Genomic DNA, 264,374 nt, shown 5'->3' with positions numbered 1-264,374 from the left:
AGTCACTGGTGACAGGACAGGAGAACACAGGGTGGGGTGGCCAGTGCCTACATGAGCCTCAGTGTTCCAGTGCACTGTGACAACCAAGTGTCCTCAGGCTATTTATTCAGAGCAGTAAGTCTTGTGTTGGAAAAGCTGGCTCTGCTTACTGATGAGAGCTAGACACAGGTGCTGGGAATTACTTTTCAGATTGCTGTCAGGAAAGGGAATGGGCAGGTTGGACACTGCTGAGTAATGTCTTGCACATGTGGCAGGAAGTCCAGAAACAGGCCAGAACATGCTGGGGCTTCTACAACAGCTGCTCTTGTCTTCTTCAGTGCTGTAACACACCATGCTGCACCATGTGGTGAGGCAGTCCTAGCTAGAGGAACATGCTTCCTGACATGCGGACATAGAGCTAGATGTGGAGTATGTGTGAAGTTAGAGGTATGTATTGATAGGGTTGGTGAGGGTGGAGGCAAACAGGACAGTCTGCCCATCAAAAGATCTGTTGTATCCAGGTTAGTACTTTGTTTTTAATTGAGATTTGTAGAAAAAGATTCAAAGCTACTTTTCCCATTCTACCTCCCGAAGCCATCAGTGTTTCTCTCATTTAAGGTGGCTCTTTTGGGGTGGAGGGAGATTGGTCTCAGACATAAACCCATGCATCAATGTGGAGTCACTCTGACAAATAAAAGAGGTGGTGGTGCAAAACCCATTATTGGTTGAGGAGGCAGGAGGCATATGGTATCTATTTATTCATTCTGGCTGCTTGCTTTTTGTCTTTTAATTGTCTCCTAGGACTTCTTCTCATTTTCTAAACTTGGCTAAGTTCAGCCAGCCAACTGTAGGCAACCAAATGTATACCTCAGTTCAATGCCACCAAAGTTTCTGTGTAAAACTCTCTTAATTTGTCTCTCTTTAACAGGGATGCTCCAGTTGAGAGGCTATTTCTCAGAGTCCCCTAGGAGTTTGGAATGCATTCCCAACTCCAAGAGAACCCCCAACAAGGCTTTGTGTTTGGAAGTGTTATTGTTGGAGTGCTTGCTATGAATGTATCAGTGTAAAAAACAAATGAAGAATAGTCTGGGGGATGATGAAATTGAGATCAGCCATGCAGAAAAGGACTTGGGGGTATTGGTAGATGAGAAGCTGGACATAAGCCAGCAGTGTGCACTTGCAGCCCAAAAGGCAAATCACATCTTGGACTGCATCAAAAGCAGTGTGTCCAGCAAATCAAGAGGTGATTCTGCCACTCTGCTTTGGTGAGACCTTATCCAGAGTACTGTGTCCAGCTATGGGGCTCCCAATAGAAAAGTGACATGGTGTGGGTCCAGAGGAGGGCCACAATGATCAGAGGGAGCACCTCTCCAGTGAAGACAGGCTGAAGGAATTGGGGCTGTTCAGCCTGGGGAAGAGAAGGATGAGGGGAGACCTTACAGCTACATTTCAGTATCTGAAGGGGACCCACAGGAATGCTGAAGAAGGACAGAAGGGCTTGTAGTGATAGGGGCACGGTTTTCAACTGGAGCAGGGTAGATTTAGGTAGGACACAAGGAGGAAATTCTTTATAATGAGGGTAGTGAAACAGTGCACAGGGATGTGGTTGAGGCCCTGTCTTTGGAGACAATCAAGATTAGACTTGATGTGGCCCTGGGCAGGAGATGTCCCTGTTCACTGTAGGGGGAATGGACAAGATGACCTTTGAGGATCCCTTCCGACCTGATGCCATCCGTAAAACTGACATAGAGGGTAGGGTGGAAAAAAAGATAGAAATATTTTACATTTGAGGTAGTTTTATATAATTTCTTTAACAGAAGTCTCAGTTTAGGGGTTACTTTAATACCATGCTTAACAACACTGGCTTGGAGGAGGAACTTTTTCTTTTTTCCCTTCTAAAAGCATTTCAACAGTACCCCAGTATTTCAATACCAGAATAAGTGAAAAATATTCTGTAAGCAACTCCATTAAAACATCAATTATTGGACCCAAAGTAACTGACATGAGAGATGGGGTAGAGACCAGAAAAGGCTTTATTACATTAGACAGATCTTATTGTTGCCACTGTACTGGGAAATTCACTGTAATCTCAGTTCAGGTAACATTCAGAGGATAACTCCCAGTAGTCACACTGAGTTATGGTATATCCTTAAACAGATTACAGAAGATTTGGATATGCAAAACAGTTTGTATTCCAAAAAGTGTTGGTTCCTAAGATCGTGCCTGGATATTTACTGCTTTGCACACGTCCCACCCCGGTCATTTCCTTTACAACCCACCCCCCAATAGCTAAATGAAAGAGAAAAATCTTAAAAAACATAGTTCTTTCCTATTTCTTTTTCTAGTAAGGCAGTGAAATCTTTCTTTCAGAGTGAAGTACTGGACATTTTTCAGTGTAAACTTTTCACCGAGAAGACAAGCTGCCTGCATCTAGAGCTAGGAATTGTCATCGCTTTGCCACAGGAGTGGCCTTTCCAGTCCGAGGGATACAGAATTACGGTGTGACCCCTATAATCCTGTTTCTATTTTCTTTATCAGTCTTACTACTTTACAGGAGCAGACTATCAGTGGTATGATCAGAAGCAGCTCTATTTTAGTAATCATCTTTACTCTGAGATTCTTTCTAGACGAAGCTGTTCATTCATTCAAGGCCCAGCTGAGCACTGTGAGCAGGTATATGCACAGATCCAAGGTGACTGTTCTTCTCTATGATTGTTATTCCTGTGTGCAAATAAATATTGGCTTCCCAGGAAAAAATAGAGTAGTTCACAGTCAGAATGATTAGTACCATGTGCATTTTATAATATACTTGAGAACGGTTACAGGACTCTTAATAGTACTGGAAAAGGTTAAAAAACAAAATCTCACAACACAGGTTTCTGGTTTCTTTATACATCAGTTGTGAGTTAGATCTATTCTTTTAATAAGAACTGAGCAGAAGGGCATGGTCTCTGTTAACCAGAGGGAACAAAAATATTCTCCATAGCTTGCTAGATCTTATCATTAAAAGCAAGAAAGTCTGCACTGTGGGCGTTTAAGTGCATGCATCACTGTTAGAATGCAGGAGCAGAATTTAAATACATCTGTAAATGACATTTAACTTGAAACTATTTTTGCCATATTCAATTCCAAACAAGGCATTGAAGATAGTGTGCCAAATTGACAAGGTTACTATATTCTCTATCTTCTAGCTTTTAGTAGTAATTGGAAGAACACCCCCCCCCAAAAAAAATCCCAACCAAACCAAAAAACCCCATGAAAATGAAAAGCCAAATACAGCTCTATAGATACGAAGGGCCTTGTTCTGCAGAAAGCTTTTGCTTCTCTTCTTCTGAGGGCTTGGGCAGATTCCATCCCCACCCACAGATCACCCGTCCTAAATCATCCTCCTTTACTACCTCGTCCATCCCTGGATGAAACTGGTGTAGAGCTGCAGCCCACCTGATCATGTGCCTGTCCTTGTGCTGCCAGGAGGCGTAAATAGTTTGTAGCTGAGTATAGAAAGTGTGATCTTACATGTGCTGTATTACCTGCTTAACATAGGCTAATTAACACAGTACGTAATTGATTCCTTGGCAGGCACATTATTGGCTTTTACACTAGAAAAAAAATCCTTCTAGTTTAAGTCTGTTTATCCTTAATTGGAACAGTTCTGATGGGATGCATAAGCCACTTGTAGTTTAGAGAGCATCAGGGAGACTGTCTGAATTGAAAAACCCACAGAATGGAAAACAACTAAGCTGGGAACTGATGTTGTGTCAGCTCACGGTTTGAATTCAGCCTCCATGTTTGCATAGTTTACTGATGGAGAGGGGCAGTTTATAAACTCTCTTTTCCAATGCTTTTCTAGAAGAAAATTAGCCACTTTTGATACACCCCTCCCCACACCCCAAACTGTTAGTGCAGTGCTATTGATTGGTTTACTGGCCTTGTCAGCAGTGCCTGGAATGTGCATTTAAGGGACCCCAGCTATTTCTTTTCATGTGTTTCTTAAGGGTTTGTATTAGTGATTTGGGCCCTAGCTTCAACTGGCTGGAGAAGGGCTGCTAGAACACTACAACTGCTGTCTTTTGGATTTCTCCAAAAACTTTACAGGATGTATAATACAATAATTCTAGAAGAATCTCTTAAATCAGGATTATTTTTAGTGTGATGCTCTTACAGCATAAACCATTTACCTCTATAAAAACATAGGAGGCTGAAATGATCCCAGTTTGGCTTTCTAAAGAAACAGTGCACAGGGAGCTATATTTTACTACTAGAAATACTACTTCTTGCACTTCAGATCTTCAGCCTCTCAGTGTTTTAGGGAGCTGACAATAATCCTATGAGGAAAGAGGGAAATGGTCTGAGGATGGTTGGGTTTTCTTTGTTGTTGTTTTAAATTGCTATGTTCATAACACAGAATCATCTTTAAAAATTAAGACATGAATCTCAATGACAAGCCAAGCCCAAGGTAATTAAGCCTTGCAGGAAAATGTTTTCTTGTCTGTGCACAAAATGAAAACAAATGAAGGTAACGTATATTGAGAAACCCCAACATCAAATTAGGACTGCAAGGTGTGCAAGCAGAATAAATGATCAAAGGACCGAGTGTGAACTACAACTCAAGACCTAAGAACTCCAAAATTTTTATTGATGTGACAACATCTGTTTGAAGAAAAATAAAGTTAATGACGTTTACATGATGATAAACTTCTAAGTTTCCACAGCTTTTTCCATAAACAAAAACACATTCATGAATCAATGAACCACAGCAAAAGTAAGGCCCTACCAGTTTGGCAGACTGATTTAAACTTTGAGCAGGAAGGAAGGAGGGCACTTTGATTCAAATCAGATGGGCCAGGATGAGCTGAGCTGTCAGACCCAATGTTCTGCTCACGTAGTAAGCTTAGGCATTTGTATTTGGATGGGCATTTAAAGAGATTGTGGTAGCTTTACAGTAAGCCAAACCTTCAAAAGTCAGGCAGTAAATGAAGACAGGACATAGAAAATTCTAAGTAAAATCAAGGGCATACTGAACAAATCAGAGAAGCATTTGTGACCACTTGAAAACCTGCAGATAAAACAACATCCCAAATTCAAGGCATGATTCTGAGCCTTTTAATGTTACCTGGAAAAATGATGATCTCCATGACTTGAGGTTAGGACTTAGGTTCTAGCCAATGGCTCAATGGGTCTGCAATTTCTAGGCTCTCAAGTTAGATCTGAGGCTAACAGGATCTTCATCATTGGTGGAGGCAGCAACAGCTGAAGAGCAGGCTGTGGCTCTTCCAGTAGGTTTCTGAAGTTTTGTTTCTGAAAAGCTAACTTCCATCATGGGCTCTTATCTCCACCACAGGTGCAAAAAGCCAGTAATGCTAATTCCAGCAATCCAGATCCTATTTCATATGCAGAAATTAACCCAAAGGCAAGTAATAAAAATGCATACATCATCCCATTCAATTATTCAGCAGTTTTGCAGACATACCGGAAAAAACTAGCTTTCAATATAAAAATTGTCTATGAAACAGTCTTAACTTGATTTTTTTCTCCATGGATCATAATTCCACATGTGCTGCTGGATCTGTAGAAGAGGGAACAAAAGAAAAACAACACAGAGCACTCCATTTTCAGCCACCTCAGTTGGCAGATTGGTTTGAAAGTTAGCATATGAACCCCAAAGACTTGTTCCTTGCAATATTATCAGTTGTCAAAGACAATTCATACTCATTGTGTATAGCAGCACTTTTAATTAAGGGTTAAGGCCAAGCTCATGAAATTGCAGGAACAGTGAAAGTATTTAGCAGAACTAGAACAACTGTGCAACATAGTTCTGTCCTCTGTTTCAGAATTGAGCTACACCAGCCTCGCTCAGCAAGGCCTTTGTGTCCCATTAAAATACACAGCAAGCCTTTGCATGGTGCCAGCTTGCAGTGAAGGAGCACACAGCTTAACCCCAGTCCAAACAGACTACAGGATCACAGGATGTTAGGGGTTGGAAGGAAGTTATAGAAATAGAGAAGCAGTCAGATTACCGTGTGTGTGTTGTCCTGGCATCTTAGCTGGTGTCCCCATTTCTTTTTCTTTCTGGAAATTACTCTGCAGCAGTTTGATTTCCTGATCATAGTCCTGCCATTCTGGAACTATACGCATTGCTGCTTGCAACTTGGGTTCTTTGGTCATTGGGTTATTACACTGCAAACAAAGCACACAAACAGTTCAGATAATGCATACAAAAGGTCTGCTTCCTGAATAGAGGTGTGCTTCCCTCTGAATTAATCTGATGCTGGTGAACAAGTGCCTGTATTTTAGCTGCAGTACACTTTAGAGTCTCTTTCCAAAATGCCACTGCTCCAGGTAGGAGAAAAGTAGAAGCCAAAAGAAAGAAATAAAGTGCTGAAAAAAATCTAAGTAACAATACAGGATGAGGTGCCTGGACCTGAGGTGGTAAAGTGCCTCTACAATTGGTCACTCTATCTTAGTGTGACAAGAGAATGAGGGAGCCATACTGCACTTACCAGATCAATGGTTTTTGCTCTTTTCTTTGAGGAATCATCACACCACGTTTCACACCACAGCCATTCCTGTGGGAGTGACTTAATTGGCACCTGGTGGATCATGTTGTTAGGCAAATCCTGTTTTGAAGAGTAAGAGTTAGTAGCAGTTTCTACAGAGGGGGAGGAATAATCCTCTTGAGTAGATAGTTTAACTTTTGTAAAGAGGTTTTTTCCAGTGCAGATAAAAAGTGATGAATCAACCTTTTATTCCATTCCAAACAAAGTCCTTTGGGGAAAAAAAAATTGTGTACTACAACTGTAAATCTTATTAGGTTGAAAATTAGTTAGTTAATAAATGGTATTACAGTGCTAATACGAATGCAGTATCAAAGCTGTACTGGAACAGTGTGGAAGGCTACTCATAATTGATTAAAAAACCATTGTGCTATTTTTTTCCATCCACATCAGTACAAGCCTTATTTCCATGTTACTAAGTCAGTGCACAGTAAAGCATTGCACAGTGAAGCTGGATAGCTCAAGAAATGAGTACCCAGTTCTGTTATGTAGTTGTTTTGGAATGTACTGGATAGTTTGATAGTCTTAAGACATTTCTGAACAGGTCTTGCTTCCACGAGCCAGTCATACTTGACAGTAGCAATAGCTGCCTCATTTAAAGGCAGGGTGTCATGGGACTGCCCCCAGCATCTAAGTGTGACTCAAGTTTGGGCAGGAAAGGAGAGCTCCCAATGTACCATCATACCCGAGTGAAAGGAAACAAAAACAAAAACACACCTGATCAAGGTTGGACAGACTGTTAGGATCCTGACTAAGACCCTGATATTGTCCTCTGAGTCGATCTCCAGCTGCTATCTTTCTGAACTTCTTCAGATCCACAACATACAGAGCACTACATGGAGATGATGCAATTAGTAATGACATCTGACTGATGGGTAACTTACTGCAGCCCCAGCAGACCCCAAGATACAATATGCTAAAACAATCTCTTGGTGACAGTACATCCAATTATCTAATACAAGGCAGGCAAGCAGATCTAACAAGGTCAGGGCACATAGGACAAAAAAAAAGATTCAACAGATCTAGCTTAGCTTTGCTGTCATGCAGTCCCTTCTTCCAACATTTGTTATTAACAGATGAAGATGTCTGGTTAGTTAACACTGCAGTTACTCAACTGTAAAAATTGTAGCATACTAAAAGTAACTTCAGTGTCCCTAGTGCTTCAAATGGGCCATAGGCAAAGGAACCTTAAAAGAGGCAACAGTAAGCAAAAAGTGGCTCACTGCAGTCATACACCTCAGCTAGTTTGCCGCTACTTCTAAGCACTAACCAAAGTTTTCCCCCTCTTTTTGGAAAAAGCTGACTTCTCCAGTACCTGATGTGGTATTTTCTTCCAGCTAAATGACTAGCCCAGTATCCTGATTTCCAGAACCTGTAGCCATCCATTTCTCTTCGGCTGTCACAGAAGGGAGTATATCCGTAAGGAGCACCATCCAGATTGAAATCTCTCAATTCCTTTAGATCCGTGCGCACAATCTGAAGGGAAGACACGTGTTAGCTTTATTTGGAGGAGCCTGCCGGGGGGGGGTTTGAAATACTTGTCAGGATTTGGTTCAAACTGAGAAAGTGGTTATCCCACACAGTTAGCAGAACAATTGCCAGGGACACTCGGCGGTCTTTTGCGTTATGTATATGTAGTACAAAAACACAGCACCAAAAGGTGTTGTCTCTCCTGCCCTTAGCAACTAAAACAGAGCTTACAAATAATCAGATAGGGCTTGGTTTGACTGTTTCAGTGCCAAAGTATTGTAGTGAGGCAGAGGTTGGTCTCTTCTCCCAGGCAACCAGTACCAGAACAAGAGGACACAGTCTCAGGCTGCGTCAGGGGAGGTTTAGGCTGGAGGTTACGAGGAAGTTTTACACAGAGAGAGTGATTGCCCACTGGAATGGGCTGCCTGAGGAGGTGGTGGGGTCGCCGTCGCTGGGGGTGTTCAGGGCAAGGCTTGACAGGATGCTTGGTTGTATGGTTTAGTTGATTGGGTAGTGTTGGATGATAGGTTGGACATGATGATCTCGAAGGTCTCTTCCAAGCTGGTTAATTCTATTCTATTCTATTCTATTCTATTCTATTCTATTCTATTCTATTCTATTCTATTCTATTCTATTCTATTCTATTCTATTCTATTCTATTCTATTCTCTCTTCTTGAAAGTTTGCAAAGCTTTCAGGAATGAAAGCTTTTTAGTGTCTTTTTGACACAGATGTTGCAGTAAAACTACTCTAAAACTACCATTTGTGGTGGGGGAAAAATGCATTAGTATCTCTTTTATAAATAGAACACAAGCTGTCTACAATGAGAACAGTGCAGCTGGAAAGCTATCCTAGGTGATGCTTGAGCAGAAGTTGTAATGGTTTTAACTGACATGGGAGCACACTGTACCTATGCCAAAACACCTAAGGCACTTTCTGCTTCCGTGTTGCTAATCTGTAGTGCTCAGTGTCGTGCATGCTTTTGAAGGAGGATTTTGGCAATTCTCACTGCACACCTCCCCCGTCTTTTCAAACCGCTCGGGTACTGAGCGTGTGCAAAGCCTTGCAGACGGTGTTTGCTTTACAGCAGGACCTGGCTTCACGCACAAGGGATTTGCTTTCTCGCTGCTCTGAAAGCCGCTCAGGTATGGCCAAGGTGAAAGCAGGGAGAGTGGGTGGTGACTAGGAAAATACCGTATGTGGTAAGTGATCTGCAGGCTGGAAGAACAGAGGGAACTGGGAAAATGGAAGGGTGAAACAAGAATCCATTTGGCAAGCTATCTGGAATCACAATGAGTGAATGGGGAATGAGACAGAAGTTAAAGACAGGCAAACAAAACCAGTCTTTATGGGAACAGGCAGGAAAACCAGCACGCACTGGAGCATGCTATAGTTACAGAATCAACCTTCAGTCGTGCCTGTTTAGGGCTCAGACTTGCAACCTTTCCAATAATACAGAAATTGTATTCAAGAACATACTATTCATAGGGGAAAGAAAAAAAAAAGAAAAACCCAAAAGATCAAGTAACTCTAACCTCTGCATTACCTGATCAGCATCCACAAACAGGATTTTATCAACAGCTAATGGGAAGAGCACATCTAGAAAGAGGATCTTATAACCCCAGATAATACGTTGTTTCTCTGTTTGCTGATGAAGCCAGCGTGGCCATTTATACTGGACAAGCTCATACTGGAAATTATACTTCTTTGCCATGTATGGGATGAACTCCTGCAGTGGGAGGGGGAAAAAAGTAGCTTATTTCAGTTCTTTGTTCTTCTACAGGAAAGGGAAGGTGCATTACAAGAGATTGATTTCATCCTATAACAAGGCATTAGAAAATTAAATGCCACAAACCAGTTTCATTGTTGCTTCAAAGAAAGACATAACCCCAAACTAACCAACCAGTACAAAGTGTAAAGCCAACTGTCATAAGACAACTAAATATTTTGGCATTTTTCCCCTCACAATTACTTATGAGCCATTTTATAGTGATCCACAGATCAGTCTAAAATAATGCGTTAACTCAAATCTTGTAATTTCACAGAAGGGAGAATTATTATTTAGGGCTATACAAAGTAGTGTAAATGGCAATAAAATGAGAGAAAATAAGTGGGAGAAAATTTTTTCTAGACCACCTTGGCTGTCAAGTCAGTTGACATTCTCATTTGTGAGGCTTCCTCTGACACAAGCAGAGTACAGGTTTAGCCAAGGGATGCTGGTACAACATGGTCATTGGGAAGGGAGGGGGAAGCATATTGTTGCACCACCCCAGCCCAAGGCAGCAGCAGTAGAGACACTGCAAACCATTTCCCCTTGAGCTCATGCCCTAAAGATATGATTCTTCAAGAAATGCTATTTCCTCACGTTGAAATGTTAAGAGTAGCAAATCCCTGACACTTCTGATACCTGTTTACCTCTGGGATCTGTTTTGAATCCTGCTGTTTGATTATATTCGATGCATCGTAAAACACTATTTCCAGGTACACTCATCTAGGGCTGTGTCACTCTTATCATGCACTGCCCATGTACTCTAGTCAGTCCTAAACACAGTATTAATGTCTCCTCATATGAAGTTCTCTCCAAACATATTCCTTATGTATTTAGCTGTAAGTTTGTAGCCCTGAATTTCATCTTAAAATCTACACCTTCATTGTGCAAGTCATCAAAAAAACCCCAAACAGCTCAGATTGTTTCAAGTATGATTTTCCTGCTATGTGGTGTTCTCTTAAATATTTACCTGCAGCAGGAATTCACTGTCAACCTGTCATTTTTCAAAGCTTTCTAACCATCAGCTTATACCAGCTTGATGCTTTGCTAAAAGGTATACAGACAAGTAACTGTGCATATGGTCACACAATAGTATGATGCACAGGTTGCAAACTTTTCTCCTGTTTGATTTTTGTTTGGTGTGTTTTTGATGGTGTTTGGTTTTTTCCTTTTCACTTTTCCCCACCATATAATAAATTTCTAATTAGCAACAAACCTTGAATGTAGGCGATAAGTAGTTCTTCAGAAACCAAAACTTTAAAGGAGTCTTAGTATGTTTCAGCACAGACAACATCATGATGCTACCAAAAGAAACAAAATAAAGCATTTACGGGAACAACTGCCACCCACCAGAGATCAGCTGTTTGCATTATTAGACTAACTGAAATGACATGTCAGGTAACTGATCTTCACACATGAAGGAAAAGCTTCAGTTTATTGTAAATTGCCTAATTTTATCTACAAAATTACTACCCCACTCCCCCCAATTTATATATTGTAACTAGCCAGAGCATATATCACCTGTTGGCTTTCACAGTCTTTTGAGTACAGGTGGTCAGATTCTTTTCCAAAGCCACTATGACTTCTATAGCTTCTAAGCAATACATTTGTATTTGGTTATGGTGTAGTAAGAAGAATAGGACAGCAACATACCATCCATTAAACTGTGTTGACTATGTGAATGTTAAGTAAACAAAGTTCTTGTAATACAGTAGATACAAAATCTGGAGATCTTCTGAGGTGCTGAGAAGTTGGAGGTTTTTTTATTCTTGCAAATTCTAACCTTTTTCCTTGTGGAAGGCAGAGCAGATTACCATTTGAGACCCCCAGACTAGAAATTTGGAACTAACCGTAGGAATCTTTCATATAGGTGTCCTGAAGCCACAGAGAAGATATTTAGTACATCATCTTTATCCTGTTTCACATCTTCATTCTTTTGCCCTCCTGTGAATCCCCTGAAATGGAAAATGTGTTCATGTAAGGGCCAGCTATATATGTGAAAGAGTGCCACAGATTATATACATTGCTGTAGTGCTGGTTTAACACAATACAACTGGAGTTTGGTGTCATCCTCTCCATGCTAGTCAGGGTACCCTCCCACATGGCAGAGTGCTGCAGACACAGACAAAGAAGACCTAGTATCTTACATATGAACACCTTATTCAAATGAAAGATTGCTGGCTGAGATGCAGCTCAGGCTCCCAAGTAGCACTAGGGGTGTAGGGGAAGGTAAGCAGGTGCAAAGTAGCAGCCCAGTTCTCTAGGAACAGAAGGGTCCTATGAAGATGGCCCTAAATTGAAGCAGTCTTAACATAGAGCTATGGAATATCACAGACCTAACTGTACCATCAACTAATTTTGCAGTTTCAAGAGACCTGCAAGTTAGTATTGAATTAATTTTACCATTTGAGGGATTCCCAAAATCCAGACTCGTTCTCGCTGGTGCCATCACTTAGTAGATCTTCATTCATCATATCTAGCTTTTTCTGAACCTGTAAAGTATAACTTTGCTGTAATGAGTGGAACCACATATTGAGCAAACAGCTGTGGAGTGTTGTTTTGACAGTGTCTCTGTATCCCTTTAAATTATGTCCAGTAAGCAACAGGTAACCTAAGCTGTCTGAAGAAACAGCTCAGTTATGAGCTGACATTCAGAACAGTTTCCAAAGCTGTTTTCAGACACAAAGGCATGTTAGTCTAGATGGTTATAATGCTTTGGTAAGAGGTATTTAGTGACCATTCTTGATGATGGAGACTGGCAAAGAAAAACCCTCAAAGAAACCAAACACCCTCCTGCCAATAATGCAATGCAACACCTTCCCACTTTTTCTGGTTTCTAAGAGGTATTGGCCCCTGAGACTCCAAAGCAGATTCAGCAAAGGCATCAAATCAGAACACCCCAGAATTACTCTGGCTTGAGTAAATGTTATGAGGAAGTGTGAACTGGGTGTGTTACAACCATCACTTACATGTCAGTTGTCCTCTGTAAACTTATCAGCTATGATGTTGTTACCTGATAGGCTTTGCTAAAAGGCAGCAGATTTTCTAATTTACTTGGGTTTTTTTAATGTATTCTCACCTAGTCTGGATCAGATTGATAGAAAATATATTGCCAGATGAGTAACAGATAAAATACTGGCTCAGTGGATACACTGAATGTTTATTACTAGACATATATAGGACATACAAAACTAACTGAAGTCACAAGTACAACTGAGTTAGTAAAATGAAAGCATAATTATTTCTCATGGACATACAAATGTTACAGCAGTTGCATGTAATTTTCTTCTGCATCAAAGGAAACAAAACCAAATCTACAGATAATTCTGTTACTGATACTGTGATGTGAACTTTGTGCAAGCTGCCTCAAATGTATGCTTGTAGGAAGGGATTATCCCTGCTATCAGTGAGTCTTTTTAGAGTAACTCTAGTTCTTAAACTCACCTTCACTTTAATAATTTTGCTCTTGAAGTTGTTGAGAACAACAATAACTTCACTGGCTTCAGGTGGAGAATCTGTTCCATCATGGCTGAAAATATAGTAAAGCACTGACCATGACTACAAAGCAGAAATATGTTCTTTATTTCTTCTATGCCTTTTTCTATATGGGATTAAGCTTTCAGACTGTAAAATAGGTTTGAGACATGCAATAAAGTAACAAATACATGTTTGAACACCCAATTATTGTGGGGCTTAAACTTAATTCATTTCATCTCACATCAGTACCAAATGTAAGTTGCTGTTCAGTTTACTATGCTTTGGCAAGGAAACTGTTCGATTCACGTGTTGTGATGCCCATGTAGTTCAAAAGTTGCACAAGAAAAAGATTTAAGTATTTCTTCTCCTGTCCTACCTGTAGATTCTGTAGATATCCTCAGATCTGCCCTTTCTCAATCTTAGAGTCCATGCACCAGGATTGGCTTTTAACTGGAAGTAACCCTGTAAAGCAAAAAGTGTATTTGTTATTTTCAACAAAAAGCCAATGTAGAAAACCAAATTTCTGTCAGGTATTTTGACACACTGTTTCATATCTGAAAATAGTTACTTGTAAGCCACTAATTAAGAGAACTGTAAAGCCTTAAAACTCAGTGGAATATGAAAAGGTCTAGCATTGTTTGTTAGATGAGAGAAAGTCCTGCAGGATGTCCTGATCGTAACAGTGAAATCCCAAACTTTCTTCTGTGCAAGTTTTGTTTCCATGCAGGAATGAGTGCATTTTAAGACACTAGCTGGCAACTACACAGCAGTGCACAGAAGATCTGTCTTCAGAACAAACTCTGAATGAACTTTGAAGCTTTACAGACTGGTACTTTATCTATAGTTGGAAACAGCAACATAATTTATATGTTACTGGATATCTCTTCTATAGAACCTTAAAGCATACAATGTGAAATTCAAACATTGTATGCAAGTTGAACTTTCAGTTTCCAGAGATGAATATTTTCTTCTGTGATTTAGATTATTACACAGAAAGAAGATACAAACATTTGTAGTGATGCTTCAGTTCCCCATTTTGTACTGCAGTCCCAAATGCATGCAATTCCATATGTGATCCAGCTTGCTTTAACTAAATAATTTATTTCAGAAAAAGAAAAAAGGACAGGGCATGTTCCTGGCCTCTTCACATCCACAGCATAGACACTGAGCTGAGGACAAGGATTCCCAGATACAGCATTGTGTACTGTGGTACTCAGATCTTTGCTTGACTAGTTAGAAAAATTCACAGATTCACAGAGTGCATGGGGTTGGGAGGGACCTTTCAAAAGTCATCTTATTCAAACCCCCTGCAGTGAGCAGGGATACGAGGTCAGGCCGCCCAAGGACACGTCATGTCTCGCCTCCAAGCCATTAAGCTTTACTCCCTAATACACACACACATAATGTGATCACACATTAAGCAAGGGTCATCTTCATTTCAACAGTAAGAAATATGACATCATTATAGGATATACCTTGGCTAAAAAAGGTGCAGAGAAATAGAAATTCAGTGTAAGAACTTCCCTCACAGTGATTCCAGTCTGTGACCTCTCTCACTGCCCAGTTTTGACACTGAAAACAGCCCTTATGCAGCTATTGTATAAAGACAGCTGCAGGGAACAATCATACTCTTGGGTTTCTGTCACCTTTTCTCAACTAAATAAGTAATTCTCATCCTTTCACACTTCCTTTATTTTCTAGCATGTTGACTATTCTTACTGACTCTATTTGGACTTTATTTGTTCCATGGATCTTCTGAAGAAATGGGTCCCAAAACAAGTCAACTGTCCATCTGAGGTTTACAGTACCAGAGTGGATGGTCTAAGGAATACCTGATTCAGAACTCTCTGACCTTCCCAGGAAAGAGGTTAAGAATACTGGCATCATTTTAAGATACTTCAGAAGATTCCCTTCAGCTTGCTGAGAAGGAAGGAGTACATCTTGAAAAAGGCAGGAGACAAAGAAGTACACCCAAGGTTTTAAAAATCAGTGTTAGGAATGATGTGGTTCTGATCTATTTGCAAGTAACAGTGAAATGTAACACCAGGAATCCATAACCCACATACTGGAAAATACTCAGTAGTTTATGCAAGTGATCACACTGGCTGGAGGACCACTTACTTGGTGCCAGTTTCAGTTAAATGCTTACCAAGTTGGCCATAACAATGGTATCAACAATGACAGGAGTGGTTGAAGTTCCCAGTGTAAACTGGAGTCCCCGAGGTGGCTGTCCAGTAGTAATATCATAGCAATGCCCTTCCAGAAGCAGGTACTCCAATTCATATTCTGCAGCTACAACATTATCCACCTGTAAGGAGCAAACACTGTTGAAGTCAGCACTAGCTGATTCAGTTACTCTTTAAACCAGCCATAATAATTAAATAACACTTGATTTTACCAGAGTAATTTCATTAAACGAATATGTAGAAAACCTCATTCAGCTCCTTCAAGTGACAAACTTCACACACACATTGTTAAGAGTGTCCCTGTGACCAAAAAGATTGAAATCTCAACTGGTAAGATGCTCAGATAAGAAAAGGGAAGGACTGTTGTAATAATTTTACTTTTTTTTAATATATATATATTTACTGGAGAATCTGGTCAAGTAAGTGTTCAGTCTGGCATCTCACTAAAAGTGCATGATAGGCTACAGAACCCTGACTCTAAATCTGTTTAAAGCTGGTCTCATCACATTTATAATCTGAAGCATTTTGGTCTGCTCTGCATTACTCTTACAGTGTGCCATGGTAGTCTCAGAAATACCAATTCCTTGGGTCCCTACTAGGCTAAAGTCAGATGTAGCCTGAGGACACTACCCAAGGAAAATACCAGTCTAATCTCACAAAGCATCTTCTCCCATTGCACGTCCAAAATGACAGTTTAATTGCTACAGCACTGAGATACCACATTGGGAACTGGAAATGGTGCATCTGCAGAAGTAAAGCTACTATTTATTTGGAGGCTCAGGATGGTACTTCGAATGCCTGAAGCATTTAATCCCTCTCTCTCTCAGGCTTTCAGTTAATCTAAGCGGGGGCTGGGGCATGGGAATCAGAGGTTTGACATGTGCAGTAGTATCAGCCATTTGGTGGTTCTTTATGGCTTTACAGTTAGGTTAAGAGATGAAAAGCAGAAAAAGCCCTGGAAAAACAGCAACATTTAAATACCGTAAAAGGTTCCTCTTACCTCCTCTAAGTAAATATTATCAAGGTCATATGGGGTTCTGACAGATTCCACCATCCAGCTCTCAGGAGTGTTCAGGTTCAAAGTGAACAGTGGAGACTGGGGCATATCCAAAAACTTGGCAATTGGGCCTGGAGCAAAATTATTATCTGCCGTGAAAGAAATCTCTGGCTCCAAAACGTAGCGATAAAAGCTGAAATTTCAGGAAGATAATGTAAGAACAAATTTCTGCAAACACTTCACTCTTGTTAAACTTGCTGGTGCCATTGGCTTTCCCAGACCTCCTAACTCCCAAGGCTTTGTCCAAAGCAACACAGGTTGTGTTGAACTTAAACATGGTCACAATTTTCATCTTGAAGGACCAAACAGAATGTGCAAGACTTAACCATGACATTTATCAAGTTATTTACCTTTCGATGTTTGTGTGTGTGTGTATATATATGTGTGTACACACACATACATACATGTATTTATAAAAATAAAAAGCACCCAGCTTTTAAACCAGTAGAATTACCATGTGCTATCCACAAGTTCCCATAATTCTCTGTGGGAAATCATGCTACTATCTAAATGAGCTCAAAGTGGTAACAGACATTTGATTGTGTTTTTGTGCTTGCACGTTCCAACAGGCATGGTATTCCTTACCTTTTCAGTGGCATGTCAGAAAGCTTGGACTGACAGTTCATAAACACTCTCAGGTTCATATTTATCAATTGGTTCAAAACCTAAAATAATGAGAAAAAGACATCCCTTAAAATGCTAACTAGGTAAGCTGATCACTGTTTTTATAGCTGGGACCTCAAGGAGGCATGTTACTGCTCATTGTCAGTCCTCCCTTCTCATCATTTGCTTTATCATCACAGAATGACTTAGGTTGGAAGGAACCTTAGAGATCATCTACTCCAACCTCACACTCACCTTTTAATTAGTGGCTTTAAGAACAGTCACCTGCTCCCTCACACTGCAGGCATTCATGTTGGGCTGCAGAGACTATCCACCTCAGTAACAAGAATCACAGCAAACTAAACTATTAAAATGGTGAAACTAAAAGCTGTCTAGACCTAAGCATAATCTTGGCAGTGTATAGTAGAGTGTGATTAGTTTTCCCACTAATAAATGTATCATGTGACTTGGACACACTGTTAGAAGGCCACTGGTCACCACCCAGTCAGTCAAGGAGGACAACTACATTCTAAAATTACTGAATTAAGACAACTTGTTGGAATTGCCATAAACTGCTTTCCAACACCGCGTACGTACCAGCAGTAACGGAGCAAGTCTTTGGGCATCTCTGGTCACAGGATCGACAATGGCCACGACATCAAAGTATGTCTCCCCCTCTTTTGGTCTCAGTTTAACTGCACTAAACAGAAGGGAAATAAAAAGAGAAATGTAAAGTACAAAACACATGCATAAATGCAAGAAAACAAATATCCAGCTCATTCTGAAGTGAAATTACTTCCTGAATGCTTTCTTCTGAAAGTAGATAGAAGAAAAAACCCAAACCAAACCAACAAACATAGATACATCTGACCAGATGACCTTGAAAAGTTCCTTCCAATCCAAAATATTCTATGATTATATATATATATTTATAAAATTTTGAGAGACAGATAGATAAAATTAATTTCTAGAGTCTCACTGTGCCCTGAAAACTGTTGGAGACTCTTGTATTACTGCTTGGGGTTTATCTTTTTTAAAGCTAAATGCAACATGAAACTAAGAGAAGGTTAAAAGAGAAGGAAAAGCAGATTGCTCAGCAAACCTGTACCTGTGTCTCTCTTCAAAAAAATGGTACTCGATCCTTGCATCTCCTTTTGGCTGAGCAGAAAGAAGAGCATCCACTTTCATTACCAAATCACTTGCCCTGAAAAAAAACAAAGAGGAGAATCAAGGTTCACAGAGACTCAGAAAACGTGTGGACTTAGCATGTTTGTGACAGCAGCAGGGGAAGCCAAACCAAATTCAGATACACAAACTAAATGCTTCTACTACCTCTCTAAACACACTCTGAAGAACTGAACATCTTTCAGGGTTAATCTGCCATTAATTTAAACAGGTTGCAGCCTTATTACGGAAGGTACCAAAAGGTTTAACTCCAACAAATACAGAACAGCTGGTATTTTAGGAGTCAAGCATGCTGCAGTACTGTGTTCTTGAATTTCACCAACCTCTTTTAGACCTTTAAGGCATTCAGGTCAAACCCTTGTTTGATCTTTCCATTTTATACTGCAACTCTAAAAACTAGGAAGCAATCCTGTTTGTGGAAAAACTTTTCAGAGAGAGGGGTCCTATTTTTAAAAGAAAATGACTTCTGACAACCTCTTCCTTTTTATTCCTCCCATAAATTTTCAGTCTAGTATTTTAAGAATATATTTAATCTTGGAAGTGTAAAACCTCTTGAAAGTTCGATGAAAATTGGTTTGTGCATCACAGCTTAGCCGAGAAGCAATGCTGTAACTTAAAGGTCTGTCAGCTTTTCCTGAATTAAGGAAGTCTCACAGATTTATAATGAGGGCTGTTTAAATTGTTCATACCGAACCCACAAGCCTGGTGAAGCCTCCAGAGTTCTCCTGTGCAGCAGAAAATTTCAAAAGCTTATGAAAAAACCTTTGTTTCAAACCAAAGAACCACTGCTTGGTCCAAAAGGAGCTTATGTTCAAACGATTGGGTAGTGTGGGATGATAGGTTGGACGCAATGATCTTGAAGGTCTCTTCCAACCTGGTCTGGTCTATTCTATTCTATTCTATTTCTATTCTATTCTATTCTATTCTATTCTATTCTATTCTATTCTATTCTATTCTATTCTATTCTATTCTATTCTATTCTATTCTATTCTATTCCTATTCTATTCTATTCTATTCTAATTCTTATTCTATTCTATTCCCAGCACAGCAACGGATGCAACTGTTTGGAATGCCGTTTAGATCTCTCCTCCACAGATTTAGAATCACACAAGATTCCTGCACAAAGACCTTGTGCTTAACTTACTTGACCAGCTTTTAAGAGTCAAAGAGCACCACTGAAAAATATAATGTGAAATATGAAACTGTTGTCCTAGCTATGAGTTCCAACACAAATGGACTTCAGTTCTTATGAACATGAAGATGACCCCTGTGCTTTTTGAACTAATTACCTACAACTATGATTTTCATTTCCTTATCTCTATCTCTTTTCCTGTTGTTTCTTTGAAAAGTTAGAAGCAGTTTACATGGTTCTGTAGTACTGACAGCAAAATTTATTACTAAATTTTTCTATATTGATAGGCCAAGAAGCACTTCAGTGAACTGCAAATAGATTCAGAAAGCATACTCCAGTGTCTCATTTCCTTCCCTTCTTTCTGCTTTTAAATCAATACCATAGTAATCCTACCTATGAATTATCAAGTCTGACATATTGGAGGTAAATGGTTTAAGACAGGATGTCAGTTAAGAGTTAGCTGGGAGAAAAACCCATGAGAAGTCTGAAGGCCTAAGTATTAATGAACAGTTAGGCTTCACTTCCACTTCAGAGGAGCAGATAGGTGATCTGGCGCAGAAAGCGTGTTCCAGAATAAAGGTAATATTGTGCAGCAATTTTTATTATTGCCTAACAGGCCCCATGGCAGCAAACAGCTACCTGCATAAAGACATCTGCTGTTAGTAAAGCTGTCACCAGTCAGAGTCAACTAAATCTTGGATGAAACTTCATCTAGATGAATACAGCAATTAATTTAGCCCCTGGAGAATGCATGACCATCCTCATTCTTTATTTTTTCAGCCCACCTGTACCCCTTCCCTTCCTCAATCCAAGAAACCACTTCCTGAACTCCTGAGGTGTAAACAGCAGGTTGTTGCCACCCATGCTGTGATCCAGAGACTACCCCAGTGAGTACCAGTAGATGTACTGCATCACATTCTCTTAGTATGGTTCTATGGCAAATTCTTACAGACTTGGGCACTTTCCCAGCTTCTTACTGTTTGAAATTGAGGCTTCAGCCAACACAACTCCTCCAACTTCCATTATGAGGTAATGGACCAGCCATGGTAGGTTGCTACTAGATAATGCATCAAGAACAATGAACTCTGAGCACAGAACCATAGTAGGGGTTGCCAGTGCTCTCAGAACTGCCTCCTCAGTCTAGGGATACAGTTTCCTTTCCATATTTCCAGGAGAATGTGAACTACAAGAGTCACTAAAGCACTTTAAACCACATGATTTACATCTTTTTGCTTCCCTACTTGCCCCTCTGAATAGGTAAGCCATACAAAACACAGGTATGTCTAACACCTACACAAAGCTTTATCCAGGCTACATTATCAGTCACACCACTTTTTGCAAGCCTCTCTGTATTTACTTACAGATCTTCTTCGAATCCCAGCTGCTGAATCTGAGATTTGATTTTCTGTCCTGATGTCTTTAGTATAATATTCTCAAGGAGATGAAAATCATCCTGATTGAACATCTCACCATCCTCTAATGGGCCAATAATCTACCAAAAAAAAAGCTGGATCAGCATTATTAGGAAAAGGTGTATTAAATAAAAGGTGTAATAAATAAATACTCCAGTGCGGCCTCAATGGGTATCAGCTGCTGAGGCTGGTATTAATACTAGTGCCAGTAGGACTTGACAGATAAATCTACTTAATTAAAACCAAGGCATAAAATGCATGCTTAAAACTTTGCTTGCTTTGTAGAAGTTTGTCATAATAAGCTATACAAGCAATACTGCATCTTGAAGGGGCAACAGGACACCAGGCTACTTTCTGTAGTCCAGCCAGACTCCAGCAAATCTCACTCTAGCATTCAGAAGCTGAGTCTCTGCATCTGCTGTTCAAGGTCTGTTTCTTTTACTGGCTGCTGTTGATCTCACCCTTCCATTGCTGATCACAGCCCTCTGTCCCTTCTTCAGCTTTAGAACATCTCTGCAATATATAGCATGAGACAGAATAAAATCCACCTTAGGAGACTCAAAGGCTTCTTTGAAAATACTGACATCCATACCCTGAAAGAAAAGAATATTTGATATTGTAATGAGAAGAAAAGTAAACCTGTGCACACTTTTTTAAAATGCAACTCTTTTGTTTCCATCCAAGAACATCTTTTGTGTCTTGCTAAAATTTATCCCCACAGACTCTTTCTTTGTGCTCTTAAACCTAGTTCTTGCCTCTTACTTTCCAACAGTATTCCAACTTCTGATGTGAAGTGCCACAGCCCCAGTAATGGTTGCTACTTAAACCAGTTGTTGATTTCTTCTGTCCTTAAGTGATTCTTGCCTAACATTTCTAAGCCTACAATGTACTCACTTAAACAGATCCCTGACTGCACTCCTTTTGACCTTCCAAAGTTTCACTTTGATTTACTTACAAAGATTTATTTAATATTTAGAGGGATTGTTACATTGAGGAAAGTTTGCCTTTCAGAAAAAAAAAACCCAAAACATCAGAGCCACAGTGTTACTCTCAATTGTTCCTGCATCTCTGTCATAGAAACACACAACACAAAAACACATCATCTGACGAAAAAGGAAAGCACCCTAGGTGTGGAAATGCCAACAAACATACTTACCCCAACAGCAAATTCTAAGATGTCAGCTCCTGCCTCCAGGGCCTTGGCAGTTTCTTCTTTTGCCATTTTGGTGATGAAGTTCTTGGCATTGTTTGATGTCTGTGTCTGTAAGGCTGCCCATATGGCTTTAGCAACAAGTGTATTCTGGCTATTCGGATCAGCACTAGGATTACTGATCATGCCAATTCGAACGTTATTGCTGGATTTCTGAACAAAAGAGGCAGTAGGAAAGTTTTAGGTTACCAGGTGTGTTTTAAAAGAAAAGTCTGTTATAATAAACACTACAGCAAAAACTATGTCTTAACCAGAAATCCAGATTCAAAATTACATAATTAGCAGCACAGGTTAAAGGGATGAATGAAATAATGTAACGTTTAGTTTACATGTAAGTCACCACTGTGGCAGAAATCTTCTAGGTAATACTGTGTTAGAGATATGTAAGAGAATAGACCACAGTCTAGAGAAGACAGTAATGATCACATTCATCTCCAAACCAAAACAGAGACATCTTCCATTTAGAGCCATGGGCTTAAAACAACATCCTCATTTACATGCATAGTGCCAAGAGGGGCATTCTGACCTAGTACAAGGTCAGCAATGTTCCAGACTCTTCAAGTAAGATGAGTCTGGAAATTAGAGATGCTGCAGGGAAAACCAGTCTCCTCAGGGCATACGACAGGAAGAAGCACAACTGGTGTTTTGCACACATCTTCCCTACTGCTTTATTAGCACTGCTAACCTGTTCAAAGGAAAAGATTACCTACCTGATGTTTAATTGCATCGTACAACAATTGCCTCCCTGAAGGTTTATCAAAATCACCAACAATCCAGAAAGTAACTGGTCTAACAAAGGAGTCATCTGCAATTTGGAAAAAGAAAACAAAAGTAGGAGAAATTTGAGGGTGAAGGGAAGCTTGTTTCCTCTTATTTGGAGGAAAAATATGATGCACATGCAAAGATTTCAAAAAAAGTAAAGTTATATGGGAAAGGTATGGATTAAGCTAAGCTAGGAAGTCTGGCAAGACAAGAATAATAGTATGTAGGTATTGTATTAGGTTTCATTCACCTCATCCAGAAAAACCACATTAGGACAGCATGCATCACTGTTTTTAATTTGGATTTTTTCTTTGCTTGCTAACTTTTTAATTTAGAATGATCAAGGAACCTATAAATAACTTCCAGATTCCACCTAAGGTACAGACAGCACTTCTTAGTACTGAAGCTGTTAGTTGACAAAGTCAGTTTTGTACAGAGAAGAAAGTGCTGAAGCAAACATGCATTTAGGCAGCTTTCTTCATTTTCTGCTGGTTCTAAAGCAAATGCTGTAAAGGAACCAGAAAATTCTCGGAACAACATATGAAATGCTAAAGCAATTACCATAGATCTCCTTGGAAGACATTCCTGGTCAAAAAGCAGAAAGGCAGGAGAGAAAGAAGAGAGAGATTAATAATTTGATAGTAATCTCAGTGTGTACCAAGAAGCCGCAGCGCTGCACTGGCTGTAACTGAATTGCCAAACTTTAAATCCAACAAGCAACAAGATTGTGCCAATTTTATTGGAATAGGCTTTGACTTTTTCTTCCCCTGAAAGAGATGGATGCTTTATTTTCATGCTACAGCACTAATTATACCACGTATTACCACTGTCATGCCACACTCTGAAGGCATCACTCTGCAGACCATTTGCAAAAACTGCTATGCCATTATGATTTGGACATAAACCATTTCTATGGTCTTCCTTCTTTAAAAACTAGCATGACAGTGCTATTTCAGTACTGTTACTGAGCTAGCAATGTTTATAACTTTCCTTTTATTTTAGAAAATGAATGTGCTATGGCACTACTATAATCAGACACCAGTTATTAAATATCTTAAGTGACAAAGAGGCAGTGACCCAAAACAGCTAACTCGTGGGATTGCAAATTAATGCACACTTTCAAATCAGTGTGCAGAGGTGTAGGTTTAATTAAGACTCACTAAGGGAACACAAGAAACTTACTCAGATCTAAGTGACTGAGCATGAATCAAGGGCAAATTCTAGACAGAAGGAGCAGTGGGAACATTTAAGGCAGTGTATGCAGATGGCTGTGGCTGGAGATACTACTGGGAAAACTTGTGAGGGTCAAGTAAAAATGACAGATGGGACAAGAGGAATTGGTTCAAATGACAGCAGATTATTTATGATAGCTAACTGCAGTGGACGTAGGAACAGCCTGATTAAGTTGTGTGTGTCTGTGCATGCATTTCTTACATTGAGAAGTACTGCTGAGTTTCAACACTAATGGGAGATGTTATGTCTTAACTGTAATAAAACAGTATTGAAAAAGCAGTATGTGCCCTGCAGCAATAAAAAAGCATAGACCATTTATATCATAGTCCATAACAATTTTCATCAGATCTAACTTTTAGTAATTCTGAATTATGAGACGGAACTAGAAGCCTTTTTGTATCTTTCTATTAAGTATTGCTACAAGATCAGAGCTGTCACTGCTGCATTTTTGGTGGTCATTTGCAACACAGCAAAAGCAGGCTGAGTGGACTTTGTTATCCTTGCAGGTCGTGCTGGTTTTAAAGAGGGAGACATTCTTGCTCTATGGAGATATCTTTCTTTCTAGATTGCACCATTACCCACCTGCCCAGTGGCTCTATGCAGTGCTCTATGTCTGTATTCAGCACTCTACACTATGCTTTAAAACACAAAGTGGATTAGATTTGAGTTCATAACCCACTGCAAATGTTACCTTTCTTTGTTAAGTAGGTCATGCTGTTTGCAACAGCAGCTGTCTTGTCTTTGGACTCCAGCGTGGTAAATCGAGCAAAGTCATCCACGTAAAAGTTATCTGAGGACAAGAAAAAGCATTAGATGCCAAAGCAACTATTCCATGTAAAATGAAGAAAAACCCAAACCACTGCTACCACCAGAACATTAAGAACACGTTCCATTTGGTTCCTTGTGATACTGCTTTTTATGTCTCATTTCCCCTGTTAATATATAAGCCGAGGAATGTATTTTTGTTGTCTCCTAAGTTACATTTTTGTATTGTAAGTGACATTAATAATTCCACTGCGTATTTGAGATGCAGAAGTCAGATGAAAGAATTGCTATGTCTCATTTAGTTGAAGTTACTTTATGTAAATGGTACACATTTTAAAGTCTACTGTGTCACTGTTTGTCAAGTAACTCAAAAAAAATTAGTTCTAGAAGTGTTTTTGCAATACTCTCGTTATAGTGCAGGGTCACTGCACTGGATGTTAATATGTTTAGCCATGAAAAGTTCTGTGAAATCTTAAGTAATTCCAGAGAGAACTGCCTATCTCTGCTCAAATAAAGGTTAGACATGAGAAGCAAGGTCTTGCTCAATACATTACATGGCTGTTCTTTGCTTTTGCTGGCATTGTTAATTCCTCAACTTACTGTTATTCCCTTAAAGGTTTGTTTAAAATAAATTCACGTCTTGAAAAATCTGCAGACATTAATGTTGCTGCTGTACATAACCTCTCTCCCAGGATCAGGGCTAGAACACAGCTTGAGCTGCTATTAATGCTTTGCCACTAGGGCTTGACAGGATGCTTGGTGCCATGGTTTAGTTGATTAGGTGGTGTTGGATGATAGGTTGGACACAATGATCTTGAAGGTCTCTTCCAACCTGGTTTATTCTATTCTATTCTATTGTTTCCATTGGGACAGCAGACGTCTTTGACTCCAATACTTCAGGTTTAATGCAATTAGAAGCATCCCTTACTCATTCCTGTGAGATCCAGATACTCTCTGTCAGACATTAAGATTCTTGAGTTAATTCTTGGAACAACGTTAGGCTGGTTCATGATATACTCAACCACATCTTGGTCATTAGATAATTCACCCTGAGGGAAACAAGAAAGAAGTAACATTTGTTATTTCATATGTAAATTTGTCTTAGATAACCTAAAAAAAAACTAAAACCAACTAGAAACCAAAAAAACACTGCCAACAAAAAACCAAAACCCCAAGAAATGATGCAAGCAAGTTAATGTCTCACAGATTCAGAGGCTTTTGAGTCACCTTTGTCAAACCCAGCTGAACAGAGCACCTACCAGGTACACGGCTCGCTGGAAGATGCTTGTGGTTTCCAGGATTTTGTGCATTGTCACAGTTTCTAGGTCATCAGGATCCAGCTGATCTTTTTGAAAAGGCATTCCATTGAAAAGCACAACAGGGAGAGGACCTACACCTGTTTGCTCATAGTAACCTCTTGCTGCCTGAATACAGGGAAAGAAGGAACTTTACCAAGTCAGCCCATTACCACCAGGGTTCATAACATTTCCATGCACTATCCACACCAGTCTATACTAAACACACTATGATGTCCTTCCAGCTTCTGTAGAATATGGAAAATATTAATTTTAGACATTGCATAAGACACTTTTCTGTATCTTACACGCACAGGATGTACTTTCAGAGTTTTGAAGCAAAAAAGATATTGTATGAAGTTCATACTGTAAATCATTCTAATGAACACTTGTGGTAATAGCAAAAAACACACAACAGGAAATCTGCTGTTGCATATGGAAGCAATGCAAGAAGCCAGAGGTAAGGGAAGGAAGGTTAGAGGGTTTTTTCTTTTTAACTTTTAAGAACATGTTTCTTAAAACTTGTGAAAGAACACTTAGTGTGGGGCAGGGGGTTATTATGTCATGACAGATTTTCCCATTTTGTGTAACCACTGCAAAATGCACCATCATTACTGCCATGGACTGAAGTTCATCAGGTTCTATTGTTTAGAGGTCCTTGTGGGGGGCTTTCAAGATCTCTCAAGGACACAAAAACCACAAGGCGCAGATCACATGGAAAAGTGCTCAGTGCTGGTTTAACTTGTATCCTTTATATGGAGAAGAGCTCCTTTTAAAGGCTTCCTTCCCTCCTGGAAGGCTTTGCAGTGTGGTAGTGCTGAATGGTGTCAGGTACACCAGTTACAGCAAGGCCTCCAGAAGGGCCTCCCAAACCTTCTGCAGGAGAGCACTTTGCATGTGTTAGGATTTTTGAGGGGTGGGGCAGGGGCCATGATGGTATTGTTTTGTTTTGTTTGATTCATAAACTGGAAAGACCTCTCCTGTCATAGAAATTAGCCTGTCTTTTCTGGGGTTTTATTTCCTCAAGATGCATTTCCCTTCACTTCCCTGCATCAGAAGATGGAAAGCGTGTGCGCATACAAGCCTGTTTACGTAACCCTGACCACAATCAGAATCATCTGTGTTACAGAGCTAGTGTAGAGAGTATTTTCATTCTTTCTGTTAGAATATTCAAGAGAAAGATAAACATCTCCCTGCAGAACTTCAAATAAAATCTGCTTCATCTCACACACGAGTTACTCAATAGTGATATGCTCTCCCAATTTTCTCCACAGAGAAAAGTGTCAGCCCTACAGGCAACTTTCAGATATTTTAGGGAGATAGTTGAATGCTTTGCTACAGGAAAGGCATTCTGAATGTCACCATTCTTTATCTCCCACAGTGATCAAATGCTGACTGAGAAACACCACACCAGCCCCTCCCAGATGTTAAGCCCCTTGGTTTGCTTATGAACCATTCCATCACCTTGATTGTTTTCCCAGCAATTTTGAACTCTATTAGAACTCTGCATACCAGAATGAAAGCATAACTTGGAGGCCACAAGAAAGTTATCTTGGTTCTCATACTACACATGTAGATTTTTAAATATACATATTACATAAAGCTTTGTGCTGAACGTAAATACTCAGTAAAAGTGTTAGTAAAAGTCACCCAGTGCAGTAACAAAATAGCTACCAGTTTGTAAGAGAACTGGATCAAGAAAGTGTGTGTAAATAGATTTGCAAAATCATGGTGAACAAGTTTTAAAAGCTCTCTTTCCTTAATTCTTACCTTTCTGTTTTGATCATAGGCAGAATCAATTCCCAGAATGCTGTTGACTTCCACATAAGGATACTGTTTCTCAAGAACACTAACCACATGCTCCACTCGCAGCTGGTCTCCTGTTTTTACTTTGTTATATATCTGAAAGGAGGATACAAATACAAGTTTACAGCTGCAACTGTAAAACTTCTGTCCTTATCAAAGGTAAGTTGTCACCTGTATTCCAGTAATTATAATAAGGCATCAACAACCAGGCTCCAAAACACGTATTTACTAGCTGCAATGGCAGCTCCCGAGCACATTTAACTTGTGTTATTGCTTTACCTCATTGTGGTTCCAGTGAGATTGCAAGGAGGTAAATGTCATGTATTTCTTTACATCACAACTTGCCTCTTTAATTAGAAAAGCTGTTTGAGGGGGAAGAGTAGTGCTTAGGAGAGAAAAGGCTCAAGTAAAGCATATCCAAAGAGTTACCCTCCCCTTCAGAACAGAAGGCATGCTTATAAGCAATACAACAGATCTCACACGTAAAGTGGGTAAGGCGTAAGATTTTACGTCAACTTAAAAATACATATTCAAAAGAATGAGATTAAAAGTCTTCAAGTCACCAGCAGTTTGATGTTACAGTGTGCCCCAGCTTGTTAATTTTTACAGTAGTATCAAACCACAAGCAAAAATGCATTTACTAGCACCTGCATTATCTTTTGATGAGACAAAAGTATGCAGCAGAAACTGTTCCCAAAACAAATTACAGTACTGAAGGATACAGCAGGTCAGAACTCATTGGCAGAATGAGCAGAGAAGCGGGATCTGAAGAACATGCAAGAGTGTTAAGCATCACATTTAAATTTGGTCTCATTTGTTGAAGTGAGGTCAAAGCACTTTACAAAGAAATGTATTGTGTGGTACTAGAATTTGAAGACATTCTGAATAATGAGTCAAAGAAAACGGTCTTCTACATATTAGCACATAAATATAACCCTATATACATGGAAAATATTAAAATATTGATTTCCCTTTTAAAGGAATACTTACAGACATGACAGTCTGGAAAGCATAATTATTGTCCATTTCTTGTGCCACATAATTATATGCCCTAAGGAGGGCAACACCAGGATCCTGAAGTCCATCAACATCATCTGAGTCATCAACCACAAAGACTAATCCTATCCTGTAATCAAACAAATCCCCAGATCATGAGTCTATTATACTAATAAATAATCAACTCTTCCTACAGCTGTCAGCTATGATCATCATCTCAGATTAAGGCCTTTTATTTTCTGGACTGACAAAATGTTGAGCAAAGCAGCTAGGAAACAAACTTGGGACATACAAATCTCTAATGGTAAGTCCATCAGAGCCTTGCTTTTCAGCTCTCTTATCCAAAGTACTTGGTTTTAAGGGTTTGGGTTACTTGCTTTTAATGGTTTTGGGGTTTTGACTGTTAAACTGAAGTCTGTTTTGCTAGTAGCAAAAGTTAGATTAAAAACTTTTAAGTAAGAAACAGTATTTGGGAAATGCCCTTCCCAGCCACCAGCACATGGTATGTAACATTTCTACAGTGTGCTAGCAGTGAGAATTTTACAATTGCAAAAGTCACAAAAATAAAACTGCTGTTAAAAAAAATCTCATTACAATACAGCCATTACCTCAGTGGGATGTGGTTACTGAAGAACATCTCTGCAACATTTAGTAATTCTGCTGTGGTCTCATGAGTAGGATCCACTATCAGCACCTGCACACAAACAGAAAGTGAAAAGCTTCTGTTCCCTTAAGAAGTCAAGTCACAGGTTTTTGATTAGAGAGAGCTTCATTCATGTCTCACTGCAGGATTATCATCAGCCCTCTCTATACACTGCCAGAGAGATGAGGTTCACCAAATAAGTCTCTTCTAAAGTCTTTAAGTCCGTTATCTAAGAAACCCAGTCTAAACCACTCCTTTAACCAGAAGAGAGCAGACTCCTAAAGTACTTTGTATCTTCACCTCAGTATGCCCTAGCATCTCTGCTTCTGCCGCTGCCTGTACAGCAGTCCATCCATTAAGATGCGCACAGCAGAAAGGCATTAGCCAGAGCTGAGGGAAACAGTATGGCTCTGCTCAACACCCTGGAGAGCAGACGTACTAAGACATTCTCAAAGCAAGCCCCAACCCAGACATAATAGGGCTCCTCAGAATGAATCTAGCATATGAATCTATTCATAGCAAGTGTTGTCTTTTCATGAATAATTTCAATGTTAGAGGTACTGAACTCCAGAGAAAAAGATAACATGTGAATGCTCCCACATCTTGAGGTGGTTCAGGTCCCTATTTGCCACTAAATCAGAGTTCCACAGGGCCACCCTGCAGAAGTTTCAGCACAGAATTTGCAAACTCCTCATTAGAGCTAACTTTAAATAGTTTGCCTAAAGACTAAAAGGACACCCAGGATTAAGCTGAGGGCTGCTGATCACCTTTTCAAATCTTAGTGCAAAATGCTTTTTATCTGAAATAAGTGAAGTAGGTCTTAGCCTCGTTATGAAGATACTAATTAGAAAAGCATCCTGTCTCAACACACTTCAGTGACAGGCTTTCTACTATATATGTAGGGTAAGGTGCAAAAGCTGGTGTCCCTGCTGTTGAAAATAACAATGCACATTTCTAGTCAGATTACTACTTACAAAATTATGGAAGTTTTTTCTGATTTGTCTGATCACTCCTGGAAATGTGGGCCGCAGCAGCTCCTGCACGCTGGAGGGCCAGGAATTGTACCGACTGTCAACTTCAAGATTGTTGATCCACTGAGGGAAAAATAAAGGCATTTAAATGTTTGACATTCTTCTGCTATGGTCTGAAACTGTAAAAATGTTTTGAAAATCAGACACTACATGGATAAGTAAAAAGTGAAGCATTTTTAAAAGAGACAATTATATTTATAACCTTACTTTCCTTTTCTTCACTGCAGTCCCACAGCTGATTGGGAGATAACAAAAATTCCCCCTGGCAGCTTAAGAATGCACACCCCAACAGAAATAGGGTATTTCTAATATTAAACCATACACACCGAAATAGCTGGGCTTCTGATGTCCACAGCATAGTCAGAATCTGAGGGCTGGATGTTCAACTTCAGAACATTGTGCAGGGAAAGACCCTCAATTCCTAAGCTGTGCAGGCCTTCCATTACATGTGCCTCATTGCGCAGCACATCGATCAAGCTGGAAGGAAAAGAAAAAAGGTTGAATTTGAAAGACACAGCAGATAACCTGCTATTATCCTGAGGGTTAACAGATGAATGGTATAAACAAATCTGTCATGGCTCTGCATTACTCCTTACTTATCACCCGTTTCTCACTGTCCCCAGAAAGCTGAGGTAACTTAAACCTAGTCAATTTTATTGTATTTCCGGGGGAAAATAAAGCATGATACACAAATGGAAATTTCCATTCCATGTCACTGAAATAAATCTTGTCAAAGATGTAGGGTGATTTTCAGATGAAAAAATTACAGTGCTTCATCCTTTGAGAATCGGTCTGTCTTCAGATTAAAACATCTATGTTGACAGCCTTGGAGACCAAAGTCTGACTGCCTGTTCCAATCTTCAAGGGCATTCCAGTTTTCATATAATCTTTTTTTTCTTTCTTAAAAATTTACTTGCTTTTTTCAGTGTTTAATACTTCAACCTAGTCTAGATATATACTTTGTGAAGAAGGGTCAAACTGTCTAAATGACTTTATCATCCATGTACAAGCAGGCTGCAAGCTTCTAAACAGAATAGTTTTTCTGAACAATAAAAAAACATTCCTACCTAAATATGTCCTGAGTGTCCAAATCAATAAGTAGTCCATTGATGAACAGGGCAGAATCTCCTGGTTGCAACCCTAATGTTCCTTTGAAATACTGAAAGAAAGTAGAAGGCTGTTAGAAGAATGCTCTGCACAGAAAAAAAATTACTGGAGAGTTAAATGTGTCAAACTGTAGATTTTATCTCCCTTCTTGCATTACAAATTGCATTACATCTCAACTGCAGCCTTTGCTGACTTTGTGCATTCAGATTCTGAGTTCAGATATGAAACAGAAGGTCACGTTCGTATACATTAACAAGTGAATGCCAAAGAGCAATCACAACACTTGACTACTGTAAACAACCATTGTAGTAGCAGCTCTGTGATGAAAATCCCACATCATCATTTCCCAACAATGATCTGACTCAAAGAACTTATGACCAAGTATTTCCATATTTGAGCAAACAAGCTAAATTACGGTCATAATCCATGCTTGAAAATCCACTTCTTCACGTCCCACATGCATAGTATGACTAAGTTGTGTGTGAAAATACCATGTCATTATTTTGAGCAAAATGCAGTTTTTTTAAACACAATGATGCTTTTCCAAGCTTGAATTTCTATTAAAACATTAGTGCAAAAGCACTGTTACTTTCTGTAAGCATTACCTTTTGGTTTTCTTCAATTTCTGCTCTGAGTTCCGAAGAAACAACTGTTTTTGTTATGGCTCTACAGGGATAAAAACAGCGTGCTGTCAATCATCTTTCTGTTTATCTAATGAACAGATAAGGTGCCTACTTATCCTACTTTTGGTACCTTTAATGTAAATGCATTTAGTGTTCACCTACAAAGAGCTGCAGTCAGGAGCACTTGCCCTTTGTGGTACCATGAAACAACAGGATGCACTGTTTTTTTTCTTATACTACGTGATTGATCAGAACATAAAAGCATCAACCACATACCAACTTTCAGTGTCTAATTTCACATTAACCAGAATGAAAGTGGGCATATGCAGAAAGGTAGAGGTGGAGGTTGGCAGCAGAAAACAAGGAGATTTCACTCCTCATTGTGGATTCCCATTCCTTAATGTTGGCTGTGGTGACTGCACCATCACACAATGGGTGAGTACAGCTCACAGATCTGACTGAAGATACAATGAGAGTGCAATGCCTGCTTAAGAAGCTATAAATAGCACAACTTAACATCAATTAGTGGGAAAGAAGATCAGAATTCAGGTTCTTTTTATTCTCAGGTTTATCTCCATCTACTCAAGAAGGAGGAGCTCCTATAATATCTTAATAACCTGGGCCATGGAATGTACATTTCTGGACCTAACAAACAAATTCTTGCAGACTTCGTGCCAAAAGGTTCTGCAGCATTTCACAACAAAATAGCATGGGTAATTCTATCAAATTTTCCACCAGTTCCCATCAGCTGCCATCCAAGAAAAACACTGCAAGATCCTCTTTGTAACCACAGGCTGAAGAACTCTGCATAAACATTCCCCAGTGTTTGCTTCCAGGACATTAACCCAACCAACACTGTCTGTTTCAGGTTCTGCTCAGAAAAAAAAAAACCACAGTAAGAAAACTTCCTAGAACTCAAAAGTTACCTGGCCTTTGTAGGAAAGTTCTGGCTGAGATCTTTCATGACCATCAAAGCATCCACAGGGGGAGCAGTCAAAATGCGAGCAGCAGTTTGAAAACTTAAATCTAGAGATATAAAAAAATAGAAGTCAAGAACTCTAAACTGCAAACAAGCTGGTGCAGAAGCATCTTAACTTTAACCTTCAACTTTTTTTGCTTATTTGTCTCCTATGAAAAAGCATTTTCCATCTGCATCTTTAGATCATTTTTATCAACAAAAAAAAATCTTCATCCTATTTTTCAGCTCCTATTTGTTGCCTTGCATTAAGTAACCCTTTCAAAATGAACCAATGAATTCTGTCTACACGTTGCTCCAATGAGTCCAAACCATCACCTTTTCTGCCAGCTGAGGTAGGAGGATCTGCCTTTCAGAAGGGGTCTGAGTACCTGTTTCACACTCTAGAGATATAAAACAGCCATCTGGGACTACAACACATGTTCAGCATTTCAAATGACTCTTTTTTTCAGAGGATGAAAAGCCTTTCCACAGGCCTCTGCAGATGATTCTCAGGGAAATGGGCCAGAATTGCATGCAAATGCTTTTGAAATACAGTTTTCATTTGGTCTTGAGAAATTTCAGCTTTCCACACCAAGAATGTGACCATGGAAAGAAAACTTCACATTTCCTTTGCTTTTCTGCATGTAGACAATCACACAAGTAGTCAGTTTAAGAGAAGCAGCTAACTGTGCCTCACAATGTAAAACTGTAGAATGGCTTACATTAGTAGGAACCTTAGAGAGCATTTACTCCAACCTCTGCCATGGACAGGGATGCCTGTCAACTAGACTTGGTTGCTCAAGGCCTCATACAGCTTGGCCTTGAATACCTCAAATGATGGGGCACACACAGATGGGCAATCTGTTCCAGCATCTCACCACACTCATACTGAAGAACTCCTTCCTAAGATCCAGTCTAAACCTACTCTTCCTCAACTTCCAACCATTCTCCCTTGTCCTGTTACTAGACATCCTTATGAAAAGTTCCTCTCCAGCTTCTCTGTTAGATCCCTTCAGGTATTGGACGGCAGTTATAATGTCTCCCTGAAGTCTTCTCCAGGCTGAAAAACCCCAGCTCCCTCAGCCTATCCTCATAGCAGAGGTGTTCCAGCCCTTGGATCATCTTTGTGGCACTCACTCCAACAGTTCTATGTCCTTCTTAAGATGGGAACGCAAGAACTTGATGCAGTATTTGAGGTGGGGTCTCACAAAAGCAGAAAGCAAACTTCAGTTTAGAAGTCCTGTGAAACAATCTGGGATTGGGGTTTTTTTGTTTTGTTTGTTGTTGGTTTTGTTGTTATTATTTGTTTGTTGGTTTTGTTTTTTCCCCCCAGTGGTGCCCAGTGACATGACAAGAGGTAACGGGCACCAACTTGAGAGTAGGATGTTCCATCTAAACATGAGGAGGAACTTCTTTACTTTGAGGAAGGGGGGTGATTGGAACATACTGCCTAGAGCTTGAACACCATCCTGTGCATCTGTTCTAGGTGAACCTACTCTGGCAGGGAGGCTGAACTGCATGACCACCCAGAGATCCCTTCCAACACCTATCATCCTGTGATTTTGTAAAAGCTATTTCAATGGGAACGTACTGAGGCACTCTTCCAATGCAGGAACTTACGGTCAGACTTTCTCCGCTACATGCAGCCACTGGCAACCCCATTTGCTCAAAAAGCAAGAAGGTAAGTTTACATTAAGTTTTTGCAGTACAATATTGAAAGCCTTTGTACAGATTACCTTGCAACTGCCATACTTTCAGAGGTGCCATTTCATTAGTACTTTCCACAAGGTGTTTTCTAAGCTCTTTCAGCTCTTCTGTCAAGTCAGGATACAACTGCCTAAAAAGGTATGAGGGTAAAACAATTAATGTGGTTTCCTATAAGCAACTCAGATGACTCAGACATTAAAAAACATAATAACAAAGCAGACCAACATCTCTGCATCTTTTGATATGACAAAGACCAACAACTTACAACTGAATGTTACCTTAGTTTTCCAAACAGAAATCCTTGTACTTCATCAATCGGGTCATTTTCATCTATTACTGTAGCATTCACATCTGTGCCTATAAACACAGAGAAGAACACTATCACCAGACTGTCCAGAATCAGTTCTTACGCTCATTTTGATTAGCTTAACAAAACTTCATTGCAGTATCCAGAAAGAAGAAAGAAAGGGCAGATTTCAGGTTTCATTTTAAACCTGTATCCAAGAGACATTACCTTTACAAATGAACACAGTAACAGCTGAAATCGGATTACTGAGAAGGAAAAGCTTAAAGAGTGGGCATCTCAGAGACCTAGACAATGCAGAGGAATACACTGTGACCTAGAAGCTTTCAGGATGTGCCAGCTTTGGTAGAGCAAGTGCTAAACTGCAACTGTGAACGCAACCCTGATTTTAGTCCCAAAATAGGTGATAAAAAATGTTACCTGAATCAAATCCGCAGAAGACTCACACAATCTCCTAACTGGCTGGACATAAACCAGCACCAATCTAGGTGTTTTATGCTGAAGTCCAGCTAAAGGTCCTGACTTTTTAGGTGAGCATTTGCTTCTGGATGAGCCAAAACAGCACAGACATGAATAAAATGCTGCCTAGTGAGAACCTCTCCAGAATCAGACAGGAGCCATGTACACCTCTGCTGTGCAGCTTACTATCTATGAGGGATTTGCTGCTCATATCAACACAATACACCTGACCATTTTGTAAAACATCTTAAAATTTACAGATACCAAATTTTCCTCAGAATTACTTTTTTTCCCTACCTGAAGTGACAAAGGCCTCCAATGTCTTATTCTACAAATCATATCAGGCCTTTAGTGTGACTTCTTGATGACAAATTAATGGGAATTCTCAAACAGTAATAAAAATCTTAAGTTGGATCACATCACTTCCTTTGGTATGTTAAGTTTCTCTTAAAATTAGATACTCTTACAAATAAAGACCAGAAGTTTTATGTGCCTATACTTTAGATGGTAGCAAAATCTGGAATTCTGGTCTCCACAGCTGTTATCTCAAACGCAAAAAAAACCCCAGCAAAACCCACAAAACCCAACAACAAATGAAAAAGCACAACCAAATTAATTTTCTTCTGAAGCCCAAGATACAAGCAGGAAATTCCAGGGTTCTATATGTGTGTGAGAATGTTTAAATAAAAAATACACAGACACACAGAGATTACCCTAACAAACAGTTTTGGCAGGTGCATTAGAGTTTGCAAAACAGAGATCAGTGCTCTGAAGAAAGCAGCGAATGCAAAGAAATCACATAGAATACCAAGTTCTGTTTTCCCAAAGCACAAAAGCTATTAACACACTCTGCTCTGAGGATGAATGAACTAGAATAGAATAGAATAGAATAGAATAGAATAGAATAGACCAGGTTGGAAGAGACCTTCGAGATCATCATGTCCAACCTATCATCCAACACTACCCAATCAACTAAACCATGCAACCAAGCATCCTGTCAAGCCTTGCCCTGAACACCCCCAGCGACGGTGACCCCAACACCTCCTCAGGCAGCCCATTCCAGTGGGCAATCACTCTCTCTGTGTAAAACTTCCTCCTAACCTCCAGCCTAAACCTCCCCTGACGCAGCCTGAGACTGTGCCCTCTTGTTCTGGTACTGGTTGCCTGGGAGAAGAGACCAACCTCCGCCTCACTACAACCCCGCTTCAGGTAGTTGTAGAGAGCAATAAGGTCACCTCTGAGTCTCCTCCTCTCCAGGCTAAGCAACCCCAGCTCCCTCAATCTCTCCTCATAGGGCTTGTGCTCCAAGCCCCTCACCAACCTTGTTGCCCTTTTCTGGACACGCTCCAGCAAGTCAACATCCTTCCTAAACTGAGGGGCCCAGAACTGGACACAGGACTCAAGGTGCGGCCTAACCAGTGCAGTGTACAGGGGCAGAATGACCTCCCTGCTCCTGCTGGCCACACTGTTCCTGATGCAGGCCAGGATGCCATTGACCCTCTTAGCTGCCTGGGCACACTGCAGGCTCATGTTCAGCCTACCATCGACCAGCACCCCCAGGTCCCTCTCTGCCTGGCCGCTCTCCATCCACTCTGACCCCAGCCTGTAGCTCTGCATGGGGTTGTTGTGGCCAATGTGCAGAACCCGGCACTTGGATGTGTTCAATCTCATGCTTATTCTTATTATTAACTAGAGCAAATTAAGTAGAGGAATTGCTCTACGCCTGCAGAGATCTTGTTATCTGGTAAAAAATCAGTTAGGCAGCAGTGCCACTACTAAAACCTCATCCAGAGCCATGACTCCGTTGTGCCCAGCATTTCACAACGACAGAAGACAAGTGCCGTGGCAAAGATGTGCTTCACGAAGAAGGTAATCCCACTAGAGACAGGAAGAGGAGTGATATCAGAGCTGAAAAAAAGAAGATTATCTGCAATTCCAACAACCAGTCATTCATATTGAAAAAAAATTATACAATTATCTTTGCAAAATTAAAATGTTCACACTAAGGTAGTTAAAGTAATAATTCACCTTTCACCTGAGTATCGTCCTTGGCCTTATATTCTGTACTTTTAATAGCCAGTTCCACACCATAGCCAGAGAGGTAAACTTTTTCTTTACTGGGATTCTGTAAGGGAAAGCAAAGAGAACAATATTGCCACTCCTTTGTTTTGATGTACAAATTAAAAGCTGCCATTTCCCAAAGCTAAGAAATCTCAAGCTGGTGCACATTTCAGACATAACTCAACAGGCACAAGTGAGCAACAAACACAATGAGTGATTCTGCAGCAATGTACTGTAATCATTGCATTTCCTATTGTACTTCAACAAAACTTTCTGAAGGTCAGAGAACAAAGGTATCTCTGTGAGCCAAACCACCCTAAAAGCCACAAAGGGAAAAGGAAAACAAGGATTCAGAGTGTTTGCCAAGTAGAGCAGGATAGACTCCTGTCAGCAAATCAGATAGAGCAGGGAAAGGAACTTCAGCTGTGATGTTCAAAAATTAAAAAGGCACTAAAGAGCTATAACAGAGAATTCTAAAAAAGGATAAATCAATTACTCCAGAGAGATGCATAACTACTTCTGACTTTAACAGGAAATAAACATTATCACTTTTAAAAAGGATTTTGAAGTGTCTGTATCCAGATACAACTGTATCCAAATCTCTTGTAAAACACTGTTAATTATTAAGTATCCTCCCAACACTGATAAGTAAATTACTTTTTAAAAGGGAAGTGGTGACTATGTTATCAAAAAGTGTTGCTTTACTCTATCAAAGGCCCAAATGCCACTGGAAGTGAGCCTGCTGATGCATTTTTTGCATTCAGGCTGCATGTTTTAGCCACATTATGCAATGTTCAGGAACTAATACAACGCAACTTTCTCAGAGCTTTGGAAATATAAACACCAATCCAGTGGCTAGGGGCAGATCAGGGGAGATGGAAACCAGGGTAAATAGTATCAGGGCTGGAAAATGGTTCTGTAATAAAATTACTACAGAAACAATGCCTTTAATTTTAAAATGCTGCCTCAAGGTTAATCCCTGCTTTGCACATCAAGTAACAGAGCAGCCTGACCATGGAGAGATCCATCTGTTTCCTATAATGCAGCGTAGGTAGAGCAGCAGGTTTTTAGATTTAAATCTGTAATTCATCTGGAATTTAATTCTGCATTTGTAAAATCAAATCATCTTCTTATTTAAACAATTGTGAGATCTTCAATACTCCAAATTCCTCAGCTGCATGCAGTAAAAAAATTAACTTTGAATATTCCAAGTAAGTATCATGCAGCACCAAGTTGTGCAAATGTCAGTTTGAAGGGAAGACACTCGGGAGAGTCTTCTTTTTGAAAACCCAGAGCAGTTACTCTTTCCACATCAAATAACTTTGTTACAGTGCACCAGTATACTTACGGCAATATAGTGTCTGAGGACATAAGTGATTTCTCCTGCCTCAGCTTTTAAAACAAGCCTCTTATGGTATCTGTAGAACTCCTCTGAGCCAATCTCAGCGTAAAATATGACGACAGGACTTTCAGGATTTGACATTGGGTATTTGTGGTCCCCTTTGAACAAAAATGGCTTTGGCCTAAGAGTAAACATTGAAGATTATCACACTGTGATTCATAGCACTTCCTCACTCAATGCAAAATTTCTGGGTTTCATCTTTAATCACAGCTCCTGTCTTTGCTCAATACCATCACATTATTCCCACAGACTATCAATGAGGCATCCCAGCTTGCATCAAAAGAAATGTGGCCAACAGATCAAGAGGTGATTCTGCCACTTTGTTCTCCTACTGCATCCAGCTCTGGGGTCCTCAACACAGGAAGGACATGGACCTGATGGAGTGGGTCCAGAGGAGGGCCACAAAATCGATTGGAGTGCTGCAACACTTCTACTATGAGGACAGGCTGAGGCAGCTGGAGTTGTTCAGCCTGGAGAAGGCTACAGGGAGACCTAATAGCAGCCTTGCAGTACCTGAAGGGGGCCTACAGGAAGGCTGGAGAGAGGCTGTCTACAAAGGCCTATAATGATAGGATGAGGGGTGATGCCTTTAAATTAGAGAAGAGTAGATTTAGATTGGATGTTAGGAACAAGTTCTTTACTGTGAGGATGGTAGTACACTAGAACAGGTTGCCCAGGGAGGTAGTTGAGGCCCCACCCCTGGTCAGGCATGACAAGGCTCTCAGCAGCTTATCTAGTAGAGGATGTTCCTGCTTACTGCAGGAATTTGGACAAGATTGACCTCTGGAGATCCCCTTCAACCCAAACCATTCTATGATTCCATGATTATCAAGCTCACCAGCACCTGATGCACGGTGATAAAGCTTTGTTAAAAATGGACATATGAAAATCAAACAAGTAGCTAGGTGCTATTTGGAACGTAATGTGACCCTTAATAAAAAAATTAACCAGTCCCCTTTCATTTCTGAATAACTTTTATTTTCCCCCTGATGGAAATTCATAAATTCTGTATTAAAAAAAAAAACCAACACAAAAACCCAAAAATCAAACAAGGCTAACAGAACAAATGTTCCAGGAACTTAAATTCAAGAGGACTCTGTCCTCAGCTCAAAATGCAAACAAGAAAGTGAATGAGAAGAACTATTTTCAATTTCTGCTTTTACAGTTTGTCTATAATCAATAAAATATTTAAAATCAGAAGAATAGCATGTGAGCTACAGATGCCATACACCTGCATGGTGCCTGAGCCACCAAGATTATAATGAAGACAAGACTGAAATTTAAGGAGTTTTTTTTCATTTCTGAAGAGGTATTTTATTTTATAGTTTGTTACTAACAGTTAGAACCAAGGTCTGTTCTTATAAACTGTGACAGTTTTAGAATACATAGAATACATAGAATAAACCAGGTTGGAAGAGACCTTCAAGATCATCGCGTCCAACCCATCAACCAATCCAACACCACCTAAACAACTAACCCATGGCACCAAGCACCCCATCAAGTCTTCTCCTGAAAACCTCCAATGACAGCAACTCCACCACCTCCCCAGGCAGCCCATTCCAATGGGCAATCACTCTCTGTATAGAACTTTTTCCTAACATCCAACCTGAACCTCCCCTGGCGCAGCCTTGAGACTGTGTCCTCTTGTTCTGGTGCTGGCTGCCTGGGAGAAGAGACCTGTGCCTTTAAGGAAAAGACAGCTACGAAATTCTCTAGGTGAATGTTTTGGTGTAAAAAAAGAAAACAAAGATACTTCTAAATGAATCTCATTGGTAGATCAGTAGAAATGTAACTTTAAGAACTTAGTTGGAGTTCAGTTTGTTCAGTCAGTCTGTGCAGCTGCTTTCTGTGAGTTCTGTTCTTGGCCGGGGCTGACCTTGGACTAATGACATAAGAAACTAACATTTTTTCCCTTAACATCTGCTTTGAACTAATAGAATTTCCCTTAATATCCATTTTCTCTCTTTAATCCTTTTTGGGAAAAGGGGAGGAAGGGGGAAAAGGGGTTTTGGGGGGAACCCTCCTCCATCAGGAGGGAGTTTCTGTGTTACCTTCTTTCCTGTATATTTTTGTATATACTGTAAATGCTGTATATTTTGTTTATATTCATTGCATTTCATTCTGCTTGTAAAAATACAGCCTTTTTCATTTGCTCCTCCGACTGAGTTAGCTGTGGGTTGGGGGGGGAGGGGGAGAATTGAACTTTTCTCACTATCACATGAAGAAATTTGAAATAAATTGTGTGATAATAGGGTTTTTTATTAATGCTGAGAAGCTCATAAAGGGAATAATTACTCAGCCTGCTTCAAGCCATTCATGAAATGATCTCTAACTACTATTTCAGTATGCAGCTCAGCTCTTTCTACGCTTCCTACACTAAAAATTTTACATATTCCTGAGAATTCCTACTGTCCTTCAATAAATTGTTTCCAACTTCTCCCATGCACTCTCAAAGCATTCCTCCTCCTAGCAGAATGTTGCAGAACAAGGGATAAGAAAACAAATCATTCCGATCAGGATTAATAAGAGACTGCTACTCTGCAAGCAATGGACAGATTAAACACCGCTGAAGCACATAGGAAGTATCTATTTATTACAGTCTCTTCACAGCAGTAAATTTAACTGGAGTAAACTTTAAAAGCTAATCCAATGACAGGTAATTAAGCACATACCTTTCTGAAGCTCCCTGTAAAAGGTTTTCAAGAGAGTCAAATTCACACGTCTTCTCCCCATGCACAGCAAAAAACAGGGTACAGCCCTTTGGAGGAGGTTCATCTGCTGCTATCTGTATTAAAATATTTGTAGTAAAATAGGTTGAATGTTTGCCCTTAAAACAAGTGAAAATGGTAACAGCACAGCCCTGTGGCAATTACTCTTTGATTTCCTAAATTCAACACCAGTAATTCTTCCCTGTTTATTGCATAATTTGAATGCAAGGTAAAAATGGAAAAAATGAGAATTAAGTCTTAACTTACTATAAATAGTTTTCCAGTCTATTAAGAGCAATATTAGTTCCAGGTACAAAAAAATGAGGATTGCAATTGTGGGGGGTTTGGTTGGGTTTTTTTTTGCATGACACAACACTCTCTTTTAAACATCAGATGAAAAATTGTTCCAGATGAAAACAGAAGATATCCCCTAGTATTGCTTAGGGAAACCAAGTTATAATGCAGATGGATTCAGATTTGGCACCAAATTAAATCAGAATCAATTCAGATGTATGAAGCACTTCATCAGTTCAAGATTACTGACATTTTCAACTGCCTCCTCACACAGATCACACCTTCCTGGGTCTTAAGTATCACAGTATCACTAAGGTTGGAAGAGACCTCAAAGATCATCGCGTCCAACCTGTCACCACAGACCTCATGACTAGACCATGGCACCAAGTGCCACGTCCAATCCCCTTTTGAACACCTCCAGGGATGGTGACTCTACCACCTCCCTGGGCAGCACATTCCAATGGCTAAAAACTCTCAGAGAAGAACTTTCTCCTCACCTCGAGCCTAAACTTACCCTGGTGCAGCTTGAGACTGTGTCCCCTTGTTATGGTGCTGGTTGCCTGGGAGAAGAGACTGACCCCTTCCTGGCTACAACCACCTTTCAGGTAGTTGTAGAGAGCAATGAGGTCACCCCTGAGCCTCCTCTTCTCCAGGCTAAACAACCCCAGCTCCCTCAGCCTCTCCTCGTAGGGCTTGTGCTCAAGGCCTCTCCCCAGCCTTGTTGCCTTTCTCTGGACACGTTCAAGTGTCTCGATGTCCTTCCTAAACTGAGGGGCCCAGAACTGGACACAGTACTCAAGGTGTGGCCTAACCAATGCAGAGCACAGGGGCACAATGACCTCCCTGCTCCTGCTGGCCACACTATTCCTAATGCAGTCCAGGATGCTATTGGCCTTCTTGGCCACCTGGGCACACTGCTGGCTCATGTTTAGGCAGCTGTCAATCAGCTGCCAATCAGCACCCCCAGGTCTCTTGCTCTGCAAATCATGTGAACATTTCCCTTGTGCTGTACTGACCTGTTGAAAAGCCTGAACTGTTGCAGAATAAGATCGTAAAGACAGGGAAAACTTCAACAGGTTCTGCTGCAAAGGTGACAGGCTCTGGCAGGCTACTTTCAGCATTTCATGGTAAGAAGAATAATCGCCCCCTGCAAAGTCAAAGTACAAGAAGTTACCTTTCTGTACCATAGTCTCATTGAAGATGGGCTTTTCATCTTAACTGTGATTGATAGTAACAGAAGCCCATGGCATAAGTTGTTAATGTGTGCATGACCGTCCCTCCTCAGTTTTCATTACTGCTTACAGATAGATGAGAGCAAACTTCAGTAGACATCCATGAGAGCACACTTACATGCAAACATACATATATACATACACACACACACACATTCCTGAGGATGCAAACATAGGCTTGGGGATGAGGGAAACAGTTAAAAGCTCCCATTTAATTTCAGTTAGAAACACAGAGAAAAGGCATCTATAATATTTTTTACTTCATGTTGAAATGGAAACTGGCAAATAAAACATGGTTCAGACTAATCCACTACAGCTTTTGTTAAACAGATATATTTGAGCACTGAAATCAGTCCTCATGTGACTTTCACAATACTAACACAATGAAAGACAAAACATTTCAGTTTATTTTTCAACCATGTCTGCTATCAGTCATCACCAAGAGAGAGATTATGAAAATTTACCATCATGTTCAGATGTCTTAATATTTTGAGCAGCTTCAACAAAATTCCAGAATTTTTCTTGACCTTCTTCTGATAAAAATTCACTGAGTGAGAAGAGAAGAGTTAGAGCTATGAATTTGCTCTCAAGTTACAATTCTAATTGTACCGAAAATTAGCTCCTACCATACATTTACCTATATGAGAATACCATGTTAGTAGAAAAAGCTGACCAGGAAAGCTAAATACAAACCAAAACAACAGTTACAGGCCACCTCAAACACACTGCACATGAAGGATCTTGTAAAGCACCTATTAATGTCTCAGAGACTGCTGACAGACAGCACTGTACATACTGGGATGCCTCCTCCCTAAGGCATTTCTTTGCTAGCTGTCTTTTCTGAGAAACACATGGTTTTGTTTACTGTGCTGTTACAAACAGTGATTTGGTGGAACTGCTGGCTTTGGTGGGGTTTTTTGTATGTTTGCTCTTAAATAAGCAAATGAATTCCCAGCTCCAAATCATGATGAGGAAATTCACCACATTATTAAGCATATGATTAGGTAGGCATAGATAGTAAAATAATTCTCTAAACATTGCTAACAATGAACACTTTATCATGTCTAAACTTGTTACATACTTCACATGTCAAAGAATGTTAGAATACAAGATTTGAAGCCCACTGCCTGCCACGACAGCTTGTGTGCTCATTTCAGCCTGTCCTGATTCAAGGTGGCAAGTAGTGCTGAACAGCTGGGTAATGAATTGCTGGGCTAAGTAAACTGAACAACACTGCACTGTTGTATCATTCTCCACCCCAGATGAACAATCCTAGCTACCCAAAGTCTTTGAATATAATGGTTAGGTTATGTATCAAGCCTTTGGCACATGATTCATTTGCTATTTCACAGTCTCTTAGGGTGAGCTTTTCCCCAGCAAATGTCAGAATATTTAAATCCTGGCATTAGCACTTGAGCTTTGATTTTACTGCTTAAGGGTTTTTCAGTCTTCAAACTTCAGCTTCTATAGAGAAGATGACAGAAAAGTGATTTCACCCAGGGACCACCCAAAACCATGCCCATCTCTGTGAAACCTATCAAACACTCAACTATTTTCATGTGAACCAATCTGCAACCACGTAGGCAGAAGTCCTGGTGCGGCAACATCTTTAAGTGATGCAAAATTAAACACATGCTTTTAGAAAACTCTCAAAATGCCATTTTGCATAGACATCTCCAAATCAGAATACCACAGAATGAAATGATGAAGAAGTCTAAAGTGCTAAGCAGAGCGGCAGTGAAAAGACAGCACGTTACTTTATTGGTTTTTTCTTTAAACGGCGTCTTTAAAAACTCAAGTGTTTAATACCACAGAAAAAACCTCCTGAGGCTGACTTGCACAACTCCTAATAAGGCAGTTAACTTTGGATTACCAACATACAACTCATATGAACAAAGTTAAACTCAAGCTTAACCCAGCTAAACGTATGCAAGCAACAGATCAAAACCTGCAATCATTCCTAAAGACAAGAGTCTTTAGAAGGCAGTGCTACCCCTATGGAATTATTGTTGTTAATGTTTCTTCTAATGCACAACGAAAGAATTTATCATGCAAACAAACTATCTCCTTTAAAATATTCATCCCATCCCCACAAGCAGAGCAGGGATCATGTTCAACTGATACTACTGCCAGTAAGTTACTAATGACCATAATCCAAAGCACCACAAAACAAAGCAAAAAGAGAACACACTGCGCTAGGCCAATGAAAACTCACAATGTACTTACCTTGCCTCAAGTAATAGGGGAGTTGAAGACCACTTTGTAGTTAGAGATGTTGTCACAGCCTTAGAGTCTCCTTTTATAAGTGAAGAGCTGAACCAGATTCCAAGAACTGCAATAAGTATTCCCATTTTATAGAAGAAGCCTAAAAAAGATGAAGGAAAAAAGTTAGTTTTGCATTGTATCTTTTTATAAATACAGAATCTCACACACTCACACACATTAAGGCATATTTTAAGATTCAGTGGCACATCTAGTGCAGTGTATACCATAGTCTCACCTAGGCTTACACAATCAAAACCACTGAAAATCTGAAGAGAGACAAGGATTTCAACATCGGACTCTGGAGCCACAACTAAACTTCGATCAACCCCAGCTTCCTTTACACTTATGCTTTCAAATAAACTTGCTTCTGTTCTGAGACACCCACATGATATCCCCTGGCTTTGAGAGGAGGCAACACAAACAGCGTGTATTTCAAAACAAGTGGAAAGCCACCTGCCATTCATTGTATGGGAGGTACAGTCGTATTTTGTATTTGCACAGACACATCTGCTGGTGCACTAACCAGTGTCAGAGGAGCCAGGCAAGGTCAGGGTTCCCTGGTCAGCCCGTTAGGTTCTGCTGAGTACAGCGGCCTTCTCTGGGGAATGAAGAAACAAGCATTTCCTGGATGCACTAAGTACCACCAACTTTAGAAGCTGAAAAATGAATGAAATCATGAATGCAGACTCGAGTGATACTGAGCTTACTGTGAGAAATGAGCCAAGAAAAAGCAATTATGCCATTTCTTTATTGTCCTTCATGTGCACTCTGATCTATACACTGTAACATGGCTGGAATTTCCTTGCCCACCACTCGTCAGCTTGTGGAAGGCCTGAATTCTCCTGTCAGCTTTCCATTACAGTCTCCAAAAGTTCAAGCCTTCCCTCCTTGACCCTGCTCTGACTAGAGTATATTTACTACACACCAATATAAAGCCAGGCACTTAAATCCTTCTTTTTCTGGATAGCTCATCTGCCATTTCCCTTCTGTCACTGAAAAAACAGCCCACTCAAATTCCAAGGAAATCACACCCAACAACCCGTCAGGATCTGACTTGTGTCCCTTTTTCATGCTGATCTCAATGTAAAACACAGTCTTGGCAAATGTGTTATACATTTTGTAGCTATAGCTCTGCCTGAAGACAGACAGATGGACAGACAAAAATCCCTCATCCTACTTCATTTACAAATGCTAGAAGTTCACCACCCATTGCTTTCTGTATCTCAATACTCATTCTCTCAGAGTCAGGACAGAAACACCTTGCTGTAGTGCAGCACACACCACAGAAAAGCAATGTGCTCAGCTGTACATGCCATTTGTTTTCTGCTGCACCTGGGACGTGGACAGACGGCATCATGTGATACAGAACAGTTACAACTGCCACTTGCTATGTGAGAAGGAAGCTCAATCAATATTTGTGGAGTGAAGCCTTAGCTTCCACCAAGCATAATAAAACCTCAAGCTTTGCAGTTCTTCCCAGAATCAGGTCCTTCTTATTCACTGCAAATCATATGAAATAGTTTAGAATAAGCAAATTAAGATACAGCATTGCATCTTTAAGCCAAAACTGTGGTGCTGCTCTCTCCTGCCTGTTTCCCATTCCATGAAAGACTGTGATAAAAGCCTTTTTCTAGATGAAATAGGAAAATAAAAAGGGCACATCTGTCACCTGGCATCAGTTTAGCCAAAGGAAAACCCCAATGATCAGAAATATCTACATTCAAAGTCAGAGCAGTATCTCAAAATACACACTGGAGAACAGAGGAGGTAGATGGCACATAAGTGACATGAGATCCACCAGCATGAGGTAAAAATCAAAACCAAACATAAATTAAGACAAAAGTAGATTGTCCAAGACTCGATTGTAATTTTTTTCCTCCTTATTTTTCCTTCAGTTAATCAGTTTAATATACTTCTGGAGACTTGCACATGCAGCCATAGGGAAAGTTATAAATCATTCCACCGCGGGTGTTGCCGGACTGAGAGCAGTGATCTCTGCAATGTCCTGCGGGTGAAACGCTCCACTTGAGGGATGGGCAAAAGAGAAAAGCTGTCACCTCCCGCGTCAGGCCCGCAACGCTGAGGTGAGGGATTGGCTGGACTAAGCATGGGGAACAGTAAAGATCACCGGTGACGCCTCTTCGAATTGCAGATATGGAGTGGCTGTACTAGATACCGAAACTAAAACGTGGCGTTGAACCGATCAGTTCAGGATCACACGCTGGAAGCGCTTTGGATAGAGTAGTAGTTGTAGCCTGCTGTTAAGAAGCGCGCTCTCACAAGGACCCGACCCGCATGCCCGGTGCCAGGCTCACTGGCTGAACTGCGGCTACGCACACGCGGGTTGTGACCGAAACCCGTTTAAGCCGGAGGCTGTGTGGTAACGGAGAAGGGCGTTTGACCCCTGATCGCGGTCTCGGAAGCTCTGCACTCACTCTCCGCACACACGGCCGCTGACCGGCACGCACCAGGAGCGCATAGAGGCCGCGCGTCGTTCCGGGGGCCCCGCCACCACCGCGCCTCACCGCACGGGGGCCAGATCCGCAGCGCCGCTCCTCTCTGACAGTATCGGCCCCGGGCCCCTCACCGGCCGGGGCCGCCCCGCCGCCCGCCTCCTCCCCTTCCCCGCTCCCGGGTCGCCGTGGTAACCGCACCTGCGAGCGGCCGCCACGCTCCCTTCCGGCTCCTGTCGCTCCCGCCGCCGCTTCCGGGAGCGCCGCTTCCGCTGCCGGGCGAGAGGGGCCGCGCTGTCATAGAGCTAGAGCGGAGCACTGCCAGACTGTCCACTGGCTGCCATCTTGGCGGGGGGATTGAGAGGCGGGGATTCCGCCCTTTCTTCCTGCCGCTTGGCGCCGGGCTCAGCCGGCAGCTGGGAGCGCCTTGCGAGGCGCGACGTCTCTGGGTACCTTCTCCTCTGGGTACCTTCTTCTCTGCGCCGCTGCGCAGCCTCGAGCCCGCCTCAGCTTAGGTCAGGGCAGCGTCCGGATCGCCGCGTCCTGCGAGGGTGCGAGTGGCGTGACCGGCGTCCTGCGCGTCCGCCGAGTGGCAGCTCTGGTAAGGCGGCAGGTGGGGCGCGGGCACGTCTCAAGCGACTTGCCTCTCATCACCCAAGCCCGGAGGCGGGCGGCCAGCGGAGCCACCGCCGTTCTTCAACTGCGCTCGCAGCAGCCGGTGGCTCCGAAAAGCTGCGTGTAGTCAGACCTGCAGGTGGGGCTGTTGGGAAAGCAGTGCCAGATATCGGCCATAGGCCTGTCCGCACTGCCGAGAGCCTTGTCCTCGCTGTACCCTGCGCCGTGCGGGGCTGTGGGAGGCGCGAGTCGCTGAAATCCCTTCAGCAGCCTTACAGGAGGTTTTTTTTTGTCGCACATCCTTGTATTTTCCATACCGGCACGCTGCCACCTGCATCTTGGTAGCGCGTGGAGGGGGTCCCGCATCCAAAAACCTGAGAACAGCCGTGTTGGGTGCCTACCAGAGGGATAAGATCAGAGCAAAGAGAAAGCAATGATTTTACCAGAACATATGTGCAGTGTCTGTTTAAGAAGTAGGTAATGCCAGAGGCAAAGGTGGAATCAGTGTTATTTCTTTCATTAACTAGTCTTACTGGTAACCCATCCTGTTGGAAGGCGTCCCACAACTTGGTGACACACAAAGAACATCTTTCACTGCGTAAATACGAGAGGAAATTGAAAACAACATATGGAAGATTAAAACTAGTTGTTCTTTGTTCATATTCTCTATACCTGTTGCAGCTCTCCATCAGAACTCCCTCTGAACTGTCCCTTTTCCAGCCCAAAGATGCCGGTTCCATTCAGCCATTCTTCATACGCTCTATGTCTGATTACCCTTGCTATATCCTCTGAATGTTTTGAGGCATTACTTTCAGAACAGCTCATCTTGTTTGGGATGTGTTGAACCAAAGTAAAGCTGGGAGCGCAGCCAGGCAAAGTAAGTCTGATGAGGGTAAGGGCAATGTCCTAAGCTACAGGACAGGTCTCAAATCCTGATCAATGGTTGCTCTGAAGAGCCATATCCTTCCAAAGTGAACCTAACCACAGTCCACACCCAAAGCTTCTTCAACAGCTGTTGGCAGGGCTCTTCACAGCACAAACCTAAAGGATTTGTAAGGCAAAATAGGGATTACTCAAATGTGATTCTGTAATTCTGAGGTTTTCTTTTTGGTTTAATTTTAAAATATTATTAAAATGGAAAATTACATTTGTCTGACTTCATCTCTGAGCCTTAAGATACAAGGACTTAAATGGAACAATGTCATAGAAAATCATGGTATCCTGAGGTATGTGTCATCCAACATGAGGCAGCATTGGACTGGTGGTGTCTCAGGGTTGCAGTGTGCATTGTCATCAAGGCTTGGGGTTCTTTTGATTTATTTTCTCCCCTCTGTCCCAGTGAGTAGCATGTATTTATGCCAGAGACAACAGAGTTGAGTCAGGTACTTGATATAATCTGTTTATTTACAAAGTTCCTTAACAGAACAGGCACACAGCAGCAAAACTGCAGGGTCAGCCCTCTGTCATGATAATGCTCAGCTGTTTTTCAGTGCCCTGTGCTTCTTGCAGCCCTTCCCTGGCTTCCCAGTGCTTCTTTGCAAACTTCAGTGTAGAAAGAAGCAAGAAGCAAACTTCTTGCCAAGCCATTTCGGCACCATTATGTCCATATCTGTTGCACGCGGGTGTTGGTAGCAGGGAATGCCCTGTGTGAAGGGCCGGCTCTGGAGAGGTGGCAGAGATGAGAAACGGGGCGGCTGGAAGGAGCCCAGACCCAGGGCCGATGGGACAACAGAAGAGTCACAGGGCGGGATTTGCTTGGCAGAAGGAGCGGGTAGTGAAGCCGGGGCACTGGCCGTGTGTCCGGATGTGTCCGGGGGTGAGGGCTCAGCCCCTGGGTGGTTAGGCAGAGCTGTCAGTGGGGGCGGGCCCAGTCCGGCGGCAGCTAGACGCCGCCCGTAGCTGCTCCCGCAGCCGCCGCTAGGGGGCGTGGCTATGGTTTGGCCCCGCCCGAATCGCGTTTCCCAGGAAACCGTACCGCTTCCGACCAATAACGCGCCCAGGCGAGGCACTGCCCCTGCATGGTCTCGCGAGATTTCCATATTCAGGGGGTTGCTCGTGGACTACACCTCCCGGCAGCCGGCGGGGCAGGGCCTCCGCAGCCAATGAGGAGGAGGGACGCTGGGGTGGGTGGGGCCGGCTGAGGCCAATCCGCCGTGGGCAGCTGAGGCGGCGGAAGCGGAGCTCGGTTCTCGGCGGTGGCGGCTCAGCGACGGCTGCCGCGGGGGCGCCCGGGGCACAGGTATCGCCGCAGGCAGCGCGCTCGGCACTGCCTAGTCCTCGGGGTCGAGGGCAGCTCCGGAGAACGAGCGGGGAGGCGAGCGGGGAGGCGGCGCTGGCCGCTGCTTCAGTGCGCGACGGTGGCGAGGGGAGCCCGCTCCTGGCGACAGCGCTGCGAGGCAGGGCGAATAGCTGAGGCGGCAGCGAGAAGAGAGAAAACGAGAGGGAAGGGGTGGAGCCCTGCAGGATGGGGGAGGAAGAGCGGGAAGCGACGGCAGCAGGACAGAACAGAACAGAGGAAAACAGGGTTGGAAAAGGCAGGGTGGGGCCGAGCCATCGGGAGCTGCGGGCCACACTCGGTGTGGGCAGAGGCAGCACCGGCCACCGCTGCGCTCCCGGGAACATCCGGGCCCTGCGGCCCCTCACGGCGGCACGGCTGGGCGGGCCCGGGCACTACGGTCGCCCTTCATTGGCCAGCGTTGTCCTCCTTGCTATTGGCTTGCCGCCTCGCGAGGTCATTAGCACGGTCGCCCCTCACTGGCTGTGGCGGCCTGCGCTGGATTGGCTGGGGCCAGGGTGTCGCGCAGGCATTGGTGTAGGGTTGGCAGCGCTGCTAGCGTCGCGCCCAATGAGCGGGCCGGCAGCGGGGGGCGGTGCCGGCAGGGGGTGCCGTCTCTCCGCGAAGGGCGGGAGGGGAGGGTCGCCGGTAGCGTGACGTACTGTGACGCAGCGTAACGGTCGGCGGTGCCCGCAGGCGGACATGAGCTCGCAGCAGTTTCCCCGATCAGGCGCGCCGCCCGCCGGCCTGGGACCAGCGGCTCCGCCCATCCCTACCAGCGGCTCCGCCGGGCTCATCGCCCCCGCCACCACAGGTAAGCGGGCTCCTGGCCCCGCGGGAGGCGCGCCCTGCGCCGGTCTCCGCCGGCGTCCGCGCCAGGGTGTTTCCGCCCACACCGTGTGTCCCATTCTTTCTTCTTTCCCTTGGCTTCTCCAGTGGTCTCGGGCGGTGTGTGGGGATGGGGTGGCAGTGTGTGCTGGGCAGGACGAGCGAAGCGGCCCCAACGGCGTGTGGCAGCCAGCCCGAAAGCTGCCACAAGGTGAAAAGGAAATTAGTTGCCGACTCTGAAAAGCGACATCAGGGCAGCGTTGTTTCTTTTGCTTTTCTAAAGCATGTTTGCTCGGTTGCTTGCGCCCTCAGCTCATCTGCATGTTCTCAGCAGAAGTGATGAGAATGGGAGAACATTTCACGTAGCTGAAAATGGGCTGGCAGCCTTGATACGAGCTAGTGCTGTCCCTACCGAGGTGACAGGTTTTCAGCAGGCTACCAGAGGCTACTGGGGCAACAGCAGCAGCTTCATTTTTCCGGAGGTTTTATATTTATTTTTCAGTTTGATAGTCACATACACAGCACTCTTAATAGCACTTGTTTGATGGGGGATTTTCTGGAAATTACTGAGGTAATTATGTATTTTTCATTTGAAAGAAAGATCAGTCAGTCTTTGGTTGGGGAGGTTGTTTAGGTGGACTTTTTGGAGATGATTGCAGGTTGCCCACCATTACAGGCCCCATCAGTTGTAGTTCTGAGGGGAGCCACCAGAAGTGGTGCCAGAGTTCTTAGGGTTTCCTTCACTGGAATATGCTTAATCGTGAAGGCAAATTTATTTATTTAAACTGTTCCTGACATCACATCTCTGATCTGGTGGGTGACCAATGCAAATGTGTTCAACTTTTTTACCTTTCTTCTCAGAGTTCCCTGTTTCTTTTTTTCATTAGTGAGTGATGAATCTAGTCGTGACTCAGAAGCTGCTCCTAGAGAACACATCGGCCCTGGTGCATCTATACAGCCTCGAGAAGAAAAGCAGGAACCAGTGGTGGTTCGTCCATATCCACAGGTTCAGATGTTGACACAGCACCACCCTGTCCAATCTGGTACTCCAGTGACAGTGACAGCACCTCCAGCACATTTGACTCCAGCTGTGCCACTTTCCTTTTCAGATGGACTTATGAAGGTAACAAGGATGGTTGTGATTCATATGGGGAAAAGTGCGGTCCATGTCATGGAGTGTTGAGCAAAATTGAGTTACACCAAAAACTTATCTGCCTTTGCTCCTTAAAGCTTTTCATGTGTGCTTCTACTGGCTATATGCTGCCTCATGGGTTTAGCTCTTCCTTACAATACACTGAGGATTTTGTAGTATCACAGCATTGAGGGGGGTGTTGGTTTAAGAGAAGAGCGTTTTTATCAGTTTCTGGAATCTTCCCTTTTCTCTGCAGGAGTGGATGAGACTATCAAAATAACTGTTAACACTTCCTGTTTAGGGGAATACCATAGCACGAATGGGTTCTGCTCCTGGCTCAGCCTGTGTTAGAAACTGCACATTTGCAGTGTAAACAGGTGCCCCTTCTTTGTCCCAAATGAAAATGGAATAGCTCTGAATGACCAATATCCTTTCTCTTCAAATACTTAACCTTGCTTACCCTTGCACTGTCTCTCTAGGATTTGACCCCCCAAAATGGTTTCTGATTCAACATTCAGCTGTCATTTGGGATTGCCCACATTTCTGTCTTTGTATTCCTCGTAGCCTCCCTTGAAGCCCACCATGCCCAGCCGGCCCATTGCTCCTGCTCCACCCTCCACTCTGTCGGCTCCCACAAAGGTTCCTGGGCAAGTTACTGTGACCATGGAAAGCAGCATACCACAGGCTCCAACAATTCCTGTGGCAACAATCAGTGGGCAACAGGTGAGGTTTGTTTGTTGGTTGGGTTTTTTTTGTGGGGGTTGCGTTTGTGTTTTATTTTCCCGGTCTCACTGCATGGTCAGATGAGTGCTAATATTGGTACAACTGAGGTGGGCTCTTGCAGCAGGAGGGAACAGAGCTAGAGCAGGCTTCCGCATTCAGCGGCTGCTGGGTGTTGAATCAGTTCTGCTTAGAGCTTGAAACCTCAGACTCAGTTATCACTAGCTCTTTAGAAAGCTGCTGATTTGCTGTAATTGCCCAACTGATGCAACAGTGAGGCTCTGGTAGCGGGGCCACATTAAAGCCACTATGGAGCTGAGTCTTGCCTTAAAAGCTCCTGCTGTTTCAGTGTCCTTGGGAGAATTTCTTGTGTAAACAAACTGGTGGGATTCATAGCTGCAGTGTTCTTCAGCTCTCCTGGGAGCAGATCAGGAGAGACTTGTTTGGAGTGTGACTTGTGACAGCATTGGAGGGGAGGAGGTGTAGATAATGCTTTAGAACGTTGTTGTGTTGTGGGTTTTTTTCCCTCTAACTTGACTGCAGAGCCAGTCCTTGTGATTTGAAACTAGTTTGCCAGAACACTCATTACTAAATCTCTGAAGTCTTAGGGTTTTGACTTAAAATGCCTTTAGGTGGGTTTGAGGCTGGCCAAGCAGTTTTGGTGGATTTTTATCTTGCTAATATCTCACAAAAGTCTGGAATTATAAGCAAATAAGGTTAATTTGTTTCAGCATTTGCCAAGTTTCTACCATTCTGTGGATTTTACTGAATGAATATCACTGGTGTCAAAAAGCCTATCGGTATGATTGGTATGTGGGTGACTTTCTACAACATCTCTTTTCTGTCCTCTGGGTCTTAGGTAATAATGTGGCTGTTAATTCTTGTTAACAAAACCCAAAATGAACTATGAGCTGTGTTATTTCTTACACTCTGCAGGGACATCCTAGTAACTTGCATCACATCATGGCTACCAACGTGCAGATGTCTATCATCAGAAGTAGTGCTCCTGGGCCTCCACTACACATTGGAGCTTCACATCTACCCAGAGGTAAAGATCTAGCTGTGCTGTCCCCACCTTCTGTTCACAGCCTCTCAGGGAAGGTGCATCTAGCCTTCCTCTCTGTAGTTCTTCTGGCTGCTAACACTGCAAATACTTTAGCTCTTGAAGCTGCTAAATAGGTGCCTGTGAAGAATTATGTTGCCTTCAGCCATTTAGGGCAGGGTGGTGTGACAGTGTCTAAAATGTTGGCAGATGCCAGATTCCAGTTGTGTTCCAGTTCTATGCTGTTAAAGCAGTGAATGCTTTAAGGAAAAATATGTACTGGTTTAGACTGGCCTATCTTGCAAAATGGTAGCAAGTGTTGCTCAGCAGTGGCACCAGAGCAGTTGGGAGGCATATTGTAGTACCCAGCTGTCACAGGATCGCTTGTGTGCTTTGTATGTGCTAATACATCATATGCTGTGCATTTGCATTTACCCTTGAGTTCAGTGTTGGTGACAACTACAGGTTCTTGTCTCCCAGGGTTTTGGTTGCTATGGCTTACAAAACAGATTGGCTCCTTCAGGGAAGCCCTGGGCTCAATACAGCCTGGCTGGTTGCTGACTGCAGATTTACTATCAAAAGCTTATGGGTTAAGTTTCCAGTTCAACTTCAAACTGATCTGAATTCAAATACACTTACATTTTGATTTCCTTTCATCCTAAAAGTTACTCAGTCATTGAAGAAAAGACCTGATCTTTTACTAGAGCAAGTGGGAGGTCTCTGCAGCTTTCTTTGTAGCTGAATTAGCATGTAATGCTGTTCTCTTGATTTTTGTGGGACACCTGCCACAAACTGTGTAATGTGATTTAGTACATGTTTCCTTTTTCCTTCCTGCTTTTTTTTTTTACTTAGTTTGAATGTTAACTTCTGAGGTTGTAATTTTGGTTATGGTCATCCACAAAAGCTCTGCAGCCTGATCTATCAAATTATTTCAGGGGTTTCGTTGGGTTTTGTTCTATTGCATGTGTATTTTCCTTCTGAAAGTCATCAGATGCAGTGAGCTTATGCTAGCTATCAGGTGACTTATTTACACATTACCCCAGTAATCAGACTGAATTATTTCTATTGACTTCCATAGCTTGCAGTAAAAAAGATTGGATTCACAGTGTAAGGTTAAAACAGGGGAATGAGAAGTATCAATAAAGCCAGGTCATTTAAAACAATATCTACCCTTCCCCACATACTTCGGTGAATCTTATGTGTGTTTGTTGCAAGCTTTGCCAGCTTGCTTATGTGCTGACACCTTTGGAATATATTAAAACTGAAATGTGTACCAGCCAATGTCAGTCTGTCTCTGCAGTCATGCTGGAGCCATTTGGATGCTGAGTATTTTAACACACTTGGTTTGTTCCCCAGGTGCAGCGGCTGCTGCAGTGATGTCCAGTTCTAAAGTAACTACAGTCCTGAGACCAGCTTCACAGTTGCCAAATGCAGCTACAGCTCAGCCAGCAGTTCAGCACATCATTCATCAGCCAATCCAGGCAGGTAGCAGCCAGGCAGCTCTGCAGAGCCGACCAGCTCCGAATCCTTCCTGACACTTACTTGCCATATATAATCTGTAATTATGTATTTACTGGCTTGAGGCGACTCTTGGCTCTCTTCCAGTTCTGCTTCTTGAGTACCAGTTTCCAATAGCAAGTAGTGAAACTGTTGTATTAGTCCTGTGGTTTTATTGTCTTTGTGGACTTGGTGGCAGAAATTGGGTTTTTGACTGACTCCAAACTGGGAAGAAGGTTTAGTTCAAATATACTCAAGTTTTAAGGTCTGAAAGGTCTGGTGTGATACGGTTGTGTATGTTCCTAAGTATGCATATTGATGTAGAATTTTACAAATCTCCTTTTGCTATGCATCTGTACACATACAGGGAGAAGATTGTAGATACCATCTCCCTGTAATTGTGCTAGTGTTCAGTGTTAAGGGGTTAAAGAAATTTGCATTTTCAGTTGCAATCCTGATACACTTGGATCAGGGTTTTGTTTTTATTCTGGAGAGAACTGACCTTTAGCTTTTTTCTTAAGACCTTCAGGGGATCCTGGAAAAAAGATAGATCTGCCTAGGGGATTGCAGGTCAATTTGAAAAGTCTGGAAATGCCTCAGAATGCTAAAACTGGTGACATGTAGGAAAACCAGTTATAGCCAAGTAGTTCCTAGTTATGCTCTGAACAGCAGAATTCATTCTCTGAATGAATTCATTCTCTTTGATTCGTTTGTACAGTCTCGTCCTCCTGTGACAACTTCAAGCGCTATTCCTCCTGCTGTGGTGGCAACTGTCTCAGCCACAAGAGCTCAGTCCCCTGTTATAACTACAACAGCAGCACATGCTACGGAGTCAACCCTCAGGTAAAGACACTTTGAAATCTAGAGTGCTCTGATGTCACAGGGGGAAGGGGAAGCAGTCTTGTGCAGAGCTGATCATTCCACATCTAGAGGATTGTGTTTTACAAAAATAGCAATGCTTGCACAGTGCCAATGCTTCCAGTTCTGTAAATAAAAATTCCTCTGAAGGTGAACTTCAGAGATTACACTGTGGCTGTATGAAGGAAAGACCTTAATGAATCCATTTGGAAGTCCTACTTCCTGGAAAGCAGAATTTCTGTTGCAGGAACTTGTGGCTAGTTGGCCCATCATTTTAATGAAGACAGGGTGAAAAATGATATGTGAATGTTGAAAAGTATCCCTGACAATGCTTCTTTTATGAACCAATAGGAGCTATTGATAAGTTTGCCCTCCTTGTTGGGTATGTAGGATAGATGAGGACAGAGCAGTGTAGTTCTCACATCTTATGCTGCTTTACCATGTACTTGATACCAGTGCTGTGTGTACCTGCATTTTACCTCATATTAAGTAGCCACATGGTTATCTCCATGATAATTTTTCTTTCCTTGCAGTCGACCCACCCTGTCTATCCAGCAGCACCCACCTTCTGCAGCTATTAGCATCCAGCGGCCTGCACAGCCCAGGGACACAGCGACTCGGATTACTCTGCCCTCTCACCCAGCCATAGGAGCACAAAAGCCACAGCTCCACACCATGGCTCAGGTAAACTGCAAGAAGGAAATAATCCTCTTGCTTCTTCTAGATATCTCTTTTGTTTATATCTTGAGGGCTAAGGTTTGGGAAAGGAGTTAGCGTTAGGTTAGAAATTCCTGTTCTTTAGTCAGTGCAACAGGATTGCATACTAAATGCATATTTTTAAAGTACTAATCTTTACTTGAAGGTTTTCTTTTACTTTCATAGAAAACTATTTTCAGTACTGGGACTCCAGTGGCAGCAGCAACGGTGGCACCTATTTTGGCAACCAATACCATTGCTTCAGCAACCACAGCTGGTGAGTGTTCACAATGCCTGTTGTAGGGAGTGGGTTTTGTTGCTTGTTTTTGTTGAGTTTCCCCCTTAGAGACAGAGCCAATTTATGGTGAAGACTGCATTTGGAAGTGCATAAGAAGACTTAGTGGGTTCTTTATGGAGGTTGTCTGGGTTGGATTTTTTGCCCTCTCTGTTTGGAAATAGATGGACTGGTGAGACAGGGCTGTGTAGAAAGATCTTTTATGTTTGATTTTCTTTTCCTTTAGGTTCTGTGTCTCACACCCAAGCGCCTACAAGCACCATTGTCACCATGACAATGCCTTCCCATTCTTCCCATGCTACAGCTGTCACAACCTCAAACATCCCAGTTGGTGAGTAATTTCAGTTTTAAGAGGAGTGTGTAACTGATGTTTTGATTCTTTATGCTAGTAATTTTGTGCATATTGGCAAATTAAGGAGAGGGAAGAAAGTCAGCTCAGGCTGGGAGAAACCAGTTGACAGGTCTGCTGTAGCATGATTTTTTTTAATACCAGAAAGAAATAAATGTTCTAGGAGTAAGTAATAAAACTGCTCATTAATTTACTTTTTAGACAAGTCTGGGCCTTATGTCATTTCAGAATCTGCAGCTAGTAATTGTAACTGCTTAGTGATAGAATGACTTTCATTAGTTGATTTTATAAGCTTCTTCCTGTGCTTCTTGAGGCCTTAGATACAGTCTTGTTCAGTCTGATTTGGAGGTAAAGCACTGGAGTCTAACAGTAGGGAACTTTATTTGCCTGATTGGGCAATCTGCTTGAGATGTTTCCTACAGAACTGCGCACATTTCTCTTTATCTCTGCTTTCCTGCTGACCTCCTCCTTGTTTTTTCAAAGTCTTGTATTCTCATTCACTACTATAAATTTCCAAGGAATGAAGTTCTATCTCCATACACTCGTGTTTTCTGTAAAACTTTTGTAGATGTTTTCTTAGCTTCTATGCATACTTGTCTGCTTTGTTCTTCCATTGATCTCTGTCAAGTTCTGTTTTGTAAACTGGGGTAAATAAGGTCTTGACAGCAGAAAGGATTTGGTTGATCCTGAAAAAAAAAAACCAACCTAAATATTATTTTGAACACTGGAGTAACTTACTCTGATAGCAAGTATAATTTCTATACACATTTGTAATATCCACCACTTATGGTAGTAATTGATGAAAAATGCTTTGCTTACCTTGTTCTTTCTGACTTTTCTGGAAACCTATCATCACTGGGTAGGAAATCTGGGGTTGGGGTGGTTTTGTTTGGGCTAAGGGGGAAGGGAGTGGAATTGGTGCCATTGCAGTGATTACCAACTTTGACTGTCCATTGATGACATGTTTGTCTTTATGCAGCTAAAGTGGTTCCTCAGCAAATCACACATACTTCTCCCCGGATCCAGTCTGACTACACAGCAGAGAGGAGTAGTCTCATACCCCTCTCTAGTCACCGGGCATCTCCCAACCCAGTAGCAATGGAAACCAGAAATGACAACAGGTGAGGAAATAGCAGCTCTGTCAATGAGAATGTGAGTGGGTTTTGAGTGACAGGCTGGAAATCCTGTGGTTTGAGAAGCTGGAGGAGGGAGTTGGGGATTTGGTAGTTTTGAATTCATCACAATAGTTGAGACACTTGATAGCTTATGACAGGTAAGATTGTGAAACTCAGGAGTGGCCTGAAGGCAGGGATTTATGGTGAACTGTTGAATAGTTGTGTGTAATACTTGCTCTCTTTGACACCTGTAGGCAGTCAGTGCCTGTCCAGTTCCAGTATTTCTTACCAACATACCCACCCTCTGCCTATCCTTTGACTGCACACACCTATACTCCCATCACCAGCTCTGTGTCCACCATTCGCCAGTATCCAGGTAAGAACAGTTTGGGGGCAACCTATCTTTGACGCTTTGTTCAGTTGTCAGCTTACATACATACCTCAGTGATAGGAGAAGCTAAGAGGCTATTGTGCTTGATTCTGGCAATTGGTCACAAGAACCCTTTGGTGGCATGTTGGCTCAGGGGAACTCATGCACAAGGAGTATTGTACTGTGTCAGAGGCCTACTAAATACAACTAATAATAGGTGGGTTTTTTTCTTAGAAGTTCCACATTTGATATTCAAGGGTTTGCATCTCTCTGAGCAGAAGGTTTTGATTTTACACATCAGAACAATTCAACTCCTTCAAACCAGTGACCTTGCACATCTTCATTCCCTGATGTTTTGATAAGCCCCTTTTGCCCATGAGTGTACAGTTTGGGAGAGAAACCGGAACCAAAAATGTTAAAAATAAGCTGCATTCCACACTTTGGCATTAGTGTTTTATTTGGGAGGATGGAGCAGTTAACATGTCTGAACTGTTGCAGTAATTTGTAGACTGTAAAAGGTGTGTGATGTGAGCCATAGTACTCAACCCAAACATAGGTCATTTTGTGACACAATTTGGAGCATTTTTACATTACTGAGTGCTTGAGGACTGTTCTCTGTAATGGGATCGTGTCCACAGGCCAAATGGTAGAAACATGCATGGTTTGGATTTTCATGGAATACTTGTGTCTGCTGGCAGCATGCTACCTGGGAGTAGTATAGAGGGAATATGGAAGGACTTGGAAGTGGCAAAGGCCGTTTGCTGAATGGGAAAGTACACACAGGGTGCTGAGTTACTGGGGCTGCTTCTTTCTGTCACTGAAATTCCACTGAAAAGTTGCAAGTCTTGACTGTAAGTCATGTTAAGATTTGAGGTGGGCTTTAGGATGATTAAATGTCTCGCAACAGCAATGGATGAGCTTTTTTTACCTTCCTGCACTCTGCGTGAAGGTTTTCAAGGACAACGTGCAGTTGAGTGGTGCCACTCGGTGTTGGCAGCTGTGGTTACAGACCCTCTGATGGAACGTGACTGGAATTCCAGTTTCAGCAGCATGCCAGGGTGATGTTAGGCTAATGATAATTTTCTTTAAAAGCAGATACAGATTCTTCAGCAGGACCTCATTGACAGACATACTGCTTGTTAAACTGACATGAAGCATCAGTGAATGTGCTAATTGCGTCAGTAACTGGCGCCAACATAAAGCAGAGGATTCAGGGCATCAGAAGGGACGCGCACCTCTGCTGAGCACAGCCACGTGAGAGCTGTGGTAAAAGCGCAGAGGTGGTGTTTAAAAAGATCACTGAGATAAGGAGAGTTAATGCTGCTTTTTTTGTGTCAAGAATGCTAGCTTTGGCTTTCCAAGTGCTGGTTGTGTTTTGTATAGTCTTCTGAAAAGACTTTGTTAGATCGAAAGGTCTGCATTCAGACTGTTTCCCATAAGATGTTCCACTAAGAGAATTAATGTGCCATACTTCATACTGAAGCCATTTTCAGGAACCTGGTCACAGATTCCAGGTTTTCTGACAGCTGATTTTAGAGTGTCTTGTCAGCACAAGAGCTTGATAGAAATCCTGTGACAATGACAAAACCAGCTTGTTCTGCGGTGAGAGACCTCTCTATTGTTAGCAAGCAAGTCCATTGTTGGCAAGTTTGCACTTGCTTTCTGTGTGTGGCTGCAGAAGTGGTGGTACTGTTGTGTAAAGGACATCAGGAGCTCCAAGATCTGCAGGGAGTCTAACATCATTGTTTAGTATGCTGGGAGAAGTGTAGTACACTGTACAGTGGATCTAGAAAGATGGAATAATAGTTGCTTAGAGCTGTAAAGTCAAATAACTAAATGAACTTCTTAGAACAGGTGCTTCATTGGCAACAATTTCCTGCCACGTAAATATTTTGTTTGTTTGAGCCGTGGAATCCAGCCTGTAATTGCAAGTCCTGTTCTGCACCAGATAAGATTGTACTCTAAGGAAAACCTTTTTTGATGATGTGGGTGGGGAAAGGGGATAAGGAAGATAGTCCTGTTTTAAGATACTAATGCATTTTCTGCTTGGTTTTGTATAGTCAAAGGTTTGGAGTTTTTTACTTAATGTAATGATAAGCTCTGTGGAAAGAGTAAATAAACTGGAGAGCACTCAGGCTGAGAGGGACCTGGGGGTGCTGGTTGATGGTAGACTGAACATGAGCCTGCAGTGTGCCCAGGCAGCTAAGAGGGCCAATGGCATCCTGGCCTGCATCAGGAACAGTGTGGCCAGCAGGAGCAGGGAGGTCATTCTGCCCCTGTACACTGCACTGGTTAGGCTGCACCTCGAGTACTGTGTCCAGTTCTGGGCCCCTCAGTTTAGGAAGGAGGTTGACTTGCTGGAACGAGTCCAGAGAAGAGCAACAAAGTTGGTGAGGGGTTTGGAACATAAGCCCTACGAGGAGAGGCTGAGGGAGCTGGGGTTGCTTAGCCTGGAGAAGAGGAGACTCAGGGGTGACCTTATTACTCTCTACAACTACCTGAAGAGAGGTTGTAGACAGACGGATGTTGGTCTCTTCTCCCAGGCGGCCAGTACCAGGACAAGAGGACACAGTCTCAGGCTGCGCCAGGGGAGGTTCAGGCTAGATGTTAGGAAAAAGTTCTATACAGAGAGAGTGATTGCCCATTGGAATGGGCTGCCTGGGGAGGTGGTGGAATTGCCATCACTGGAGGTTTTCAGGAGGAGACTTGATGGGGTGCTTGGTGCCGTGGGTTAGTTGTTTGGGTGGTGTTGGATTGGTTGATGGATTGGACGCGATGATCTTGAAGGTCTCTTCCAACATGGTTTATTCTATGTATGTATTCTATGTAAACAGCTTAAACTTCTGATTTTTTCATGATGTTTTGGGGTTGTTTTTAAGCAAGCATGGAAAATGCCAAGTGTTGGTACTTAGAAACATTGTGAGTGGTGGATAGTGAGCAGAAACGGTGCAGAGCTGTCTGAGACTGGAAGCTGGATGCAGATACGGAATCTGAATCTACTTAGTAGTAGAAGTAAATTTGATCTGTTGCAGTTTGAAAAAGGAAACGGAACGGAAATAAACAGTAATGTTTAATTCTTCTGGCAGACAGTATGGCCTCTCCACTCTCAAATTTACTGCAGCAGTGAGTGGGCTGGCAAATGAATTTTTCAAAGCAAAATAGACCTTGAAAGGAAGTATTTGAGTGAGAGGTGCTAGGGGAACCAAGGTAACCTATGAGGTAGGTCTGACAAGGTGTCTGTGTTCTGCTCCCAGTTTCAGCCCAGGCACCCAACTCAGCCATCACAGCTCAGACTGGCGTTGGAGTGGCCTCCACTGTCCACCTCAATCCCATGCAGTTGATGACTGTTGATGCATCCCATGCCCGTCACATCCAAGGCATTCAGCCAGCACCAATCAGCACGCAGGGAATCCAGCCAGCACCAATCAGTGCCCAGGGTATTCAGCCAGCACCAATTGGGACACAAGGACTCCACCCTGCTGCACCAATTGGCACACAGGGACTGCAGCCTGCACCAATCAGCGCTCAGCAGCCACAGGCTGACACCAAGACTTCAGGTAGGAGCAACTGGTAAAGTCCCTCCTTTGGACCCAGCCATGGAACAATGAGCAATGGAACTTCTTTCTCACTTATCTGGAGTTTTGTTTTTTCTTTCTTTCTTTCTTTGGTTCATGATCTTGTTGTAGACTCCAGATACATTCATACACATTCTCCCAGCAAATATTTTCTACCTATCCCTTAATTTTATTTATTTTGGTTAAGTGTACTGGGTGGAGTGGGTGGGTAGCATGGAATAGGTTACTTCAGTGGAAGAAAAATGGTAATGCCTGCATTTAAACAATCCTCTTCAGTGAGGCCTTGTGGGAAGAGCCATTTACAAGTAAATCATGTTCTCCAAACTGTTCCAGCTACACATTAGAGCACAGTAGCAATGAAAATACAGCCAGGTAGCTTCCACAGCTGGTAACCTGATCTGACCGTGATAGAAATCACCTTTCATTAAAAATCTTTGGTCTGAGGGAATCCCAACAATGGACTTGAGAAATGGGAGATGGCAGCCAAGAGAATGCGTTGTTGCAAGGCTGGCAGACATATTGCATGGTAGCTTCCTGACTGCTTGAATGCTCTGGTCAGTTTGTGGGCCAAACAAGCCTTGGCAGAAGGTCAGAACATAAACATAGCTTATGGTGCTTGCTTACATGTGGCATGTATTGCCACGCAGACTCAGCCAGGAGTGTTGCTCTTTTGACCTGTTTGTGTTGGTGATCTCTCCAGTGATATCTGTGTTTTCCATTTCTTCTGGAAAAGATTATTTCCCTAGCAGCAGTTGTTAGGAGGGAGGTAGTTTTCCATCTTCCCCGCAGAAGCGTCAGTGATCAGATTGCTTGTAGCAAAGGTATATTGCTTACAAAATAGCCTGAAACCACTGCAAAGACTGAGGGAGTCCAGGGAATGTGGAGACCAAGTGCTCTGCAAATACCTGTTTTGTCATTGAGTTTCCTCAAGTAACTGCTGCTTTTTCCCCTCTATCTGTTCTTCTCTCTGCTGCATCAATGTCCGTCTCTCCCAGCAGTAGTCTTGGCAGATGGAGCCACCATTGTTGCCAATCCTATTAGCAACACATTCAACACGGCTTCTGCAGCAACCACGGTTGTGCAAACCCATAGCCAGAGTGCCAGTGCCAGTGCACCAGCCCAGGGCTCTTCCCCGCGCCCAAGCATCCTCCGGAAGAAGCCAACCACAGATGGGTGAGTAGAACTGAAGATGACATGAGAATGACCCTTCTGTGTGGTCTAGCCTGACTAATAGGAATCATTTCAGTGGAGATAAGAAAAGTTCTAGCAGGTTATTGAGTCAGCAGTGGTTATGAGTAACCTGCTGATCTGTGAAATGTACTGCTTTTCCTCCCCCAGGGTAGGATATAGTTTTCTCTTGCTGTCAGTACTACAATAAGAGGGACAGTTTGTGTCCTAGCTTTTGAAAGTGACCTTTCAAGGGAAAGTGGATTTGAGGCTTCCTTGCTTAATTGAATAAAAACAAAGAGTTCATCTACTAAAATAAGAATTCTATGCTTTGTCTTCAGTGCTTTTCTTGGAAGAATATGTGGATGAGTAGAAAGGATAGGATTAGTACCCTGCTGTGAAATCTGATTAGGAAAAAGGGAGGGAGTAACTTAAACTCTTAAAATATTTTATGTCTGTCTAATTTTAAATGCCTGAATAAAGAGGCGAGAGACAGCTTTAGAATTAACAATGAATTTCCTCCCAGTAACAACGGAAACTATTTGGAACGGATGTGTCCTACGAGATTAAAATTGCCTGTTTTCTTATTTGGGTGGAAACCTTTTCTAAGGCAGAGGAGCTGCAGCCTGTAAAACTGAAACAGAAATGAAAGAAGCAGAGGTAGATCACTAAAGAATGCTTCTCTTTGAGAGATTGATTATTCTGGACATCAGTCTGACTTGCAGCCCCATAGGAGACTGACTAGTCTCTAAAAACTACATTCCTGTATTCAGCCCTGTGTCCACTTTCAGGGCCTGAGGTTTTGGAGTCGGGCTTTGACACAGTGTAGTCCAACTAAACGAAGCAGATCCCTGTCTGAGCACTGTGTAGTTCCAGATGATTTGCTCAGTCTTGAAATAGCAGCAGAGGACAGTGGCATGGCCAGACCTCCCTTTGTCTACTGTTGGAGCCAGGCAGTCTCAGTTAGATGCTCTGACTGGCAGGATAAAAGTAAAGCTGACATTCATGGAGAAACCCTCAAAGGGGGTGAGACTAGGCCAGAGCAACTAATCTTCTATCTGCAGGGAAAATCTAACATCTGATTTGAAAAGTAAACCGAGGCTCTGTAGCAAATCAGTTGTGCTGAAGACAGTGCAGTGATGCAGCTGTAACTCCTGTCCTGGTTTGGGCAAGAGAGGGCTGATTCCCTTGCCCTCGGTGGTGTTTCACTCTGCATCAGGGAGGTGGGAATATGAGATCTGTCTCTTACAGGCTGGCAGTTCGGAAAAGCTTAATTCCACCTCAGCCAACTGAAGTAACAAGCACACGCGTCGAGAGCACCATGCGAAGCACATCTGGATCACCGAGGCCTGCTGGGTAAGACTTCAGGAAACGGCCAACTGCACTGCAATAGCTTCGTTGTATCTGTTTGATTTTCATGTTCTTTGGCTATTGGAGTGTTTCCCTTTCTTTTGGGAAACTTAATCCATTTTGAACTTGTCGGTGTGACAACATTGAGCACTTGGCTAGTTCTGCTGTTGTGAAGCTGAGGTCTTTCAAAAGATGTTTGTTTCTCTAAAAGCTCAAAACCACAAAATCCTCTGCTCTTGTAAAGGATGAGCCTCAAATGTTGTTGTTTTCTGTGGTGCATGGAAGTCAATGCTGAAGAAGGGTAGATGGAGCTTCTGCCCTGCTTCAGTGGATTTCAATGGCTTTACAATTTATTTTATAACTTAGCCACAGTGGGAGCTCCTGCAAACAGAGGATGGGGGCAGCACAGCTTTGGGTAAAAGTTCCTCTTGTCTGCATTGTGAAATTACCTTGATCCTTTCACAAGTATTTTGAAGTTATCTGGAATTTGTTATGGGAAGAAAATAGCACCTATAATAAATACAAAGGATTAGAAAGGGAGTGGAGGAGGAAATGTAACTGAGATGATGTGCTACTGAGACAGGTGTTACTTGTGGGTGCAGGAAAAACTGGACAGTCTGAATCCACATTGTACTAGGTAGCCATGACTGAGGTGGAGTTAACTTCAGCTTATTTTGCTTTTTTTATGTTACAGTGCCAAGCCAAAACCTGAAATTCATGTGTCTATGGCCACTCCAGTCACTGTGTCTATGGAAGCAGTGCCCAGCCAAGGCAGCGAGCAGCCTACCATTGCAGTCCCCCCTACCTCCCAGCAGCAGCCCCCCTCTGCCATTCCAACAATCATTGCAGCAGCCAGTCCCACCTCGCAGCCTGCAGCAGCACTGTCCACCATTCCAGGAGCTGTCCCAGCTGCTCCACCAACTTCTACCACAATTGTGGCAGCACCTGCTCCTCCATCAACCATGAGTGGTGCTCTGTCAGCAGTGCTGGGTCCTGCAGTACCAGAGATAAAAATCAAAGAGGAAGTGGAGCCTATGGACATAATGCGACCAGTATCTGGTAAGTGGTCCTTAATCGTCAGGCTGCTGCTTTTTGGTTGAGACACAGTAGAGAAATTAAGAGGATTTCACCTCTTTCGTCTTGCACCTCTTTCATGGTGGAACAGAGCATCAGTCAAAGCGTTCCCGTATGCCTTAATGCCTCATTAAGTTCTTCTCTTCCCCCTCTCCTTTGCCCTGTGAGGCCACATCTGGTGTATTGGGTCTACTTCTGGGCTCTCCAGTTCAAGAGAGACTACTGGAACTACTGGAGAGGGTCCAACAGAGGGCCACAAAGGTGTTAGGGGACTGGAGCATCTCTCACATGGAGAGGCTGAGAGACTTGGGATATTTTAGCTTGGAGAGAGCAGACTGAGGGGTGGCCTTATCAATGCTGATCAATAGGTAAAGGGTGGAGTTCAAGAGCATGGGGCTGGGCACTTCTCAGTTGTGCAAAGTGACAGGACAGTGGCCAGTGGGTACAGACTAGAACACAGGAAGTTCCACCTAAATCACAAGATAAAAATTCTGTCTTTTGAGGGTGCCAGAGCACTGGACCAGGCTGCTCTGAGAGGTGGTGGAGTCTTCTCTGGAGACTTTCAAAACCTGCCTGGATGTGTTCATGTGCAACCTGCACTAGGTGACCCTGCTTTAGCAAGGAGATTGGACTCCAGAGGTGCCTTCTGACCCCCACCATTTTGTGATTCTGTGGTTCTTTGCCTTCTCCCTAATATCCCATGTTCGTGACTGCTTTGTTCATGTTCAAATGAACCAACTCCAAAGAGTCAGTGTGAATTCCTTGCTTAAAACACACATGTTCAGCAGCACCACAAATATATGAAGAGTGAGTTCAGTTAATTCACAAATCTTAAGGTTCACGTCCAGTGGCTTTTCTTGTATGTGAAGAATTAGTGACTGGAGCAGGACTTCATAGGACCATCTTGTCATGGGTGTTCTATGATCAGCAAAGTTCAGACCCTTAAGGATCTCAGACACTATACAGCAGCAACACGATAGGAATGTGTCCTGCATGCATGAGAATCAGAGTTGTGGTTTAGTTACTGGTTTTATCCCTCCCCTTAAAAGCCATATGTTGTCTGTGATGGAAGGAGCTGCTTGCTACAGATGCCTCTGGAGCAAAGGCACAGCATTTGGCTCTTCAGGATTTTTTTTGTCTCTTGCTGCTAATCATGGGTATGCCAAACTGAAGAGATCCCATCCTGGGTATTTTGTGCTGTGGCCTTAATCAGGGCTGATTGGGCTTTTAGAATAGAATAGAATAAACCAGGTTGGAAGAGACCTTTGAGATCGTGTCCAACCTATCATCCAACACCACCTAATCAACTAAACCATGCAACCAAGCATCCTGTCAAGCCTTGCCCTGAACACCCCCAGCGATGGCGACCCCACCACCTCCCCGGGCAGCCCATTCCAGTGGGCAATCACTCTCTCTGTGTAAAACTTCCTCCTAACCTCCAGCCTAAACCTCCCCTGGCACAGCCTGAGACTGTGTCCTCTTGTTCTGGTACTGGTTGCCTGGGAGAAGAGACTAACCTCTGCCTGACTACAGCCCCCCTTCAGGTAGTTGTAGACAGCAATAAGGTCACCCCTGAGTCTCCTCTTCTCCAGGCTATTTTCCCATGGCACATGAAGGAGTGTTCCTTCAAGATGCCTCCCACTCTACTGCCTGACTTCAGTGGTGTGCTGGAGACTGCATCAGCCTGCTGATGAGGAGCTGTTGGCTTGGAGGTACAAGTGGACTCTTGCAAGGAGAGCGCTGCAGTCCTGACTGGATTGCATGACTCTCTACTTGTGCTGCCAGAGGAAGGGGATTTGCTTGCTGTTGACTGATCCGTGCTGATGCACACACAGACTCCTCCTTTACAGCAGCACAAGACAGACGTTAGCACGGATTTCTTCTTGAAACATTAAACTAACATAAGCTTTAAAAATGAAGGAACTGAGGGACAGTTGTCTCTGTTCTCATTTTTTTTATGCTTTTGCATATGAGACACTGGAGATACTAGCATCTAGACTTGTCCTAGCAATTACTGCTGGCTTAATACCTGGCTCTCTGCACATGGAACTTAGGTGCTACACATGGAGCTTCACATTACTCACAATGCACTGGAACAGGAACTGCTGTTGGAGATAATGTTCCAATAGTGTTAGTGTGTTACCTTTACACTGCTGATGGTTTGGGTTCCTTTCTGTTCTTCCTCTCAGCAGTCCCTCCTTTGACTACAAGTACGGTGTCTCCATCTTTGGCATTGCTGGCCAACAACCTTTCAATGCCTCCGAGTGATTTGCCACCTGGTGCCTCCCCAAGGAAGAAACCCCGTAAGCAGCAGCACGTCATCTCCACAGAGGAAGGGGACATGATGGAAACAAACAGCACTGATGATGAGAAATCCACTGCCAAAAGCTTGATAGTGAAGGCAGAGAAGCGAAAGTCTCCTCCAAAGGAGTACATAGGTAATGGCATCTCTGATGTCTTCTTTTCTGTGTATGTTTTCCATTTGTTTCTCAGGGAAGGTGCTCTGTCATTCTCCTGCTTCCTGAATAGAAGTAATGCAGAATCCAAGTATCTGTTCCTCAGCACTATCTATAGCATACACAGTGAGAGAGAGTATAGATAGATTTATACTCCTTACCACTATATATAGAGCCATGTGCATGGAGAATGACCTTTCTCAACACAGAGTATCATGTTATATGAGATAGTGCTCACTGTTCTGCTGGAATTACTGTGTCATGCTGATCTCCTACTTTCACCTACTTACTGATAATCACATAGTTCTCCCTGGATCATCTTCTAGATGAGGAAGGTGTAAGATACGTCCCCGTGCGTCCCAGGCCGCCCATCACACTGCTCCGCCATTACCGCAACCCTTGGAAAGCTGCTTACCACCACTTCCAGAGATACAGTGATGTCCGGGTGAAAGGTCAGTCTGCTGCTCCTGCCTTGGCAGCTTTGTTCATCAGGATAAACCACTCCAGTGTGCCTGTGAAGGGTGGCTTAGCAGCGTTTTCAGCTGGCTGGTGTTGATAAACAATCTCACAGAGAAGCTTTCATACCAATTTGGAAAATAAGGGCTGATAAGTGAGCTAATGACTTTCATTAGCTAGATCTTGCCTAAATTTCTTGCTCTCTGAAGATGAAAGAGAAAAAGGAAGGACACTACAAACAGTTTTGTATGAGAGAACTCATATGTTTTATTGAGCCATCTATTTATGTACAGTGGTTACAGAAAGCAATTCCGACAACAATGATGTGTTATGGTGATACGCTTCGGTTTAGCTTTCTGATCTTCCTATTCCCTAACAAACTTGCCAGTTAAACCAAAAACATTCTCCATTTAGAGGAAATAGTCTTGTCCACTAACAAAGAGACTTCTGAAGACTAATTTTATTCTAAGATGAGAAAAGTAGAGAACAAAGAAGTTATATATTATTATATTTTTTAGTACTTAGACATTTAAAGCAGATTGGGTTTTCACCACTGTGTAAATCAAGGAGGGAGTAGTTCACGTGTTGGTGACAAAGGATGGACCTTTTACGTAGTCATGCAGGCCACTTGAAACACCAAGTGCTACGTTTTTTAATGAGGAAAAAACGGGATGTAATATAATTGCTCTAGAAACACAACCTGTTGTTGGTAAGCAAGAGCAGCAGTGGGAGAGGTGATGTATGGGTAGCTGTTTTCACCTCTGGAAAAAAGCATTGCTCATTCTAACTTCCTAGGACATGTGGAGAGCAGGATTAGAGTTAATGATTCTGTGTGAGAAGAAAGGCCTGATGACCTGCTGAAATTTGAGTAATGTATCTTTGTGTTTCCCGGTGACAGAAGAGAAGAAGGCTATGCTACAGGACATTGCCAACCAGAAGGGTGTATCCTGTCGTGCTCAAGGGTGGAAGGTCCATCTCTGTGCAGCACAGCTACTACAGCTGGTAGGTGAAGGGGGCTTGCTGGCTTCCTATGAGGCAGGGGATCACGGATTTGTGTGAGACAGGAGGCTGTTTTTACAAACTCAGTTACATGGTCATCTGATACTGGGATACCTTAGAGGAGCTGGTGTGTCATGCCCAAAGGGAGTGGGACATGCTTTCCCCTTTCTCAGGAATGTGGCTTAAGTGGCTTGGAAACTTAAGAGTGTTGATTTTGATCCAGACATAAGAGCTGATGTATTTTGTACAGATGATCAAAATTGGCAACTCCCTCCTGCTGATGCACAGGTCTGAAGAAGCGTCTGTTTGGGATGGTGCGGCTGATCTGAGGAGGCAGCACTGATCCACATTCCTGGATGCTTCTGTTTCAGGTTGGGGGTGAGGTAGGTGCTCTGCATTCTAGCACCAAACTCCCCAAAACCTCTGCATTCCTGGAATAGTATTGTGAGAAATAGGGGAAACAGTTCTGGTTAGGATCCATGTTTATTCAGAAGTGGAGCGGCAATCCTGTAAGTGGGCCGTTAGTAAGAATTGATAGTGCCACGCTCTATGTCACAGGCTCCATCTTCTGAATTACTAACATGAGCAGCTGAGAGGGGAACAGATTGTCATCTTCTCTGTGTAGTTTTCTTAATGCGGGCAAATGTTTTCTGGCCTAGCAGTGAACCTTCTCATGAAGTGCTAATGTCTTTTAGACAAACCTGGAGCATGATGTGTATGAGAGGCTGACTGCCCTGCAGGAGGGACTCATTCCAAAGAAGAAGGCAGCGACCGATGATGACTTGCATCGAATCAATGAACTGATCCAGGTAGGTTCTTGTGGCCTCTCAAGCCAGCAAAGCTGCTTACCCTTAATTACAACACACTTCACTGCAGTCAGGGATAGCTAAAGCTGGCTTACAAAAATCAACAGGTAGGCTTCCTGTATTCCCAGTGGCATCAGGAGAAGGCAGTGGTTACTTAGGCTGTCAATGACAACAATGTTTCATTTCAGGGGAATATGCAGAGGTGTAAACTTGTGATGGATCAAATCAATGAGGCTCGAGACTCCATGCTAAAGGTCTTGGATCACAAGGATCGTGTTTTGAAGCTTCTAAACAAGAACGGAACTGTCAAGAAAGTGTCCAAACTAAAGCGAAAGGAGAAGGTCTAAAGCCAGAACGACGACTCTGGAAATGGAGAACATAGTTTCGGTTTACTTTTAAGCGGAGCATCTGAATAAAAAGGATGAGTTTAGAGAACAGATGGCAACAGATGGACACGTGAAGCCTGATGACCTGAAGGGATTGTCACTGATCTGTCATAATGAACAAAGGTTTCTCTCAGGCTCATCCCTTTTTAAAGTCTTTCCAGTCCCATCTATTTAACCCTCCTGATGTGTCAGTGCCTACTAATTTGAACTAGTGCTGCAATGTGTGGTGGACAGAGCTCTCCTCCTGTTCTGCAGCTTTTAGGGCCAAATGTGCCCAAGGTGTGTAATGCAGGAGGTTCTACTGGGGACACAAGGAGGCTGACATACAGGTATTGATTGACCCAGACAGCAGCCATGCTTCAAAGCATTGAAAATGACACTGCTTTCAGTTCCCCCATTCAGTTCTTGTTCTTCTGACCTTCCAGTTTCTGAAGTAGCCTTCTTAAACCGGTGCCACTGCACTAGGAGATCTGCCACGTTCAGAATCTCTGATGGCTCAGAAGTCCTGGCTGTCAAGTTAAAGAGAGGAAATTAAAAGTTTAAAAAAAAAAATTTAAAAAAATTAAAAAGTTTTAAAAAAATAGGGGGGGAAATCATTTCAAAGTGACTTTGTAGTGTCTGTGTGTGTGTGTCTGTGTTGGTGCTCCAGATACTTGTTTTGAAGTACCTCTTGCAACAGAGGACTTCCTGTAGCTGGTGTAACGTTAATTGTATGTACCACATACATTCTGAAAACATGAATAAAGGACTTGGAGGTTTTTGTATGCAAGTGGTTTGTATGCCTTTATGCTACTGAACCTTGTTATCCTATAAACTTTCCCAAGGCTTCTTTCAGGGTTTTACCTTGGTTCTGAGAAGAAACAGCATTGTGGAAAGCAGCCTCTTGTGCTGCGGAGCAAAGGATGATTCAACTAGGGTTTCAGCTCCTAAGGATGCATTTGTGCATTTAACCTTAAGTTTTAGAAAGGTTGCTGAATCAGTTAATTTTTAGTCTCCTTAGCAGGAAGCTTAATTTTCATGAAGTAATTCTATTTTAAGAATTCTCCCTTTTTTCCCCCCCCTCATCTAGTTCAGGGCTGTTATCTTGACTTTTTTTTCAGAACTGAGTTCTTCTCAGAAGTTAGATGAGGAAACTGGTATTTAATTCCTTATTTCTGCTCTTTTAACTGGAGAATTAAGCAGGATGTATATATTCATGTAATTCTTGTGTTTAACACACCCAAACCCAACTTATTTCACATTTGCCTGGATGGCAGTCTCATCTTCATGTTAGCTTGATTTTATTCTTTAGAATAAAGCCTTTTGTTGTAAGATACAATTCTAGTACAATGGTAATAGGAAAGTTATAATTGTTTGCTAATTTCCTTGGCTAGAAGAAAGAAAACATCAAAATACCCCTACAAGTTTTACAAGCCCACGAGGAGTGTGTGTGTGTCCATGTGTATGCTGAAATACAAGACTGGCATAGGACAAATTAAAATGCAGAAGGTAAGAAGTGAAAAGGTGGGCATCAAACTGGCATCACTTTGTATTTCCTGTGCTTCAGTAACAGGACATACACAAGTGGTCAAGTATTTGTTTGATGTTGTCATGGTAATAGAACAGAGATACTGCCAATCTGCTTAGCTCCCTGAAGACTCTGCAAAAGCTTCTCTTGCCACTATAAAGTTGCCCTTTGTGGGCTCACTGCATCATTGGCAAAGGGCTTTCGGATGAAATCCTAAGCATCGCCACCACAGGGTGAGGTATTCTGGGGAGCAAGGTAGGAAAGGATTCTAAGGACTTAAAGTCCTTAAAGTTAAAAACTTCTTCCTTTCTTCCATGCTATTCTCATAGGATTCTTTGGAAGGGCTCCTGTAGTGACCTTTATTCATGAGCTGTCATATTATCTAAACTAAAAAGGTCATGCAATTCCATAACCTTAGGCTGGTGGTAACCTAAGTCTTGTCCTATGGAAACCGTACAGATTCTGTAAGAGCAGGTAAGATGTGACATTCAACTGGATTTCTACAGATGATGCTTTCTTGCTTCTTATTTATGCTTTGATGGGGTGTAGTGTATAGAAATGTCATGTTACAGTCTTGAAGACCTATGCCAGTTTGTCTCCCAAGGATGTGTGGTGTGCTTATACTGGGATCTCTAGTATCTGTTTAGCTTTCTCAAGTGTTTTGCCTGCCTTCAAAAGGAAATTAGCGTTTTGCTGCAGTGTTCCTCTATCAAATAACTTGCTGTAGACTGAGAACTGCAGCTGAAACACCCTGACTTTTACAGAGGCTTTACTCCAAACCAGCTGTGGGAAGTCTCTCCTTTGAGAGTGGATTTTGAGCCTCTCTTTTTCCTTGTCCTAAAGCTGTTCATGCAAGACTTGCTTCTCCACTCTTATTAGAAATACAGCAGGGGCGAGTGGGTGGAGGGATGGACTTGAGTGCCCCACGGGGGATGAGATGCAGTTAGAAATACCAGAACAAGTAGGTTGTGTTCTGCTGCAGTTGCCACACTCGGTATCTTTGTGGTACTGCCAGAAACCTATTATCCACCTCACTTTAAATAAAACCTGCTCAGCAATCAGGGATTTTTTTATCACCCTCTTTGCAAGCAAAAACCACAGGCACAAAAGCGGCTGCCAGCCTGCCTCCACCACCCATTACTTTAGGTCTGCCCTTGTTGCCGTCCGTCCTCTCAGGCCGGCCGAAGGCACCCGCTGGAGGAGTCGCATCGGTAGGTACGTTCCCGTGGAGCACTCGGTCGAACAGGTCGCCGGGCCTCTCGCCTCAGCGGGAAGCTCCTACCGACGCTGGGCAACCCCGAGACATACCGGGCCGTGCGGAAGAGGCCAGCGCCCGCCCCGCCCGCTTCAGTTTTCCTCCGTCCTGAAGTGGCGGCGGGACCGAGCCTCCCGCCCAGGGAGCGCCCCCGCGCGGCGAGACGGACCAAGGCCCTCGAAGCGAGGACAGAAGCTCCCCCCGGGAAGGGTCTCCCTGCCCCGAGACACGGAATGGATGTTTCCGTCCGCGCGCCCCTCCCCTGGATGGTGTCATAGCGGCCGCTGGCCAATGGGAGAGCGGTACCCCCACACACGTGAGGGTGTCTCCCACCGCGCCCCGGGTCTGCGCGCAGCCGGGGGCGGGTGAGCCCCGCGCGCGCCACTGGCCCCTCCCGCCCCCGATGCTGTTTGTCCTCGCACGTGTGGCCGTCACATGACGAGGAGGGAACCCCGCCCCGCGCGTCGTCCGACGGGGAGCGGAAGTCCCCGGCATCTATGGTTGCTATAAGGGAGAGTGTGCCCTCCCGTCTCTATGGTTGCGCTGGCACCGCGGGGCCGACGGGAGGCTGGCGGACTCTGTACATTTTTCCCTAATTACCTCACGAGCAGGGAGGAGGCTGCCGGGATAGCGGAGGACCTTCCGTCGGCCTCGCTGTAGTCCTCCAGCTCCCCTCGCTGCCCGGCGGCTCCGGGAAGCCCGGCTCCCGGCCCGTCTGCGGCGGGCCGTGCTCCCTTCTCCCCGCCCGCCGGGCCTGCTTCTCTGGGGAGCCTCACTCAGGCCCATGGCTCCATGAGGCGGGAGAAGGAGACGGCGGCGGCGGCGGGGCAGCAGCGGCGGTGGCTGGGCTGAGGCGGAGGGGAAGCCGCGTCCGGCCCGGGACGGGTGCAGGAGGTGGGCGAGACGGGATGGGGATGGTGGTGGGAGGTGCCGGCGTGCCTCCAGCCCCGGTGGCAGCGAAGGGGGAAGGTGGGGACACTCCCGACCCCTGGCGCCCCCTGCGGCGGTGGTCCTGCCCCGCCAGGAGGGGGCGGGCTGCCCTCCCCCGGAGAGCCGGACCGCGGGGTCTCCTTGGTGCCGCGTCTCCCGGCGCGGTGCTGTCAAAAACCCTGGAAATGCCGCTGGAAAGTTTGTGTCCGAGCGCGCGGGGCTCGTTTCACGCCGCGGTGGGACCGGGGTTAGGGGCGGCGAGGCCCGGGCAGCCCCAGCGCTCTGGGGTCAGGGATGCGGGACTGCCCTGGCGCCGGGAGGTGGCTTTTCCGTTGTGCCGCGGAGCGGGCGTTCCGGATGGGGAGCACCCGGAGCCCGCCGGCGATCTGTGACCGCGGGTAGTACCCCCCGTTCTCCGTCGGGGAGAGCAGCAGGGTGCTCCCGAGGTGTGCCGGCACCGGGACGTTGTGCGGGGTTCCGTCGGGCGCTCCGGGTCTAGTCACTAAGCGGGGAGGGGCCCTTCGCAGAGTCAGCAGCTCGGCGGGTTGGGGTTTGCTGCGTTGTTCCTGCAGAAGTTGCTCCCTTGGGCAGGAGGAGCTCACAGGCAAGGGGCCGGGGAAGGCCTCCCCCGGCGAGGAAACGGTGCCCTTCGCTGAACGGGGCAGGGATCGGTGCAGCTGCCTTTGTTAGGCCCCTTCTGCCTGCTGCAGAGGTGGTTCGGTGGAGGAGACCTCTTTTCTGCCCCCTGCCACAGCTGCAAGTTAAAATGAAGAGTTGAGGCTAGCTTCAGTGATCAGTGGAAAGGGGTCATCTGTCCCAGCAGCTTCACCAAACCGCAGAAGATAAGTTTAATAAGCACTTGGGAAAAAACGATATGTTCCCTTTGTCAAAGTTACATATTTTTTTTCTACATCTAAAAAATTGTTATAAAGGTAGAGGTCAAAAGAAAAACATAGTTTTCATGAGGTCTTGTAAATTTGTTTCTTATGCAGGAACTAAAACTAGTTCTGAGACCTTGAGGTGAGAATTCCTATGCAGACTAAGCACTGCGAGCGTGTGTTTTGTGTTGAGACACATCAATCCACACATTTCATAACCGTTCTGATTCAGATCAGGATTGTAGGACTTGTAACAATGGCGGCTGAACTTCATGCATAAAGTTCACAGTGTTTGCAGGTGCAGAGAAGAAAGGGGATTGTTGTACCGTTCGTTTCAGTGCATATTTCTCCCCCCGTTTCTCTGTGTGTACAGTCACTTCTGCCTTCAGCTAAATACTTGGAAGAGCTAAAGGGGTGCTTTGGTGGTTAAGGAATTAGCCTGGTACTCAGAAGCACTGAGTGTGACTTCCACTTCTTCATGGTGTTCTCTGTGACTTTTGTGTCTGTGCTTTTAGCCCTGACAGATGAGGAAATGTTTTTCCCTCTGTGTGTTTAGATCTCGTGGTAATGATGGTACTGCACTTACTCATGTTCCTACCATTGAAGTGGGGTCTTTACCTGTCATCCTTGTTCATTTTTGTCTGCATAGACTCTCCTCCCTGTTTTTGTTCAACCCCTTCTTGTGATGCAACTGCTAGCATTCTCTTTGCAAGCAGAACACTCTTCTGGTGTGTCTGTTTGTTTTTTAAATACTGTATCTGGTTCCTGCCATTGCTGCTTTCCTCTGTTCTGACTGTGCGTTGTCTTTAGCTCTTCCTGTCTTCAATATCCTGACCGTACACCCTGCACAGTTACGTGTGAGCACTGTTGATTTACTTAATCCTAGAAAGTAAAGGCATGCTCTAGTTCATGGGGAATGGAGAATAGTCTGCTCTTCAGAAAATGGAAGTTCAGTGCTTGTCACTTCTTTTTGCGTCTTGCTTAGGCTAGCGCTAAATCAAGGGCAGCACCCCTGGGAGTCCAACCCTGAAGGTGTCATTTGGAGCTATTGTCACTCTTCTGTAGAGAATGGGGAAGGAAAATGCATCTGTGGTTTTTCAACAGCTTGTTTGCCATTGCTGCAGGCATTAACCATGAGGGAACAAGTGATCTGGAAAAGCCACTGACAGGGTTTATCTGTAGTCCAAAGTATTTTTGTCTTTTTCCTCCTATTCTCCCACAGGTTCATTCATGGCATTTTTCTGCGATGAGCTGCCTGTTAGTGTTCAGTGCACCTCACCAATAACTTTAAGTGTGATCTTGGGTATGTTGCGTACACACTGCTCACATTTGTGTGTAAAACACTCATTCTCCTTGCTGAACTGGCTTCACTCTGTGTTTTGCTGCAAGTTGTGAGGGTTTTGTTCCTCTTTCTGCTGCAGAGGCAAACCTCTCCGACAGCTTAGCAGAAATAAGGAAGCAGTTGGTAGGTTTTCACCTGTAACTTTTGTGTATTGTTTCCCCCCCTTCCTCCTTGCCAGGGTTCTGCAGTGCTCCAGGCAGCAAGGTTTTGAAGCAGGATGGGAAAAAGACGCTGTGTTCCTCCACTTGAGCCCAAGCTGGCAGCTGGCTGTTGCGGGGTAAAGAAGCCCAAATTGTCTGGGAGTGGAACGCACAGTCATGGGAATCAGACCACAACTGCACCAGGCTCCAGTTCAGGTCCTCTTCAGAACCACCAGCATACAGATGGGAATAACGGAAGGGAGAACGTATCTGACTTGACTTTGGGCCCAGGAAATTCCCCAATTACTCGAATGAATCCCACTTCAGGAGCTCTGAGCCCACTTACTCGGCCCAATGGAACTGCCAACAGCACCAAGAACCTGGTGGTGACAGCAGAGATGTGCTGCTACTGCTTTGATGTACTCTACTGTCATCTCTACGGTTTCCCTCAGCCACGACTTCCTCGATTTACCAATGACCCCTAGTGAGTAAATCCATGTGTGGGAGGAAGGCTAATAAACCAGCACCCAGAGGTGGGGTTTGGTTGGGGAGGGGTGAAGAGTTTCCTCTGCAGACTGGGAGAACTGGTATGCAGGGAGGAAGAGGGGCATTTTGCTACTTGCTTTGTCAACCAGAAACAAAACGCACACAAAAAATGCACAAAAGAGTAAAAATATTCTGTTGTGTTTGTTGGTGGAGATGAATAGAGCTTTGAAGAGTGGCCTTCAATGGAGAACATGCTTAGCTCTACACAAAGAGAGCTAGGCAAAATAAGAAGTGTGGTGCATCTGTAGCTCATAGTTTGATGTGTTACGTGAGACACTACATACTTTATTTAGGAGTGCAAACCACCTCATGATAATATTCTGTTAAAGTTTGCTCCCTTCTTTGTGGATGAATTCCTCTGCAAAAAGAAATTAACTGCACTGTGCCTCCCATACATCTGTACTAAGAATGAGTGAAACTGACATTGAGTTTTCAGAAAACAGTAAAATAATGTCATCAATTTGAAGAGCATCCTTCTTATGTCAGGCATTAACTTGGTGAGGGGACAGGGGGACAGATTTCCTTCTGCAGAGCAATGGGGAAGGGAATGAAGAAGTTGAAACAAGTGCTGGGGCTGGTGAGAAGTGGACAAGGACACTCATGAGGGTGTTCAGCTGTCCAAGTTAATGGGTTTAGCAAGGAAGGGAACCAAAAATTTGCCAGCTGTCAAACTGAAAAACTATGTTGTGGAGCTAGTGCTCGTTGGGGCGATGTGGGGAGAAATGGAGTTAACTTCCAAGGACGATACCAAGGTTAAGAAGAAAGGATGTGTGTATGAGAATAAGTGAGAAGAAGGATTTGTGATAGTACGTTGCTTTGGGGGATTTAGCTAATGTTTATCTGAAGGTTGAATGTGTAGGTGTGGAAATGTTAATGCTGTTAAAATGTTTGGTGGAAGAATTATAGGGCAAAGATCAATGATAGATACACCTTCTGACACTCCTTCACGGACCACCTCCAGAACAACAGATAAAATAAAAAGTTGTTGATTTCCTTAATTTAAGTTAATGAATTTTAAATTGATGTAAAGGAACAATTGCTTAAACAGGTCAAGGACTTTTTACATGTATTGGATGTCTCCACCTTATTGGCTGTCAGTGTAGATGTAGGTTGTGTTTCCATGCAGTTATTATCTGAGCAGGATTATGGGTACATGTTCTGAATGCTGCTGCAGGCTAAGCTGTTTAATATTGTAAATACAAGTGAATGGAGAAATGCTCTGGATTAGAATATAGAATAGTTCCAGGGACTCCCCAAACTGAACTATTTCTCTTGTTGCTTTTATAGCTGAGCTAAGTAGGCTCCTTTTAGGAAATGGTCCATTAGTCTGCCTATTATTTCATCATTTGAATGCAAAGATGGAAGGTTGTTTTTGTTGTTCTGCTCTTAAGTCAATACAAGAGATTATTTAATACAGATTCATTATTTTGCTGTTAAAGGAGATTTCTAACTGGATTTTCTCACTGTTTCTGTGACTAGTTTCAAAAAGAACATTCAGGAATCTCAGCTGTTTGAACTTTATGTCCAGATTTGAAAAGTTAAAAGTCATTCATTGGACATTTCTGTGCTGATAATTTAAGTTTTATTAGATCAGCACTCCAAAACAATAACAGGTTTTCTCTTTTCTTCCCCTCCAGGCAAATGTCTGCCTGAATTTCTTGTGCTTCAGCATTTATGCTGTTGCTTCTAGCAAATAATTCCATGTAGCCCAGGGAAAAGCATGGGTTTGCTGTCCTGTAGAGCAGTGCACAGGGATGATCTGTCACACTTGAAATAGTAATGTGATGAACTTCCAGGCAAATGTTCTCAGATATAAGAGTAGGCAGAGAAATAATACCTAAATCATTTGTATTGTTTGCCTTTATAACTTACTTACTTAAACTAAGAGATCTTTGAACAAAACAAAGGTCTCTCTACCCAAAGTCTCTCTGGACAGATAGGAAAAAGACTTTTGATGGAAGGAATAGAAAGATGCATAGGTTTGCCCCAGCCTATTTCTCAGATTACAGCTCTTTTAAGTTGGTGCTGAACCCTAATGTAAAGATAGGAGTAGTCCTGCAGGTCAGGGTTCTGCAAAAACTGGGCAACAACATAAAAGTTCCAGGGTTATGACTTAAAAACCACCAGTTAGTGGTTTAGGGGAGGATATGCATGTGGACAACCATCTTGATAGGAATTCTGCAACTGGTAGATGCATATGAAGTAAGAGAACCTTACATACATGTTGGCAGCAACATTTATGAATCAATGTAGAGTAAGTGGCGTTGCAGCACTCATGGTTATGGCTGAATTAACTTGGTAAATGAAGAAAATAGACCCTTGGGTCTTCAAGTTACTGAAAACAGTATAGTTTTGAATCTGCAGGGCATACAAATAGCTTATTGTTACTTCTTCCAATTTTGTAGTTCAGTTTGTTTGTTTTATAGTAAGTATTACAAACTGGTACTAAAAGTACACCATGCAAGTTTCTGATTGCCACACAAGACAAATAAGATACCTGCATTGTAAAATCTGTACTGTAAGAGGGGATTTTTCCCAGTATAAGCTAAATTCTCATTTGACCAAACAGCATCTCGCAACTTTAAAATTCCCTTTGTACTTGCAATTGGAGAAGCTAGCTTTTAGTTGGTGAAATTCCCTCTCAAGCCTAGCAAACACTCATTGAGCACACCTAGGCAGGAAGTTCTTGGGGGAGGAGAAATGGTTGCCATAATCTGTTGAGGACTTGACTGTGGAGAACCGGCAAATGTTCTTGGGGTGATCATGGGCAAAGGATTGCTGTGACTTTTCTCAGTACCTCTGGGAAGGACACTTTTCAAGAAGGGGCTATAGAACAATTGACTTATTGTCAGATGCACCTGCAGTTTGTTAAGTGCAGTTATTCCTTAGCTGCAGAAACAACATCTTTTCTACAGTGAAAAACTTTATTATCTAGTGAAATTTTATAGACTTGTACAAAACCATGTATCTTCTTTTCACGCCTCAGTTGTTAAGACCACAGTGAAAAACTGTTTTAAGTGTGCTTTCAGATATTTTAAAATATGACAGCCTTCTGGATGCAATTATCCTGTCCTTTCTGGTAATATCTCTTCTATTATAGATGCAGAAAGCTGTGTCACAGCTCACTGGAAACGTGGTTTTATGGTGTTTTTTTTTTTCTCCTTTCCTTTGGAAGGGGAAAGAGGTGAATTGGAAATTTGAACCTGTAGTTTGAACCAGGGAAGGAATTTACTTAGATTTGTATTCTGTCAGTAATGCTTTCAATTTTCTCCCTGCCCTGTTATATTTGGGGTGAGTGTAACATGGGCTAAGCAGCGGTTTCAAAGTGTTAATTAAATAAAGCTAAATTTCCACTGAGCTTGTGACAGTAACATTTCTCAGAAATCTCCTTTTGTAAATGTAGCATCTTTTGGGGGGAAGCTTTCTAATGTATTGTCTTTCACTCTGCTTCTGGTTTTTATTTCAACATATGGTGGTTGGATGACAGTGTAGAAGAATGATATCCTGCAAGTGCCATTTAGTGTTTTTTGGAAAACTAGAACAGTAAATCCTCTGTCTTGGTCAAGCAACCATAAGGTAGATGATGATTGTGGAAGAATGCTTCTGCTTCCTCTGTGGGCAAAGTACTTCACAGTTGTATCTTAAAGGCTATTTGCTATTTTGGGCAGTACTTCTGCTGTTGCTCACAGCTGGTAACTAGATACTGAATGATGGATTATGCTGATAGAGTTTTTTAATTCCATTTGTGCTCTGAGGAACATCACTGGGCACTGCTTTATCACTGCAGTTTAAAATGTCCTAACTACTTAGGTATAAGAAGCTCTGTTTCTTCTATTTGAGAAATCATCCACACTCTGTGCTGGTTTTGTTTGAACAGACTCTCTTAGTATTTTTTGCAGTGTTTGCTGCAAAGATACATTGCTTACAAGAGCTGCAAGAGATTGAGGAAAGTAAGTGTCTGAGCTCTATTGCAGAATCAGTTATTCTGTCTCCGTGTTTTAGATCTCCTGACAATGTTTGTTTACTCTCAGAAAATTGCTTTCTTAACATTGCACATTTTCTGTCATGTTACTTCCCTTTTAAATTTCAATAGAAATCCCTAGATTTGTGTGGACTCCCTGATGACTTTCTCGTTTCTGCTTGGGTTTGACGTTACCATGTCTTGTATTCAGTACTCAGTAATCTGAAAAAGTAAGGTCATTCATCCTGTTTTTATAATTAGATCAGCATCTATTAGATCAGTTGTCTGGTAAAATTTTTCCAGATGTTTGGACATTCTTGCAGAGCTGTAGTCACCTCTGTCCTTTCTTTACTGTTTCTCTCTACAGCCTGTTTGCAGTTTCACTCACTTCAACAGAAGTGAACTTTTTTGCATTTAGTCATCTGTACCTGTCTGCCTCTTCATAGACCTCCTCTCAATAACTCTTGTTCTGAACTTCTTGTTCTTTAAGGTTTAGTCATGGCTTCTAGTTTAACAGATTGAAATGAGCCTGCTGAATTTGATAATCTACTGTTATGTCTGTAAATTCATGATAGTAGACAGGAAAATGGAAATCCATGTGATGTTTGAGTGGGAACAATACAGTGATTTAAGTATGTGTTCACTAGGAGAGAATCTGTTTAATATAAAGAAAATGTGAGCAAAAGATGTGAACATAAAATGTATGAACAATAGGGATGGACCCAGCAGTCAGATCCTCATGAAAATAACAGGGGGGAAAAAAAAACTAGGCTTGCTTTTTATACCTTTAAAAACAAAACCAAAATAAAACAACAGGAAAAAAAAAGCTTTCATTGCAAATATGAATGATAGATGACTTGTAGAACGCTCAGGAATCTTTCCAGTTCAGTGGAACTATAACTAAGTAATCTTATTTGATTCACCTATATCAATTTTTATATGTGTTGTCATGTAAACTAGTAGATGGCACTAAGTGAGTCCATTACTCACAGATGTAGTCAGTGAGGTCAAATAACCATATCTCTCATTAGAGCATGGATCATCACAGTCTGGCCAGGAAGGTGTCAGTGAAGGGCTTGCAGAGAACTAGTGGAGAGAAAGGAATATGCTGGAAAAGTTGGGAGAGATGGCAGGTTTTTTTATTTAGGGAGGTGTGGAGTTTTATTCTTGCTAAATGGCAGGTGAGAAAACTTTGGGTTTATCAGAAGGAGGGAATGCAAGGGCACACATGTGCTCTTTTTCACCTTATTATTCTCCCCTTACCAACCAAATATCTCTGGAGGCTAGAACATTTCTCTTTTTGCCTTTTCAGTCCACTCTTTGTGACGTGGAAGACGGGGCGCGACAAGCGGCTTCGTGGCTGCATTGGGACCTTTTCAGCCATGAATCTTCACTCAGGACTCAGGGAATACACATTAACCAGGTAAATGTGTTGAAAAGTAAATAAATCTGAAATTAGTTTAGTTTACTGAGGATCTATCAGGATTCAAAGTTAACAAGCTGGATTGACATAGTTCAATATAATATGCTTCATAATAAAATCTGAGAAATGCATGATAGTTAGGGTGAGGTAATCTATCAGGACTTAATGGAACATTTCTGCAACAGGTGAATTTTGGTTTTAAGGCTGATCCTATCTTGTATGCTAAGCTTCAACCATAGCACAGAATTTTTCTGTAACTTCAGTAAGAAGACAGAATAAGGAAGCTTCAGACAATGTTTGTGCAATACAGTTTGTTAAAATAGGAGAGGCAAATTGCTTCTCTTTGCTGCTGCAGAAGAAACGTGTTAAATTGAGGTATAATCAAAAAGGGAGTAACTGAGCACCTGACACTTTAATTTAGTGCTTGATTTTAGGCAACACATCTTCTTTTTCCTTTAGTGCACTTAAGGACAGCCGATTTCCCCCCCTGACCCGCGAGGAGCTGCCCAAACTCTTCTGCTCTGTCTCCCTCCTCACTAACTTTGAGGATGCCAGTGACTACCTGGACTGGGAGGTGAGAACAGGTGCATTTGGAACTCTGCATCACTCTCTCGTTCCGTTCGGGTTCGGGTTAGTACATAGTGATGTGTCTCCTTCGTTACAAGGGTGTGTGGGGGTAGAAGGAATTGGGAATAGAAGAAGTGGGGATGGAAAACTACAAGGGAAGAAGAGGATGGGCTAGCAATATGCTTTTGGTTGGGAGGGGATCTGAATGAGAATGAAAAGACATGAAGGTGTTTTATTGATTTGGCCTGATAGGAAATGGGTGTAAATACGTGTGTAAAAACCTGGGATATATTTTGATGCTGGGAGTAGAAACTGGGAATGAACAGTAGTTAAGACTGAAAGTACTAGTAAGCTTTAGGACCTTGTACATAGTTCAAGAAGGATTGAATAGACTTTGTGGTTGGGCTATTTTAGGCATGACTCTTGTGTAGAATTGTTGTCTTCCCTGCCCAGCATCAGAGACGGGAAACCGTCAGACTTTTGATGACTTACCTCAGGAGAAGTGACAGGGAGACTGGTTAGGCTTGTCTGGGGAAGGTGGCAGGGATCTTTTATGCTGCCAAGAGAGCTACTTGTGAGACCTGCCTGGCAAGGACAGAGAGTGGGGAAGACAATGTCCTTATACAGGCAAAAGCCAAACTGTCCAGAGAGAGATGTAGTGTTGTAGGAATGACAGTTCGATCAGGGCTTAGTGGTAGCAAACACCTCTTACTTGGCTGTTCATTTCCATCTATAGGTTGGGATCCATGGGATCAGAATAGAGTTCATCAATGAGAAAGGTGTCAAACGCACAGCCACGTATTTACCTGAGGTTGCTAAGGAACAAGGTGGGTTTGAGATGGCAGCCAAACATGTCAACACATTGTGTCACAGAGCTGGGTAACATATATCTATGGACTTTGGATTTGGATTGCAATGGTATCCTCCTAGTAGTGCCATGGAGCCATCAGGCTTAATCTGGATAACCAACACTCAATACAGTTTTCATCTGGCCTTTCTCTCATCCCACGTCTGTACACAGTTGTATTTTAGTGTAAAAATGGTTTAGAACATAAGAAATATAAGATCTCAAAGTATGAGTCTTCCAGCTTCATTCAGCGTTGCATCTTTCCTCTTCTATGTTTCTTCCACCAACTAGGATAACTGCAGGCTGCACAGCACCAACAGGAGAGTCCCTTTCCTCCTCATTCTTTCTAAAGTAGCATCCTCCAGATGAGGGCAGGAAACAGGGCCCCTCTGGAGCATACTTCCCACTCAAATATAGTAGCGGTCACCATGGTAATTGCTCAAAATATTGCCTCCTTTCCTCCACCTAGCAGAGTGGAGTGGTTGCATCCTCCTGGCTCTGGGGCAAAAGACTAAGGTAGGAATTTTAACTCTGATCTCTCACATAGCAGTTCACTGTGCTATCACTAGAGCCTCAGGCTGATCCCAATTTGACTATGTAAAGAACTAAGTAGTATCTTATTTTAAGGCTTAGGGAGCTAAACTTGAGTGGCACATGACAAAACAGTTTGGGGTCTTGGCAACAGAAGCAAAACACAGACCTTTGCAAAATGAGAGGTCACACAGAAAATGGAATTACTGTTGTAGAAATCAGTTCCAGTAAGAGTTAGAAGGGGTTTGCCTGTGCAGATAGCGTGCATGCACAAGATTATGTGTGTCCAGTTCAGCATGGGTATTTCCACAGCTCAAACTTTCCTGTGTAGGTGTTTGCTTTTTTTAGAGGCCCTTTACTGTATCTCTTATCTTTTTGAAACATCATTTTTTTCTATTGAAAAATTTCCCTTGTTTTTATTTTTTCAATAGACTGGGATCAGATCCAGACCATAGACTCCTTACTCAGGAAAGGTGGCTTTAAGGCTCCGATCACGAATGATTTTAGGAAAACGATTAAACTCACCAGGTAAGTTGAGATAGTTGTCATCTTTTAGTTTTACTTTATGGTGTCTTGTGGGTAATTTAAAAGTATTTGTGCTTGATGTGAAGTCTTCATGCCTCTTTCAGATGAGAGATGCGGTCTGAAAGACAAAATCATAAATGCCAAGTGTTATGCATATGATGTACAGGAATGAAGTACAGCATGTTCGGTCCATGCAGGATCGAAGTTAGCATTTTCTAAAAGAAGTGCCACAGGAAGGATCAAAAGATGCAGAACCTTTGAAAGTTAAAAAGGTTGATTTTTTTTTTTTCTTTATCTTTACAATGGATTTCCTTTTCTCAGTGTGCTCATCTGTGGATGGTGTAGCTATTTGGAGGTGACAGCTGTCTTCAAAGCAAACCACACTCAAATTTGGCTGGTTTTCAGAATTTGCTTGCTTTTCTGTACTCTCAGCTGTCCTTTGGTTTCGACTCCCTTTATGTTACTAAAAATTGGGACATTTGGGTTTTGTATAGAAACTCTAATTTATCAGGTCGTTCTTCACCTCTGGAGAAATGAGGTGGGTATGAAGGGTTGTGTTTTTTGGGGTTTTTTAACAGGAGAGAACAGGATAAAGGTTTTCATTTGAATCTGATATATAACATGGGCTTAGTGCAACTTTGAAGCATGCTTCAGAAGCACCTGGAAATCTCTGGCCTCTCAGAAGGGGCTTCATATTCTGGGAATTCTGATTCTACAATGTGGCTAACTCAAATAATAGTGAAATACTGGTAATTTGTTTCTGAAACGGAGTCTTCTTCCAGCAGTTTCCAAGTGCTTTTGTTTTCCAATATAAAATAAGTACAAACTGATCATTTGTTTCCTGTGTGGTACTTCAGAGTCCCCATAATTATGTTTGCCTTGAATAGGACTCAACTTACAGGACACTGGAGGTAATTCAAGCTTAGATGGGTTATCCAAACTACTACATGAGGCAATATTAAACAAAGCAGTTTTTGAAGGTAGTGGGTTCCTCTCAGTCTTTACTGACTGCAAGCTACAAGGTGATCTGAGGGGATTGTTTTTAGGTCAAGTCCCTTCACGTTGCGTCGGCTGTTGATGTTATTCTTCTCTCGTGCTGTTCCCATAGGTACCGCAGTGAGAAGGTGACAATCAGTTATGCAGAGTACATGGCTTCCCGTCAGCATTGTTTCCAGAATGGCACTCTTCATGCCCCTCCCCTCTACAATCATTACTCCTGACACACGGCTGCATGACCAGTCCCACTCCCCCGTTGCTGCCAACGGCTACGACATCATTGGGGCAGATGCCTCCTCTTCCTGGTCCAGTTACTTCTATTACTGCACCATTTTATGATGCTAGCTTCCGTTGCCAAGTCTGCCTTCCAGCTGACCTGGGTGGGAGGATGAGAGCATGACAGAACTTCAGGGGCCCAAGCCTTATCTCAGCCTTCCCTCAGAATGGGGGTTCAGTTGGATTGGGGCTCCATGCCTACAAACTGTCGTGAGGTGCAGAAGACCTCTAGGAGTGAAAGTGCCACTTCGGACTGACCTGTTCTTGTGTGTTACCAACACTCCAGGAACTCGAGTTTTTTTTGTTATGGAAGCCCCCCAGATCAAGTAGGAGCATTCCCCTGGCAGCCTGGGCAACGGAGTCCAACAAAACATTTTTTAGGTTCTTTTTAATTTTTCTTAACCTCTGGTATCTGTTGTGTACTGAGAGCTGATTACAGTCCCCACACATCACAGGCGGACGTTATGCTATTGGGGAGGGCTGAACATCTGGATAGCACCCCAACCTCATGGACAGAAAACATCTAGAGACGTGAAAAACTTTTGGATGATATTGCCCATGAATCCATTCTTTAAATGAACCCTAGAAAGCTGTAACTACCAGATCCCATTGTAGGGTGGATTTTCTAGAAATGCTCTTGGTTTACAGTTTTCTGGGGTTTTGGACAGTGCTTTGTAATGTAGCCTGCTATGAAATCGAATGCTGATACTCCCATGAGAGCAACATGACACGTGCTGTGTATGCAAAGCACAAGGTACCTCAGTGTCCTTGGACAGTCTTCTGTTACAACTCAGTTTTGTGTCCAAACATTTGTAAGGGAGCCTGATTGGATTAGGGGTGGGGAGGGATTTGCAGGCCACTGACTGTAGTTAAGCAAGTGAGACTAGTGACTGAAATTGTGTAACCTAAGCTAAGGGTCTCGGGGACCTTCCTTTTGATAGGACAGCCACTTTCTCTGGGGTAACTGTGGATCTGAGAACTGTGAGGGTGCCAGTTTATGGCAGGCCTATGGAAGAGATCTATGTAGTTTCACTGGTAAGTTGTTATCTTGCATAGTTTAGTCTTTACCACATCAAGGCAATGAGTGGGGAAACTTGTATTATCCAAACTGTGTGAAACTCAGGTGCATTCTGTGTTTCTTCTCCCATCATTGATGACTACAAGAAATACCCTCTTCTAAGAGGAAGATATTACCCAGTTGTTACTCTGCTGTGTCATTGAGGGATATCATAAACTCTAAATTGTGATTCTCTCCATAATGCCAGTGGACTTGAAAATTTAATATTGTTGGCTTGTTTTTCAAGTTTCTGAGGGTCAGCAATGATCAGGAAAGAAAATACAAGTGCATAGCAGAGTAATGGCTGTTTGGTTGCCTATATCTTAAAAGCTTGCTTGTGTGTGGTAATGATGGCTTTTCAAACTGGCTGAAGTTTCAAGCCTGAAATTCTCTCCTGGTATGGCAGGGACTAGGGCTGGTAGAAAGCTCAGAACTGCATGCAGCTGCTCCTTCTGGTCTTAGAGAAGCAAACAGAATTGTGCAGGTTTGCTTCACATTGGTGTAATGTTCCCCTGCTGGAGGAGAGAGATGCAAGGGAAGGAGGGGGTCCTATTCTGGATAATGGTGCAATATTGACCCAGCTTTCCTCCTGTACTGGGTCATTCTTAGAAATTGCCACTTCTTCCTTGTGATGTTGTTGAAAAGCAATTGAAGATTTAAGGGATTGTTTCATGATTTCCTGCTGCTGAGAATAAATTGATCTTGTTACAAACTCGAGTGGTTTGTAATTACTCTCCCAGGTGCCGTGTAGTGATGAGGGAGGATGGGGTCAGCTCTGGACATACCATTCACCTTTCAGCTGTCAAACAGTATGATACATAGGGCTACACTCATTACTGTCCAAGTGTTCTATGTTAGAATTAAATTTCTAAAATGTTTAAAAAAAAAAAAAGCAAAAAAATGGTGCTAAAACTTCACCCCTGAGCACGCTCAGTGAGACTGGTCATGCAGGCATATAGTGCCAGGCTTTTCAACAATACTGTTTCTTTTTCAAATGTTTGCCCTGTTCTGTGTCTTCAACAGTGTATAGTGTTTTCCTGATTTCATTTTATTTGGATAGGGGATGACTAAGGGGTGGGGTGGGGAGGGTTAGCTGTCATTTTTAAAGAACAGAACTTTAGGATTGAGTGACTTGATTGGTTTAAGCCTGGAGTGGGCTAGATGGTTTGGGACTAGGGAAGCCTTACCCTCTCCCACTTCCATTTCTCCACTCAGTCTGGTTAAAAATAAAACAAAATAAAAACGCCTCTAAATATGTACTGTGTTCTTGTCTTGTTGCAGTGAGAAGAGAAGCTAGCAAATCAGAAACACTGGTCTGCTGCCTGAGAAACAGGCCCTCAGCTTTAGTGCCGTAAGGGTCCAGCTATAAAATCAGTTGAAAAAATGTGTCAGTACTTATCTCAAAAAATGTGACAGGGACAGGTGGTCTCAGGAAATAATCCCATTTCTAGATCATTATGTGGCAGCTATGCATAAGGATGAAAGAGGTGAACTAGAAACAAACTGTTCTTTGAGTTGTCTCAAGATGGAGGCAACTAAAATCAGTGACCAATTGATGTAAGAACTTCTTTGTGGTTACTTGTCTGGGACAGCAGGTTGGAACTCCTCAAAGCAACTGTGACCTGGTTTGATCTGGATTTAACTCATCCTTAGAAGCAAGTGCCTTTTGGTCTAGAAGGGCTTATTCTCATGATAACCACGACTGAGAAATAATCTCACTGCAATGATGAATTGTCTTTGTTTTACAGTAACTACAGGAGAATGTCTTTGATCACTGGAGTCTGTCAGTGTTGGAATGTTTCCACTGTGAGGTTCTTAATTTTTGGTTTGTGGTTTGGTTTTTTTTTCTTTGTTTATCATGTTCAGCAGTCAATCTCAACTGAGGCCCTTTCAGTCTGGGAATATTTTGTGGTCAAAATATCACATATCTACAACTTACTAACAACAACAAAAATTTCTGTAAGAAAATCTAAGAGTTCATGCTAACCTTTGCACAGAATAATTTCTTTTCATAGTACATTAACAGACATCTGCAATCTTTTCTGACTATTAGTGCTGTTTTCTGTTTGTATTCTGGAAACTACATGTTGTTTTGTTGGGTTTTTTTGGTTAATTTATTTCCTTAAAGAAGGAGACCTCTTTTGACCTTCAGTGCAGAGATGTCAGACCAATTCTTTGTATTACACTTGGTTGCCTCCTACCTATATAATAACTTCTGAGTGTAAATAATTGAACTCTATCCTCTAATGAATTATTGTAGAGAATAAATAGTAATGGATAAAGATTATTTGTTCTGCTCTCTTTATATGGTTTCTCACAGCTTTTATGGGGAATAAGATGAAATCTTTCTCATCCAGGAAGATGAACAATACACATATGAATACCAAGCCTCTAAATGACAATAAACATTCAGAACCAGGGCAGTTGCCAGAATGGGATGACCGATGACTGGGAGCACATAAATGGTCAAGACAGGCTCGCTAGAAAAAAATAGTAACAAAAATTAAAACCAAAGATTAATTTTGCTTTACTAATAAAGGCATAGAAAAGCTTCTTTGTAGCCTGAAAGGAAGTTTGCTTGACAAAAACTGTCTCAGTTGTTGTAACAATGAAATATATAAAACATAGATACAGAATTCTGTATCACACTGAAAATTCTGAATTTGTAATCTGGCTTAAACTACCAAAAGTGTTCTAATTGAACTATCTGTACTTCACAGGTTGTAGACTATAGGTAACCTAAAACTTTCAGGAAAAGAAACTCATCTTTCTAAATTCTTGCTATATATTTCAGTGTTTGCTTTGGCACAGGGTCAATTGATTTGTGTAATAGTTTTGATGTACATAACCCTGGCTTAAATGTTTGGGTTTTTTTCCCAAACACTTGTTGCTCATTTTTTATCTATGGCAGATGTATAGTTAAAAATGCTACATTTCCTGATCGTGGTTCTTGGGAAGGGTAGCTCTTGGTATCAAGGAAGAGCAGGCATAAGAACCCTCAAAAGCCCTAACTAAACCAAGGGGGAGGGTAGCTTTGACTTAAATATGCCTGAGCAGCTCATTGACTTCAGTGCAAAAACCTGTTTTCCAGAAATATGTTTCTGTTACTAGTAAAGCTAGAAAGCAAATGTCCTGTGCAATATAAGGAGTGAGTTGAGGAAGACTCTCTGGCTAACATCTCCGGGTGACTTGTAAATTCTGAAGTTAGCTGTATAATTACCATCTGCTGTTCTCATGTCCCTAGGTAAGCTATCACATATATTCTCTCAGCTTCTTTGTTGGCTAGAATACAGTGCCTTATGGCATAAAAAAAATACACAAATATATAATTTTCTTACCGTTTTGTTTCAAGTTGAATCAGTCAGACATAAAATCTTTGTCCAGTGTCTTTCATCAGAGGTGCATGTTGCTCCTGTGACAGCAGTAACACGCAGCAGCTCACAATGAAGATGAGGCCAGGTAGAAGGGTGACTGCATGCTTGAAATATTTCAATCCAGAGTAAAGAGAAGCCAGGATAATTCTCCAGATATTTAGTTCAGCTTTCTTTTTATGCACATTTTGCAATCAAACTGATAAACGCTGTAACAGTTGTTATTACTAGAGAGGAAGAAGCAAACTTTAAAAATAGCAAAGAGAAAGTCAGGTACTCTGTTTTGTTTGGTTTGGTACAGTAGCTGAACAGTATTTACTATGGGGTTTAAAGTGCATTTTAAAAAGTCTTAAAAGGGGGGAGGGGTTTAGAGGGAGGGAGGGAGGTTACACTCAAGAATGTGCTTGTCTTATCTGGCTCTTGAGACCGTAACTAAACACATCAGTGATGATAAACCATCGTGTTTTATAATAGCCTCTTTACCTGTACCTATAAACTCTTTTAAGTATCTGGCTTTCCTTTAATAGCTTCAGGTTTCGTATACTTCAGTAGAATGCATCCTTGGGGAAAAACAGAAGTGAAATTAGTAACTTAAACCTCTGCAAGCTACCTACTGTTCTGAAGTTCATCATGATCTGAGTAGATGGGCTATTTTAGGAAACCATCACAATTCCAAGTGATTTTTTAAAATGTTTCTCTCATCCATCTGGCATAGATTTCCTTGTTTTCATGTAAACCTAAGTATTTTGTTTGTTCTCTACGGTATTTTCATTCCATCTTTGTGAATGTCTTTCTGCTTGTACCACTTAGCAAATTAATGCTCGGTTTCTCTCATTTATCTGGACAACAAATGTTAAAAATCTGTGATTTGACCCCTTTAAATTCTGACAGTTTATTCTTAATGCATTTCTCTTTCCAGCGTGCAGGAAGCAATTCACCTAGGCATGGATGCAAGTTTGCATGAACAGGAGTGGTTTCATCATAAATTCTCCAACAGTCTATTTTTGCCTTTATTTAAGGGCACAAGATTACATAGTAAGGTCTCATGATTACTCTAAGATCCTTAGGCTGGTTAGGCATTTGTATGTGAGCTCTCCAGGGAAAATACTACTCCATAAGGTACTTCACTGGCAGTGTTCCCATGACATAATGTGAGGAGCGCTATCATCATTTCCAACCTGCCTATGACTTCTAGGGGTCTGTAGATTACTTCTGGATGGTTTGAAAAAGTAACCTCCCTTTCCAACTGTGTTATTTATGATATGACTGTGCCTTCCTCACAGACTAAGGTATATTAATCACAGTGAGCAAGAGAAATTCTGGTGCAGGCAGTTACACTTTTCCTAAGGCAGCCAGACGGGTCAAGATTAATCTGCTGCCTCGATGTGCCCTAGGTGCTACTGCCCAGAGCCTGATGAGGGGCAACAGTGGAGTTTTTAGTTCTTCAGTTATTTCCTGAGCAGCCTTCCTCTGGATTTTCTAGTGTAGAAGAGGCACACCACAACCTTCCTCCCGGGCCGTGATTTTTGCCTTGTAAGAATTTGGGCCCACATCGTCTTGGTATGTCTTCACCGAAATAAAGTTCCAGCACCCCACTGCTTTTGGTCTCGAAGAACTAATTTGTAACACTGAGTGTCTGTGTTTCCGCTGCTCTCGGCAGCCCACGAAGCTTAACCGCGCGTTTTTATCACCCTCTCACCACCACCCAGACACGGATAACAATCCTCGTCTAACACTGCTGCTCCCTCCCTCCCGCCGAGCCTCACAGGCCTGCCCTGCCCCACCTCCTGCCCGCGCCCCGCGTCCTCGCGCCCGGCGCGGCTCCCCCTGGCGGGCGGCGGAGCTGTGGAAGCGCGGCGCTTCCGGGCGCGCGGGCTTTTCCGGTGCCGGCGATGGCGGCAGGCGGCAGCGACCCGCGGACGGCGGACGTGGAGGAGGACGCCTCTCAGCTCGTCTTCCCCAAAGGTGAGCGCTGCGTAGCGGCCGCCCGAGCAGGGGCGTTGAAGGGGCCGAGGGGAGCAGGGCCAGGTGGTGGTTGGCGGCGGCCGCTGGGCAGCGCGGAGCCCGCGCACCTCTGAGGTAACGAGGTGTTTGGACCAGAGCGCTGCTTGACGCCTTGGCCGCCCCCCAGAGCTCTGACTGTTAAAAATCAGGGATAATAAATAATTTATATGTATTTAAGGACCCCTTAGATACGGCTGGCTTTGCTTATGTTGGCCATTACCTGGGTACACAAGAATACAAAGCTACATTTTCTGTATCAGGTTATAGCAGAGAGAGTTGGTTGTTTGTTTTTTTTTCTTTTCCACAGCCATTAGTTTTTCATTGACGTTTTCCAGCATTAGAATAGTGCTGTATTTTAGTAAATCAGCTGTCCAGAACCTGCGTGTCCTGTAACCACGGCCACTAACAGTCTGCGTACTTCTTGCAGAAAACTCACTATAAATTCTAGATCAGTATTTACACCTCAGAGAAGCCCTGGAAGGGGAGCTGGAAGGAGGAGGGGAAAGGGCATCATGCTGCTTTTTTGAGTTATGAACAAAAGCATCATCCTGAAAGACAGTTTTTCAGGTATTTCTACACTAAAGTGTATAGCCCACCTGTGTTCAGCCAAGTTACTGCACTGCTCTGTACAAATCGGAGATTGCCAGGCCCTTTCTAGCACTGCTTTGCATCTGCCTGCTTTATAAAGTAGTGCTGGAGGACATCTGAGGATGCAGATCCTGCTGCTTTGAACAGCTCATACTGATGTAAGACTCTATTATTTGAATAAATGCAGTAATGCCGATGAACAACAAAACCAAAGAGAGCTACAAAGATGGGGGAAATCTGTTAAGATTGGTTCAAACTGTTTTCTGACAAAATTTCAGTGGGTCAACTTTAAAGTAAATAAAGGCTTTTTTAAAACATTGAGCAGCATACACATTTACTTCAAGAATTCAGAGGCTTCCAAAGACATAGTCATTGGTTTTTTTTTTTTACTATTAGAGTTCTAAGTTGTGGGTTTTTTCTGAAGCAAGTCATACATTACTTAAATTCTGCCAAAAGCAGGTGAAGAAAACAGACTGCAAAATGTGACAATTTGGAAGGTTAGGACTGCAAGTGTAAAGTGTGTGGTTAGAAAGACAAACATTGGATTGTCACTCAAAGTGGTGTATTTTTTATCAGCGTTTGCAGTACGAAATTCTGCCCAGTAGTTTGTGACAGGGCTTTCACAATTACCAGGAAACATACTGTTCATTTCCTTGTTGCCCAAAGCTAATTTTACATAAAAAACTTCTGTAAGTGTACTTTCTCATCTGAGCTTCACCTTCATTCGTGCTGCTGTTCGTTCATTCAAATGTAGAATTTGAAACTGCGGAAACTCTCCTGAACTCGGAAGTACATATGCTTCTTGAGCACCGTAAGCAACAGAATGAGAGTGCAGAAGATGAGCAGGAACTCTCAGAAGTCTTCATGAAAACCTTGAACTACACAGCACGCTTCAGCCGCTTCAAAAACCGTGAAACCATTGCCAGTGTCCGTAGGTGAGTGGAAGACTGAGGAGATAAGGCTGTAATGGAGAATCTGATACATAATATTGAGGCTGCATTATGAAAGTCCAGTTTAGTGATGTTTCCTGATTTGTACTATTGATTCAGAATCTTGTCTTTTCTGAAGAGGCAAGGAATTTGATCATAGTGCTTCATGGAGGGTTGTACGTTGTCTAGGGGGAGCTTTCTGAACTGCTTTGGTTTTGATATTCAAATGACAGTTGATTGCATGAAAGGGGAGAATTTTCTAGACTTTGTAATTTGTGAGAAATGTGACTTATTTTTCTCTATGCATTTGTATCACAAGTCTTCTGAAAAAAAAATTTACTTCAGTGCAAAGTCAAAAGCAGAGATTTCACTCTTTTTCAAGGACAGCTCTTTGGTTTAGTTTATGCCATGTTGCATTTCTGTCTTTCTTATACTTTCACCAAGTTGTTGTCTTTCCTTACAGTTTGCTGCTCCAGAAAAAGCTCCATAAGTTTGAATTGGCATGTCTGGCTAACTTGTGTCCTGAGACAGCTGAGGAAGCAAAAGCCTTGATTCCTAGGTGAGCATTTACATATTGCAAAAAGACTGCTGTGTGCTTTGTACTTTGCTGGGATGTAAAGCCAGATAGAGGCAGGTGCCCTCTCTGCAATCCATCTGTGTTAATAAAAACAAACCACTTGTAGTCTTGGTCTTCCTTCACCTACCCACTGATCTGACAGTGTGTTATTGTTTATAAGTGTCACTAATGCACTTCTGGATTAAGTGTGAATCTCTTAAGTTAGGGTTCTTAGCCCATCCAGCTGTGTTTGTTGGGGTTTTGGGTTTGGGTTTTTGGTTGTTGTTTGGTGCAAATGACAGGGCTCCTATGACCTTCTTTGTGGTTAATGTATAGGGGAGCAGTAATTTCCCCCTGTCTTGATTTGTTACCTTATGGCCAAGACAGAGGAGGAAACAGAACATTAATCTGAATATTCTTCCGGATAGGATATGATTTCATTGCAAGACAGGATTATCTTACAAACTTGCAGCTACATGGACTTTATTTAGAGCTCTGTTTAAAACTGCACCTGCCTTACCTTTTTGATAAAGCACTTGGAAATCATTCAGAAATTTCTGGGAAGGATGGAGTTTTGTCATGTAAAGAGCAGGCACTGCACAGGGGTGAAAATGGTATTTGTATGGTAATGTTTGAGACAGTGCCTGGTGGTGCCATACCGGTGGGTGATTATGGTTTGGAGAGTGATGAAAGAGAAATAGAGCTCTCTGAAATGAACCCAGGGAGATTATTTATAAAACCTTTAACATACTCTCATGGTTCTTATCTTGCAGCCTGGAGGGCAGATTTGAAGATGAGGAATTACAGCAGATTCTTGACGACATTCAGACAAAACGCAGCTTCCAGTATTAAGATTAACCCCCAACCCCTTTATCAGCACAGAAAAAAAATGGGACATTTGATTGCTTCTTAGCTCTCTGGCCCAATCCAGTTCCTTGGCTGAGTGAGGGGAGTTGTGGGTACAGGGTACTTCACCCACAGGTGCATTCAGGCTGGAGATCAGTGTAGTCCTTTTGGTTTGTTCCATGTTGGTAAGGATGCCTGTATTGTGAGAGCCAAAGAACCTGAAAAGGCATTTTTTCCAGTGGCTCGAGTATTTGTTTCTTTGAAATCCCTCACCATTTGGGAAATGTTCAACGTTTATGGGTTTATGACTCTCAAAAGGTTTAATGATGGTTGGCATCAGTTTCTGTTGTGTTTTTTTGTTGTTGTTTGTTTGTTTGTGGTTGGGTGGTTTTTTTATGCTTTTATTGTTTGCTCAAGACAGTGGATTTTTACAGCTGTTTAAATTAAAATATATTTCTAATTAAGGCTATGTGTTTTATAAACATTAGGTGCATATTATGGATTTTATTAATGAAGACCTTTTTATTAAGCGGATTTATGTGAATGTTAACCCATGTTTGGAGATCTGGGGACTCCAAGCATGTAATAATGCAAGTACTACTTAGGACAGGTCAGACAGAGGTGTTATTAACTGTGATCATCATGAGAGAACATTTGGGCAGCATCTTCCTGTTCCCTGCCAAGTGATCTATCACTATATACACTATACCCATATACTATTACAGAGAAGAAAAACGTGTGGAAAACCAGAAAAGTTGATGACAAAGCCCAGGAGGGATGGAATCCTTAAGTAGCTTGCTAACTGCCACAATTCTTAGAGGGACTCAAAGAGTAACATGACATTATGAAGGGAGTGGAGCCTGTGGGAGCTCAGAAGCAGGGAGTTGACAACAATCACACTGTTAGCTTTTACTTGAAAGCAATGTTTGTTTAGGTGGGATAAACTTCTTAGCCAGCCGTCTCAAGTAATAAAATACTGGCGATTCATAGATTCTAGAATACCAGGTTGGAAGGGACCTCAAGGATCACTTAGTCCAACCTTTCAGGGTAAGAATAGTTTAAATGAGATGGCCCAGCATGCTCTCAAGCTGGGCCTTGAAACTGTCTAATGTAAGGGAATCCACCACCTCCCTTGGAATAATGTTTAATAGTTCAAATGATGAAAAAATACTTTCCAGCATCCACTTCAAGTCTCCCCAGTAGCATCTTATGCCCATTACCCCTTGTAACTTTACCATGTGACTCTCTGTAAAAAGGGAATCTCCCTCCTCATGATAGCTGCCTATATTTATGAGGTCTCCCGTAAGCCTTTTCTTCTCAACGCTGAATAAACCCAGTTCTCTGAGCCTTCCTTCACATGACAGGTCTTCCAGTCATTCTTATGGCCCTTCTCTGGACCCTTTCTAGCCTGTCCATATCCTTGTATAGCAGGGACCAAAGCTGTACACAGTATTCAAGGTGTGGCCTGACCAGCACTGAGTGGAGGGGGAGAACCACATCTTTATCCCTGCTTATTATACCCCTAATAATGTAACTCGAAATCCTGTTGGCTTGCTTTGCCACTGCAGCACACTGTTCACTCACACTGAACCTTTTGTCCACCGAGACCCCCAAGTCCCTCTACACAGTGCTGCTCTCAAGCTAGGGTTATGTGTACCCAGGTGCAAGACCCTACACTTGGCCTCATTATACTTCATACAGTTCCTTCTTGGCCACTTGAACAGGCTGTCAGGAGATCTTCTTGGAGGGTAGTTCTTGTTCCTGGGGTGTCATCTTCCCTGCTAATCTTTCTGTTATCAGCAAACTTCATCAGGGTGTTATTAATTCTAGTATCTAAATAACTGATGGAAATAATAAACAGCATTTGGCCCAGCACACCTGGAATAAGGAAAATTTTGCAGGAGAGAACAGTCAGGGTGCTACTTCTGATGACACAATGGTTTCACTGATGCTTCAAAAGGCAGAAAAATATTGTTTCAGCTCTTACTGGAAATTTAACACTGTGCTGAAATTTGCCTTTCAGTTTATGACAACTGATTGGGATACCTCAGCTGAAGCTCATTGCCTCAAATACCATTTATTTCTGTGCTTTAGTGGCATTAAGTCTCCTGCAAGACAATCACAGAATTAATCAGGTTGGAAAAGACCTTCAAGATCATCAAGTCCAACCTATCACCCATAAAATTCTTCTAGAACCTGTAAGGAGTTACAAAAGATGGAAATAACGTGAACAATTTCCAAATTATACCTTGATCATATTTTACAAACATTATCATGAGGCATGGTGTGGGGTTTTATCTTCAGTTTTGCATGGAAGAGAGACAAGAAAAATAGCAGACTTTGTAAAAAGTATCCAGGTGTTTTTACTTTAAAATACAAAAGTACCAGAAATATAATCTTGGGGCACTTTAGGTTCATTAAAAATAGTATAAATGAGACATGCCTTTCTAATTAACCACAATAACTTTAACAGGTTCAGAATCATTAAAGGACAAAAATAAAAGCAAGGTGGAATTTTTATAAAGGTCAATGGCCACTTTTGATGTGGGATATGCTTTGCAATGGCTGCTCTTGGTTTGCCCTGTAAAATGTTTTTGTTCAAGCAGCTCTAAACATTCTCATATGCAGAAACACTTGTCTTAATGATAACGCATTTATCAGAAAACAACAACAAAAAAATGTTGCTCTGCATCTCTTTATCCATATTTCTGGCTAAAAATAATGCAGTAAGTACAATAGGGAGACACTGCTGCTTTTTGATACCTTTGTAAACCGATGTATCACAGTATCACAACTAAAGTTGGAAGAGACCCCAAGGATCATCGAGTCCAACCTGTCTCAGTAGACCTCATGACTAGACCATGGCACCAAGTGCCACGTCCAATCTCCTCTTGAACACCTCCAGGGACGGTGACTCCACCACCTCCCTGGGCAGCACATTCCAATGACAAACGACTCGCTCAGTGAAGAACTTTCTCCTCACTTTGAGTCTAAACCTCCCCTGGCACAGCTTGAGACTGTGTCCCCGTGTTCTGGCGCTGGTTGCCTGACTCTCAAGGAGTGTAACGGATCTAATGATCTCAACGTGATCTCGGGAAATGTACATCCTCCTCCACAACTAGATAATTATGAATCTTGAGATTAGTCGCTCTTGATTATTTTGTTTTGAAAGCTGGAAATCAGGATAGGGAAAGAAGTCCAAGGGGGTTATGCCAGGTACAATCCATTTGTAGGACCTGGCAGTTTTGTGCATGTCTGGAATACTAATGTGGAGCAGTACATATATACAGATACTGGAAGCAGCAATGTGTCCAGATGCTGGTACAACCTATTCTGGAGAGGCAGAAGCCAGCAGACCTGGTGGCAGGAGCCAATAATGTGGCCTCATGGGCAGGAAGGCCAATGGCATCTTTGGGGTGCATTATGAATGTGGCAAACAGGTTGAGGGAGGCTTTCCTCCTGCTCTGCCCTGCTGAGGCCTCATCTGGAGTACTGTTTCCCATTTCACAGACAAGGAGCTACAAGAGTCTAGGGCAGAGCCACTAAGATACTGAGGGGACTAGAAGATCTACCTTATGAGGAAAGTCTGAGAGAGCTGGGGCTGTTTAGCCTGGAGGAGACTGAGGGCAGTCTCATTAATGCTTATCAATATCTAAAGGGCAAGTATCAGGAGGATAGAGTCCTGAACTTGTCCCAGCGGTGTTCAGTGAGAGGACAACTGGCAATGGACACAGACTGGGACAGAGGAGGTTCCATGTAAACATATATAAAAAATTATTCACTTTGAGGGTAGCAGAGCACTGGTCCAGGCTGCCCAGAGTGACTTTTTCTGGAGGCATTCCAAACCTACCTGAAAGTGTTCCTGTGGGGATGATCCTGCTCTACCAGAGGGGCGTTGGACTAGATGATGTTCTGAGGTCCCTTCCAAACCCCCACCATTGTGACTGCGAAGTTTGGGTTTCCCCTGCCCCTAACAAAAATGCGAACTACGGCCACGACTCTACAGCCAAGCAGCACAGAGGCCGCCGCTCAGTGCGCATGCTCGCAACTCTTCGCGCCTCCTCCTGCTAGAGGAAGGGTCGGGGGGAGGGTCGGCTTCCGTTGGCGCAGGCGCAGCTCGTGGCACGGCAGGAGGCTTGCGGAAGGAGCGCGCTCCCTGCCCGCGCGCCGGAGCACTGTCCGCCGTTGGGGCCGCCTCTCGCCCCTCTGAGCGTGTTGACGTAGTGCGCGTGCGCCTTCCGGTCGCTGGTGGGGGGAAGGAAGATGGCGGCCGGCTGTGGTGGGGGCTCGTGAGTCGGCGGTGGTTTCCGGGGCTGGAGGGACGAGGCGAGTGGCTGAGGCTACAGGGCGCGGAGTCGAGGTACGGGAGACCAGCTGGACAGTGAGCGCGGCTTGGTGCGGGGTCGCTGGCGGGACGGGCGCGGGAGTGAGCAGCCTGGGAAATGCGGCTGCTTCCGCCATTTTTAGGCCGCGGCCCAGAAGCGGTGTGGCCGAGGCCGGGAAGAGGCCGAGCCCCTGCACGGCCCGACAGTGGCAGGAGGTGGGTGCAGCCGCGAGGGACCACAGGGCTGCCTGGGCTGAGGCACATTTGGGAGTGCGGGGCCCCGGCTATGTCCACGGAATGTGTTGAGCGCAGGGCTCGCGGGGTGCGGTGTGCAGGAGGCCGAGGTGGCGGCGAAAGCTGAGACTGAGAGCAGGCAGGTGGTTTTATTTACTGCGTGCTGCATAGGTCCCTGCTTGTGGCCTCTCCCTTGTCTCTGAATTCTGCCTTTTTCTAAGGTTTAAAAAACCTATTTTTATTTGAAATATTATTTGCCTTGTATTTGAGCGGAGATCGGGTTATGAGTGCTCGAAGATAGGGCTTAGGAAGCACTAGTTGTTACGGGTAAATACAGCCATGTTTAGGAAGCATTTGCTTATTCGGGAAGAGTGGATGGATTTAATAACGATTAGGTGGCACATTTCACTGTTTGAGACTCACCACTCTGTGATTATGACATGGATAGTAAACCTAGCTGACCTGTTAAATTTGAAAAAGTGCTTCATCTTTTTTCCGTTGGAGAGAACTCATTAAACTTCGTACCTTCTTGAAGATGGATGTTATTTTTCTTTATCTGACTTAGTTTCTTTTTTTGGAAGTAGATAGCTGTATAGTTGCAAATATGGCATTTTTAAATACTGCTTTGAGCACATCTGTTTGCTTTACAAAAGTTGTTATAGGTAAGTAGTTTTGTACTCTACTAGTTTTATATTCTACTACTATTGTACCTTGTTATGTCTTTAATGGCAGGTTTTGATTAATATTTGTGAATCTCTCTTCCTGTGTTGACATTAGTTCCTCATCCTTCTCCCTATAACAGATGTTTATCTTTGTTACGCTTTTCATAACTCAGATTGTTCTATCTTTGCTTTAAGAAAGGCAGCACTACACACATACTTGTCAGAGGATTTATACTATGTGGACAATATCATGTCCTGAATTTTTAATGAGTTAAATTGACTTCTCAACAGTTTGCTGCAGTATTCTGCTATCATCTTTAGTATAAGAATATACATTCATAAAACTTACTTCAAAACCTGTTCTCCACATCTTGTTCAGTTATGCTGTAGTATTTCCAGTGGGAAGATTTGAAAATGTAGTTAAAAGACTTTGTATTTAAGCACTATCAGCATGATAACAAAAATCTGTCAAGTCGTTAATTGTTTTGCTGTTAGCATTTTTGGTGTTCTCTGCCCAGCTGCCTTACAGTTTGGAAGGCAAGCATTATACAACCTACCTGCATTTGACTGGTTCAGAACTGGATGGAACTATCAGATGTACTAAGAGCAATGATTCCTAGAAATAGGTATTGAAAGATGGGTTAAAACCCTACCTGGGCTGTTTTGAACTGTAGAGAACATTATGTGCTAGTAACTAGTGTACGTTTTATTTAATACTTTATTACTAGAGCTGGTAAAATGTTTGAAATGTCAGGCACTACAGGCAGTGAAGATCTTTTCCTGTTACCTGAAGTATTAATCCTCCATTGTATTTTTTCAGCAGTAATCATTACACTGGTAGGACAGTTGGAATAGGAAATTTTCAATTTTGATAAATATTTTTGTATTCCTCTCATCAGTAGAGGTTAACACAGGAAGTAATAGTGTAGTGATCCTGAATTGTTGTTGTATTAAATGTACTAGAAACTCCTTTAGCTGCAGCAGAGAGGCCTTGATCTGACGGAGGGATGAGATGTTTTTATCCTTAGCAGCTGTCTCAGTCTTCTGACTCTCCTGAAAAAGAAGTATAATGGAACAGACCTATGCTTGAGTAAGTGTGTGGAAGGAATACAGCCTACCTTAATACTGAGATGATGCCATGCAAAGTGTGTTAACTTTTTGCATCTTCCAGCCACAGAGTTTATACCTAGGGAATTTCCATAGCTGGTTCACTAATGCTGGAAATAATTTTAACTTTGCCTAGATGCTATTCTGGTTTATAATTTAGAAAATTACTTGGATCCTGGTGCAGGAAAGCTGTAAAAGCAAACTCAAAACTTGATCTGCAGTGTGTTTGTGCATTTTATGAATTTTTTTTCTTAATTTGTCTTATTTATTTCCTGATACTTTATAGTTTTGCTATTGAAAGTTTTACACAAATTAAAATACAGATAGGCTGGCTTATTTGGTGTAGTTAGTGAAGAAACATCACTGATAAGTAAACCTCAGTTAAAGTGAACGTTGGTAGAGCTTGATGGAGAGAAGATGCAAAATATTAAAACCTTGAGATAACCTTAGATTCCTTCTCTTACTTTCAGAGATTCTCTAGGATAAGAGCAGAGAAGTAGATTTTTGACAGCTAAATAGTTTTTTATTGTTTGTATTTTGTTACTATTTGTTTAGAGCATCCATGATCCCTTATTTTTAAGTAGTACTAAGCAGCAATCCATTTGTGCTCACTAGTAATTAAAAAGAGCATTCAGCATCTAATAGAATGTCATTTCTGGTTCAACCAGCTCTTCACAGTTAAGGCTGGGTGTACCAGTCATTCTGTTGTGAAACTTGAAATGTGATATGAAGTATATATTTACCAAGAATGAAAGAAAGACAGCTAGTTTCTCTTCTGTTGTGCAATATTGCTTTTGATAACACATTTAGTATAAATACAGTGCTTGCATGGTGATGTGAAATAATGGTTAAAATTGTTCTTCAGTTTACCATAATGTAGATTAAAGTTTGTGGTGGGAAAAGGTAAGGCCTGATATGTTGTATCATAGTAGAAGCCTTCATTTCCTTGAGGTTGTAATTAGAAAAGTGGCAAAGTATTCCAGCTCTTCATTGTTTGCTTATTTCAAAAACTTTTATTTCAAGCTTCTTTCCCTTGTTGAAAGGGGTCTTAATTTAAAGAAGAAGAAAAAAAAAACCAAACAACCCCCAAAACAACCCAGAAAGAAATGTGACAGCTGTAGTATTTAATAGTTTAAGCACAAGTCAGAATATACAAGTTTAAATCTACTACCAACTTGATACTTCACTTTGAACCATTACACTTTTTTGGTACTGTTTCTTCTTGCTTGCTTAGAGTGATCACAGTTAGGATTGTAAGGTATTCTCTGAATGTGGAGGGATACTAAAGACCAAATTACACTTTGAAATTAAGATAATTGATAGTGCTCCTATTTTGCCTCTGCACCAAATTATAAAATGGAAAAAGTGTGATTCTGTGTTGAAAGAACAGCCAGGATAAACAGTTCCCAGTTTATCTAGGCAGCTCTGTACCTGTTTATGACATAAAGGAGGAGAAAAAAACAAACACCAGCCCAAAAAAACCCTAGACTAAGCAACCCAAATCCTTTTCACTAAGATACATTGTTGAACAGGAAGAATAAACACTAGCTTCTGTAATATGGATAATCTTTAATCCTGACAAGTCATATAAATATATTCTTAAGGTTTGAAAAATGTACCAAGTCGAATAATAATGAATCATGCTAAGTGGCAGTGAAGTCTTACCAGCAATTGGGGATTCTGTTCTAAGAAGTTTCCACTAGTCATTGCTTCTATCACAATTTCTCTGTGGTACGAGGAGCCTCAGAAGTTAATACAATTGATCATTCAATGATTTTACATAACCTAGAACATTCTTTTAAATAATTTAATTCACAATATGCTGCTGCCACTCTTCTCTTGATACCAGAGTTCATACAGTAGTGGAAGCAGCTATACAGGGGGACTCATTCTTTGAGCAGGAGTATGATATTCATTGTTAATCTGTTTTGGCCTGTGTCTTAGAAACACTGGTTCTAGAACTGGCAAGGTGATAGGGAGAGAGGAGGTAATGGGAAGTATGTGCCTTTGCTGTAGCACTGACTTATACTGCATGCTATAGTCATGTGTTGAGCGGAAATAAACACTTCTTAGTTAGTATGGCACAGGTATCAACTTTTTGTAAAATACATCCCTAAACATTTAAGGTTATGCCTACTTAGTACCAAGTTTTAATTTAAGGCAAATGCTCTTGAAGCTTGGAATTTAGATTGCATTTTGTCACTCTCCTGTAACTTCACCCAAAAGTGAGTACCCCTGAACAGTATGGCAGGATGAGCCAAAAGCAGTTTAGGAACTAGTAGTTCTGTTGACACATGATACTGTGTATTAGTGTTTTTTATGCTTCAGGATGGGTACACAAATACTTGAAATAATCCATATTTCTTGGGTCTAAATGTTGCAGTGTTCCTTTAAGTCATTTTCCCAAACCCAAAAGAAATATGGTGCAAAAGCATATGTTACTGTCCCCTTCTTTCAAAAGGAGGACAGAAGTTGGATAACAAGGAGTTGGTAGGATTTTATGGGTTCGGTGTAGTTTGCGTTTATCGTGTAGTTCTGATTTGTATTTTGCTGTGGGTGCATGAGTATTCATGAGAGTCTGACAGAAGCTGCGCTTCAAGATGGGTAAGGAGCACCACAGCTCCAGCTGATGAAAGTGCTTAACATATATACAGCGTTGAGGACTCTGCAAGTCTGCCCTTCCCAGTGTACATTTGCAGTTACTTAAACTGGTAACTGCAACCCAAAGTACTGTAACTTCTCCTGCTTCTAGTAATTTGTTTTTATTCCTGTGTCAGTAAAAGCATTTCTAGAAGTCCATAGTTAGTTGGCTGAGAATCTGCTCTGGGATTCTAGACATTTGGAGAACTTGAATTTTCAACACTGAAATTCTCTGGTGACATGCATTTCTACTGAATTGTCATTCTCCTGGGGAACTTGATAACTGTTATTGAGGAAAATCTTACACTGAATTCTTTGCTCTTTGAAAAACTTTGTGCAGGATTGATGTATGTGAACTTGAATTTTGTTTACTGAGAAATGTGTTGATAGAGAAGATGAGCACATGCTTTTATTGAACGGTATTAAGTGGTAAAGAAGCTTAAATGTGGTGGTTAAGCAGTAATATGTATCTGTATAATCTTCATAATCATTTGCATGGCTTGTAATTCACAAAGAAAGACCAGAAAACTAATATCCTTGGAAGAATTGTCTGTGTAATTCCAGTTAAAAGCAAGTCTGTTTCTGGTTCAGTTGTGAGAGCAGATGGCCATCAATTTAGAAAGTGTTCCAGTATTGAAAGTTTATCCAAAAGAATCTCTACATTTACTATGTTTTTAAGTAGGCATGTTTCTGACAAGACTTAAATCTATTTGAGTGATACTATGCAGACGTTTTAACATGGAGAGCTTAAATTTCAATAACTAGCGCAGTTTATTTTTTCCTCCTAGAAGTTCCTCATTGGATTAACAGCTTCAAGCGTAACCAGTAACAAATGGGGATTACACTTTGACCTTCCACACCAAACTGGCAAAACAGTAGTTTACATACATGCTTGACCAGAGCAGATATTGAGAAACTACACTTTTCAATTCTTTCTTTATCCACATAAATGCAGTCAGAACTTCACTTAATCCAAGTAGCGCTGGTTTGGTTGGGTTGGTTTGGGTTTTTTCTCACTATTTCCACCATCCAGGGGGTGTTTGGTTGATGTAAATTTTTATTATTTTTTTTAAAAAACTACTTTGACCAGTAAATCTTTAATGGGGAGCATTGTTAAGGTAAGTGAAGTCCATAAAGGTTGTTTAATAGCATTGTGTGATTTGATAAAGTTTGAATTCTCTCCAATTCCAGTACCCTTGCTTAAGGGTGTTTCTGTATTAGCTATGCCTGGACATAGCAACCATAGGCTTTAATTTACGTCTTTTGCTTCATAAATAGCTGGTAATTTGCTCAAAATGCTTGAGTTTTGGTTTTGGAGAGGAATAACAACCAAATCTCTGTCTTGGATAAATCTTTCTGTGTGCATATGCTACATCTTTTGTCGAAAGAGAATCAAAACCATTTGATACTGCTGGGAAAATATTCTAGGATAGTAAGTTACAGAGCATTTATTCTGCACTATGGTTGTAAAAGTGCTTAGTGCCGTCTTATACTGAATACATGAAGTATGTAAACAATCTTGATGTGTCCAGAAGATAGGGATTTGCTGCACAAAACCTCCACTTCTGGGTGCAAGTTAGTGTGTAAACATGGATAATGAGTGTCTTTCACCATTAAATGATGTAGTTAAATAAAAAGAAGTTCTTTTGTCTTGAAGTGTTTTACTGAAGTGAAAAATCTTTTTGTGGAGAGAAGCAGAAAAATAATCTTCGAAATAAGTTTTATAACTACTGAAAAACACTGCTTTTAATTGCAGGTTTTTTTAAAATTTCTTACACTTTTCACCATATGAAGGCACTTTTGTTTTTTTTTTCTCACATGATCACACATGATTACACTTCCTCCTGCCCCCCCCTTTCAGACTTCAGTTTCCTAGGTATGGAAACTGAAGACACTATGCTTGTACCTTTATTTGGCCCAGAAACTGGTATGGCAAACAGTGTTGCTTTGTCAGGACTGGCCTGAATAACACTAAGGATAGGGGGGAGGAGAAAACACAAAGCATTCCTTACTTCATGAAGTAGAGATTTTTCTTAATTCTTTTCATTGGATACTTTCAACGTTTGCTTTTACGTAAAAGTTGCAAGAGTTCTGAATATGTTAAGCATTCGATAGATTAAGGTTACAAAAGATGAATCTTCATAATAAATTACAACTCTTAATTCCCAAATCTTGCTAAAAAGGCTTTGGTATTTCCTTGTCAGTCTTGAATTTGCAACTCTTAGAGACTTTGATACATTTTAAACAAAGTTGAGAATGTTTGTGTGTAGTGTGAGGAGAATCATTCAATTTTTAGATTGTACAGACTTTGTTCTCTTTGTCATCAGAATTTCAGTAGGTAATTTCTGACACAAAAATACTGGTTGCTTCAGTTCCCTACTTAAGCTTTATCCTTCAAACTGCTATAATCCTCCTACTAATTTTTCCTGCCACTGACCCTAAATTTCTGCAGTAATTTTTGTAGCATTTCTTACCGTTCTTTTTCTTCCTCTCCTCTACACGTCCCCCGCTGGTGTTTCTGTTTATGCAAATGAAGGCTTGAGTCTTCTAAGGAGTTACCTCCTGCCAGGAGCCAAGTATAGGAAAATGAAAGCAAAATGTGTATTTCTTTGTATGCTACTTTAATAATGATTTATCTCTAGAATCCGGTGAAGTTCCAGTTCAATCATACATGAGCTGAGAAAGAGCGATGATAATCTGATGATTTGGGGATTATGTACCTAATCATTAGTACTTGAGTCAGGAGGGACCTAGATGTGCTTGAGGAATGGGTCAGTAGAAACATTCTGAAGATTGACAAGACATGGAAAGTCTTCATGTGCAGGCATAGCCTCAGATTTGTGCAAGCTGTGAAGGGACTGTCTCAATAGCAGTGTCACTCAACAAAACCTGGGAGATAGAGTGAGTGCCAAGTTGAATAAGAGCCAACAGTAGGTTCTTATTATAAATGTGAACTACATGTTGGGTGAAACTAAGAGGAGCATTCCAAGCAGATTCATCTGTGACTTTTTTTAACCAAAATTAGTGTTAGTTCAGGTATTGTTGATGTAAGAACCAGATGAAGAATATATTGCTATTTAAGATTAGGAAAGATTTGCAAGGATGAGAGGCCTTTTTTCCTTTTAAAGTATTTGTCATGCTACTTTAGGTGATTTAAAAGTTATTCCTAGAGTTGTTTTCTTATGAAATGGTACCTCCAAGGTAAAGCAGCATCAGTTATCACTGAGGTGTGAAAACCAAGCTGGATGTATTGCAACCACTTAGGATGAATTGCTGTTACCATAGAAACTCATAGTGATAAAAGGTAGTCTGGGATGTAGTCTAAATGCACATGTTAACAAATGTCAAGATAAAGTAATAGATTAAGTTAGCAGAAGAATATTGCTTTATTAAAAACATTTTAATATTATGAGTAAACTTAAAGCAAAACCTGAAGCCAGTAATACTGAAATCATGTGCATCTTGTAACTCAGGGTTAGGTGCAGTCTGCGAAGCATCATCTTACAGCAAAACATACACTTAAGCTTGCTGCACAAGTTGCTTTTGTGAGGTGCAGAAAGGTAATGTTTTTAGGCTGTTTTGCTTGTGAAAGCAGTTTTCTCTACTGTGATCAGAGTGGTAAAGCAAGTCCTTTAATGAGCTTCTGTAAATGCATTTACTTTGGAATGAGTCAAGGATCTAGTTTGAACATAAAATGAAGGATGTTTGAGACTTGTTTATGTAGTATTTGTTTAGTACTAGAAATCCAAAATTTGAAGAAAGTGCTAAATGTGTATGCAACTTAGTTACAGCTAAGCAGACCAAACTATTTAAGATTGTTCTCCAGATGCTGTAACCTGAGAATTTCAGATTGGCTGCTTGAAGGTTTTTCCCCCCTCCTAATATCCTATTCTTCCTTGGAATTTTTGATGTGTTCATTTCTCTGTATGCTTTCTGTATTATTTCAGAGATTCTTGGGCATAATGTCTTTGTATGTGAACTTCATAAATACAGGGCTTTTGTCAGTTAAGTGTCCAGCACTGCTGCTCTTTCTGCAGAGAGTAAACCCTTGGAGTCAGAAACTGCATCCAGATAATCACGTCTTGTTCATTGTGCAATGAATGATAATTGTTTTCTTCGATTTATTAGAAATGTTACATGTTCTAGCCTTTGAGATTGTATTGTGTATTGAACTTCATGGCAAATCTGGGCATAGTCAAAGGACAGAACTGAAGTTAAGGGGAACAAAACGTGCTACTGCATTTTTAGGTTCTTGTTTGTGCCAGTGTAGTAGATTCTTGGTTGTGTATGAAACAAGACATCCTTGAAATATCTCCAGATAAGAGGAGGTCATTAAACAATTTGGGCAGTTAGTTTATCTTGACTTAGCCTATGTTTTAAATATCTGTTTCTGTGTTTTTGATGAAAATATAGGAGCTTTATTTGTTTATTTATGGGGGTTTGTTTATTTGTTTTTGGCAGGGGTGGTGGTGTTTTTGCAGTTTTTATTAGAATAGTGTGACTGGAACAGGGAAAGCTGCCAAATCCTTTTTCCCCCACTTTGCATGGTCAGAATTTAGAAGTAATTTCTAGAAAGTTTTGTTCATGAATAGAACACAATAGAGAATGGGTGCTAATGTATATTGACAGTACAGCAATAGAGCCCAGGGGAAATCAGCTTGCTGCAAAGAACAGTAATGTTGCTTAATAGCAGTTTTGTGTAATATAGGTCAGTATTTTTGTCTTGAGTTTCACCGTTTGGTGTGTTGTGGACCTCTAGCACCTGTGGACAGTGAAAGATTCTGTTCTCACAGAATGTTAATGTGTCATCTACAAAGTTTTTGGAAATCTACATATAAAAATGCAGGAAACCACAATATCATGCCATGACTTACGTAATTCAAAAGTGAGAATCAAATTTTTAAATACTCAAGGAGCATTTAATGGGAAAAAACCTTACACATTTTTTCTGCTGTTATGAGTTGAGGGGTTGTCTGCTTTTGACAAAAACACATCATTTAATCACAAGGCTAAGTTGAGTAACTTTGCATTTCATCATTGCATCTCATTGTCAGATGCAAATTGTCCTCATCGCCGGAATATGTGCTGGTTTTACAGAAGTGTGGTTCTGTTAGGGCATTTCAAAGTCATGGGTGGGTCACAGAGTGGCTTTGAAGATGAGGATGTTATTTGTGCTTAATACAGCCATTATCTTTCAGAACTGGTGAGAAAGATGCCATCTAGTTGCAGAACTGTAAATCAGTAAAGACCCCATATCAGTATTTCTGGATTAGATTTGATGTAGCGCTTTTCATGAAGCAGCTTTGTCTGACTAAAATCTATGTTCTAAAAAAACCACTTAATAAAAACAAGTACTTGTGAAAGTATTTGAGATTCTTGAATGTCTCATGCAGATGTACAATTTTCAGACTTTAGATCATCTTGTTTTCTCAATATGATTAAATGGTATTCTGATACAATAGGAAGTGGAAACAGCAGTTCAAGGAAGTGGTCAAATTAATATGTTCACTAGATCTATAAAGTGTTATTTTTTTCTTTATGATGCTTCTGTGACTTCAAAGCAGAATTGTGTAATGTGCTACAGAGGAAATTTAGGATTGATCTTATCTGTATAGAGCAGAAACCAAGTCATCTCTGTGGTGAGAGTAATTCATTGCATCTTCAGAAAAATGTGAATGCTTACTGCTGCTAGTGCTGTTTTTGCAGTGGTTTTAGTAATGTAAGTGACAATTCCAGATCATAAGCAATTCTGCTTCACTGCAGAAACACTGCTTTAAATTAATCTTTTCCTCAGATTAATTTCCTGTTTTAAAGGAATTATTCTGGGAATAGTTAATTTAGATGCTTTAAATTATTTGGAGGACCATTTACTTACAGACTAAATACCATATGTGACTTTTAAAAAGCAACCAGACTCCACAAATACATCTGTGTTGAGACACCATGCTGTCCTGGGTGTAAGGTTGTTCTTAGGTTGTGGGGTTTTTGGGTGGTGGTGGTGTTTGGGAGTTTGTTTTTTTCGTTTTTTTTTTCCTCTTCTCATTTGTAGCTATGTCCCTCTGATTACTCAATAGTATTAGCAAAGCTGCCATGTTTCTGGCACTATTAGGAAGAAATAAGTCTCACTCCATTTCAGCTATACTCGTTGATGTTTAACACCCAAGATGTCCCATTGCTGTTCCTTGTTACAAGCTCCTTAAGTTCTGCTTTGCAGTTTCTTTTACTGAGTTCTCTCAACTAAATTATTTTTAATTTCTCCCCTTTTTAACCTATGTCTATTTGTTAGATTTCTTTCTCCCTCTTGCCTGACCTTACTTATCCATGTTCTCGCTTCTACAGTTACTCTCACTCTTACTGTTTCTTCTAACTTGTTTTGGGGGTTTTTGTCTATCTGATCCTAATCCAGCCTTCAGTTTCATGTCAGATACGTCTTAATTTATTCCCCAAATGGATTGCACGTTCCAGGCTTTCTGTTGTCACTTTAGCTGAAAAGTAAGCCCTAGTTACTTGCATTCCAGTGTTTCTGGATAGCTCTTTTTCTGCTCAGTAAATTTGTTATAGATTCTTTGTATTTATTCTCCAAATACATGGAAGTTGATCAGCTCTGGAGAAGTATTTGGGGAGACAGGGAAACTTGCTATCTCTGTGAAGTCGGGTTTCTGTTGCAAATAGTAAAGACAAGTGAAAGAATGAAATACAAAGATTCAGTACGCAGTTCAAATTGTGATAAAAGTGTAATGAGCTAGAAGAGAATAGCAATTAATTGGTAACATTGCTATCTAGGAACAATAAAATAAAAGCTGACCTGTGCTTGGAAAAACCTTGGTTGGTTCCAATTCTGTATATCAGGGAAGTAATGGAGTCTTACATTAAAACCCTTGTTGATGAACTCAAAAATAAAAACAAAGATTGGTACTTTGCCAGGAGATAGGAAATTGGATATTACTATTCTGGATGACACATTGTCCTCCAATACTGTTTTGCATGTTCCTGCTTATGCTCCCAGTATGACAGAAGCTTTAGCTATTGATGCACTGAATTCAGTCACTTCTACACTGCATTGGTTAGGCCACACCTTGAGTACTGTGTCCAGTTCTGGGCCCCTCAGTTTAGGAAGGACATCGAGACACTTGAAGGTGTCCAGAGAAAGGCAACAAGGCTGGTGAGAGGCCTTGAGCACAAGCCCTACGAGGAGAGGCTGAGGGAGCTGGGGTTGTTTAGCCTGGAGAAGAGGAGGCTCAGGGGTGACCTCATTGCTCTCTACATCTACCTGAAAGGTGGTTGTAGCCAGGAAGGGGTCAGTCTCTTCTCTCTAGCAACCAGCACCAGCACACGAGGACTCAGTCTCAAGCTGCACCAGGGGAAGTTTAGGCTCGAGGTGAGGAGAAAGTTCTTCTCAGAGAGAGTCATTTGTCATTGGAAGGTGCTGCCCAGGGAGGTGGTGGAGTCACCATCCCTGGAGGTGTTCAAAAGGGGATTGGACGTGGCACTTGGAGAAGCCTGGAGAAGAGGAGACTCAGGGGTGACCTTGTTACTCTCTACAACTACCTGAAGGGAGGTTGTAGACAGGTGTTGGTCTCTTCTCCCAGGCAGCCAGTACCAGAACAAGAGGACACAGTCTCAGGCTGCGCCAGGGGAGGCTCAGGCTGGATGTTAGGCAAAAGTTCTATACAGAGAGAGTGATTGCACATTGGAATGGGCTGCCTGGGGAGGTGGTGGAGTTTCCGTCATTGGAGGTTTTCAGGAGAAGACTTGATGGGGTGCTTGGTGCCATGGGTTAGTTGTTTAGGTGGTGTTGGATGGGTTGATGGGTTGGACGCGATGATCTTGAAGGTCTCATCCAACCTGGTTTATTCTATGTAATATTCTATGGTCTAGTCATGAGGTCTGTGGTAACAGGTTGGATGTGATCATCTTTGAGGTCTCTTCCAACCTTGGTGATACTGTGATACACCTGATACAAGAGATAGAAAGGAGAGCACACAAAATAGGGTAGCAATTACTTAAGTGTTAAATGCATATATTTGTCTGACTGGGGTAAAGTTCTTTGGAAATGAATGTTCCAGTTTGATCTGATAATTCAATCTGTGCCAAAACCCCCTCCATTTCTGAAGTGTTTTTGTTTGGAAACTTTGCTTTGTATGAGGATATTATGTAGGGAAAAGCATGATGGAGGCATTATTATAAGAAAATTATAGTAAGCAGGTGGGTAAACAAATATTTTTGCAGAGTTTGTGACTGTAGGTAGGACACTTTGTGATGGAGGCAGTGATCTCAAGTTGGAGAAACTGTTTAGAACAGAAACAGAACATCAACCATTTATTTTCCTCAGCCTTCGTCATCATGTTGTAAGTGTGATGTCACATTTTTACTTGTTATAGTCATGACCTTTGAAGGGTTTGGAAGCATGAGGAGGTGTAAATAACGTGTTTATGTCCCCTTGTAATAATAGATTCTGATGACATTGATTGCACATTAAGGGAATGTTGTTTATGTTATTTCCAGCTAGACTATTTGCTGTAGTTCTAGGTATGTCTGATCTAAATAAATTGATCACTTTCATGGCTAATGTTTTATTTACTTGTATTATTAACTGGAAGAAAAAAAAAAGGAAATTTTTGTTTTCTAAAAAAATGTAAATAAGTTCCTAGGTTTTTTGGAATGTTTCTCTTAAGGCATTTGTCCTGGTTTGAGGCCAGGCAGATCCTCAGGCACACAGATGGATTGCAGAAGTGATGGAAAGTTTAAATGGAAATGCAGTAAGCGTTTTACAGAAAGCTACAAGCATAGTGACAAAAGAAACCCAAAACATACAGAGTCCCCTTACAGCATACCCAAAAGCCTCATAATGCTTCCCTTCTCCCACCTGAGGGTATACCCAAAAAAACCTCCAGGGCTCTTTCTTCCCCTCCCCCCAAGCTAGTCTCCGCTGGCGGGTCTGACACTGCCTCTCCCCCTTCTCCTCCTGGCACTAGGCCTAGCCAGGCCTAAGAGGCCTTGAGATAACTCCCCCACCATTACCTGATAGGGAGCATCCCTCTCACAGGAGCAGAGAGGGAAGAAAGAGGAAGTGAATGACTGAATGACTTTGCAGATAGATTTATAGGGCACACACTGGGCTGGACACTCAGGACACCGGAGGTGTATCTTGCGTGGCAGCAATAGGAGGCACCCAGCCTAAACTGCCACAGCATTTTTGTTTCTTGGAAATGTATGGTCAAAGTTTTTTGGAAGCTTAAGAATATATCTGTCTGCATTCTTGGTCTTGGCTCTTGAAATTTATTTTTTCAGTTATCCGTAAGATTACAGATGTATAGTTTTGAAAAAAATACATTTTTCCCCTCTGCTTAGAAGCACTGATTGGTTTAGGAGTGTATGTCTTAGACCTGTGAGAGATTGGCACTGGAAAGTGTATCTAGGTGGTGAGGTTTTCTTTTACTGAGTAATGAATAAGCTTTAAGACTATGTTAGTGGACTGGCATGTTTAATACTGCCTTGTTTTTCTTGTTTGAAGTCTCTTTCTCTCTTTTTGTTCTAAAAGCTGTATTACCCTGTTAATTTTTATCTTTGAGATTTAATACCTGTAACTTTGTGCTACAGTTAGCAAACTTCTGAGCAGATGTAAGGGAATCTGAGATGGTGTTAGGCCTATGTGACGTAGGCCTTTTTCTTGTTTCAGAAGAGCTTCACGTTGTAGTAATTTTGTTGTTACTGTGGTATTATCATATGGCAAATGTATAGGTAGACATAGTGTTTTATTAGACCTCCTGATGTTGGGCAACATTGAGGCAAATAAGCCTTTCAGTCTCAAAATGAAAGTTTTATGTACTGGAAAGCTGTTTGCTATTTCCAGTTACACAAGTCGGTCTTACAAAAGATGGTGCTTCTGCCAAAGACTTAAATTTCCCCATCTCATTTAAGGCAAATGTGATTTTTAGTTTGGACTTGTCTAGTTATAATGGCTTGCGTTTGTTTTTTCCCCGTGTACACTAGAGTTTGTGTAGTGAGCAGCCAGGTGTCATAGATGGATTGTTCTGTAGCAGGGCTGGCACTCTTTAGCATGGAAAGGAGTGTCTTAACTTCTAGGTTATCAAGGCCCTACTTTCAAACCATCTTTTACATCTAGCATTTCTTTCTTGTTTCCCTTTTTTTTTAACAAGCAAAAATGAAGCCATTTTTCAATGATTGGGATCCAACAAAGCAAGATAAAAGACTGGCAGTTGGAACAACTTTCTAATGCTTTCCAATTGAGGATATGAATATTTTGATAAATAGGAAAATACATTCATGAATTTTCAAACAGATTACTTCAATTAAAAAAAAAATTGCCAATTTGATTTCCATTCTTTTTATTAAATGCACTCAAATGTTCTAGCCTTCATGAAAAGAGTTTCTCAGCCTTTTTGATGACAATGCCAGTTTATTTTGGTTTAGTCTTTTCAAATTACTAATTCAGGTTGGGGAGTACAATTTGAAAACAAAGTTTGAGCTTTCACTGATTCAGAGCTTGTCACTGTTTAGTTAGAAGTTAGTATATGCTTTAAATACTGTGCATTGGATCCAGCTGTGAAGAGGTTGCTATGATCTCATCATTTAAGGAATGATCAGTTAGGTTTTTTTCCTCTCTCAGAAAAAATCTGAATATTGGATCCTTTTTTACTTGCCTCAGATTTTCTTGATGGAAGGAAATTGGTTACTTTTCTCAAACCTTGATAAATATGTAATCCATTTATTTTATGCTAATGGAATTTTAAGTATAGCTACAGGTAGAACATGATCTGTGGTATATTTACTGTAAGTTGTGTAAAGGGAATGAAATTTTATTTTCAGGTTTTAGAGTAAGGTTTTGAGGCAGCCTTGTAACTAACTGGTAGTTCATAACTAATATTGTATCTTGTGTTGCATGTTGAATCTGAGGGTTCTTGCCTTTGCTTATGCTGTTTTTACTGAGGGTGTTATTTTCCTGCACAGTTCTAGTTTAGACATGGTAATGTGGACTTTATAGTGATCTGTTTCTCTACAGTAGAGTAGTAATTGTTCAGAGGAACCTGCAAATAATTGTCCCTGGTATTAGAGTGCTTTCTGAAGGTGCTATTCATCCTTGGAAACTTAAATTAGTGCTGATAATAGTGGGGGAGGGTTGTCATTATTATGTACTAACTTGGTGTTTTACCTTTTGCAGCCTTTCAGAAACAGGATAGCCATGGCCACAGAAATTGGCTCTCCACCGCGATTTTTCCATATGCCGAGGTTCCAGCACCAGGCGCCTCGGCAGCTGTTCTACAAAAGACCTGATTTTGCACAGCAGCAAGCAATGCAACAGCTTACTTTCGATGGAAAGCGGATGAGGAAAGCTGTGAACCGAAAGACCATAGACTACAATCCCTCTGTAATTAAATATTTGGAGGTTAGTTAATTTTCTGTTTTACTTTGGAAACCTTTTTAACTTCCTGAAATTCATCTTTTTGATGTCCATAGAGAAGTCAGGAATACAGGGAGATCTACTGCTACTTATTAAGTGACAAATGCTTTGTAAATCGGTGTAGTATGAATACAAAGGAGTTTGTTCCTTGGTACTAAAACTGCACATATGTACAGCTGGGATAGCTTATGTAAACACCAATATCTACATTCTGTCTTGGAATTCCAACTTGGGGAACAATTATCTTGTGTGACATTTTGACTTTTCAGTGAACATAATAACAAATACATTCATTATAATGAGTTTTTATTTTTGGTTTGAAATAGAAATTGCCTGAAATGGTAAATAAGCCATTATCACTTCCCCTCCAAAACAAGGGCATAATAAAAAGTACTTCTCATAATTTTACTAAATAGCCCTGCAGCTTGCACTGAAAATCCCTTTACAGTTAATAGGTACAGAACAACTTAAATGAAGTGCTGTTTAAGAAGTGTTTCTGTAAAAACAGAAGATGTAGCTTTCCTGATGTTGAGGTAGTATTAATTTCTTAAATATGATTTTCTGATGGAGATTTACTGTAGAAGTACTGGATATTAGCTCTGAAGAATTAAAATCTAGTCCCTAAATACAGGAATTGTTGGCATCTCAATAGCAACATTGAGGAAAAAGAATTGATATCAGCTTTTTTATCCACTGTGGCCAGTGCATGATTATAGCTTGTACATGTTAACAGTGGGAAGAATTTAAGTTATCTTCTGAGATTTAAACACCGAATAGAATAAACAGGGTTGGATGAGACCTTCAAGATCATCACGTCCAACCCATCAACCAATCCAACACCACCTAAACAACTAACCCATGGCACCAGCACCCCATCATGTCTTCTCCTGAAAACCTCCAATGTCGGCGACTCCACCACCTCCCCAGGCAGCCCATTCCAATGGACAATCACTCTCTCTGTATAGAACTTCTTCCTCACATCCAACCTAAACCTCCCCTGGCGCAGCCTGAGACTGTGTCCTCTTGTTCTGGTACTGGCTGCCTGGGAGAAGAGACCATCATCCGTCTGTGTACAACCTCCCTTCAGGTAGTTGTAGAGAGTGATAAGGTCACCCCTGAGTCTCCTTCTCTCCAGGCTAAGCAGCCCCAGCTCCCTCAGTCTCTCCTCATAGGGCTTGTGTTCCAAACCCCTCACCAATTTCGTTGCCCTTCTCTGGACTCGTTCCAGCAAGTCAACATCCTTCCTAAACTGAGGGGCCCAGAACTGGACCACTCGAGGTGTGGCCTAACCAGTGCAGTGTGCAGGGGCAGAATGACCTCCCTGCTCCTGCTGGCCACACTGTTCCTGATGCAGGCCAGGATGCCATTGGCCCTCTTGGCTGCCTGGGCACACTGCAGTCTCATGTTCAGCCTACCATCGACCAGCACCCCCAGGTTCCTCTCAGCCTGACTGCTCTCCAGCCACTCTGACCCCAGCCTGTAGCTCTGCATGGGGTTGTTGTGGCCAGTGTGCAGAACCCGGCACTTGGATGTGTTCAATCTCATGCCGTTGGACTCTGCCCATCTGTCCAGCCTATTGAGGTCCCTCTGCAGAGCCTTTCTCTCCAGCAGATCAACTCCTGCCCCCAGCTTGGTGTCATCAGCAAGTTTACTGATGATGGACTCAATGCCCTCATCCAGATCATCAATAAAGATGTTAAAGAGCATGGGGCCCAGTACTGATCCCTGGGGCACAGCACTAGTGACTGGCCGCCAGCTGGATGTGGCACCGTTCACCACCACTCTCTGGGTTCGGCCCTCCAGCCAGTTCCTAACCCATCGCAGTGTGCTCCCATCCAAGCCATGGGCTGACAGCTTGGCCAGGAGTTTGCTATGGGGGACAGTATCAAAGGCCTTGCTGAGGTCCAGGTAGACCACATCAACAGGCCTCCCCACATCCACTAGGCAGGTCACCTGATCATAGAAGGAGATCAGGTTGTGTTTTAGGAGTGCCCTTTAAAAGATTCTATTAGAAGTAAACTAATTTTTAAACAAATTCAGTGCCTTTTTTACTGTGGCAGAAATAAGCACCATCAAACTTCTGTTTATTAAAAGAACAAAAAAAATCAGATCTGTATCTTCTGGATAATTAGGGTACATGAGAACTCCATTTCAGTCCTGGCTTCAACATTAATTTGATGCAGTTCTATTAAAAAAAAAAAAGAGAGAGAGAGAAAAAAAAATGTTTATACATAATTTGCTCCTGGTTTAAGGAATTGTAGCAAACTGTAGTATTCATGCTGGAAATATTTTGCCTAGAATTGGAGCTTATGTTTCTAATGCATACACAGATTTGTATTGATTGTCTATGGCATAAAGCTGAAATAATTTCATGCTTAATTCATGGTTCTGTTTGCCAGTTCACACAGTTTAACTAATGGAAGGCATTTTTATCCTTTGGTCTACAAAGTTGCATACATTTAAACGCATTATTGTCTTTCCGCTTCAGCCACTGAAGGTTCCTTTCTAGCTCAGATCACTCTGTGGGATTTCATTTAGAGTTCAACACAGCTCCTAATGGTGGAGATATTTATCCTGAACATAAAGCTTTTGAAATGATTGAACTTGCTTCTTGTAGAGTACTGTTAGCCTAGGAAGCAAAGTACCAGTCATCTGTTGTAATTATTTGGCTTATTACATAGAACTGCTCCTTTTGTATTGTTAAGCTGCAGTTTTCAATGAGCTACTTTAGTCTACTGAAATGGAGACTTTAAAAACTCTTGAATCTTTTGTCCATGTTGTACAAATTCTACAGGTTTCTTGAGAACAAAGTCTTTTAACTCAATTTAGTATCTTTGGAGTACTTTCAGATTTACCAATCAATCTGTCAACCTGTTCCTTGTTTTCTGTTAACAATGAAGTGTAGTAGTGGTACCAACTAGGAGCTGTTTTCACCTTTTCAGAATAGAGTATGGCAGAGAGACCAGCGAGATATGCGAGCAATCCAGCCTGATGCAGGATATTACAATGATGTAAGTAAAACCTGATGATGTTTTGTGACTAAGATTTGTCCAGAAAATGGGAAGGTTTGTGCCTGTCAGCTGAGGTTATCTTTTTGTCCCAGAGAGGCCTTAAAGATGTTCTTGTTTTGTTGGAATCTGTGTCCATGTAGAGAATGTGAAATTGGATAGGCTTTGAATTTTTGAATGTAATAACTAATAATGCACTAAACTTGCAAAGCTGCTCTTGAATATGCTATTTCTGGATGTCTGAGATGGCAAATCATGCAGACTTTTGAACATTTCAACTGACTTCTGATAATACCGCTGCAAATTAAAAACTTGCTTTTCCAACAGCTGTTCAGAACTGATTTTTGTTGCGGTTTCTGGCTAGAGATGTCATGGCTAAATCTTCTGTTTTTTCTCTTGTAGTTGGTTCCTCCTATAGGAATGTTAAACAACCCGATGAATGCTGTAACAACAAAATTTGTTCGGACATCTACTAATAAAGTAAAATGCCCAGTGTTTGTTGTCAGGGTGAGTATGGTGTTAGTTTTACTTCAGAGTGGTATTCTGAACTGAAGAAACAAGATAACAATTCAAGCCAGTTGCAAATAAAACTGGCATGAACTATGTGCGTGCTACTTCTGTCTAGTCTTTTGGTGGAGTGCTTTAGAAAATGAAATTACAAGGTCTGAGTACAAGATAATTGCAAAATCACAGACTAATTTGGGTTGGAAAGGACCTTTAAAGGTCTACTCCAACCTCTGCCTAAAGTGCACTCCTGTTTGGGAAGGCTAATATATCTTGACTCAGAGTAAAAAAAAAAGAAAAAAGGCATTTTGGTCTTTGGTGTTTGACTCTTGTGGCATCTTTTAAGAACTTCTCTGTGATACCAGCATTATTATTCCCTATGGATATTGCATGCTAGAAATGCATTGGTGCCTGTAGGCTGGTTCTTCTGTACAACCAGATTTTTTGTTGCTTATAGAATGGGTTTTGTTGTATTACAAAAGTCAAAAGCCCTTTGGCACAGTCCTGCAAATTTATCTATCTTACATCCTCCAGAAAGTCATTTAGTAAATTTCAGTTTTGTAGATTCCCTGGAAGAATGTTGTTATTTATTTGGAGGTTTGTGTGGAAGTATTTAAATGTTGCACTTGCGCAGTTACATTTTTCTTTTGCAGTGGACTCCTGAAGGGAGACGGTTGGTCACTGGTGCATCTAGTGGAGAATTCACTTTATGGAATGGACTGACTTTCAATTTTGAAACAATATTGCAGGTAAATTCATCTGCTGTGTATTTCGTTGGGGTTTCGGAGCATTTTTTAGGTAAACATCTTCACCTCGCTCATCATGGATCTGTGGCTTAAGTGCTGTAATGGCAGCCTTAGAGATCTTTTGGGGTTTTTTGATTTTACTCGGACCCTGTGTCAGACTGTGGCTATGGGCAGTTCATTTAATGCTTCTCATTGCATCCCCACATGTTGTGCTAACTGTTCTCAAGAACATACTATGAGTCTTTGTCATAATACACGTTTTGGACTAAAAATAAGAACCATCTTCATTTATTATTCAGAAGATCACTATACAAAGTAAGGGCACTTTTTTTTCCCACGATAATGCCTTCGGTCTAACTGGGTCATCATTGTGTTCATTTCCTTGTCACAGCTGTTAAGTAGGAACTTTACTAACGTTTGTGTGGGTCAGGTAGTATTTGAACATGTTTGCTAGAAGTTTTGTTTCTGAATTTGCAGGCTCACGACAGTCCTGTAAGGGCTATGACTTGGTCACACAATGATATGTGGATGTTGACGGCAGACCACGGGGGATATGTGAAATACTGGCAGTCCAACATGAACAACGTCAAGATGTTCCAGGCACATAAGGAGGCGATTAGAGAGGCCAGGTTTATACACAATATACCATTTTCTGTAGTACCTATTGCCATGATTAGACTGTTCTCTAAGTGTATTCTGGGTGCAGAAATGCATGGGTTCTGTCAGATTCTGGGAAACTTCCTGCACCACATAAACACAGTATTTCCTTTTGTTTCCACATTCTCACCGTTTTGCTGGCACCTTTCTGAATTAGTATTGTCCCAGTATCCGCCTCTGCAATATGTTAGAGATGTATTTGTCTGCCGCATTTTGCACTGGTATTCTTTTCATTTTTATATGGTGACAATGTGTATCAGTTATTCCTTTTTATACGCACTGTGTAAGACAACAATTTCATTCCAAATAAAGAATTCAGTCTTTAATAATCTTAACTGAATAAAATATAAAGCCTTCAGAAATAAAACACCTGCATAGTTCTCACAAAATAATAAAACACTAAATAAAGTGAAGAACTGCTTGGCTCAGTGAAGCCAAGGCTTCCAGTAATACTAAATACCCACGCAGACTGCCACATACAGAAGTCTAATGTTAATACTGAATGGGTTCTTCAAGCTTGAAACTGTAAGCAAGCCATTGAAAAGAAGACTGTAGGATATTCTCTTGGTTCACTGTTGATGCCTCAGTTGTGCAAATGTCTATATATAAAAAAAAAATGGAATCTAAAGTGATATCAGTAAGATGTAAATGAAGGATGTTTCCAAAGTAAACCTGCACGTAATTGTTAGTAAGATATGAAAATGTTTTTAAAGTAGGCCTGAAGGGAAGCTGCAGATCCAAAATGAAGCTAAAGCAGTGTTTGTTCGGGTTCAGATGCTGGCCCTTGGAGATAAAGGTTCACTGCCACAAATGACTTTCCATTGAAGTCACCATTTTTCTTTGATAGCGTGCAGCATTTTCTGCCGAACTTTGGTTATAAGATGCTTACATTGGTTTTAGTTACTGTCTGACTATCATGGCCTTGCACTGTATTTCTCTACTATTTTAAGCCCTTTCCTGATCATAAAGATCTGAGATTTCATGAGGGCTCCCTCGTGGTCTTCCACTGCACGAGAAAGGAAGTGAGTGCCTGTCAGTTGCTGTAGATGTTCTAGCCCTAATCACATGGCTAAATAACTCCTTGCTTTTCCAGTGACTTTCATCAAGCGATACTGACTGCTCAATCTGGAAGCTTCTTCTGTGCTTGTAGGACTCTTTTTATGGTGTTGCTGGGGTGTTATAAGAGGGAGCTTTTCCAAATTACTTTCACGATAAGTGGTACACTTGTTTTATATATAAATTTTTTCCAACTAGCATTTTCCTGTGACCAGCTCTCCCTTATTTTTGCTTCTCTGCTGCAAAGCACCTGTGGCTGAAGAGGAGTATTTTCCTCAGAACAGTTCTCCTGTGCTTCTACACAGTGTCACTTTCTTATGGTATTACCAAACATGACAATCTTAGGTGACAGTTACAAATCGTATTGATGTTTGCTTCTCATCCTGCAGAGAAGGCGCTACTGCGTGCAGTTGTAGGTAGGAAGGTGCTAAGAATGAATTCTAGATTTATTTTTTTTTTCCTCATTTGACAGGGGACTGCAATACAGTAGTAACCCTATGCTAAATTCGTGTCTTGTGATGAAGTGTCATTTGGCAGGCACTGTATTCACTTAGAAGTCCCTATGTTCAAATGCATCCTTCGGTGTATAACACATTACAGTATAATTTTGCCCTGTCTGAGAAGCATAGATAATCTGTTAAATGCTGACTTCTTTCCCCTGCTGTGTGTCTTCATGTAACAGTTTCTCACCCACGGATAATAAATTTGCTACATGCTCTGACGACGGCACTGTTAGAATCTGGGACTTTCTACGTTGCCATGAGGAGAGAATTCTTCGAGGTATGTGTACCAAAAGTACTGATTGGGGTATTTCAAAAGGGGGAAAAAACATTTTTTAACTAGGTATTCACAATACAGGAGTGTCAGTTTGTCTACATTTTTGTATTACATCCTTGACCTAAATCTTCCAAACAAGTTTTTTTGTTTGGCTGCTGCTATAGGTGCCTTTATAGTATTCAGGTAGGCTGCAGTTCACAAGGGCCTTACTCTTTTTACTGCCCATGTAATCTCTAAACAATGGAGGTGAATATAAGAACTTTTTTTTTTAATATATAATATTTTTTTAATTTTATTTTTTTTTCCTTCTCCATGTGCTGGCAGAAACAACTGTTTCTGGATCAAGAATACATTTATCTTTTTCCCAAGCTTAATCTTTATCATCACTTTTACTTCAGAACACTCATCTTCATACAGAGAATTCCATTCTTTTTATGGGAGTACCTTCCATTCTGTTCAGAGGCAAGGTAGTTACTTTTTCTCAGTCCTTAGGAGGTAGGCATCATTTAGGTAGGGAAAACAAGTAAATTTTGATCCTGTCATGCGTAGCACGTGCAAATAATCCTAGCTTAGTTACAGTAATTTTCTGTCCAGCATCTGCATATGCTACCTTCTGATGCCTTTCCATTGGCCTTGTAGAGCTTGTTCCTATTCTCCCAGTCTTACTGAGCAATGGCAGTACTTTCTGACAACTGTTCCTTCCTTTCAGAAGATCTCAAAGGTATATAATTTAGTAGGAGAATATATGAAAAAATTGTGATGAGATTGGGGATTGTAGGCATGCAGATAAACTGCAGTAAAAACATGGAATTTCAGTTTCAGATGCGTGAGCATGTTCAGTCCTTTCCTAAACTAAGGATTTTTCCTCTTAAAAATCATACTTCCAGCTTGGACCTACATTATCTGTTTTACAAAGTAGACTTCTTCCTCTTTCTCTTGACTCTTAAGATCTTTTCTGGATTTAATAATGCATTGCTTTTAAACACCACTACTTTTAAAATACTTTGAGCTCCAGAGTTCTTGCAGTGATAGTATTCTAGCAGAATCTGTGCATAGGCGTTTTGGTAGGTGTGATCTTAGCAGGAGCTGGCAAGCAAATTTCTAGGCTATATCATTTACACCTGTTATCCTGGAAGGACCCAGACAGATTCAGGACTATTTTACTTGATCCTTTACAAAAGATACCACTTTGCACTAAACACATTCTAGACCCTTCTCCAGGTTTGTCCTTACTACTCATTTAAATAGTGTGGAGGAAGTTTGGTTTGTCTCTGTGCAGGGTTCTAATGATAATAAATTTTTTTCCTTCTACATTCTTCTAACATTTTGCATAAAGTAGGAATAAAGCATTTAATTTAGGTTACTGAGAACAGAACTTGCATTTCCTTTTGTTACCTTGCCTACTTGAACATTGTGACTATATCTCAAATAGAGTTATACTTTTAATTTCTTAGTTTGTACACCTCAATATACAATGTTTTTGTTTTCAGAGTATCTCTGTAAAGAGTATCTTTACTTCTCCTTCTGTGATGTACCCATAATACACTTCATCTTTTATGCAAGTTGGAAATATTTTGAGAACTTTGCATCTCTGAATAAAATTGGGCAAGGCAGATTAGGTTAAAACAAAAGCGAAAAGCAACACCCAAAAGAAACCAAACACCACCACCAAAAAATCCCCCCGTTATAATACAAGTAATGCCAAAAACCCTGAGTGTTTGGGATGGGAGAATGTTTCAGCAAAACATGCAACTTTTGTATGGTTTCAGTCTCTAGAACTGTTGTTAAATGTTATCAGAAGATGTGCCTGCAAGAGCTGTATGGACAACACTTGAGTAGGTTTCGGGGGGGGCAATGCAAGTGTCAGTTTTGTTGCTTGAAGTTAGAGTTTATGGCGTTCAGATCAAATACTGCGCTAGGGAATGTTCCATTTCCTACTTTCACAAACCATGTTGGGTTAATGTTGCTGTTGCAAAGTGGAAGGGATTCTACATTGCAGTTTAGATTCAAAACCTCACATTCTATATTAAGGTATTCTTCAGCTTGTGACTGAGTTATAAAATTGAAATGAAAGTACCCATTTATAGTCAGATGTGTTCATCAACAAAAGATTATCACTCACAGATAAACTATCAAGATACTATTCCTACTGATTTTTTTTCTGTAACAATTAACATATTTTTAAAAAGCAGAGTTGAGGAATTCAGTGCTAAGGAGTGCTTTTAAAGCTTTTAAAGACTGTTAAAGAGGCTTTCGTTTTCACTTGAATTAAATAATTTATTACTTGACAAAATAGTTTGCTTGACTTCAAAACTGATCCAAAGGAAGGAACAATTCTAGTCTTATGGTCCAAAGAGGATTGGAAAAACATATTAGAAGTGGTAAACTTACACTTGAGGTTTTGTTGGAGTTCTTCCAGCTGTCTACAGTAGGATACGCAATTTTTTTTCCCCAGTAGTTAAATCCATGCCTACGTGGGCTGCATGAGAAACACAAGTGCATCAACTTCCTTTTAATTTGTCAAAATGAAAATAAACAGAACACCCTATTTTGGTTATACTACATAGTGCCAGAAGTTCTATTTTCTTTCTCCTTTTTTTTAAGGTAATCTAGCTCAGAATACCTTTGCTGCCCAGCTTTTCACTAATTTATGTTGCTTGGCTGCTGTTTCTACCATTGTGGCTTTCCAGGGCGTAGTAGGTAGAGTAAGGGTGTTCAGTTAGAAGTATGTGCAAATTTATCATGCTCGTGTTTAATAGCATAAAGAAACATACAGGATTAAAGGTCTTCCATTTCTTGGGGAACCATCTTTAAGTAATTATCTTCAAGTGAATTATCTTGGAAAAATCTCAAAGGTGGGAGAAATGGAATTGTCATAGTCATTTACCTGCTTTCTTCCCCACAGCCCAATTACTGTCTGCCTTTTCTCTTGAAGTAAAGGTGCTGCACTCCTAGTTCTGCACCAGTACATTTTGACTGTGTTACTTCCTGTAATGTTACCATCTTGATGATGTTAACATGTACAGTTTGGTGCACTTAATAAAATACACTGGTAGGAATCCAGCTGGTGTTAAAAATGGTTTTGCTAAAATAACAAGTCACGGAAAACAATCCATAGTATACCTATATGGTGGTTTTTGATGTCAATAATCTGTTACTTTGGCATTTCCAATCATGACTCTTAGAGCAAAACACTAAGATCTTCAGTCGGACCACTTGTAGTGATGTTAATGCCAGGACTCGTAAACAGTCCACAGTTGTGTTAAGAACACGCACACCAATGGCTTTTTATAATGCTAAGTGCATCCAGTAGGAAAAACGTATGCAGTAAAAGCTTGATGTCCCTTTATTTCTACCGAGACATTAATGTTACTGATGATTTGACTGATGGCTGTGACTCTGACTATTGTGTTTGTGCTGATGTGTCCCTGAGAACATTTTGGGTGGATCATTAATAAACATGATTCTTTAAATATTCCCAGCATGAAATCATGGCTTATGAGGTTCCAAGCACACTTCACTGTTTTTAGAACCACTGTCCTCCTTCCTTTCACAGTCACATATACAAAATACAGCAGAAATCTTCTTGGGAGGCCTGCAAGGCTTGTATAGCTCATGTAGGTGACCTATATGTTCCTAGGATTTCAAAGACGGCCTGGCTTAAATAGGTCTTTTAGGGATGGTGACTCTACCCATCTCTCTGAAGGACTTTAAGATAAGATACTTTATATTTTTTTTTAATTTTTTTTTTCTGGATGTAAAATAGAATAATATAGTAAATGATCTTCCAGCCAAAAGATTTTTCTTATCCTAACTTGAATATTTAAAAGCAATTATGATTCCTTTTACATTCCACCTGGTTTTAAAATTTGCTCTTTAGCAAGTGTAATTTCATACAAGCATGTTACTAACTCTAAGAAAAGTCTTTTTGCCTGTCCTTACACAGTATTTTTCTGCCTGTTCAGGCATAACACCAGTATAAAAGCACAATATAACATATATGTCAAATACAATGTAATGTGTTTGTCTAAGTTTTTGACATGTGTTCCATGGTCAAATAGCAAGCACTGTACTTAAATTTGGTAAAAAGGAACCTGATAACTAGAACTAATCAAAGCTACAGCTCCAGTTTCATCCTTCACTTTTAAACATAGTTAGTCACTAGTTCTTAGACATTGAAGCAGTAGCTTATGAAACTTTTTCCTGGAATGTAATTGAGCTCCACATTGGACACTTTAAGGCAAAAATATCCTAATGTTGCTGTTTCCATCTTTTTTTTCCCTTTATGTGAGCGTTGGTGGAGGTTTTTTAACTCTTCCTTTTCTCAGTAAGGAGAGCAAACCTAGCAGACTTTTTAAAACACATGTGTATTTGTACATGAATGAGTATTAAAAGGACTTTTCCTTAGAACAGAAGCCCAAGATGGGATGAGACCTGCCTGATACTGGCAGCAACTCTATCAGTCTGGGGAAGGAAAGTCTTTGAATTCTTGGACTTCAGGATGACCTGGTTTGAAATGCTAGTATTGAATGAGTTAAATCTCCTCTTTGTTAGCATACCAGCTTACATTGGAGATACCTGATCTTCACGATTCTTCACTGCCAAATCAATCTTTGGGATGGATATGTTGCAGCAAAGCCTTCTTAGGTACAGTTGGGCTCTAAATGGTTGTGACTCAAACTTTTCATGTGTTGTAGACAACAGACAATATAGAATTCACTCACAGGAATTCTAATAGTGAATTTGTAAGGGTTTTATTTTCTTCGCAAACAGTGCAGATCACTTGCACCATCAGTGGTGCAGAAGCCCTTTTGTTCTATGTGTTGTACCAACCCTCATCCTATTTCTTTGGGGTTGCACGCATGAAGGGCTCTCTATATAGTCTCAATCACTTTTTCATGTCATTAGGAAACCTCTCTGGTGCCTATTTGAGGTTAAGAGTTAGGAATATTGTATATCATTTCCAGCTTCATAAATGGAAATTACAACACAATCTATTTTCCTAGCATCTTTCTCTACACTTTTTCTGGAGTAAGGAATTAGAAGTGTGAATACAGCTTTGTGAGCTTAGAGTCATTGCTGCTTGTTAGGGTGGTGGGTATAACTTATTTTAGAATGGGAAGAATTCAGTTTCTTCTTGATGCAGGCTGCTTTATATTTGTATGTCCTCTAGCAACTCAGTTTTATTCCCGATAATTACTTTCAAGGCTCCCTTTGTTAAAATGTCCAGTCCTTTTTGTGTTAAATGTAAAACTCCACCTGGGAGTTAGGAACTTTCCTGCTGTATTGACTCACCAGATTCTTACTTGTGAAGTGGTCTGGTCTGGACAAAATATTTTTTGTGATCAGCTATACTTGAGAGCCTTGGTTTGTGTGATTTAAAAGGTGGTGATTAGGAGTTAGCTTCATGGTGCCTTTGCCCCCTAAAACAGTATCAAGAGAATCATATGCCTGAAAGTGTTTGCTTTATATTGTAATTCAGTTCTTGAAGTTCTGATTGTCATGTAGACTCTAAAAATCCTGTAAAGTTAATAACTAAGAATACATGGAATTCCCCAAGAATGAGTAAGAGATCACGAGATCCACACTATCATGCCATGCTATGAAAAAAAACAACACTGGACTCCTCTGTCACTGCTTTTCATGAGACAGGAGTGAAGAGGCATCGTGCATAAATAAGATGATTTCAAATTTAGTTTTGAAATCTTTTTCTTCATAAAAAATTATTTTACTGAGTTCCAGGGTACATTTTCCACTAAAATAATCTAATATTTCTAAGTTTGGAAGAGTACTGAGAAACTTCAGTGTTCCACAGGACAGCCAGCTCTTAGTACTGCTAAAATACATGGTGCTTCCTTAAAATGTTTTATGGTTGCATCATTAGGATTTCTTGCATTTTCTTCCTTTTGCGTGTGTGATAATTAAAAGAGATAGATAAATACTGAACTGGGTGAAACTTTCATTGACTTGTTACTGTAGATGCTTTTGTGGTGGGAACTTTCATCTATTGTGATTTTGTAGAAGTAAACATATTACAGCACAATACTCTGCATAGTGGTCAGCATTCACAGAACAGTGAGCTTTGTCTTCAAGCCCTATTTGTCTGTGAGAAAGTATCACAGTAAGCCATTTAAAATTTTTCTAATGAAACAAATTCCAAACCACAGAGGCATTTAAATATTGGTGCTGACATGGTACCAGTTTTCCTTTCTCAGCTTAAGTGCAACTATTGAAAAGGATGCAGGTTGTATGCATTAAAGATGGTGGCTTCCTGGTATCTACTTACCAGTATTTGTCATATCAAAGGTTCTCAGCAGCAAAGAAATCACCTAGAGTTTAGTATTCTGCAAGTTATGTTAGTAACTCAGCAGTAAAATTACATGTGGATGAGTGCTTGGAATTGGGCACTTTATTCATTTTGTATGGACTCTTTCATCATCTGATGTACCATTTCCTATTAGAGTGTAACCCCAGAAATACGCTGTTTCAGAATAAAAATGGCAGAAGCCTTCAAAACCCAAATCCCACAATGCTGTGGTGAAAATAATCCTTGTCAGTCTTTAGAATCTTTACTTGCAGGCTTCTTGACTCCACTTCTGTGTACAAACTATATGGACTACTTCTTTCTTCTCATGTCCTGTAGTTACTGTATTCAAAGCAGTGTGTATCTAGGTAAGCACAGACTTCACAAAGAGTTTGTCAGAATTGAAATGCAGATTACTTCCTTTTACATGTAGCTCTGAATGATATTTTGGGTTTAGTGATGAGAAGCTTTGCGTCACATTTTATCATGTGAATAACACTGCCGTTCTCATGTTAAGATTACATGTTCATGTGGAGAGCCAGGCACCGGGGGATGAGAAGACAGTTTGGAGAGCTTGGTTTTTTTTTCCCCCCACTCTGTTCCTTACCTATCTAGCCTTATGTTCTCATGAAAAAGCTGGTCTGGGCCTTCACACACTACGTTTGTAGGGAAGCACAAACTCAAAAGATAAAACTGGGGAGTGTGGAGTGGCACGGAATAGTATACTAGGAGAAAGGCAATAAATTAAGAATCTTGTAGAAAATTGAGTGAAAGGTGGCTGGAATTAAGAAGTGTAGCAAATGGGAGGAAAGTGTGGAGGCTCTCAGTATGGAATGAAGCAACAGCTATTAAAATACGAGACTGACCTGAGAAACTGAAAGTAACAGAACTGGAATAGGGGCTTCGACTAAATCCCCATGACCTCAGAGTAGACTTATAATTTCCATTTGAAAAGGCTGGGAAATGTGTTCCCTTGGCTGCTTTGAACTGGGGAAAAACAAACTCGGCTTTCTGGTGTGTTGGCAGATGTGTATCTTCTGCCATGTGTGCCATAGCTTTTTTCTTTGTCTTTTTGTTTAGAGTGATGGAGCATGAAAATGCTTCAGATGTTATACTATGTTTTAAACTTCCATCACCTTAAAAACCCTTTCTTTAAAGAGTTACAACACCTGATAAATTAATGTTATTAACTGTAATAAATTAACCTGATAAACTAAGCTTAACTGTAACAATTCTAGCACTGAAAGAGTTGGATGACTTGATTACAAAAAAAATGTAGCCCAGGACCAGTCTATTATTACTACTTTTATTTTAAGAAAAATAAAGGCTAAATATTTATACAATACTTTTACATTTGAACTTCTCTTTATAGCTGATTTATTTCTCTTTTCCAAGATGATCCTATTCTACTTTACTTTTCTCTGTGTTAAGATTTAAGGAAGGAGTAGCTCTGAGAAGTATTCACTGTCTTCAGTTTGAAAATTTGCATAGCGGGACTTGCAGCATTCTTCCTTGCTTAACACAAGGCCTAATGCTCATGGAGAAATAGTTTTTCATCAAAAAATGAGGTTCTTCCTGGCTTCATAAATGAGTATGCCAAAGAATTGAAAAAAATCTTGAGTATCTTCTTGCAGTTCAGTGAAGAGCTGATTTCCCTCTTCCCAGCTTTCCATGGGAGAAACTCGCCCTCAGATGGAGCATAGACTTTCAGATGAAAGTACAATATCTTCCATTGAAAAGGGAATTTTCATGTGTCTCTTATATTTGGAGAATCCTAGCACCAGTTGATGTTTTAAATGTTGCTCACAGGTAAGTAATTCCCAACTTAAGTCTCATGGGAATCCCCCAAAGTTTCAGTTCAAACTCATTTGATATTCCAGGTATGTTGCCATTAGAAAAACAAGTATTATGTTGAAGTTAAAGTTCTGGGGGAAAAAATATTTTAGTTTATCTTCCCTAGTGGAAAACATGTCTAAAATGCCATTTTTACTGGTGACATGGAGTGTCTTATTTTCAGGTGTATGGTCTTTAACTGTTCTCTTACTGGTGTGGTAGAAGAGTGTGAGATTAGCTTAATTTTAGATGTTGTGCACTCACTGTCCTTGGATAGTTGAAACATAAAACTGGTTCCCCCTGACAGTTTTTAGCAAGAAACTGAACAAGACACTTCTAAGTTTCCTTCCAACTGGATTTACCCTGTGATCCTATGATGCTGCACTTTTCAGTTTTGCCAAAGGGGGAGGGTAGGAACAAAAATCCTAGTGATGTAATTTTTTATAACCTTTAATTGTACACCAGCCTGTATGACATAAGGAGCTGGCCTCCAAAAGACTGTATCAAAAATTCGGGAGGTGTTTTTTATTTTTCTTGGTTTCAGTTAATTATTCTTCCAACTTTTAACGTCCTACACACTGTCTCTGTAGACTGGGAAAATTTCTTAATGTTCAGTGGAAATTTTTCCAGATGTAATAAATATTTGGTCATTTCATAGTGACTGATACTTTAACTTAATCATTACTGAGGTTTAAGTACTTAAGAGTCCTACAAGCAATGAAAGTTTGTTGTAAGGTGGAAGACATAATAGCATGCTGTCAGGCTCTTCAGTGCTCCTCATTACATAGTAAGAGGTAAAAAGATGCCTCTACATATAGGTACGCATATGTATGCTGTTATAGATGAAGATTTCAGTCAGCCTCTCTTAAGTATACACAGCCTTATAATGGTATCCAGTGGCACACTTTATGAACTTAATAGTCTGCCTTCGTATTTGTTTCACAATGAGGCTGTCCTGAAAGATCGTGCAGGTAGTGATGTGGTGTAAAGCTCTAAGTCCCCATGGGCAATTAACATAGACTGAAAGTGTTTTAAAAGAAGAAAGTAATTTAGGTAACTGCAATACTTCTTAAACTGAAGCAGCTTAGGTTTGTCCTTCTACTTCATCAGTACTCTTCTTGAAGCTGCATTTCTCTAGATCCCATTTATAAGCTCTTCGAGGATGCTACTTTCAAGGACTTAAAACCCATGATAGATTTATTCAGGTTTCTACTACAGCTGAGTGTAGTAAGGAATAATAACCCATTTCAAAGTGTATAGACAAAATTCAACTATCTGAATTGTAATGAACAGTTGCACACAGCAGAAGATTCTACCTGGACAGCTACAAAGCATACTTGTATTGTGGCATAGCTACAACATCTAAAATCTGCTAGTGAGCTGACTTTAAAGGTTGACTAGGTCTGCAGCTTGGTACGGTCTACTGTGTTACTGCTTGCTGTTAGTGCCTGCTCAAGAAGAACTCTGCCTTTTTCTTTGCCTTCTGTTCTTTTATCCATGCATAGCTCATAGGCAGAAATAATGGGTTTATTTAGGCTAGCTGATAATAGTAGAAAAGAGTTGGGTTTTGTTTATTTAAATCTATACCAACCTGTCTTAAGGCCACAGAAACTTGCTTGTCTTAGGTCAAATAATATAGTTAGATTTTTCCCTACAGATCTTGCTTTATGCTTTTAAATCTTCAAACAGCAGTGCGTCTTTGTTGCTTCCCTAGCAGCAGCTCCATCTACTTGAAATGAATGTGTACATATATTGGTAATACACCTGTTCTCAAAAATCTTGACTAGTTTTCTAAAACCTAGCTAAGGAATACTGATAATGTTGATGAATTTGGATTTCCATGGATCACCATTCTCCTTTTGGAAGTCCCTGTTCTCCAGAAAGTGTAAGAGTATGGTATTAAGACTAGGAATGTAAAATGCTAAATTCACTCAGATGATTCTTCTACTAAATTTATTTGATTTGTATTCTGCAGTTGTATTTCAGAGCTCTTTGGGCAAAGGTAGGTTGTCTCTTTCACACTCTTCCCAGCCTATCAGGAATATCCTTTGCTTCCAAAGGAATGGAGAAAAAAAGATCACTTATACCACCTACATAAGCATGTTATGTTTGTCATTTCTGCAGTACGTATTGCCTTTGCTGACAGTTTCAAACAGGGCTTTTATAAAAATGCAATCACAAATTTTAATGCTGCTGTTAAACTTAAGAATTTCTGTGCTCATGTTACAAAACTGGAATGATGGCAACCCTAAAGAGCAGGTGTGATCCTGCTGGCCAGTTCTATAGAGAGAAAACTGCTGCTTCCTGTCTGGAAAAACCCATCCTGCTTGCTCAAAGACTCTTTCCCATGCTGCCTGCTTCTCTCCCACTTTGCCATTTTCTCCTCCCTGCGTCACGGAACTCTTCGAGGATTATACAGTCTTTTCTCGCTAACAGCACTTGCTGTCTGTGTTTCAGTCCACACTTTCACCATGAGGAAGATGTCTGTTCCTAGTAAGTCTGGATGGAAATACTGGCCATTGAGTCTGTGTTGTGCACAGTGCTTAAACTTCCATTAGTTTCTGCAGAACTCTGTCATACGAGGTATCATCACTGCAAGATGTAGCAAGCCATAGTTTACTGAAATTCAAAGAAGGTTCTGAATAATGGTGGCGTATTCCACAGAAATCATTTACTAGAAATACCAGGAGTTATTTTTAACCCAGTGCACAATGATTAGTAAGCTTTGTTTCAAAAGAATGCTGGTATTTGAGTAAGGTTTTAAACTTTTTTTTTTTTTGCAAGATGTCAAAGTGCAAGTGAGGAATAGACACGAGACAAGTTTTCCTGAAAAAATACCTAGAAGCAGCAATTATCTCATAGTTTAATAGGGGTGTTTGAAATGAATAATATGAGGAATTCTAATTTGAAATTGAGTTTTCATTTGAAGTGCCATATTTAAAAACTTCAGAAAACATAGCTGTTACTATACATGGAGAGCATCAGAATATTTATCCTGACGAGTCTACTCTTTGCCATCCTTGCACAGAAAGGAGGACTCAATTTTAGGAGTGAAAAATACATGTTTCAGTTTATTACAGCCCATGACTCTCATGCCAGTTACTGTGAAAGGGACATCTGCGTGGTAGCAACTGGTAACCGTGCTGATTTAGAGAATATGTTCTGCTGAGCAGATGCTGTGTGATAGTTCTAGTTTCCAGTAAGTCAGAATAAATTACCTGCAGTAAGTGGTGGTAAATTGCACTAATCGTCTAGATTATCTATCCTCATGGGACAAAGTTTGTCTTCGCTCATGCAGTAGCAGAAAAGACTTCATAAAACTGTATGAGAGATAGGTAAATCAGGCTTTTAACTACTGTAACTTTTCTACAAGTTTACTTATTAGTCTGTGCTAGCAGGAATGATGGGGTTTGCCATAGAATTTATCTGCCATGCCTATTGGATCTCACTGTAGATACCATGTAAAAGAACTTGCAGCCCCTAGCTAGTGTTTCCTGTGCAGGAAGCAATGATACAAAGGTGCAACCATTATGCAGTCTTGAAGAGATGAGGATCTGCTGGTGATTAGTGCCCAGTGTCCAGCAGATGAAGAATCTGTTATTCTTGAAGCCAGGTGTTTCTCAACCTGCTGTACCTCTCTCTCCAGTGTAGCGCTTATGTTGCAGCCGATCACACTCATGAAACATTGATGCTTGTAAAACTGCGTCTTCTAGCAGCAGATAATTTACAAGGGAGTAAGTGGTTCTTATTCTTAACCTCTCAGAACTAGAGGTTAGTCTAATGAAGGTGTATGCTGTGTACTAAAGCAATAACTGTATTTTAACTTGCACTGAAAATAAACTGTTGACATGGGATTATACCTGTTAAAGCTTCCTCTTCTTTTTTTTTAAACTTTTTAAAGTTTAAAATGCACTTTGTTCCCCAATACAGGGTTACTATATTAACCAGAGGTTAAAAATCAGAATGTAAATTTGGCAGAAGTGTTACCTTGCATTGTTTTGCCAGCCAATACACTTTATCAGTTTCCTCAGTGGGTTACTTCAGTAGAAATGGCATGCTCTTATATAGCCTTTTCTGATAACAGAAATTATGCCATCTTTCATCAGTCTTTTTTGATGGTCTCTCTGATATCTCCCCCACAGTCACTGACTCAATTTATCAGTAATTTTATACTATAGAAGACTTTTTTTTTTTAAGTTCAGCTTCCTAGAAGATAAATACTGCAGCTTTCCATTCCTCAGCTTAACTATTTCTACACAGCACAGACCGCACTGTAAAATGTGTTCTGTTTGAAGAGCACAGATCAGTCCCACTCCAAGTCAGGATAGAAACCTTTTACTGTTGTCGACTTTTCCCCTCACTGTCTGTGTGCCTTAACCTGCCTGCTTTGTTCTTGCTGTTATTTCATGAACGTACACCGTTTTCCTGAAAGCACTGCTTCTGAGCTGCTGTCTTCTCTCTATAGTTTCATGTGTGGACCCAGTTCATTGTTCTGTGGACTGGTTTGTGCATTTCTGAGACTGGGAAATTTACAATTTTATGTTTCTTTCAGGGTGTGTGTAAGATTTAAAAATTTTAAAAGCTGATACAGAAAAGTGCTAAGAGAAACCTAAAGATGGTTAGGAAATAGCTTCTTTCTGAATCACATCTGCCCGGTAAACAGCTGTTCTCTTTTGCATTTCATTTTAAATTGATTATCTAACTGACATTTTTGGTGGTTTGAACCCACATTGTTTACACAGCTGCACCTGTTTGTGTGATGGAGGTTTAGCTGGTTTCTGTTATGCTGTTTTCATATATCAAGTGCTCCAAAACCCCAAAAAAAATACATCCCCTAGGTAACTTTTATTTCCAGGACAGTAATAATGAAAATCTCTGCTATTAATATTGCTGCTCTTGTGCTAGTCTTGTAACAAAGAAGACTGAGTTAAAATACTGCAGGCAGAGTCATTGTTTCAGAAAAACCTCAGTTTCTTTTCAGCATCACTGAAGAGATGCTCTGGATTGTTGTTTTTTTGCTATGCGTGCATACATGATGAAAAGGACGTTGTCTGTCTCAATTCTTTTGTCCATGTCACTTTGCTTTTAATCGATTTTCTTTTTTTCTTTTTTCTTTTTTTTACCCTGGGAGGGTAAGAATTTTTTATTAACAAAGGCTTTGCCTGCCTTTTAGTTGGAAAATTGGAAAATCTGCATTTTTAAATAATAGGCAATGTTTCTGATGCCAGCGTAAAGCATTATGTGATAAGAGCCAGGAGTTTTTTGCTCCAGGCATAGATCACAGAATGTTAGGGGCTGGAAGATGTGGCACTTGAATGGAACATTTTTCTGCTTCTAGGAAGAAAATTTCCCTGTTCTAATCAACACTTTCTTCCATGAAAGTTCCACATAATGAGAACATACACTGCAGTCACAATTTCAGTATGCTCTTAGGATGCTTTTGTGCATCCTTCCTTTTTTGGGGAATTTGTAACATGCTCCTAAGTACATGTACCTGTAGATTCAATACAAATGCAGTCATAGACTGCATCACAGAGAGGAGTGCTACACTTAAAAGCTGCTAAAATATTCTTGTCTGATTTGTTTATTCCTTTGAAGTCAGCAGTGAAAAAAATATAACTGCAGGTCATTTTAGGAAGGGTTCAAAGATGTAACAGTCTGTCCATAATGTGTAGTAGAATTTGTTCCATTCTTGTGTCCCTGTATTTTGATCTTGAAAGAACGGTCCCAATATGTGTTGTCATAGGAAACCTGTTTCACACCTTTTTCCTTTTCTTTTTTTCATGAAGAAGAAATAGTGTATTTTTCCCTGCACTTAAAAAATGAAATACCACTTGTTCACGTTTGCTTCTGATGTTAGTAAATGGATCTGAGAACAGCATTTTCCATTAATTGTTACCAACACATTTTCTGGGAACCCCCACTTCAATGGGCCCCTTTGCCTTTCTTCTCATAACCGTGTTTCTTGTCTTCTATATGTTCTCCATATTTCTTTCCCCTGGATTTGATATATCAGAGCTATTTTAGTACTCTGTGGGTTGTTATGTCCCATTTCTTCCTGTTGACATCTCTCCCTTTCTTTGTTAGGTTTTTATCGCACAAAATCCTTGGTAAGTTTTCAACACCCTTTTTTTTTTCCCCCCTGTCTGTTCAATCACATGTGAAGAGGTTTAGTAATTGACCTATTGATGTGTTTGTGGAATGTAAAATGATACATGGGGATGCGTGGTATTTATAGAGCTTCACGGCTATTTGCACAGCCACGCTCCGCAAAGCAGCTGCTTGATAGCGGACCTAGTTTTAGAGTTGAAACAGAAATACCTAGTGTTTGGGTTACCCTACTTTATAAATCGAGACTTCAGTATTGTCTTCAAATCTGAAAGAGGAAAATATTTTCTTAAATTTCAGAATTAATAGGTGGTAAGAAAGAGGACTTGAGTCCGCAGATATGGTTGTGGTATAGGAAAGCACAGGAAAATAGAAGTAAGAGCATTGATGGTGCAGATATTTGAAGTAAGACTGTGATAAAGCATTCCTTACTGCTGTCTCTTGCCTGAGCTCATCTTTTCCTTGCTGCTTGATTAAAAATTTCAGTGGAAGGTGTTATCTGTTTCTGCAACACTACTGAAATCACTGTTTTGTTCTTGCATTTTAATTGCATTTCTGCACATTGTTTTTTCTGTTTCTTCTCATGAGCCCTGAGATTGTGATATTACATGCTGAGTTTGTTAATGTTTTCATTCATGGTACTGATTGTGTGTTTCTGTCTCATAATTTACAGCCCTTTCATATTTCAGTTGCTTGAAAATGGGTCCTTTTGCTTGAGATGAAAATTCTCTTGTCTATTGAGCTTCACCTCAGTATAAAAAAAGTAGTGCTCTGTAGCTTAGGCCGGAATTATGTGCTCAGCTTTCTGCCAGCAGCTTCCTATGGTAAACCTGCTGCTTCCCAGCTTGCTCAGTCTTGGTGGTACTGTAAAATGCTGAGAGCAAGTTAAATAGTCTCTATTTGCATGTTCCTCCTTGGATCTCATACTTGGTAATTGTCTGGATTACTGACTCACACAAGTGTTTTCCTAGAGCCTTTAGAAAGTTTGATAATCGCTCTGTTGCCCCCCTACTCCTGGGCTAGGGGTCACTTACTGCTGAGAGCAGGTGCTCATACAATATTAGAACTGGAGAAAAGGTTAGTGTTTGAAAAAAAAATAGTGGGCATATGGGATGCCACTTGAACCATTAATTCAATCTGCACACATCTTTGCTTAGTTCTGTTCCTTTTTGAGTCTTCCTTGGGTGCTTTGGGAACCAGGGTGACCTTTCCAACATTATTCTTCTCTTGCATCTGCCACCTGATAAAAGTAAACTGCCTAACAAAAGTACCTTCCATGGATTTTTATTTTTTTGGTTGACAAGAAGGAAAACCGTTTTTCTGCAGCCTTCTGGTCCCTCAAATCGAGAAGCAGACTGGACAAGTGGTGTTCTTGAGTGACTGGCCAGATGAACATGGCTGTCTTTGAAAGTAATCTGTGTGTCTAGTAGAGAAGTGAGTTGATAGTACCTCTCCTCACAATTGGATGCAGAAAGGTAGCGTCCTGCCCTGTAGTCTTAACTGTAGAAACACATTGAAACCTATTCTTCCTTCGAAGGAATATCATGACTGAAAGGTCTTGGTAGTCCTGTGTTAGGTGTTTTTTATTAAAAGATTCTGGGTTCACTTAGGAGTAGGGGTATATCAAGTTATATAAAGTAAAAGGCTTCTTGCAATTTCTTTTGTGTAGATTTTTCTAAAGGCTTGCTAAAACTTCTCTAATGTTTTAGCATCTTGCTGAGCGTCTTATCTGCTATCTGGCAAAACAGCAGTTTGAAACTTGGATTAACCTCAGAACTAGATACTTTGACTTAGTTTCTCTCTTGCAACAGCCAGAATCACCATCAGAACTTTAATAAACATGAAGTGGGATGTTAAAGGAAATAACTATTGAAAATGATTAATGATGGTTACTCCTAGCTTTTTTGCAAGCGTTTCATCTGTGAGCTGGGAACTAAGTACTGCTTACACCTTTGACTGAAATGATAGTCAGAGCACAGTGCTTGAGGCAAGCTGGTACTAAGTTCCACGGTGTGTCCCTGCTTTACTTCCTTTTCCTCTCATTTCATTAAATTGCCCTGCTCAGTTTTAGGATGTATCAAGTTTCTTTGTTAGCTTCAAGTTACTTTAAAAATACAGAATCATAGAACAGTTTTGGTTGGAAAGGCCCTTTAAAATCATCAAGTCCAACCATAGTCTTAACTCTACCAAGTCTAGTGCTAGACCATGTCCCTCAGCACCACATCTCTGCATCTTTTAAATGTCTTCAGGGATGGGGATTCAACCACCTCCCTGGGCAGTCTGTTCCAGTCATTGAGAACCCTCTCAGTGAAAAAGTTTCTTCTAATGTTCACCCTAAACTTCCCTTGGTGCAACTGGAGGCCATTTCCTCTCATCCTGTGTCTAAATATGATATGTCTGAATGTGTCTGAATATATCTAAATCAGTACTATGGTTTTGATATCCCCTCTTTCCATTACTGTAGTATTCAGTAGAAATATCAAACTGGCTTTGTTTAGTGATGGCTTCACTTGAGTGTAACAGTTGTAGGCTTGACAAATGTCTGCAGGTAGAGGAGCTGGGGATTTCGATGCCTTGATGGCAGCAGGTGAACACAGCAGTCAACACTTTCAGTAATCAGTGAATGAAAGGAGTTGAAGTATTTGTTTAAAAACCCTCACTTAAAGCAGCTCTAGGATCAGTGAGTGCATCTTTAAGTTACATCACTTAGCTGGAAGTATAGTCTCAGGCACCAGTTTTTAAGACAGGCCTCACTTCCTTCTTAAGTCATAACATGTCCTGAGTAGTGGTTAGGTAGTTGCTTTTGAGCCAAGCTGTCATTGTGAGGCATCAAATTAGTTGCTATTCTAATTAGGTGATGAATTTAATTTTTTTTTTTTAAATCTGCTGGTACATGCTATGATCAGACTCCAAAACACACACTTAGTTTGTATGGAGGACTTGACTAGGAACATTTTAACAGGAAAGCTCATACTTCGGGGGATGTTTTTGGGGTGGGTTTGTTCGTTTTATAAAACCCTAAACCTATGCTGCCCAGCAAAGTGATTCTGTACCTACATGTAAAGTCATCAATCTGTGGGAACTGTAGACCAATGAGTAGCAAAATTGAATTTCTCATTCTTCAAGGTCATATTTTCTCTTGATGGACCATCAGTTGTTCTGTTCCTGGACAGAGCTATACTCTCCCCCTTTCTATATAACATTATGTAGTCATTGCCGTGCCACATTGGAGTAGAGATCAGAGCTGTCCGATGGCTTAAGACAGTAGACACTCAACAGAGCAGCTCAAGCTCTTGCAGATCCAGTGATCAGTACCAAATACTTGAATGTTGCTGAAAACAAGCAATATTAAATTGTGGGACAGTGTCTCTCTGAGGGAGTGTTTGGGGTTTTTTGGATCCTGTCAGCTGGTTATGATACAGAACATGAGAATTTTTCTTTAAATTGCTTTTCATTTTTAATGTCTCCTGTACAACATACATTTTTAATACTATTAAATGCAAATACCATGGTAAATAAATATGTTTTTTTGGTCAATGAAAAGCAAGTGTGTTGCTGCTTTCAAAGTAGGCTGGCTAATTTTTGAACAGAAAAGAACATCTAGTCCCAGTTACTCCACAAAATAATGTAAACAGCGAAAGAATGGATATTGTTCTACCTTTTGCAAGTAAAATCCCCCTCTTAATTCTTTAATGAATACCTGCAAAGGGATTATCACTAGTATGACATGAGAATTTCAAGAGATGACTGCCTAAGTGCAAAGTAGAATTGAGTCTACTTGTCATAAATAATCTGTGATTAAAACCTGCTTTTGTCCTTGAATTCAGTTGCTATTACTGCTAAGCACTAATATGCAGTGCTGTTGGACAGTTTTGATGTAGTCTGTCTTCCCCTTTCACACTTTTCTGCCCTATTTTTCCTGTCATCCCTCTGAGCTTCCTGGTGGCTTTCTATTTAAGATTAATAATGACTTCCTAATTAGAAGTAATGAATACTGTATTGTACTAAGCAATATGCTGGCCTACAGGCAGTATATTCAGGCATTGTCACATAGGTGACCTCTCTGTGAGAAATGCTTTTAATGTTATACGCGTGGGCTTCTGAAGTGCGCAAAAGTGGAGGTAAATTAGAAAATCTAGACACTGATTAAGAAAATTAGTGGAAAATTAACATTTTTACATAGTAAAATAACGTTTAGCTAATAAATATCTGTGATCAGTCTAGATACGACTTATGATTAGAATTGTGAAACATACTTAATTGGTTTTCCATGTAGTTCTCTCTTCTAAGAGAATGTTAAACTGCTCTTCCCGTGTTACAGATGCCGGTCCTGCTGCTGTGCTGTTGCACAACGTGCTGTCAAACGTGTTTTGTCTCTGTATGTTACACAACTTATACAGGAAATAACCTAATTGGGTGTAGGTAGTGATAATGCTAAAAATAAATTCAAGAGTTAAGAAAAAGCAAGTATGTCTAAAAGGAAGGGTTTGTAGACTGCAGCATGCGCACACTCAATTGAAAAAAGGCAAAAAGGCCTGAGGCAAAAAGTCTAAAACAGCAGACATTTTCAGCTGTGGAATTTTTGTTTCTGTTCAAAGCAGCTTTGGAAGTTGCTCAGCATTCTACCTTCAATTCAGTGAGGAATTGAAAATTCACTTTGTCTGATGTGTGAGTAGTCCCATCAGTTAGAGACTGAGCCCTGCATGACCCAGTTAACACCACATACACAGACCCAGCTGCATTTCTTGCCCTCTGCTGTAGGCCCTTACAGAAGATACTTTTCCTTGAATTCCAACCTATATAAAGAATTCAGATCACCATGTGCCATTACTAGTGATTACCTGTGCAATAGATTCTTTGCAGTGCATTTGCTGTTATGCACTCTACTCTGTGCAAGCATGCAATTAGCATGAAGTTCAGAGGGTTTTTTGCTGTTGTTAAGGGATTTTGTAGAATTCAGACCATTCACTGAGTTGCATAAGCTTGGTTGGGACTAGCACATACAAAGTGGAAATAAAATTGGGAGGCTGATTACTTGTTCTGAGAAATCTTGGGAAAGCTTATTTGTTTACCTACACTTGTTTCATTAGTGTTTACTGATTTTATTTATCTCTCTGATTTCACAGATGCTAAAAGCAAACTGACCTGTTTTAAGAGCCTTTTTCTGCAAAGAAAATAGTGTTATTATAGAACTGTAAAAGAAAAGGATATTTATAAACAAGACCTAATTATGCCCCATTCTGCTGCTGGATTACAGCACTACTGATGAGCTAAGAGACATTCCCTATAGGTAGATTAAAACTCCAGCAGTCTCTGTAGATGCTATGTTTGATAAACTAGCAGAGAGCTATTATGTAAGCCAATAGAGGAAAATAAGGATTGAGATTATGGGATGAAGGTCTGAAAGTACAGTGGGAGGCACTGTTCTTAATCCCCTGAAGACTGAAAGGAGCTTTTCCCTTAGTTTCTTATTCCTAACCTCCCCAAGTTATGTTAAAAGGAAAAAGCATGCAGTGTGTCTGTAGATGGAGTATTTCTCTGGTATTCAGACTTGGAGTGGAGAATAGGAAGTGAAATCTTGAAAAAGAGTATAGTTCACATAATAGGGCAAAGAACACCATCAAATACATTCTTATCCTGATTGCTAACCTGACCAGTGCTACCAAGGCAGTACCTAGGTTCTTATATGGTATTCAGTTCCCAAGGGAGCTCTGCATGGAAGCAGGGAATTTCTAGAGGAATGGGCAATCATCAGGTAGCATTTTAAAATCTTTCCATGAGAACTGAATAGGCACAATAATCCAATTTGTCTACTAGACTGGAAGCAACTAGCAACATTGAAGGGAATTATGTATAAAACTTAGAATGTATTTCTGCTAGTCTGGTGGTTTTCCATTATCTTACATTTGCAGGCTTTCAGGTCTTACCCCCTGCCCTTTCTGGGAGTGGAGAGCCTCAGCTTGAATGGTAATAAGACCTGCTGTCTCTGTGCAGGTTCCTTGGAAATTGTCCCTTACAGAAGGCCTGCTCTTCTAGGGGACATTCTGTTACGGTGATACACGTTACAGGAAGGTGAATGCTTCTGTGCGGTGGTGAAAAGACTTCTAGCCTGAGCACTTCAAATGGAGGATACGCAGCTCTTATTAACTCCCCATTTAAAACAACATAGGAGAACCATGTGTCTTCAAAACAAAACAACAAAACCAAAATCCTAAGCAAACAGAATTCTCTCCAAATGAGAAACAGTCAGTTTGCAGTTAAATAGTTAGGTTCATTCTTTAAACCATTTAGTTACAAATACCCACTTTCTTTGGAACACAGATGCTAGCAGAAGATGATGCTTTGAGAATGGCATCTCAGTATGTGTGTATTAATCTAAATAATTGCTGAGAAGCCTATAGAAGTTCTATGATGTCATCTGTAAAATCCTCTCCCCAATGTATTTGCCTTCAGAATGGGGCCCATTCCTCAAGGAAAGTACAGCCATAAATCTTCGTATCTAAATAAAAGCCAACTGGTAGTTTATACACAGTTGAATTACAACATGTATAGGTGTTACAGACAATGATCCAAACCAAGATTATTACACCATATATTAAATTCATGGAGTCACATATGCAGAAATTAGAGGGGGGTAGTGGGATCAAATCCCTACTTTCTGTGTACTTTTCCAGATTTATGACATGCTGGATTCGATCAAATGCTATTACACATAATCTTGCTGTAGCTTGTTATGCCTTTCACCAACCAGTTCAGTGTCTCTTAAATAATAAACCTGCAAATAAGCTGAAGTATTAACAGTCAGCATTTTAATTAATGAGGTTATGGGTACAGTCATTCAGTTCAAAATTTTGTTATGCATATGGAAAGTATTATTAGATAAACACTTTTGTAGCTGAACTTCTCAAAGAATCTACATAAACTTGGTTTTAATTTATTTTTCTGCAGGTACTTTTTAAAGGCTAGAAACAGTCATAACCGAAACTGGCACACTATTATTTTATGCTCAGACATTAACTCATGATTTTAAACAAGTTCAGCTTATCAAAAAGCCTTACTTTCAGTCTTCCATTTCGGTTTGTTTATTGACCTTCCATTGCCACGCCTGCTAAACAATTCTCATTTTTTCCATGAAGTATCCCTAGAAGACAGGAAGGTTATACAATGTCTGTGCCTTTTACAGGCAGGAGCTCAGGGGGCAGAAAGAGTGCAAGCATTGTTCAGAGCAGTTCCCATCCTGGCTTTCCTAGGTCAGAGACCTATACTTGACCGTTGAAGTTGCTCAACAAAAGCTGTTTAGAGTCAGCAAATAAGGAACAGGATTTGCATGAATTAAGGTTTTCTGAGTGTGGTGCTTGGTGACAGGGATTGTGCACTAGGGGACAGTCTGTTTTCCAGGTATTAGGCTAGAATTGTGGACAGCTTCAAAGCAAAATCTACGAAGCTTGTCTTTCTCTGGAGTTTTGTTTTAAATGTATTTTCTGCATCATCTGTCTCAGTACAGGTGACAGTATGTACATCTATTATAAGAAAGAGAAGTAATATCCACTGTAAATTGCTCCAGTTAAAGAGGGAAGAAGACAAGGATCAAGTCTGATTAGGTGATGTTTAGTTATGTAGTTCTTCTCAGTTAACTTGTTTCTTGAATAGTTTATTTAAAGCATATTTGTTGTAGGAAAGAATTTATTTTCTTTCAAGAAAGCTTAGCTCCATTGGAACCCATAGCTAAATCCCATTTAGTGCAGATCTTGGACAGATCATTTTGATTAGAGTACAAAGGAGAGCCTTCATTTTCTTCTACTGTTGCTGTAGTCCAGAGCACAGTGGTTGAAAGATTGTTTACTGGAGGAAGTGCCCCTTACTTTAAAGCATAACCATTATAAGTATAGATATCAATGATAAATTTCTTCTCATCTCTGGGGGCAATTTCAGGTGCTGTTGTTGGTCAAAAGCCTACTGAAAAGTACCTACTGACCTCTGTGCTCTGTTTACAAGTTCTGAGGGTCCTGGCATCTTTTACTGCCTTTCAGCTTTGTGGTCTGGGGCTAGTGGGTGGTGACTATCAAACCTGGCTTCTGAGAAGCCTAACAGTCTGGTGCTGTCCTGTTACTCTATTTTGAAGACTTCTAGAGGATGGATGCTTCAGTTGCTCTGTTTAAGAGTGTGGCTCTGAACTTGAACTGGATTACTCACTCTGAGCTTATTTTCCCCTCAGGGTACATATCAGGATTAGTTTAACTCAGGGTAAGTCTGGAAAGAAAAGCCTAAGTCAGGCTTTGCCAATCCAGAGGTAATCTTTCACCAGCATAACTCATTTTCCAGATGCAGTCTTACTGACCAGAGTAACCATTTGTCTCTCAGTGCTTTTCTGTTGCTAATTTTCTTTATTTCAGAAGCTGCTAGGTCCATGTAATTTGTGTGGGGTTTGTTTGGTTTTTTGCTTTCTTATTTTTGCTGGGCTTTTTTCTTTTCATGCTTACAGTAGTACTCAAGTATTCCAGTCTGAACACATTTTCATGCAGTTCAACCAGTTACAGACTGTAATGCCATGTTTCTCTATAAAGGCCTATTGTCACCCTTGAGTTCAAATCCCAGTCTTTCTCTGGGGACTGCAGGATGACAGGTACCTGCAGAGTATCAGCAGCTGAAGATCTGCAAGCATGAATTGGGTTCTATGAACAAGAAGTGCTTTCTCTCGTGCTGCTGGCCAAATCATTCCTCCCAAATAGGCACTCAGAAGTGAGGTTTGCTCAGTGTTCAGCCTCATGCTTTTGCTGAGAGAGATTTAGTTGGAGCAAATCCAGACAATGCCTTTCATTTCTTTCTGCGTCAGAAGAGCTGGAGAGAAAGGAAACAATACCTCTCAAAGTGCACACCTCTTAGTAGAATAGACCACCTGAGCAGTTGCTCTGAGCACTTGCTTCTGAGCACATTTTATAGTCTTATGGGATCCTGCTCCTTGCTGAGACCATGCACATTCCAAGGGCAATTTTACCTGCTTAGTGGGGAGTGGTGTGGCTCAGTTGGTAGCACATAAGACCTTTAATGGGGAAGGTCGTGAGTTCAAGCCTGCAGTGGGCACTAGTGTCCTCCCTACTCTAGTCATGAGGTCTGTGGTGACAGGTTGGACTCGATGATCTTTGAGGTCTCTTCCAACCTTAGTGATACTGATACTATGGTTGGGGGAGGAGAATTGGGTTCCTTCATCCACTTTAAATCAATCCTTAAAGTTGTTCCTCATGTACTTGCCAAAGCTGTATTCATTTCTTCTGGGGTTGACAATCTCTTCCCTTTCTGTCCTTTCCTCTGGAGAGGAGGAAAGTTGTTGTGCTCTTTTGATGGAGAGAGTGCTCTGTGTGTTAACATTCTGCTTTTATGTTAAGATAAAAATATTTTGGTTATTCTAATTTGGGACCTCAGGAACATTTTAACTGACATTAATTTTTAGTGTGTTGTCAAATTGAGCCCTATATTAAGACAGCTTGTGCTGTTAAGTTACGTGTTCTACCATGTAGCATAGCACTACCTGTGGAAACTGGCTGGCTTTGCTGGAAGCCCTTTGTCTTTCATGGCACACATTACTGTTCTTCCATACCATTTTATAACTTCAGTATCTTTGCATTCAAACAGCCTTGCCTTTCTCATCTTGCTTTTTTATTCAGTTACTGCATGCTGCCTCATTTTCTGGCATTGCCTGTTACTGTTGGCTTTCCCTTTAAGTAGCCTGGCATAGAGAGAGATTGGAGAAAGAAGTTATCTTTTGTTATTTTTTTTTCTCTGAATCCCCATAGTTAGCTCCAAAACCTCATTTGGTTGTGTAGCAGGAACAGGCATTTCTTCTTGACATGTTTTAAATCATCTGAGCAGCACTGATTTTCTGTCAAGGAGATCATGAGGGTTTTTCTCTCCTAACTCTTGAGTGTTAGAGAAGCCTGAATCCCTCTGACCTTGTAAGAGGTTGCATCTTGTGAGATTTCTTTTCGTAATAGAATTTTTTACTTCTTTTCTGGCAGGACAGCAAAAGGGTAACAGTGACAGGATAGGAACAAATACGTATTTCCCTTTCATTTCTCACTCTTTCACAAAGTGAAGTGTCACGGTGTTATTTTCTCTTACCATCTCCATATAAATGCTTCATCAGTGGTACATTTTAAACACTCTGTATGGGCCAAAGACAGCCTAGAAGGAGTACAGTTTGAGCAGGAACCTTTCACAGAGCTTTTATGTTGGTGAAATGAGCTTGGTTTGAGGTTGTAGTACTAGGAGATGCTCCCAGTAATTAATGGGAAGAAACACAACCTAAATAACTCAGAAGAGGTTTTATTTAGTTTGGTTTTCTGTTATGTGACCTGTGCTATGTGATGTTTTTTTCATTGTGTTACAGTTATGACATGTGCACCCTTTAATGTTTTTGTATGTGTGAAATCTCAAAATGAGCAATTTTTCTCTTCCTAACAGGACATGGAGCAGATGTGAAATGTGTGGATTGGCATCCCACAAAGGGATTAGTTGTATCAGGGAGTAAAGATAGCCAACAGCCCATCAAGTTCTGGGATCCAAAGACAGGCCAGAGCCTTGCCACACTGTAAGTTCTTACAGATACTGATTTGCTGGAGTATAAGCTAACTTCATAAAATACTTAATTTTCTTAGATACTTTCTTAGCTTTTCGCCTCACAGCCTTTCAGTCATACACAGTTGCTTCAAATATAAAGTTAGTGCTTTAGCTGTGCCAGGAAGCCTACAAGTTAGAGGAAGTCAAGTCTATATTTGTGAATAATTGTGATTTTAGTATTCCTTATTTAAGGTTACTATGTCCTCCATAGACCTCCTAGTCACACAGTTCTCATTTGGAAAACAGAGTTATGATATGGAAAAGTAAAGGAGATGTTTTGTCTGGTGGATGAAAAATCTCTTATGCTGCAGTAGAAATGTCTATAGTAACTAAATACTGTCTCAGTGAGCACTACCTGTTGCTCTGAAGTACAAAAGAACAGGATGAAACCCACAGTGTCCTGATTTAGTGGCCTCAGCTATTTTGTTATTGACCTGAGTATTTGGGACTGGTATATTAGCCCATTTTTAATGTCTGGGAAATAAGTATTTGGACAAATAGTCTGTCTTACTCTGCTTGCAGACATGCTCATAAAAACACAGTGATGGAGGTGAAACTGAATCTGAATGGCAACTGGCTACTAACAGCTTCTCGTGACCATCTCTGTAAGCTCTTTGACATACGCAATCTGAAAGAAGAACTTCAGGTCTTCAGGGGTCATAAGAAAGAGGCCACAGGTCAGAATTTGGTATATTATGTGGAGTTTTATGACTAAGTTTGGATTAAAAATTAACATTTTTGAGATTCTGATTTCCATTAATTGGAAATTCTAGCATTACACATTCTGATTGTGGCTTACTTTGTATTTCAGCTGTGGCCTGGCATCCTGTTCACGAAGGGCTGTTTGCCAGTGGAGGATCTGATGGCTCTTTGTTGTTCTGGCATGTTGGGTATGTGGCATTTTCATCAGCATGTTGAAAAGATGTTGGCCAGATGTGCAAGCAATTATACTAAGCATCAAGTATCCTTTCCACTTTTGCATTAGTATTTAACATGCATGGTTAGGGCATAGTTTTTCTGTATACCTCTGTTTCTAAAAACACCGTTAAAGATCTCTACATTACTGAATTCCCAATTAGGAACAAGTGGGAACAAGCAGTTCAGCTAGCAGAAAAATAACTGATGCTTAAGTCTAGCAAAATATGGGATAGAGGAGCAACTAAATAGCAGAAGTTTTGCTTCTGTAGTGGATAGTCACCTGTGTGATGACTGATTTTTATTTTATGATTTCTTTTTGATGCATCAGGGTTGAGAAGGAGGTTGGTGGAATGGAAATGGCCCATGAGGGAATGATCTGGAGTCTGGCGTGGCACCCCCTTGGTCACATTCTCTGTTCAGGCTCAAACGATCACACCAGGTACTTTCAAATATTTAATGGAAAGGTCCAAGGAAATCAATGTACATTGTGAGACTAAAGGTGCATGGCATCAGTGAACAAAGAATATACTGGGGTGCTTCTGATAGACACCCAGTGGTCAAAGCAGGCAGGCAAAACTTATCTAAATAGGAAGGCACTGACATTTTACATTAAAAGGTAGAGTCTGACCTCTTGTCCTTCATCTAAGGAAGCCTTAAAATACAGTTAAGATTTTGGGGTTGTGGGAGCTTTGAAATCTTCTGAAGAAATTGGGGGGGGGGGGCGGGACAAGTAGTTTCTTGCTGAAGAGATATTTTTCTCCAGTGCAATTTTTCCTGCAGATTATCTACTGGCCATGCCTTCTCTTTTCATAGAGCAAACATGTTTGGAGGCATAGAGTTTGGGCTTATAGGTTGAACATGTTGGGAGTATTTTATAAATGAAGTAAATTTGTGTGTGTGGATGTGTGTATTGACACGTTCGGTTGTATAGGAAGACTGTATTGGAACTGAGCAAGAGGTGTTTGGAATGAACTAAAAATATACCTGTTTAGGATCTGATGTTGATGTCTTGTACTTATGCCTCTTAGATTTTGAAGTATTTCCTGAATTGTAACTATATAATTTATTAGGATTTTTAAACTATTGTTATTTTTCCCTTGAACTTCACACCTGATGTTCAGATCTGGTGCTGAACTGGCTTAATTAAAAATTGAATCCTTCTATGATCAAGGTAGCATGCTAAAAATTAAAGAACTAATCAGACTAAAAGTAGTTGCACTCTTGACCCTTTGTTGAGATCATATAACTTCCTTTTCACAGTAAGTTTTGGACTAGAAATCGACCTGGAGATAAAATGCGAGATCGTTACAACTTGAATCTGCTGCCAGGCATGTCAGAGGATGGTGTGGAATATGGTAAGGCAACTTCCCTCAATGTGGAAGAAAGAGGGCTGGGGTCAGGAAAAAGCCTAGGTTGTTAGTTGACACTAGTGCAGCTTCTGGAAAAGACACTGAAGTAACATTATAGCATTGGGGGCTACTTAGGCAGATACTTTTTCATGAGGATGATTTTACTGTCCATGTTATCAGCAATCACCATTCCAACGGTGAGTTTTCTTTTGTTTCCACAGCTCCAGGAGGTAAGACCTGCTCTGTCAGTCCCAGGAAGGTTTGGATCTCCCTCTGACAGTATTTTGTTTACTTTTCTTCGTGAAAACATCGCATGACTTCAAGACTTTCCACAGTCCTAAACTACAGCAGGAAAATCTTTCATGTTATTGAATTTGACTAAAATTTTAAAACCTTACCCACCTCTTAAGGATTTACCTTGGTAATTTTAGGCTGCTCAGGGCTGCCCAGCTCTCTATGGCATGCCTCAGCAACCTTTTAATCTCTGAGACTGTGTCTGTTTTCTCATATATTTGATAATTTATTCTTTTGTATTCAGACTGTTCAACTAGATGCAGCACTTAAAACCAGTTTAAATGTTCAAGTATATAGATTTGTTATGACAAAAATGAAAATGGGTGTGGCTTCTGAGCTTCTACCCAACCCATTCAGTAACTTTCCTGAAAGAAAAGAATTTCTGACTTTATGGATCAGAAACAAAGAATTAAGCTGAATTTATAATTAGTTTAATATCCTGTAATTCATGTCTGTCATTCACCAATTGTGAACATCATAAATCACACCAATGGTAAAAGCATGCTAGAACCCAAAGGGATGAAATAGTGAAGAAAAATGTTTCAAGTGTAAATATTCCTTGGTTTTTGCTAGATGATCTGGAACCCAACAGCCTAGCAGTTATTCCTGGCATGGGAATACCTGAGCAATTGAAAATAGCCATGGAGCAAGAGCAGATGGGTAAGTTGTAGCAATGGGGAAGCATTTGCCTGAGCTACCCAGATACTCTGTGACTTCCGTTTCCTTCCTTTTGTGCATTTTATTAGCACAGGTGCCTTTTTTTTTTTCTGAAGGTTTGTATTGTGTGTATTTCCCACGTAGAGAAGAAAGTTGAAAACCTCTTGATCTCTTTTGCTAAATAAGCTGTAAAGAGAGCAACAGGATTTCTTTGTGAGCCTGCATTGCTCTGACTGTTTTGTTTGTCTGCCTGGTGCTAAAGGGAAGGATGAGTCCAATGATATTGAAATGACAATCCCAGGACTGGATTGGGGAATGGAGGAAGTAATGCAAAAGGACCAAAAGAAAGTGCCACAGAAAAAAGTACCCTATGCAAAACCAATACCAGCACAGTTTCAGCAGGTGAGTATCTGATACACAGTGAACAGGAGAACAAATCATTGTTTTCCCAGTGTCACAGAGTGTGGGGCTGTTGAAATGTTTTGGATTTCCACTATCAGCTTGTTTATATCAACACCCGGTGCAAAAGAAATTACCACAGCAGTTAAATTACAAAATATTTTGTTACATCTTTTATATTTTGTATCTGTACCTGGAAAATAGGATTTTCTAAGATGTGGAAGTCTGTTCAGCATAGTTTTTAGCTTCCAATTATCCATACCACACAGTGTTCTAGCATCATTTCCCAGCGTGCAGTTATTCCACAGTATTCATTTAGTGTTTGCTGTTCTTTGTAGGCATGGATGCAGAATAAAGTTCCTTTGCCTCCTCCCCCTGAGCCATTGAATGACAGAAAGGAAGATATTAAGCTGGAAGAGAAGAAGAAGACGCAGGCAGAGATTGAACAGGAAATGGCAGCACTTCAGTACACAAATCCGCAGCTCTTGGAGGTATGTAGGATAAGACAGGTGTTAGCAAATCAGCTCTGATGTGTTTGGAACTCAACACTGAAAAATGTAGCTTGCTTTTGCAGTGCTGTTCTCACCTATTTTTCAAAAAAAGAAAATTTAATTGATCAGGATATTGGACTTAATGCATGATGCATTCAGTGAGGCTCCCACATTTCACTTCAGAGATCCGTAGATCAGTGTTAGTTAAGTTGTATTTGTTTCGATTAAGATAAAAAGCACTGAATGTCCTTAAACTCCTGAGAAACGAGATTATTGCTTCTGACTTTTAGTTGTTGCATCTACTGCTGTGCTGAGTTAATTTTTCTGTCTCTCTTTTTGGACAGCAATTGAAGATTGAGAGACTTGCACAGAAACAAGCTGAGCAAGTGCAGCCACCACCTCCAGGAGGTTCTCTTCACGGACCCCAGCCTTTTCCAGGGCAAGGCCCAATGTCACAGATGCCTCAAGGATTTCAGCAGCCCCTTCCACCTCAGCAGATGCCAATGAATATGCCTCAGATGGGACCTCCTGGTCCACAAGGACAGTTCAGACCTCCAGGCCCCCAAGGACAGATGGGACCTCAAGGTCCATTACATCAAGGAGCTGCAGGTCCACAAGGGTTCATGGGACCACAAGGACCTCCAGGGCCCCAAGGGCCTCCACAAGGAATGCCACGGCCTCAGGATTTACATGGACATCAAGGAATGCAAAGACATCCTGGACCTCATGGGCCAATGGGGCCTCCTGGTCCTCAGGGTAACGCTGGCCCACAAGGCCATTTAGGACCACAGGGTCTACCTGGGTCTCAGACTCATTTAGGACCACAGGGTCCACCTGGCCCACAAGGTCACATGGGTCCTCAAGGTCCCCCTGGTGGTCAAGGAATGCAGGGGCCACCTGGTCCCCGAGGAATGCAAGGACCTCTTCCTCATGGCATGCAAGGAGCTCCAGGATCTCAAGGGATGCAAGGCCCTATATCTCAAGGGCCTTTGATGGGACTTAATCCAAGAGGGATGCAGGGTCCACCAGGACCCAGAGATAACCAGGGACCTAATCCACAAGGGATGATGATGGGTCATCCACAAGAGATGAGAGGTCCTCATATGCAAGGTGGTTTACTAGGACATGGTCCCCAGGAGATGAGGGGCCTCCAGGGACCTCCACCTCAAGGTACAATGTTAGGACCGCCACAAGAATTGCGTGGGCCACCAGGTCCACAAGGCCAGCAGGGACCTCCACAAGGCTCTTTAGTAGGGCCTCAAGGAAACATGCAAGGACCTCAGGGACAACCTTCAAGGGGGCCGCACCCTTCCCAGGGCCCTCTGCCTTTCCAGCAGCAGAAAACGCCTCTGTTGGGTGATGGGCCTCGTCCCCCATTTAATCAGGTACGTGTGGGTCTGTGTAACAAGAGGAATGCTCAGAATGAAGGAATGATATTGGCACACGTTAGAAATGCAAGGCAAGATCTGAGAGCCTGGAGGTTTGGTTTACTGGCAAGACTGAGGCCTGAGGAAAACTGAAATGCTAATGAAAAGAGTTATGCAGTTTGGAACCAGCTGAGGTAACCTGGGGAAAAACTAGAGGGCTTTTTTTAAAGACACTGAACTGTCTTAAATGGGGAGTTTCCTGGAGAGTAGGTGAGCACTAATAAAAATTGATTTAAGCAAACTGAACATGAGAAAACTCATGTGTATTAATTAAAGCAAGCTACTTCCAACTCTCAGTTGTCCCAGAGTGGTTAATCCGAACTGTGGGATGAATTTACCACAGATGCTGACACACCTGGAATCAGCTTAGGTCTGGTTGAACTTACCAGTTCAAACTAAACATACAGGAACACAGCTGTGCTGCTTGCTGCCTTGGTATAGAAAGTGTTTAGCCACCTCTGTACTTCCTGGAGCACAAGTTAAGAGGTTGGTGGTGTACACCATTAACTCCTTACTGCACCATTCACCAAGCAGCACAAGGGGCAGAACGGGTATCAGACAGGTTTTTCTAGGATCAGCTCAGGTCTGGTAGGGTGAGCACTGAGCTGGAACTGCTGGGCATTGTTTGGGTGTGTGCTGACTGCTGCGATGCTGATGAAATGTCTCTGTGCCATGCTGCCTTGGCACTCAGGTCTAGGAGGGTTCACCAGTATGCTTGGCTTACTGACCTGGAGTACTGGGAAGCATCACATGGACACACACCGATTAAGTCTGCAGGAGTCAAGTCAGGTTGTGCTTAAGCCTGGTTCAGTGACGGGTGCAGCCTGCTCTGCCCACTTTGGCACCTGTTGTAATGGGCTTATTCCATCTTCTGATCATCTGCAGGTAATGCAGAGCCTGCTGCATTTGCTAGCTCTTACAGGTTCTTTATTGTCTTCAGCTTTAAGGTGAATCTTGAAAGGGGTGTTTGGAAAAAAATTCTCCAGTTTTAAAAAATGCATGGGGTTTGCCAAACAGCAAGAACTCTTAAACACTCAGAAGGTTCTAGATAAAGCTTCAGACAGGTATGCTTGTAGTACTTAGCGTGTAGTCCAGCACCAACCACAATGCCTGATGACACTGAAATGAGGTTTAGCTCAGTGATTCCATTTCATACCAAGGCTGAGTAGCCTGCACATTGTGGTTTCCTTACAAATCAGCACTAATTCCCTCCAGACATCTGTTAATGCAACACTTGCTGCGATTTCAAAAGCAGACAGGAGTTGGTCCCACCACAGCCCAAACTTAAACTAGCATAGTAGTTTTCATTGCTCTTCCAGGGAGACTCACTTTTCTGCTTGGAGAATAACTCCCAGGCTTGTGCATTTGTAAAGGTTTCTGTGTGTTTCCATGTGTGTAGGGCTGTCCTGGTCTGACCCTGCTGTTAGCACTGGTCAGAGTTCAGTAAGCTGCTTTTGAGGGATGGTTGTTTTCAATGAACACAGCTATCATGAAGTCTTTTACAAGTATTAAAAAAATACAAAGCAAGGTATTTTTGACCTCTTTTTTGATTTCTTCTGCAGCTTTAGTCTAATAATGTCTTCTAAAAATGAACAGTTTTATAATTCATATTGTCAGAGTTTGCTCCTGTTTCATAGCATCATAGAATGCTTTCAGTTGGAAGGGACCTTTAAAGGTCATCTAGTCCTGTAGTGAACATATTTAACTAGATCAGGCTGCTCAGACCATTTGTCAACCTGACCTCCAATGTTTCCAGGGATGGGAACTCAGCAACCTGGGCCAGTGTTTCACCACCCTCATTGTAAAAAAGCCCTCTTCCTTGTGTCTCATCTAAATCTCTTTTAGTCTAAAGCAATCACTCCTCGTCCTGTCACAACAGGCCTTGATTAAAAAGATAGTCCTCATCTTTCTTCTAGGTCCCTTTAAGTATTGAAAGGCACAATAACATCTCCCTTAAGCCTTCTCTTCTCCAGGCTGAACAGCCTTACCTTTCTTAGCCTTCCCTCATAAGAGAGGTGCTCCAAACCTGGGATAATTTGTGTGGCCCTTCTCTGGACCTGTTCCGACAGGTTAATGTCCTTTTGCTGAGGACTCCAGAGATGGATGCAGTACTCCAGGTGAGGTCTCATCAGAACAGAGGCAGAATCCCCTTCCTGCACCTGCTGGCCGTGCATCTTTGGATGCAGCCCAGGATATGGTTTGCTCTCTGGGTTACAAGTGCATATTGCTGGCTCATGTCCAGCTTCTCATCCACCAGCACTCCCAAGTCCTCCACAGGGCTGCTCTTAATGACATCATCCCTCAGCCTGTATTGATACCATGGGCTGCCCTGACCCAGGTGTAAGACCTTGTGCTTGGTCTTGTTGAACTTCATGAAGTTCCCAGTTTTTGCTTCTTTGTAATACGGATGCAAGAGTAGTTCCTATTTAGAAAGGCCTCCTTTTTAAAAGTAAGCTTTAACTTGGGGTTTTTGTGTTCTGAATTTGACACTCCTCATCTGTAAACGTGTGCAAGTTACACCATCCTTTTCAGCAGGAGTACTGTATGACATACCTGCATTATCAGGGATTTGTGACAGTAATCCTGAACACTGACACCTGTTTGTAAAGGCTAATCCACTGTATGAGGTACCACTATGACCTGAATCTGCCATGCATTGGGAAGCGGTTGGTTCACTGTGTGGGTGAGATGGTACATCTGAATGTGAGACCTGCTACCTTCTGCAAATGTGAAGCAGAACAGAGACACCTGTTCATGAGAAGTAAATTGCCTGAGATACGATTGTCAAAACTCTATTCTGAAGATAGGTGTGTTAATTTAAAATGCAGATGGGTAATCAGAGTATTCCCAAGTTAGCAATAGTACTTTGGAGCTCTTCTGCTATTGCTAATTTAGATTGTATCTTCTCACATTCCTTTTAGGTAGATGTGCTGAATTTCATCTCACTGGTTGAGCAAGGAACAAATACTTCAGGCCAAGTCTCTTGTCCACACAGAGACAAACTTCAGGAGCTTGTGCAGTATTTTAGAGGAAGTGTGGGGGTTTTTCTTATCAGTGCATACAAAGAAGTCTTCCCCCCCCCTTCAGTGCATAGTTTTAATTAATAGAGATGGCTATCAAGAGTGGCTGTGCCATTTACGTATGTAGAGCAGGCACACCAATAACGTTGGAGCAGTTTTGTCCTGCTGCACCAGCTTACCTGACTTATGCAGAGCACTGGCCTACGTTGGGGGAACCTCAAGCCAGCCGTAGAGGTGCTCCAGAAGTACCCGTCTCAGGCACAGGGTGTGCAAGGATATCTATAGCTTTTAGTACCGTATCTTCCTTCCAAGCTGCACATACTTATTTTTCAGTTTCAAGCCCAGTTTGGGGGACTGTAGTATGTTTTTGAAATGAAAAGCATGTGAGAATGCAGTGTTATGGCTCTATCTTCCTATCTTAAAAACCTGATTTGTTTGGGACAGATTTTTGCTAAACACTAAGGTAACTCATTTAGTGAGTGCTAAAACCTGCTAATTTGGTTACACAGTAGTGGCATAAATTGGAGAAACTTGACAAAGTTCATTTTAAGTAAGCACACACTAATTAAATGAGAAATCATGGAACTCCAGCAAGGTTTTGGTCAAGGTCTTTTATTAGGCATTGGAATAGGCTTTTTATTTTGCCCTTTTAAGTCCTTATTCAATGCAAATGTGATGTTTGTCATATATATTTGTGTGCTTTTTTTTGTTTTTCTCCTATAATGCAGTTGATTGTTAAAACCATCATTTCAAGATATGATGGGGAAAACACACAAATGTATTTACTGCTTCTCTGCAACCAGGGAAAAAAAAAAAGAAAAAGGTAGCATTTCTCAGAAAATTAATGTAGAGCATGAGAATTGCTCCATGGAGAGATGAAGCAGTGTAATTATGAGTACAATGCTAATGACGCACTATAGGTTTAAAAGTATTTACGAACTACCCACCGTCTGAAGGGGTTTTTACGAGCCAATAGGAAGGCTGACTCAAAATCTTACACACTGGACATGTATAGGAAAACAATAGTATGTGTTTAGGGTTTTCTGGTGTGAGTTTTGGTGGGATTTTTTCCTTTTCGGTGATGTCAACCTAAGTTGCAAGTTTCAACTCTGTCTAGTTCACCCTGATACATCTTCCTTGTGGGATCTCCTTGTTACAGTCTAAATTATGTATGTGCCCCTCTTCTAGTTCCAGTGAAGTATCAAATCATGACTCTGGCCTTTGCTGTTTAAAGGCAGAACTGGACAGTGCAACTGCACTGTTTCCCAACTGACGATGATGTAGTTGGTCCACTATAAACGTGGTACTTGCAGAAATCTTTCATGGTCTATGGTAGTAGCTGAATTTGAAGAATATTGTTTTATCCTTTCAAATTCACCCCCCAGATAGAGAAAATAACAAAAGACTTAGCCTTCTTTTTTCTGTTTAATCTGCAAAAACCTCTGCTCACTCTGCTGTTTCTGCAGGTGACTGCAGCATCTGTCTTCAGCCCTGTCACTGTTGGATAGCCCATTAACTTCTTGCTTAGCCAAGTGTTAGTACTTTCTCTTGATCCTACAATTAGAAATAAGAAAATAAACTTTGCCAGCATGTTAAAAATGAAACTCATGTATTTCCACATTAACAGCTTACAAAGGTTTCATAGGAGAGTTTCTCTTATGGCCCTGTTATTATCAACCCCATCCCATCATTCTTGATTTATTAATTTATATATTGTTTGTTTGGTGGTGGTTTGTTTGGGGGGTTTTTTTGGGGTGTGGGGGGTTGTTTGTTGTTCATTTCCAAACTCTGTGCAACTCTTCAACTGCATACAAATCAGTACCTGATACATTTCAAACAAATACAGAGTTTCATCATCAGACAGCAAGAATGTAAACTTTATCATCTTTTGTTGTTACAAGTAAAATATTAGTCCTTGAAATTATGTTTACTATAAAATGATGTGTTTCTCAGATGACTGAAAAGCTTTACTGATTTGATTCTGGAAAAAAATAGGCTGAAACCATTGGAAAATGAACTGTTTGTATTTTAAGACTTGCGCAGGTGAAGTCTTTACGTAACAAAAATTGTTTTGTGCCCTTACAAAATGCTTAACAGCAAAACTACTCAGACAGGACAATTCACACAGCTTTTGTTATTATACGCTCACAGGATGGCCAGAACCCAGGTCCTCCACCACTGATACCAGGACTGGGACAGCAGGGAGGACAAGGTCGTCTTGGCCCTCACAACCAAGGACCTGGGCTTAATAAAGGTAATTAAATATGTTGTCTGTTCTTCTGTGATCAGTTCTCCTAAAAGAGGCTGTTGCAGCACAGTGCCTCTAGACAGAAAAGGCTATATAGCAGAGCATAGGGCCTTGGCTGAGAGGAAAGCTTCTGTAGTCTTGGGTTGGAATATAGAGTAAAAGTTTTCCCCAAAGTATTTAATGTGAAATGTGTGGAGTATGCTTTGTAGGACTGTACAAACTTTAGAGCATCCTAGAGCATTTTCAGAAAATGTTACAGAAATATGCTATGATTTCTTCCCTCAAGGTGACTCCCGTGGTCCACCAAACCATCACATGGGCCCTCTCTCAGATAGAAGGCATGACCAGAACAGTGGTGGTCCTGACCATGGGCCTGAGAGAGGGTTGTTTCGAGGTGGCCAGGAGTGGGGTGATGGTAGAGACAGCAGGGGCATGCCAGATAGACGAGGACCTCACCCAGATTTCCATGATGACTTTGATCGACCAGATGACTTCCGTGACGACTTCCATCCAGATAAGAGATTTGGCCATCGATTACGGGAATTTGAGGGGAGAGGAGGCCCGCCATTGCAAGACGACAAATGGAGACGAGGTGGACCTGGGCCTCCTTTTCCTCCCGATCACAGGGAATTTGAAGGAGGGGGTTCAAACCGTGGGCCTCCTGGTGCCTGGGAAGGACGGAGACCATCAGATGATAGATATCCACGGGATCCTGAGGAAGCACGGTTCCGAGGAAGACGAGATGAGAGGTAAGAATAAATCTACTCATCTTTTTTCTGTTAAAGGGTAAATGGAGGGAAGCCTTTCTTCCTGGTTTCCTTTTCATTAAGGAGTCTATCTGTTTCAGATTTATAAACTGGAAACCAATAAGGAAATGAAAACTCTAAAATACCTGAGTATAGAGTCCATAAAAATCATTCAGTAATAGAAGAAAACTTGAAAATGGTCATTGTACACAGCAGCCTCCGTGTCTTTAAACAGTAAGTAAAGAGGAGGGAGGAAATTTGTAGAGAAGATCCAGTGACACAGGATGAAGACTTGAGACCATTTTGATGAAAACTGAGAGGAAACTTGAAGGTTAAAGTGGCAAACATTTGAACGCTAGAAGTGGATTTTGAGACTGTCTCCAGTCACGATCTGCAGCATGACTGTAGAGACTGTAGAATGAGATGCAATATACTTGTGAGGAGCAGGAACAGTGATCCTACTATCAAATGTGAGGGGCAGAGCTACAGCATCTGTTGGACTATTGAGACTGTTGTCTCCTGGTTTTGTTTGTAGAGATTTTATTTCTCTTTCTGACTTACTTCTTAATGCCAAGCAGAGAACTCAAAAATAATCTAATTTACAGCAATGCCCATGTCATTGCTCTCAGTTTCCAAATCAATCACAGAAGGATGAATTTGCTTTTAATTACCAAATGTAAACACGGAGGAATTACGCTAAATCGGCAAGTAACTGTCCATGAAATTGATCCAGATTTATGCTAGTTCAACTGAGTTAAATTTGGCCTCCAAGGTCTAAGCCTCTCACTGACCACCAACTCTATATGTATAAGAATGTGTACTTGTACAAATATCTTGTGGTCTCCACATAATGTGAATTTTGTGTGTTTTAGTTGCCTTTTTAATCATTTTCTTACATTCCTTTGCATCTATACAGCTCTTCTTTTAGCTATTTTCTGCCTAGCTCTGTAAAGATGTACCTTCCTTTTGTGTGAAGAGTATGAAAAGAAATGAACAGTAACTAAAATAAGGTAACAATTAAAGCGGTTTTAAAGTAAAAATAAGAGAAAATCCAAGCTGAATGGTCTGCCTTATAGAATTCTAAAACACACAGCAGACAACACTTTTAAAAGTGCAGTAGTTTTTCAGATCTTATATTGGAAATGCTTAGGAACTGGAAAAGATTTTATGATACTGATTTCTAAAAGGGTTTCAGGACGAGGATTCAAGAATCTTGTAACCTGTACACCTGAATTCTGAACTAAGAAGAATCTATTTGTCAGAGTACAAGTGTTTGTACAGAGTTTGTTTTAAAAGGAATCAGCACAGGGCTATAGAAGGCTGATTGTGCTTGCGGACATAATGAACTCTTGTGAATGAAGGTGAATTAGGTGCCATTTACTGCAGGTGATCTCAAAATCCCAACCAATCCTTTAGCTGATTTGGTTTGGAATTTAGATTGTAACCGGTTTGATCATGAGAGGGAAGTGTGTGTATGTGTGTTTCTCTCTAATTTCCCATCCTTTTCATCCCTGTCCTGTTCTTACTCTACCTGTGCATATCAACATGATGCTTCTACTGCAGAGACCTGCCTCTTCCTGCCTGCTAATCCGCAGTGTGTAGTTCTGTACATTAAGGTCCTAGGCCTCAAGGAAGAAGATCTGAGAGCAGTCAAACAGGAACTGAGCCCTATGCAAGGCAGGCTTTTACATGTGACCGATATGAAAAAGTGAAAAAGGATATAAACACAGTACTGGGAGCTGTGGTTATGTCAGGCATAGTGTGGTAGATTAAAAAAACCTAAAGTGTCTGTGCCCTTGTTTGGAAACAAAAGGCAAGGCCCTGTTCCTGCTAGCCATAGGACCCTGTGTTGCAAATCCTGGTAATTTACAAGCTAAGCAGAATCACACCATGTCAGTATTAAAATGGGAGGCCCTCTAAAAACGTCTAGAGGACTGTGCTGTTTCAAGGCTAAACAATATTGCTATGTGGTTATCTGAACCATTTGTACTGAAACTGTTCAGTTTGTTTCCCCAAATCATCAAGGTTAATGTGAAATGGTTCACTGTCTCTACACAGCACTCCCTCCATCCACTGTTGTACCTGTACAGGCACAGCAGCCTCCTCTCTGTATTGTGTTTGTTTTCTGGGAGGTGGAGACAGACCTATTGTTTTTACTTAAAAAAAAAATTAAAATGTAAAAGTTTAAAAATATTGTATTGTGTTATGACTACTGTTAAAATATTTAAATTTGTAATTAAAAGGTTAATGTTGTTAAAATTCTAAATAAAAGTATCCAAAGTTTTGCTTGTAATAGGATGCACCGTGTCGTTAATGAGCTGGGGAAGGGGATGTGGCACAAAGCCAACACCACCTGAACATTACAGTGGTGACAGTCTGGCCAGTGTGGAACTGGGAAGAGAGGGGAGGTGGGGGCCGTCACGGTGAATGGGTGCAGGGCACTCTGCATTATCTATGTTGTCACTGAGGGGTCGGTAGCAGAAGCAGCATGAGGTGGCACTGTGAGAACTCCTGAACCAATGTGCGTGAACCACCTAAACATCTCACCTGTGCTTGCACAGAAACTGGGCTGTAAATGGCAGCAGCCGGCGCCAGTGCGCACTTTTGGAGTTGCAGTAATGCCCAGAACATGCACGCACTCTTACCAGCACTCCGAGTGGTTAAACTGGTAACGTAAAGTCCAAAACTACCAGTTCATGCTGCCATCTACCTGAAATGGCACTGACAGTTCATTAAGAACCATTCTCTTCTTAGATCTGTTAAAACCCCAGTGTGATACTGGAGGAGCTATAATGTAAGACGAGATGCAGAACCAAAACATACCAAATTACTGAAGATGCTGTGGTACTTACTAGGAAGGAATTATCAACTTTAGTGTCATGACTACATTTTGTGAAACAAAATTGTTCATTATTGCAGTGGGATAAACTGCTCTTCAGGTTGTAGAATGCCACTGAGCATGCTGTTCAACAATCATCCTCCCTACAGAGCCAAGTGCAGTCCATCCTTATTTGCTAAAATTGTAAACTAGTAAGAACTGAACAAAAAAAGAATGTTCTAGCCAAAGAATCTCAAATCAGTAAGAATGAGATGCTGGAATGTATTAATTGTATTACTTCAGTTTGCTTTGGTCACTAAAATGGCAGGGAAAAAAGTAAGACCACCACAGTTAAGGGAAATTCACCCAATACTTTACCTTACCATATACCTATCATCACTTACAGATTGGTTTTCCCCCTGCTTTTCATTGAGTGAACACAGTATATAGGACAATAATTATTCCTGTATAAAAACCCCCAATATAATCAACAGCAGGAAATATGAGGAAAAACTCTAAATATGAATAAATGAAGTGCTCCAAGGCAGAAATCTAGCACTTTTCCACCTACAAATCCTATTCTATTAACTGTGTGATATAGCATTAAGTAAAACAGATTGGAAATTACTTGAGTATTAAACTGAAGCTGACTCAATTTATCAATCGAAATTCTGCCTAAAAACCACATTTGTACCATGTTCTTTGTTGTAGCTTCAGAAGAGGAGGACCCTCGAGACATGAGGGCCGGGGACCCAGGGGGAGAGATGGCTTTCCTGGCCCTGAAGATTTTGGGCCAGATGACACTTTTGACTCTCCAGATGAAAACTCAAGAGGAAGGGACCATGGTGTTCGGGGGCGAGGTCGTGGTGCTGTTAGAGGTAAGGGGAACATTCTTCCATACTAAAATGCAAGGATAAGGAAGCAAAAACATTTCTTAGGCAAATAACAGTATTTTCATGAATGCAATGTCTCTTCTGACTCCTATCCACTGCATCTCTTACTGCGCAGGAGGCCGGAAGGGTTTACTTCCTACTCCAGATGAAATTCCACGATTTGAAGGAGGGCGGAAACCAGAATCCTGGGATGGAAACAGAGAACCAGGTAAAAAAAAAATGGTGAGATTTGTTTTAGGTAATAGACTGGACTTCTACAATATCACACTTTTTTTTTTCCTTCAATCACCAATTTTTCCTGTACCTCATGTGCTCATTACCAGTCTTCAGACCTCTAAATTCAGTGGGGGAAAATGAACTATACAAAATTTTAACTGGCACTGAATGCAGCTATCTCACTGAACAAAAAATGATTGTATCCTCAAAGTCTTGATGGTAAATTGAATTCTTCTGCAGCCCACAGCTGCCTATTGTTGTCACCTTTGGATGACTGAAGCGCATTTCATGGGCTTCTTTGCAATGTGTATTAATGCCAACAATAACCTTTCTGTTGGATGGCATTTTCTCTGTTGTTTGCAAAAATCGTGTTTTCAGCTGCAGTGTCTGACAGCTTACTGGTGTTTGCTTTTGTGTTACTAATGGCAACCCTGTATGGGACAAAAATGACTTTTAGAATGTTGTGGAAAAATGAGCACAAATGACACATGAATAAAAATGTGAATGTCTCTAAAATATATGAAAATACTTTATACTGAAAACAAAACTTCAAATGTGTCACTTCTTTCCTGTCATTCTTGCAACTAGTGTTTGATGGCCTGGTAGGATCAGTGGGGAAGCTTTATGCATTTTTAACTTAAAATTGTATGCCAAATAGTATAGAAAGTGGGTAAAAAATATGTGACTGCCTCCAAAAATTAGAAGTAATGATCAGATGAACATTACTTATTATCCTTTCTTTCCCTTCATGCTCAGGTCCTCGTCCAGATCACCCTCACGATGGGCATTCTCCAGCTAATAGAGAACGTTCTTCTTCGCTTCAGGGCATGGACATGGCCTCTTTGCCACCACGTAAACGTCCCTGGCATGATGGACCAGGGACCTCTGACCATAGAGAAATGGATGCTCCAGGTGGACCTCCAGAGGAGAGGAGCAAAGGTAAAAAGCTCCTTGTACTCAAAACCTTATGTAACACCAGCACATTTTTCAACAGTAGGCTTATCTAGAATTCCCTATCTATTCAGAGGGGATAAAGCTGAACTAGGAAGTATTTGCTCTGACCAACTGTGAAGCTGAAGAACAGTTTTATAGGAACAGTTTTATAGGAACAGAGGGATATTCTGGGAGATAAAAGTCCAGATCAACTCCAGTATCATATAATCCTCTTATTACCTTGCTCAAAAGCAGTTAGTTCTTGGCTCCCTGTTACTCCAGTGGGAAAAGTCTTAATAGCTTTTTTCCCCCTCCAATTTTCAGAAAGTTACTTGTGTTTGCACTAGTATCCTTTGACTTATCTTTATTGTCTCAGCCTCCATTCTTGATGTACCTTGGGACTCTTTTAAAAAGACTTAAGAATTCTCTACTTCTAGTGTGTAAGCATGGCCATCTATGACCAGACCAGAAGTCCTTAAAGCTCAGTAGCTTGTCTTCAACAATAGCCAGTAAGAAGGTACCCAGGGAAGTGTTAAGAACACTCTAAATATATAGTGATAGCCGTGAAATGTTCTCTATCTGTAGTTCAGTAACTTACTGAAAGAATCTTTTTCTTTTTTGTTTAATGGCTTTTGACATTGCTGTTGTCTGCTTCTCTAATTAAGAATCTGTGACCGTTTTAGGCTGTGCACAGCCTACAACAGTCACAGAATCATGTAAACTTCTTACATCCACAACATTCACAGAGCTCTAAAACTTAATTGCAGTAGTCTACACTTTAAAAAAAGAAAATGGTTTTGTTTTAAACCTTAATAATTTATTCCATTTGGTGACATCTTGTGTTTTCATTACAAGTTGAAAGTTGATTCCTGTTATTTCTGAATGCCACCTCTGATTGCACTGAAATCGGCCATTTCCAATCCAAACTAGTTCTTTTGAGTCAGAGCTCTCATCAGTTCATTTTTTTTCTTTTGGGAAGCTGTTCTCTCTCTTTTATTTATCCTTAATACTCTCTATAATACTGTTTTAATTTACCCTTCTGTAAATTAAATGAGGTAACTAGGAATTACACATATTATTTCAAATGTGGTTTAACCATGGATTTTTACAGTTCACTTGGGTTTGTTGTCTCTATTCTTTCCTAAGAGCTCTTGATGTCCCTCTTTAAGTTCCATATTCATATGGAACTGTCATGTAACTAGCTACTGTAACCCACAGTACATTCTTTTGGAGTTAGTAGTTGGTTCAGAGCCTATTACTGTATATGCCATTTCCACAATCACCCTGTTAGCCTTGCATCAGTTCTTGACCCTTTTTCTTATTAATGGACTGCACTTGTCTTTTTCTTAATGTCTTTTTTAAAAATGTCCCCATATTGACTGCCCACTGTTAGTCTGGGGTCTGTGACAGAGATCTTTCTCAGTTGCTTCCAAATGCTGAGCTGCCAGCATTAGTTGAATTTTTCATTGTTGGACCTCTACTGTGCAGTTTTGTCTTTGATGCCACTGAATTTCATTCTACTTCTCTTACTGTTGCCCTGCAGCTCTTTTGAGTTTTATTTGTATACCAGTCCTTCTCTGGATGGACTGTATTTTCAGTGTTGTATTAATAGCAGGTTTTATTATTCATTCACAAATGTTTTTTAATAAAACACTGCAGGTAAACTCCTTCTCTATCAGTACTTTTCCATTCAAAGCTGTATGTTATGTTTCTCATTTGGCCAGCACCTTATCAAATCTGTAAGGATTCCTTCTCCAGCTTCAGTAATAATTTGTGATAACTCTTACTGGATTCTTTATTGAGGTCAAACCAGCTGTTAATTACCACACTTCTTGCACCTAGACAACTGATTGATGTACAAAAGCAAGTTTAGAACAGTGCTAGAAAGACTGATAAACAAAACATGAACAGTGCTTTTTTCATATATGGGCTTTGTCACATTCAGTTGTTTGGATGAATCATTTGAAGATTAAAACTTCATGAGATGTGGAACAGTTTGATTTCTATTTTACACAGACCCAAGCAGAGTCAACAAAAAAGTCATTCTTGCTAGTGGAGCAAAAATGCCCCAATTTATCTGTAGCACATGCCCATAAAGCTCTGTTGTTGTTGGGTGTTTTTTGTTGTTTTGATTGGTTGCTTGCTTTGTTGTTGGGGGGTTGTTTGTTTTTTTTCTTGGGTGTGGTGTTTTGTTTTGTTTTTTTTTCCAAATATTACATTTTTATTTGGAGCTAATGACTTTGGAGTTCATTATACTAATTTATATCTCAGTACCAAAAGGATTGTGAGAAACAGAAAAGCCTGTTTCTGGCTATAGTTGATGTTCCTGGCTAGTAGTAAAGCAGAGCATTTTTTCCATTGTTTTGAGAAAAAAATGGAGAAAATCAGTAATGTTACTCAGTGTCTTCACCATCAGTGATCAGTGCAGTGTCTTTGTATAGGGGGAAAAAAACAGGTATTTTACAATAAAAATATTATAGAGAATCACAGGAGGTGTTGAAGTGTAAGGATTGGATGTGTCTGGCAGTTTTGAGGACACCGTGACTATCACTGATGTGATTCAGTGATTGTATCAGATAGAATCGTCTTTAAGTCCCAAGGAACTGTTGATTGCTATCCATCTTCTGGACCACAATGGAAACACTAAATCTATTAATTAAAACTCAAGAGAAGGAGGAGGAACAAAACTCCAGGTCTCAACTCTATTTGGTCTGTGAATGCTTGTACTACAGAACTAGACAAATATACAGTGTGTCTGAGAGGCACGGCTTAGACTTCAACATCAGTAACTGCTTATGCTTTGTTTTTAGGACGAGGAAACTCAGGACCTTCACAGAGAGCACCAAAATCTGGGCGGTCTAGTTCTTTAGACGGAGACCATCATGACGGATTCCACAGGGATGAAGCTTTTGGGGGAGGCCCTGCAGGAGGCAATAACCCTTCCCGAGGAGGCAATAACCCTTCCCGAGGAGGACGAAGTGGAAGTAATTGGGGAAGAGGAAATAACATGAACTCTGGTCAGTCAAGAAGAGGAGCATCTAGAGGTGGTGGAAGAGGCCGATAGAAGAGGCTTTGACTGGGTCACACCCAGTCCCTGCTGCACAATATTTAAATAAACTGCCATTCTAGACTCATCAAGTAACCCTGCAACATCACAAACCTGGATTCTTAAGTGGGATGATTGAATGTGCGTTTGTTCCTAACAGGGGTCTTTTCCTAGATCAGTCAACTGCTACCAGATGCAATATTGTAGCAGTTGTTTTGTCCTCTCCACCCTTTTTCCTCCACATTCTCTTACCTACTTTGTTTTGTGAAGAGCTGGAATTTTTTTTTTTCCTAAGTGTTGTGAGACATGGAGCACCTCCAGAGATTTCAGTTCACCTCCGGACAGAAAGTTGTTTCTATATATGTACAGTTTGTCAGAAGAGTTATGTTGTTTTTGTATGAATACAGAATGTAATTTGCGCAAAAATTAACAAAAAATCAACACAGTGTGTGATTCTTTACTCACCTATTACTATAAAGAGGGTTGCCTTTAGTCAAACTTGTGTTTCAGATGAAGCAACAGAACTACCTCCTGAAATCTCAGCCATTTCAAATACTAATAGCTGATTCCTAGGGGTATTTTTGGTTTATCGTGTATACAGAACTTTCCTGTTCACCTTTAGCCACAGCTGTCTACAGATTACAAGTGGTGCTGATGTTAACATTCCAAAACACAGGAAATCACCGCTGCTCACTAGTCTACCATCCTGAAAGAGAAAAACATGGAACACCATTTAGAAAAAGCTGTCATAGACATAGCTTGAGTTATAACCTGGCCTGCTAGCAAATTAGGCATCATAGCAAATATTGTCTTGTATGCTTCACTTGGGAAACTCAAAATGTTTTTGTTCAAAACAGCATCTGTTCATCTGTTGATAGAAATTGAGGGAAGAAGGAAGCTTGGCAGCTTAATTAATATGGATGCATATGTGTTACAATGGCTGTAGGATGCATTGCTTATGGACTTGGGTGTTCAGTAGTCTAGTGCACTCAAGTGCAAACCTCAGTAGCTGATCACTTTTCATCTTAACATTTTTTAAATATCTTTCTCTTCAGGCAATTGTTTCATAGTTTTACTGGGGGAGGGAAATGAGGAGGAGGGGTTATTCCCATTTCTTACATTCCATTAATAAAGCTTCCTACCAACCATGAGTTTCTGTTTTCCCCATAAGTCATTGAAAATTAATCATCTCCAGTCACTGGGATATCAAAGGCCTCCTTTAATACCTGAAGCCTCCGTGAAAATGTTGTCATTTAAGTACATATTCTAAAGTCAGCTCTCAGGAAGGTCCTGCATTAGGGGTATAATGAAAAATGTCACTACCAGGCTTCTGCAACCCCCAGTTTTGACTTTCATGTTACAGTTTTGGGGATAATACGGCAATGGCGTTCTGTAGCTGATGAGGCCACTGCAACCACACTGCCAATACAATACATGGCAGCGGTTTTATCTGACCTCCCATGAAGTCAAATTTACTAAAGAGTGGATTAAGTCCTGATGACTTTTCATTGAAGGAGATTAAAGCACAAATGCTTAACTGCTGTTCTCTTGGTTCAGTTACAAGGAGGGTTTTTTTAAAAGTTTTTAATTAGTAGTGTAAAAATAGCATTTAAAAATTACAGTAATTGATCGTTAGCCTATAAAATTCTTGTCATGTGGCTCTAGAGACAGAATGGTCTTTAAGGAGAGGAAAGAGCTGGGATGCACCTGACATGACGGTTTCTCCTTTGAGGGAAGACAATCTGCTCTTTTCTTCAGTCTGGAGAAGGGCTTTGGTTGCTTTCGATGTGTCTGGGGGTTAAGATCTGTCCCAAAGTTTTAATGATAAATACTAATGATTTAATCACTAGCTTGCTTTTTCCCCACCCCCATTTTTTTTAAACAAGCTCTGTTTTTAAGGGGCTGAAAGTGACTTTTGTCTAATAGTTAGAATAAGTGAGGTAGTCCTTAATTAAGCCACAATCCTCTACCAAAATAAGTGCACCTAAGAATAGGAAATAACAGCATTCTCTATCTAGACATGAGGGAGTATGCTAGTTTTCATCTGATGGTGGGTTAACTCCTTAAACCAGTGGTACTTGCTGTTAAGTGATGATATCCTTTATCAATGGGCAGCTTTTTTAAGGTTTTGAAGTAGTCCACAAACATAGAATACGCACAAGAAGTCATAAGCAAATTCCATCATTAGCTAGCTTTTGTATGAAATCTTGAAGAGTGACAGCATAGCAGGAGACAAATTAAGCTTCCCAGTCCACAATACTATGACCTATTATTGCTGGAGAAGTAATAGAAATGCTTAATGGAACTATACTTCTGTACTCTTCAGGTCAAGTTCTTTTACCAGTGCTTGGTGAGTATTCTCATCCTCTACCTGCTAGTTTGGAGCTCCATCCTGTCCAAGATTTGTTACTGATGTTAGGAATACAATTAATTTTATATACTAGAGCTTAGAAGTTGTAGACATCAGAGAAATAATTTAATGCTATTCAGATGGCCCCAATCTACACTTTTAAGGAGGGAAAAATGTGACCGTTAGTGGAATATCTATACTGACATTTGGTACACACATTACTTTTATTAAAGTAAGCTTATGCACATTGAAGTACCCCCATTTAACAATTTCCCTTTAGTTCTGAGCAAGTATTAGGTGAATATGCCTAACCCGAAGATGAATATTGCAGTGTTTGTCTTTGGTTTGTATACAAGGCACACATACTCAGTGAGATACTCAGCAGGTGAGGCCTGGTAGTGCCATTTAGCTGCAGTACACAGCCCAAACTGGAGTACCGGGCTCTCAGCAGGGGCTGTGAGCCCAAATTCAGCGCCTTCTTGGTGCTGCTTAGTTTTTGCATTGAAACAGAGCTGTGGTAACTGAAACAGCGTCTAATTACTAGCAAATCTCATTTTGAAGGTCATACTGTCACTGTAATCAATCCCTGCCTAAATTGAGAGGGGGAAAACAACACACAAACGTACAGGGAAAAAAAAAAAGGCTTAACAGCTGAAAGTACCCCTTTAAAACCCAAGTATTTGCTGCCTTATAGGAGTTGTAGGGCATCAATACTCAAAAAGCTTTTCACCCTGTCATCCTTGTGCAGGAAGCCTACCCCTATAGTTAAGGGTAATCCTAATAACGCCAATAAAATTTTCACTTACTGGATGGCATTTTAAAGACAGATTTTAGAAATGCTGTTTTGTGGACACAATATTCATCACTGGTTTCAGTGACTAACGTATGTTTGGTGTGTAGGGGTCAGCTCAAAACTGAGTTAACAGCAGCTGACTATTTTTGAACCCTCACACCTGATCAGGTTCGGCTAAATTCTGTGTTTCAACACTCAGCCCTACGCACCTCAGCCGTAAAATATTTACTTTTCATGTAACGGGTAAGTCAATAATTAAATTTCATCAGCTCCGCAATCTCACTCACGTTTTGAAGTAGGCTGCAGGAGCCACATGGTCCTATATTGGAGGTAGGAAAGTGGGGTGCTGCCAGCTCCCACCCAGAGCCGGAGATACTCCAGACCAGGGCTATCGAGCTGACTTTGCAATAAGGCAAAATCCCGTGCTCGGGACGGTTCGGCAAGCTGGCACCGACACCGTTACACCTCAACACGGCAAAACGATTTAGACAGTCACCGGTGCCGTTCGTGGGTGCCAGCCGCTGCTTTTCTTCATAAAGAATTGGCGAGGAAAAATCAACAGGAACGCGCAGGTGAAGAGAAGCGGCGTCAAAGAGCACCATCCTCATCCAGGTCTCCGACAGGTGTCTTCGTGCCCTGCGTGAGTCGGTCAGTCCCCCGTCCAAGTCCCACTGGGCTGCGGCCAGTCCTCCCGCAGTGGTGCAGGGCTCACCCCGGCAGCGCTTTGCCGTGGCGGCGGCGACGCCAGAGCTCACACCGGCAACGCTTTGCCACGGCGGCGCAGCACGGCGCTAAGCAGGCCGCCGAGGCGCCTTAGGCCGGCGGCACCTCCGGGCAGCAGAGCCAGGAGCGCGGCGGCGGCCGCTCCCAGCTGGACGGCAGCGCCCAGAGCCGTCAGGAGGGTGCTGCGCAGCCCCAGCGCCGCATAGAGAGTGCCACCGAGGGCGCCGAGGTAGAGGAGGAAGCCGCGGCTGGGCTCCCGTAGCAGGCGGGTGGGCCCACGCAGTAGGGCAGCGGCGCCCAGGGCGCAGACCGAGCCGAGGGACCAGAGCAGTGCGAATTTGCGGGCGCGGAGCAGCAGCAGCGGCGCGTACAGCGCAGCGAGGCCGAAACAAACAGCAGCTAGTAGCAGGCACAGCCCGCTCCCGACCAGCCGCTGCCAGCGCGACAGTCCGGGCAAGCAAGGGTCCGCCTCGGCCGCCCACGGCCAGCCTGAGCCCGAGGCCGAGGCCGAGCTAGCCGCCGTGGAGAGAGAACCGCGGCCCGGCGAGAAGGGGTTCAGCGTGCCTAGCCAGGCCCCCAGGCCGCCGCTCCCGGTCTCCTCTTGCGAGCAACCGGCGGGCGGCGACGCAGGGGCTATGCTGGAGCTGCCGGCGGTGGTAGCAGCTTTCGACTGCGCGAGGTACTCCTGCAGCTGCCGGCCCAGGTCCGCCATAGCGAGGCCGGGTGTGCTGTCGGGCACTACGCCTCCCGCCCCACCGCCATCTTGCGTAGTAGCTGCATCCGGGTCACCGGCCATCTCGTGCCGCCCGCCCTGCGTGTGGCGGCGCGTGCGCGCTGCGAGTGCCGCCGTTCCCGCGCCTGCCGGGCCTGGCTTGCCACCCGTGACTGCTGCCACCCGTGACTGCTGCCACCCGTGACTGCTGCCACCCGTGACTGCTGCCACCCGTGACTGCTGCCACCCGTGACTGCTGCCTTCCGCCTCCTCACCTTAAAACCGAATTTGCCCGACCGGCGGATCCGAGAACTTGTCGGGGAGGGGCGGCCTAGCGGGGCTATGTCACTTTTGGAGGCAGATCCTGCTTCCGCTGCTGCTAATGAGGCAAGTGAAACAGCTTGGGAGCAGTAACGGTTTCAGCAGCTGGAAAGAAGCTGGTGGCACATTAATAATGCGGATGGGCAAGAGCGAGATGATACTTGAGGCTGATAGAGCCCACAAGTAGCCCTACGGGATGTAGTAAAACAGATAAAAAGATTGCCTGGGATCGAATCCTGGTGGCTGGGTAGTAGTTGGAGGCCTGTGCCTGGTCCTCCCAACACCCTTGGCAGCCCCTGGAGTCTTCTCACCTATTCAATACCTGCTTCTCGAAAGGAAAGCTGCAAGAGCAGATGCATGTCATGTTAGTGCCCAGAATAATTACACCAAGAGAGACTACAGACAGAGAAAATGACCTGTTCATTACTGTGTGATCAAGCTGTTTATTAATAAGATTACCTTCTACCCTTAACTGACTGTTAACCCAAATAAGAACACCTAACTTAGTTCTTCACCATAATTTAAATAAGCAATTTAAAACAAACAAAACCAAAAACAACCCGAATGTAACATCCACGATTATAAACATTTACCACAGAGCAGAAAAAAAGATGTTTGAACAGTCAAGTAGCAGAATGGAGTTTCCTTCGTCAGTCCCAAGCGTGCAACAGTATCTGTAGCAATGGCGAGTCACATCATATTAAGCTACCTTGCAAGATGCAAGTAAAGTTTGAAACCGATTTTGGGTAGAGCTCCCTGGCCCATTTGCTGGATCACTTGGTACCCGTTTAGAGAATATAAAATTCTCTAAAGTGCTCAGGACAAAGTTTGATCATTGGCAAGATGAGATTAGACACTATTGAAAACATCACAGTTGGAAAGTTCCTCTTTAGGGAATGTGAGCCTTCTTTTGGCAGTGAAGGATGCTATCTAACCACTTTGTAGAAGGTAGCTCTCCAGAGGTGTCTTCTACTGCACTGGGAATAAAACTTACTACCAAGTTGTTATCCCCTCGCCTCGGGGATGTGTGGTGGGTGTATCATCCTGGCACAGCAGGCTTTTGGAAACACGGCAGCTTCTTTGTCCACAGGGAAAAATGTTACATCAGTGAAATACATGTCAGATATAACTGTACGCCAGGTAACGGTTCCGTGATGAAACCACACCATCAGCAAGCATCTCCCCTCTCCCTCCCGGGCTCCTAGCAGCTGCCTAAGCGTTTACTCCCAGGTGGGGCGAAGCGGCTTCTGGGCAGCCCGGCAGCCGTTCTCCCGGGCCCGCGGGGTCCGGGTAGGAGGGTGGCAGGCAGGCCCGCTCCGCAGCCTTGTTACTCAGTATTTTTTTTCCTTTATAGGAAAAGTATGCGCGGGGCCTGGCGGGGATGCCCTGAGTCACCAGGGGCTGCGGCTCCCGCCCACGCCCAGGGGGCCCGGGACGCTGTCGGGCCGGGGCGTGGTTTCTGATGCCCGCCGGGGCTGGAGCCGCTGCGCCGAGCCGAGCCGCCTGTCCCGCCTCGAAGCCCCTCCGCCATAGCCCGGTGCTAGCTGGGGGCTCGCCGCCATGACGGGCAGGTAAGGCCAGGGCGCGCAGCCTGGCAGGGGAGGCCCGGGGAGCCCGGCTGGCGGGGGGTCAGTCCCTCATCCTGATCCCGATGTGCTGTCCCTGCCCTTCCCCACCCTTGTGGCAGGCTGTGGAGGGTCGGGAACAGCCCCTGTGTACCTTGGGTAGCACGGTGGTGCTCCCGGTAGGAAGCAGTCGGGGGAGAGCTTCAGGCGGAGCGGGGCGCACTGAGGCCGGGGAGGCCAGCTGCCGAACCAACGCCGTGCCTTGGTAGAGTCAGAAAACTGACCTCGTGGAAGAGCAGAGCTCTGTGCTTTACTCCTGTATGGACATGCTGCGGTGGGAAGACTAGAAACAGAGTTGGGAAGGAGCAGTTGTGGATCTGAGCAGTGTCTGCCTAGTAGCCGGGCGCTGACAGCCCCCTCCCGCTGTGCCAGGCAGTTCGGGGCCCTTCGAACTGATCTGACGCTACTTCTCTGCCCACACATTCAGCCTCTACTTAGGGCTCACCTTGGAGTTACATGTTCCAAGAGCTGTTTAAATCTGGAGCTTGGTTCTGCTCCCACACTGTCTGACTCTGGAAAACTCTGTAAAGTGCCGTAATTGGCAGATATGAGCGACAAAACAGTGGGGAAAGCATACACGGGCGTCTTCAGAGGGTTTGCACAAATGCTTGTGTCTCTGATCACTTTGTTCTTCCATCTGTGAAATAAAGCCATAGACATTATGAAGCGGTTTATGAAATTATATGAAGCGGTTTATGAAAATAAGCTTGCTTTTGTAAAATGTCTTGAAGATGCAAAGCATGGAGAAGCAAGATTAAAGTTAGTAGGGTGCCTTTTCTTTTTGACAGCCATCCTCTTGAATTGTTACCGTTACTATTATCCTGAAGAATTGCTCTTCCTAACTAGGAATGCTGAAATGGATCCACAATAGTTTGTGTATTTATTTTTCCATTTCTGTAGTCTTGATATTTGCATTATGCAGTTTCTTATGATTATTTGATGTAGATCACATCTGGTGGGTTGTTACCTGTGAGAACGTTCATAGCAACTGTTACAGCCTCATCTCTTATTTGGGTGAGTGCTATTTTTGCTTTCCGTGGTGACATTAATGTTGATAGGTGGGTAGCTGTTGCAGTAAGTGTTCAAAACGCTTTCTTTTGCCTCCTGTCTTTAGATTTTTTTTTTCTGTCTTAATACCCTATTGTATCTTCTTCTGATATGTAGAACAGGTGTGGTTTTACAAGTTTGCATTCATTTCCTCACAGCTGGAGGAAGACTCACCAGTCTTAGATGTTCACAGGTCATGGGCACTCCTAAATGGGGCGCAGGTAGGAAAGAGCTGGGGAGGACTAAGGGACTATGGCTGTATGAACCCAGCTGATTCTCTATTTATAGAGCTGTGGTGTAGTGCTGTTGAGTACTTGTGTACCTCAGGTGAAGTCACTCAGCTGCAGAGGGCAGTGGGAAATGCTTCTGGGCAGTAATCCTTGTGGTCTTTACATGCATCCTCAGAAACCTGCCTGTTAAGGTAAAGCACTGTCTTAAGTGAGATGCTCCGATGTGAAGTGTAAGGCTTGATGGAGAGTTCCAAGGCAGTTGAGGTACTGCAGTGCAGAGGTCTTCAAAATAACACAGGATTTCTGCCTCCGTTTCCTGAGATATTCTTCAGAGGGTTGCTAACACAAGCAGGCCTTGGCTTTAGCTTTTGAAAATTGAATACAGGTATTATTTAATGCTTCAAAATATATTTGCCCTGGAAAGTTAGTGAGCTATGGCAATGTTTAAATTTCTATCTGCCATTGTGCTTGGGACAGAATGATCAACTGTTCTACCAGAGACATTTATCATAGCTGTAATTCAGTGGACTTTACCTTGCCAATAGAGTAATCCTTTTAGAGTAGCAGCTTCCCAGCAAAACAAAACCTGTACTTTCCTAGCGTCTGTGCAACGTCGCACTGCTCAGCACTTTGCATGACCAAAGCTCTTTGGCAAGTACTGTGTTTAGTATTGTTTTCAGGCTAGAACAGACTCCTAAGTCATTAGAAAGAACTGGGGATCGGGAAAGTACTTCCTCAGATCCGCCACTACAACTCACTCAACTGTGGGCAGATGTTCGATGTTTGTTACATGGTAATTCTTAAAATCTCTGTGCATTATGTAATCAAGTCTTCTCCAGCTTTTGAGATTCAGTGCTGTGGAAGGAGATGAACTGTTCCACAACTGCAGCATCCCCTCAACACTGTTCAGCGAACCTTCCAGAGCTAGGAACATGACATAAATGTGCCTCAGGTTCTGAAACTGTTCAGGGGAGGGACGATTTTGGTGTGTTGCAGTGTGTTAAAGCGAGGATGACTGGAGAACATGAAATGTTTGCATTATCTTTTTCACACCTTTCTTGTCAAATAGAAACACAAAAGGGCTCACTTCTAGGTCCCATGATTACTGATGCATTGTTAGTAATTAATATGATTAAAAATAACTCCCTTTTTGTTCATCAGTGTTCTGTCCCATTTAGCTGCAGAAGGTATCTTCTAAACTGAAATAGCTGCAGTAATTCAATTTACTGATTTTTTTAGCATTAGGGAAAAATATAATTCAAGAATTTTTTTCTTTCGGTGTGTCCATAGTAGAAAATTGTTAAAAAGAAACGATTATTTAGCAAATTGAAATACCAGCTATGTAAAGAATTATGTTGTTGCAAGGAGAGGGTTGTGTTTTATTAGAGAAAACCAGTAAGTAGGTGATTGTAATTTGCAGATTACAATTCTGACTGCCACATCTTGGCTGAACTATTTTATTTGTCTATCTTGACTAAAGAAGCTGTTGCAGTTCCTAATTCTAAGAGCAGTCTGTGGTTTAAAGGGATGCTGTTAAAAAAAAAAATCACCCTTTGAATACGTGTATTCTAACAAAGGTGCAAAGATAATAGAACAGGAAGAAATTAGAGGTATACCTATTTCAGCTTTAGTAAGTTTCATGTTGTTTTAACTACATTTGGAAATAAATTCTGCGTAAGAGATAAATATGTTGGATATAAAGATAGTTTCTAAGCAGCCTTTCTGTACTTTGCAGTGTTGAGAAATACAGTTTATGTGATTTCTAGTGCCTGTAGTAGTAGACTACAGTACTTCTTTACCAGTAAATAAGTGAGGACTGCTTCTATAATTTGTATTTGATGTGTTTATTCCATTTCTGCATCTTGATCATTGCCTTTTCAAGCAAGTAAAGGGTTTTAGGGAAGGGAGGGTTTGGTGGTTGTTTCTTAATGTGCATCACCCTGTTTTCTTTGTTAGTTTTGATGGATTTATTCCTAAGAAAGAGAATCAGTGAGTGGTAAACAAAACATTGTCAAATGTCCGAAGCAGGAAAATAAACCAGAATTAAGATAATTTCCTTTAAGACTTCACTGCTGTGGTGGTATTAGAAAATATAAAGGTAAAAAATGCCTGTGCTGTTTTATGTTGCCTTTAGAAACTAATCTAATACAAAGCTGAAGGAAAAATGTTTCCTAAGTGCATGTTTCAGGGCATAATTATTTTTGTAAGAATTTGTTGTTATCACTATACTTGGTCTAATTGGGATCTGGATACGCCTATGTACTTCCTGCAGTCAACAAAGAAGAACAGCTGCCTTTGCAGATACGCTTATTGATTGTTCCTAATCCAGTTGAGGTAAGAAATAAGAGTATATTATTTTTGATCAGGCTAGTGCTTGACTAGATGCTTTCTGAATCAGTGCTGTGCATGTGCTCCATTTTATGAAGCAATTGCAAATAAAATGGTTTGAAGTGGGAGGAGGGAACATAAAGGTCGATAATACTAGGAAGGTTCTTGGTGCTGCATCAGACTAAGACATGTCTCTGAGATACAAGCAGCCATTTCTAGTATGGACTGAAAAATTTCTTTAATCTTATTATCTTTCTATCTAACTCTGCTCTCTGGAGCTCTCTGGGTAAATCTTAACTTGCTGGAGGGTCTTAGCAGTCTGTTCTGGGGACATTAGAGGTGCTTCTCTGAGAACTGCTTGTTAATGCCTAAAAGAAGTCTAGCTGCTTTCTTCTCTGCTTTGGCCCAGAAAGTAACTAGCTGTAAGATTTTTGGCATCGACCCTGTCTCTTAAAAGTATTCTTTCAAGAAGGAAAGGAAAACAAACCTGTGCATTTTCACTCTTCATGTGCAAGGCAGCCAGAGAGGAGTGAGCGAGCTTGTATTTAAGTGTAGCAAGACGGGATGGTTATTGTTTTGATGTTTTTTTCCTTCCATCCACTTATCTTCCCTTTTGAAAAGAAAAGGTCATTTTTTTTTGTGGAGGAGAGGTTATTTGAAAGCCAATAAAATCATGTCATATGAGTCAGAAGTGTAAAAGCCTAGGTGTTTGAATGAGAAGATTTTTAGCCAGGGCTATTAAAGTTAAGCAAGATTAATGTTGTGGTGACTTCACTTTTAGCACAAAACAAAATATTAAAAGGTGATTTGATAGTACATCTTACAAATGTTTTACTGCTCTAGAATGTAAAAAGATTGGCAAAAACACCCATTATGGAGGACTTTTTTTTTTTTCCTCTGCTTCATTTAAGCCACTATGTAGAAATGGATAAAGCAGGCATAGTCTGAAATAAATGATAGTGGCAGATTGCTCTCAGGGTTCAGGAGCCTAAAACCCCCAGTGAAATGTGGGGTGGATTGTAGCTTTTGAGGTTGCTGATTTAGGGTTTTGCAAGTGTTATTTGTGCCTTTCTGCTGGGTCTCAGTAAACCCTTCTGTTTAAATGACAGAAGGGTTCTCTACTGGTTAATACTCGTGTAGTGAAGTCATCACTTCTCTTTTTTCTCCTCTCTAGCTTGCCAGATTGTAGTCATGGAATTTATTTCACTCTCATGGTACAAAAATTCTCATTTTTTTATAATGTAGTAAACAATAGCTTGTTGGTAATGGCTCTTGAGATTCATGGTGATGTTGATCAAATGACATTGACTCAGATGCTGCCATCTACCACACCTTTGTTCTGTTAAAAACTGACTCCTATATTCTCAAATTTTTAGTCTTTTTATCCCTGTACACAGGGCCAAGCTATTTATGCTGTGTGATCCATTCCTCTCTTCCAGGGTGGGTGGAGAAGGGGGTGGTTGAAAGGGCAAACTCTTGTTAGAAGGCCCTGTTCAGTTCCTAGCAGAGAGCTTTGGAGGCTGGAATGCCAAATATGTTCCTTTCCTTCTTCCTGACCTTCTGCTGTATGCCACTTCTGCAGGCTGGAGAGTGTCTGGAGAGCAAAAGTCTTCATGGTTTTGTTTCTTGAAATATCCTGTATCCAAATGTGAGGAACAGTTCTGTTGTTTGTGATGTCCCTAAGACACTGTGTGATGCAGAGGCCTGCGGGGAACCACCTTAGAGATGCCAGGGTCAGATAACTAATCTGCGGTAAACGACAGTGCTCATTGTCGAGAGTTCTAACAGTGTGTTTTGATTTTCTGTGTTTCTGCTTATTTGATCAGAAAGTCTTCTTAAATTAAGTGTTTATTATTCGAAGAGTCAGGATTTATTATTTTTTTTAATCTCCTGAAATGGATGCAGTTAGATTATGCCAGTCTTAACAGAGAATGAGTTGCTGCTGTAAGCTCTCAATGTGTTGGCTTGAATAGGTAATTACTAGCAGAGTGCAGGAAAATGGTTGTCTGATCTTTGAGGCAGTAGCAGAGTGGCGGATAGATTGCAAGAAACAATGCTGGAGCAGGGGTCTATGCATCCTGCAGTAGCTCTTCTAAAATGTAAAGGCAACTCCCAAAAGGAAGGTGACTCATTGAACATCAGCCTTGCTAGTGTTCGCTCCAGTTGTCTCTCTGCATTCCCCTCCACAGTGGCATTGGGTGCCATGGCTGGCCTGAGACTTCAGGGGCTGGCATCCTCCAAACTTTATCAGCGCCGTCAGGATCGGCTAAGTGGCACAGGGTCACTCCCGAGCAGCAGGACAGAGAGAGCAGCTGGGATGCATGGGTATGTCTCTGAGATGAAGGGAATGGTGGTGTTGAAGCATTTTCCAGGTTGGATAGATGTTCAGTTTTGGTGGTGGGGCTTTTTCATTTAAGGCATGAATTGTCTGCATGCAGCCAGAGGGGATGAAGTCTGTTTATTTTGATTTCCAAGTAGATTACAAAGGAAAGGACTTTCCTGATGAGAAAGCTTTCGGTTTTTAACAATAACAGGAAAGTGACAATGAAGAGCCTTTCCCGTTTGGAAGCACTGCCCTAGACTGTTCAGAACCAACATTAATGCTAGTGTTGTTAATGGTGAAGTGTGTAGACACTGTGGGAATAAAGAAATGGCCAAATGCTGTAATTTTTCAACACATTGATAAAATTCCTTGGTTTTTAGGACTTAGTAGCCCTGAACAGCCCTTACAGCTTCACCTATACTGTTGATAGCAAGCTAATTGATTTCAGGTTTTATGAACAACTTCCATCTAGCAGAACCTGAAGCTTTGAGTGTAGCTGCTTCTTGAAGTTACTTAGAACATGTCAAACAAGTCTGCCCAAACAATTGGAATTGAATGGAATAGGACCCAGACACTGGATTGCTTGATTTACTAATTCCTTCTCCTGTGGTTCGGATTAAAATTTTACTTAGCAGTTTTCACTGAAGTTAATTTTGGGCAGGAGAGAATTAACAGGAATGAAATAAAACTTAGTTTCTTGCATTTTGGGAGAACTATGACCTGGAGCAGCAATATAGGATCTGAAGTCTGTGTCTCTAGGAAGAGCAGTGAGCATGCAGGAGAGGAGATTGTTTTTCTAGCAGTCAGAAGTCTTGATTTTCAGTCATTTCATGTCAGGACGTAGACCTGATCTTTGCCTTTAACTGAAGAATTGATTTGGCTTCTCAGTTTGAACTTTGTATCCCTCACTAAAGCCCTACTTTTCCTGCTTTTCCTTTAGCCTATAAATACTAGTTAGCTGGTAAATTTTCAGTTTTTCCTGCACAAAGCTGTGCTTAGTGAGGAGGGGAGTAATGAAAGGAATGGTGATGCCATTGATTATGAGAGGATGCTGTTCAGGAAGAGCGATGAGCATAGAGGGATCTGTGAGAGAAGAGAAAATAAGCATTGGAAAGGCAACAGTGGAACACAAACAGCAGTGTGAACTGCAGGTAAGGGAGGGTGAGGAGACAAATGCACAGCCATAGTCACATTATCAAAATGTAGTTTGCTTTTGGCTACTAACCTGTATGAGCCTTCTGGAAAGAAGGTAGAAGGCACAATATTTTTTTCCCCCTGATTTCCAATTCTATTTTCTAATTATTTTCTTTTTTTTAATCTTAATTTGTAAACACAGCAGAGACTTTTCAAGCTGTGATTTTGTTTCTTTATTTTTTTTTTCTCTCTCAAGTACATGTACTTAATCTGCTATGCATGAAGAGTGACCTGTTCTGAATGGCATGTCTGTAGTGCTCAGCTCTACACTCGTTTGGTTTTGTGGGAGAATAAGGTTGGTTCTTGTTTGCCTTCTGTGTCAGTTAGATTTCAGGAACTGGAGTTGGTTGTTTGGAAAACGCTTATCTGTTTGAGACTCCTCTTTTCAAACCTTTACTATTAAATGTGCTGTGAGTCTGCTGGAGGAGGTGATCTGGGCAGTACTGGCATAGTGATGCTGACAATGATACTTCTTCAAGTGTACTGCATCAGGCTTGGGCATGTTAGTAAGTCTAGGAGGAGTGGAGTGAGGAGCTTGCTCTGAAATAAAACACAACTAGGACTGCAGGAATATGATGCTAGGTAAGAGAATGCTCCAGGCCTGCTATTGTGCTGTGTTGAAGGAGGGAAGCTGTGTGTGTGTTGTCATGACGCATGTGCAGAGCAAGGCAGACTGTGCTTGCATATAAGCTGTACACTGACAAGACTTTTAATAAGGCCAGGCTGGTTTGGAAGAAATAATTTTTGTAGCTGGCAGCTACATTGGGGGGGGGGGGGGGGAGGGGCAATACCTGGATAGGTAAATTGACCACATTTTTCACATCCTAGTTCTCAAAGCAAAGCAAGCAGAAAGGTATGCATTTTGGTTTTACTCAGTGGATGACAGTGCTGAAGATTATAATGTGTTTAGGAATTTTACCTCCCAAATTATTTGCATTTTATCCACAGCTTTTGAGCTACTGGTAGTTTTTCCTTCTGTCTTCTGATAGGTCCTCATAGTTTCCATCTTTTCTTCAGGCAAATGAAAGTAATAATAAAAGCAGTGTTGCTGCTAGCTGATGATAATCCATGAAAACATTTGGGAATTAACTGTTTTATCAGTGCTGGTGAACAAGCATGACATGTTAGCTCCTTTGAGATAATGGAAGTGAAGAAGAGAAAAATTCAATGTATAGAAGAAATCATTTATCTAATAGATATTGTGGCTGAAGTGGCACAGGCTTGATAATAATCTGTATACAAGTTATAATCTGTATTAAACCTGTACCATTCTTCATGTTGTTGATGTTTCCCTGGGCTGAGTGAACACTGCTGAATGTGAACGTTACACTGAAGAAATGGGAATTATTTTCCTTTTCCCCACATTTTATGACAAGTTTAGTAATAACCTCAGAGAAGTTAAATCAGTTTGGGAAGATTGGCTGGATAAACATCAGTTGCAGCAAAGGAGATTTTGGAAGAATGAGAAGGGTAGTTGAGGGCTGTTTTTCAGAAGTTCATGAAGAGATACCCTTCTTCTTTCTTTTTTAAATCATTATCTGTGAAATTAATCAGAAAGTCCTGGCAAATTTTAATTAAAGCCACAAAACTTCTACCATGCTAGGGGATGGGTAGAAATCTGTGTCCTGGATTCCTCTGATTTTTATCTCAGCTGCTGGCATCTGTGAATCTACGGTATACACAGTGGGTGACAGCTTTCTAGGTTTTTGAATTTTCACCATCCTAGGCATCTTGTATATGTATACATGCTAGAAATTACCATCTAAATGTTGCCATATCATGATATCTTTTGTATACACTAGTTTCTACTGGCAGACCAGAAGGAGCATAGAATACTTTTCTGGGATTCCCTAGAGGTTTGGACAACGTCCAGGGCTGCCGTATCTTGAGATGTCTTCTTTTCTTTTTCTACTATCTATCTGTAAGGCTTTTGGTTGTTGCAGCATTGAAGTAATTCTTCATTTAGCAATGTGATGGAAAACAATCTTTGACACTAAAACCAAAAGGGTTTAGATTTGAAGAAAACTGATAGGTTTTATTTTGGGCTTTTGTGACCGAAGCTCTCCTTGTCTCTGCAGTTTCTTGAACTTGATAGAGCCTGAGTCTGTTCATCTGTTCTCCTGGTTGTCTGGTTTGGTTTGTTTTGTCTTGCATCCATGCTTAAGATGCTGAATTCTGCTAACAGAATAGAATCATAAAGGTTGGGAAAGACCTCCAAGGTAATTAAGTCTGTTAACACTGCCAAGCCACCAATAAACCATGTCCTTAAGCACCACATCTGCATGTTTTTTGAATGCTTTTAGGGGTGGTGACACCTACCTTGCTACAACCTCCTTTCAGGTAGTTGTGGGGAGACACAACAGCTCTCCTCAGCCTTCTCACTGAATAAGGTCAGTAGTGCAAAGGCTGGAGCTTCTCTTCTGCTCTCTTCTTTAGTAATATAGGACAAATTTCCTGAGTCTGTATGAGGGAAAAAAAAGCATGACATTTACCAGCCCAAATATATATAAAACCACTGGTTTTGGAAGATAGATCCAAACTTACTTGTTATAGGAAGTGATATGGGAAGGTAAAACGCTTTCAAATCTTTCTACAGCACATGTACCAGTGGCAGAGAATGATTTTCCCAGTTAGCTCTCACTTCTTATAAAGAGGTAATTTTTCCTTTTTTTTTCTTTTTGAGAGCAATGCTGACATTTTATAGTAAATACTTCATGGAAGTCAAAGCAGGAGAAACCCACACTTAATTCTTGTGGTAAATAACTGATTTCTGTAACTCGGTTTCTTTGACAAAGTTATTTTGTTAAAGATACAGCATGTAATAGTGAAAGATTGGAAAAAATTGTTTGAGCAACTGGTATTTGTGGGGTTTGCACAGGACAGGATAACTTCAGGATGTTGAGCTGATAATCGTGTTTTTATAGCCTTTCCTGTCTTTGTGTCACCAGCTTATTGTTAAAACAGAGGAAGATTCTGTATTTTACTGAATTGCAAAAAATCAATGAGCAAACAGAACACAAGAAGCACTCCACACTAGGGACTGTCCTTTGTTGGAAGGATTCAGATCTCAGTATCTTATGACTGCCACTGTAAGTCAAACTCTCTTGGTCACTCTTGTTACCACCATCAGAAGAATAGTTTTTTGTGTTGTTCTTTCTCTCCCCATGCTGCTGGCAGAAGTGTTTTTTCAGCAGTGTAGTAAATTAAATTGTAAAACTACTCTGAATTAGAACTGTCCTCCCTCCCCCTTCCAGCCTTGGTTAATTTTAACCTTGAGCTAGCTGAAGGAATTCTTGGTTTTGCCCAATGAAGAGGGCACACAGAGGTATGTAGTTGAGGGAGGTAAAGTATGGCATACATGAAAGTAAAACTTCTGAATAAAAGCAAAACTGTACTTCTAGGGCAATGCTGAAGTTGCAAATTTTGGCTTGAATGTAATAAAAGAATAAAATCGCTTAAGTTAAAAAGGATGCAAAGTCACAAATTAAAAGAGAGCAGAAATGCAAATCTTGAGCTATGGTTATCAAAGAGCCACAGCTGCTGGTTTGTATTACAGGAGACACATTGGTCAGTAGCTGATGTGTGATTTAGTCATCTCCTGTGAGGCCCTCCCCAACAAATTTCTGTTGGGTTGTAGCTGAGGCAGAGAACTGCATTGTTTTGTGCACAGGGCCTTTTTTTTTTTTTTCCTGGACTAATAATTTCTGTCATGTATGAGTAACAAGTCACAAGCATTATTAGCTCATTTGCAGTGTGGTATTTCTTGGACAGCTCAGACTGTATCGTGACCACCTTTCCTATGCCTTACAGGAAATCTTGTCAGCATCAGCCAAGTTCTTCTAGCTCAAACATTTTGGGGAATTTTGTAATGTTTTCCATTTCCATGTCTTTGATGTGCTTGTTCTATGCTGTTCTGCAAAATCTTTAGCCATTTTCCACTGTGTATCACGTTCTGCTGTTAAAACATTATTTGAATATCTTGACCAAAATTCCACAGCTAAGAATTGGACTTTCGGCATCACTGTGTATCAGCAGAATGATAAGTGAACTCTTGGGACTCTTCACATTCTCTTGCTTTTGCAAATGAATGAGGTAAATTAATTTTCTGAGAGTTAAAAATTAAATCCAAATTTGTACTTCATTGTGGAGGTAGACAGGGAGAACTCAGGACAAGAGTACATTTGACTTTCACTAGGAGTTTTGGTTTCCCAATAGATTTTATATGGTTTAGAAATTAGGGTTTACTGTGATCTTACTCTGTCTTGACAGCTCTCAAATGGTAGTTTCATAATGGAGGCTGCTTTAAGCCTTATTCTTACGAGCAAGTCCAAACATCTTAATTATCTTTCTCCCTAACACAACCACACGACTTGAATCTGAATCTCTCCCAGGATAAGCATATGCAGTAGTGTTGGTGTGAGCTATCAAAGCTGTGGTCTTGCATTGTGCTCTGTGCAGGAACATGCCTGTGTGGGACACAGGCAGTAGTGGCTGTGTTCTGCTGTTGTCTGGGTGGTAGCTCTGCTCTGACAGAGTTCAGCCAGCTGGTAGTTGGCAGTGGCAGGGTGGGTGCTCATCCTTTCCAAGAGTGCCATAAAAGTCAGGTTGGAGAAATAGCTTTAAAAAAAAAAAAAAATCAGGATTTTTAGAATGTTGATTCTATGTTTCTAAAGCAAAAACTTCTAAGAAACATAATATTGGATCAAGCTTTGGTGTTAGTGTGTAGGAAGAAATGCCACTGTGTGGGGAAACTATGAGACTCCCTGGAACACTGTTTTACCTGGGTTTCTTCTCTAACCTGGTGGAGCTTTTTCCACTGGTGTTGACATGAAGCTTTCTTAATCATGGCTGCTAGCTAGCTCAAGCCTTGGGATTCAGGCATCAAAGTTTTCAAGAGGGGAAAAAATACTTCATAGGGACATCATATTTTCAAGTTCTGGTACACATTTGGATGGTGTAATAGAATCTGGTGACTGAAAACTAAGGCAGTTAGGTCTCATCTTCACTGCAAACACTGGTTTTGTGCTGGCCGGTTCCTTTGGTCCTCTGTCAGGATGAAAATGTTTCTTTAACCTGTGATCTCTAGTGTATGAAATGACAGGATGTCCTGCTTGTCCATAATTCTGGTCCATGTCTGTTTTTTAAAGCTCCCTCATGCTACAGTAAGGAAACAAGTTGTAACAAATTTCTGCTAAATGAGTGCTTCATTCTTGAAATTATTCCCAAATCCTTTGGTCTTTGCCACTCTTGGAATTGCAATGGCAGAAAAAAATACACTTTCTTACTGAGCAGTCACTCCAGGTCACACACATAATTGTACAGGCTGCAGATGTGATACATTGGGCTCAGCTGAAGCACAGGGCTTGGGTTTGTAGCTGCTGCCTGCAGTGCTGCCTACTCATTCTGGTGCTCAGAGAACAAAGCTCTGGAACACAAATTGTGGCATTTTTGTAGGGTTGTCTCTAACCAGAGGCAATAGAATTTTCTGCTACTGACACATGCTTATTGAATTACTGCTTCTGTAAAGAGGTTTGGAAAGTAAGCTCATCAGGTTGTAGAATAACACTAATGATGGAAATTCAGTTCACAGAATCACTGACTATTAGGCTTGGAAGAGACCTCTGGAGATCCTCAGGTCAAACACCCCTGCCAGAGCAGGGTCACCTAGGGCAGGCTGTACAGGAGCACATCCAGGAGGGTTTTTAGTCTCCAGAGGAGACGACTGCACAACCTCTCTGGGCAGCCTGTTCAGTGCTCTGTGACCCTTACCATAAAGACATGTTTCCTTGTGTTGAGGTGGAACCTCCTCTGTTCCACCTTGTATGCATTGTTCCTTGTCCTATCACTGGGCACAACTGAAAAGATACTGGCACCTTCTTCTTGACACCCACCCCTCAGATATTTATAGATGTTGATACAATGCCCTCTCAGCCTTCTCAAGACTGAACAGCCCTTCTTTCTCCACAGGAGAGGTGCTCACGTCCTGCAATCATTCTCATAGCTCTCCATTGGACTCTCTCCAGCAGATCCCTGTCTCTCTTGAATTGGGGAGCCCATAACTGGACAGAGTATTCCAGGTGTGGTCTTACCAGGGCGGAGTAGAGGTGGAGGGGAGCCTCCCTAGACCTGCTGAACACAGTTTTCTTGATGCACCCCAGGATACTGTTGGCCCTCTCAGCCACAAGGGCATCTTGCTGTCTCATGGATAACTTGCTGTCCATTCATTGGGGCTCCAAGGTCTTTCCTTATGGAGCTGCTTTGCAGCAGGACAGCCCCTAGTCTGTACTGGTCCCTGGTGTTATTCCTCCCCAAATGCAGGATTCTGCGCTCTTCCTTACTGAACTTCATGAGGTTTGCTTTCACCCAGGTCTTACATTTCATGTTTACACTATGTGCTTCAGGAAAACTACAACACAAATATTTCGGAGCTGTTTAACAGACTGTAATTTTTTCACCAATGAAACTTGTATCTTTCCAATCATAGAATTCAGAAGGTGCCCAGAAAGCATAAAATAGTTTTTCTATATCTGAAAGTATTACAATATTGTATTTTTATGTTATTGGACAGACTGGTGGTTCAGAGAAAGACCACACTGCAAGAAGAAACTCTTGACTCTTTCCTTACGGTTTTTCTCTCCCCATTTGGACATGTGATATATGATTTGAAAACTGCATTCTCTTAATGTATGGAAAACTTGGATTACTATGATGGCAAGCATGAAAGTTTTGTGAAAGATGTTAAGGCCATTCCACTTTATACGGGAGATAGAGGCAACATCCTTTACATGATTTGCAAGTGTGACCTTGGTGGGTTTTTTTTAGCCCCACTTTGAGGAAATTAAGTGTTGTGTTTTCCAGAGAGAGTTCCCTCTTCTCATACCAATTTAACATGTTGACAGTTTCAGCTGTCAGGAAGACGGAGGCATTGTATGCAACTATTTTTTCAAGGAATCTTGTGCACATAAGCTGCTGGGTAGAGGGGAAAATGCCCTCTTAATTCCTGCATTGAAGAGGTGACATGCTATATTATATTCATGTGATTGGCTGTGACATTGCTGATGATCTTACTCTTGTCTTTATTCCAGTAATATGTCTGATGCTCTTGCAAATGCAGTATGTGAACGCTGCCAGACTCGATTTGATCCTGCAGAGAGGATTGTGAACAGCAATGGGGAGCTCTTTCATGAAAACTGCTTTGTCTGTGCTCAGTGCTTCCGTCAGTTCCCAGATGGACTTTTTTATGAGGTGAGCTCTCTTACTCTGTGTAAGAGACAATAAATAATTCCATTAAAATGCAAAGAATGAAGTGATAATTCTGTCAAAAATCTAGTTTTCTGTCTTTCCTGCATGCTTAATTCTTAGCCCTAAACCTTTGTTGCTGTTTTCTTGAAGGGCTTCCAACTTAATTTCCTTTTTTCTTGCATACTCCTTCCTATACATCAGTAACAATTGTGTGCTTGCTCTTTGGGTAAGAGGCAGTTTAAAAAGAAAGTGAAAAATGTTTCTTAATGTCTCTAGATATAAGCAAATCTTGGTCTTTATTTTTAGATGTTTTGTACCAAACATTTTCAATTGGGCAACTGAAATTGCTGAAACTATTTAAAAATTAGATTGAAGTATTTTACAGAATATTTGTGAGCACGTGTTTTAACTAACCCATTATTTTAAACATGCTGCATTCTTAATTTGCTGGGAGTTTTAGCCTCATGTGGGAGGAGTAGTTCTGAATTTTGAGTGGAAAAAAAAAAAAAAAGGTAAAACTGAAATTAAACCCACCTATAGGGAAAGAACTCTGAATACTTTAAGACTTTTACTGTTTTGCAGCAGCATTGCTTTCAATTTAACTGTTTGCTGCACAAATTCACCATGAGGCTGAAGCTATCTCTGGATATTTCTGTAAGAAAAGTCCTTAGGGGTTTCAAAAGCAGGTGATGGGGGACTAGAACTGGAAAACTTGACTGACCTTTACTAATTGGTAGTTTCAGTGGAAAAGCATGCAAAACTATCAAGAGGTAAGAGTAGCTCAGTTATTCATGAGGACTCCTTCTCTTGTTTTGGTCACAGTTTGAAGGTCGGAAGTACTGTGAACATGACTTCCAGATGTTGTTTGCTCCTTGCTGCGGTGAATGTGGTAAGAGATGGTGCATGTCAACACTGTGGGGTAACAGCTACAGAGCTTTGCAAACCTGCCACCATTGCAGTGACAGCCAGCCCTGGGCTAGGGTTGTTGAGGTCATTTTAAGGAGCAGGAGCTCTGGAGCATGATAAAAGCAGTGATTTGGGGTATGCTGATTGTGGGAATAATTGTTTGGGTCTTTTTTCGAGATTAGACTGTATCAGTTCTTCTGGAATTAAAGTGGAAGGGTTGTGAAGGGCAGTAGACTTTTGACAAGAATGTTTACTGTGTGCATCTCAAGGTCTTGCTTTCCTTTTGCAGGTGAGTTCATTATTGGGCGTGTTATCAAGGCAATGAACAATAACTGGCACCCAGAATGTTTCCGCTGTGAGCTCTGTGATGTAATACTTGCTGACCTGGGTTTTGTGAAGAATGCTGGCAGGTAAAACGGAGCAGGAGCTCTGAAATTTTTATCAGTATGTTATTGATACAGAGGTGAGGTGTTGAGAGCAGTTGATTAGTTGTACACTGAGAGATCAAGCTTGCAGAAGTACTGAAGAAGCTTTAAGGAGCAGCCTCTTAGGAATCATAGAATCATATCAGTTGGAAAAGACCTCTAAGATCATCAAGTGCAACCGTTGACTTACCACCACTATGGCCATTAAACCATGCCCTGAAGTGCCATGTCTTCATGTTTTTTTGATACCACCAGCTCCCTGGGTAGCCTGTTCCAATGCCTGATCCCCCCTCTTTCAGTAAAGAAATTTTTCCTAATATCCAAGGGCATGGGAAATGGAATAAAGAACAGCGTTCAGCCTTCATAAATAATGTGGTTTATATCCAGAAATATATAAATGAGTCTTGAACGTTGATTAATGCATTTATTTACGGAGTAAGAAATAAGTCATGAAAGGGAACTTGTACAAAAGCATACCAGAATAAGAAAATAAAGCAATCCAGCAGTTAGCAGACAGTGTTGCACAAGTCATACATAATTTCAGGCTTTCTTACTTCTTGAAAAAAGCCTAGTAGTTTCCTAGAGCTTATATTCTCACAAACTAAATGGAGGAGAAGGGAAGGAAAGGTTGTATACTTGTACCCTGTCCAGCAGGGAGTCTTCTCAACTGCCTCTTCCATCCTGCATGCAATTTCTGTGCCTTAATTTTTGGGGTTGGACATAACCATCAAAAGAAAATCAGTTAAGCTTGTTAAAACAGACTGTTGAGACAGCACCTGGGCGACTTTGGGAAATCAGCCAGGATTGAAGCACTTCAAGGAAGATAAAATATGTTTGATTTCATGATTTGCAGACCAAGTCTTGAATTGGAAGGAGTTCATTCCTCAAAGCACAGAAATGGGGTCTGTGTATGTATGTATCTGTACATAAAAAACATGATTCGGTCATATTATTTCCTATAATATTTGTCTCCATAGGATGGAAGTTGTATTCTAGTAACTATTACTGGAAACTCTTGAGTCCTTTTTCTCACTTCTCATTGTGCCTGGTCTTCCCTAATCTGCCTGTTATTTACAGATATTTTCCACTGAGTGCAATTTGTAGCAGTGAGGATAGTTAAGATAATTCTTATTTTATCTGTAGTGAAGGCATAGTCTTCCTAGATAGGACACCAAAAATAATTACAAAACACCTCAAAGATGGGAATCTCTTCTGGACAAAGGAAACTTTGCTTCTTCATATGCTTCCTTTTACTTCACTTTTGCTATTCGGGCTCATACTTTTTGATATGTAATAAAGATGTCATAAACAGCCCTTGTCCATTCTTTAGTTTGAGTTATCAGGATATCTAATGTTTTGTGGGGAACTACATAAAAGAGGCCATGCATTAAATGTTGTCAAACCTCTCTCTGCAGCTTTGGGACAGTGGCAGAGAGCAGATAGAAAAAACAGTGTGAAGCTAAGTGGTCTTTGCCAGCTCTGAATGCTGGGAAGAAGAAGAATTGTAAGATCTATCTTAATTCCAGTCCAGGTTGGGTGCATTGCAGCATTTAAGTTTTTTCTTTTCTTGCCACCATTTAGTACCAATTTTCTGCCTACTATGTGCAAATGCATTGAGTTTGGAGGCTTGCAGATGGTGTTCAGGCACTCTGCCTTTTCATCAGGCAAGTCTGTCTTGGGGTGAATCTCTACTGCTCACACAATATGAGGTCTGAAAGTAGGCAGCATGCATTGTGTAGAGGAAGAGTCATTCTGCATACTTGGGGAATTAAGTTTGGTGGGTTTGTTTTTTTAAAAACAAAAGATGCTCATTTAAAAGCCTTTTTTGCTCCCTTCCCTATTCCTAACTGTTCAGCCCTCCGTTTCACATCTTGAAATTGGTAGAACTGCACTTCTGTTTGCAGTTTCAGTAAGGTAAGAATATGTGATCTTTGTTGTCAGGAATATTCTTGTTAATTGCAATCCCATACAAAATGGCAAAACTTCCCTCCACAGGATGGGTTTGACTCTGGGCTATCTCTCTGCCTATTTGCATTCTCTGCTGATCTTTGTGGAACACAGTGTGTTCTTAAGTTCAAGCAGTGACAAGAGTCGTGTTCATAGTTCAGATTTAGCACTTAGTGAGCTCTCATTTGTCTTACCCTCATATGTTTGAGGCAGCATTACAGTCTTCTTGACACAAAAGAGGTTGCACAAAGCCTCACGGAATTTCTCAGCTACAAAAAAATACATGACTGGGTCAAGGGCCCCGTTGAGGCTGGTGAGGCAGGAAGTGATGCGGTTAGCGAGGGCTAGAAGACGCTGTGTCTCACAGGAAGTTTTGGTTCCATTGTAATGGAGAATATAAATGTAGCGATTGACATGATAAGGTACAAAGCAAATCAGAAAAATCATCAGGACCATGATGATCATTTTGATAGCTTTTTCCTTCAGGTGTTTCTCAACTCTGTTCCCACTCTTCAGGCTTCGGATGATTAATAAGTAGCAAGTCACTGTGGTCACAAATGGGAAGGTGAATGCCACTGCTAAGGACACAAGGGCATGACGTGAGGCCTTTTCTCTGTAGAGCTGCAGGCAGACGGTTGTGTCCTTCATCTCAACTGTCTGCACGCTGAGCAGCAGAGGTGCCATTGCGACCCCAACTATAACCCAAAGAAAGGTGCATGCCAAATGGGCGTAAGGGGACCTGCGGAGCTTGATGGACTTCACTGGGTGCACAATGGCTAGGAAACGGTCAATACTGATACACATGAGGAAGTAGATACTGGCATACATGTTGAGGTAGAAAAGGAAGCCAGTGAGTCTGCACGGAATCTCACCAAATGGCCAGTGGTTACCAGAGAAATGGTACACCAGCCGGGTGGGAAGTACCAGCACAAAAGTCAGATCAGCCACCGCAAGATGCATCAGGAAAATATTAGCCGGTGTGCCTGACTTTTGGTCCCGGATGAAGAGCCAAAGTGCCAGGGCATTGCCAACAAAAGCCAGGACGAAGTCCAGGAAGTAGAAAGTGGCAAAAAGGATGTTCTCAAGGTGTGACTCTTTGCCACATTGCTCTGATGTTTCCAAAGAGAAATTTGACTGATTTGAGCAGTTGAAGAGTAGGCTTGAAGGATCCGCTGGACCATTCATTTTTCACCACAGTTTTGAGAGGGAAAAAACCAAAACCACAACCACAAACCTGAAACAATTAAAACAGGGTTAGAAAAGAGCCTGGTTTTGTGAAGAAAACAACCCCAACCCCAACACACACAGCAACACCCCACCCCCCACCCCCCCCCAAAAAAAATCATCAGTCATGTCTCATGTTTGCTAATATTAATGTTTAATACAACAGATAGTCTGAGTTTAAATCCTTGTAGTAAAATTAAAACTACATTATTCTTCACTGGATTTTCCAGACTGTTCATTCCTGTTGAATAAACCACTCTGATGAGCTAGCTAGCTTATTATAAGCTTGTGTCCAACCTATATTGAGATCAGTTGAATAAAAGCCATAAAATGCTTATGTGTTTGGTTAATGGAAGAGTGTAAGTGGATTCTCTGCCTAGGTAGAAGGGTTTTGCTATGTTTAGTGTTAAAGCTTGATTCAGGCCTGAAGAGCTCCTTGTGAGTCAGCTTGTCTGAGCAGAGGTATCTGTTGTGAGGTGACCTAGGTGATGTTAGACTATCTGTCTTGTTCCTAGAAGAGGTGGAAGACAGATTGAGTATTGCTCTTATTAAAAACCAGCAGGGTTCCTGAAAATATTTGAGAATTATTTTAGTCTAAAGTCCGATATTTAGGGCAAATTCATCAAGGTCCAATATAGGAGGAAACTTTTCAGATGAGTTAGGAGCATCTCATTTGAAAAAAAAAAAAGTAATGAATTGACTCAGAAACATTAGCATGCTGTTGGTTACTTGTCAAGGTGTCATCCTTCCCTGCAGCTTTCTTCTAACAGCTTAACTCTCTCTCTTCCTCCCTCCACTGTAGCTTTTCCAAGTAACAGCTTAATAAAACTGAGTTTAGCTTTGTCAGTCTCAGTTGTCTGTGTGCTCCTGAGCAGCATCAACAAGAAGTAAGATTTTCTGGGCAAGTACTCTTCTCTTGTTACACATTTCTCATCTGTAGGTAGAGGTAGTGTGGAAATGCATCCAGACTGAGTTTCCAGCACTGTCTCTGTTTCTTGGATTCCTTGGAGGTGTTGAGAGTATGTGCAGCAGTACTTCCATTGTGCTTACCATTGCATTTTTTACTGTTTGACCATTTCTCCTCTATAATAGTCAATACATCTTTAAAAGAATCCATTTTCCTCTGCTGAGGTTAAAATTTTAAGATGGTTGCAAACATTGTTAGACAAAACTTTCTCATGCAGAAGCTATGCTATGTGCTGACGTCTTACATCATTAGACAAGTAATCCAAGACATTGCGCAACACATCCAACTTCCAAACAAAACTGATTATCCAGATGTCTAAAAATAGTGTTGGCTAATTGAGAAGCTGCAATGGGATTAAGAGCAGACAAATATATTGAAAAATGTAAACAAAATTCCTAGGTAATCATTCTCTTTTATTTGGCAGCTGTCACTTTCAGGCGAACAGAAAACTACAGTACCTAGAGATTAATATGCAGTGTCACTTTTGTTCATTTCACAGCTGAAGAGCCAAAAGTCAACAGAATGACTGAATGAAATTCAGAAACTGAATTTTTTTCATGTGGCCACAGAGGGGCCTTCTTACTCCATGCACTGATAGGATACACTGCGTGTTTGTGGCAGAAAAAAAGACTTGTTTTCAGTGTACAGGTACTCGCTGCTGCTGCCAGCTGCTTTGTGAAGCCTAGAGATAGTAACAAACTATAGTCTTAGACTTAATAGAAGTTCATGTGCAGGGAAGGCTATACAGCATTGGTTTTGCCAAGTGGCATTTTATCCATATATGGTTAGTGAAATCTTACTTTTGTGTACATTCATGTACATTTCCTGTTGTAGTTTTCCATGTGAATTTGTTGGGATTGCAGAGAAGCCTAGGAATTTTGTTCTTAGTGTTTGTTTGTCCCATACAAAGTAAAAGCTGCAAGTATTTTTGAACACGAGTTTTTTTTTACATTTGTATGAGACAGTTATGTTGAATGATCAAAAACTTGTCCTGTCTGGATGGAATTAGTTTATATATATATGTATTTTTATATATATACATTTATATTGCATACCAAAGGAGAAATTTGAATTTGATGAGATTATGCCTTTTTACTGGCATGTTCTGTCTATGTAGCCTTTCTTTATCTCAAGCACATGGTTTCAGTATGCTTTTCATCTGAAAAAAATGTTATCAGGTGACCTTTATATAAGCATCTTTCGGTGACTGGGTGGTCTGGCAGCTAAACATTGCTCTAGACATAGTTGTGACACCTTTGAAAAGACAGGAAATTCTGGCTTGGACCAGCTGAAAAGGTAGAAGCAAGTGTTGTCTAATGGAACAGACAGGGTTGTCTCTTCTTGAGAAGATTTTAATCTGTTCAGGAAGCAAAGCAACAAGCAGACATATTCCCTGTTTACAAGCTAAATACTAGGGGGTTAGGAGCATGATACATTGAACTGATGCTGTTTGAGCTGATTTCCTGAGGAGGATCTTTGAGATTCAGATTCAGCTGAGTCTCAGTGCCAGACCTGGAATAGCTAAGACTTAAAAAGTCAAGATCTGTTCTTACTGACAGCAACATAGTGTGTTTTTATCGAAAAATACTGTGGGGTGGAGTAGAAAGCAAAATGTGAGGGCAATCTAGAAGGCAAGTATGTCAGTGTCAGGAAGGGAGAGGTTTAGAACTAGTGATAATACTGAAGTAGATTCAGTCTTTTCAAACGAGTGCCTTCATAGAAGAGCTGCTGTTACCCAGTTTATTTTTTCGAACTAGGTGAATGGAAGTATTTTTCATGTCCTGGTCAGAAATCATAGTGAAAGGAAGAGGATGTCTTTCTAATTTTGCATAGGTTTTAATTTAGAAGGGATTTTTAATCAAGTTTGGATTTTATTTTTTTTTTTAATGATTTTAGAATTCTCATTGTTGATGTGAAAATTGTGATGTAGCACTTGAGCAGGCTAGGGAAAAAAGCTGCCATGTCATTACAATTGATTGCTCGGCTTCTAAAATTGTTAAGTTTTCAATAAAGTACTACAACCTTACAGAAGTAAAAGTTCTTTGACAGTGTGTTCTGAAGACAGTGTGGAAAGCCCTTTTGAAGTTATTTCCAGTTCCACTTCTGTTTTGCCTGGGTTTATCCTATCAATTTAAAATTAACATGTTTAATTTTTAGGTGTCTTTCTTCTTTTTTGTTATGCTTACAATAATCACTTCTTAAAGTCCTAGAAAACTTGTTGGACTAGTTTGTTCGAATGCCAAGAACAAACTGGAAACCTTTCCAAGTGACCTAGACTCTCTAGTTTGTGCTGAGCTATATGGTGCAAAAGGCTTTGACTCCACAGACAAAACTCCTTTAGGAGTCTGGCTCATTGTCCGATCGTTTCCGCTTGGATCGCACTCTTGATGTGGGAATGTTTAGTGATTTACGTATTGCTAAACAGGGCACTATTCTGGAATGAGCCATTATCCCAGGCCTCCCAGGGCTGAGCTCTAATGGGGATGTCACTGCTCCTTTGAAATGCACACACATTGAACATATTTTATGCCCTGTTTCTCTCCTGCTCAGAAGCAAGCAAGATTACAATCCACAAGGCTGCAGGTACAGCCACAACCTGACTACTTTTCCAGCAGATGCTGTATCTATCATTAATGAAATGGTTAATAAGCAGAAGACATATTTAGCTCATCATGAGTTAGCTGCCTGGCTAGTTTGGAGCTTTTGTTATAAAGCCCACTGCAGTTAAATTTGAATTATATGTTAGGGTTTGTAGTGGATGTCAGAAATTCCTGTTTTTCCTCTCAGCTTGAGCAGTTCCTGGTTTGGGATGATGCTAGTTAGTGAGTTTTCATGGTTAAGGTTGTAGTGCTTTGCCAAATGGATGTGTCTCCTATCTTTCACTGAAAGTACTCTTCATTAGAAATAGTCCAATTCTGACTGAAATTGTTCTCCTGAAAATCACTTCCTGCTGAGCCTCCCACCCTTCAGCTGAAATACTAATTTCAAATAGTAGCACCAAAGCAGTGTCTGAGAGCACTGGACATACCACACAACTATCATTTTCTCGGCACAAATGGATGTATGTAAGGTACAGAAGTTTGAAAAACCTATGTTTTGGAGAAGTGATGTAAGGAACAGTAAGGAAATCATTCTTTGGAGTTAAAAAATGCTCCTTAGTTTCAAATATTTCCATTGTATTCATCTACTTCTGTGTGCGTGTCTTTCCACCTCACTGACACCAGCTAAAACTAATGCCATAAGGAAAGCTCCTTTGTTATTGTACTAACAGAAGTTTGTCTCTTACCTCTTTACAGTGCAGTCCTGTGGGTGAAGTCTGGGGTCCTTTGGGGGAAAATCTCAAGGAATTCCTTCTGATGACAGCAAACCAAATAGAAGCAGCAACAGTGAAAACACGAAGATGATCCAAAAAGAGCAAACTGTTGCAGAGTTGCTGAGGGTGGAGTTGGGAGCCCCTCTATATAGTGTCCCTCTAGCTCTGATAGCGCATTATCAGCTCAGTCACATAACAGAGCAAGGGAGAGGACAGCCCAGCACTGAAGAGCAGTCTTCATCCCGGCTGAGCTCTTGGCACTGGGTTTGCTGCTGCTGTTATAGATATGAATGTATTGTATGAATATTCCAGTGTTCATCGTGCTTACTGAAGGCTGCTACTGAACTCCCAGCCGTGAACACAGACTTCTCGAAGTCCCTTGATTATTTTAGGAGGGTGGAGAGAAGCATTGTTTGGGGGAAGTCTGGTATTAATAGCCACAACAGGACATTTCAGAATTGGATAATTCCATAATGGTGGGAGTGGGGAGGGGGAGAGAGAGAGGGGCGGCTGCTATGGTAACAGCTTAGCCTGTCCAACACTTCCCTTTACTTGCAATAGAGGAGGGTCTATGGGATGGCAGAGAGAGTTTGTGAGTGGGGAGGGATTGATAATGGTTTATCAGTGCAAATGGCTGAAGGCATCTTATTCAGCTGAATGAGAGGGGTCTCTTTCAGGACACTTGCTGCAGGGTCCCTATGTCCTGCCCCGTATAATTACTTTGTATTTGACAGTGGCGAATAAAATTGCTGCCTTTATGCCGAGATGAGCACAGCTGCATGTTTCCTTATAATGGGGTGCTGTCTGCTTTTTCTGGACTCCGTCTGGGCACACAGTAGTTCCAGCCCTGGAGAGAGACACTTGCTGACAGGAGGACTCAGATTTGGAGAGAATAATAATGATACTTAGCACTTAGACAGGCGTCTGCCAGCTGAAGGTCATAAATGTTTGAGGTCTCACAACAACATCTGTGTTGTATTCTTTTTCCCCGTTTTACTGATCTAAGGGTAAGTGATTCATCACAGCAGCATTTGGGAAGAGGCCCTGCAATGAACCCACTACTTCAGCCATAAATCTACCCTCTCCATCTGAACTTTCCATTTTGTCTGGTGTCTATTGAGAGTGACCTGTAAATCTCAGCAAGTGTTTCTCATAACAATACAGTGAAATGAATTAAGCAAGCTAGTCTGTTTTGTGACAAAGAAACCCACAGAAGTCATTCCTCTGTCATTTTGGTTTTATCATAAATTCTTCCCAGCCCAAAGTGTTGCAGCTAGAAGGGAAGGTAATGGCAAAGTAAACTGAAAAGCTTTTCTTTAGAGCTCCTAAATATTGGGATAAAATTGGTGGATTCCATCAGCCTCTACAGAATTTTTTTACACCTTTGCCCAGGCTTTTCTAGCAGAAATTTGGCTCATCTATCTGTTTAGGATTGTGTTTGTGATATGTTCTAGAATGTGTGATAGGAGCATGGTTAGATTTACCATAGTTCTTTCTTTTATTTAAGTTAGGACTTAAAGGAATTTGTCAACAGAAGAGCTTGTATTCAATGGTCTCTTGTATGTCCTAGCTATTGAAGACTAAGGAGTCCAGCCATGGCAAAGGCATTTCAGCAATGTGCTTATTCTCTTTCCTGACTCCCTCCCAGTGCTGTAATGCCTCTATTATAGCTGATCCCATAGTTAATAATAAAGAGAGGGTGTTTCCACCTTTCTTTGCCCACCTCTCAAAAAGGATCTAGAATGACAGGGTAATATTCCTGATGAGATTTAAGTCAGTGACTGTTGGAGGAGATTTCTAAGGAAGCAGAAATCTCTGACTGCTCTAGCTCTATCTACATATTCTTTTCTATGCAGTTGGTATGAAAGACAGGATACTCAAATTATGTTTCGTCTAATCTTGGAAGACATTCCTTTTATTACATAAAATATATCCTACAGTACTGTATGTTGGTTTAGAAAAAAGAACTTCTGAGTATTTCCTTTTCTTTACTTTAACCAGGCATCTGTGCAGGCCATGCCATAACCGTGAAAAGGCTAAGGGATTGGGCAAGTACATCTGTCAGAAGTGCCACCTGATAATTGATGAGCAGCCTCTGATGTTTAGGAATGATTCCTACCATCCAGATCACTTCAACTGCACCCACTGTGGGTATGTTCTCATATTCTGAACTCTGATAACAAAGGAGAGAGACAAACAGTACAGTCAGCAGTGCAGTCCTTTCCAAGGCCTAAAATTTGCTGCCTTCACATTGTTGAACAAACAGAAATGGTATGAGGAGAAATCAAAAGATATTTGGAAAGCCTACATCTTTGTTTTGCTATTCCACATTCTTTTTTCCTAAACTTGGCTGACACTATTTTATACTGACAATGAAAATAGTTCTTTGGTGTGTAATTACCTGAATGGCTGTGTGCATATTATCAGAATAGTGTTGTTCAACGATAGCTGTTGCTAGACTATTGGAAATAGTTTCACTTTGCATTCCTGGATAGGAAAGAATGATGACTTGGTGAGTTGTGTCAGTCTTTTGGCACGGACCAATGACCATGAGGGCAGTGTAACTGGATCACAGTACTGCTCTAGAAGCCGTACCAGTGCTGAGAGAGAACGTAAATGGCTCAGTACTGAGCACTGTTAGGATGGCCCTTGTGCCTTTGTATGCAAGTATACATCATGGTTCTGCCAGAGTGTCTAGCCAAAGACATGATACTCCACCTATGTTCTCTTGTCTGGCAAACTGAGAAAACCATTATAGAAAGATGGATTGACAGTAGGCTGTATTTCACTACCTTAATTTAATGACTCTGCATTTGTATCATGAATCTTGCTAAAGTAGGTTTGCTTTCAAGTTTAGTCTTACAAAACTTTGCCTTGAGCATTAAAGAGTTCACTTGGTATTCTTAATTCAGGGATATGTTTGTGTTTTCAGGAAGGAGCTGACTGCTGAGGCCCGGGAACTGAAGGGAGAACTGTATTGCCTGCCCTGCCATGACAAGATGGGAATCCCCATCTGTGGAGCCTGCCGCAGACCCATTGAGGGACGAGTAGTCAATGCTCTGGGAAAGCAGTGGCATGTTGAGGTGAGACCTCTCTGAATCTGAAATTTCCTTCAGGAGCTGTTGTGGAAGAGGCCTAGTGCTAGTTGGAAGCTGAAAACATTTACATAAAATCATAGAATTACAGTATGGCCCACACTGGAAGGGGAGTCTGAAGGTCATCCAGTCCAACTACCTGTGTAGTGAGCAGGGACATCCTCAACTAGACCAGGTTGCCCAGAACCCTCTTGAACCTTTATTCTGTTCTATTTTATTCTATTCTATTCTAGATCAGGTGGAAGGTGTCTTCTTCAGCCTGACACAGCCCTGCAATGCCTCCAGCTCCAGGAGCTGGAGGTGTTGCATGGTCCATAATACATATGAAAACCCAAATGCTTATGTTTCAGATTGTCCAGAAAAATTGTGGATGCCCCATCCTTGGAAGCGTTCAAAGCCAGAATGGATGGGTTTTTGAGCAGTCTGGTCTGGTGGATAATGTCCCTGCCCATGGCAGAGGGTTTGAAATTAGGTGGTCTTTCAAGGTCCCTTATGATCCAAACCCTTCTAGGATTAAGTGTCTTGTATAAAGCCATGATTTTTAGCCACGCAACTTTCTCTCTGATGATGGAGAAGTTGCTTTAACTGCCACTGAATGGTTTGGTTTTTTTCATATACAGCATTTTGTTTGTGCTAAATGTGAGAAGCCATTCTTGGGGCATCGACACTATGAGAAGAAAGGACTGGCTTACTGTGAAACTCACTATAACCAGGTAAATTCTGCCATTTATACTGTAGGTACTTGCTCCAATTGGCAAATGTGTTTTTGCATTTTTCATATGTGAAGCTATGCAGATTTTACTTAATCTGAATTTGTAGAGGTAATACATTATTAAGCAATTTGTGAGAGTTAACAGAAAGAATAGTTTTTCTTGGTAGGTGTGAGAAGTGATTATGAGAAGTGAAGAGAGATGTCTTGGGGATATTGGTTTTTTTCTTCGTACCATTGACAGGAAAAGCCCACCATGGATTGTGATTTAAAATCTTTGATAATTACTTGCATCCATGGACCTAAGATAAGTGTTGTGCTGTCTTAAAGCATAAGAAAAGTGTGTTTCAAAACCTATTTTTTTCTGTATGACTGTACTGAACAGCTGCATGGTTGGTATTTTCTTCTATCAGATAAATGATTCTGTTATAAGAGATAAATCTTAGTGTTTTGAAGATAGCTTTCATTTTATTTTGATGTTTATAGTTAAGCCTTAGGAGATGTTTGTCTACAGTAAACATACCCTACTGATCTCCTTTTCTCCAAATTGCTACATGTATGGAGCTTTAAGATTACATAACAGTGGTAGAGTGTGAGGCATCAACAAAAAAGGTTTTGTGGTATTTAGTGGTATGAGATTCAAAGGAACATAGACTCTTTGGCAAATGTGAGAAGTTATTCAGAAGATTTAAATTGGTATATTTGGGGGCTACGGCAATGTCTTGGAATTCTTTGATTGTTAGAACTTAATGTTCACACCAGCTGTGTAATTTGGGGAGTATAAGTAGTCAGTAACATGAGTTCCTGTTCTTATTTCCTTTGCTGTGCAGCTCTTTGGAGATGTCTGCTACAACTGCAGTCACGTGATAGAAGGAGATGGTGAGATTTGTTCACTCCTTGTTTTGGGTTGCTGTCCTTGTGCCATTTGTTAGTGCAGCTGTTGCAGTCCCACAGTTGCAAGGCACTAGTGTTTCTTTTCACATCTGGCCTCATTTGAATTTGGATACAAATCCAAATTCAGATAATCTGGCAGTTTTCTCTTTATTCTGTGCTTTTGCTTTTGCAGTGGTATCAGCTCTTAACAAGGCCTGGTGTGTGAATTGCTTCTCCTGCTCCACCTGCAACATCAAACTTACACTGAAGTAAGTCAGTGTTTGTATTTTGGACCATGTGAGACATTTGTCCCTATGGCAGGGTATCAGCTTGAAGGAGCCATGAACCTCACTGAGGGGCAGTTTACCTTTTCTCTGTGGGAGCAGGTGCTTATAATTCCACTGTTTTCAAAATTAGAAGGGAGTTGGAACTCAGCATAATCTCTAATTTATTTTTCTTCATTAATCTGTTCTGTAAGAAGGTTGGGTAAGATGAGAACTCATTCAGCAGTACAAAGACAGGGCTCTAAATGTGAGTAACTGCCTGTTGTGAAGTAGCTGCATCCTTCATGTCCCTTTAATCTGGATGCTCCCTTCAATGACAGTATTTGCAATTGTGTAGATTATTTTGAGAGAAAATATTATCCCAGTTACCCCAAATGTGCAGAAGAGGGACAGAAAACAAAGCAGTCCTACATGTTTCCTTTCTCAGGTTCAAATCCTACGCTGACTTGTCTGCACTAGCTTTGTATATGTAGGAGCACTTAATTCACCACAGAGAGGACCTTTGAAATGACACTTCCATTCTACAGTAACAACATTACTATTCTAGACTGTTACATATAAATAAATAGGAAAGTCTTGCTGCTTTTTTAAAACTAGCAGTACTGAAGACCCTAGTTTCCTGATAGGAGCACAATTTTTGTACTTACATGACCAGACTAAGAAGTGAATTGTTTTCTATATGCAGTAGGACACAAACAACAGCATTTATGTAGATGTGTGGAGACTTGATTTGGTGAAGCACATAGTTTGCAAATACCATTTTAATAGGTCAGTGTTCTTTGTTTTAAAGGAATAAGTTTGTGGAGTTTGACATGAAGCCTGTGTGCAAGAAGTGCTATGAGAAATTCCCTCTGGAGCTGAAGAAACGCCTGAAGAAGTTGTCAGAGCTGGCATCCAAGAAGGCACATCCCAAAGCTCTGGATTTAAACTCTGCTTAAACAGGTCTGTCAGTCTACTGACTGCACTCTTACAGTCATAAGCTGCTGCCCACAGCAGCTGTTGATTACAGAGGTAATTAGTAAGAACAAATAAAACCAAAGATTAGTACTTTCCCCAGCTTCTGGTAATGCAGCTTGGATCTTGACTGACTATCCCTTTTTTGAAGCAATTGTCTATTAACACCAGCAGAAAGAGAAATTATTTCTCCTTTATCAGTTCACAGACTGCTTAGTAATTTGCTTAATAATTACTTATTCTGCCATTGATGAATTCTACACAGTTTTCCCTTCTTCAGTTGAACTGTAGTCCTCACTCCAGTTCTCTGTGGTCTAAGGAATTTGGAAACAGTGGTTGAGTGTAAGGGTGGAAGAGATGTGTTATCTGGTCTTTTTCAGTTAAAGTATAGAAATTTCTCATCCTGAGTGATGTAATTTTAAATTTTTTTTTAATGTGTAGACAAATATTCTGAAAGCTGTCACTCTGCTACCTGCAAAGTGTTCTGATCTTTCTTTGTGTTCCCACTGAGCACATACAGATGCTGTGCAGACCTGGTTTTCAGGTTTACTGGGAAAGCCCAGCAACCAGTAGTTGTGGCATCTGCATTGCTTGTTTGTTTTGCTTAGGTCCAGTGTTAAGACAGCTGAAAAAGTTTGCATTGCTGCTTCTCTGTACAGTGCTAAAGAGATTTCAGTTGTCAAGACCATGATCAGTCACTTTGGAAGAGTTTGGGTCCTCCTGAAGGAAGAGGTGGCTATGGAAAACAAAAGGTTGTTAGAAGCTGACACTAGTTTTCTCAATTTTTCTCTACTACTACATGAGTACTAGAGCTTCTAGTGGTCAACACAAAGCACCCTCTATCCACTGGCATAGCTGACATTCCTTAGGCAGTGTGGCTGGAACCTTGTTTACTCTTTTGTGTGATAAACTGGTACCAGATTATTAATTTGATTTTAAGTGCTTCACTTTCCCTGCCCTTCTCACGTTATTTGAAAGATATGCTAGTTGGTCATGCTCCAGAAAGCCCAATTACATGAAGGGGACTCTAATATTTGCAGTTTGTAGCAAATGTAGTCTTATGCAGAGGGGAAAAAAAAAAAAAAAAGAAAAAAGAAAAATTTTTATTAAAATTTCTTAAAGTTTTCACATGAGTTTCCCATAACTTTTCTTTGTAAACCCTAAGGACCTCAGACGTTAATGTATGTAACTTAAGTGTATAGTTCTTCTCTGTAGTGCTGCCTATCACTGGTGAAGTTTCACTGGTTGTATTGTCTCTGCTAGTATAACCCAGGGTGCTGAGAAACTTCCTGGGTTTGAACATTTTCAGTGTTTCTTTAGGGGTGAGTCATCAGCAGTGCTGTTCCTGAGTCCAACTGTGTATTTTATAATCATACTGGGCTTCTGGGACCTCTGCAGGTGTTCCCCATAGTTTCTGGTGCTTAACTTAAGATGAGCAGCCTAAAAACCCCTTTCCATGAACAGCTGGAGATTGTGCCTGCCCTTTTGTGCCCATTTGAGGACTACTGTCCCTAGCATGATTTAAGTCTTCCAAAAAGGGAGCTAGTTTGTTAGGCCAAATGAGCACAGCAGTTGATCCTGGGCACCACTCTACAGCTCCGTGTGAATTAGCTAGCAAGAGTTTAAAGCCTCCTCAATTCTTGTATCTGTGAGTAGCATTGGACTGGGGCAAAAATCTACCTTGAAATTGTCCTCACCGCCATCAACACTGCTCAGACTAGATCTGAAGAAGGTGATAGCTAAGTGCTGACAGCTGTTCACGTGCTTGCTGTAGCTCCTACCCATGAAGCTGTACCGGCAATATCACAGCAGTGGTGGGAAGTCCTGGCTAACTGTGTGCAGATGAGAATTCCACGTGCAGACCATCTCTTAGATACTTACTGGCTTTACTCGGTTCCCTTCAGCTGCTTTGCCATTTGTTGCTGTAAGTGACTATTAGCTTTTAGCTGGGGTATACTGCATCTGCTGTAACACTGAGGAGGAGGTAGGCCTGTTTTTAACAGCAGAGCTGTTTCATCTTCTAACCACTAAGCACTGTAGGTTACAGCAATTGTAGCTGCTTTTGTCACTGCTTTAGGAGAAGGTCATGGCTTGTTCACTGTTCTCTCATCAACCTTCAAATGGTCTTTCTGTTAAGGGCACAAAGAGCAGCACTATGTGGCAACGGCAGAGACTCATGCTATTAGCCTACTCTCTGGTGGTTTTTCACAGCATAAGAATCAAGAACTGCTGATCTAGGTGCAGATTCTTCTTGGCATAAAGCTTTTAGGCCTGTTCTTAAGTCTAGTCGTAGGCCAAGTCTAATGCTAAACCTGAGCAGCTGTGTATCTCCAGCCTCCTGGGAAGATGGTGGAGGAACACACAGATGTATAACTACTGGTAAATATGGGAAGACTATGCAACTTGCAGGCAAGAGGTAATATTCTTTCAGTGGCCACTCTCAAATTCAGCAATGGAAAATGCACGTATGTAGAGGTGAATAGAGTTACTTCTGTACTGCAAGCAGAGACTTAGTGTGTGCTCTTGCTTTGTCTCATGTTAGAAGTTCAGTAGACCTAGTAACTTCAGTGGCTGAAGGACAGTTGATATCATTCTCTTTGATAAACCAATTGGTTCTCTAGGATTTGGATTATGTCCATATGTTCGGAGCATTTCCAAAAGTCAGTGAAGGAAAAAGGTTCATCACAATCCCTGATCTCTACATTAGCAGAGTACCTCTTAAATTGCTACTTCTTTTACAACTGTTTGTGTTATACTCTCACTGCAGTAGTGAACAGCACTGACATGCCTTTTGGTGGGACAGTGGAATTTAAGGAAGAGCAATATTTGAAATAAATGCTTTTTCCTCTACTTCTTTGAGCCCCCTTTTTACAAAACAACTAGAATATAAGGCAGACAATGTAACAAGTGTGTAGGTAGGCTGGCAGGGTGGCTTTTGCTTCTGTTTTGGATTTGTCTTTTTATATAAAGTCTATTTCTCAGTCAATAAGTTGCATGCTTTTTTCCATTGCTGTAAATGGACATGCTGGCCAAATTCATCTGAAGTATTACACTACTGGAGAGTATAGATTTAGATCAAGTCTGAGTTTGGGTCAGAAGTCTGCACTTAGTAAGAATTGTTGTCTCATCATTATAATTTACATTCATATTTACACATACTGAATTAAAATCACTAATATTCACTGAGTGCACTTGAAAATGGTTTTGCTTTTAGGAACCATGCTACATGAAGCCTGTTTGTATTCAGAGGGTATGCTAATGACTTGCAATCTTTTGTTATGGCAGCCTAATCAGCTCTCTAAGGTTTACATCTTGGTCTTTATTTGTACAGTGGTCTGTGTAGTCTAGGCCAGTAGCTTTCAGTCTACAGAGTTTCTAGCTGTTGCATGTTTTTTATTAGATGATGTGGCTGACACTTTGTAAAAGTTGTTGGATGCTGGGGACAGGTTGCAGGCAAATGTAATAAATGAGGCTGTACTAGTCTGTAAAGCACTGTTAAGTGCTGAGGATGGTATAGAGTGAGTAAAAGAATTAGCAGCTACTCTCTTTGGTTCAGGCTTTGATGAACTGTGTGGATTCTGCACCGTGTGGAGTCTCATTTTATCACACGTTTGTGTTGTCTACCCAAAACATACGATTGTGGATTGAAATGTTGTAATACTGTGCCTTTTTATGTTCCTGCAATAAAATGAACTGTAATACATTTGAAATCTTCACTTGAAAATCGAATGTTAAAAAGTTGTATACTGTACAGTAAAAACAAAAAAAAGACATCTGCAATGCTGAGTCAGAGACATTATGCACTCTGAGGTACTCTGGGGATTGTACTATCAGTGAATTCATATTCTGGATCTATGCTGCTTCTGTGGTGACGTGTTGGTTGCTGAGGATGTGCAGAAAGGGGTATAATCCTTACAGAGGCTGGGCTATACAAATTGTGTTGTGTGAACACCGAGTAGATGGGACGATGTGGTCGTTTGCAGGCTGTCGTGGATGCTTGGCAGGTCTACGTTGCATGGAGCGAGTATTCAACTTTCTTGTTAAAAAAAGGCACCGTGGTTGATTTTTCTGCAGTGTTTTATTTAAAAACCAGAAACAATACAGTTTGGCTGCAAAATTTCTTTTTTGTACAGGTAGGGTATTGCATATTTCTCACCTATAGCCAGTTAGATTAGACAGGATGACAAAACAACTCCAAGTCTTAGTCTCAAACGTTTCCATTGCCAGCAATGGACATTACAGCAGTAAAACCTACTTGCATGCAAAAGGATCAGCTATTCTGACAAGTGTGGCACTCGTTGAGATGCACAAAGAGAGTGGGGCTCTTCCCTGCCACCCATGTACAAAACTGCCGTTAGCATTTTAATTTCACACACCCACATCTGAGGGAACAAGAGAACCATTGTGCATACATTGGCAAATTTCAGAGATCTACCAGAGCTGTTTTTCCAGCACTGCCAGATCATGTCTCAAGGAACTTGGTGTAAATGCTTTAAGACATGTCCATGTTTCACTGTGAGCAAGGGAGGGCTTGTCATTCACTAAGGAGTACTTGTTCTCTGGATGGGTAAGCATCTAGGCTTACTAACACCACCGTGCATATAAGCTTTACACATTTTGAGCACCCTCTTCTTCCTATAGGACTAAAGTTGTGTGTTTACAGAGGTCTAAGAGATGAAGTGCTGAATCAAATTTTACCATTCAAAGTGTCTGCTAAAGAGGAAAAGATCAGGAGAAATTAAACCTATTATTCTTTTCTCATGAACAAATGTCTGCATAACTCCCAAGATGGGAACATTTTAATAAAGCAGAAAAGTCTCTCTTCAACAGCTGTCTGTTAGACCGAGTTCTTCACTTCCATTTTGCATTGAATAGCACATCTGTAATTTGAAATAGTAGCATCTAGTAAAAGTAAAGGGCCCAAAATCCTGACTCATTTTGGGGTTTATGCTTCCTAGAAACTGCATAGCAGAAAGCAGTTACTAGTTTCCAAGTGCATTATAAATTGTGGAAGAAAGAAAACTTATTTAACCAAGGCAATGGCAAATGAGTGGACAGCCTGCCAATTCAGCAGCCCACTGGAATGGCAGTTACGTTCTGACAGTAACTGGCTGTCATAGCCTACTGTAATTTGCAGCACATACTCTACTGATAAAATGATGGAAGCCATCATCTTACCTTTCAAAGGTATCCAGCTATCCTACTACTAAAGGGTATTTCTCCACCCTTAGAGCTTAAAAAAGGTGGGGAAAAACCCAACATTACCTTTCTTTCAAAGACTCACTTTAATTTATGCATTTGGTAAGAGCACATACAACAAGGGGACATTTTGCTTCCAAAAGGAAGACAAGTGTTAGTGTATGTCTCTCTTTAAGAATGAAGATTGAGAGTATCAGAACAGGTTCTCATGTTAGGGTTCCTCTGCCCCTTGCTCCCTTATTACTCTAAAATCCAGCTAAACTTTCTCTAAATCCAAAATCTGAATTTGAGAAGGACAAGTGTTACAGACACTTGAAAGCATGTGCTCACTTAAGTTTCTCTTGTGGTAGTATTTCAGCAACACAGTTCATTCAGTGTGTGATCAGAAGACTGATCATCAAGATTAGTATCTCTTAAATGGCATTTCTTCTGGGAGATGGAATTACAGGTAATTTGGCACAGATCTGGGTCATGGGTTGTAGTTTCGCTCTCAGGCTTGCAGGTTCTTTTGCTTGTTTACAGCATTCATTAGCAGGCGTACATAGGATGTTAACAGGTCATCCATTTTGTAACCCTGTCAGGCACAAATAAAAGTATTAAGTCTCTCAGAGAGCTCCACAAGCAGAAATAACTGTCACTTCCTCCATTTTATCTTCTTTTGTTCCCCTCTGCATGTACTTCTCTTCCAACAGCTGTCACTGGTTTGATAATTACTTGTCTATTCCTCCCTCTGCTCTTCCATTCATAGATTTATAAAAATTTACAGAGCATAGCTCTACTGTCTCTTTGTTATTCTGTCTGTAGACTGACATACTGTACTTAGGGATCCAGGCTTCTCTGAGAGAAGCTAGCCCTTAAATATATTTATGCTGCCTTTACAAATTTACCATTAAATATCAATTCAGTGCTGGTTGTCTTGAGTCTGTAGGCAACCTGAATCTGATTCTTAAACAGGCAATACCATTCACTGAAAAGTGTAATATCTTACAAGGATGGTATTAGTGCATAGATGGATCAAGCCATGCAAGACAAAAAGCCTCCTGCATCGTTTTGTGGGTAATTGCAGTCTTTTTATAATGTCTCAGACAGAATTTTGATGTCAGGGAAGAATTTGGGAAATTACTATTTTTCCTTGTCTTTATAACTTATGTCTTTGCATTTGATGGCATTATATAGCACTGAGCCGGTTATAAACTACAACTTTATTGACATAGCAGTAATACTTTGTTGGATGTAAGGAAAAATTAGGAGTTTGTGTGTATAAATTGACAAAACTCTTCTTACCAGAGATGTCTCGCATAAGATCCTGCTTCCTCGTACCAGGTTCCCTATTGTCATGTGAAAGTATGTGCTCCCACTGCTCCAATTAGAGATTTTGTTGAAGGGGTAGACTGTTAAAATTTCCTGCAAGAGGACACAAACTGAACTATAGAAAGTTTCTGAAATGAAAATGTGAGAAAACCTGTAAAGCCAGAGATATTTTTTTTTCTTTCTCACTTAATTTAAACACAGTTTACCAAGGTAGGTCTTCCATCTAGACTGCTAGTCTATTGTATTTTCACCAAGCAGCTGAGTTTTAATCACTGTAATGAGATCTCATTTCTTTACATATTGCTCTGTGCCTTAGTTATACTGATACTATATTTACAATAAACTATAACTCACTGGATATTGATTTTCTTATTAAAAGCAAATAGTGATATTCATATTGCCCAGCAACTTGGTAACACCAGACTGTTTGTGTTAGAGAACAGGTAAGCACTGCCATTCAACCTGATCTTTTAGACACCTTGTGTTTCCTGCAAACATTTTTCTGAAGCAGGTTCCCTAGAGCACTGTCCATTCATCTGTCTGATCTTGCCACTTTGCCCCAGTCCATCATGATTAACATTTGTTCAGAGGTGCTCTACACTTCCTTCCTAGTGCAAAAACTGCAAAAAAAAGTGATTGCAGCAATGGCATTTTCTTTGGTTTCACGCAGAAAATGGGTAGTGACTCTGGAGAAGCAACTGTTACCTTTGTCTTGTGATGTATCACTGAGACTCCTTGTTTGTTGATTGCAATCAGCACAATCTCTGGGAAGTTTGGCTCTGAGGTTTGCTATAAATGAGCAACAGAGCAAGATAAGCAGAAAATGAAGACATTTTCCTTATCAGGTGCATCATGACTTTTTACCACATCCAGTGCTGCTTGTTCTCTTTACCAGATAAACACTCAAATACAAAGCACTTCAGTATTGTGTAAGTATTGCTAGGGGAGACTTTTTCAGCTATGTATTGATGACTTAAGCAGCTGTTGCATAAAAGCAGAACCAAGTTGGTTATTTCCTAGGCTATCTGATAACAGACTTAATGGTTGTTTGCACACCACTTAAAAGCCTGGCAGGTGGGAAATTATTCCTGGAGGTACCTACTGTAGAATGAGAGGATTGGTACAGTTCTGTTCTGAGGGAAAAAGACTCAGAGATACAAGATTTGGCAGCATTTTGTTGTGGAGAACAGTGACAGGACAATTGAGTATCTACATAACTAGAAGTCCCCTACTACAACTACTACATAGTAGTAATATTAGGATTTAAAAGTAGAACAACACCATATCTGGTAATTGGCAAGCATGGCTGAGAATGGATAAAGAACCCATCTTCCCACTTTCAAAGAACTGAGTCTTCCTCAGTAGATGGTGGGAATTCAGGATTATAATATGTTCTTGCTGCACTGATGCGGAATTATGGTCAGTTCATATCCCCCGAAGCCATTCATACAAGCCTTTAAACCTACCTTCACCTCAAAGAAGGCTGATCCAAATGTTGGCCACCGGTGTATCATTTTCAGGAAGGCAATCTTGGCCTCATCCACAGTTTTTCCTTCATGTTTACTATAGGCTGCAGTAATGCTCTGTTTAGAAAAAGGGATACAAAGCCTTTTCACCGGTCTCCAGTGTTAGCATTAAAGACAGCATGAAATCATCACCAAGATCAGTCTTTTGCCCACAGCAACAGAAGACTGAAAGTGAAAGTAGCCTACCATGCCATGGGGCAAGGCAGAGCCAGAACCTCCCCAGTGTGCCTTACTAATGGGCTGGGTGAAGTAAGTCCAGCAGCCCAAGGGAATGGATTTCAGAGCTGAGGTACAATATGGGATGAAACAAAATTCAGAAAGCCAGCCTTCAACATCCAGAGGCATGTATCACATTTTCTGCTGAAACAAGTAGGGTGAATTTTCCCTCTGTTTGAAATCATGTCCTCTGTCTTCCTTGGTGGAGTGGTAAGTACCTGCTGAAACTTTCTTGCTTTTGATGGATGAAAGAGCCTTTTGCTCTGAGTATGCAGATGGTGCAAGGTGACTGATTTACTGGCCAAACGATGAAATATTTAGAACACATCTTAATTTCCTGTTTCTCTACAAGGTCCTCAAATCCCCAGTCCCATCACTAACTTGCCTGTATCTAACTCTTCTTCTGGGCATTGAAAATGTATTAGTATCTCCAAGGAACATCTTAAATCAGTCATCAAAAACTGCAGAAACTTCTCAGAGCGCTGGTAGAGAGGGTGCAAAATCTGGCTTGTAATAGGTAGAATCATAGAATGGTCCAGGCTGGAAGGGACTTTGAAAGTTCATCTAGTCTGACCTCCCTGCAGTCAGCAGGGACATCCTCTACTAGATTGAGCCTTATCTTGAATATCTCCAGGGAAGGGGCCTCAACCACCTTCCTGGGCAATCTGTTCCAATGGTCCACCACCCTCAATAGTAAAGAACTTCTTCCTGATATCCAGTCTAAATCTGTCCTTCTCTAGCTTGAAGCCATTGCCCCTCATTCTGTCACTGCAGGCCTTTGCAATCAGTCTGTCTCCATCCTTCCTGTAGGCCCCCTTGAGGTACTGGAAGGCTGCTATTAGGTCTCCCCGGAACCTCCTCTTCTCCAGGTAAAACAGCAACATCTGGTAACATCCCTCCACAGTGCTTTCAAAGACTGTCAGATTGAAAACATAGTGTGGTTCAATGTCTTTCTTCTCTCATAAAGCTCTGAGGAAGTAGTGTGATTAATGCAAGTTGATGTTCTTACCTTCTTCCACTCATCTGGTGAGATCACTCGGAGCAGATTGTCTGGCACCAGCTCCTTCAGGATTTTGGGGATGGTTGCCAGCTGCATGCGGTCATTGTTGAAGCGCACTTTATAAATCAGGCCTGCCAGCTGGACAGCTTCATCCTTGGAACACTTGTGATAGCCTCTGAGGTACTTCGGCAACTCCTGGAAGAGACCACCTCTGAATCCAGGTGCAATGGGCTGAAGCAAACCCTATCCTACATGTTCTAAATCTGTGCGGTAAGGATGTGAGTTTTGCCAGAGTCCAAGCACATCTCAGGTATGTTTGATTACTTCTGGAGGTCCTCTGGATGATCTTTAAAGGTGTTTTCCCACCCAAACCATTGTATGATTCTCCATAATTATGGGGAAAGCTGAGCAATTCCAGGAACAATTAAATAAGGGAGTTGCACTCCCATATAGCTAAGATGTGAGTACTGAGAAATAAATCTGCTCCTGAGGCTGAGCTGTTCCCTTCAGAGACGTTCCTCTAGAGGCTCTATATAATGCTGGCCTTGGTGAGGGAGATGGTAATACTCTACCAGGCTTGCTTTCTCAAGAAAATTTCTTGTATCATGTTGCCTGCTGTGGTATTTATGCTTTAGGGAGCTGGTTACCTGGTGGTAATGAAAAATGGAATCAGCTTTCAAGTCCTTCCCAGGAATTACATTCAGCCACAGCTTTCTCATGAAGTACACCTCATAGGCCACAGACATAGCTCCTAAGGAAACAACATCTTGTTAGTATTCTCTCTGTCACTGTAGAGTTCTGCAGCTTTAAATGGCTTGTGAGTTTCTTCAGAAATGTAGTTCTGGTTTTAATAGACAGAAAATTACTAGATGACCAAGAAAAGTAATTAGTTGTCAGTTCCTGGACACTAATCATGCAGTAATCTATGGTGCAGGCTCTTCAGAGATGAAGAAGTTTGGTGTTATTTCTTGGTGAAAGATAAGTGTTTCTTGATGCTTATGACAGCTGCCTGCTGATGTGCAGCACACCTGAATTTGTTACACTGATGCAAGCACATTCCCTGATGGCTGTGTTTATAGAAATGAATCGTGATTTAGCGCTGTCATGTTGTGATTTTCAGAGCTGCTAGCAGCTTTGTCAGCCGTGGGGAGAAGAAGGAAATCAGAAAATCTTAGGTACTTAGTGCTTCAGGAAGTTGAACCTCAGATATCCTCAAATAAGCAAAGGTCGGGATAAATGAATGTGCAATTTGAGTGGAGTCTGAGTTTGATTATGTTTCCGAATGTATGTTATATGTGGGGTGAAGTGCAAAGATTTGCTGTCATTAATGTTATGTTGTTTTATTCTGAAAAGTGTTCCCCGGGCCATACAACTAATGCTTTGGTATCATGAGGTAATAATCTGGACAACAATTTTCTAACAACCCAAGGAACTGGAGTTTTGTTGTCGTGTGTTGGCTGATACGTGATCTGACAAGGCATAAGCCTTGGACAGTAAAGAGGATCAACCTAGTTAACTTGTGTGCATGCAGCTGTGTCTTTTGGATGCAACAGGTCACGAAGAAACTTTGGTAACAATTTAAAACTCCTGGAGGGAAGCCCCCACGAAGATGTTCTAGTGTTTCTGATGGCCGGTGCTTGGATGCATCAGGTCACTGGATCTTACTGCTGGTGCAGGCAGTAACTGTCTGTGCAAACTAAGATGGTATAACAAGGCTCTGCCACACCAAAGACCCAAGATAGGCTAAATCTTACTGGATAAATCTTCTACTTCCTCAGATCAACAGAGTATCTCATGCATTATCTTAAAGCTGGAATTCTCCTTACCATCCTTCCCTGGTTTGTTCCTTCTGTTCCAGTCTGTCACCTGCCTTAATGAGTCAAAGAAATAGTCTGCTTCATTCTGACTGATCACCTGGAAAAGAGGCCAAGCAAATAGTGGATTAGCAGATCATATAAAATACAAAATACTGTGTGTGCCAACATACTCAAGTATTAGGCTGAACTTTCTTTCCCTGTCTATAGTGAGAGAGCACAATTACAGCAGGAAAGACAGAGGCAAGAGGAAAGAAGTAGAGAAATGGGAGCAGGAGGGCTTAAATGGTTTACATTTCATATGGGAATTTTTACTGCATCTTCTGTTGTTTTTTTCTTTCCAACCTGCTTATTGAAGTCAAGCTGAAGATGCTTACCTTATTCTTAGCTATCTACTTTCTGTCAGATATTGGCACGTACTGGATTCCTCTTTTATGGAACACAGTGCATCAGACACTCTCTGTGCTTGAACTCAGTGCTGCTTCTGCCTTGATCACAGTTCCAGGGAGAAGGGATCTCTCAGTGAGACAGCCAACCCAAGCTCCAGCTCAGGCGAGGCAAGTTTCTGAGAGAGCAATCAGCTGGTGCTGGTCAGCCACTGCTTTCTCTAACAGCAGTGGGCACTGTACACATGCAGTGCATTTCCTGGGCAAAGCCTGAGTGGAAAAGGGATGTATCCAGCAGCACACAACATGCAATTTGCTACCATCCCAGCAGCTGCAAGAAAGCCTGCATTGTCTTTGTTTTTAATACCATCTATACTGCTGGTAGACTGACCAGTGAGCAACTATGTCAGTCACTTTGATGTGAGCTTCTTCAAGAGATTCAATTGTCAGGTGCTAAAAGTTTGAATCTAGGTTGTATCCCCCCAGACAGAAACAGTAATGACCTGCCGTGTTGCTTGGTTTCATATATGGTTGTTCAGGTGGTCCAGTAAATAAGTAAGAGAGGAAGGGGAAGTCTGGCCACCCTGCTATGGCTGAGAAGAGTTACCTTGTCTGCAATCTTCACAAAAAGGCTGAAACCTTCCCAGGAGCTCAGCTGCAATTTGGAAGCAATGTTCTGACACAGAGTCCGGATTTTGGTGTTTGTTCCCACATCAAACGTCTATGAAATAATGAGATGTGTGTTACGTGGAGGAGTGAGACTGAGTGTCTTGAAATGTGCTCCTGCATGAACACACTATGGCTTGGAAAATAGTCAAGGCTGGGAAAACAATTAAGTTCTTACCTGTTCTGTTTCATTGGGGAAGTAAATCTTGTGCGAGATCTTCGTGTTGTTCTGTAAGATGGCCTCAACCTCCACAGGATGAGGTGCCCACTTCCGGGAGCCACTCCTGTAAAATGCCGCCACCATCAGAATAGTCAGCGTAGGATGTTTAATCTTGGAGGAGTTAAAAAACAGTAGTCTGTCCAAACAACAGACTCCATCCAAAAGCTAGTACTGTGTGACGAGGTGGGCTCCAATGGGCCTTCACCCCAGTGCTAATTCAGTGTATTAACAGCAAGAAACTGAAGATCTCACATGTGTAGAAAAAGGTCTGTTCTGCTCTGCAAGGAGGCTGCATGAACAATGCACCTTCCTAGCCAGTACTGTCACCCCTTCTATGTATTCAGCAACGTTTTTCCTCACTGTTACTGAAGTGTGAAGATGGTGCCCACAAGGAGAAATTAATTTTATTTAATTCTTTTGTCAGCAAAAAGATGGATTCAGATGCAAAAGGAGTTACAGCTCAGGAGAAAAGCATCAGAAAAGTCTGGAGGACTGCTGGAAGCCTTACATTTTATATAAGAGCTGGCATGTAATCAGTGATTCAGGAGGCTCTGAAGCTATACAATCCCAGAGCAGATCTGAATTTTAAAGCAAAGGAACTGGCTCTGAAGTCTGAGTCACGCAAAAACCTTGAAACACTTGAACTGGGGACAAATCTAGCACATTACCTCCTGCGGCTGGTATTTGCCTGCTCTCAGTGGCACAGAGCAGGCTGTTTGGAGATTTTGTATGCTGAAACCTAGGAATCAAACTCCTCTCTCGCGCTCGGCCAGTCTCTCAGGAAGAGAGCTCAGTCTGGCATCTAGCTTTAGTTGTGTGGAGTTAAAAACCTATTTTTTTATATTAAATAAAGTAGGAGTTTCATTTGGAGGAGGAAAACCTAACTATAACCAAGCTGAACAGCATGTGCTTTGCTACTGTGCAGGCATAAGACGTCTAGACCTGCCCTACTCAGGCATCTGTTCCTGGGCTTGCAGTAGAGGGAGTCCAAGGATGTGCAGCCGCTTGGCTGGAGGCATGGGGCCATCTATCCTTGCAGTCTCAGCTAGGGATTCATTGCCAAGGTAAGGTCTGCTTAATACCCAGTATGGTGCCTGCTTGTTCCCTGGCCAGCAGACTGAAGGTGAAACTGTAAAGCTATTCACGAAGCAAAAGGTGTACCCAAGGGCTCAGCTGGCCTCTGCTCCACATATTGTAGGTGAGTCCTTTGAGCTGTCTGCTCTCCCGTCCCAAAGAAAGCAGATTACTTACAGGGAGAAGTTAGACTAGATGATCTAGAAGGTCTTTTGCAGCTGAAACAGTTCTATGATTCTAGTATTGTAGGTCCTTTCCAACTGAGATACTCCATTCTGTTCTGTTATTTTGATCAGATGCAGGCTTAATCTTAGGTTTAATTTTTTAGAAAGTGATCTTCGAAAACAACATTTCTCTTTGTTCCTGATTTCATCCCCTCAGGCTCCAGATGTGGGGCACATATATATCAGACAGAATTCTTCTCCCAAATGGCCCATTCAGGTTTTCCCCGCCTGCTTCTCCACTCTAAAGAAGCTCTTTACAGCTCAGCAGGGCTTGGAGCATGAATAGCAACATGATATAGGGAGGCAGGAATTTTTCAGTCTTCTTCATAGAAAAAAAAAATCAATGAATAGCATTCCTCACCATGCATTTTTTAGGCACCACAAAGGCAAGTTCATTGTGCAGTGACATTTCCCTAGCAGTGCCAAAAAACATCCACTGCAAGGGGGACAGCCACTGTGCTAGCATTCCCCTTCAGTCTGACCCACAGGCTCACAGACTTAACAGAGGACAGCCTAAGAGAAAGGGAAGGATGAAGGAGATAGAGGGAGAAATCATCAGGCAACTTCTTTACTGAAGAGGTCTGTGGCAGGCAGCCACAGCAGCATCAAATGGGAGAAGGCTGGGGTTAACCTTGAAGCCAAAGCACTTATATTCTCAGTGTCAAGCTGGGTAATTCCAGTGTCTGCAGGAATCTAGAGAAACCTTTTCTCCTAGTCTAGGTGATCCTTCCTGAAATCCTGGTAGTCCTTTCACTCCCTCTGGTTGTGCCATGTTCATTACATCAAGTCATTGAAAAGTTCAGGAAGGACTGTGGTTTGGAGGCCTTGGTGCTTCAACCCTCCTTAGGACTGCAGTAATGCCTAGTAGTGGACTGTGAGGGGCTGTGTTGTGAGCAGCCATGTAAGCGTCAGGGCTTTGTTCATTTGAGTTTCTTCTAAGAACAGGAATTGATTGTATTGATTCTCTCTTCCCAGCATGGATCTGCTTTGCTTCACCACCAGAAAGCCAACAGGACCCCATTAGCACTCTGTATGTGTCAGTGACTTCAGCAGTGCCACCCCCACTCTGAGTAAAATGTAGTAATTGTAGCTGCACAATTACAGCTCTGGGCTACTGAGATTCAAAAACTCAAAACTAATCTTCAGGTAGATTTAAGGGGGACAAGTGCCTCACCAAAGGAAAGCAGGGTCAGGATCTCATTAATGACAACACAGGATTTCATTTCAAGCTGTGTGCCCCATAGCACATGTGAAATACCCAGCTCTGGGAGTCGGGTGATTATGTGTGATGCTGAACTTTTTTTAATGTTGCAAAATCTGTGAAACTGTGACACACATCTCTCTTAGTGGTTCACAGTGCCTATGAGAATTAATGATCACTTTTTAAAAAGGGAGCAAAGAGAGAGAGGAAAGGAGGAGTCTCAGTATCTTAGCTTGGAACCTGATTAATGATGTTCACACACTTTGAGCTGGCTTTGTGTCAGATTATTTACCTCATCACTGTCTTAATCCTCCGACTGCACTCTAGGGCCAGTGTTTCTTTCTGACGTGTCTCGATGAACTTCTGGGCATGTTTCAGCAGTGACTTGCTGGGTGGGAACAGGCCAGTGCAGAGCCAAAGGAGCTGCCAGCCCTTGGTCACGCTGTACCTGTGAACACAAAGCAAACAGTTCTGCTATAGCCACATAGAATTCTTCATTTGACCACAATCCAGCTACAGGGAAGAGAAGCAAGAGTCTCATCATGGCATGTTGTGCCGTTCAGCTGAGAGCTGCAAATCAGCAGTCTTCACGTGGGATCTAGCAGCCATTTTCTGTGCAACAACCACAGCCTGCACACAGAGACAATGCTGGCTAGTAAATATTCACAACTGTCACAGATCTCATGAATAAATATAAGGTCCAATATAACACTAATCTTGGCAGCAGTGACCTTGGTGCCATCATCTTGGAAAGCCAATGTCAAGTTGCTGTTCTAGCTGACATGTATCTGGGTTGTGCTTTATCAGCTGTTTGTATTCACCAGCCCTATGTGCTAGCCAGCTTTGCTCAGGCCACAAGCACTTTGCAAGCAATTGACTGCTCCTGCTCTGAAAAATAAGCATGGAGATGGCATGGTGCATTGAGGTAGTTACAGATCTTAAACACTCCAGTTTGTTTGTACCATTGTCAGGTATACAGCCAGTTCTTCCAGCCTCTGGACCTCTGAAATCTGCCAGCTGAAGCTCTTACTGGCATCTTACTCTCATCAGTAAGAAAGGCACTGCAGCCAGGAGTTGGTGAGTCATAATGCCTTCAAAGTCAGGAGCAGAAAACACTTCAACTGTGTCTCAAGGATTGCTCTGAGACACTAAATGGTGTTAAGTGGTTTGGTTTGGGGAAAGGTAGCAGGTCTGCCTCTGAATGGGCACCAGACTCTGCTGAATAAAGAGGTCCTGGCTTCTTTATTCCCATTTACTTTCCCAGTTTTGCAGATGAAGACACACTATTCTAATCCCATTTATACTCTATAGATCAGCAGTGTTTGTGTCTGTGTGAGAGCAGGACATGGTCCACAGTGCAGTAGCCTGGGAAGAATGAAAGGTTTGTTGTTCTGGCTGTTCTAATGAAAATATATGGAAATAACCACCTTTCAAGCATTGTTTTTTCCACATCGGTGATCCCTCTCAAAACACTGAATGGCCCACAGGACTAAATTAGTAGCGTACCTCAGGCATGGCACTGGCACCATGGTTACAGACTGTGTTAAATAGCCTGTGAGATTTACTGCACATTTAATAGTTACACACAGTGTAGAAATTCCACCAAGTTTAGTTTCTGTGGAACAGTAAGAAAGGAAATAAAGAGAAGCTCCTTATCTAACTTTTGCAGTGACAATGCAGCTAGAAACAGAGAAACCGTTTTGTTAATAATTAATATTATTTTCAGCTTCTTTTTGCAATTCAGTTCCCCTGGAAAGTAGGTCAAATGATCATTTTATGAGTGGGGAAGAAAACACCAGCCTGTTTCAGGGACTTCGGGTCTGTGTAACCAATCTGTTCTACAAGGCAGTGGTGTAAATGGATCAATGTAACTACTCAAAAGTATTCACTGGTGGTAACAGACTGTGAACTGTGTGCTTATGGGAGAGAAATGCTGTCACTGGGACACTTAAACAGAGACTGGCAGAGCAGGCACAGACAGCACGTAAGAACTCTGTGCACTACCATATTTTCTTCACAGAGTGCCTGAGGAGTAAGACGGCTTCAGTAACACCTTGCCCACCTCACACCATACTGCACAGAGGTGACCACTGAGCGCTGGTGGGAGAAAACCAGCAGCTCAAGGGAGGTGAGTAATGGTCCTGCTCTGTGGCCTTTCACTGCCAGTCAGTGGTCCTGAATGCTCTGCAAAAGTGAGTCCTGCAGTACTGCCTGGAAAAAGGGGAAGGAAGGCGTCACTCCAGCATTTGGCCGTCCTTTCCCTCTGCCCCTGCTCCTTCAAGAGCGTTGTGTGGGATCCCAGTCACTACCTGCACTTGAGCCCTGGCTCTGCAGAAGCAGGGGGTTTCCACTCAGGCAAGTACCTGTTTCTGTTCTCGGTCAGTTGCTTCATAATCTGACAGTAAATTTCATCCCGCAAGACCTCCTCCTGGATAGCTGCTACAAATATCTGGTCAGTGACTTCCACAGAGGAGTGTGTCTGTTTTGAGGGATAGTCTCCCATGAATTTCATGATAGGTGAACACAGTTAAGGACAAAAGCAGGCCGATTTTGGAAGGTAAATTGGAAGTCTCACCCAGACCCTAACACATTAGTGACTCTGTTGATGTCTAAGTAGCAAATACTGTTAGGAAAGTCTGGAACATATTCCGGGCCTGTCCTCTACCCACCTTCCCTGTGCAGCAGTCACTGCTTAGCTGTGATTTGTACTTTCATTAGCTGCTTGCTCTGGGCATATGCAATAAACCTCACTCCTAAAGCCACATTCTGAATTAAGTGAGCTGTCAGGGGATGTGGACCCTTGTAGAGCAATAGGAACCTTTTCTCTGTAGACAAGGGAAACAGAAGATACTCCCCACTTTGATGTAAACGCATGGCCTATCATGTGGATGTAGTATTATCTCAGCAGAGGAGGCAGCTAGCTCTTCTTTCCACAGTGTTCTCATATCCCAAAGAGAGGAGTGAAAGGATATCAGTGAAGGCCTGACAGGCCAAATCCCGAAGATCAGGGTCTGTGCACGCTCTTTTCAGCAAGGGCTGTTTCAAGGGCTCCTTGGAGTGTGCCCACAGCTGACTGCGCCCACGGGATTTTTGCAGAACAGCTTTGCTGATGGATTCCTTCTCAGGAGTCCTGAATGGAGACAAGTGCAAGCAATACAAAATTACTGGATCAGTATTGCTGTAGATGTAGGAAGTCACCATCAGAAAGACTTATCTCTAGGCAAGTTCTTTCACAAGACAGTGATCTCGTATCTCCTTTGACTATGCAGGTCAACAAGAACAGGAAAATGTAGTTTTGTGTAGATCCAGAGGACTTGGCAAAAGAAGAGTTTTTAGAAGACTAATTTTTCCCTTTGACACCTGAGATGATCTGTATATTTGCTAGCTGGTAAGTGCTGAAGTAAGTGTGAAATAAGAGTAGGGCCTGCTGGAAAGAAGTAAGTCCAGCTGGGGTTCTTCTACCCTTCCTTTTGCATTTCTGCAGACAAAAGATACAAGTAAACCATGTGCCAGAATTTCTGCACATCTGAGGTCACAATTACAGGGAACAAAGTGAAGAAACCCAATCAGAAGTAGGTTTACATCCTAGGCTTTAAGGATCACTGAATATCAGCAAGAACTTTCTAAGGGTGCACGCTGCACAGAGAGCTTCACCTGAAGTGTTCATAGGAGAACTCCTCTAGGGTATAAGGCTTCACTGTGGGATCCTCCTCCTTAGGTTCATCCATGAAGGAGGTCCGTGAAGCTGTCCTCCTCTGGTCTGGGGACATCATCAGCAAACTCTGGAATGACACCGCCACGTAGAGATGTCATATGGATACAGTTCTCTGCACAGACTGATGGGTGTTACTCAGCATATCTGAGCAGATGGTGTGCACTAAACTTAAATGCTGTGTGCTGCAGGTGACCTTTTGTCCCCTAAGCAGCATTTTCCAAGACTCAAGAAAAATTTGGGAATAATCAACTCAAGGAAGTAATTTCCATGCACCTGCTTATCACTGATGTATTTTTCATCAGCCTTTTCAGCTTTTCACTTGTTAGCACAGTACTTAATATACTGAAGCTCTAAAACTGAAGACAAAGTCGTTAGCAAACAGAGCTTCCCCTGAGACATAAAGTATGATCACCAATTAAGCCCAGTGCCAATGCAGGAAAATTCATCTTCCCACCCATTTCTAGTAATTGCTACAAAATCCCTAAAGGTGAACAGAGTGTTTTTTTTGCAAGTCATTGCTTTTGTGCACGTACAGTCTTCTACTTAAAACTGAAGAGTTTGGGCTAAGTTTAGTTTTGATTTCAGACAGGACACAATGAAACAGAACTTATCTGACTCTGGAGGAACAATTCCAATTATAAATGTAATCATATTTAAGATTGTTGTTATCATTTATCTTCTAGTCTCTTCAAAGAGAGTGCTCAGCTTTTCTTACCAGCAGTTGACTAGAGGGTTTTGTGAGGGAAGGAATGATGTAGATGTCTTCCAAAAATACATTCCCTGTTTTGCCTGTCCTTTCATTCTGGGCAGAGATCCAGCCAGAGTTGCCATCCAGCCTTTTGTCTTCAGCAAAGATTAGTAAGTCTCCCTTCTTGAAGGACAGAATGGCAGGGTCTTCTGGAAAACATAAAAAGGGATTACTGTTCAGGCTTGACAGCCCAAAAATATGCAAAGGGATTACAACATGAAAGACAAGGCCCGAATTCTGAAGGCCTAAATTCAGTTAGCAATAGAAAGTGATTCATGTAAATATGACTAATTATCCAGTAACACTTCAGAGAAATCACTTCAATTTCTTCTGACAACCTGACTTCAATCTGCTGAGGGCTATGGCAAAACTCCATTTGATTCAGATGGATGCTGACTTTGTGTCTAGATCTGGCAGCAAAGCATGGAAAGAAACTCAGTGGCTGTAAGTAGTTGATGTTAATGTTCACATTTTAATCCCCTCTTGTCTGTTCCAGACAACCATATCCCATAGAAAATTCCAGTTTACAACCTTTGTGAAAGTATTTCCAGGAATCCCTGGTCCACCATCCTACTTAAGCAGGATCATTGGATTGATGGGCACTGTACAATCTAAGCAAAGCATGCATGGAAGTATAAGGAGGAAGGAAAGGTATGCAGAGGTATTCAATGACGTTGCCTTGTGTTCTGTATTGTTATGCTCATCACTATGTATGAAGCAAAGGGGCTCTTGCTGAAGTTCTCCCTCTGAGCTCTTTCAAACAATTGCTAGGGGTTCTCTCAAGATTTCTTCTCTATCCAATAGGAAAGCTGTGAGATTTACCTGGGGATTTTTTCTCTTGCATTGCCACAGCAAATCGTGATCTCTTCTTCAGGCCTTCCAGGAACATGACCACCAGTTCAGCAATGACAACACTGTTTACAGATGTTAGAACGAACTCCTCGGCACGAAGTGTGATGAGAGTGCAACTCTGTCCAAATGACTTCACTGCCCTACATATAATCGAACAGTTTGTTACCAGAGTACCTGAAAAATGTACAGGCCCATTTGCAGGCACAGTCAAGGTACCTGCACCTCCTTGCAAACAACTCCTTTACAGTGAGTACTGGTAGTTCTAAATCTGACTTCTCAGAAGCTGGTAGGTGTGAAGGACTGAAGTGATTCAGGTTCACTTTGGACTTCACCATGTTTTGTACAAAAGTGCTTCATTACAGACAAAAGAACACACTTCTTTTGGAGTAACTGGGCAACTAATTAAATCTGTGATACTTCTCATGGAGATATGTTTTATATATACAAGACTCTGTTATCTGATGCAAGGGTGTGTGCCCTGAGCAAGCCCTCAGTTACCCTGTTTGTGTCCCTTACACCTGAGCAGTTTGTGAATTCCCAGCACACATAACTGATGATGGTTGAACTGCGTTAGTTATTTGAGCCATTCTTGCCCTAATGCATGTCTGTATGTCCTTATACTTTTCCAACCAAGCAGGATCATCTTTCCTTCCATCAAATCAGCTGTTTCACTGTTTCCTTAACAAGCTGCTCAGAACTTGTCTGTATCTGTTTCCCAGACCTAGGCTAAACCAGCTTTCCAGGCTCAGATCAAATCACCTAGGGAATGGCAGAGAAGGAACACTTCCACCCTTTCTGAATACAGAGATGCCTTCTTCAGACCTTGTATTTCTGGGGCACTCGCCTGTTAGTGTGGATGCCAGTTATCTCTGGGAAGGTCAGCTCAAGGAGTTGCTTTTCTGACTCGTCCAAGAAGTAGATACCTTTCCAGTTTACAGCAACAATAAAGTGGTTCTTGGGCAAGCTGGGACCTGAAAATGCAGAAAAAACTCCTTGTCAATGCTATACAAGTCCTTCTCTGTTGATCTGACCTGTACTACCTGGCTCCAAGTATTACCTGAAAACTTAGTGACTTCAAAGAATCTTGAAAAAAGCAAAGGCCACTGAAAGCGAGCAAAATCTACAAGCTGTTCCTTCACTGTCTGACTGGAGAGATGGTCCTGTGTGTATGTGGCCTGCAGTATAAAAAGACACCCAAGATTTTCTCAGTAAAATCTGATTTGCATGACCTGTGGACAATAAAGAGCAGGCCTGATCCCCGGGGTTTCCAGCAGTACTCTGTTGTCACTGGTGTCAAGGGTACCTAGAGAAAGTCAAATCAGCATCCTCCCTAAGCAGCATGCAGATGAGGCTACCCACAGGCATGTACATTCCAAATTTCACTCAAATCCCAAGTGACTGATCTGTTCAGAGTCCACCACACTTTGGGTACTACAGAAATAATTCAGTTAATCAACTTTCAGATCAAAACCAATACTCCATCCCATACCCATCCTGACTCAGTTGTCAAATAGGAGAGAGCTTTTAAAGATAATCTGTTCAGTGTTTAAATATACATCTTTCATTCTGCCCTCCTCCCACTAAGCCCTTCATGGAAGAGTGAGTGGAAAGGTTGTCCACTCCACCAGCCCTAATTAACTATTTGGGATATACAAATGGAGATGTTTTTCCTTCTTCCCCTAACTGTGTATTTGTAAATGGAAATGGTGAAGGAATAGAAGCTAGTGCTTGAGAGTGGTTACCCAGCAGAGCCAATCAAACTTCTTACCTTAGCATGTGCATAGGTTATAAGGCTCACCCACTTTTCCAGGGGCTTGGACTTCAGCTGTTTCACTGGGATACAGTCATGGAGCACTTTCTGCACAAGTTCATTGTGGATGGACTCTCCAAACTGGATGTAACAATATTTTGCACCTATCTCCACCAAGTCCTCCTCCTGAAAAAATTGATTCATTAAAAGGCCTAGAAAGGTGTTACAAAGTCCAGATAGCCTCATTCAACCTTGAAGCCAGTTTAGGAATAGGGTTGTCTCCATTTCTGTCTGGATAACTCTTGACAGTCATCCAGCACAAGGAGAAAGAAACTTCATGTAATCATAGATAGCATCAACGAAATTATTAGCAAAGACATTTTAAAAGGACCCAAATTGCTCCTTTGGCCATGCCTCCAGCTGCTACAAGAACTGGAAGTTGCAGCATTTGTAGATTATTACAACTGCCAGTGTGACAGCTGGCACAATCACCTGGACAGAAATTGTACTGTAAGAAGAGAAGGATTGTTCACAGCCACTAGAAACTTCTTTCATATTTTTACTTTTCAATGTGGGAAATGTTAATATAGTTTTGCCACTAGGAGGATGAATAGGGGGACCCACCTTCTCACAGCGGTACTCTCCAAACCGAATGCCGCGGATGACTTGGTGGTAAATGAGATCAGTGCTGATGGGATCCTCCTGGGAGTTGTGCCAGGGGGTGAAGATTTCCTTCCTGAAGTAGAGGCGCCAGGGAGCGTTGCGTTCATGTGTGCCCTGCTCCTTCACCAGTTGTTCACACTGAGAGATGGCATCCAGGACGTGATCTCGTCCTCCACCCAGTGACCAGACCTACAACAAAGGGATATGCATTTACCGGCATGCCTGCTTTGGATCTGAGTGAAGGACAATAAACCTCCCGGGCTCCCAGGCTCCTGACAGCAGGAAGAACTCTGCAAAGGTAAGCAGATGGCTCTGCAAGTTGTACTTCGGTAAAGGTGTGTATTTTTACGCACAGGGATGGTATTGGGAAAAGTAAGCTGGAAGTTCAGACAAAGCAGCTCTCGTCTGCAATCTCCTGTTCTTCTTGTACTTTGCTTTCCCGTAGAGCCCCTTAAGCACACGTGCAAGTGCTTCTGTAATCTAAACAAAAATGCCATCTCTGAATCAATTTATTTGCTACTGAACTCTGAACACCAAGATGATATCCTGCTCTGTGTGTCTGTTTTAGAACATTACTGTGAAAACAAAGCAGAGGGAAGGAGAAACTAAAATGCCAGCACGTGAGCTAAGAGCAGCAGCCCTGGCCAGGGCCTTGGTTTTCAAAGCCACATGATAGGGGCACTGTAACACAGAACAAGAAAGCAGTGTACAGGTGGGAAATACGTCTTTGAGCAGAGATTCCTAGTATGTGAGATCTGCTAGTTTCACTCTGATCCAGCAGTTCTTGAGTGCTGCATGCGTGACAATCAGGTGAGATCTCAGAACATGGGGGAAAATACAGAGCTGCACTGCCCATGCATGGGAGCAGGGACACTAGTCAGTTATGTGACTTGGCAAAAGAAACCTTGCAGGCCTACAGAAGGAATTGGTAAGTGGCTTGCTACAGAAAGGCAGACTAGGTTTGAGCGTAGGACTGGGACAGGGGTGCTTCCGAAAGTCAGAGGGAGTCCTCAATGAGGCTAGGTGGAGAGCAGCACCTCCACAGAATGAGAAGGGAGCTTTCATTCTATTTTTCAACACTTTACCTTATCAAACACAGCAATGTAGAGTGAGAAACCAAACACATCTTTCAGTTTGATTTTATCTGCTATGAACTGACAGATCTCCTTGGCTATGGAAGCAGAGTCTGCAGGGACAGTGATGCTTTGGCCGTTCATCAGGGTGACATTAAACATAATGGGTTTCTTCTGCTTTGTTGCCTGTAAGTCAAATGAGAGAAATGAATTGTGGACAATCCTTACTTTTCTATGAAGAAGGCAATTAGATTTAAGAGCTTCACACACTATACCCTAGTCAGGAATCTTTAAGTGAATCTCTAACACTCACGCAGTTTCTTCAATGCATGGTGAGTCTTGAATATAAATTACATCCTTGGAGCAGTATTGGACTTAAATCCTCTCCTTCCTGCAGCTCAGGGGTGCTGATTATCACACAACAATGTGGACTGATAAGACTTTTCCTGAGCCTTGTTTGGCCTGATGACTTTTGAGTAGAGCTTCACATCCATCAGTGGAGAGATGGCGTGCAGCAACTACTTTGGCCCAAGGAAGGTGTGTTAGGCAATAGGCTTTCTCAGATTTAGGAAGCACTTGAACCTAGGCTTTCAAATGAATGATGGGTGTATGTGGTGTGAATTCTAGTTACTAGGGTGACATTAAAGAAAAGTTCCCAGGAGGGTGATACAGTCCTGTCAAACACACCACTTCTCTCCATTTTAAAAGCATAAGCCCTGCTCAGTTCTTTTCACAAATGACAGCAAGAGCTTCCTTCAGAAGGTGGCTCCTGACTGGATGGAGGTTATCTCCCTGCAAATTGTGTGTTGGTATCTTTTGACTTAAATCCTCCACTGGACTTAGGTTAACTGTATAGGCAGAAGAGATTTATCTGAGAAGCTGCTCAGACCAAGACAGCTGGTTTTCAATCACCTTGTTTAATTGCCTTCCATAATTTAATAATAATAATAAACCAGGTTGGAAGAAATCTTCAAGATCATCGTGTCCAACCCCTCAACCAATCCAACCCACCTACACAACTAAGCCATGGCATCAAGCACCCCATCAAGTCTCCTCCTGAACACCTCCAAGTGTTTGACTTAGGAAGTTTGTTAGCACAGGTTAGTAGACACAATCCAGTATTAAAATTACACAGATCAATATAATAAAGCAGAAAAGGAGTTTCTACCTGAAGTTCCAGCCAGCTTGGAGGTTCAGTCCGTGCTCCGTTGACATAGGTACGCCTCAGACGTTCAGCACAGTATGGAGCATAGCCTGTGGGCCCATGGTGGATGAAATTCAACAGGTACTACATGCAGAGGGCATAAAAATGAGTTAGGAAACACCAATGTTCATAAAATATTAGAAACCTTATGCAGCTAATGGACTAGAGTGATCAGTTAGCTTACAGCTCACAAGAAAGTATTAAAGGTTAGGGATGGAATTGGTATTTTGAAAAAGGGGGTTTGAGACACCAGATTTTCCCTTATTCTGTGGAGTTTGGTCAGTCTATTCACCATGTTTAACAACACAAGAAATACTGGACAGTGGAAACTTTATTCTTATTGTTAGGTTAGAGCAAGGGTTGCTGCTTCCAATTGAAGAGTCTGAAGTCCTGTAACATTCTGTATGAACAAAAGTGCTGAGTCGAGGGATAATTGCAGGTTAGGACTGATGATGATGGTTAATTTTAGTTTTACTAAATTCTCTGACAACATCAATAGTCAAAGTCCATGATTAAGATTGGACTATGGAAAAGAAGGATCGGATAAACTGAGGTTTTGATGTTTGTATGGCTCTGATACCTTGGATAACACGATGTAGGCACGGACTTGTATTTAGATACTTCTGTTCAGTGCAAATATGGGTCAGTCACCTGGTTATTTTAATGATTAAGAATATTCCTAGGGATAAGGTATGGTTATGTCTTTCATGAATTCTGCATGGTTCACAGCCTATGGATGAAGACTGGTGTCAAAATATGTCTATGGCTTGTGTCTGATTTCTTCCAAGTAGTGTCCATTTAGCAGCATTTATGATGAGATTAATAATTTGAGCTAGGGTGTCAGTAAAGCAAGGCTGAAGATTCAGGTATATATATGCATCCTGTTTGCTTCTAAGATCTAGGAGGAAGGCTGATGTCAAGTTGGAGCCACAAGTTGTTGTTTGTTTGTTTCCTGTGATGAAGTGTATTTATCACTCATTTAAATTTGGAAATTAATGAATAAAAGCCCAAATATCTGTTGGATTTTGTAGGGCTTTGACACATAGGGTAAGAACTGGTAAAATATGGGGGGCGATTTTTATATTGGCTTTCTGAGTATATTTAATCACTAGGATTGTAACTGGAGATATCTTTTGGAAAGGCAGAACTGGAGAGGTTAAAATTTGCCATATTCTTTGCAAATTACAGATCTAAAATGAGAACTGTGATCAACAACAGAATCCAGTTTGTATGGCATGTAATGAAAGAGAATTAAATGTGAGTACAGCAATCATTTATTTAAATTCCCTGGGAAGCATGTCAGATAAGAGAGTTTCTGCTAAAATCACAGCACCAGGTGCTATGGCAGGCGGTTCTTGTGGCTAGCTGTATCAAAACAGCAAAACACACAAGAAACCAGCTGCATTTTAGCTGCTGTAGGACAGGTTAGTAGTGTACCTTCACAAATGTGTCTGAAGGAGGAAAGCAACCGAGGCAAAGTGACAGAAGGATCCAGCCTCGAGCGTAGCTGCTCCTGTTGTTGTTTTCAGTGAGTTGTTTGCAAATCTGGCAATAAATCTCATCTCTGTAATAAAACATGTGAAAGCAACAGATAGTGATTCACTGTATGAACTGTCTTTGGCTACATTTCCACTGCAAGGTTGGCATGATTGCAGCATGAAGAATTAGTTCTGAGCTAGGTCTAACCACGTTCACTAGGAGACCACCTGTAATGTACTGAAATAACTGTGATGTTGGCTTTGGCAGGAAAAGGTTCAAAGTACAAGTAATGTCCTTTGCCACTCATTGTATGTCAAGCAGTTCATGTGCAATTTCCATGCTGGATTACCTCCTGTGATGAGCAGAGGTCCTGTGTGGGGATAACAACTGCTGGGTCATCCCCATGTCCCTCTACATGTGAAACTTGCTCTAAGCTCTCTTACAGTATGTGGCTTGTATCTCATGGCTCTTGTCTGTCTGCTCATATGTGGACTTGGGGATAAGGATAGAGGAACACCTTGATTATTAGTTTTAGTAAACTTAGAATGAGTCCTTGGACAGGAATGGAGGAAAGGGCGCCTCAGAGTGAGCTTCTGAAAACTGCAAGTTACCTGCAGCAATGACATATGGGAAACAGACACAAAAATCGGCATAGAAACAAACCAATTTCAACATTTCCAGGCTCTTGGAACACACATTTGGCAAGTAAAATGTGGGACAACACAAGGTGGATGTGGGTTTTGTTCACAGATAGGACACATGATGAAACATAGTCTGAGGGAGTACATATTCTCTTAGCTCATGGCTGTTGCGATACGTTGATTGAAGGCAATTTTTGCCAGCTAGGGACCTGCTTTGGGTGAGCATTTTGACTGAAGCAAAGCAGCTATGTAGAGAGGAATGCAACTGATGACTGAGGTCAAGGCAAGGCCTGTGTCTGTGGACTTTGATACAGAAAAGTACTGCATAAGCTGAAGTGAGCTAAAATGAATCCACAGCATCAGGTCAAAATCAACAGCTTCTGTCAAATCCTCATGTCATGTTTGGCCTAAGGTCTGAGCATGTAAGCAGAATTTCTTCTTCTAGTGGTTGATAACACGCAGCAAGCCAGATGTTCAACAATCTCTCATAAGGGGACACGGCTTGAGGGCTCAACATTAGACAGTTGGGAAATTGAGGGTATGAACACCTCTCATGTCCCTGGTGTACATTAAGTCCATTGTAAAAGTATAGATGTTTGAGAGATGTTGGGTTCGCCTCGACCCATGCTTTCAGGACCAGATGTAAGCAGGCGAAGACATTTATTACGTTATACGGCAAAGTTATGTAGTCTACCAGAAGGCACATGTGTCACCTCTCAATTGGTCATTTTCTACTGGCATACGTGTAATTAAGGCATACAATAGGTCAAAGTAACAAAACAATATTTTAACACATCCAACCAAATTCTGCCCAGCCTCTCTCCTTCAGTTGCAAGGTGTTTACATTACTCTCAAAGACAAAACACAGCTTTCTCTAACTCGAGCAAAGGCAAATCTTCCCTGTAGTCTTCTAAAGCTATCTGAAAACAACCCTCTGCCCACACTCTGTGTCTCTTACTCTTCTGAGTGTTTCTTCTCCATCATACTAGGGCTGTGTTTCACCTTCAGTTGTTACTGAGTTACAGTCCTGAGCTCTGCCCCATTGCATATCTATGGGGTATTTAGAAAGCCATGAATAATGACAGCTGACCTAAACTACAACATGAAGATACCAGCAAAGGCAGTAAGGGAGACATTCTGTGTCCCCTCTGATAAAGGTGCATCATCCTTGGAAGAAGCATTCAGGAATCCCCAGAAATAAATGTGAGACATTTGGAAAATGCCTCAGGACTGTGGAAAGGGGGTGCTGGAATTCCTTAATGTAATGGCACCTGGTCCTAGAAAGGAGGTACGGATTTCCTACCTGATGGCAGGACGCAGAATTGCATTGCCAATAATGAAGTGCACTTTTTCTAGGTTGGACATAGGTCTCTCAGTGATTGAGCTGTCTTCTTGGAAAGCCTCTTCTCCACTTCTTAGCTGGTTTGCCACCTGAAAGAAACCACACAGAACCCTAGAGTGCTCTAGAAATCTCCCCTCTTACCAGGCAGTTCTCCCAGAAATGAGACATTCCTTCTCTATCTTTGAGGCTAAAACTCTTTGTGCTCAGTGCAGGGGCAGTTAGAAACAGGCTGTATTTTGCCCATTCCCTCTCAAGATAACTCATAAAATGCAGTGTTACACCACTATTACTGGCTAGAACTTCCTTGGGGGTTGGACTAGCTGACCTCTAGAGGTCCCTTCCTATCCTGTGCATTCTATGATTCTGTCATTCCATGACTCCTTGTACCGTCCTGTACAGCCCTAAGCACTTGGTAGTTCTCAGTCTGCTAGGGCTTTGGGCAAACCATTCTGTAAGAACATTATTCTCAGTAATAATTCTCAATAAGAAATTGTTCCCTGTGTTCAGGAGACACACTCCAGCAGGAAGGGATAGAGCTGATCTGCCAGAGAATGAATGACAGCGGTGCACACGGGAATAGTTTCAAAGGAAAAGTGAAACAGGTATCCCATACACAGCTGCACTGGTGTGGTAGGGGAACAAGGCCACAGCAGGGAGATTGCTGTCACTAACATCTTTCAGAAGATGAAGACACAGTTCCAGGCAAAAGACTCATGGGAAGAAATTTATTTCTGCTTCTTACCTTCCCTGTCAACTTGGATGACCGTTTCAGCTTGAGGGAAGAGATCCCCTTCGAAATCTTGTTATCCTTTCTGATTTCTTTCTACAACACACATTACCAGTATAGCAAATTAGTCTAATGTACAGCCAGAATGATTCTTGAAGGATGCAAAGATGTTCAAATGGAGATATTTTTGTTTTCTCCCCTCCTGCCAGAAGGAGCTGCACAGTCCTTCCAGGACTGACAGGGGCCTTTGTGGACTTCTGGCATTTTGAGTACTGTATCATGAAAGGGTTCCTTTGCTTTTCTCACTCTCTTGGTAGAACAGCATGGAAACCAAGGAAAGCAAATTAAAATACAAACATAACCTGCTCCTCTCACCATATTTGGGCTGTCATTTCTGAACTGGACCTGGTTTTTCTTTCCAAGTGTGTCATATATCTGTGTCATCACGGAGCTGCTCTTGGTGGTGGAATTCTTGGCAAACATTGCTGGCTCTGGCAGGTCCCCCATGAACCTCAGGATAATAACCCACACAACCAGAGAAGCCTGGTGGCAGAAAGCACAGACACTGCTAAGAGAACTGATGACCTCATGCCATTTCTGCCTGTTTACGTAAGAGTATTTTCTTCTTTTACCCAGTTCAAGTTGTTAAAATTCTCATCTCCTCCCACCATTTACACCAGGAGTTTGCATTCATATCAAACAGCATGATAGTGACAATCTCAGCACTCTCACACTAAAGGAAGAGGGTGCAGCTCTAGTGGGAATGGCCGATTTGCTCTGTGATGGCTGAACCCTCACCATTCCCTTTACTGGCACCTTGGCTGAACTGCACTATGCACCAACCTACCTGGACAGATAAGCAGTGGAGTGAACTATTTCAGGAGCCTCCTTGACAAGAACTAGAAAGTCAAGTAATAGTGAGGGTTTTGTAGCATGGCATCCTCCAGTCTACAAGGCTGCCTAGAATTAAGAAAAAGTCCCCTCCTCAATCTCCCTGTGGCTCAGCTTGAGAATTGGAGGTTTGGGCCTCTCCCTTCTGTCCTAACTCACAGACCAGCAGCCCTCACAAGAGCAGACAGATGGGTGAGCTCTGATGCCTCTTCTCTCCAGTCTCCCCAAAGGGTATCTGCAGAAGTCTCTGCAGAACTCTGCAGAGTTTGCTTTTTAGGCAGACTGAAGGTGACCAGAGAGCTTGTGCTGGGCAGAGGTATCCGTGTGAAAAGCCTGCCTGCAAAGTGCCAAACAATGCTAATGGGAGCTACTACTTTAGTGGAAGTGCTTAGGACTATCTGCTTGGCTCTAAAGTCTTTGGATCCCAGGGCTGTGCCAGGGGTTGGGGGATCAAAAGATGAGCTGTTAAAGACAGCAGGTTCAAGAACAAGGAGCAAGATACCAGGATGTTGTCCTTGTCATCATGATAGAGTAGTGGCTGCCGCAGCTGTCTCCGGATATGTGTATGTGTAGAAGACCCCTGGAAATAAGTAGCTGCAAATTTTGGGAAGGTGTACTCTTCCAAGTCATCTGCTTCCTCTTCTAGCTCCACACTCATGGGAACCATATCCAGGTCCACCTCCTCCAGCTTGCTAGGCTTCGTTTCCAAGTCCTGTGCAGAACACAAGGAAGAAGCTTACTTTCTTTCCCCGTACTCTGACATTATTACATTATGCTCTTTTGGGGTTTTGTTTGGTTGGGTTTTTTCATGATCATAGGTACTCCAGAATTTATCTTTCCAGCTAACCCCAAAGCCATTTTCATCTGCTACCAACAGATCACTCGGACCCAGAGCTTGTCCTTGTGAGGAGCATTCATTCTATATGGCCTTCCTGTCTTGGTCTTCAGCAAGAACACTGCTGATGGATAAAAAATTGCATTAACTCATTGGTCACATCCTGCACTAACCCACACCATTCTACCCTGCCTACTTCTCCCCATCCTCCACAGCTGGCAGGATATTTCAAATTTGGCTTTTAAGAACTTCCAGCTTGTTTCAGCTGGAGAATCATTGAGAACACTCTCAGCAGAACATGTGGTTGGTGCCAGAGAATGGCACTATTTGATGAGGGTCTGCTGGGCTAAAGAAACAGATGTGTAATAGCTTTTGAAGACACATAGTCTTCAAACTGCATGTGACCAACAGCTGACCTCTGGAAAAAGATTCCAAAGAGAAGGTCTAGATGACTAATCTGGGTGATTCTTTCACCCTACAGACATTCATTAAACAGAATGGACCCCTGATGGAATTCCAACAGTCAGTGGACTTACACAAGAGGCGAACGTGACCCAGTACCATTCTGCAGTTCCGTACCTCAAATCCTAGAGGCGCCTGTCCTTCTTGGCCTCCGATCATAGAAGGTAAAAACCCAAAAATTTTGTCCACCATTTCTTGGTCACTGAGAACATCATGATTTGTTTGTTTATTGTCAAGAGCGTTCTTCCTTTCTCTTGCTTCTGCCTCTCCTCTCTCCAGAGTAGCCAGATGTTCCTTTAAACATAGAAGCTGGTTAGGCATGACTGGAACATCATTCTGCTAGAATGAATGGGTGTGAGGATAAAACACTATTTCAGGGAAACCCCAGAACTCTTAACAGTGGAAAACCACACATTATTTAAAATTTAGAAATGTTTTGTGTCAGGAGGGGCTGTAACATCATCATGCATGCTTGGCTAAAGTGCCAGCTCCTACTGCACACAGAAATGTGCACGTCTTTCCCTTGTCCCACTTCTAAAGGCAGGTTTATAATTAGGTTTGTTTTTTATTAAAATACAGCAGCTCAGCTCTTTGAGCAAGTCTGAGGGTGTGACCCAGGATAGCTGTCTTCTCAGGCAACCAACATAGCATTCAGTGTTGCTCCACCAACCATACCTACCTTCTCTAATCTCATAGCTTCTTCCCTTGCTTTCACTGGTCCAAGGACTTGGATGAGACGTTTCTCTTCTTCCAAGCGGATATTCCTGGCTTCCAGCTTGAACTTGTTCTATGACAACAGGATCATTCTGTGATTGTTTCCACAACTGCTGAGATGGCTCCCTTCTGCCATTTACAATCTGTCCACACCAGGACTTTATCCCAACAGGGACTTAGTTTTAGATTTGGCATTCTAGGCAACAGGCCACAGGCAGCAATCTGCAAACTGGCTTTGTCCTGTTTGTTCAGCATTCATACAGAAGGGATATCATGGGAAGGCCTCCCATGTGCTATAGACTGCCAAGGCAGAAAGTATGGGATTTTCTCTGGCAGTGCATACCAAGACATGATGCATCAGGACTGAGTTTTGAAGGGATCCCTAAGTGACATTATCAGGCCTTACTGTAGAAACTGATCATCCCTTGCAGGAGTGACTGATACATGTGCACATCTTTTCTGCCTTCTGTCAAAAACATTTCAGCTCTGTCAGTGAAGTTTTGATCCATGATCATGAACACAAAAAGCAAGTATCAACAGACCAATCTGCTTAGAATGATGCTTTCTTCCTTGACAAATAAAATATCCCAAAAGAAATATTCACGTCCAGTGCTATGCTATGGCAACACTTGTCAGTAAATCCCTATCAGAACTTAACAGAAACAGCAAGTTCATGAGGTGTCTGTGAGCATACCTCCCTCTTCATCCTCTGGTAGATTTGGCGAGCAAGCATGCCCCTTGCATATGCCTGTATAATACACACAGCCTTCTTCTGCTCTGCTATCTTCTGACGCATTAGGTAGCCACGGCACATGGCTTGAAGCCTGATGATATGAGCCCGGGTTTCTTCATACTGCTTAGCTAGGTGCCGGCTCCGGTACAGGGCCTGCAGGCGCCCAAAACCCAGCATAGCCTGTGAGGAGGTGTGGAAAAAAGGATGAATCAGAACCATGAGACTGGGGTTAAGTTGGGATGAATAAAATAGAGAACAAAATTTAGTAACTAAATAAAGACATTGGAAGGGGTGAATGTGATACTGCCCTTTATGCTTTATTTTTTGCCAATAACAGGCTTTTAAAACAAAATATGCCTGTATGCCTTCCTGTGCAACCTGCCCTAGGTAATCCTGCTTTGGCAGGAGCATTGGACTCAATGATCACTGGAGGTTCCTTCCAACACCTAACATTCTGTGATTCTGTGACTATATTGATTTGTTTGGGGGACCTGATCTAAGGACTGGATCTAGGAGGTGATGATGAGAGCTTGAGATTATGACAAGGGAAGGAAGAGAAAGGAAATGAAGCCAAGTGAACAGAGAGATAAGTGTAAACAATCCCAAGGGAAGTGGCAGAAGGAGTAGGGGACAAAGTGCAGGACAACAGCCTGGCTCTTCAAACAGGAATTGCACCACTTATGCAGAATAGAAAATGTTTCTGGCTGAAACTCAGAGTTTCTCCTCCTGCCCCTTGTGAATGGGATGTATAGAACATATTAATAATATTCCCTACACAAAAACCAAAATAAGTAAATGCCCCCAATATAGTGTAGCTTTCCTCACCAACAAGCTGTAGAAAATCAGACAATATTTTTAATAATGTGAGACTGATATAATGATTTTTTCTGCTAATTTTTTACAGATTCTCAGTTTTCCTGTAACAGTTGTGGAAGACTTTTTGCTCTTGGCATGGTGGCAATGCAGAAATGCTAGCCTTGGACTCCTGAGTGGAAGAAATGTGACTCACTCATATTTCATGTCACTGGAGCCAGGCCTGCCAGAGGTTTGTTGGGTTACTGTTTCACCCAAAAGCTAAAAGGTGACAGGTTCAGCAAGCCCTGAGAGGTCCCAGAGCCCGCTGTGGGCATTATACCTTTCTCTACATCCTTCCATCTTGCCTCTCCTTCCTTCAGCTGTAAATATCTTCATTTCTAGTACTCCACTCAGCGTGGCAATGCATAGTATATAAACACATACACACAAATACATACAGACAGACATATATATACACACAGAGAAAATAGATATTTCTATATCCATGTCTTTCTTACCATTCTGAAATCCTTCCGGCAGCAGTAGCCTCGCCAGGCTGACTGGATGGCTACAGCAGACTTCCTCTGTTTCAGAAACTGCTTCCTAAGCAGACAGACAGGTAAGGTGATAAACAATAGGTTATTTCTGTTGATTCTTAGAATAATGGTAAAGAGCAAGATGGTAGGTTTTTTACATGTTGTGAGATGTCTACAGTCTGATCTCAGCCCTGTCTGCTGTCTAGGAACACTAGAGCCAGGAAAGCTGGCTCAGGTTTTAGTTCCCCAGGGAAAACTTAAAGCTCAGCAAGGGCTGTTCCTCCTGCTGATGAGTAGCCCAAGGAAAATATTATATTGCAACAGAAAGTTTCCTATGCCATGGTTTGGGTTGGGGGATTCAAGATTATTAAGTAGAAATCATGATGTAAGGTGTTTAACAAAGACAAGCATTTACCTGACATTGACTACATTTAATTTCTGAAGATATTTCAAACTAAACCAGACAAAACACAAGAACTGTGATCTACAGCAAAGCGGAGGGCTAGTTAGTTTCTGTCTGATACTTATCTCTGTCTTGTATCAAACACACATCTTCTAAATGAGGGAGTTCCTGTAGCTCTGAGAAGGCCACAGATTCCATGGGGATTTCCTATTTTCTAGATGCCTACTGTTTACTAGAAAGATTAAACACAAATCCTCCTCCCAGCCCTTCCTCTTCATACAAGCAGAATGTGCCACAGTAAAGATGCTGAGCCAGAACAAATCGTGCCAAATCTGCCCGGCTGGACTGTGCACTGTTACAAGATGAACACTGAATTTAGGGCCGGTGGAAGATATGGATTGATACATTTCATACTCAAAACACTGCATTAAACTGCACCACAAAGCTTGCTGAATCAAACCAAAGCAAATTCCTTCTGTAAGATCACTGACCTGTCCTTCAATCCTCTCATCACCTTCTGGATAAGGAGAACCTTATCTGTGAGTATATTTTGGCGTTGCAGCTCCAATACTGTATCGTGATGATCCTGTTAAAAGGAAGTGTGGATATACCATCTGAGCACACACCCTCACAGCTTCTGAAAACTGGACACATGGTCTGAAAGGCCCAAAACTGGCATGATGCAATGGAAGCTGTGATTAAAATGCATGTGTGGAACTGCAGTAGAAAGTGCACACCACCTGAAACACCTTGCCTGGCTATAGCCATAAACAAGCAGAGGATCTGCCTACAGTAAGACTGCTCTTACCTGGGGGTATGCTACAGGCAAGGAGGTCCCCTGCTATAGTGTTCTGGTGTCCAATTCTCTAGGCATGAGCAAAGACCAATTGCACTGTGCTGTTTAAGCTGCAACACTGGAGCACAGGAACAGGATCAGCCTCTCCTACACCAGGCTATGTCCATTAAATTACTTGGCCTTCAAGGACCAAGATCTAGCCTTAGATTGAAGAGAGAGTTTATAAGAGAACCCAGTCCTTCTGTGTCACCCACTCTTTCACAAACAAGTCAAGCTATATCATGAAGCTATACCATGTCTTTACAGGAGAAGAAACAACTGTTCTTTTTACTTACTTTAAGGAAAATCTTGGTCTTTCCAGCTTGCCAGCTTTTGTCCTTGCCCAGCACTGCTTCAGAGATGTGAATACAGCTCTGTCGAACATCATTCTTCAGCTGAGGTGCAGGAGCATTATCATGTTAGCACTTGGTTGTGAAACAGAACACTATGTAATGGTGTGTTTATCTGCATTTTGAAGGAGGATGAACTGAAGCAGATGAGGTCTTACAGACCTCTGGACTGAAAGTATAATGAATGAAGGTGGTTTGGCTCAAATGGTCAAGAAAAGAAAGAATATGACATCATGGCCAAATATTTCAGAGCTGAAGTGCAAGGAGGATGGCAGAGACCTTAGAAGTGTGTTATTACTGAAAAGAAACATCTGAGGGCAATGGGGATGCCACCCTGCTTGGGATATCTGTGTGGGGCAGATCAAGAATAGCTGCACCTAAAAGAACTAATACTGTTTCAACTAAGGTCCAAATGAGTATGTGAGTGTTAGCTATGATTACTGTGACAACAGTTCCTGTGATGACAGCTTTCTCAAATGTGCAGCAATAATCCAAGAATTTTCTACCACGGAAAAAAACAAAGCCTCATAAGGAAAAGTTAGATGAGCCTTAAAGCAAATTCTTGCTTACACACCTGTTCTCTAAGAGACCATGGCAGGAGAACTCTGTATCTCTCAAAGAAGTCTTCAAAGCTGTAGCGAATGGGGTAGCCAGCTTTCCTGATCTGAATGGTCTCCATCATCCCTGAGTATCGCAGCTGTTTGATACACAGCTCCCGGTCAAACAGCTGAAAGGGGAAGCAGACAGGGAGGGGGCTTAGCACTAAAGGCAGCTACACATACAGCATTCCTCAGAACATACCTGTTAACCTTCAACCTCAGAGTGCCCACAAAATGGTCGACCATGCTTTTTAAAACTACTTAGTTCTTTACTGCACTAAATCAGCTTGTTACAAGCATAAACAGGTCACCCCAAAGGGTCTTCAAATTTCTGGTTATCAGCAGTGGAAAACAGTCCATTAACTTCAGTCTGGCTTTAGCAGCCATTATCAGTTCTCTAACCAAAATTTCAGATGAATATCAATAAATTGTGCATATCCTTTTGCAGGTGTGAGTAACTGCAGTAGCAACTTAGGTCCTTTGGGTATAGCCATGCAAAGCCCAACATGTATGCTGCTGGTTTCTTGCAATGGAAATTAAGAACAGGCTCAGTAGTCCACATTCAGTACTTCAAAAATTATTAATTCACATGACCAACACTATACAAGGTTTTAGTGTAGAACTGGATCATGATCTTCTGAGTTCCACACAAGTGTCTTAATGACAAACTCACTCCTCTGGTGGTTTCAAATTAAGCCACATCACCCCTCTCTCAAACACCAACAGCTCTCCTATTCTCTCAGGCTATTTCATAGTATGACCATTGTTAGATCCTAGTGGGTTTTGTCTGTTCCTTGTTAAGGGCCTGAAACTCTCGTTTTGTTTTTATCTTTACAGGAAAAGCTTTGGCAGCCCCTCTCAGGAATACACCTCTGTGCTTTTTTTGCTATCTATGATCCTTTTAAGAAATGCTTTTGTAAATCAACAACACTACATCCTACCACTCTTTTTATTGCAGTGATAGCCTGCACTCCAGCTCTTCTTGGCTGAAGCACAGATACAAAATGCTACGCAGCAACCAGCAGCTTTTTCTCATTAAGAAGTTTACTGGAGGCAAGACCTGTTGTTAAAACATTACCAATGGTTTCTTGTAGTCATTTGGCTTGATACAGCGGATGAAATATGGCTGGCACTGCTCAAGGATTTTCATTAGTTTTTCCAGGGATTGCTTGAACTGTCCTCCCAGGGTGGAGAGCCGCTTGGTGGTATCCATGCCCTGGGAAGAGTAAGCACATGCTGACTTGTATAGCATTCACTGCCAGAGGGCAAATTCATAAATGTTTGTACTTTTGTACAATGTAACAGGGTCACACAACTGCCAGAAAAAGAAAAAAACAATGACTTGCCTACATGGGAGCTGAAGCAGCCATCTGCATCTTACTAATTCTGATTTGTTCTTGCAAAGAATCCCCACTGAGCTCTTCCACCTACTTGGGCATTAAGCTGTAGCAGTTAGGGGTGCCTGTGGTGGGAGCAATTCTCTGCTCACACCCCCCCACATAAGCCAGTCTGTTCCAACCAAGGCTGTGTTTCGTGTAGGACCTGGGTGTCACAGTATTATTCATGGGTGTGTGCCTGAAGACTTGGTGAGAAATAGCCACTCCCAAAGCAATTATCACCTCCAGGCCAGACATTTTTCTGCCATCTCATAAATTAAGAATGCTAAGGATCCAGAAAAGCTCATTCCTTTGTGATTAAGTGGACAGATTGTCTTGCTCTGATGAGCTAGTGCTAATCCTACACTATAGCACAGTACACAGCAAAAAGGCAAAGTTTAATTGGAGGATAAGGTCAGAGCTACTCCATGTATGACTGCATATGAAGTTCGTTATGTCTTGCCTCTCCTGGGTTGAATTGTGCTCCCAGCTGCAGTAGTGTGATCCCCAGATGGATTGCACTTGGCTGCAGTTAGCTCCTGACTTTCCCAGCTTCTCTGACAGCACAGTGTGACCTCTCTTCACACAGATCATCACAGCGGGCCTAAGGACATACTAAATTACGGTGACAACAGTGCAGATACCAGCTAACAAAAGGATTCCGCCGGCCTTTTACTTACAGGTATGGGGCTAATTACTGCAGCATAATACAGCAAGTTAGTTGGGGGGGGGGGGAGAGGGAGAGAAAGGGGGGCGGGTAGTATGTTGTGGAGTTTTTACTAAGTAAATAGTTTTTACTAAGTAAAAAGTCTAGTGGTTTCCCTCCATGGTCTTTACAGTACCTCATTCTGTTAGTTCTTATGTTTAAAGCGCCCTTTCAAGTTGCCACCTTCTGCTTTACCTACAGGGCAATGCTGCCCTCCAGTGCCCAAACACTCACACCTTTGGAAAACAGTTCCTGGGACTACTTTACAGCAGCTCTGAGGCAACCTAGGGCTAACAAGCATCTGTTTGAAGTAGCTATAATAACAATATATACATATTTAAGCTGCATAAGAATTAAAAGCAATTTTCACTACGAGATCTGAGAGAGCTTTCTGCTGTACTAGTAAATCAGTGGGATGGCTACACAAATCTGAAGTCCATGCCCTCAAGATCTTACACATAATGCTATTAAAGCTGAATTTGTTGTTGAGAGGGTGATGACTTTTCTCCCCTGGTGTATCAGGAGAGCACCTCTGAGACCTCAGAATAGCAAAGATTTTTCTAGCTTTTCCTTCACTATTCTTGTGTGTAGCATGCTGCTTAGCCTTCCCAATGGTGGCCCAACCTATTTGAAACAAATAGGAATATTTCAGCTCATTTCTGTGTGTTTTGAAGTAAGCAGTACACCACATTTGGTGTCTCCTTTCTTGAGACAGTGCCATACTTTCTAAATGTAAGGGAAGGGATTTTTTTTTTCTTCAATAAACCAATCTTCTTTATTAGAGACAAAAAACATTTGAGCAATGTAGATAGACCTGATACTTTATCTGAAGGTATTAATAAGATGTAAGAGGTGTTAAGCCAGTTCTCTGTTGTTGCTTGTACCACTTCTAACATTCTTCTCCCCCAAGATTTTTACCTGTCCATGGCTAGATGTTCTGGACAGCAGAAAGCCACAATGGGAAATAGGCTGAAGAAGAAAGGACAGGATCAGAAAACAATGCCATGAGAGGAGACAGATGAAAGGTAAGATAGCAAGCTGGCTGTTTATTCTGTACCCTGACAGAAAAACTCAAAGATCTAACCATTGAAAGCAAAAGTACTTTCATACAGTGATGATACTTGCATAGGTCAAATGCTTAGAAATCAAGGTATGTGAAAGTTGCAGCAAGGCAGAGAACTTGAGCTCTGCCCTGGGCTTTTTCCAGTCCACTGAGCTTTACACTAGGCACTGAGATTTTCACTAGGCACAGGACAAGGCTTTCTACACCACTAGGCACAGATGATTCTGTGATAATTAGCCACCTTGAACTTTGTCACAAAGCCTCTGGGCCACGAGGGAGAGCTGGGGAGTCTCATGCAGGGCAGTGAGACTTTATACAGGTGTCACTGGGAGCAGGAGCAGAGTATCTCTCAGTGACAGTGCAACTATTTGCTCCTTTTCACCAAGCTTGTCAGCACTCTGTAGGAATGAAAAGGCCAGGACCTACCTGGCAGCTGCCTAGTCAGACCCTTTGGTGTTACAGTTCCAGCAGACTGGCTGTGTGTGTATTATGGCAGCAGGTTAGTTGCTGGCTTCTGCACAAGTATGGGCTTTGCAGAGGGGTCTCTGGTTAGTGCCTTGAGCCTTTTGAACTAGTTTGTTTCTACTAATTTATACCTGTGCTGGTTATGTGGATGCAGTGTGGGTGCCCAGGCAGACACAGAGCAAATCAGTCCAGGACTCATGCTTTTGTGACAGCCTGCAGGCATGGCTACATAGGTGTCCAGGGATGCAGTCCTGGGAGACAGGGCTGGCATTACACATGTTCAGAGCATGAATAGCACACTGACTTTTCCAACAGACTCCTTTGCAGAAGTCAGTTGAATGAAAGGGATAAAGATTTGCAGAGACAGTGCGAAAGAAAGATTATGTCAGGAACAGACAGTGCCTTATGGAAGGGAGGAGAAATTAATTGCTTCTGCAACCCAGTGTCAGTAAGCTAACCTTGTAGGAATAGTCAGCTCCCAGATGCCGGATGGTTCCACGTCCCAGACTATGTGGTGTGGTTTCCACCTGGAAAATCTCTCTCAGGAATTTGTTTTTGGAGGAATGAACCACTTGCATTACGCTAGCACTCAGTGTGTCCCGATTTTTCTCCAGGAAATCTGTAGGGTGGAAACAAAGTCAGCTTATCACCTTTTGCTCTAGTGCCACTCTGTCTAGCCAAAATCCACTTCATTTACAGCAACTCGAAGATTACTTTAGAGTAATCCTTCTGATCTCCTGATCTGACTTCAACATAACCCTTGAGTGCCATACATCCAGGTCAGGTCATGCTTTTCTTTTCACCTTCTGTATCCAGCAGAGATAGGCTTACCTTTTGATTCATAAAAGACAACGCCAGCAAAGTGATTGATGCCAAACTTGGTGTCATGGACACTTTTAGGTGGAATGTAGACATTACTTTTGCCATGGAGAGAATTGATTTTGACTAGCATGGTGGCATCTGTGCCCTAGAAAAAAATACAGGCCAAAAAAGGGAAAAAAGACAGTTAAGCTGATTCCTGCCAGCACTGGCCTGTGCTCAGTAAACAAATCAAAGTGGTGCTCAGAGATAACAAAAGCTCAAATTTTGCTCCTTGCTTATGTAGGAGGAAGGTAGTGCCAGTAGTGTCTTTTCTTTTACACACACCCTTCTCTCAAGCATCAGGACAGAACATACCACCAGAGCACAAGGCCTGGTATTTTAGGAATAATGTGCAGCCCAGATCAACATCAGAGCAATACTCAAACAATAGGCAAATTAAAAGATTACCTAAACAAAACCTTCTAAAATGATCCAGACTCCTTTTCTGTCTGGAACAGCTGTGAGAGTTTCAACATCAAGTAACCAGGAAGAACACATTCCAGCAGAGAGTAAAGCATTTGTATTGTGAGGCAATTTAAAAGAAACATCTATGGGGAGAAGACATTGCCTCTCCTAATGTGTCTGAAAGCCACTTTTGCACTTCTCTCTGTGTAAAAAGCCCTGTGATCTCTGAGCAATGCCAGACATTAAAAGTGAAATCAGAAATTTACCTTTGGGAACTTGCTCTCTTCATCAATGAGGGAGATGATGTTCATAGGCTTGAGCGCGATGACTTCGAGAGTCTGGCGGTTGTCAGTGAAGTCAATGTTATTCCAGGCAATGTCCTCTGCAAGGTATTCCTCTTGCTCCAGCTTGAAGACATGGTTCACAAAGAACTGCTGAAGGTGCTCATTGGCAATGTTAATGCAGAGTTGCTCAAAGCTGGGGGAGGATAAGATGGGAACTCATGGTCATCATTGGCCAGTGCTGCACTGCTCTGTGGTGTTTTTTCATTCCCTGTACTCAATACATATCCAGATACATTACTGCTATATTCCATAATTTGCATGGTCACTACCATTGCATCTTGCCAGTCATGTCAATATAAGGCAATGTATCTTCTGCTATGATAAAGACAAGCAGAAATGAGCCAACTGATGATTGAGTGTTGCTGTGTAAACAAGGAAAGATCTTGCACTCTCGAGATAAAGGAGAACATATAACTGTGAAAATGGCTTGACTGTGTGAATGTGCACCATGTTTTGACTTGCAGTGGAACTACCACCCATGTGGATTGCAGCCTTCAGGAATAGCATAAAATAAAAGGAGAGAACGCAAACAATAGAAGATGGACTGAACAAATCCTACACCATGTTCCAAATATTTTCTTGCTGAAATCAGGCAAGATGCATGACTTGAAATGGATTGGAAAAGACTGCCGAATGTGGGCTGATGGGTTATGAAGTGCTGATGATATGACACCATACAACTGAGAGAATTCCTGCCCCTGAAGGGCAAACAGCTTTGGGACTGAAAGCACCACTAGAAGAGGTAGTAGTGACAATGGTATAGTAACCACATATTTTGCTGACCTGTCCTTAAGAGTAGAGAAATTAAGCAGCCTCAAAAAAGGAATAGTAGAACACCAAGCAAAATGTAAACATGAGCTGAAATGGGAAACACAACATGGCCTCCTTTGTACTTTATGCAAAATGTATCCCAAGAAACTGTAAAAATCCTGTGGAACAAGTCTGGAACAGAGACATGGGGGCATACTACATCCTCCCATAGTAACTGCCTGCTCATAGCAGCTTTGTAGCCATCTCCTCTGAGAAAATTCCTGAGGTTTTGGAATAGACATGTGCAATGGCTTCACAAAGGGGAGGACGGCAGAGGAGAAATATAAGCAAGACTGAAGAAAAATTAAATATCTGCTTTGGGAAAATTCAGTGGTGAAAATGTCACTGCTTGTCTGAGAATCAAGATGGTAATGAAAGAGCATGTGTCTGTCTATTTTTTCATTTTTTGCCTTTACACCAGCTGCTTCTCAGCTTCCCAGTGGAAACGAATCTAGAGCCCTCCTACCTGTTGTTGCTGAAGTTTTCAAACCCAAAAATATCCAGCAGCCCAATGGACTGCCGCCTGTCCTTAGGCTTCTGAGAAGTTGGGTTGAAAATTGCTGAGTTGATCTTGTTCACTATCCACAGGAAAATCCGCCCATATATACCCTGAGAAAAAAATGAAGAGTAATTGGAGCCCACAGTTACAGCCTTTGGATTTAGCTTACAGCTTGCTATTGTGCTACTACAGTGTTACCAAATTGTGCCTGAAAACTATGAGGGACTGGAGCCCTATGAGTGAAAGCTTGCCACGTAAGGCTCCTCAGCCATAAAGACAGCTCTGGAAACATCCCTGGTCTTTAAACAGGGAAGATATAAGCACCAGTACCTTCACAAAGGCATCTCTTCCATCTGCAGCTTGAACTATGTTCAGAGGCCTGGACACACTTTCACCTCGGACAATGATGGAGAGGTTTGTTAGGCTGTGCTGGAGTTCACTGGAGTCCACCTGGAGGAACAGTAATGGCAACCTGGTCATTTCAGTGGATAAAGGAGATCCAGCACAGTCTGTTTCAGGAAGTTGGCCATGACAAACTGCCTGTCCAGCATTATTCACTGGCAGCTTGAGATCTCCCAGCTTAGAAAGATGAATCCAACAGCATCACTTGAGCGTCAGCAGGAGGGACAGGACATGTCCGAGGGTCAGTGTGCTTAGGGAGCAAGGGCGAAGGAGCAAAGTAGTAGGAGACGATGAAAGTCCATTACCTCAAGCAGTTTGGTTGCAATTGAAAAGTGTGGTGAGTCCATCACATCAGAGCAGTCCAAGTTGTCATACACAGCCGCTACAATGAGGAAACAGTCTCAGGGTGAATAATTTCTGCTGCAGTGGGGGCTGCGCTGTTATTGCAGCCATGTTTCTGTAATGCTGTAGCTCTGGCAATGTGGCAAGGCAGTAAGTCCTCTTCTGAAAATCCCAGGTTTTACTAAGGAAGGTACTGATTTCACAAGGGATCCTGGGATGTATGGGGGCCTCACAACTCTGACACATCAGGCTAAAAATAGCAGCAAAACTGACAAGGTTATTACTTTTACACAGCAGATATTTGGGATCTGGGGAAGCAGTATCTGACTTCAGAAAGTGTTTCTGAAAATGTTTTTTTTCTGTGTATCTGACTTGTGGGAAATTGAGACAATGAAGGGGAATGAGGGAAATCCCTCATTTTAGTAGCCCCCATTACTCAAAGAATCCATTTGGCATCAGTATATTGGGTCCTCTGTATCACAGAGGTCACAGAGTGTTTTCTAAACTGTAAGAGCTTCTGGTATACCACTGATGGGTGTCTCCTACCCTGTTTATGTCATACCAGAAGTGCACTTATGCAGGTGAGTGTTCACCAAACCTAGCCTCTTTATCATCTGCTATTTATCACCAGACTTGGTAGAGTTAGATAATGGTTGGACTCAATGATCTTAAAGGTCTCTTCCAACCCAAATGATTCTGTGATTCTGTCATCTCCACAGCAAACATCACTCAACTGCTTTTGTGTCTAATCAGCAGATGTAATGTAAAGTGGCATTGTATTATCTGTTGCTTCACTTTGTGTAATAAAGGCCTATTTATAACCATGGAAACCTGGCAGCATGACAAAGTAATAATAATAAGATGCTTTTCAAAGCACTAGGCAGTGGAGTCACAAATTAGAATTTCATGGTGCTTATCTGCCTGCTCTTCCAACCCTGTTCACTTGTTTATACAGGGCAGAGCAGCACAGGCTAATTCAGACAGATGGAAGCAGGCAGCACCTTTAGGCCTTTACCATGAAGTCTGAAGAAAGGGCGTGCACAGACAGTGCTGAGTTTACCTTCAAACTCTATGTTCCCCAGGTGCAGGATTGCAGCCAGCAGCTTGCTGATGTCCCAGTGCTCAGAATCTGAGAACATGAGGATCTTCATAGCAGAGCGGATGTGGGCATAATCCATTGCATCATTCCGGCCATCACAGGAGATGCAGTTGCCCTGCAAGACACCACACCCTCAAAGAAGGAAAATCCTCCTGGTACCTATACAAGGAAGAAAGGACCTACAGGCTGATAAAGCTTTGTATGTAATGTGGATACCCTGAGCCACTTGTAACAAAATAAGGTAAAAACCTAGTATTTAGACATTCTATATGCCCCTTCCAGTTTCTTCCCTCGTCTTTAATCTCAAGAATAACCCAGTAGCAGAGGGCTAAATAATGCACTTCTCCAGGGCTTGACTAAATACTGGGGAAGATGAAATAAAAAGATGAGGGGAAAGCTCCCCTGGAGCACAGAAGATCTGGAAACTTTGACAAGGTCACCTACACTTACAAGGCTGTGCCAGTTTCTTTGGTATCCTTTCTCTGCCTTGTCAATGGACAGTTAAGAGCTCTAATCCTAAGTCAAAGCAGGTAGGATTGAATCAGTACTAGAAGGCAAATCTCAAAATAAGAATATTACATTCTAGTGGAAGGCAGATGGAAGCATACTAGGCAGCATGAGAAGAACCTTCAGCAAAGCCTGCATAGGATGTTGCTCCTGATAGAAACTATTTTTGGTACTAACAGAGGTGGAAACATGCCTTTTTTTTTCTCCCTACTAGTACCAACAGTATAGTGTGGTGATTGCAAAAGTGAAATATTCCTAGATATTTCAGTTCACAGCATGTAAACATGCCAGCTTGTGCCAACAACTGACCTGAACAAAACCACAAATATGATCTCTTTTAATCTAATTCTCCTTCTCTGTCTTATACTGCCCTTCTGCTGACCCAGGGAAATTCAGACCTGTTTACAAAATGGCCAGTGTGTGAACTTAAATACTTTTGCTTTTGAGACTCCAGAAACAGCTTTAGAGGCTTGATTCAATTTCCTCTGAAACTATATACACAGCTCCCATTTACTTCAGCAGATAGAGGGTGTAGTCCCCTTTTTTCCACAACTGTAGAACAACCCAAATCAAACCAGCTGATGTATTTAATATGATGCATCTGCACAGGCTGAAGAGCAGAATTTCCATGATGGCTTTCATGCCCTAAGTTGGATTCAAAATCTCACCTATGAACATCCCACTCCTGCCACTATGGCAACATAAACCCAGACAGCAGTCCCACATTGCTTGCTGCATTATGTATGTGAGGTCTGTTAGATATAAGGACTAGGATTTTCAGCACTGTTTCTACCTATTCCTTATACCTTGAGGTACACATACCTCATTAGTGTTCTCCCTGGCATGAGATGCCTTGCCTTTATCTGAAATCTGAGTGTTCATGAAAGTGGGGGATATTTCCCACCTGGTTTAAGTTGTCCTTTATGTTTCTTAAGCCTGACTTTGATAGAAAGCTTTGAACTGCCACAAGCTGCCCCCCGCTGGTAGGCATTATGCTAGGTCTCTGAAGCTAAGGCTCACAGCACTTTTGGTGTTACTGCATTATATTGGTAACTACCCATCTGCAGCTCCTATTGATTGTAATTGCTCTCTGGGAGCAGAGGGGTAAGGGAGAATAAAGTAGAGACTATTACCATAGTGAGATAAGTGTACTCTGAAGCAGTGCCCAGATTCAGCATCTTTTTCTGCTCTGTGTTCATTCCCATTAGCATGCAATAGAAAATATGATAGTTTCTTTCCTCTGGAGCCTAAAAGAAACAGGGCAATGGACAGCCTTGTCAGCATAAGCTTGTAAGACTTGAGCAGGCAGAACGTGCAGCTGCTGGCACCCTCACCTGCCGGCAGACACGGGACTTCTCCAGAAGAAACTGTTCTATCCGGGCTCCTTCGATCACCCCGCTGTGGTTGAAGTGGATATCGATGTACTTCCCAAAGCGGCTTGAGTTGTCATTTCGAATTGTCTTGGCATTGCCAAAAGCTGATGGGCAAGGGACAGAGAGAGTATCTGGGTTATTGCAGTTAATGAACATCAAGTCTAGTTTTTAATGGCCTTCTTTTTTGCTACTAGTATTTCACACGTCGTGTTCCAAATGCCAGTGCTGAGAAGCACAGAAGAATGTCTGATCCCAGGCTGCCTCCTAAAGAGAGAGGCAGGCATAATGTGTATCCAGGTAATAGGGTCCTAGATGACATTCAAATGATCCAAACATGGCCTATATCTGGCCAGTCAAGAGACCTCTGGAAGGACTTACTGGGAACACATCTGATCCCTCCACTGAGAAAAGATGGGTATCTACAGGCAGCTCCCCTGTAGATACATCCATGCTTGGCCAGTCAGTTTGCCACTATCTAGAGCAAATGCTAAACCAGGGGTCCTTGGGAATGACTCTTGTGCTCCAGGTAGTTCTTGGTTACATAGTATAGTGGCATCTCCTCCTACAGCATGGGAGGTGCTGTGGACTTCATGGGGACAAGAAAAGTATAGAAAACTACAGTGTTGCAGCTATGCAAATGCAGTGGTTCAAAGATCTATTTTGTGGTACAAAATTCCTGAGATAAAGGTGGTAAATCAGGCCTGTTTGCTGAATAACCCACCTTCCAGAATGGGGTTGGCCTCTAGGATTTGCTGCTCTATCCAGGAATGCTGGCCACTGACAGCTGCCAAAAATTGTAGTATTAGCTTGGTGCTTTCAGTTTTCCCAGCTCCAGATTCTCCACTGCAGCAAGAAAAAAGATCATTACAGGTTTCATTTCTTCTTTTTCAGCTAGAGCACCAAAATGGCAGACCAAGTTTAAAAAAAAATCCCCCTGGTATTTCCCTGTGAATGGCAAATCAGGCTGTCTTTCAGGGACAGCTGAAGAATTTTAGTCTTTTATCATCTCATTTGCTAAAATTTGTGGTTTAGACTTAGGATGAGGACTAAATTCTTCCACTGATTTAAGCCAAGCAAATCCATGGAAGACATTCTGTAGAAGTGCTTTTCCTCTTTTAATGTATTACCAGATTTTCAATGCTAGTCTGAGCACATGAGATGAGTTGCTTCAGCTATAATCAGATATTATTGCAATGAGACTGTCTGGTTCTTCTCATTGATGGTTAACAGACATTGAATACACGTTATGTGTATAGCTTCCTTCCATCTTCAGGTTAGCAGAGATTGTTTCTCTTTAGGAAACCTCTAATGATACATAAGTATCATGTCCCCAAGGTAAAAGATAGCATTTCACAGCTTCATATTTTGTTTGCATATGTAGTGATCATGTGCAAAATATATCCCCGTAAAGATTCTGGGAGAAAACAATGGACTTCAGAAATCCCTTGCTTATGTTTTACCCTTTGCAGCCCTAACTGAAAAGGAAGTAGCATGTCCTTCCTGTTGTTTCTAGTCTTTACTATGCCCCTCTGAGTCTACAAAGGTGTCCTAGAAACATGGCAGACTTGGTTGCTGCTACTCAGCCTCTCTGAGTCCCAGTCACCTGATCACACAGCACTGGTCTCTCTTATTCCTCTTCATATTGAAGTAACAGTTGTCTGCAATGGCGAAGACATGAGGTGGTAGCTCTCCAATCCTCCTGTTACAGTACAGTCTGATCTGATCAATTGTGTAGAGGGGCAGCAGCTGGTATGGATTCACTGCTACCAAGATTGATCCTGTGTAAGTCTGCAAAACAGTTATGTTATCTCTAGCAGCAAACCTGCAAACAAGAATACAACCAAAGCCACTTGTGTAAATCTAAATCAAGGCAGGAGGGAAGCCTGGGAGATCCATAGCAGCATAGGTAAGGCTGAGGGCCTGGTTCCTCACTGTAAGTTGACATTAAATCATATCCCAGCGTATGGAGTTTTTTTTTCAAAAGGAAGAATGCTAGCTATAATCCCCTTGCAAAGTTGCAGCTCAGTTCACTAGCTGAAGCTAAAGCATGAGAAACTCCAAACTGACCTGGCATTTTTGTGTGTTACCTCAAGCTTTTCCATAGTGTTTTCTTAAGCAGCTTTTGTGTTTCTAGCACAGATGCAGCTGAACTTTGCTAATGGGTAGTTATGGCTGTATTATTCATACAGTCATTTAGAAACATCTGTTAGCAACCACACCATCAAATGAAGGAAACTGCTGACAGCTGCAGATATGCAAGGCAACAATATTACTCAAGAACTTCTACATAATGCAGCTGTAGACTGCCAGAGTCTGATATAGCAGATCTTAGTAGTTACAACTGCAGCATCTATAAAATCCGTGCTTGTTTACACTAAACATCCCCATGTTTGTGTGGCAAGAGGCAGCTCCTCTCCTGAACTGTACAAAACACAGGAGGCAAAGCATAGAGAAACTTTAATATTATTATCATGTTGCAGACTGGAACTAAGAAATTAAATATGCCAAATTGCTGAGTCATAGATAAAATCTGTAATGGACAAGAAGTGAAACCAGGTACCCTAAATATCCAGACGTATTCTTTATCTATTTTATTACATCAACTAAACATTGACTTAGATGAGGACACTCCAAATCATGTCACTGTGTATTAGTTAGACTGATCCTGTGTCACAGCTGCAGGTAATAGCAGCACTAAGCTGTAACATGGACTGGATTTAGCTACCTGTCAGCCAATGATGGAAATGATCACTCCATGAGAAAGTAAGCAGGGTCATTGCCTCTGTGTGTTTCCATGAATTTAGGGAATGCTGAGAGCTCTCTGCTTCACAGCTGAAGTACTTGAATGAAAGAAGAGGAAAAACTTTGGCACCTTCAGTCAGTAAAGGATGCAGAGGTCCCTATGTGTGAAAGGCTTGCAGGCTGCTCATGTCACTCTGCTAAATGTGTAGTAGAGGTCCTTCCTGCAAGTACTATGCCTGGAGGCCTTGGCACTCACATAGATTTTGTGCTCCTGGTGGCGGATGAGGAGGTTGTGCACCATGCCTGCTTCATTGAGATCCCCGAGGCGGATCATGTCTTCCACCCCTCGGACCGAGGAGGGGTGCATCAGGCGCACCATGTGCATGTTCCGAGCTGTGATCCAGTGCTCCTGAAACAGACAAGGCATCAGCTTTAATGTGTTATGCTGCTGCATAGAGACAAACAAAGGAGAGGCATGTCAGACCAGAGCAAGGTTCAGCATCATCCATGCTCAAACCAGCATTAACTGGTTTGCTGCTCCCCAGGACCAGATCATTTAAAACAGTGGATGAAGCTGGGTTCTGGACATCATCAAATTTAGGATTCTTCAGGGAGCAGCTTGGTCAGGTCATCACAATCACAGCTTTGTGGGGTGAAACTCCAACTGGCTTTAACGGAATCATGATTTCACCTAAGGCTCCACAAAATTTAGAGACTGTAGCCTGTCCATGTATTTTTTTTTTAACTGCATAGATATAACCTTTAGCTCAGGAAGCTCTAAATCTTCATAGTGTTGGGACCCAGGCATACTAGCGTGTCGCACTATACGTGCCTTAGTTTCATATTCTTTCTTTCAGCATATCCTAGCAGACATTATCAAAATCAGACCATTGGCTCGATGAAGCCATGGTCTGACCCAACAGGGCCATACTTTTGTACTTTATACTTCTAAATTTTATGTTCATCATTTACAGAAAGTTGTAACATAGCCCACCTTGCCTTCATCATCCACCAGCAAGATCCGTCCTGAGTCAGAGTCCTTCACAACTGCCCCAATAGGGACATTAAATTCACTGTATGGTTGAGTGTCCAGCCACACATGATCACCCTGGGGAGAAGAAAAGCTATGATCCAGTACAGTGACATACTTGATGCCATGTAGCTCATAGGCATATATCTCTTGCTCTCAATTGTTTAGTGATTTGATTTCTTTAGCAGTGTTAAACTGGTTATGTCCTTACTGCTCACAGGCAGTACAATCGAACAGTTACAGCATCAGAACCTCTGAGTTCCAGTCCCAGCTACTCAGCTGACCTGGAACATGACTTTGGACAAGTCATCAAACCCAGGTGTCTCACAAGACAAAATGAGGCAACACCCTTCGCAAGAAACAGTGATTATTCAGCTCCACTACCTCCCAGAGATTGGCAGGTGGCACAGTAAATGCTGGTAAAGTGCCTTGTCAGCCTCACATTACCTATGGTATTCTTTCAGAAGAGAGGCTTGAAAACAGACATTACCAGGAAAGAGAAACCCAAACAGGTGTACAGACTAGGTGCCTGAAAATATAGAGGGCTCTGCTACAAGAGCTGAAATCACATAGAAATGTGAGTGCATCCATGATGTCTCTTTGAAAAATACCCCAAACCAAAACAACAATAAAATCATTCTTTACTCAGTCCTGCTCCTCTCTTCACATTTGCAGAAGAGTGGCAACATCCTGCCTCTCTGCAGAGCAAGCAGGCAAAAAAGTGCTCTGGTGTCACTGGAGGAAGGTGTGAGCTATAGCTGTCCTTTCCTAGGAATAAGCAGCATCTTGGTGTCACTTAGGTGTGAGCTATAGATGTCCTTTCCTAGGAATAAGCAGCATGTTGGTGTCACTTAGGTGTGAGCTATAGCTGTCCTTTCCTGGGAATAAGCAGCATCTTGGTGTCACTTGCATCGCTGTCCTGCTTATACTTCTGAACTCCTGAACTCAAGTCCCTCAGGGATACCTTCTCTTGCCCCAAGCACTAATACAGAAAGCATACTGAGTGAAAACTGAACAAAACTGTAGGTCAGATCTTCAGTGGGTAGTTCATACTTAGGCCTGCTGAGGAACCAGCTTTCTAGCCAAATGACTTGTCACATACAGCTTTTGTTACACACTGTAGCATTTACTGTCAAGGTCTCAAAAATTTTACTCAACAAGTAGATTTTTTCCTCTAACAATACCTTATGGGCCTATCTCTAAAACCAAGCAGCTGTAGTGTAAAGCATTTATAAACACTGCACAAGGCTTTGAAAGATGTAACAAACTAATAGCTCTCATTTTCATTGACTTAAACTCCTGAGGTGATTTGGTTAGTTTCAGTGCCACACCTTGTGACAGAGGTCACCAGCTCAGCATGAGCACAGTCAAGCTAGGCAAGCCACCTCTGCATCTCTACTTTAGATTGATAATATTTTATACCTTGCTGATACTGGGTTATTGCTACTTTTTTTCAGATATACCTGATGTTAAGGTAATTTTCTCCTCTTTGAGCCTCAGGATAGTCAGTAAATCACAGTAGCAGAGCACTTACCTTTCTGAAAACCACCATTGCTTCAGCTCACTGTATGTAACCTGCAGTGCCAGGCTTGTTCAGAATAGACTGTGGGGTGGAGATGTTTCCTTGTAAATATAAGAGCAAAATGCCTTACAATAATTATGTTTACAGATTTCATTAAAGCAAAAGAGATCATAATAAGCTATACCCAATGCAGAAACAATTAAACCAAAAGTAAAGATCTGCAGCACTTGGGTGGTGGTCTGCTCTGAGCTCTACCACATAACCCTGGAGATGTTCTCAACCCTGAAGAAGTCACTGTGCATGTTTTCATACTGAAGAGTTCCCTCATTCAAATGTTAGGCAAATTTATTGGCTGAACTTCCAAGTCTGGCCAAAGATGGGTGACGGTCAGCCACAGTGACTGACAACTGACAGACACTATTTCACCTGTGCCAGAAACCAGAATTCTGCTCAAGAGGGCAGAAATGTCTACCCAGAACAAAGAAGGAATGGTACATGCAGACATGAAGCACAGCCATACCATCTCACATCAAAGCTGTAGCTAGTTCTGGATCAAGGCTGTGATAACTGCTGAGAAGGAATACATAATCTTGAGATGCTCAGTTTCAACACTTAAAATGGTTATTCCCAGGTAAGTCACAAATGGACAACCCCCCACCTGCTCAAATGGCTGCTTTCTGACAATGCCTGGCTCTCTCTCTTGCTTGTCTATTCAAAATGGTGCAGCACCATAAACCAAACTGCACCCCACAGAATGGGAGATTACCTCTCTGGAAGATATCTTCAGTCTGGATTCTGCAGGTTAGCTCCCTCTTTTTCATAAGCATTGGAGTAAGAAGGAAAAGGAAGGTGAAACTGGCACTGGTGCCATTACGGGATCCCTCACCAAGTGCCAGTTCTCTGCTGCACAAAGGAGGAAATGACTACAGCACAGTTATTTATTACAGGACTTTGCTCCCAATTCAGCATATGGCATTTCCAAGTCAGGTGTTCCAGTAAGCAGGAAGGCTGATTCTTGCCTGGGTGAACCTTAAACTTCAATCTCTCCACTGTCCCTGAATCCTTCCAGATTTGCCTGGGAGAAGAGACCAACTCCCACCAGTCTACAACCTCCTTTCTGGTAGCTGTAGAGAGCAATAAGGTCTCCCCTAAGCCTCCTCTTCTTCAGGCTAAACAAACTCAAAGCCAAGTAAGCTTGTGATGTGTAACTGAAATCGATACACTTACACACATAAAGAGACAAGGCTTCCTGGGTTTGTTACCACTCATTTATCTCCCAACACTCTGCTCCTGTGTTCCAGAGTGTGTATTAGCCCCCTATCTGCCCATCTGGCTCTTTCCAAATTAGGACATGGTCAAGAGCTTCACTCTTCCTGGTTGCTCCATGTGTTCTTTCAGTCCTTGAATATCCTGTTAAATTCCAGCACTAGAAACAAAAGCATAGTATACCTGTAGAAAGGCAGATACAGGGACAGATACAAAGGATCCAGGAGTCAGGCATGTTTCAGCCCTAATGATGAGTCCAAACAGTGAGGACAAGACTTCCTTGTACCTTAACCTCACCATATAGCCTTCTTCCAGGGTGCTGTACACAACAGATGGTTTCCCTCACTATGCACCAGTCTGTATGCCCTTTGTAAGCCAGAAAGTTATGATGTGCAATAATTGTGATCATGTGCTAGTGTACCTAATATTTTAATATATATTTTCTTGTTTCCTATGTTCAATTGAGCTACACCATAGGATGGGAAAGACAACAAAAAGCCTTCATGTCAAATTCTTGGGGCTCCTGCTGTAGTTCCCTATCCAAATCAAAGGTAAACACTCAAGTATAGTAGAAATAGTTGGGAGTAATGTATGTTTACTCACATCACCTATTTGTGCTTCAATATTGGCTTCCCTAACTGAGGGGTTTGTTGAACTTTTATAGCAGAAACGATGATACAGGTGCAGAAATAGGGCATGAAGACTTTTAGAATCACAGAATGGTTTGGGTTGGAAGAGACCTTAAAGATCATCTAGTTCCAACCCCCTGCCATAGTCAGGGACACTTCCTAGTACACCAGGTTGTTCAAGGCCCCATCCAAACTGGCTTTGAAAGTTTCCAGAGTTGGAGCCTCCACTTCTCAGCAACTTGTTCCAGTCCCTTACCACCCTCATGATGAAGAATTTCCTCATAATTTCTAATTTAAAACTAGCATCTTCCAGTTTGAATCCATTACTCCTTATCCTGTCACTACAGACTTTTGTAAATAGTTTCTCTCCAGCTCTCTTGGAGGCCCCTTTCAAATACCAGAAAGCTGCTCTAAGGGCTCCCCAGAGCTGAACAATCCCAACTTTCAGTCTGTCTTCATAAGAGAGGTGATTCAGCCCTCTGATCATCTTCATGGCCTCCTCTGGACTTGCTCTAACAGTTCCGTGTCCTTGTGCTGAGGGCTCCAGAACTGAACGCAGTAGGTGTCAGGTGAGGTCTCACCAGAGCAGAGAGGCAGAATTCCCTACCTCAACCTTCTGACCACGCTTCTTTCGATGCAGCCCAGGATTCTTTGACTTTCTGGTCTGCAGTGGCACATTGCCAGCTCATTTTGAGTTTCTCACCAATCAGAACCCCTGAGTCTTTCTCCTCATTCTCTATCCATTCTTCACCCAGCCTCTATTTGTGCTTAGGAGAGATACGTGCTTTTAGCGAGAGGCAGGAAACCACAGGGCAGAGAGAGGAGCTTTCATAAAATTTCTGACTGTGCAAATCATTCTTACTCAAGGAATTTGCCTCAAAGCAGTTCTTTAGCAGATTTATTTCTGAAACAACAGTTTTTAGGAGTCTATATGCTCTATGTGAAAAACTAAATTTCAGGCACTGATTTTATTAGCTGAAGGTCAAATATTGGCAAATAAATCAAACTCCATATCTTTATACTACCAGAGCAGATATCTAAACCCAAAGTTTCCTGTGTAATTAGACTGCAGGGAAAATAGTGCCATACGTATTTCCTCAGCAAATGAAACATACCTGCTCAAATTCCAAAAGAAGTATTTTGGGGCAGCAAATGTAAGTCACAAAAAGGTACATTTTTAACACTATGGTTAAAAGCCAGTGGGGCTGCTTTTTCAGAGAGAAGTATTTCTGTCCTAGTACAGGATATAAACTGTATGAGACAGAAACATCTTGGGTAGTCTGAAAGAAAAACACAACTCGTTGTATGGCTGAAATACACTTTGGAAGGGAGGTAGGTTTGCCACAGTTAAGTCTAGACATACTCAAAAGCCAGAAAACATAAGCTGAAGGAGACTTGATACAACAAATGGAAGCAGCATAGGTGCTTTGTGAAGCACATGTACCTACTGAGAATGAGCAGGCAGCTTGCTAAAGGCTTCCTCAGAGAAGTGTCTGTGAGTGAACAGGAGAACTCAGGCTGGGGAAGGCACCAAGCTCTGCGAATGAGGAAGGACTTGCCAGGAGAGAGCAACTGTTTACTGCTGAAGACAGAGTTTGGTGAGGAGCTGTTCAGGGCACAGACACATTTGTAGCTGTAATTAGGGGTAATTTGTGGTATAGTCTATACTGAGGAATAACACACTGAGCAGTGCAATAAATCAAAATTGGATAATTATTGGTGAATTTAACCCTGCTGTTGTTCAGAGCAATAGGTTAGTATGGAGAGATGTGTTAACAAAACTGCCTCTTCCTGACAGCTTCCTAATTAAGAGATTGATGTCAGGATCAAAGGGTTTAATTTGCACATGGCACTACCTCTCACATTTCCTCTCCAGCTAAATCATAGTGGCCTTGTCATTTCTACATCACTGAGTCCTAGATGCCAGGCATAATTTTATGTTAAACTAGCGTGGAGTTTTTTGAGGTTTCTGAAGGGAGTTGGATTGCATATGACAATTTGAATTTAAACTGTTCAGTCAAGAAGGCTTCCTGTCAACACTAACCTCTTTCCCTTCCACTAAGCAGATTTATAGCTTTAAGTCACTGGTGTCTGTTAACGCTGCTGAGAACAGAGCAAACCAAATAAGAAGTACATACCGGTAAAGGATTTCCAAGTGCATCCCTTGGTTGTCTTGAGCATTCTGTCCCTCAGGGAAAGGCTAATTTCATTCCAGCCAGTTCATGATATTGTACAGAGAGGCAGACTGGTGGAGCTCTGGGATCTGTCATTGTACACCTTCACACACGTCAAGTGGGCGCTGCTTACTCTGCTGGTTAGAAGGCAGGTCATTCTCCCCCACTGTGCAATCCCATTATGGTCTGAATGTCACTCCATCCTTCCTTTTGGGATGCAGCCAAGATGGTATTACGAGGGTATATTACAGGCCAGTAAGTGCCAAGCTCTGGCTCATGAGGGACAAAGATGTGCACACAAGCATACATGCTAGTGTGCACACACATTACCTGCAAAGCAGTTGCCAGAACTGATGCCCAATTATCCAACATTGCCAAAGTGAGGTTAAGACACAGATGCACCATCTCCTATGCAGTGCATGTCACAGCACAAGGCTTGGGGTTAGGAGGTTTTGTTTCAGAAAGATGGGAACTTGTAACCGTTAGGAAGGAATCCTTATGCCTCCTTCCACTTCCAGCAAATGGAGAAATTCTCTATTCTGTCATCAATGCATCTGGAATATGGGTCAGTGGCTTGCCATCACTGCAGAACAACAGACAATAAATTACTGATTTCCCAGGAAGGCTACCCTTATACTCCCATCCTGCTTGGGACTTCAGTATGGGACAGACTTGTGTATTTTCTAAGTGCCTTGGTACAATTTCCAGGTGTCTTGGTACACTTTATTAAGTTTCTTTTCTTTAAGTTTTATTTCATGTTCCCCCTTGTCCATTGTTTTCTGTTATATTACTCCCAACGTGTTATTTCCTACCTTAGTGCTTTGACCCCAGAGAACTTGTGTTGTAATGAGTCACATTAACATTGTCACACTGCCTTCCATTTAGTTAGTTGTAGAAAGCCACTACATTTCTTCCTGGAAGTCAGGCAAGTGAAAGAAACAATAGGAGCCTTCCCTCAATATAGGCCACATGTGCCTGCTCCTTCCTGAAAAGATGTAAGTGAAACCACAAGGTGCAAAGAGCAAAAAGCAGTAAAAATCACATAGGAGCAGGAAAAAAGGCTGTGATGCCATTAAGAATGTGGTCCTGAGGATTGCTAAGGGACCTTTGGGGCTACCTGGAAAAAAACTATAGAGCTGCAAACAAAGAGACAGTTTCTATATGATTTATATATGCTGCTTAGAGGGGGAAAAGGGGAGGTTTCTGCATATTTGCTAAGAATGTAGGGTTATATCCAGAAGACATCTGACTTTACTGCCAATTTGTTCTTCTAATTGAAACACCATAGAAGATGTTTAGTAATGACTCAATTCAAAGAGCTCAGCTGTATTTATTATGGTAAAATTAACTGCTTGCATGATAAACGTGCTTTTGCTGCGGGACTGTGTTAGTTTATAATGGCTTAACCACTCTTCTATCATCTCTTAAGTGCCTCTAGCACAGAAGAAATAATGACTCATTTTGCTGAGTACTCAACTTCCTAAATCTTCATGTCCCTGAATAAGAATGTAGTACATAGGATTAGAAAAATCACTGTTCTTTAGAAATATCCTGAATGACACTGGCTCAACACTTCTCTGTTTGTCACAGATCGAACCATATGCTCTTGGAATAAGATGTTTACTTTGCCATAGAGCAAGAAGAAAGACAGCAGACCAGCACTGTGTGCATCTACTGGACTTTCCATTTTAAAATGTTTTATCAATGACAGAAGTCATTGGAGGTGTCAGTGGGCAGGTGAGAAGACAGGCGTGAATTCAGATATGCCCTCAGCCAGGAGCTGACTTCCTGTTCTGCAATTATCCATCCTGAGTAAGACTGCCCAGATATGCTTAGGCATGAGACAGACTCTGCCTCCTGGAGTGGTGGTGTGAGAGTGAGAAGCAGGGATGAGCTTCAAGGTGCTCAAAGAAAAGTCACTGCTGCTCCATGATGACTTGTGTTCACATGTGTATGAGGTTACCTAGGCACACAGGGAATCCCCAAGCATGGCCACAGCAGGAGTCTAGATCTATATGCTCCAAGGCTCTAGCCGCAGAGGGCAGCTCACTGGGCCATTCCAGAGCAGAGGCTTCTGCAGCTCCATCAGGTGGGCTTCCCACAGTGGGCAGCTCGGTGCACCTGTGTCCCAGCTGAAGTCACCATGGTGGCACACCCAAGCCAGCTGCCTCCCTTACAGCTGCCCCAGCAGCCTCCTCTCCCGTCATGCTGCAGCCATGGCCCAGCCAGATGCTGCAGCAGGAGCAGGTCAGAGGGAAGGGAGAGAAGCGTCCCTGGCTCCAGCAAGGCAGAGCTTGGTAAGGCCAGGTTGTGCCTCTCCATGAGCCCAGCAGCTCCTTGTGGGTGGGATGAGGTGGGCAAAGGGGCCACAGCAGGGCTGTGGGGAGCAGCACTTGCTGAGGAGGCTAGGCCAGGGCTGGGCACCCAGAGCTGCTGTCTTCTCTGCAGTTGCAGGACAGGGATGCAACTGCACCTGCAGAGGCTCTGGGACAGGTGCTGGCTCCTGACATTTGCCTGTTTCTTGAAGGCCCTGGGCAAAGCCCCAGGGGCAGTGAGACAGTTTCAGCTTCTCCCAGGACTGCATGTTCCCAGCAGGGACAGAGGAAGCTTAGCAGAGATTCCATCTTTCTTTGCCTTCTGCCCATCCCTGTTCCCTGGCCATGCCTGCTGCAGAATATCATGGGAATTCAGCCTGGTAGAAGCATGCCCATGGTTGCCAAACCCTGTTCTATGTGTTCTTTCCTCAGAGTTCTGCCACCTCTAGAAGATGAGGATGAAGTACCTCAGAAAAAGCAAATACCAGGCATTGCCCATGACAGGAGTAAATACGCCTGAAAATCTGCCTGATTTTCCTTAGGTTTGGAAAGCTCTGGCTTTTGTCCTTCAGCACTGTGACCGAGCCTGTGGCTTTTCAAGACATTCACTGCCAGCAGGAGCTACCCCAGGGCCCTGTCTCTGGTGGGGAGCCCATGCATGTCAGCACAAAGAGGAGTAGAAATCCCAGCTGAGTGCTCCCTGCTCTCTGGACTCACAATAGGTCGTACAGGAACGCATCCAGATGGGTCTTGAAAGTCTCCAGAGGAGAAGACTCTACAACCTCTCTGGGCAGCCAGTGCTCTGTGACCCTCAGAGTGAAGAAGTTCCTCCTCACGATGAGGTGGAACCTTCTGTGCTGTAGTTTATATCCATTGCCTCTTGTCCTATCACAGGGTGCAAGTGAGAAGAACCTGTCTCCTCCCTTTTGAGCCCCAGATATTTGCAAACATTTATTAAATCCCCTCTCAGTCTTCTTTTGTATTTGTTCTTCCAGAGGTGAACCCAGTGTGTAGAGGTGAAACCAGTGTGTGAGATTGTGTGTTGTTTTCTGCCACCAATACCTGCAAGAAGCAAGCCAGGAGAAAAAGAAACCTGGAGCTGGCTTCTTCAGAGTGGACACTTCACAGCATGGAGTCCCATGTAACTGAGCACTGCTCGGCTTTGAACTGGGAACTAGAACTGCTGGGCACAAAGGTCTTAACACTTTCTAATAGATCCAGGCCTTTACAGAACAGCCATGAGCATCTCATGTTCTTATGGTAGCAACTCAGGCTGCAGATGGAGCAGGAACCATGTCATCTTGAAGCAGTGCCTCTCCTTGCTGGCTGATGTCTTTATGTTATTTCAAAACAGCCTGCTTTGCTCAAGTCCCAGCACTTAGAATCATAGATTAGAATCACAGAACGATTAAGGATGGAAAAGACCTCCACAATCATTAAGTCCAACTGACAACCCAACACCACCCTGCCCACTAAACTCACATGTCATGTTTACATGTTCTTTGAATACCTCCAGGGATCGGGATTCCGCCACCTCCCTGGGCATCCTGTTCCTGTCTTTTGAGAACGCTTTCAGGGAAGAAGTTTCTTCTAATGTTCAAATTAAACTTCCACTGGTGCAACTTGAGGCCATTTCCTCTCAGCTGATTGCTAGTTACTTGGGAGACCAACATCCACCTCCCTCCAGCACTTCAGTTATCAACCTGAAATTGCTCAATTTTCTAGAAGGAGAGAGGACAAAATGTGCTAGCGTTAAATCAGCTCCTGAACGAAAGGAGTGGACAGTTTCCAGCTTTTCATCATCCTACACTGGAGTTTCTCCAAGCATTAAACTGCAGAAGCCACCTCTACGGACCGGGGGGGGGGGGGGTAATGGCGGGAGAGGCGCGGCAAGCACCTCCTCCCGGGGCGGGGTAATGGCGGCAGAGGAGCGGCAAGCACCTCCTCCCGGG

General features: G+C 41.8%; 9 protein-coding genes and 1 long non-coding RNA gene across 24 annotated transcripts; 5 read left to right on the top strand and 5 right to left on the bottom strand.

The window, feature by feature from the left end:
• Positions 1–5,506: 5,506 nt before the first annotated feature.
• On the bottom strand, positions 5,507–48,402 carry UGGT1 (UDP-glucose glycoprotein glucosyltransferase 1). 4 transcript variants are annotated; one of them, XM_054166267.1, is made up of 42 exons: positions 48,338–48,402; positions 46,207–46,339; positions 45,645–45,783; positions 43,883–43,965; positions 43,203–43,333; positions 41,857–41,969; positions 39,131–39,305; positions 37,750–37,846; positions 35,237–35,315; positions 34,988–35,088; positions 33,220–33,319; positions 32,276–32,336; positions 31,631–31,722; positions 30,890–31,040; positions 30,507–30,626; positions 29,498–29,583; positions 28,884–29,019; positions 27,858–27,989; positions 26,052–26,216; positions 25,721–25,841; positions 24,719–24,817; positions 23,356–23,379; positions 22,743–22,837; positions 21,979–22,185; positions 21,284–21,415; positions 20,772–20,902; positions 18,202–18,297; positions 17,691–17,793; positions 17,076–17,155; positions 16,434–16,623; positions 15,397–15,555; positions 13,624–13,709; positions 13,215–13,299; positions 12,174–12,262; positions 11,621–11,725; positions 10,987–11,071; positions 9,549–9,731; positions 7,849–8,009; positions 7,251–7,365; positions 6,480–6,596; positions 5,997–6,156; positions 5,507–5,545 (listed from the first exon to the last, which is right to left on the bottom strand). In XM_054166267.1, the coding sequence occupies exons 3-42, from the start codon at positions 45,767–45,769 to the stop codon at positions 5,520–5,522; spliced, it is 4,596 nt and encodes a 1,531-aa protein (XP_054022242.1). In that variant the 5' UTR covers positions 45,770–45,783; positions 46,207–46,339; positions 48,338–48,402; the 3' UTR covers positions 5,507–5,519. The 4 variants fall into 4 exon arrangements, with proteins under 4 accessions (XP_054022242.1, XP_054022244.1, XP_054022243.1 ...); XM_054166269.1 differs by having other exon boundaries at positions 46,207–46,281; positions 48,338–48,394; XM_054166268.1 differs by lacking the exon at positions 48,338–48,402 and adding an exon at positions 47,860–47,876.
• A 3,292-nt stretch (positions 48,403–51,694) lies between these two features.
• On the top strand, positions 51,695–72,186 carry SAP130 (Sin3A associated protein 130). Of its 6 annotated transcripts, none has more exons than XM_054166366.1 (20): positions 51,695–51,840; positions 52,742–52,977; positions 53,551–53,709; positions 54,643–54,754; positions 56,105–56,229; positions 56,964–57,088; positions 57,637–57,787; positions 57,986–58,076; positions 58,321–58,425; positions 59,423–59,564; positions 59,813–59,934; positions 63,183–63,485; positions 64,502–64,676; positions 65,922–66,026; positions 66,715–67,079; positions 69,287–69,532; positions 69,877–70,002; positions 70,905–71,008; positions 71,701–71,814; positions 72,000–72,186. In XM_054166366.1, exons 1-20 carry the CDS (start codon positions 51,729–51,731, stop codon positions 72,156–72,158), a joined length of 3,177 nt encoding a protein of 1,058 aa, XP_054022341.1. In that variant the 5' UTR covers positions 51,695–51,728; the 3' UTR covers positions 72,159–72,186. The 6 variants fall into 6 exon arrangements, with proteins under 6 accessions (XP_054022341.1, XP_054022339.1, XP_054022340.1 ...); XM_054166364.1 differs by having other exon boundaries at positions 69,284–69,532; XM_054166365.1 differs by having other exon boundaries at positions 64,499–64,676.
• Positions 72,187–75,479: 3,293 nt separating this feature from the next.
• AMMECR1L (AMMECR1 like) lies at positions 75,480–91,251 on the top strand. 2 transcript variants are annotated; one of them, XM_054166332.1, is made up of 7 exons: positions 75,480–75,853; positions 78,288–78,733; positions 84,069–84,179; positions 84,639–84,753; positions 85,483–85,573; positions 86,556–86,652; positions 86,754–87,200. In XM_054166332.1, the coding sequence occupies exons 2-7, from the start codon at positions 78,327–78,329 to the stop codon at positions 86,755–86,757; spliced, it is 825 nt and encodes a 274-aa protein (XP_054022307.1). In that variant the 5' UTR covers positions 75,480–75,853; positions 78,288–78,326; the 3' UTR covers positions 86,758–87,200. The 2 variants fall into 2 exon arrangements, with proteins under 2 accessions (XP_054022307.1, XP_054022306.1); XM_054166331.1 differs by lacking the exon at positions 86,754–87,200 and adding an exon at positions 87,758–91,251 and having other exon boundaries at positions 75,484–75,853.
• A 2,931-nt stretch (positions 91,252–94,182) lies between these two features.
• POLR2D (RNA polymerase II subunit D) lies at positions 94,183–97,394 on the top strand. Its single transcript, XM_054166610.1, has 4 exons — positions 94,183–94,314; positions 95,696–95,876; positions 96,334–96,429; positions 97,200–97,394. The coding sequence occupies exons 1-4, from the start codon at positions 94,242–94,244 to the stop codon at positions 97,276–97,278; spliced, it is 429 nt and encodes a 142-aa protein (XP_054022585.1). The 5' UTR covers positions 94,183–94,241; the 3' UTR covers positions 97,279–97,394.
• A 4,110-nt stretch (positions 97,395–101,504) lies between these two features.
• Positions 101,505–169,179, top strand: WDR33 (WD repeat domain 33). 4 transcript variants are annotated; one of them, XM_054166281.1, is made up of 23 exons: positions 101,505–101,632; positions 117,422–117,646; positions 120,604–120,672; positions 121,072–121,176; positions 121,827–121,922; positions 122,397–122,548; positions 124,315–124,412; positions 149,113–149,239; positions 149,791–149,945; positions 150,080–150,158; positions 150,515–150,625; positions 151,447–151,541; positions 151,757–151,765; positions 152,403–152,489; positions 152,749–152,888; positions 153,224–153,376; positions 153,721–154,761; positions 159,975–160,077; positions 160,358–160,820; positions 164,347–164,513; positions 164,644–164,736; positions 165,501–165,683; positions 168,488–169,179. In XM_054166281.1, exons 2-23 carry the CDS (start codon positions 117,443–117,445, stop codon positions 168,739–168,741), a joined length of 3,984 nt encoding a protein of 1,327 aa, XP_054022256.1. In that variant the 5' UTR covers positions 101,505–101,632; positions 117,422–117,442; the 3' UTR covers positions 168,742–169,179. The 4 variants fall into 4 exon arrangements, 3 of the variants coding, with proteins under 3 accessions (XP_054022256.1, XP_054022255.1, XP_054022254.1); XR_008462506.1 differs by lacking the exons at positions 149,113–149,239; positions 149,791–149,945; positions 150,080–150,158; ... (11 more) ...; positions 165,501–165,683; positions 168,488–169,179 and adding exons at positions 132,379–132,522; positions 134,533–135,257; XM_054166280.1 differs by lacking the exons at positions 149,113–149,239; positions 149,791–149,945; positions 150,080–150,158; ... (11 more) ...; positions 165,501–165,683; positions 168,488–169,179 and adding an exon at positions 132,379–133,063.
• LOC128897648 (uncharacterized) lies at positions 164,600–172,393 on the bottom strand. Its single transcript, XR_008462507.1, has 3 exons — positions 172,154–172,393; positions 169,189–169,429; positions 164,600–164,713 (listed from the first exon to the last, which is right to left on the bottom strand). It is a non-coding gene; the product is annotated as an uncharacterized LOC128897648 (long non-coding RNA).
• Positions 172,362–205,389, top strand: LIMS2 (LIM zinc finger domain containing 2). Of its 3 annotated transcripts, none has more exons than XM_054166278.1 (10): positions 172,362–172,506; positions 189,455–189,614; positions 190,434–190,500; positions 190,807–190,927; positions 200,395–200,544; positions 201,326–201,476; positions 202,109–202,201; positions 203,028–203,076; positions 203,264–203,339; positions 204,145–205,389. In XM_054166278.1, the coding sequence occupies exons 2-10, from the start codon at positions 189,459–189,461 to the stop codon at positions 204,290–204,292; spliced, it is 1,011 nt and encodes a 336-aa protein (XP_054022253.1). In that variant the 5' UTR covers positions 172,362–172,506; positions 189,455–189,458; the 3' UTR covers positions 204,293–205,389. The 3 variants fall into 3 exon arrangements, with proteins under 3 accessions (XP_054022253.1, XP_054022251.1, XP_054022252.1); XM_054166276.1 differs by lacking the exon at positions 172,362–172,506 and adding an exon at positions 175,054–175,193; XM_054166277.1 differs by lacking the exon at positions 172,362–172,506 and adding an exon at positions 178,755–178,858.
• SFT2D3 (SFT2 domain containing 3) lies at positions 172,527–173,343 on the bottom strand. The gene has a single exon (XM_054166283.1). It carries the CDS (start codon positions 173,299–173,301, stop codon positions 172,618–172,620), a length of 684 nt encoding a protein of 227 aa, XP_054022258.1. The 5' UTR covers positions 173,302–173,343; the 3' UTR covers positions 172,527–172,617.
• Positions 192,779–194,074, bottom strand: GPR17 (G protein-coupled receptor 17). Its single transcript, XM_009900970.2, has one exon. The coding sequence runs from the start codon at positions 194,072–194,074 to the stop codon at positions 193,040–193,042; it is 1,035 nt and encodes a 344-aa protein (XP_009899272.2). The 3' UTR covers positions 192,779–193,039.
• Positions 205,390–209,800: 4,411 nt separating the features above from the next.
• On the bottom strand, positions 209,801–257,333 carry MYO7B (myosin VIIB). The gene is made up of 50 exons (XM_054166605.1): positions 256,805–257,333; positions 256,051–256,091; positions 254,481–254,594; positions 253,743–253,895; positions 252,348–252,532; positions 251,466–251,587; positions 250,706–250,848; positions 250,505–250,618; positions 248,826–248,979; positions 247,729–247,805; positions 247,352–247,471; positions 246,989–247,131; positions 245,635–245,845; positions 244,934–245,069; positions 244,561–244,721; positions 243,493–243,543; positions 241,571–241,708; positions 240,468–240,620; positions 239,840–239,938; positions 239,200–239,294; positions 238,288–238,372; positions 236,936–237,154; positions 236,207–236,314; positions 235,645–235,821; positions 234,733–234,942; positions 233,715–233,882; positions 233,355–233,435; positions 232,574–232,701; positions 230,588–230,714; positions 229,115–229,234; positions 227,959–228,132; positions 226,835–227,062; positions 226,229–226,396; positions 225,518–225,635; positions 225,305–225,431; positions 224,431–224,600; positions 223,576–223,757; positions 222,800–222,927; positions 222,118–222,275; positions 221,509–221,662; positions 219,438–219,593; positions 216,605–216,710; positions 216,368–216,481; positions 215,387–215,474; positions 214,208–214,311; positions 213,570–213,755; positions 212,285–212,401; positions 211,524–211,607; positions 210,792–210,911; positions 209,801–210,081 (listed from the first exon to the last, which is right to left on the bottom strand). The coding sequence occupies exons 2-50, from the start codon at positions 256,066–256,068 to the stop codon at positions 209,998–210,000; spliced, it is 6,576 nt and encodes a 2,191-aa protein (XP_054022580.1). The 5' UTR covers positions 256,069–256,091; positions 256,805–257,333; the 3' UTR covers positions 209,801–209,997.
• Between the last annotated feature and the right edge of the window lie 7,041 nt (positions 257,334–264,374).

This window comes from Dryobates pubescens, chromosome 13 (assembly GCF_014839835.1).
Source record: "Dryobates pubescens isolate bDryPub1 chromosome 13, bDryPub1.pri, whole genome shotgun sequence".
Taxonomy (NCBI): Eukaryota; Metazoa; Chordata; class Aves; order Piciformes; family Picidae; genus Dryobates; species Dryobates pubescens.
Note: the sequence above shows the minus strand (reverse complement) of the source record. Positions and strands in the feature narration are given on the sequence as shown.

Bases quoted from the DNA above. Each gene is read 5' to 3' on its own strand.
- MYO7B (XM_054166605.1), bottom strand. The intron at 245,070-245,634 runs GTAAATTTCTGA...ATTTTTTTCTAG, and splicing joins AAGAGAGCAAGTTCCCAAAG to GGCACAGATGCCACCATGCT. The intron at 214,312-215,386 runs GTAAGGAGAATT...TTGTTTCCTTAG, and splicing joins GAACAAACCAGGGAAGGATG to GAGCTATGTCTGTGGCCTAT.
- UGGT1 (XM_054166267.1), bottom strand. From the start codon at position 45,769: ATGGGAATACTTATTGCAGTTCTTGGAATCTGGTTCAGCTCTTCACTT. The intron at 29,584-30,506 runs GTAAGTAGTAAT...GTTTGTGTGCAG, and splicing joins GAAAAAACTTCCATAATTTT to GTGCTGATAGTGGATCCTAC. The intron at 15,556-16,433 runs GTAAGAGGAACC...TGCTCCTTACAG, and splicing joins ATAATATTTACTTAGAGGAG to GTGGATAATGTTGTAGCTGC.
- GPR17 (XM_009900970.2), bottom strand. From the start codon at position 194,074: ATGAATGGTCCAGCGGATCCTTCAAGCCTACTCTTCAACTGCTCAAAT.
- SAP130 (XM_054166363.1), top strand. From the start codon at position 51,729: ATGAGCTCGCAGCAGTTTCCCCGATCAGGCGCGCCGCCCGCCGGCCTG. The intron at 63,486-64,498 runs GTAGGAGCAACT...CGTCTCTCCCAG, and splicing joins GGCTGACACCAAGACTTCAG to CAGTAGTCTTGGCAGATGGA. The intron at 69,533-69,876 runs GTAATGGCATCT...ATCATCTTCTAG, and splicing joins TCCTCCAAAGGAGTACATAG to ATGAGGAAGGTGTAAGATAC.
- WDR33 (XM_054166281.1), top strand. From the start codon at position 117,443: ATGGCCACAGAAATTGGCTCTCCACCGCGATTTTTCCATATGCCGAGG. The intron at 117,647-120,603 runs GTTAGTTAATTT...TCACCTTTTCAG, and splicing joins CTGTAATTAAATATTTGGAG to AATAGAGTATGGCAGAGAGA. The intron at 164,737-165,500 runs GTAAAAAAAAAA...CTTCATGCTCAG, and splicing joins GGATGGAAACAGAGAACCAG to GTCCTCGTCCAGATCACCCT.
- SFT2D3 (XM_054166283.1), bottom strand. From the start codon at position 173,301: ATGGCGGACCTGGGCCGGCAGCTGCAGGAGTACCTCGCGCAGTCGAAA.
- LIMS2 (XM_054166276.1), top strand. The intron at 200,545-201,325 runs GTATGTTCTCAT...TTGTGTTTTCAG, and splicing joins TTCAACTGCACCCACTGTGG to GAAGGAGCTGACTGCTGAGG. The intron at 203,340-204,144 runs GTAAGTCAGTGT...TTTGTTTTAAAG, and splicing joins AACATCAAACTTACACTGAA to GAATAAGTTTGTGGAGTTTG.
- POLR2D (XM_054166610.1), top strand. From the start codon at position 94,242: ATGGCGGCAGGCGGCAGCGACCCGCGGACGGCGGACGTGGAGGAGGAC. The intron at 95,877-96,333 runs GTGAGTGGAAGA...CTTTCCTTACAG, and splicing joins ACCATTGCCAGTGTCCGTAG to TTTGCTGCTCCAGAAAAAGC. The intron at 96,430-97,199 runs GTGAGCATTTAC...CTTATCTTGCAG, and splicing joins GCAAAAGCCTTGATTCCTAG to CCTGGAGGGCAGATTTGAAG.
- AMMECR1L (XM_054166331.1), top strand. From the start codon at position 78,327: ATGGGAAAAAGACGCTGTGTTCCTCCACTTGAGCCCAAGCTGGCAGCT. The intron at 84,180-84,638 runs GTAAATGTGTTG...TTTTTCCTTTAG, and splicing joins AGGGAATACACATTAACCAG to TGCACTTAAGGACAGCCGAT. The intron at 85,574-86,555 runs GTGGGTTTGAGA...TTTTTTCAATAG, and splicing joins TGAGGTTGCTAAGGAACAAG to ACTGGGATCAGATCCAGACC.